The sequence below is a fragment of the Schistocerca piceifrons genome, chromosome 2, assembly GCF_021461385.2.
Source record: "Schistocerca piceifrons isolate TAMUIC-IGC-003096 chromosome 2, iqSchPice1.1, whole genome shotgun sequence".
Classification (NCBI taxonomy): domain Eukaryota; kingdom Metazoa; phylum Arthropoda; class Insecta; order Orthoptera; family Acrididae; genus Schistocerca; species Schistocerca piceifrons.
Genome location: NC_060139.1, coordinates 855,709,001 through 855,914,112, shown reverse-complemented (window position 1 = coordinate 855,914,112; position 205,112 = coordinate 855,709,001). Strand labels below are relative to the sequence as shown.

Sequence of the window (205,112 nt, the reverse complement as noted above, 5' to 3'; positions counted from 1 at the left end):
CAAAACTCCAGGAGAAATCGCTGCAGAATCACATCCACCAGCTCTACTTGAAGTCCGGCAAGTTATAAAATCTCTCAAGAACGACAAATCTTCTGGTGAAGATGGAATCATAGCTGAACTTTTGAAACCAGATGAGGAAAAAGTAGCACTACACCTCAGTACAATTACTAAAGAAATTTGGAGAACCGAGAAGATTGGAGGACGGCACTTATACATCCACTTCACAAAAAGGGTGACATATCAGATGTGAACAATTAAGGAGGATTTCCCTTCTGTCTGTTCCAAACAAGGTCCTTTCCGACATATTACTAAATAGGATTGAACCAGTTCTCGACACACAGATAGGAGAATACCAAGATGAATTTAGAAAAGGGAAGAGCTGTTTGGAGCAAATTATTAACCTTAAAAACATAATTAGTACACGTGGTGGTCAACCACATGTTATGATGTTTATTGATTTTAGAAAAGTGTGAGACTCCATAGACAAAGAAAGCCTCATTAGAACTCTGGAGGAATTTGGAATTGACAGAAAAACTAGAGAGATAGTAAAGCAAACACTGACAATACCAAGTCCAAAGTCAAATTTAGAGGCAAAATTTCTAAACTTTTTAAAAATGGACTCTCCCCAATTCTTTTCAACATTACTTTCGAAAAGATAATCAGGGAGACATTGGAGGAATACACACAACAAAAAGTAAAGGGAATTTCTTTTGGAGAATCAGTTAAAGGCCTTAAGATTCATGCACTAGCTTTTGCAGATGATCTTGCTCTCCTATCCACAAATATAGCAGATGCAATTAAACAAATAGAAATCTCAGCAAAGCATGCAGCTGAATTTGGTTTACAGATACACAAGAAAAAACTAAATTCATGTCTAACAAATATAAGGAAATCAAAGAATTGCACACAATTATTGGATATATGGAAAGGGTCAAACACCTTAAGTATTTGGGAGAAACAATAACGGATATTGGCATATAGAAAGAATCTGTCAAACTTCGAATAGATAAACTTAGGAGGGCACATATTTTAACACAGAAGCTGTACAACAAAAATACCTATCTTGAAATGCGAAGTTATAACACTACAATACAGTGACTAGAACAGAAGTTCAATATGCAGCAGAAACACACTCCCTCAAGAACAAAGGACTAATAGATGAGCTCGCGAAGAAGGAAAGAGTAATTCTGTGTAAGATTCTTGGTGGACATAAAAAATTGGTGAAAAATGGGTAAAGACGAGCAGTGATAAGATATACCAATTTATTAAACCAGTCACAACAGAAATGAGAAAGAGAAGGCTAATGTTCTTCGGTCATCTGATGAGAATGGATGATGGCATATTAACAAAGAAAATATTCAATGTAATTCAACAGAGGAAAACACATGTGTCTTGGTTGCAAGGAATAAAGAAAGACCTCGGTGAACTTGGACTTACAGAAATGTCCGCAATGAATAGGGACAAGTACAGAAAGGCAATAACTGAATTCAAGGTTTTTCAGGAGGCTCCAAAACCGAAGACTAACAGGGAGCTAACAGCTGAACATCTGGCAAAAAAGGCAGGGGGTAGAAGAGCAACGTGAGAGAAGAGAAATAGAAAAGTGAACATGAAATGGAATTTGTAACGTGGCCCTTAGTTGGTCAATTCGTTTAAATAATTTATGTTCAGATTTACAAGTTCAGATTTCTTTTTTATGCTGAAGTTCATTGTTTTCAGTTTATCTGTGTAGCTCTGTTATGTATTGCTATGTTTGAGCTACCTTAAGTACAATTATTACTTTAGTATTTCTGGTGACTCACCTGTAATTAAAAAGTTGCTATCATCTGTGAACAGTATTGTTTCTGCCAGTGTGGTACATTACATATAATCGTTAATGTAAACTTGGAACCTCTGTATTTACATACTATTGATCTGAGAGATATTTACCAATCCAGTGAAATGTTTCAGTAATCCATTCCATTGTTTTCCAGGTGGGGTAGAAACAATTTCCTCACTATCCCCAATATTTTCAACATGTCAAGTTTCTTTAACAAAATTCCTTGGTCTAAGAGTCAAAGGTTTTTGTTGTGTCTAGCAAGATACCCATTACGTGTTTTCTTCATCTAACATTTTACAGTACTACTACTGTGAATGGTGCCACCACATATGTTGTCAGTTTTCTAACTCTGAAATCAAATAGTTCTTTACCGATATGTCTGCCTTAGGCAGTTCATAAGCATGTTTTTTCAGTAGTTTTTATTTTCTTTGTGGAATTATTATAATTTCCTACATTGTCACTGCCACCTAATCTGTGTGCAGAGGAAGAAACTGAAGTGTGTTTGAAATATTGTGGGTTTGTAATTGGGTATCAGTCATATATCAATATTGTCAAATAAAGCCCTTCCATCCTGTTAATGTATTCTCTTGGCAAGTACACTGTTGTTTAAAGCTCTAGAAGATTTTTTTTTAAATACTGAACACTGTATTACTGGCTGTCTGCTCCTAGGCAATGGCACAAACACTAGTGGTAGCATAGAGTTAGATGATGTACAGTGACGTGTTAATAAATTCTCTTGTCGGTGAGCTTCACGACTGCTAAAACATTTGTTTATAAAATATACAAAGTTCTTGGGATTATGTAGCACATTAACCTTTTTTAGCTACTTTTTAGTTTCTTGTTATGAGTGTCCTGCTGGACATTATTCCATATGTTATGAGTGTCCTGCTGGACATTATTCCAGAGTGTCAAGTGACGTGTGTATAATAAAAATGAGTTTCAGTTATTGTACCCCAACAAATCTGTATATGTTTATTGCTTATGCACTATATGATGACCTGTTTGATTTTGTTTCTGATGTTTACTTTGAGCCTTAATGAGGGCCATGATGTCTGTTGTTAATTACTGACAAACAGGAATATTGCATTCTACTTTACCTACTAGATTTAATTGCCTACATTATTACTGATGTAAACTTTGTTGTATATCTGTTTGTCGTGCTGAAAGTAAAGTAGCAGGTTTGGATCATTCTGCATGTTCTTAATAGGTCTGAAGATACTTGGAATTTCCAGAGGATTTCCTGTTGCCAATAGTCACCCTACTCCTGGACAATCCAATTAAATATTTTAGCAAATGCTTCATCAAATAATTGCTTGAAGAATGTGGTGTACTTCCACATTTATACATTCATATCTCATTATGTTGTACACTTCCTCTTCTTTCTGCCTTTAACTAAAAAATTCTTTAAGGTGGGTGGAGGCAATGTTTTCTTTTGCGTGCCATATGAGACTCCATTATATGGATAAAATAAAACAACCAGTGGTAAATGATGCTGAACCTGTCTCACCTTATGCAAATGAGGAAAGGTTGTTACAAGTGTCCTGCTGGATATTATTCCATAGAGTTAATTGATATGTGTGTAATGAAAATTAATTTCAATTTTTGTACCTAGGGAACACTCTCTCTCTCTCTCTCTCTCTCTCTCTCTCTCTCTCTCTCCCTCTCTCCCTCTCTCCCCCCCCCCCCTCCCTCCCTCCCTCTCCCTCTCTCCTTTCTGTGTGCCAGGACACAGCCGATCTGAGGTAAGTTTGGGCAGAGGTGTTGTATATTATAGGTTTGTACACAGTCTGACAGTTTAGACGCCTGAAGAGACAGAAAATGCTTTACTACTGTCATCTTTGTGATCACAAATGGTTGGAAATGTGTTCTGCATTATCCAACTTAGAAACAGGCTGAGGAACTATGACCAAACGATAAAAATTGGCAATCCCAATCAGTTGTAATAGGAAAGGAACATGAATTTGACACACATTTATGACGTTAACGTCTTACCTCTTCCAGACTCTCATAATGCTGGGCAGCTACTAATTCGTTAATGGCATATGTTCGTTTTTATATATATATATATATATAACCAAAATTGTTTTCGTCTTTACTTCACTGAAGTAACTCTGTTTCAGCCGCCTGTTCTTGTTTCATTATAAAACTATCGCACCAACAAGTATTGCAACATATTGATTTTTATGTACTATATTTCTTTAAAATTTCGTGCCTCTCATCATCAGTTTTTATGAAGCCCGTATCCGCCATTCATCACTGGTAACGGAAAGTTTCATCAAATGCTTTGCAATGGTCATCTGAATTTGTGACAATTATAGATTTATTTGCGAACCAGAACACAAGGAATTGTTTATGTTTCAGAATTATTATCGCCTGAGTCTCGACACGGATAAATTATCAACACAGTCATATCTTTCGCTATTATAGTTTGATGCGTCCACAGTAGTCATTTGAAAAATTTTTGTTGAACAAATCGTCTTTGAAAACTTTTCCGTTCTGTGACGTACCACGTTTTTTTTGTCGGTTGCCAAGGAAATTTGGCTTTCATTAATCTTCACTGCAGAGGCAGTCAATTTAGTTGAAACGAAGTATTTCATTCCACTCTATCCGCTAGTTTCTACTGTTCACTGAATTTCAAGTGCACGATTTTATCTTCCGGCACACATGCATTACACCGTAAAGAACCAGCATGAGATAACAGTACTGTTACTTCAAGAAAATTTGCGCCCCGAAAACAGCACTGAAAAGCTTAATGTCAGGTTGGGGCCTGCTACATTGCATATCTGGACATAGGAATGTGCACTTCAAGCTGAATTATGCATGGTAGTGTAGTTTACGAAATTCCGATGCTCTTGGAGTACGGTATCTTCTGATGTCCTGTTTCTTTAATGAATAAATGTAAGATCTCTTAATGCTATATACTTACGAAACATCGTCCTTCCTACAGCATCGTAGTTGCGCAAGCACAGTAAGGCCTGTTTTCCGGCGCTCTCTGGCAACTGCTGAAACGCAACTACGAGAGTTGGAACTTAAATAGTGGCAACTATTTATTCACTACCGATACAAGCGAGATGCATGGTTGCACCTGTTACTATCCTTCAAAGTAGTTACCAGCGTTGTGTAGAACCTGTTGCCAGCGATGTGGAAGGGGTATTATACCATTAGCAGAGCCAGTTCTGTTGATGGTGCGAATGGAGCGGTCTACTGCCTGTCGAATCTCTGGAACAGTCCTGAAGCGAATGCCATGAATTGGTTCCTTCATCTTCGAAACCAAGTATGCAGTATTACTGTTCGTTTTTGGAACATCACCTCCGACCAGCTTTGCGAAAGAAGCGGCGAGACTTTCTGTGCAACCCACCCATCATTTTGCACGACAGTCCGCGGACACATACAGTGCCCGCTGTGGCAGCTCTGTTCGATCGCTGGGACTGGGCAGTACTGTACCGTTCACCATACTCCCCGGACTTGGTCCTTGTGACTTTGATTTGATTCCGAAGATGAAAGAGCCACTCCGTGGCATTCGCTTCAAAACTGTTCCAGAGATTCGACAGGCAGTAGACCGCTCCATTCGCACAATCAACAGAACAGTCTCTGCTACGGTATACTATGCCTTCCACATATCTGGCAACGAGTTCTACACTACGCTGGTGACTACTTTGAAGGACAGTAACAGATGCAAATATGTAACTCTTTTGTATCGGTTGTGAATAAATAGTAGTACTTTTGAGGACCAGCCACTTAGAAGAATTTCGAACCCAGAAGACCAGACATTTATGTCATTATGTAAAATGTTATTGACAAATTTGTGTGATGTCCTTAAAGCATAACACATGCAAAAAAAAAGACCATTATTAAATGTGAACGCTTAGCTTTACTTTTACTAATGTTCGCACTACTTTAACTGATGTTGCTATCGGCTGACTACATCACGTGTTCTACGCTCCGAATATCTGCTCTCATTGGCTGTCTAGATCATGTGACATGAACTATGATTGGCTTACAAAAGCACATCGCAATCTCAGTTTCAGTGCTTCGGAAATTAATGTGCAGTGTTTGGTGTAATTCGAATTTATACTTCCATAATATTAAAACGTGCAGCTTAATGTAATACGAAAAAATGCAGCGTATATGTTGCTGCGCATCAAAGATCTTTCCAAAATGTGCTGCTTTTCTTTCCGGGAAGTTCTACGCCGGCTTATTTAAACCTTTACAATTCAAAGGATTGTTAAGTTTTACGGTTCTGAGGGAAAGTATACTGCCACTTAAATCGGAAAAAGTTTATTTTCACCCAGGGAAGAGTGTATTTTTAACCTGGAAATTCGGGAATTTTGTTTTCTTATCCGTTTATACACCTGTTTGTACTGTTTTCTGTCCAGTACAGGCTTGTAGCAAATACAAGGCATCAATATGTCTGTCTCACTTTAGATTATCTTGTAACCACAGACCCAGAAATTTGAATTCTGTGTTAGTTTCTGTTCCAGGTAGATGAAAGGGGTTTGTTTTTATGTCACATGGAAGTTCATGGAAGCAGTCTTGTTAGTGTTGATGGATAGTTTGTTGTTTATACTCCAGATGCTAACTTGTTCACTAACACAGTTTACAGCTTTCTGTCCTACACCTGTGTTGCCCCTTTGAGAGCACAGTTGTGTTATCTGCAAATATAATTGCAGTGCACACAAAGGTTTTTAAGCCCCATTCATGAATGGAATACGGTAAAGCATTAAAACGTGGTACTATGGGAAGTACCGTCTGCCAAACACTTCACAACGGTTTGCGGAGTGTAGATGTTAGTGATGGGGAGCTCGTGAATGAGTCGTTCAAATGAATGCTTCACTCTAGTGAAGTGTGAACTAACCACTCAATTTCAGTGAACTGCTACTTCAAACTCTTCACAGATAGCACACTCCACACTTTTTTCTAGTTCATTCACTCACTCTCTTCCCCTCTCCCGCTACATCGGCGCTACGTCACTCAATTCTCCCTTCGCTTCAGTCCTCCCTCTATTGCCTGTCAACGAATCGCGCGGTGTTTGTGGGGAACGATCGGTTTACGAGGGGTAGTGCGGGTGAGGGGTGAGGGGAAAGCAGCGTCAGGAATGGAGGGTAAGATTTCGAGTAAAATCCCTCTTTCAGTGTCATTAACAAACCTTTTATTTTTACGAGGGGTTGTGGAGGTGAGGGGCGAGGGGAAAGCAGCGTCAGGAATGGAGGGGGTATGGCTAGACCCCGGGTCAAGTCAGGAGTTGCACTATTGGTGCACTTAAACTTCACGTCTACAGATAGCCTACCGTTGGCAGCGCTTCCAGACAAATGAATATTAAAGATACAAACGAAGAAGCTGGCTGTGTGAGCACGCACAGCCAACATGAAAATAAAAGGTTTGTTAATGACACTGAAAGAGGGATTTTACTCGAAATCTTACCAATGACTACAGGTGACAGTTTAAGTTTTGAATCTGGAGGGTTATTATTCTCAACAAAAATAAAATCTACAGGAAAACGTCCCGAATAATTACTTAACGTAGGTATATAGACTTTGTAACAGTGGTAAACATACTCATTCTATTTTGCATTAAATTTTAAAAGGAACATAAAATTGGACTGCATTTCGTTGGTAGCCCTAGTTTTCAGTCCATGAATACAACAAATAATGTTTCATTTGGCAGAGAAAGACTTTTTTGGGCGCTTCATGAGAAAATGTCGAGCAAGATTAAATGTAATACCTTCTTTATATGTGACAGGCTTCTCTGTTTATCGTTTCTTTGTCCTCTTCGACCATGTTCTATTTAACTCAGACGCTGTAAGAGCGTAAAACATTGCGTGCACGTTACTGCATAGTTCGGCCACCTGTTGGTATAATTATGAAGTATTACGAAGCTTTATTGTACGAGCGGGGCGAAGCTAGTGTAGCCGAGGCTGAGCGGCGAACTGGGCAACTTCGCCAGGCTTCCGTACTTCATGAATGAACTACTTCATTTGAACGCGTCACGGCAAAGAGTGAAATGATGTAGTTCACGAGAATGAACGAGTTCGACCCATCTCTAGTAGATGTATACGTAGAATTGACAAAGGAAATGGGCTGTGACCATATCACATTTTACGAGGTACGATCAAAAGGTGACAGGAATTTTTTAATTTTGCAGGCTTTATAACATCCGACTTTCAATACCTTTTTTTAAAAAATTGTTGGACACATGTTCCTGATGTATGTTTCCATTTTCATCTGTTTTAAATATTTAGTTTATAGTTGACAGCGAAAAAGGTTTGTGTGTTTCCGAGTGCACAGCGAATTTTTACATAAAAAATCGATCAAAGAATTTGCATTAATTTTGATGGAAACATGGAATAAAGTGCACCAATGCATCCGAAGTATTGACTGTAGTTTATGATAATGCTCGGTTTACACTAGCAAGTTACTGCAGCAATTTACTTGCGCGGAGGAACTTGCCACGCGATTTGTGAGTGTAAACATATCGCCAAGTCGACTTGCGACTGTAGCAATTTATTGCGGAAGTGACTTGCTGCACGTTTTCCGCTTCCAGTGTGAACACCACGCAAGAAGTATCTGCAAGTAACTTGCAGCTTTTAGGATTTATTGCTATTTCCTGCAAGTAGGAAGCGCAAGTTATAGTAAGTATGTCATCTGCATAACACTGATATTTAACATTTTACTTAATGTGGTGACTTAATTTTATGCAACCATCTTACGTATTATATGCAAACAAATTTCAGAAATGGAGGATAAACGAGAATGGATGAAGCAGGATACAGAATATTTCATTCAAGCCGTGGAGGGCTACCCCGAAATACGAAACGTGCATAACCGAGACTTTAAGGACAGAGTGAAGAAGATGAGCGCATTAAATGACATCTTGTCGATATTCAACTCATCTATAAAAGAAGTACATAGAAAGTAGCATAACTGGAAGACACAACCCCTTTGCCACCTGCATCCACTCGCTTGTTGTTTTAGGAGTCTAGAAAAAGACGATGTGTAATTATTACATGTTCTATTTACTTAGCTTGTCACTTTCCATTTTATGAGCATTAGAAAAAAAAAAAAAAATTTTATAAGCATATCATTCTGTAAAATACAGTTTATTTCAATAAAAATTTAATTTCATTTTTGTGTTTTCACATACCTTCAAATAATTTTCCCTTTTCAAGACGTTAAAAAAGGCTCTACATACATCGGGCACGATCAGAGAAATCGTGCTGACGGGAATATGAAGCAACTACATTAAGGACTTGTATGATTCTCCTACAAAGAAAAGATTTCAAAATTAAATCTTTTTGGTTGTATGTTTCACATAAATAAATAAAATGCCTATTTTATTCGTAGCTCACCGGTAGCTATAAATCATAGAGTGACTAGCAAACGTTCCTTTGCTAAAATAGCAGTATCGAAGTTTGTGTCTCATTTTCATATGATGGGCGCCATTAACATCAACAAATACTCAGAATCATTTGAGGACATTCTGCAAAGGTTTGCAAAAGTATCCATGCTCTCGATACTAAGTTCTTGCAAAAGGTTATTACAGGTACAATTTTGCGATCTTCTCATTATCTACTCCGTAACCCAAATACTTCTCTTTTTCTTTTTCAAGTTTTGCATCCCAATTACAAGAGTTGCAGCATATCTCACCCGCCTGCTTGTCATTTTACACTTCGGCTGACACTCGTAGTGGTACTGAAGGTATATGTAAACAGTATCAGCAAGTTGTTGACGCAAGTTTCTCGCCAAAGAACTTGCAGAAGAATCTTGCTTAATTCTTGCGCTGCTGTGTAAACACAGCTGCAAGCGGCTAGCAATAACTTCTGCAAGCGACTTGCTAGTGTAAACCCAGACAAGAGTTTGAGTGGTATGTTTCGAAGGGGTTCGAAAAGACATTGAAGAGAATGACTGTTCTGGAACCTTAGGACAATTACTGTCTACAATGAGGCAGAAGTAATGAAAATGGTTCTTCAAAGTCGTAGAATCATCATCAGAGGGGTCGCTGATAATGCTGGAATATTCTTTACCTCATACCAGCCATTTTCAGATGTTTTGGGCATGAAAAGTTTGTTTAGAATTTGTTGAATTTTGACAAAAAATGATGTTGCGTGAATATTGCTCAGGAATTGATGAATGAAGTTGAGAACGATCCAGAACAGGAAACAACGTGGGTTTAGTAGTATCGCGTCAAGACCAAGACGCAAGTGTCTCAATGGAAACTACCTAAAGAACCAAGAAGGGAAAAAAATTCGACGAGTTCGATCACCTGTGAAGGTTCTTCTCGCTGATTTCTTCGATCATACTGGGGTAGTGCATCATGAGTTCTTGTTTTACATTTGCCCCATCAAAAAGGAATACTGCTTGGGAGTTATGTACTGTTTGCTTGATGCAATGCGAAGAAAACAACCATAATTGTGGCAAAACCACTCATGGAAATTGCATCATAATAATGTTTCCCCTCACGCCTCAGTGGTTGTTCATGATTTATTATACAAAAAAATGTTATGTTGCCTCACCCACCGTATTCGCTGGACATGGTCCCATGCGACTTCATTCTATTCTCAAGGCTGAAGAGAACCATGGAAGGATGTAGTTTTGCCACCATTGACGAGATAAACACACAGTCGCTGAAGGAGCTAAACACCGAAATGAAAAGTGAGTTCCAGAAGTGCTTCAGAGACTGGAAAAAGCACTGGCACAAATGTATTATATCTGTGAGGGATTACGTTGAAGGGGACAAAGTTGATGTTTATAACTAGATAAAGATTGTGAAAGAAAACAAAAATTCCCTTAATGATTTGGTCACGTCTACTAAGTGGAATAACCACAGACCAGTACTTAACCTAACTTGGTGTAGATTTGAAGTGGTATTCTTAGACGAATTTAGCCAAAAGCGATGGAATTTCTCTCATTCCGCTCAGATAATATTACAAAAAGAATGTATGTTGGGCAAATGTACAGGGAAACATGTACACATTCAAAGCTGCTTATCAATATGAAGCAATCCTTTTAGCCCTTGGAGTGTAAGGTGTGTAGTGTTTGCTAGGGTGACCAAATGTGTTCCTGTATGAAAACAAGGAAGATATGTCACATTCGTACAATGCTTACTAGTCAGAACACATACAAGCCAGCTGGTGTTAAATTTGTAAGTAGTTTTCCACTCTCAAACAACTACTGTGGTAGATTTTTGTTTTGGCCTCAGATATACTTTGTCATCTTGGGTATTGATAAACCGCTTCTGCTGTATTTAGTCCTTTATTGCTGGATCACTGCTTGCTTCGTGGTTTGAATCCTATCTGTGTGGTAGAAAGCAGAAAGTTATCGTGGAAGGACTGCATGGTGGCCAGGTATTTCAGAATGGGGCTCCATTACTGCAGGAGTACCTCAAGGCTCAGTATTGGGCCCACTGCTCTTTCTAATACACTCCTGGAAATTGAAATAAGAACACCGTGAATTCATTGTCCCAGGAAGGGGAAACTTTATTGACACATTCCTGGGGTCAGATACATCACATGATCACACTGACAGAACCACAGGCACATAGACACAGGCAACAGAGCATGCACAATGTCGGCACTAGTACAGTGTATATCCACCTTTCGCAGCAATGCAGGCTGCTATTCCCCCATGGAGACGATCGTAGAGATGCTGGATGTAGTCCTGTGGAACGGCTTGCCATGCCATTTCCACCTGGCGCCTCAGTTGGACCAGCGTTCGTGCTGGACGTGCAGACCGCGTGAGACGACGCTTCATCCAGTCCCAAACATGCTCAATGGGGGACAGATCCGGAGATCTTGCTGGCCAGGGTAGTTGACTTACACCTTCTAGAGCACGTTGGGTGGCACGGGATACATGCGGACGTGCATTGTCCTGTTGGAACAGCAAGTTCCCTTGCCGGTCTAGGAATGGTAGAACGATGGGTTCGATGACGTTTTGGATGTACCGTGCACTATTCAGTGTCCCCTCGACGATCACCAGTGGTGTACGGCCAGTGTAGGAGATCGCTCCCCACACCATGATGCCGGGTGTTGGCCCTGTGTGCCTCGGTCGTATGCAGTCCTGATTGTGGCGCTCACCTGCACGGCGCCAAACACGCATACGACCATCATTGGCACCAAGGCAGAAGCGACTCTCATCGCTGAAGACGACACGTCTCCATTCGTCCCTCCATTCACGCCTGTCGCGACGCCACTGGAGGCGGGCTGCACGATGTTGGGGCGTGAGCGGAAGACGGCCTAACGGTGTGCGGGACCGTAGCCCAGCTTCATGGAGACGGTTGCGAATGGTCCTCGCCGACACCCCAGGAGCAACAGTGTCCCTAATTTGCTGGGAAGTGGCGGTGCGGTCCCCTACGGCACTGCGTAGGATCCTACGGTCTTGGCGTGCATCCGTGCGTCGCTGCGGTCCGGTCCCAGGTCGACAGGCACGTGCACCTTCCGCCGACCACTGGCGACAACATCGATGTACTGTGGAGACCTCACGCCCCACGTGTTGAGCAATTCGGCGGTACGTCCACCCGGCCTCCCGCATGCCCACTATACGCCCTCGCTCAAAGTCCGTCAACTGCACATACGGTTCACGTCCACGCTGTCGCGGCATGCTACCAGTGTTAAAGACTGCGATGGAGCTCCGTATGCCACGGCAAACTGGCTGACACTGACGGCGGCGGTGCACAAATGCTGCGCAGCTAGCGCAATTCGACGGCCAACACCGCGGTTCCTGGTGTGTCCGCTGTGCCGTGCGTGTGATCATTGCTTGTACAGCCCTCTCGCAGTGTCCGGAGCAAGTATGGTGGGTCTGACACACCGGTGTCAATGTGTTCTTTTTTCCATTTCCAGGAGTGTATTTATAAATGACTTAGCACTCTGTACAGAATAGGGGAAAATACTCATGTTTGCTGATGACACCACTTTATCAGTTAATAATCTCTCAGGGAATGTGTCAAATGGGGCTGCAAATAAAGCTTTTGCAGATTTGACAAACTGGTTTGAAAGCAATGGCCTTACAGTCAACCTAAAAAAAGATAAATTACATTCACTTCTCTTCTAACACAAATGTTACTAATGAAATGAACCTAAAAATGGGTGAGCACAAGATTTTGAAGGTTGAGTCCTCCAGATTCTTGGGTCTGCATATAGATAGCAAAATGAGGTGCCACCACCATATTCAAGATCTGTGCAAAAAGGCTAAGCTCAGCAACGTTTACCTTAAGAATAATTTCAGACACTAAGGAAATGAGCACAATAAAAACTACACATTTTGGCTATTTTCACCAACTTATGGCCTATGATATAATATTTTGGGGAAATCAACCAATAGCAAAAACGTGTTCCATGCACAGAACCAAGCAATAAGAATTATGTGTGGAGTACATCCTGGGCACTCATGCAGGGATCTGTTTAGAGCTCTACAAATCCTTGCAACATCTGCCCAATATATTTTTTCCCTGATGCGCTTTGTTTAAAAAAAATAGCAACTTATTCAAAATCAATAGCTCATACCACAGTTATACCTCCCCAACGAAACTGGATATCCATTATGAGCTAAAAAGGAAAAGCATGGTCCAGAAGGGGGTTTTATACAGTGGCACTGGTTGGAAACATGCCAAAGTTTAAAGAAAATCTGAAGCAGTTCCTTTTAGATGAATCTTGTTACAGTATTGATGAATTTCTTAGCAAAAATGCATAGAATCTCTTGTTTGTGTGACCTCTACAATTGATTAATCATACTCTGTAAGTACAGTGTAACTTAATACAATACCCAAATTTATGTATGTCTGTATATGATGCCTGTATAACTTAAGAACAATACTCAAATTTATGTATGACTGTATATTCTTTCAGATGTCCTGTATCTTAACTAATATGTAAGGGTATATGCTAAACTTCACAGTTTCTTTAATCTAATGATAAGATCAATGTATCTGTGCACAAAACAATAATCTGTAAAAACCTTGACTTGTTCTATATCCAGGGATATGATCCCATATGGATCTATGGAACACGAAATAAATAAATAAAACTTAAAGCGACATCTTCAGTAGAACATCTGTATATACGCATATGATGTAAATCTTTTACATCATCACACGCTCAAGCTTTAGCATAACTTACTGTATGATGTATGGAAGCTATAACTTGGCATGCGGTCCCCCCTAGTTCCGAATCGGAAACAATCAGCAGCAGTCGGGAGATTTCGTGGCGTGGCGATTTGTACATGTTGCCGACTGCGTTTATCGTCTGCTTTGTTGCCTGCTACGTTGGTCGCTAAGGATACACGGTACTTTTCTGGCTCAATATTAGTAAAAATCAACACCTATTTCTTTCCAGCACTGTTTATAATGTATATGTTTTACAGATTTTTTGTTGATATCAGGCAATGCTGCACACTTCCTAAACAAATTTTGAATATTTTTGAACCTGCTTAGGGTCATTAAAAAAAATACAAAGAAATTGATGCAATATTTGTCCCAAAATGTTTGCTCAAATGGACGTACCATTTAATCCAATGTTATGCATTTGAAGGAGACCAAGTTTTTACCAGATATGCATGAAATAATGGTTGAGGTACTAGACCTATTTAATTCCACCTATTATGTACATAACAAGGATAAAAAATATCACATCTTACATTTTAATTTTTCTAACTTTTCCTAATAAAATGCTATTTTTTCTATAATTTAGTTGATTCTGCAATAAAGCTTAGGTCTACTGCATAAGTATGGACTATTGCAAGTTACAGAAAAAAATAAAAAATAAATAAAATTTAGGAAAAATTTGTACCTGAATTCTGAAAAATACAACTTGCAGGAAATTGCGAATGAAGATATGAGTTCAATTAAACTGTGCCTCAAAACATTCCTGAACCATAGTCTTCATCCTATAGCATTTCTTCATCTTCAAGCTTGCTCTTGGCATTCCTTTTAGCACTTCTTGCTTCTTTGGTAACTTGAAGAGTAAATCTTTCAGCTTCATGCACCCGTCTTCTGTCACATGCAAAAATTGATCTTCCATATTAGAGCCACATTTTATGCCCAAATTTCTCAGGACTTCCAAACTTCCTATCACTTCATCATTGAAACATATCACTGCATCTAGTACACCAACTTTTAATGTATTTAGTCCTACAAAAACATTCTTGGGCAATCTTTCCCATATGCAATGGTTGAACCTTTCATGTGTTTTCTGAGTGCCCCTATGAAGACATTTACTAAGCAAAACAGGGTCACTCAGGTCTCTAAAAATTGGTTTTATTTCATTCATAATAGGCTCAGGAAGAGGATGCTTATGGTAGTATATTTGACCACTTTCTTTTGCTTTTTGGTAACCACACCAAGTATCTCCTCCTCTAGGGTAAAGTTCGTGAACAGGGTGGTTATCTGTGGACGACTTATGAATGTAGGTGGCCCGCACAGCTTTTCTCATTGCTGTAACATCATTCACAGGTGCAGTTCATCTAATGGCCAGTCCATAATAACTCTGAAGGAGGTCTGTTTCAGTTTCTGTCAATCTGCCTTGGCCAGACAGAAATCAGATAGCAACTTTCCTTTCACTTCTCTTCATAGAGAATAAATCTAGCACCCGTCCTCTTTTGCACATGCCCACAACACTCCAGTTTTGTTACCAAGGTATCACCATAAGCATTGAACTCATTACTTTTATTGAAAGCTTTAGAGTCCCCATCGCCTAGGTACTTCATACATCTAACATTATAAATGGGCATCGACCTCTGAAATATTTTTAGAGCTCCCTCACACTCCATACCACCACTGTAACCATCATAATTCTTGGAACACTGATGTTAAATTTTTCCTTCAGTGTTACCATGGCACGTGTGGCAGTACTTAGATAAGCACTCAACATCAACAACTTTTCCATTCTCCAGAGAAGTAGCACTTACAACACCATTCAAGGAACGATGTCCTCGATGTTGCCATGTCCCATCAAGTGCAACAGCAACGCCCCTGGTTCCACTAATATTTACAGTTTCTTCTATTGCACATTTCATAGATGCTTTAGACACAACCACAAGGCATCTAAAGGTTATTTTTATGTACTTGCTGAACCTACTGGGAGGAGGAGGAAGGTCCATCAAACCACAAAATGTTTCAACAGCCTTTTTTCCTTTTCCTATTGCACGCATTGCATACACTAACTTCAAATTCACATCATATGAAATATGCACAATGTTCAAGGTAGATTTATTGCAGTATCTACACAGAACAACTAATTTTGATGCTAAAACCTTACTGCTACTTTGTTGTTCAGTTATTTCCAGACAGCCTACACCATCACACTGTTTACATTTCACCACTTCCTTTATCAAAGAAGATAAGATGCCCACGTCAACAACAACAAATCCACTACAAACTGCATCATTGTTAACACAAAAATTTGAATCAGCTGGAGGCGTGCCATGTGGGAATCTCTTTCCTGAAGAACTGATATACAGGTTACTTTCAACAGTGTGGCTTGCTTTATTTGTGAACTGGTTACCACAGAATTTCGCTTTATTGAATTTATTGATGCATGGCATAGTTCATATTTATTGCACACAAATATATGTAGCACTTGGGCAACAAACATTCAATAACACTTGAGAAAACTGCCTCAGCAAAACAAAAGTAAATAATAGCAAAGATAATCATTTACAGACACTAGAAACCTGCACTGTTACCAACATATACGATATATTATACGTATAATCGCTGGAAACAGGATGTTCACAGATCTTTTCGAAATAATACTGGTTTCTATAATGGAAAAAAGAGGGTGTGGCGTCATACATGATTGTAACTTTAAAACTTGGCATATATAGGTTATTTGTCATTTGAAACCCTAAATGTATATATCATTGTAATCAGGAAAGATAACAGAATTTAATAAAGTAATAAAAAATTTTCAGTTTTTCCAGTATTTATAAGCACCCTGTATCCTGTGGGTATTACACAACAATCCACTGCGAATGGTACTGGTCTAGCGCAACAGCCATGTAGCGGTAGAACAGGTTAAACTAGGAAAATTAGCAGACATGTTATCCACACACGAGAATGGAGAGCAGTTCTAAACTGCTGTCAATCCGCACATGTGCAGTAGGCAGTGATAACTTGTGCATGTGCAGAACTGTGTACCACAGTGCTTTCTGCTTGTTTGGTTATTGTTAGGTGGCTAGTGGCTAATTTCAAATTTTTGTGTTGGGAATCTTCTGCATTTTTTTCAGTAATCAGGTTTCATAAATGAAGAAAAGAGACCCTTTTTTTCATATTAGCTGTTTGTGAATGGATTTTTTGCTGTTGGTAGCTTCATATTCTAGAAATGAAATGGAGCAAAGAGGCATTAAGCATCTTAAATCAGGCATACAGCGGGGAAAGGTGTATGTATGACCAACTGTATCATAATAAGGTAGTTGGAAATTGTTTCTTTCAGAGTAATATGCATATAACATTATACCATGATTTTCAATTTGTATCGTAATGTCTTAATTTACGAAAGTTCATGTTTGATTAGATTACAATTCTTGCCTGATTTCGGCATGCTAGAAAAGAGAAACTAGCGGTGAAAGGGAGAAAGTCCTTCCAGTTTGGCCCAGTGTGACAGACAAGGACTGCAAAACTCTGAGTAGCACATATACAGGGTTAGTCACCTAACAGTACCACTGGAAACAACTCCCAAACCACAACAAACACAGAGTAACCAATTCCGCAGACCAAAAGTGAGGAGATGGGCTGGTGTAATTGCTTAATACAAATCATCGAGAAATGCGTCGAAGTATGAGTTTCAACAAATACTTATGTTTTTCTAAATAGAAACCAGTTATTATTTTTAGCTCAACTGAAAATAGAATAAAAACTTAATCAATGTTGTTTATTACATTGTAAAATGTTAATTACATCCAGAGTAATTAGTAAAGTAAAGTTGACGCTTGAGTAACTCCTCAGCAGTTCAGTCGTGTGTATCGGAAAGAACCGAATTAATTAGGGATACAGAAAGCACAGTGCTGTAACGTAGGTGCAGAAGAGACATGAACAGCACATTACGTCCACATGCTAACATTTTTAATAGTCCTTTCTTGTGAAGAATACTGTGCAGCACTGATTTGTTGGAAGAAAATGTACATTAACATGAGAATGTAGTTAAACTTACAAATTTGTTTTTGTTTTCAATTACAGAATGTAAAAGAGTGTGTCCTGACATTTCAAGCCAATGCACACGTTTGCAATCTATTGCATAATGAATGTCTTACACGGCACAGGACATATGGTGTAATGTTGCCACAGGCTACCTCAATACGATGTTTCATATCTTCTGGGGTTGTAGGCACTTTGCGGTACACTCTCTCCTTTAACGTACTCCACAGAAAGAAGTGTAAATGTATAAGATCAGGAGAAACGCCTGTTGAACATTCTGTCAATGGTCAGCCTAGTGTTCATTGCAGAATGTGCAGGAGCACCATCATATTGATACCACATATGTTTATATGTTTCCAGCAGGACATTTTCTAGCAGTGGCGGCAGATCATTTTGTAGAAACTAGATGTATTTTGCAGCTGTTTGGGTGCCTCTAATGAAGTGGGTCGCCAATTACTCCACACCGTACATTTACATTCCACAGTCACTGTCGCTCAACCTGTCAGAGCCAGCAAGGATTGTCTATGGACCAGTAATGCATGTTTTGTAAATTCACTGCACCGTGGTTTGTGAAACCTATTTCATTGGTAACCAGGTAGAACTACAACACATTCTCTGTTAATGCCCATTGACAGGAATTCACTTGATTATTGAAGTGATTTCCATGTAATTGCTGATGCAACGACACATGATACGGGTGAAATTTGTGACGATGAAGTATGCACATTACATTACTTTGACTTATTGCGCTGCCTCTAATGATGTCACATGAACTCGTGTAGGTTCACAGCAACAGCAGCTAACACAACTGCACCTGCTTCTCCTGTTAAGGGTTTGTTACTGGCCCGTTTGTGTGTTACGACCATACCTGCTACATACAACTGTTTGTAGATGTTTTCAAATGAGCAGTGTGGTGGATGATGTCTGTCTGGGTACCTTTCCGCATGCAATCTTCAGGCTGCAGCTGCATTTTGTCTACACTTGCCTTAGGTGAGCATCATCTCTGCCATTACAGAGTTAGAATAAACCATTTTCACAGTTCTTACAACACTGTACACACTATTCTACTTCTACATCCATACTCCACAAGCCACCTGACAGTGTGTGGCAGAGGGTATCCTGAGTACCTCTATCGGTTCTCCCTTCTATTCCAGTCTTGTATTGTTCGTGGAAAGAAAGATTGTCGGTATGCCTCTGTGTGGGCTCTAATCTCTCTGATTTTATTCTCATGGTCTCTTCGCAAGATATACGTAGGAGGGAGCAATACACTGCTTGACTCCTCGGTGAAGGTATGTTCTCGAAACTTCAACAAAAGCCCGTACTGAGCTACTGAGCATCTCTCCTGCAGAATCTTCCACTGGAGTTTATCTATCATCTCCGTAATGCTTTCGCAATTACTAAATGATCCTGTACTGAAGCGCACTGCTCTCCATTGGATCTTCTCTATCTCTTCTATCAACCCTATCTGGTACGGATCCCACACTGGTGAGCAATATTCAAGCAGTGGGCGAACAAGTGTACTGTAACCTACTTCCTTTGTTTTTGGATTGCATTTCCTTAGGATTCTTCCAATGAATCTCAGTCTGACAACTTTATATGACCATTCCATTTTAAATCATTCCTAATAAGTTATGGAATTAACTGCTTCCAGTTGCTGACCTGCTATATTGTAGCTAAATGATATGGGATCTTTCTTTCTATGTATTCGCAACACATTACACTTGTCTACATTGAGATTCAATTGCCATTCCCTGCACCATGCGTCAATTCGTTGCAGATCCTCCTGCATTTCAGTACAATTTTCCATTGTTACAACCTTATGATACACCACAACATCATCTGCAAAAAGCCTCAGTGAACTTCCGATGTCATCCACCAGGTCATTTATGTATATTGTGAATAGCAACAGTCCTATGACACTCTCCTGCGGCACACCTGAAATCACTCTTACTTCGGAAGACTTCTCTCCATTGAGAATAACATGCTGCGTTCTGTTATCTAGGAACTCTTCAATCCAATCACACAATTGGTCTGATAGTCCATATGCTTTTACTTTGTTCATTAAACGACTGTGGGGAACTGTATCAAATGCCTTGCAGAAGTCAAGAAACACAGCATCTACCTGGGAACCCGTGTCTATGGCTCTCTGAGTCTTGTGGCCGAATAGCACGAGCTGAGTTTCCCACGATCGTCTTTTTCTAAACCCATGCTGATTCCTACAGAGTAGATTTCTAGTCTCCAGAAAAGTCATTATACTCGAACATAATATGTGTTCCAAAATTCTGCAACTGATCGATGTTAGAGATGTAGGTCTATAGTTCTACACATCTGTTCGACGTCCCTTCTTGAAAACGGGGATGGCCTGTGCCCTTTTCCAATCCTTTGGAAGGCTATGCTCTTCTAGAGACCTACGGTACACTGCTGCAAGAAGGGGGGCAAGTTCCTTTGCGTACTCTGTGTAAAATTGAACTGGTATCCCATCAGGTCCAGCGGCCTTTCCTCTTCTGAGCGATTTTAATTGTTTCTCTATCCCTCTGTCATCTATTTCAATGTCTACCATTTTGTCATCTGTGCAACAATCTAGAGAAGCAACTACAGTGCAGTCTTTCTCTGTGAAACAGCTTTGGAGAAAGACATTTAGTATTTCGGTCTTTAGTCTGTCATCCTCTGTTTCAGTACCATTTTGGTCACAGAGTGTCTGGACATTTTCTTTTGGTCCACCTACTGCTTTGACATAATACCAAAATTTCTTAGGATTTTCTACCAAGTCAGTACATAGAACTTCACTTTCAAATTCATTGAACGCCTTTCGCATAGCCCTCCTCACACTACATTTCGCTTCGCGTAATTTTTTTGTCTGCAAGGCTTTGGCTATGTTTATGTTTGCTGTGAAGTTCCCTTTGCTTCTGCAGCAGTTTTCTAACTCTGTTGTTGTACCACAGTGGCTATTTTCCATCTCTTACAATCTTGCTTGGCACATCCTCATGTAATGCATATTGTACGATGGTTTTGAACTTTATCCACTGATCCTCAACACTGTCTGTACTTGAGACAAAAATTTTGTGTTGAGCCGTCAAGTACTCTGAAATCTGCTTTTGCTTTTTGTCACTTTTGCTAAACAGAAAAATCTTCCTACCTTTTTTAATATTTCTATTTATGGCTGAAATCATCGTTGCAGTAACCGCTTTATGATCGCTGATTCCCTGTTCTGCATTAACTGTTTCAAGTAGTTCGGGTCTGTTTGTCACCAGAAGGTCTAATATGTTATCGGCACAAGTCAGTTCTCTGTTTAACTGCTCAAGGTAGTTTTAAGATAATGCTCTTAAAAAAAATTTCACTGGATTCTTTGTCCCTCCCACCTGTTATAAACGTTTGAGTCTCCCAGTCTGTATATAGTAAATTAAAATCTCCACCCAGAACTATAACATGGTCGAGAAATCTACTCAAAATATTTTCCAAATTTTCCTTCAGGTGTTCTGCCACAACAGCTGCTGAGCCAGGGGGCCAATAGAGACATCCAATTAACATGTTTGAGCCTGCTTTAACTGTGACCTTCACACAAATTATTTCACATTTCGGATCACTGTCAATTTCCTTTGATACTACTGCACTTTTTATCACTATAAACACGCCTCCCCCTTCACTGTCGAGCCTATCTCTGTGGTATACATTCCAATCTGAGTTTAAAATTTCATTACTGTTTACATCTGGTTTCAGCCAACTTTCTGTCCGTAATACTATGTGGGCATTGTGACCATTTATTAATGAGAGCAGTTCTGGGACCTTTCTATAGACACTCCTGCAGTTTAATATTACCACATTAATATTGTTGATGGCTATGACAAAGAGGGCAACACTTAAAACACTGCCCTGGGGGACACCGTTCTCTTGCTCAAAGCGATCAGACTGTGCGTTACCAACGTGGGTCCAAAAAAAACGCTGATACGGGAAAGACCAAATGAAAATGGGGAGGTGGCTACGAAAGCCCCATTGATGCAGTCACGCAAGAATACAGTGTCTCCAAGTAGTATCATATGCCTTACTGATATCAAAGAAGATACTGATACAGTGATGCTGATGGAGGAAAGCCTGCTGAATAGACGCCTCTATGAGGGTCAGGTTGTCGACCGTGGACCGAAATTTTCGGAATCCACACTGAGAGCAGCTAAGGAGCTGTCTGGTCTCTAACAGCCAGACCAGATGACGGTTAACCATCCATTCCAGGGTCTTTCCGACACAGCTTGTCAAGGCAATACTACGATAACTACTGGGACGTGCGGTCCTTTCCTGGTTTGAGGAGAGAGATGAGGATTGCCTCCCTCCATGAGGTTGGGAACACTCCTGTCTGCCATATGAGATAGCCAACCGACTGAACAGTGGCCAGTTAGCCCTGCCAATCATCCATGATGGCGGCCTCTGCTCTAGCAATACACCATCCAGGAGATGAATGCAGATGGGGAAGTGATCGCTGGAATGAAGGTCGTCAATGACCTCCCAGTGAACAGAATCGGTGAGGGTTGGAGAGCAGAAAGGTAGGTCAATGTCTGAGAATGACCCAGAGGCAGCAGAGAAATGAGTCAGAGTACCAATGTTGAGGATGCACAACACTTGTGATGCCAGGAGGCTCTCCAAAACTCGACCCCGAGCGCAAAGAGAAGTGGAGCCCCACAGGACATGATGGGCAGGAGGAGAAATGGCCAGGGGAGTTGAGTGATAAGATCTGTGAAAGCCTCTAAGTACACTGCATCCAGAGGAGGTAGATAAAGGGAGCAAACAGTAAGCCTCCGACATGAATGAATTTCAACTGCAACTGCTTGCAGGTCAGTATCCAGGGGGAGAGCAGAGGAGTGGTGATCATTATTGACAAACATGGCGACTCCACCTTTGGCCCTTTCCCCAGTCAGGTCATCCTTGCGATATAACGTATAGCCCCTTAGTACAGGAGCATCAGATGGTTTGAAATGCATTTCCTGTAAACACAAGCACATGAGGCGTTGCTGTACTAGGAGGTTCAGTTCCTCTACATGTGCCCGGAATCTATTCATGTTCCACTGTATAATGGGGGCCATCTATCAGGGTGGGAGTACCTTAATCCTCACTTTCTGTCGGGGAGGAGAGCCCACAACAGATGGAGGCTCAGTTTTGGGGCGAGATGATTGCCCCAGTCTGACATCAACCTCCATCACCTCTGAAGAGGAGTCGAGAGAGATGTCAGTGAGAATGACATCAACATCAGCAGACAGTATAACGTCTACAGTGAGGAGTTTAGTACAGTGCGCCTTATTTGTGGACAACTTTGCTGTTTTCTGTTCCTCCTCCACTGTTGCAACCGTGAGCTGTCAGTTGCAGCTACAGTGTGGCAGTTAGAGGAGTGGGCTGCAAAGACGGGTTTCCGGTTTTCTGCCGATAAGTGTGTTTGTGTTCATTTTAATCATTCTCATTGTCTTTTTACTTTGCCAGCCTTGCTTATGGGGGATACTGTCCTACATTTACGAGACACAGTGCGGTTTCTGGGCCTAATTTTTGACTACAGGTTGTCATGGCTGCCACACCTACGAGACTTGAAAGCCAGAACCCTGAAGTCACTGAACATCCTCAAGTGCCTCAGCCACAGGTCTTGGGGAGCAGCCAGGGTGTGTCTCCTTCAGTTTTATTGTGCTTTTGTGTGTTCATGGCTGGACTATGGGTGCACAGTGTATGGGTCAGTGAGGCTGTCTTATTTGCAGATCCTTGACGCTGTCCACCATGCAAGGATTCGACTGGCCATGGATGCTTATCAGACCAGTCTCATACCCAGCCTCTGTGCTGAGGCTGGGGAACTGCCACTTACCATCTGGTGGCAGCTCCTGCTAGTGTGCCAGGCTTGTAAGTTTCTTGCAACTCTGACCTCGCCTGCTCACCATATTGTTGCTCATCCACCTCTGGACCGCCTTTTTTCCCACCGTCGCCGTTTGGGGTCCATGTGCAATGTGTGCTAGAGTCCCTCGGTGTGGAGTCTGTACAACCCCAAATCCTGGGTTTTAACTGCCTGCCACCCTGGTTACTGAAGCGGCCTGGAGTGATTTTAGATTTATTGCAGTACAAGAGAGATTGCACCCCTGCCACCGTTTTTAATGCAGCATTTTCTGCCATTTTATCTGAGCACCACGGCTATGTAGCTGTTTTTATGGATTGGTCAAAACAGGGGGATTCCATTGGTTGCTCTATTGTTTTTCCAGATCGTGCCTCAGCCTATTACTGTCTTTGATGCAGAATTGTCTGTGATCTTGCGGGCACTGGAGCAGATGAGACATTCTTCCTGTCCTAAATTTCTTGTCTGTTCCGATTCACTCAGTGCCCTTCACTCATTGCAACGTTTGTATCCAGCAGATAAAATAGTCCAGACCATCCAGGATGCCCTCCTCCAACTACAGCGACTGGGGAAGGTTGTGGCTTTCTGCTGGGTTCCGAGGCATGTCGGCATTGCTGAGAATGAAAGGGCAGATCTCACAGCCAAGGAGGCATGTCTCGATCCACAAGTATCTCAATGTGCTATCCCCCTGCACACACTCACCTCGCTGTTGAGCTCATGAGTCATGCGTCAGTGGGAGGATGAGTGGCTGGAAGTGACTGACAATAAGCTCCGTATAGTCTATATACTATACGGAGCTTATTGTCAGTCACCACAACCCGTGTGTGGTGCACTTCCTTTCAGCCCCATTGACGAGACAAGGTTCTCCTTACTCAGCTTCGGATAGGCCATAGCCCTATGACACATGGCTTCCTGCTCTGGCAAGAGGACCCTCCAATGTGTGGTGCTTGTGGCATCCAGGTCACTGTGCGCCACGTTTTATTGGATTGTGTTTTATTTTCTGAACAGCGGGCCATGGATGACTTGCCAGCAGACCTGCCATCTCTTTTAGGCAACACTCGGATGAATGTGGTTAAAAGTTTTAAAGTTCTGTGCCATGTCAAATGTTTTTACAAAGATTTCAGGGAGAGGATCTTAATTTGCTCACTGTGTGATGAGCTCGCCCATATTTTATGTAAGTGGCCAGCCAATGACAATTTCCTGTGGCATTCTTGTTGCTACGTTTTCCCTTTCCTTATGTTTTACTTTCTTATGTAGCTTTTTCCTTCTTTTCCTGCCTTCTTTGCGTGTGTGCTTCAGTTTTATTAGGTCTGTCCATATTCGTTCCTTTTCATGTGTGTCAGGGCGCTGATGACCTCCATGTTGAGTGCCCATAAGCCCCAACACACACACACACACACACACACACACACACACACACACACACACACACACACACACACACACACACACTTAATATTGTTATTCCCTGTTGTGTTTTGCCTACTACTACCTTGTCGTGTCTCAGGAGGAGGCGTCTTGTCGGGAGGGGATTCTCTAACCTAAAAAACCCACATGTGCACTCCACACATACTCTGCTACCCTTGCAGCTGCTTCCTGCGTGTAGTGGACACCTGACCTATTCAGCAGGACCCTACATTTCTCCACCCAATAGCGGAGGTCGAGAAATTTGCACCTCATATCTCTGCAGAATCGTCTAAGCCTCTGATTTAAGCCTTCCACATGCCTCAAAACCAGAGGATACTACAAATAGTTAGCTCAGATTCCACCCCGCGAGCAAGGCTTTCCGCCTTCACCGACTCTGCCAACTGTCTGTATGAATTGAGGATGACCTCTGAACCCAGACAGCAGAAGTCATTGGTGCCAACATGAGCAACAATTTGGAGTCGGGTGCACCCAGTGCTCTCTATCGCCACCGGCAGGGCCTCCTCCACATCTCGGATGAGATCCCCCGGCAAGCAGACAGAGTGAACACTGGCCTTCTTCCCCGACCTTTCCACTATTTTCCTAAGGGGCTCCATCATCCGCCTAACGTTGGAGCTCCCAATCACTAATAAACCCCTCCCTCCGTGTGCCTGCTCGGACCATGCTGAAAGAGCGGCCACATGTCCACTCACAGGCAGAGCAGGTGATGCCACACAACCAGCCTCCGTATTGACCCTCCACCTCATGCACTGCGAACGCCGCTGAACCCGCCACTCCGCTTGGGGAGACGGTGGCCCAAGCGCGCCTGGTACCCACGAAGATGTCTCGACAGCAGGGACCGTGGGTGAAGCATGTAACACCTGTGGTGTACCATGCAATGCACCAGACTCCCCACTGCCACTACATTCCGAGGCAGCAGCCTGAAGATGACTGACCGCGGCCATCAACATGTTCAGCTGTTCACAAACAGTGGCCAGCTCCTCCTGCATCCATACACAGCAGTCACACATCCTATCCATCCTAAGAAATCAATTTAATGTAGAGAGTTAATCAACTTTTAACTAGACTGCTAAGTCACTAGAGGCAGCTGATAGCTGACTAAACTGAGGGTTACTAGACACTTCTTGTTGAAAACAATGAAAATAAGCACTACCTGTCTCTGGACTGTATTGAAAACAAACACTAGCACTACCGGCACTACAGCTGACTAAAGGGACCCTCTCTGACTGTATTCAAAACAAACACGAAATCTATGGAACACTATTACTAGTACTCGAAAATTAAAGCTTCCTAAAGCAAAAACACACAGTAGAAGAAGTGACAAGTAAGGAAAATACAGTTAATACTTAAATTAATGTAGCTCACGTTCCTACTGTGCATACTTTTGTTTTTACTTGTGTACAGCACACTACCACAGATGTCTGGTCACACAGTGTACTACAGTTATTTTGAGTACAAGGACTAATTCAGGAAGTGTGACACGCAGACACAGAGCCTACCAAACTCATAAACATCATAGTCTTTGTAAACATACCTTACGGATCTTGTTTATTACAGCACAAGACTGTACATCTGAGGTTTTGAGCATCAACTTCGCATTACAAATTACTCCAGATGTACTTAACATTTTACAATGTAAGAAATGGAACTGATTAAGTATTTGTTTGTATTTTCCATTGTGCTAAAAATAATAACAGGTTTCCATTTAAAAAAACATAAGTATGTGTTGAAACTCGTACTTCTGTGCATTTCTCAGTGGTTTGTATTAACCAGTTCCACCAGCCCCTTTCCTCACTTTTGGTCTGCAGAATTGGTTATTCAGTTTTTGTTGTGGTTTAGGAGTTGTTCCCAATATTAATGTTAGGTGACTCACCCTGTATATAGTCCAAACTTGGAAAAATACACAAGTACACCTTTAAGTATTGGTCCTTTAAAGTGTTGCAAATTGCAGTGCATATATCCACAACAACTTTTGAAATGGTGGACGGTGCTATTCTGTGGCTAAAAGCCAGACTCTTAAAAGATTCCCCAGTCGCCAGGAAATGTAATGTTACATCCAGCCTGCAATGTAACAGGGTGTTTACCTTTATTTTATTCATGGTCTAGGCTGGTATAATCACAGAATGTATCAACACATGATTTAATTCTTACATTCGAGAAAGGGAGATGGCCTCCCTCATGACTGTGTCTCACTTGCTAATTCAATCTTCTGTCATAGAGAGCAGTTTCTCGAAACAGGCCATGTCCATCCTCATGAAGCTCCAAAATTAATGCAGATCTTCAAGCCCCTGTTCTTTCATGACCAGTAAATATAATCACCTACCTTAGTCCCTTCTTTTCAGCCAGGATCAAACTCTATAACACCTGGCTTTCTGTTTTTGTCATCGTTATGCCCTAATCTGAAGATTTACTGTCACTACCAGGGCAATAGCTCCAAAAACAAGTAGATCCTCCATGTGCAAAATGCTGTATAAATACATATACCTGTGTAATAAAGTGTTGTAATATAAAACTAACTGTTCAGTCTGTAATTCAGAACAGTAGTAATCTACATAAGAGAATAACAATTACTTAGTAAACAATGAAATAATACAATTTTTTATGAAATAGGAACCTTGAGTCATGTAAATAATTCGATCGGATGTCATTCCAATGTCACACGGTCCCCCTTGTGTTTCGTGCTGCAGAACGAACGACTTTACAAGAATTCGGACAGATCTGTTTGCATTTTGCACATTGTCATTGTCTACTGCGCATGCATGCCAGGTATATCCCATGTGGATGGTGTAATAGGTATATGTGAACCATCCTGTTGTTACAGATATTCATGCTTGGGGCACTGGTGCATAGGTCTATGGTTTAGGCATACTGTGTAATACGGGCTTTACACCTGATTTGACAGTCTTCCCTCACAGCTGTGGCGTGCACTGGGAAGAGCCTGCATAGTATTGCAAGAGTTAGAGAATTAGCCAGGAATCACATAGCCGTATCCCCAGGAACTCTTGGAAAAAAGAGGTTAGTTTCAATTATAATCCTATTAGAGAATATTTATAAATAGCTCCAGATTTGGTTGTAATTAATTTAAAATGTGTTCTCTCTTACTGATAGCCAGTAGAAAGATGTGCTTATAGTATTGACTAATTGTGCACTTTAGCCCATTTCTGAAAGTATTCAAATGCAATTTCAGTTCGTGAAAAAAGCGTTTTAGTCTCTTCAGCTTAGGAGAAAATGCAGGGCAGTTGAAGTAGTTGTTTATGACTTCAACAAATTTGTGATTGGCGGGCTAGTAGAGCAGAGCTGAAAAAATTGAGCAAGACTAAATGTGCAAAGAGAGGACGGAATGCAAAACGGCCAAAACTAGATGATAACATATTGAAATGGATTCAAGGACACTGTCAAAATGGCACTGGAATTAATACAAAAATGATTAATATAGTATATGTTCATAAGCTAGTGTTACAGTGGAACTTAACAAACTTTAAGGGTGGAGGTGCTTGCTGCTACAGGCTTATGAAGGATCATGGATTTAGTACGTGAACCAAAACCATAATATCTAGAAAATGCCACAAGAGTATGAAGAGAAAATATAGTGAAACACCTATTTTACATTTTAGTGCAAGCCAGACTTAAAAAACCCAAAATTGATGAAAATGCAGAATTGAGGGAAATGTTAAAACCCCCACAAAATATGATCAAAAACACATGTAATTGACATACATAATTAAAAATCGTAATCATCTCCATTACTTTGTCTAAAATCTGTCTAAATGAAAGAAATTAAATGTACAATACAGTGTTTTTACAATAATTTGTGGTAATGAATTTCATCAGTTCTTAAAAATTCACAGATTGGTAACAGCAAGTAAAAACTCATCAAAAAATTGAAATTGGCATCTGTGTACTAGGTAATCTAGCTATTTTCTGACATGCTATCACCACAAATTATACATTCAAAACACACCTTTTTGAGAGATCATCCATTATGCTCACCCAGGAAAAAGCAAAAATTGATGAACATGTTGAATTAAACCAGAAACATAACAGCAGCCAAGTGGTTAAACCATAAGTATACATTCGGACAGCTGCTTAATACAATCTTTGTCACCATTGCTTTATTGTTTAATGTTTTGCTTATGAGCTGCACTTCAGGCGCTCACCATCATTAAAGTGTTATTTCACGCTTGTTTAGAGAAACAGAGACGTGAAAAAATGGGTATTACTTCCCCAGTTGATGTTACAAGCTTATTAAAAGTCAGCTCAGTGAATTTCTGTACACTGTGTAAAATGTAAATTTGAAAGAAAGCTCAGCTGCTACAGTTTCGCTTCATGCCCTCTATCATGGGTGCCAATCTTTACTATCTACAGTGTGTGGTGCAAAGTATATACATGAGTAGTGTAAGTAGTTGTTGCAACTGTATTGTGTCAGATTTGAACACAAAAGTTTTTAAAACGTGCCAGTGCAAAACTCTTGTTCTATTTCCCTGAGATATCTCTGTCATAGCTCATCACCTTCATGAAATATCCAAGGTCCCGAGTTTGAGTCTCAGTCTGGCACACAGTTTTAATCTGCCTGGAAGTTTCATATAAGTGCGCAATGCACTGCAGAGTGAAAATCTCATTCTGGAAACATCCCCCAGGCTATGGTTAGGCCATGTCTCGGCAATATCCTTTCTTCCAGGAGTGCTAGTCCTGCAAGGTTTGCAGAAGAGCTTCTGTGAAGTTTGGAAGGTAGGAGACAAGGTACTGGCAGAATTGAAGCTGTGAAGACGGGTTGTGAGTCGTGCTTGGGTAGCTCAAATGGTAGAGCACTTGCCCAGGAAAGGCAACGGTCCCGAGTTCGAGAGTTGGTCTGGCAAACAGTTTTAATCTGCCAGGAAGTTTCAAGAGTTCTCTTCTTGTGCTAGATCAGTTTAGTAGTCATTTGAAAAATTCTGTGAAAGAGAAGCTGAGACAGGGGAATGCAGAGCTTGCTGTTATTCCTGGGGGACTTACTTCATGATTGCAACTTCTTCATGACTCAGTAAATAAATGATAAAAAATGTATACGAGATAAGAATGGAACAAGTGGATGATTGATAAAATCCAACATGAATTCAAGTCAAAGGGTGCTTTGAAACAACCTACAATCAAACATGTCAGTGGATAAAACAGTCATGGTCTAGGATGGGAGAAGATATTATTGTTAAATCCTTCAAGAAGTGCAGCATAAGTAATAATTAATGCTCCTGATGACAGTGAAAACTGTTTTGTATGTGAAGAGGACAACAATGACGATGAAGAGGAAGAAGAAGTTAGTTCAGATGGTGATTTTCTGGAATGTTAAAGATCGGTTTGATTTTATAAACTAAGAGTTCTTATTTAATCTGGCTTTGCAGTCTAATAATATAAATGCTAAAATGTTATTTAAAAAAAAATACTTAAAAATTAAGATGCGTCTTAAAGTCCATTGTATTTTATAGTCCATAAAATATGCACTTAACAGTGCAATCCCTTTCAACTCATTACAAACCCACATGGAACTGCTGCTACTTGTCATTGACCACAACTCTGAATACTGTACTTATGAAATAGATGAGACTGGAAAACAACAGAGGACCTTAAAACTGCCATTACAATCTCACTGAGCTAATATGGGCACAGGTGAAACTTTACATTGCTTAGAAACACAGTTTGTTTAAAATTTCACATGTCTTGAGTCATGCACACAGCAATTGGCAACACTGTGATTTCCGCTGAAGTAGCACATGCTAGATGTACAGAAAACTTAAGAAACTTAAGCCTACCATACTAATTTAGAATTTGTGTGCGATAATGTGGGTTGAATAATGTGCCAAGAAATACCTATATGTCATTACTGCATTACTGTTCGAAAGATATTTCATCTTGTCCTTCTTAATATTACTTATATATGTGGAAATGCAAGTTAAAATTTGAAGTAAGTTAATTGGAGATAACGACTTCGAGTGTGCCTTTGTCAGCTTTTTCTGAAGCCAGAGAAATATCATTTAGTGTCAACAATAGCATCTTGCATGACAAGAGTTTCAGATATCACTTATGATATTGTCATAGCATAACCAGAACCAAGTCCAAACCTGAAAGCAGGGCAGTCAGTGAAATACAACACACAGCACTGAAAGCACATCATCGTGAAGACCAATGTACAGCTAGAACTGAACAGAGCTGAACTCCTGGACAGTGTGTGGTGTTATTTGTACTAACATCAAATATTCCAGAATAGCAAACATAAGATATTTTGAGGACCTTCAAGAAGTGGCATATGCTAAGTAACAAGTAACTGCTGGTGGTCAGGTTTGAGCTTGAGACTTGCAGCACACAGTCCAGTGAGGCTAACCACTATGCCACACTGCATGCACCACAGCATATGGCATTGTTGAGTTGGTCTTCGGTATGCTTAAAACTCCCATTGCCAATTTGAACTTCAGGACACTAATAGGTCTTCCTATGGAGGACATGGAAAATTTCGCTACACTTTTGTCTCCTTGGTGAAGGGTCATAATGCTTGACTTCATATGTGACATCTGACAAGCAACAAGGATACAATATGGCTAGTAATTTTTCCGGTAGTCCCATTTTATGTAGAGCCACACCAAGTCTCCCAGGCACTATTTTGCTATACAGTGTTTGGCATTATAATGCTTTGTCTTTCTTTTGGGTGTCCTGGGTCTGCATGTGAGCACTTGTCTTGCTGCTTCTGTCCTGGTGGTGAGGTGTTTCACAAAGTCATCCTTCTGGTTGAAACGTGTACAGTACATCTGTTCTCGTTTTGGATTTGTGACCATGGAGCAGCAAGAACAAGGCAATGCCTGTAGTGTTGTGCTTCACTCTTTGTGATGGCAGGCAGTATTGTATCCCAGTGTCTCAATTATCTCTGACACTAGTCAAACTGAGAACTTTTCTACAATCAGAGATAATCTCAAGCAGTGCTACATGCTTCACTATGGTGTATTCTACAAGGAACTCGGAAATTTCTGGATCTTCAGCACTTGGCACAACTTTGGTGACAGGATAACAAGTGAAATAGTCAGTGCATACTATTATATTATCCATCAGTTCCTACTTGCCGACTTTGGGAACCTCCCCAGGAGGTAGATTCCTGTATGGTGGAATGGTGCTGCTATAGATGGATTTGGTACCAGCTGCCCTGAAGGTAATTGCTGCATGTGCTTCCATAGCTGGCATTCCTTACTGTTTCCCACATATTATCTAATGGGCCAGTGGAAATCTGCATCTGTTTCTATCTAGAGTTTTCATGAATCCCACGTGACCATATGTTGGTGTGTCACAGAAATACTTCATGCTAGTTGAATGTAGATGAGCTGGGATGAGGGACAATCATTTACACTCCACTGGATCTTAATTCCCCTTATGCAACACTCCATTCATTAAATGGATTTCTCCTTTGATCAGTTCTTTCTCCTCCAATGATATTATGGTTTACAGCTGTGCTGGATCTTTCCTCTGTAAAGCAGCAGCATCATTTAATGTAGTGATGACCAACATTTCATCCATTGTGCTGTGTTCCATGAAAGATTCCTTGAAATACACTTGGCATCCCAGTATAAACATCCACTATAATGTACCACTACAACAGCCTACTCCTGAAGCCTCAGTGCTTTCTCGCCATTTGATCCAATGAGTCTTTCAGCCTAGTCAACCAGCATAGACAACGGTTGTGCATCACAATGGTGAATGGTTTGTCAAATCAATATGGTCAAAACTTGTTGGTGGCCAAAACAACTGCTAGGCATTCTTTCTTGGTTTTAGATTAGTTCATTTCAGACTTGGACAGTACTCTGGAAGCATAAGCTATCCATCCATTTAAAGAGTTGAAGCAGGTATTTCGTCATATGTTCAGAGGTGGCTGGAGCATTATACAGTCCAAATAATATAATTTTAAACTCATAGAGGCCATCAGGAGTTTCACAGTCAACCTCAATTCTCCAGTAGCCTGTCTGCAAGTTTGTAATGCAGAAATAATTTTTTCCTTTCAAGCAGTCTATGGTGTCATTAATGCGTCACTGCAGGCAGACATGTTGCTTTGTGATTTTGTTCAATCATTGACAGTTGACGCAGACATTCCATGTGCCATCCTTTCTCTTTATAAGGACAACAGGTGAGGACCAAGGACCCTATGAAGGTTCAATGATGTCATCTTGTAGCTGGCAGCACTCTAGATGAGTGCTGTTTTATTGATGGATGATCCCCAGTGATCATATGGTGTTTTATCATGAGCCGCTTGATCTATCTTTTCTACACTTTGGATCTGAAAGCATCTGAAAATTGATGCATAACAGCTATCACTAACCGGTGCTATTCCTCAATCAGGCCACATCATATCGGTGATTTGACAGTAGCTTCCTCCCCAATGTTGTCTGTAGTTCTTTTGGAGCATGATGTTTTGTTGATGACAGTAACCTGCCCTTCCAGAACTGATTTAGCTGTCCATATACATAAACATTTAGGTGTGAGTTGTGGCTGCTCATGTCAGTGACCAAAGTTCGTCTTTACCACCTACAGTGCTTATTATTGTCACTGGCATATAGATTTATTTTGTGAGACTGGGTAGATTTTTGCAACTGACAAAAATTTTACTGTTTAACAGAGCATCTCAATCAGTGACCGGAACATGTTGTGAGGTGTTTTAGCTGGGAAGCTGACTCACTAAGAGTCTTCCCACTCCAGCACAGCACAGTTCAATGCCCTTTCGTAATAAATAATTACCAGTATTAATATGTGTAATGTATGAATATAACAGAGGGAAACATTCCACGTGGAAAAAATATATCTAAAAACAAAGATGATGTGACTTACCAAACGAAAGTGCTGGCACGTCGATAGACACACAAACAAACACAAACATACACACAAAATTCTAGCTTTCGCAACCAACGGTTGCTTCGTCAGGAAAGAGGGAAGGAGAGGGAAAGACGAAAGGATGTGGGTTTTAAAGGAGAGGGTAAGGAGTCATTCCAACCCCGGGAGTGGAAAGACTTACCTTAGGGGGAAAAAAGGACGGGTATACACTCGCACACACACACACATATCCATCCACACATATACAGACACAAGCAGACATATCCCCCTAAGGTAAGTCTTTCCACTCCCGGGATTGGAATGACTCCTTACCCTCTCCCTTAAAACCCACATCCTTTCGTCTTTCCCTCTCCTTCCCTCTTTCCTGACGAAGCAACCGTTGGTTGCGAAAGCTAGAATTTTGTGTGTATGTTTGTGTTTGTTTGTGTGTCTATCGACGTGCCAGCACTTTCGTTTGGTAAGTCACATCATCTTTGTTTTTAGATATATGTGTAATGTATTGTAGATATACTACAAACTATGTGATTATTTTCTTCGTTTCATGGTCTACACAGTGACTTGACAGATGTGGAGAGATCTTCTGGTGTAGTATTGCCAAAGAGAGGGATGACAAACAAGTTTGCAGCCATGTTGACAGCCAGACTACACAAGATGATTTCTTCAACCCAGTTAGGATCCCATTGAAAATCATTATTGTCACAAGAAAAATGAAGAATATGTTATAAAGCTCTGCATGTTCTGAATTAGCCATGGTTGCTTATGTATGTACACTGCTTTGTTGAAAATGTATGTTGTGTTATACAATAAAAATTTTTGAAATATTGAAGAGAATATAAAGTGTTTGTGTGACAAATTATTTTCCAAATGCTTGATTGAAAATACTTGGAAATACTGTTTTATCAAAATACTAAAAAGAAGGAGTTTGTTTTTCTTTGGTGTTGGAAATACGAAACTTGTCAGTTTTAACTGTAAAAACTTGTATATACTGAAATGATAGCAAAAAGATAGTGACTTCCTTGAAAAATGATTGAATTTCTTTTTGAGAGAGTGCTTAGAGTGATACCAAATTTGAAAATAATAGCATTTAACTGAAAATAATTAGTTGGTAAGTCACTGAAGCCGTAGTTATTTCTTATCTTTGGTAATTACAGCAACCAGAATCTACAGTTCTATACCAAACAACAATCTGAACTGATGCACTTCTGCAATATGAAAAGAAATTATTTGATGCCCAGTGTCAGGCTGCATGAGTGGCACAAATCTGTTTAAATAATTTTTAATTGCTTTGGATGACTGGTGCGTACGATCTTCAGTAGATTAGTGAGTCATGTTGAGATGCCACTGTATGTAAAAGATACATACATAATATGTATCAGTAACACTACTTTGTCCACATAAAAGGAGGTCATGGCACTGCAGTATCGATAATGGCAGGACAATGGCAAATGACTGCCCTGAGCAATCTTTGCTGCGTGTGCTTGTTGGAATAGTTTTGTCAATATGGAACTCTGATCTTCAACAGTCAATGGCCGCTTGTGATGCCTGCAAGGAGGAACATCTGAAAATAACATTAAGGCTACATGATGATAAAACAACAAATTCAAAGTGCTGTTTTCTGTCATTGATAGTTATTCTTGCAATATGTTTACCTGTCAGCTGGGTGTATTTCCCATTTGCAACCTTCTGAACTGTCAGATTCACATCACAGTATATAGTCTTTTTTAGATGGCAATGATAAGCATATGACATTATAGAAAAGGAGACTCTTGAGTCAACTAGCACCCAGACAGTTTGGCTTTTGTGATGATGTCGGTGAGATTTCCCAACATCTTGGTAGATATACATCTTTGTGGTGGCCTCACTTCCGTGGGTGATTGCCTCACTTAGTTTCCCTGAGGCCGGCAGCTAGGTGAGTGGCTGGTACCTCTGAATGATGACAAGGAATAGCTATGGCCTGTTGGGAAGTGACCTTGTCCAGGGTGAGATGATAGGATTTATCCCACAGTTGACTGTAATAATTTGAAATCGACTGGTGGGAATAAAACTGTTGTGATGATCAACATTCTCTACTGCCTCCTGATGTATCTGTATGACATCTATGGCTGCTGTCTCTTTCTTGCTCAGTCAGACAGTTCAGGCTTTTATAAAATGTTGTATTTTCAAGTTTGCCTTCAGCAATTTTCTGAGTAGTCAGAGAAATTATTAATTCAAGGCTGGACTACCATCATGGGTTAGTAAAATATTTGGACCCCATATTCATGTGCTGTCACCCTAGGCTGATAACTGATACTCAGTGTGCCTAGACTGGCCAACTGGTTGACAAAATAGATCACACCAAGCATAGTAAGTGCCAGAAGAATATAAAAAACCACTACAAGTATATAAAAGTCCATGTCCTGGGAGAACATTAGCAACATCTCCAGAAAAGTTTGAGTGATAAAAAAGTCTGTGACTAACATTCAACATGATAAGATCAACGTGTGCATGCTGCTCTCACAATCTGTTAACATACATTAAAAATCTGTGTACCATTATCATTTAGCTAATGTTCCAATGGAAGTACGCCCACAATTATAATCACGAGAACAGGTTCATGGTGTTGGCATTAATGAAAATCTGTGGCTCACTGCATAAATTAATGTTTATTTCTGACTGCTTATGGATATTGTTTTGTTAACTTTTATATTGTGAATAACAGGACAGGTGGTAATGATATGTTATTTTGATGGACTGTGACTTCAAAGACAATTAAGCCCACTACCACTAAGTATTGAACTTCTGTTAATCAACTGTTGTGATTACTGTGCTGGGAGCGCATTAAGTGGACAGTAAACTAGTGTTAGGTACAAGGGAACTGTGTAATAATGACATAAATGGACTGTGTAGACTTGCTACTGATGAATGCTGCTTATAGCATAGAAAGGTAAGGTCGCTTTACTTGGTTGTTTAATCACATTACTTGGAAGAAAATTAGGACAGTTTCTGCTAAATTAACCAGTGGAATAACACTCAAAGAGTTTTTAATTGGCGGAGACTGCTCATCACTTCGTAAGACTATGTGGAATTGTAAAAAATTTAACCTAAGCATTTTGTGTTTGTCATTAAACTGTGTGACTATCAACAAAAAGCAATTTCTGATTATGAGACTTCAGTTCTGCAGATGCCTCTAAGAAACTTCAAACTGTTTAAGAAAAATACACATTTTTACATAATTTATGTAGCTGAACACTGACACACTTGTAATTATTCTTGGTTGAAGTTGAGCAAACACAACAGTCTTCTTTGTGAGATAGGGGTCTTTTTAAAATCAATGATTTTCCTTGGACAATAAAAATTCCAAATGATTTCTTTGGTTTACAGGAACACATTTAAAAAAAAAAAAATATGTTTTATTCACTGTTTTAGAGTGACTGACTCATTGCTTGCTAGAATTGAATGACCACAAAAATTATAGCACATTAAACTATATGAATACTCTGTAGAGGCATCAAAAGCTTAGTGATTTTTCACTCTTTACGTTACTGCTTCACTAGTTTCATGTTGTAATGTGTTGGTTAGAAGGTAGTTTCATCTTTGTGGCTTTCTTTTAAATTACTTATTCAAAATTTTTGCTCTTCCAGGCATACTGGCTGTTATTTCGTCACATTTAGTAGTGTCTCTGAAATAGGATGTAACAATAGTGCACAGTTGACTTCTCTGGCAATTTGCATCACAGCCTGATGCCAAACTTGGATCTCCCTCTTTCACAGAGTATCTGAAACAAATTTGATTAATGCAGAATTATTTTTAAAAACATGTAATTTAGGGACAAGGTATGAAGGTAACATCAGAATTCATTGGTTAAATAGCATACTAACTGATGAAAATGTACTTTATATACCAATTTAGGAACATGGTTTTTGCAACATGATAACAGTATTGTTGTTGACAACTTTAAAACCAAAGTAAAGGTGATTATGGATCAATAACTTATACAGTGAAATACACTACATCTACATCTACATCTACATGACTACTCTGCAATTCACATTTAAGTGCCTGGCAGAGGGTTCATTGAACCACAATCATACTATCTCTCTACCATTCCACTCCCGAACAGCGCACGGGAAAAACAAACACATAAACCTTTCTGTTCGAGCTCTGATTTTTCTTATTTTATTTTGATGATCATTCCTACCTATGTAGGTTGGTCTCAATTAAATAATTTCGCACTCGGAAGAGAAAGTTGGTGACTGAAATTTCGTAAATAGATCTCGGCGCGACAAAAAATGTCTTTGCTTTAATGGCTTCCATCCCAACTCGCGTATCATATCTGCCACACTCTCTCCCCTACTATGTGATAATACAAAATGAGCTGCCCTTTTTGCACCCTTTCGATGTCCTCCGTCAATCCCACCTGGTAAGGATCCCACACTGCACAGCAATATTCTAACAGAGGACGAATGAGTGTAGTGTAAGCTGTCTCTTTAGTGGACTTGTTGCATCTTCTAAGTGTCCTGCCAATGAAACGCAACCTTTGGCTCGCCTTCCCCACAATATTATCTATGTGGTCTTTCCAACTGAAGTTGTTCGTAATTTTAACACCCAGGTACTTTGTTGAATTGACAGCCTTGAGAATTGTACTATTTATCGAGTAATCAAATTCCAATGGATTTCTTTTGGAACTCATGTGGATCACCTCACACTTTTCGTTATTTAGCTTCAACTGCCACCTGCCACACCATACAGCAATCTTTTCTAAATCACTTTGCAACTGATACTGGTCTTCGGATGACCTTATTAGACGGTAAATTACAGCATCATCTGCGAACAACCTAAGAGAACTGCTCAGATTGTCACCCAGGTCATTTATATAGATCAGGAACAGCAGAGGTCCCAGGACGCTTCCCTGGGGAACACCTGATATCACTTCAGTTTTACTCGATGATTTGCCGTCTATTACTATGAACTGCGACCTTCCTGACATGAAATCACGAATCCAGTCGCACAACTGAGACAATACCCCATAGGCCCGCAGCTTGATTAGAAGTCGCTTGTGAGGAACAGTGTCAAAAGCTTTCTGGAAATCTAGAAATATGGAATCAACTTGAGATCTGCTGTCGATAGCGGCCATTACTTCGTGCGAATAAAGAGCTAGCTGCATTGCACAAGAACGATGTTTTCTGAAACCATGCTGATTACGTATCAATAGATCATTCCCTTCAAGGTGATTCATAATGTTTGAATACAGTATATGCTCCAAAACTCTACTGCAAACCAACGTCAATGATATAGGTCTGTAGTTTGATGGATTGATCCTACTTGACCAATAACTATGTTACCTTCTGTTTCAAAGAAAACGTAGAAGGACAAAGACAACACATTTACAATACTTTTCTTTGATATGCTTGTTGTTGAACTGAACTAGTAATACAATTAAAAATATTACCTTATTCTCTCAGAAACAAGTAATATTTCTCAGAGGGAAAAAACTAAAATGGTAGCCAGTACTTTTATGCAAATGATGGGATGATGAGCTTCTGGGCTGTTATGTTAAAGATTACAATTATTGAGACAATTCATTGGAAGTCAAATTAGCATTTTGACTGCTTGTATCTCAGATCAAACATTTTCAGTTATCGTCTTTTTTCACACTTCCTCATTTCTTTTCCTAATTGTAAAAATATGTGTTTAACACATTAGCTGTACATCAATAATAAAATTACAAGAAGAGGAAAGTGTGTTTTATAATAAGTAACCAGCTGCTGTTAAATTAGTATGAGGTCCATACAGATGTAAGAAAAACAAAACATTAAAAGGTTAACACTTGAGAAGGAGTGAGTACAGTCTAATGCTACTTTGATACGACAAGGTTTACTTTAAGATGACATGGATGGCAGAATAAAATAGCAGTGCTATAAACATAAGAATCATGCTTATTACAGAGAACATTTTCTGTGCGTTGCGGGAAATACCTCTCCATAATTGTTGCAAACTGGGTGAGTTTCTAGAAGCTTATGCTGACCAACAACCAAAAACTGTTTGTCTCAATGAGTTAATAAAATTAGGCCTCGAGTTGGGAGTGGTACAACACTGACTCAAGACAGGTAGCAACCAAACAATGAAGTGAGCAGTATGAGGGATTCAAAAGACAGCATATCATTAACTATATTATATCAAAATGTCTAGGGTCTAATTAGTGTGATTGCTGAACTAGATGTGCTTTTGATGGATCAATTAAAGGTTCAAATGGCTCTGAGCACTATGGGACTTAACATCTTAGGTCAGCACTTCCCTAGAACTTAGATCTACTTAAACCTAACTAACCTAAGGGCGTCACACACATCCATGCCCGAGGCAGGATTCGAACCTGCGACTGTAGCGGTAATGCAGTTCCAAACTGAGGCACCTAGAACTGCTTGGCCACCAGCAGCCGGCTGATCAATTAAAGGATATTTCAGTTTTATGTATAAGTGAGCACTGGCTAAAAGAAAACCAAACTTGTACAGCCAGAATAACAGGATTTGAAATTTCCAGAATGAGATTTTCAATCTGCAGCAGAGTGTGCACTGATATGAAACTTCCTGGCAGATTAAAACTGTGTGCCCGACCGAGACTCGAACTCGGGACCTTTGCCTTTCGTGGGCAAGTGCTCTACCATCTGAGCTACCGAAGCACAACTCACGCCCGGTACTCACAGCTTTTACTTCTGCCAGTATCTCGTCTCCTACCTTCCAAACTTTACAGAAGCTCTCCTGCGAGTCTGGAATGTAGGAGACGAGATACTGGCAGAAGTAAAAGCTGTGAGTACCGGGCGTGAGTTGTGCTTCGGTAGCTCAGATGGTAGAGCACTTGCCCGCGAAAGGCAAAAGTCCCGAGTTCGAGTCTCGGTCGGGCACACAGTTTTAATCTGCCAGGAAGTTTCAGGATTTGAAATGATCAGCAGCTCTTGTAGAGAGAATTTTAAAGGGGGAGGAACATGTGGATATGTGAAGCAAGGAATTGAATGTAAAGAAATTAAACTCAGTAAGATAAAACACATTGAAAAAGAGTTCAAATACAGTATGTGGAAACTTATAGAACCCAAAATAATTATTATGTGCATATAGCATTACCCATCAGGGAACTTTATGACATTTTTAGACAGTGTTGAAAGACTTATTAGTGTATTAAGACATTTTACAGGAGCATTATTGTACTTGGTGATTTCAATGTCAACTTTAAAATTAACTGTCAAAAAGTATCAAAACTAAACAGTTTTTTATATTCACAAAATTTAGCACCATCTGTCCATGAATGCACTCGATATGGAAAACATTCTGAAATGATAATAGATCAAATATTTTTTGACTTGCAAAAGCTAGATCATGTTATTGAAGTAACTGACACAGGGTTCTCGGACCACAAAGCAATAAAACTCTATACAAATAAAGTACTGGGCACAAATTCTAGAATACGTGAGAAATATGTCTACAGAAGATGTATCAATGAGGACAATATCAGGGTTTTTAATAATTTATTAAAAAACTCAGACTGGGATTTAGACAATCTCAACACCGTGGATATGAAATTCGAGTCATTTTTAACTTGTTATAAACATAACTATGAAATTACATTCCCTCTTAAGAAAATTAAAATAAAAAGCAAGCCTAATACTTGGGTAACACAAGGGATATGGAAATCTGGAGAGCAACTTAGAAAGCTAAGTAAATCAGCCAGGCTAAATCCAGCTCTGAAACAGTATGTCACCTGTTACAGAAAATTGTACAGGAAAGTCATTAATGCAGCAAAAAAGTTACATAATGACTCATACATTGGTAGAAGCAAGGGTAACAAGAAAATGATATCAGTTTGGAATGTGATAAATACAACTGTAGGCAGAAGTAAAGTAAGAGACAGCAGCTTTGTTATTAAAAGTGAAGACAAAACAATAAGTGATCCTTTGCACATTGCCAATATATTCAACCTTCATTATGCAAGTATTGTACAAAGCCTCATAAAAACCCAAAGACAAACAAAAATTAAACATAACATCTCCACAAATCCTAAAACTATGTTCCTATACCCTGTAAGTGTACAAGAAGTACAGAATGCAATCAACAAACTAAAAAATAAATTGTCTTGTGGCACTGATGGCATTCCAGATAAAGTACTTAAACACAGCATAAATATTGCTCGTCCCCTTGTAGACATAATTAATGCCTCTTTCAGCACTGGCACTTTCCCTAAAGAACTAAAGCTGTCAATAATAAAACCATTATATAAAGATGGTGATTCTCATGATGTAAAAAACTTCAGACCCATATCCTTGATATCCTGCTTCTCAAAAGTTATTGAAAGTATAATGCATGAAAGACTCTCCGCTTTCCTGAACACAAGTAGAATATTAATCAGTGAGCAAAATGGCTTCAGAAAAAATAGGTCAACTGGAACAGCTGTATATAATTTCCTAAAACTTCTCCTGATCTCTATAGATCATAACGAAGTAAACTGTGGGGTGTTTTTAGATTTATCAAAGGCATTTGATGTTATTGATCATGAATTATCGCTTGAGAAACTATATTGCTATGGTGTACATGGTACTGTTCACAGCTGGTTTAAATCATACCGGTGAGAAAGATACCAGAAAGTAGAAATAGTTCACGAAGGAACCTCTTACTTTTTAGAATATAAGAAAGTTAGTAATGGAGTGCCACAAGGTTCTGTGCTGGGATGCCTCTTGTTCTTGATTTTCATAAATGACCTACCAAACTGTTTAACACTAGCTACAAGATACAAGTCATTTTATTAAAGCTCAAAATGAGACTGACTTGCAACACAAAGTAGAAATAACAAAATAAGAAGCAGGAAAATGGTTTAGAGATAACTGTTTATTTGTAAATGAGAAAAAAACAGTATGGATGAATTTCAGCCATGTATCGAATAAAGTAAAGCCCAATATAGTTTTGAAACTTGGTGAACAGAAGATTTTACAAACTTCTAACACAAAATTTTTTGGTATCTGGTTAGATGAGCATCTAAAGTGGGATAAACATATTGAAACGCTCAATAAAAAGCTTAGTAAATGCTGCTATATACTCAGAATGCTGAAAAACTGCTGCAGTGAAAAAACAGTAATATGTGCTTATTATGCTCTTATGCATAGGCTATTGCAGTATGGTGTCTTATTTTGGGGTAATTCAAGTCTGGCAAACCGGTCATTCATTATTCAAAAACGAGCATTAAGAATAATGAAAGGGGCTGCAGCAAGAGAGCCCTGCAGGGAAAATTTCAAAGAATTTCAAATAATGTCGCTTCCATCTTTATATATCTATGAAAGTATCTGCTCCCATGTGGAATGTTTCCTTCTATTATATTCAAAATATCTGCTTTTTCAGATCTCACCCCCAATTTTCTCCTTTAAATAGTGAGTGCCATGACTACCCAACAAGACACAGGAATGATTTCCACAGAGAAACACACAAAACAGCCCAATATCACAAAAGTGCAATACATCACCCCAAAATCCTTTTTAGTGCTCTTCCCTTAAGCATCCAAAAGTTAGAAAAGTTTTACATTTTTAAAAATGAGCTTAAAATGTTATTAAGAGAATGTTTTTACAGTTTTACAGAGTACATGGATTTTCAGAACATAGTGACATAGAGGTCAATGATAATGATAATTCATATTTGAACAAATGTATGAAATAGTCTGCCTGTACACACTATAGTTAATTAATTATTGTTTGTTCTGTTATTCTCTACTACAGTGGTCAATGATATTGATAAGTCATATCTGAAAAGCAAATGTATGAAATAGTATGCACTATAAATAATTAATTATTGTTTGTTTTGTTATTATCTACTATATGCTGCATGAGATATATATTTATATATGTTTTACCACTGTAGGCCTATGTTATTAATTTATTGTATAATTACAAACTCATATAATGTAACATGACTACTCCTATATCATTGTATATGAAAAAATGGATGCTCAATAAATGAATGAATGAATGAGTATGATGAAGATCAGTGTATCCTAATCTGCTAACAGCGTTTGGAACATGAGTCTCAATTCCATGCATGATTCATGAATCCAGAGAAGACTTTCTTGCAGGATTAGGAAGGACAACATTTCTGCATTCATTAACTCAGTTAAGTTCATATTAGTGATTTTGAAATTTGCATCTAAATTATGTTCGCAGTATCTCACAAATGAGCATGTTTTCTTCATGTGAGGATTGAAAAGTTTTATATATGTTAATTCCTGAATGATTTTTTTTTCAAATTATGTTGCAAAAAATAATTTTTTTGAAACATACTGTAATGAATGAAATTATATATAGACAGTTAAAGACTGCTTTTAATGCGTTAAAAATTTTTGAAGATCGCCAATAACAAAATCCTGTGTATGCTTGTGCACTGGACTTTTGGAACTTGGAGTAATTTTTTGGTTTATGTGTAGCTATGGAGACTAGTCATGTATTTCACATTGGTTTCCTGTGAACATAAATCTTGGAGGAGCTGGGCAGGAGCACAGTGAATGTATTTTATCTTGTACCACTGGTGAGCACTTGTCACTCAGCTGATGAACTGTCATCACTTTCAGTCTCTAATGAAGTAACATCACATTCTTCTTCACTTTCTGAGCTGCTAAATTCAGTGTCAAACTAAGGAACTATAGTGATACTTTTTTGAAAGCATTCTCTAAACAACAATATAGGAGAGAGTCTGAAAGCATGCGTTTCGCTGTCAAGTATCCAAAGCTGCACACAGTGAAGACATCTAGTGGCAACAAAAACACGACAGCCAGGTTATAAATGTAGTACCAGATGCTATTTAGTGGCCAAAATCACCCATCTCTTAGAAGATAGCCTTGTAAGAATCCAAGAAGGTTCCTAAATTAAAAACCAAAGAATGCCACTTATGCTCTTTTAATATTATTATGTTCAATGTCTTGAATGAATTATTGTGAGTTAAATAAGTGCTTAATAATATTAAATTTGCACTCCGAAAATATCTGACCTTGCCTGGTAAAGATGATGTTCATTTGGGAATTACTGAGGTGTGGCTTGTTTCCGTGCTAGAGAAGGGTATGAAATTCATCTATTATGCCTACCCTAGACCTCGGGTTATTCTATACATCAGTCTGTCATTGCAACCATGATTTCAGGAGGGGAGATGGGGGAATATCACAATGTAGCCAAAGGTTTACATATGATTTTTTTTCTGTTTCATATTCAGCTACTAAATATCACTAAAAGCTAAGTCCAAGATAAGATTTATAGGTAGTATATTTATTTACTGAAGTCACATTTCCTGAAACTTTATGACAGCAAATTGTACTGAAAGATGTGTTTTGGAGAAATCCTTAATGCTGCATGTGTTAGCTTTGCTGCAGGCTCAAATTTTTTGTGTTTTCAATTCTATACTTGAGACATTTAATGCTTCGTGTGTGACCGGTCTGCAGGATTTGTGGATTAATACAAGGAGACAGTGATTTTTCTATGATGTCACAGATCTTGTGCTGTGATTGTGATTTTTGGATGAATAAATAAATATTGAATTGTGATCAGATAAGGCACTGACAAAATAAACAATCTTAATTTATTGATTCTCTACCATGTTCACACAATATAACAAACACATTCCTGAGAGAGAGCTCTTGGTGGCTGTATGTGCATAACATCTAATATTACAGAACACACTTCTCTTAAATTAATAAAATAGTCCCAAAATATTTTAGAAAATGCAATGGTGGGGAGAAAATTGTAGAAAGAGGAACACAAACTCATGAACTTTGATACACCTCTATGTACTGGATGTCCCATTTATCTGATGACCGCCTGTGTGGTGCAGTAGATGCTGAGCAGTGAACACTCCATTGCCCAGCGATCAGATGCCGTGTTGCCCATCTACTGCTGCATTACAACATGACTACATTTAAAATATAAGCAAATAAATTTTGTGCTCAGCCATGTCATGCAAGGAGATACTGGAACTGCCTGCCATTATTTTCCATGCATTTCTAACATCTACTCAAGAAATTATTAATCACATGGTGTAATTCTCTCTGAGATATAGAATTAATTGGTTCACGGGCATTATCCTTTAGTTCCTCTATTGTGTGAGGATTTGTTGTGTACACTTTGTCCTTCAGTGCACCCCATAAATAAAAACCGCACAGAGTTAAATCAGGACTTCTAGCGGGCCAAATATTGTTACTAAACACTCTTTCATTGAACGCATCATGAATTGCGTGCAAACAAACATTTGCTGTATGAGCCCTTGCCGAATCCTGTTGAAAAGTGCGAAGCTTCATTCTCTTTTACTCAGTTCATTAAGAAACGCTCACAAAATATTTTGCATACATATTTCACTTGTAACTGTGTCATTAAAAAAAAAGTTTGGGCTGTTATTTTGTCACCACTAACTGCACACCACACCCCAATTATCTGATCATGAAGGGCTTTCCTCATGAAGCACAACAGGTCTATATGCACTCTATTGTCGACAGTTTTGGGAATTAACATACCCTTATAAATGGAACCAAGCCTCATCTGTAAACAGAAGGAGGTAAGGATTGATTTCACCGCCATGCACTTGTTTTAAAACCCATTCGCAAAACTTAACCCTGTGCTCAAGATCATCAGGTTGAAGTTCTTGTACTACTTATATTTTATAGGTCCTTAGGCCAAGCAGCTTAGCACCTCTTTGTACATAGGTGCACAATATTTGAGTGTGCTGTGAAAGACATCTAAGAGACTTTTTAGGGGAATTTTCCAGGCGGGATGCAATGTAATCAAGATGAGCTTCTGTGAACACTGTGTGTTGTCATTTACACTTCTTGTCTTGAGCGCTTCCTTTTTCATGAAATTTATTCACTAATTTGCAGACTGAATCATGAGTGGGAACTTCTGTTTAAAAAATGTCTGTATGGACATACAAATTGTAAATACTGAATAATTTGCTCTTGCCATTGTTGTATTTGCAAACTTCACTGTTACATTTGTGATGCCTGTTCACTGCTCAAATGACACTGGCTGACAAGGCATGTAAGTCTTTATGGCCTTCAGGCTAAAACTCACAAAAAAGGGGGGGGGGGCGGAGCATAGTGTAGTTCCACGGGACTCATTCGATTGGCAGGTGCAGCTTCCTTGGCCGGCCTGCAATACCCCGGGCAGCTGGTCATCATATAAATGGAGCACCCTGTATTACACTGGCTTAACTCCTGCACTTATGTTTCGTATATGATTCTCTAATTGCTGACATGTCATAACTGACACTTAATTATAACAAATCATAGCAAGAATGATGCTTCAATGCACCATTACCTTAAAATGGCATACTTTCATAACACACAAGCTATAATATGAATACGACAAAATACAAAAATTCTTTAACCAGCAATACAATGGTTCTCTTCATTTTCTTATGACAAATTGTACCAGTAATGACACATTTTCAATGTGCTAGTGTTTTGAAACAGCATGAATTCATAGTATGTAAGTTATAAAATATAACCCACAAAACATGGGCTTCAACTGATGAGGCCAAAATCCAATATGGCTTGTTCAAAGTTCTGCATGTGATGTAGATGTGATGTAGGATAGCTGGACTGAAGAGACCAGTGTACAGGGAGAGCTGCAGTCTGTGGAAGCCATGCCCCCAAGCCTCTGCTACACTGAGCTTAACCACCACTGAGATTACACCCCATATACAAGAGAATGGGATCCCACAATGTTCAGTCCTGAGTGTCCCTCTCTTTTTTAGGTGTGGTCAATGGTCTTGGATTAGCAGTAGGATCATCAGTATCTCTCCCCCCCTATATGATGATGATTTTTGTATTTCCGTCTGCTCCTCTTCTATTGTTGTGGCTGAATGCTGGCTGCAGGGAGCTATACGGAAGGTGCCCTCACTCACAGCTTTCAGTTTTCGGCTGTCAAGACTTGCGTCAGGCACTTCTGTCATTGTCATAATGCCCATCCTCATTCAGAGCTTTACCTCAATGACCAACTACTAGATGTAGTGGAGACTTACTGCTTTTTGGGACTGGTATTTGATGCCTGCTTAACTTGGTTTCCCCACCTCTGTCAGCTTACGGGTAAGTGCTGGCAGCACCTTTAATATTATTTGATGCCTGAGCCCCACTGACTGGGGTGTTGTTTGTCCTACACTGCTGCAGCTGTACAAAGCTCTCACACAATCCCATATTGACTATGGGAGCCTGATGTATGGTTCAGTATTGCCCTCCGCATTGCATCTGCTGGACCCTATTCACCACTGTGGAATTCGGTTCGCGACAGGAGCCTTCTGAACTAGCCCTGTGAACAGCCTCTATGTGGACGCTGGCATTCCTCCATTGTGGCTCCAATCCTGCTGGCTTCACTTATGCTCATGTTGGATGTACTGAACAGTGCTCCTTACTGGCTGGCTGCAGTGTTTTCACTGCAGAGTTGGTAGCCATCAGTTGTGCTCCTGAGCACATCCACTCCTGTGCCGGTGAGTCCTTTGTCATCTGTAGTGACTCCTTAAGCAGCCTACAAGCTCTCAACAAGTGCTTCCCTTGACATCCTTTGGTAATAACTGTCCAGGAGCTCTTTATGCCCTCGGGAACAGTGGTCGTTTAGTGATCTTCATTTGGACCCCAGGACATGTCTGGATACCGGGCAATGAACTTGCTGACAGACTGCCCAAACAGGCTACTGGTAAACCAACTCTAGAGATCAGCCTGCTGGGGACTGATCTCTGATTGGTCTTCTTCTACAAAGTTTTTGTGATTTGGGATATTGAATGGTGCAGCCTCTGTACCCCAAACAAACACCATGTTATAAAGGAGACAATGAATGTGTGGCGGTCATCCATGCGGGCCACTTGCAGGGACTCTGTTGTCCATTGCCAGCTCTGCATTGGCCGTACTTCACTAAAACATGGTCACCTCCTCCATTGCGAGGACCCACCTCAGTGTCGCTGTGGCTCCTGTATAACTGTCATCCACCCCTTGTTAGATTGCCCAATTTTAGCCACTCTGCAGGGGACTTTTTACCTACCCAGCAGTCTACCTACAGTGTTTGGCAACATTGCCTCAATGGCTAATTTAGTTTTACGTTTTATTTGTGAGGGTTCTTTTTTTATTATTGTACCATCTAAGATTGGACACCTGGCTTTCTCTTCCAGACCTCCACTCTTACTTTGCATTTTGTTTGTCTTGTTGTTTGTCTTTTCCCTTTGTGTGTCTTTTAGGCTGGTGATTTTAGTATGTTGTGGAGTGGCTAGCGCATCCTTTTTTGTCCTGGTAATCAGTCAGCCCAAGCCATCTGCTATGTGATTTTACTGCCTTTCCTACCTTTCCTTTTAGTGTACGTCTCCCCCTTTGGTTCGCTTCTTTCGTTTTCTCTTTCAGTGTGGTTTCCCCTTACTTTTACTCCCTTTTACTTGCCCCAAGTCCTTTGTTTTTAATTGTTTTACCTTGACACTTGTTCGCTTCTGGAGAAATGAACTGATGACCCTGTAGTTTGGTCCCTTTACACATCAAACCAACCAACCAACTACCTATTAAAAAAACATCTGTAACACTGATGCTCCAATGAGGGACTATCTCATCTTGTTCTTTTCCATAATTCCTTCAGAATGTACTCTGTGCCATTGTAACAGATAAACATCTTACATTTCCAACACACAAAAACTCCTTTCTTACTTTATTGCCTTTTTGTCCAGGCACTGCACTTGCAACGCCAACAGATGGTCACAATGCAACTGGGTGAGTTCACAGTTCTACTCATGCACTTATCATATTTATTCATTTAATACTTCAGAAAATGTAAAACTTTGAAAATGAAAGACTCATTTGTAGTAGTACAGTATATGAAAAGATATAAAAAAATGAATACATTTTTATTAATAGGAAATATAGTTTGAAAATCATAGAAATGAAACACACACATCAACATCAACAGTTTAGGCTAAGAAAGATATGGAAAAAAGGGAAACAAAAGTAACAAAATTTAATAAAACTAAAAACTGTGAAAAATGTGCCTCATTAGGTGCATTTATAACATTGCATACTGTAGTTACACATATAATTTCTTTTAGATTGTCAATTATCTCCACATACTTGGCCAACAGGAGACATGTGTTTTTCAAATACATCAGATTTTGGCTCACTGTGTTATGTTCTCTATCACTAATCTAGAAAATGGCATATTCAGCTTACCCATAGTATTGCTGTATGATCTCGGGAGTCTCAGCCATTCGATGGACTAATTTGTCCAATTCAGTCAAATTCATAGACTCCACACCATAAGCTTCTCGGAAAGAGTAAAGTTTGTACCAGTTAGGCTCAGTATTTGGGTCAAGGTTGGCTTCAGTAAGATTAAACATCCAAGAAGTGTAATCCAAAACAGCCTGTATTTGAGATGAAACATGTACTACAATCTGGATTCTTAAAATTTTTAGTTCTTTTTTAAATATCTTAAATGCTTTTGAGATTGACTCTGTCCTTTTTTAATTAATTAGAGCAAAATACAAACATGTAAAGGTAATACAAAAATTACAGACTACAAAAATAATAGGTTTTTCTTGTTACTGTTTATAATGGGAAAAAGCTTCAGACATTTTTAATAGCTAAGCAGGTAACATGGATGAAAAAATAGCAGATAAGCAGTTTACTGAAACTCAAAGTAACAGTAACAACTGTTTGAATTGCTCAGCAAAACAATAAATTTTGGAAAAGCGTGTTAAATGCTTATTGTTATATCTTTACTGTAGTTTTATGTGCATAGTTTGGGAGAATGAATCAAGTGAGTTAGTGAGGAATGTGAGGTGAATGTTGATGATATGTCCATTAGCCTGCAGCAGGCATGCGATGAGAGGATCTCTTCCTCATTGTTAACAGTTATTAACAGGCCAAGCATGTAAACTGTGTCACTAGTTGTCATTGTTTCTTCAAATTGTCAGTGCAAAAATAATTGAGAGAATGCATGAAGATTTTTTTTACCAAAAGGAGCCTTTCAATTATTTGAATCAAGCTATTGTAGGGAAGAATACTTTATTGCTAACAGGGAAGCAAGCTATCAGTCTGAATTGAGTATGAATGTGTCAGAAAAGATAAAGACATGTAAAATAATTAAAAATGTGTGCCAACATTTTCTGCAATGGAATTACTGTCAGAAAGCTACAGAGAGTCACCAATTTTTGGTCTATATAAACCCTTGAAAAGTTTAGATGTGCAGCTATGAGTTTTTCATGACAATCAAGATCAGCCACATTATGGAAAATAGAAAGTGAAAGTTAGGGAAGATTGTCATTATCCTGTTTCATTACACACTATTTTATTTTCTAAATAGCAAAAGCTAATACTTTTATGCACTTCATCATCTGTGTGCAAATACCTTAATTTAGTTAGCTTTGTATGGATCATAAAGCATATTATTCACAGTACTAATTACAAGGGATTTTCAATAAGTAATGCAACAGACTTTTTTTCTGAAGGCAGATAGGTTTTATTCAGGATTCCAATCACCATGGGATTCCCAAATCTGTTGGCTACAAAATCCTATTTTTCAACATTATCTCCATTCAATGTGCTGGTCTAATTCCACCTTACTGGGAGGTCCTGTATGCTTGCATGGTACTACTCTACTGATTGATGCTGGAGCCAACATCCTGCTGCATCAATAACCTCTCCATCATCCATGTACCGCTTCCTGTGGAATGCATCCTTTATTGGACCAAACAGATGGATGTTGGAAGATGTGAGATCTGGTCTGTAGGGTAGATGAGGAAGAACATTCCAATGAAGTTTTGTGAGCTCCATTTGGTGCACAGACTTGCTGTGATGCCTTGCATCATTACAGACAAGGAGAAGTCCATTTGCACTTTCGTGGCGATGAATGCATCAAAGTCATTTCTTCAATTTTCCGAGATTAAGACAATACACTTCAGAGTCAATGGTTGCACCATGAGGGAAGAAATCAAGCAGAATAACCACTTTGAAGCCCCAGAAGACTGTTGCCATGACCTTACTGGCTGAGGGTGTGGCTTTGAACTTTTCCTTTGGAGGAGAGGTGATGTGGCACCATTCCATGGATTGCTATTTTGTTTCCGGTTCGAAGTGATGGCCTATGTCTCATTGCCTGTGATAATGGTTGACAAAAAATTGCCACAATCAGCTTCCTAACATGCAAGGAATTCTGCAAAGTGATCCTTCATTGCCCTTTATGTCTTTTGTTAGGTGGCAAGGAACCAAGTGGGCACACATCTTTGAGTACACAAACTCATTGAACGAGTGTGGCAGCTCAACTGACAGAGAAGTCCAATTGATTAGTGAGTTGTTTGATTGTGATCCATGAATCACTTCAAATGAGAGTGTCTGCACATTCCAACATTGCAGGAGTCACAGCAGTGTGTAGCCGGCTGGCACGCAGGAGATCGGACAGGTTTTCATGACCTTGTTTCAATGATGACAGATGCCCACCCAATGACTCACTATGCTTTTCTTCACTGTCAGGCCCCCGTAGAAATTCTGCAAGTGCCTATGAATATTTGTGGTGCTCTGTTTTTTTACTAATTGAAGCTCAATGGCAGCTCTCTGCTTGGAATGCACCTCTGTTACAGGCACCATTTTGAAGGCTATGTATAGTGCTGTGACCTATCAGTACATCATGGAACTATACAGGCTGGAGTGGAAATATTCCATGATGTCCCAGAACAAATTCTGCATTTTTTCAACTGAAACTAGTAAAAAAAAAATGTGTTCTATTAGTTACTGAATGTCCCTCATGTTGAACAATTTATCGTTTATTCAACTATTACAAATCTTCATTGTGAGCCCTGCGTTCAATTTTTGTAGCCATTTAAAAGATTACTAAATTTTAATCCATTGGGTGCCTGTGTGCACAGTGACCATTGAATACTTATATCTAAAGGACACCAGTCAGTTGCAGTCACAAAAATCCATAATCTGTTGCAGATTTAGATTTCGAGAATAACATAGTCATCACTGGTGCATTACCAGAAGAGTCATACGAGTACAAACTAGTCAGAACATAAATTTGTGACAAATGACACTACCTTTTATGTGGCAGAAACAAAAAACTTAATTATTTGGAGAATATCATGATTCACACAGTAAAATGCCTTAGATAGGTTGCAGAAAATGCCAATTTGCACTATTTTATTATTTAATGGTTGTAGAATTTGGTGAGTGAACATATAAGTGGCATTCTCAGTAGAACAACTCTTCTAACTGTAATTTGCCAATGATATTATAGTTGATCAGCTGAGATACTATTGTAGAATATGTCACCTTCTTGAAAATTTTCGAAAATGATGTCAGGTGTGACAGATATGTAGGCGGCTTTAGGCCTCGGGGATTGTGAGACTGGAAGCTAAGCTGGTGTTACCATTCCCTCCTACATAGTTCAGGGGAATTTGTGCTGTGTGGGAGAGGAAACAATAAACTTTGGGTAGTGAAGCTTTAAGATTTTTCAATTGCTTTTCTTACTTAATGTTGCAAAACAAGAATAAATGTGACTGAGTCTTTTGTGCAACACATGTGGAAATAGTGAGGCATATTGCACTCAATCCAACAGGATACATGCCATTAGTGGAAGCTTAAGGGGGCAGTTTCAAACTACAATACTTTCTTTATAATATTAAACACTTACACTATCGGTAATTATAAACATATAAGACTGTAATGATCAACACTGCTTTACAAAAAGAGTGAAGCCCCTAGAAGGGACGAGGAAATGAAAAGAAACTTCACAAGTTGAAAGGGTGTGTCATGTTATTTCAGCAATTACAAAACTGAGACAAATTTACCAAGACATTGTCAGTATGATTCAGTATGATAAGTGATTTCCACTATGTTGTTGTACACTATAGACCCTGGGTGCATGCACTGATTCAGTTGGGAAGAGTGTCATAAGTCTGAGCTGATCCCACAAGTTTTGCCAGGGGCAGATTTGAGGATCTTGCCAGCTACATAAGTGTCTCAACATCACACAGATATTTCATAAAGAAATGTACCATGTGTTGTCGACCATTGTCCTGGTGTAAAATGTCACCATAACAACACTCCATGAGAGGTAAAATATGGGGGTGCAGGTTGTCTATGACATACCCTTGTGCCCTCAGAGCCCCCTCATTCACTACTACCCATGACCTGAAGTCATACCCAATGGTTCCCCACACCACAACACCAGGAGTAACACCACTGTGTCCCTCCAAAACATTGGAAGAATGGGACCTCTTCCCATGTTGCTACCATAATCACCATAGATAGTCATCAATGGTAGTATGGTAGTGAAGAACTGCATTTCACCACTGAACACAATGTGATGACATTCATCAGCAGTCTCTGCTTTCCAGTAGCGGCAGAACCCAAAACACAGGATGCAGCATGTTATCATAAGGCTCTAGTCTGCCTTCTGCTAGTCCCTGACCAATGGTGTGCAATGACACAGAATGTTGTTGGGAGACCATACTTGTTCTCTTGCTGGCACAAGTTTTAAGGGGATGTGATGTGCTTGGTGAACATTGCGGAGATCTTTACTTGTGGTGGTCTGACATGGTTGACTGAACATTGACGATGAGTAAGCTGACCCTCAGATTCTCATGCAATCCAACATCAGGCCACTGTCACATCTGAAAGTCTCATAAATCTGGATATTGCATAATTCAACCAGATGGCCAAATGGAGATCCCACAATGAAGACTCTTTCATTTTACGTCAAGTGCTGCTGATGCTGCCCCACACAAGGAAGTGGCATCTGCACGTCCTTCACAGTGATCACATCACTCTACATCTGATGCTGTCAACACCCTTTATATACCCTCAAGTTCTACTAACAACACTAAACATGAAAAACACCAATGCTCTCTGGTGCCCATTTTACGCGTCACAGAGAATTAACCATTTATGTACACATCAATTGTGTGTATTTGATGTACTTACAGTGTTTACAAAAGAAAGTGAACCATACAAGTGATTAATGTAATTAAAGGAAAGAGCAGTGTAGAAAATGACCACTCTCAGTGAGGCAGGGTACTGGAACTGACACTGCAGAAATTGAAACTTCCTGGCAGATTAAAACTGTGTGCCCGACCGAGACTCGAACTCGGGACCTTTGCCTTCCGCGGGCAAGTGCTCTACCATCTGAGCTACTGAAGCACGACTCACGCCCGGTACTCACAGCTTTACATCTGCCAGTATCTCGTCTCCTACCTTCCAAACTTTACAGAGCACTTGCCCGCGATAGGCAAAGGTCCCGAGTTCGAGTCTCGGTCGGGCACACAGTTTTAATCTGCCAGGAAGTTTCATATCTGCGCACACTCCGCTGCAGAGTGAAAATCTCATACTGCAGAAATTGTCTATGTCAGAAGATGGAAGACTGCCATTAACAGTGCACTAAACAGATGGGGCAGCCAGTGAGTGCCACCCATACTGCTACATCTGATAGGGGCTCCACACAACAGTTGCAGATATCAACTCACCAGCATTTTACATAACTGTAACTGCTCATAGTTTTGTAGTGATTGCTCATAGTTCCAGTTCACTGTTTTATGTTGTTTGCAGACTATAACTGACTGTGTACAGAATGCATTGATCTTTAATTTAAGGAGTTTTTTCTCAGTGCCATTGCTAACATAATAGATTCTTCATTTATGAAATTTCTTTGAAAAACCTTAGAAGGGCGCAATTACCAAGTAGATTGGGAGTCTGTTAAAAGTCAACTTGTCAAACAAAACACTAAACATACATAAAAAAATTGGTGAACAATAAAACTTTCCTGAATGGTGATGACCAAAACATATTTATTTGCAACCTTTTTTGAAGTATACTAGTTAATAATTTAAGCAGTTAATATTCACTGTCTCATGTTTCTGATGTTAATTCAGTACATCTTCTTCCAAGATGTTGTGAAGCAGCTGTCAACAGTGCTATCAAAAGTGATCTGATCATAGCTGGCTTTAATATAGAGTAAAAGGTAAATGTAGCCACTTTTACTTTTCAATACTTATTAATATGAGGGCTGGGATAATCGTGCGTCACATCGAAAGTGAAAGCAAGGTTTGGCTGTGGCCTGTCTACCACCAGCCATAGAGAGTTTAATATGAGCTAGCAGAGATGGAAGACAAAAGTACTTGGTGATTATAAGTGAAGAGGCACACAACAATGAAGTCTAGTTGCTGAATGATTGTTCTGGCAGTAACAAGAAGTCAGTCATGCAACATTTTATCACTTGGTAAAGGCAGAAATATCAAAGGAGGACTAATTTGACCAAAACCCATTTGATCAATAGAATGATCACAATCAAACAACTGAGCAGAAGTGTTACAGATTGTCCAGAGGGCAACAATCTTTGTGGTGTAATATTGGGGGTATAGGTGGCAAAGGGATGAATTTGGATTTTGTGTGAGTTGGGCAGGTGACAGAACACTATTATGAGTGATGGTGATCAAATTTTTGTACCAATATATGTCAAAAACAATTGTTTTCTGAGCAGCTTGTCATCTAATCCTCCAAATAAGTCCATAGTAACAGCACATTATTGTAACGAAAGCAAATTACTCACTCCTGTATTTCCATCCACTTTGTAGACTTTGTAATTTGGATTTACATCACTGTATGTCACAAGACTTCCTCCATTGTAAGCAACAATGCTGGCCCTAGATGTATCATCAGAAGCATAGTGCAGCTGAAACCTGTCTTTGTGTGTGTGTCCATTGAATACAGCTGCTATGGTGTACTCAAATCTAAAAATGAAAATAAAGATGAATAATAAAAATTAATAATAAAGATTAACAATATAACACAGAAAAAGGTTATAATAGTGCAAATTGGTAACAGAATAAATCAACACTGAACAACAAGATAAAGCAAAAAGGAAATTGTTACAAAATCAGTAAACACGTGGCAGCACACATGCATAATACGTTCTAAAATTCCATGTATTAATATGGGGTTTTCCAGTGCTCACACCTCAGGTTCTATTAGTGATAAAAAGTTAGGTGGAGGGTTTGGATAGCTCTTGTGCAAGGGACCATTTGTATACCCAACAGAAGGGTTGCCTTTGTGTCACTATCCTACAGCATAGGGACAAAATATGAATATTACACATCCTTTTGCGTAAGCAAATGGGTTGGTTCTTTTTGTTTCTCATGTGGTCTATGGTGGGTTTGGTGGGACTTATAGAGGCACTATTAGTTCATGTGCAATTTCCGCAAAAAGGACTTTTTTACTATACTTTGGCCATCACAACTGGACCAAAATGCAGCCAAGGATTCCAACATGGCTAGGCAAAGAAAATGGCTGAAATATTTATGATGTATTCCCAAGATCGTGATTTAAAATAACCGTGAAAATTTTCTTGATGTCTTTAACTGTTTCTAGGATACAGAGGTTCAAAGTTACCCTACTTGTACACATAAAATACACATATAAAATCCAATGTGTGACAAAAACATAGTTTATAAAGTTAGTTAGCATGGAGAAGTATGCTGTAAAGTGTCTGTTATCACTAGCAAACCCCGCATTGTGGTAGTGTAGAACGTACAAAATTTTTTGTACATAAAATTTGGTCTGAGCTGTAAAATTACTTTTGCATTATTTCAATTTCACATCAAAAATCTGCCTAAATTTTACTGACCAATACATTTTTTTTCATTTAACTTATATGCCCTGCTGCAACAGGGAATAGAAGGGAACCAGTGGGAAAAGTATCCTATCAGAGCACAAAAAACGTGAATATGCTCCTATTTTTTTAAAAGCCTCTGACTGAAGCGTGGGGTACTAGCTGTCTCAGTCTACATTCCTCAGCACCTTTAAAAATTTTCCCAAATGAAGACTTATGTGCACTATTTTATGCTGAGACAGAAGAAGACAGTGGCAGTGGCAAAAAGAGAGAAAAGTAATAAATACTGGAAGAAAGCAGACAGTAGTTGTGTTACAGGAAGAGCAAAGGACACACTGGCATTGTGAGAGGAAGAGGAGGACACAGTGGCAGTGAAACATAGATGACCATGACAGAACAGCACTACTAAAAGAATGAAGACTGTGCTGGAGTGGCGTGGGGGGAGGGAAGAGGAGGAGGAGGAATAAAGAGAAAGTGGAAGTGGGTGAGAGCCAGTGATAATGAGAGACAGAGTATATGACAACAAGAAAGAGAGAGAGATAGTGATAGTGAGAAGAGACTGCAGCAGTAGGAAGGAAGGAATGAGATATTAGGAATAAGTGATAGCAAGGAAGCAGTGACAGTGAGAGGAGACTGTAGTTGAAGGGCAGAACAAGGGGGACTGTGGCTTTGAAAAGGACAAAATGACAGACAGATACAGAGAGATAATGACAATGAGTGAATGAGAAAAGGCAACTGGGAGTTGATGGGTATGACCAACTTACAACAGTGGACTAGTGGATATGAGTGAGTAACAGTAAAGGGAGTTTGAGGTGAGTTGTATGTTAAAAAAAGCATGAATATGTTTGCATGCCAAAGTTTTGGAAAAAAATTTAAAGGTGCTGAGGAAGGGAGAATTAGGCAGCTTGTATCCTACTCTTCAGTCAGAGTCTTTTAAATAACCAGGAACATATTCACATTTTTGTGTTCAGATAGTAGCATTTTTCCACTGGTGAAATACTGATCTTAGAGGGTACTAAGGCACAAAACTAAGTAATCAAACAGCTTCTAACGTATTAAAATACAAATAATATGAATATAAGGTGAAGGAGCATTGGAAAATATAAATTAACACAATTAATTGTATCTGATCCTTGTTTTCAATTCTAAGATATAAATAGAATGAAAATTTATTACAAAAGAAAATCATTTACTTGAAATATGAAAAGTCTAAATGGGTATAAAATATAGAGCAAAGAATAAATAAAATAAACCACAATTAAAAACACACACCCTTCTTTTTGTTAAAAAAAAGTTTGGATCATCTACTCTCTCTGAAATAACCAATCTGTGTACCGAAGAAGTATACTGATGCCACAAAAGTTAACTTTCAAGAGGCAAGCCTTATATTTCTCACTCAAGAAATGTAATGCTAAAGGTAAATTAAATTGTGGTTATGATTCTTTGCTATAACCATTCTCAAAAATATTACAAACAGTGAAGAGGCAGATTAATATTCTAAATAAATTTAATCTTTTCAGCACAGCATAGTTTAGTTTCAGAAGACAGAAGTATGAGATCTGCCATAACAGAGCACCTAACAGAAGACCATTTAAGGTCTTGGATACTGTTGACTACAAAGTTACAGAAAATAGATGGAGTCACACTGTATAAAAAATAAGAAAATTATCAGATAAGTACATTCTATGAAGAAAAACTGCCACACTTGGTGGTCAGCATGCAATTCCTCATCTCAGTTCAAGACAAAAGTGTATCATGTCCAAGTAATGTTAACACCAAACTTGTTATTTTCATTTACTTATTTTTATTCCCCCCCCCCCCCCCCCCAGTTAAAGCATCAAATTGTATCCAGTTTACACCTCCGCAATGCAGTATCTTGTGTATTTCTTTCTCTTTCTGTTACCTTCATGTAACCATTAAGACATAACATGAACTTCTTATAAATGTAAATGACCACTTTGTTTCTTCCATGATGCAAGTAAAGTGAATAGAAAATAATATAGGATACAGTACCCATCTGTATATAATAACACACAAAAAACACTATTGTGGGATACACTAAATTGCAAGTTATGCTACACACAGGAATTCCATTCTGTGCATTTGACATTCAGGCATATTTTCACAGAGCTGGTATGTACATGTACAAGGAGCATTCATTTTAGAGTAGATGTTCGAAGTGACCACCTTGCAATTGCAAACACTTTGCCACTAATTGGATCATACTTTGCTGGATCCTACACAACACATCTGCATCCACCACTGCCAAAGCGCCATGCATACAAACTATTAGGTCATGTATATCCAAGGGTGGAGTACTATAAATTTGTTCCTTTATGTATCCCCACAAATAAAAATAGTTAAGCACATTCATTCCAAAGTGTGGTGGTGCACAATCAGGCTGAAACCACAGCTGTTGCTGAACACCAAATGGAATGTTTTCTAATTTGTCAAGCAAAGTATTGCAAAAAAAACATGTGATACAGGGGTGCATTCAACTTGTCCAGCAATAGGTATGGGGCTCAAAAGCAGTCCTTACCTTATTCCAGCCCGCAGGTTTCTGCTAAAGTATGCCTGAAAGCCACATTCACAGGTGACATGTGGACTGTGTTCCAACTGATAGCAGCTATTGTGGAGGTTGAAAATACCTTCATAAGTGAAGCTAGATTCATCAGTCCATATCACGTTATTTATAAAATGTTGGTTATCTTCCACTTGGCGCAAAAGCCATTCGTGAAACTTATCTCATCAAATGCAGTCTTCTGATTGCTCGTGTTCAGTTAATATGTAATAATATGGTTGCAGTTCATGAAACACTTCAACAACCAGTCTCTGAAATATCTGGAACTGCCTTGCACTATCAATGGTACTTCATTGAGGTGACTGATGAACAGTTTCAAGAAACACTTCCTCTGTCTATAGAGTGCACTAGTCCTTGAATGACCTCTGTCCATTATTTGTGGGTGAAAATTACTGGATTCATGAAGGCATTACTCCAGGTGATTAAAAACATTCTTATTGGGGATGGAGCAGCAGCACCAAAAGCATATTGACATATTCATCATTTATGTATTCCATTGGGAAGCTGCCCTACACAAACTTGACAGGACCAGTATGGTTAGTAGACACAAGCATGCTCCTTAATGGATCTCACTGTCATATGATAGGCTATTGTCATGTGACAAAATGATGTCCAGCTTATAAATGATGAGAACTGGGGAACAAATGTCTAAAAAATAAAAAAAAAAAAATACCTTATGAGGTTTTGGACCATGATTCCATGGTGGATGTGGGTTTGATGTACCAGCAGTCTACTCAATGAGCTACTACAGCTAGTACAATAGTGTAGGGTGATACACATTTCCCTGTATATTCTAATGTGCAGCAATATGTGACAGTGTTGGCAGCTCCTCATTTTCATACATGTGTTTTCAAAATGGATCCAAACTGATTCTGCTAGATAAACTTTCGTCTTGAACCTGGAAGAGGAATTGCATTTCGATTCTAAATGTGCAATTTATTCTTCAACCTGTATACTTTAATGATGTTTACTTATGAGCCAATACAACAGTTTCATCTGCATTCATAGCCTGCAAACCAGTGTGAAGCGCATAGCAAAGGTACTTAGCATTGTGCGAAATTTAATGGATTTTTTCCACTCCAGTCACGCATGAAGCATGGAAAGAATGACTGCTTCACTGCCTCTGCACATGCTGTAATTAGCATAATTTTGTTTTCATTGTCCTTAAAGGAGCGGTATGTAGGAGGCTGAAGTATATCTCCAGATTCTTCACCTAGTACTGGTTCTTGAAAGTTTGTAAGTAGGCTTTTTCAGGATAATTTGTGTCTATCTTTAGCAGGATTTCCAACATTTTTAACATTTCCATGACAGATGGCAAATTTTGAAACACATCACGATAGTTCCAGCTAGTGATTTGTAAAACTTAAATGTCTACCCTTGTATATGTGCAACAGGACAAGTCACAACATCTTGTGCCCATGTCAGCTGAGGTCAACGCTGCAGCCTAAACTACACACATTAGCTCACTTACCATACTCACAATGAGATGGCTGATGTTTGCCACTAGGACTTTTCTGTTTGTGTTTCACATGTACAGAATACACTTTCCTCCTACCAGTTTCCTTGCCTCTATGATAATGGACAACATGTGATACGATCATATTAACAAATGAGCTTTCTATTGGAGGAATCAATACCTGTAAATCTGTGGAAGATATTCACTGTTGAGATGACAAACTGTATTGCATAGTTATCTCCTTTCATGCTTTCTGCACATATCTTCATAGACTAGTTCCCAGAAATGTTTCTTCCCCCTTTTGCCTCATCTAACAGTTCATCATATCTCCAACTTGACATCAATTTCAACACAATTTAACTTCAAAATTACTCAGTTGCCACCATTTGGGAAAACTGAAGGATCAACCCTCCAGGCACCTACAGTCAAATTGCAATGAAAAATCAAGGCTTTTCATTTCTCTCTCTTGCAGAAATGTTCTTTATCCAGTGATCAACTAGATCAACCAATACAGTCTACAGTGAGTTACCACACATGTGTCCTAATGACAAAGTTATCAAAATGACATAATTCTGTCATTATCTGTCATGTCCATATAAGATGAGAAGATTATATTGCAGACCAATGTGAACAATAATCTGTTATATATTTTGTAATCTTCTACAATTACATACCGATCAACTATTTTGTTGTATTCTCTTGACCATGTTGAATAGCAGTCACTAGATCCTGATGGAACATGGCCAAGAATGTGTACTTTTTCTCCTGCTGCTTCAGCTGCAAGTAATGTTTCTGCTAACCACTTGAGCTGTTCACTTGGATCTGCAGGCTTGTAATGAATCCACCTATGAAACAGTAAGTTATTGTTGTACTGAATTTCAGAACCATGAACATAAATCTGTTTTTATGTCATTCCTTTTTCACAAACACAAACACACACACACACACACACACACACACACACACACACACATACACACACACACACTTGTGTGCACTGTAATTAGTCTAATATTTTTCCACAGTCGCTACTGGTGTGACATGTAGAGGAATCTGCCACATTACTAGATTCCTCACTTAACACACATTCATGAAACATTGTAAGTAGAGTTCTAGGGGGTAGTTGGCACCCATTTTCAAGAATCTTCCCATTCAGGTTTTTCAGCACTTCTGTAACACTGTTCTGTGAATTGGACACTAGACATTAAACCTCTGCTTTCTGAGGTCACAGCTTGTGATGAAGGGCTAGCTAGTACCTAAAGCTATCAGTAGCTAAATGTAAGTATGTATGTATGTATGTATGTATGTATGTAGATGTCACACTCAGAGAGTCGTTCTCTTCAAGACTTGCAGAAATGACTGCAATGAATTTGAGTTAGTGTCAGATTTTTTATGCACTCTATAAGTGTTTACACTCTGGTCAGACTGCAGGTTGTATAGAGTTTATGACAGAGAATGTAAATATGAGGTTTTCTCCAACAAGGAGACCTTATGGAACAACTCCGTTCAATTTTCTTTACATTTTTAGTATTTGAAAGTCTATGGCCAAACATCAATTTTTTAAAACACAATTTTAGAAAAGAAAAGCTTGAAAAAGTTGCCTCTAAAAATCATTTCTGAGCACTGTTAAGTGCAGAACACTTGGTGTGTGTTACATAGGTGCTTGCTGGTGAATGTATAGCATTGAAGTCTGGTAACAGGAAAATCTCTCGTCTGTGTCTCCTTTATTGCAATTTTTTTTACTTTTATTTAAATTGTACATTTTCTGTCCAGTTGAAATTATAATAATCAAATTGGAATCATAATTTTCTAATGAAACCAACATATTTTGTTCTCAGTTATGGGTCATATGGAACAAATTTAAATCTGATGCAGACATGTGAAATAACTTATACACATCAATAGTACCCCAGAAAAAATGTACTCTCTGCAGTGAATATGTGCTGAAATGAAAAATTCCTTGCAGTTAGTCCCAGTAGAACTGTTTACTGTAAATAATTGTCCAATTGAAGGTAGTGTACTGAAACTATCACATTGACAATACTTTATACTACAGGGTTTGTAGTCTCATGACACAGCACCTATGCAGATTGTCTAAATTAAGGCATTTATATTTGTTGTTGAGTTTTGTCTTATCTAGTGAGGTGCAAGTTTCGTGTTTAACTTCTTGCACTTGACTCAACACCTAAATTTGTGGTAGGTTCTTGTTATTTTAGTGATTTGGCTCCTGAACGAGCTTCAAAGCAGAAATATGAAGTTGTATAAATAGCTTTTACATTCACTGTACTGAACTCCATATACTGTTAGTGTGAACATAACTAAAAAGCTGTATTGGTCCAGTAAACAGACAATAGTTCAAAATTTGTTTATGCAATTTTATCTCTTTTTTTGCCTCAGTATCAGAGGTGTAACAACAAAATCTCTACTTGTTACAGTCCTGTTTGTATCTGCTGCTATAGTTTGGAAGAAACATGGCTGCTTTAGTGGTGTTGGCCACTCTTTCACTGTATATAGATTTGTGGCGGCCACACCAGTCAAACGCGCGAAGGGCTGAACTACAGCACAGCCAACACAAGTAAGCGATGCCCGGCATTCACGAGTGCAGCTATACCATTATGCCGAATTTTGGCAATGGTGCGTTGCGCATTGGACCGCACGGGACAAAGCAGGCAGACACGGCGAGCTGGTCAACGTGACGTGACACACATCTCCGACTTCTCCCACCACTGACCACATGTGTCAAGTTAATGCGACTCCTCCATAAATGCATATTCGCAGTCTTAAACGCAGTTGCCCATTGTGTGGTGTCCACCCTTCCATTTGGCAGTGCCTTTCTCCCTTTCACGGACATCATGGCGCCTCCGGTCATGCCGTGGCTCATCACTGGAGTGTATACCCTGTGGGATCAGTGATCAAACCGTACTGCCAGTGTTATGCGCCTGTACAGACAGGCATTAGTGATGAATTGTATTTGTAACTTCGTGTAAGACTTGTGAAGTATAAATGTGTCACGACCACAACTGCTCTAGTTGTTTCTGTCACCAAGCCTCCCCCTTGAACATAGTGCGTGGGCACAGCAATAAAGCTGGTCTGCTGCACGTTAATGACTGTAAGCAGTGATACCACACATCTCTGCTTCACTGATGACTCCAACGTGATCTGAGGGTAACAACAGTTGGTGATGAATGTTGGTTGGTACGAGTGACGTGGAACCACGAGTAGTCTGGCGCGTACATGCGCACACCCGAACAGTGCTCTGTAGTGATAAGCAATTTTTTTTTTGAGCGAACTCCTTTTTTGTATTGCTTTTTATGTGTATGTTTTGTTCGTGAACTGACTAGTGTTATTCTTTTTTGTGTGTTTTCCTTTGTTGTGTTATTTTCATTGTGTCCTTTCCCCTTGTGCAAGAACTCAAGAACTCGACTATAAGCTCGCATGCAACAAGGGGCTGGAGAGTGAGCTACAAGCACGGACTACACGCGCGAACGCTGTGCAGCCATGGACAGCCCAAGACAATTTTGGTGTGCAAATCCCCACCACACCGACGCTTACTACAATCACCAGTGCGTCCACAGGCACTGGATGGGTGTTGATCAGGCTGCCTCCCTTTTGGCCCCATGACCCTCTAATGTGGTTTAGCAAAGTAGAAGTGGTCTTTATGAGTAACCATGTAACCTACGACCTGGCAAAATTTGGACACGTAGTGAGCCAGCTCGACCAGAACTATGGAGTCAAAGTGCAGGATATAATCACCATCCCACTGATGCAGTCGTCCTACAAACAGCTCAAGGAAGAATTGATCTCATTGTCCGAAGAACAATGAGTGCACCAACTGCTGCGGAAAGAGGAATGCGATAACCAGAGGCCTTCACAGTTCCTGTGCCAGTTGCGGAGCCTCACGCAGTCTGACATGGTGCCAGATTCACTGTTACGCACCATCTGGATGCGTAGCTTCCCAGCTCAGGTGCAGGCAGTGATAGCAGCATAGACAGAGATGCAACTGGACGCTATCGCTAACTTGGCCGACTGGGTGCACCATGGCAACGGCAGCTTATGACACCATCCCCCCACTCACAGCAAGAGGGCAGCACACATTGCAGTGGCAGCAGACCAGGCTACAGGCAGCATGGCTCACGCAGCCAGCAACACTGCAACAGCCACTCCATCGGTATGCCACTGACGTCAGAGCACGCACAAAGCGGCTACTGCTGATACAACGCCTGTTTTGGCAACGAAGCAACCAGGTGCAGCACTGCTTGCTCCCACCCAAATGCCAGCTGCTACTCGACCTAGGCATACCAGGCTGCAGTACAATATGAAAGCGTCTGTTTGTCATGGAATGGGTTGTGGGCGTGAGGTACCTCGTCGACACGGGTTCGGACCTTTCGATATTCCCCTGTTCTATGTTACGAGACCGCAGGTGGGTCGAGGCACTCTGCCTCGCAGCGGCAAACAATTCAGCCATTAAAACGTATGGCACACACAGCCACAATTTAGATCTAGCTCTACGCTGCACATTCTTGTGGACTTTTACTGTGGCCAACGTCAATGAGCCGATCCTGGGCGCAGACTTTTTCGGCCACTACGGGCTGCTAGCTGACATCGCAAATGGCCAGCTCAGCAATGCGAAAACAAATTTAAAGACAGTGGGACAGCACCAGCAGGCCACATTCTATAGTATTAAACCTGTGAAGTGCCTCGGACCTTACGCTGACATCCTTGGAAAATTCCCCGACCTCACCCATCCAGCCGGCGCACCGTGAGACATTAAACATTCGGCGGTGCACCGTATAATAACCACACCCGGACATGTTGCCCACGTTGACTCACACCTAATAGACCTGCAGCAGCAAGGCAGAGTTCAAGGCCATGTTGTGACAAGGCATCGTTTGACCATCGAGCAGCCCGTGGCCATTGGGTTACATTTAGTACCAAAAAAAGACAATTTGTGGTGCCTGTGTGGGGACTATCATGCCCTTAATTCGCAAACAGTGTCAGACCATTACCCAGTTCCACACCTTCAAGACATCAGTTATGCTTTGGCAGGCTGCGCGGTGTTCAGCAAGATAGATTGCACAAAGGTGTACACCCAAATTCCAGTGGCGCCGGAAGACATTTAAAAAACACCTATCGTAATGCCCTTTGAGCTTTTCGAAAGCCTGTTTGTGACTTGGCAGCGGTTCCTAGATGGCGTCTTGCGAGGCTTGCCATTTTGTTTCGCGTACCTCAACGATGTCCTGGTGTATTCCAAGTCGCCCAAGCTTCACTGACGCCACCTGACAACCGTCTTTCAGCACCTGAGTGAAGCTGACGTTATTAATCCAGCAAAATGGGAATTCGGTGTGACAGAAATCGAGTTCCTTGGCCATTTAATTACCCCCACCGGATCGACTCCAGTACCGGAGGAAGTGCAAGCGATACTGAACATGCCGCGTCTGCAGACCCACAGAGAATTACGCTGTTACTTCGGCATGTAGAACTTTTATCGCCGACACCTGCCCAACATTGCTGCCACGCAAAAACCATTAAATAAGGCTTTACACAGTCCTACTTCAAAGGGAAAAACCCTCGTGAATTGGATGGATGCAATGGAGCAGAGCTTCACGGACTCAAAATGGAATCTCGCAGAAACGATTCTGCTCGCGCACCCAGTACATGATGCAGACTTAGCTGTAGCCGTGGACACCAGCCAGGCCACCATCAGTGCGATGTTACAACAGCACATTGGCAGGAGCTGGCAGCCTCTTGGTTTTTTCTCTTAGAAGGTATCTGAATCACAACATGCTTGGAGCGCTTATGACCGAGAGTTGCTTATGGTTTATGTGGCAGTGAAATACTTCCGACCATCTGTAGAAGCCCAACAATTCATCATTTTCACTGACCACAAACCGATTACTCACACGTTCCAGAATAATCACAATAATTTTTCACCGCGCCAACTCCAGGAATTAGAGTATGTGTCGCAATTCACGACAGACATCTGACACATTTTGGGGATAGACAATATTATCCCTGATTGTTTGTCCCAAGTGTGTGCTGTTATCTCACCCCCTGTGAACTTTGAGGACAGGAGAGTGATGAAGAACTGCACCACTTCCATGATGACACTTCCAGTGGCCTGCAACTGGAGCTGGTGCCTGTCTCCGGCTCTGCCCGGAACATTTGGTATGACATCTCAACCGGCACGCACTGACCATACCTTCCGGAGAAATTCTGGCACAGTGCCTTCGACAGTGCCCACAGTCTGTCACACTCCGGCACCAACACCACTGCGATGCTCCTGGCTGCGCGTTTTGTCTGGCCTGGGCTTTGGAAGGACTGCCGTGAATGGGCGCGCACTTGCACAGCATGTCAGCGCACCAAAGTCGGGAGGCACACCCACGCACCCATGGGCGCCTTCCCTGACACGACATGCCGATTTGTGCATGTTCACATGGACCTTGTCAGCCCGCTTCCTCTCTCTCAAGGCAAGCGGTATCTCTTAACTATGGTGGACTGCTTCACTTATTGGCACGAAGCAACACCCATCGTGGAACTCACTGCCAAGACTGTTGCCACCGCATTTGTCGACACCTGGGTGGCACGCTTCAGATGTCCCAGTCACGTGACAACTGATTGCAGCCACCAGTTTGACTGTGCATTGTTCACACACATCACCAGACTGTGTTGCATCTGGTTACACAGGACAACAGGCTACTAGCTGGCGTCGAATAGCACGGTCGAACGGCTCCACAGGACTCTGAAAGCCACCCTAACTTGCCATGACACTTCATGGCCAGAAGCACTCCTACTAGCGCTGCTCAGCCTGTGGGTAATGCTGAAGGAGGACATCAGCGCATCACCTGCCGACCTCATTTATGGACCACGTCTGACAATCTCGGGCGATTTTGTCGAAGAAGTATTACTCCCACACTACGCTGCGGCACCCACTCTGGCAGAACATCTGCTCACTCACATGGCCAGCCTCCAAGTGCACGCACCGATGTGGTGTGGCACTGGGAAGGTATTTGTGCACACCGACCTGCAGTGCTGCATGCACATCATGTTGCATACCGACGCAGTACAGCCACCTCTCCAGCCACCCTACTATGGACCGCACCGCATGATCGCACGAGGAGACAAAACACTGGCCATCAAATGCAACAGGAAGCTGTCTACAGTGTCAATCAACTGTGTCAAGCCAGCTTATGTCTTGCACGCTCCAGCAGCCATGCAGTTCTTCGACCCGGCAGTAGATCTGATTACAGATGACACTCCCTCTGGCAGCGGTTGGATTGAGCCCACACCTGTAACCACTGGTGATGCACAGCTGCTTAGCCTGCTGTCATTGCACTGGCATGTGCACCTCCCACCACCCTGCCCAGGCAGCTGGCATGGCCACCCGGACTGCACCCACCACAGGCGCACCCGTCGCCCCCACTACAGCCGCCAGCAGACTACATCACACATGCCAGCCTCCTCATCCAATTTAAATGGCAATGCTGCGTCGCCAATGCGCCATGCCACCCAAAACAGCAAACATGCACCTGAACTGCTGAATTCTGTCAGAATCCAGTATCCAGGAGCTGCCGTCTGCTGCAGAGACCCACCCTTCAGCTGCCCATGCCTCCAGCCGGTAACTCCAGTCGAGTCCCGGACAACTCCTCCCGTGTCCGTCGCAGCTCTTGAACCTGTGTTTGTGTCCCTGTGTCTCTGCCACATAGCGCGTCGAGGCTGGACCAGCATCCATACCAGTTTACCTTATTTGCATTGCCGTTGAGCTCCAGACATCCTGCTCCACACTTCCCAGCTTGTCCATAGCAGCTCCCGGACTCACGTTTGAGTCACGACAGTACCACACTCGTGTATATTCTCCGGACCTCTGTTGACTTGAGCGTAGAGATCGGTTCAAGTGCTGTGATGTGCTCCTGTGACTGAGTCAATCGGCAAACTTGTGGAACTGTGCAACATATGAACACTTGGACTTGCCACTCTCGACACCATTCTGAACAATGTAAATAGTGAACTTTTTCTGTAGCTCTTGTGAATCCTCGGAGCTGTTATTAAGATGTCAATGCCTTTGAGACATCATACTAAATGACCTCCAGTGCACGCCTTCACTGTGCATTGGTACGGACAGTTGTAGCCAGTGCCTGCTGCCATTCTCACTAACCGACCGTGCGAGGACATGCCCACTCCACACTCGCTGGTCCAGCGTGCTGAAGTCATGGGCAGCCGCCCTTCCAACACTGACCGACCCCTGCCAATGCTGCCGCACTGTCATTATGCAGCACGCTTCTTGAGTCAGATTGTAACTGGAGACAAAACATGGGTTTCGCGTATCATGCCCAAATCGAAGCAACAGAGCATGGAATGGAGACACACACACTCGCCTGTACAGGTGATGGTCAGACAGACACTGTCCAGAGCAAAATCATGGTGTTGGTGTTTTGGGATAGGCATGGTGTTTTGCTGGTCGACTTTGTGCAATGAGGAACCACTATCAATGCAAAAGCATACTGCCAAACCCTGAGAAAGGTACACAGAGCGATTCAAAACAAAAGACGCAGCATGCTGACAAAGGGAATTGTCCTTCTCCATGACAATGCAAGACCTCATACTGCAGGTCAGACCCTCAATTTATTGGACAGTTTTGGTTTTGAAGTTTTAGACCACCCACCCTACAGTCCTGATCTTGTGCCGAGCAATTACCATCTGTTACTCCACCTCAAACAACCCCTCAGTGGCAACCATTACAATGATGAAGACGACCTGAAAATGGCAGTGAGCTCTTGGTTATCGGAGTAGCTGGCAAGTTTTTATGAGGAGGGTATTTTAAAATTGGTTGAGAGGTGTGATACGTGTTTAAACAAACTTGGCAACTATGTCAAAAAATAGAGTGAAGCATGTACTTCCTGAAAATAAATTTACTTTTTCGAAATAACCTTTCATTGTATGCTTATGTTCAAATGGACATTACTTGAAAAACACACCTCGTACAATAACAGGTCATCAAGATTTAAATGAGTTGAATGAGGTGTTATAGTCAATTCATGAGTGATGGGACACAGCACCTTCAAGGTAGTGATGACATAGGGGATTTTCCCATATGACTATTTCATGAGTATACTGTGAATATCAGAAATCCGATAACACATCAAGTCTCTGATATCACTAAGGCCGGAAAAAGATCCTGCAAGAATGGGACAATGACACCTGAAGAGAATCATTATATATGACAGAAGTCCAACCCTTCCACAAAATTGCTGCAGATTTCAATGGTGAGCCATCAACAAGTGTCATCATCAATTTAGGCTTTTGGAGCCAAAGGCCTACTCGTGTATCCTTGGTGACTGCATAAAACAAAGTTTTACCCATCACCTGGGTCGATCAACACTGACATTGGACTGTTTATGACTGGAAACATGTTGCCTGGTCGGACGAGTCTCATTTCAAATTGTATCAAATGAATGGATGTGTATGGGTATGGGGACAACCTCATAAATCCATGGACTCTGCATATCAGCAGGGGACTGCTCAACCTGGTGGAGGCTCTGTAATGGTGTGGGGTGTGTGCAGTTGGAGTGATATGGAACCCCTGATACATCTGGATATGACTCTGACAGATGATGTGCTCATAAGCATCCTATCTGCTCACCTGCATCCATTCATGTCCATTGTGTTTTCTTACAGACTTCGGCAATTCCAGCAGGACAATGCAGTATTTCACACATCCAGAATTGCTACAGAGTGGCTCTAGGAACAGTTTTCTGAGTTTGAACACTTCCACTGGCCACCAAACTCCCTAGCTTGGACATTATTGAGAATATCTAGGATGGTTTGCAACTTGTTGCTCGGATGAGATCTCCTCGCTCTTGTACTCTTACAGGTTCATGGTGTCACTTCCCTCCAGCACTACTTCAGACATTAGTCGATTCCATGCCATGTCATGTTGTGTCACTTCTGCCTGCTCTTGGGGGTCCTACATGATATAAGGCAGGTGTGCCACTTTCTTTGGCTCTTCAGTGTACAAGTGTTTTGTAAACAATCTCCTTTGTACTCTGACTACATTTTCCCAATATTCAAAGTCTGTCACTTGCTTTGCCTCTGATTAAGTGTATGTGATCATTCCATTTCATATCTCCACAAACTGCTACAGCCAACTATTTGTATGAGTTGACTGATTCCAATTGTGACTCGTAAGCTACTAGGTTTTTGCACTTTGTGACATGTGAACATTTAAAGCAAGTTGCCATTATTTGCACCACGTGGAAATCTTATTAATATCTGACTGAATATTTGTGCACCTTTTTTCAGATAGTGCCTCACTATCTGTGAAAAATCTGAGGTTACTATTAATATTTTCTGTCAGATTATTACTATATAACATGAGCTGTAAGGGTGCCAACAAGATACGCTGTGGCATGCCTGAAGTTACTTCTACATCAATTAATGGCACTCCATCAAAATAAAAAGCTGTATCCTCCCTACCAATAAATTCTGCATAATTGTATAGTTTAGAGTGAATTTGTATTAAACATAATTTGTAGAGTTTTATTTTGCAATCCACAAAAACAATATTGATAGTGATGGGATAAGAAAACTGTTCATAATAATGGTTTTTTTGTTCCAAATATCAGATCTGCTTAGGCTACTGAAAATCAATTGAATTGCATTCTAAAAGAACACAGTGGTCATTAGAACTTTAAAATGTGATTTTGGTATTTTTTTTATACCAGAATAGCAAATATATACGAGAAATATTGACTGATATAAATATTTTGAAGATCTGATATTGGGTTGCTGAGTGAATTATATCTCATATGGACATTTTTGTGCTGTTCTTGCATATATTTAAATGCTGAGCTGCCTAGAAGTTAGCTTCACTTTCCTTAGAGTGTAGCATAAAGATAATATATTGCTTGCCTCAATAGCACTATCATCTGTCATTTAACATTTCCATTAATGACTTGAGAATGACATTATTTTTTGAATTACTGTTTTGAGCAACTACATTAGCTAAGTATATTAAATAAATGATGCGACACATAACACTATCTGATCAGAAGCATCAGGACACTCCTATGTAATGTACAATTGACTACTACACTCCTGGAAATTGAAATAAGAACACCGTGAATTCATTGTCCCAGGAAGGGGAAACTTTATTGACACATTCCTGGGGTCAGATACATCACATGATCACACTGACAGAACCACTGGCACATAGACACAGGCAACAGAGCATGCACAATGTCGGCACTAGTACAGTGTATATCCACCTTTCGCAGCAATGCAGGCTGCTATTCTCCCATGGAGACGATCGTAGAGATGCTGGATGTAGTCCTGTGGAACGGCTTGCCATGCCATTTCCACCTGGCGCCTCAGTTGGACCAGCGTTCGTGCTGGACGTGCAGACCGCGTGAGACGACACTTCATCCAGTCCCAAACATGCTCAATGGGGGACAGATCCGGAGATCTTGCTGGCCAGGGTAGTTGACTTACACCTTCTAGAGCACGTTGGGTGGCACGGGATACATGCGGACGTGCATTGTCCTGTTGGAACAGCAAGTTCCCTTGCCGGTCTAGGAATGGTAGAACAATGGGTTCGATGACGGTTTGGATGTACCGTGCACTATTCAGTGTCCCCTCGACGATCACCAGTGGTGTACGGCCAGTGTAGGAGATCACTCCCCACACCATGATGCCGGGTGTTGGCCCTGTGTGCCTCGGTCGTATGCAGTCCTGATTGTGGCGCTCACCTGCACGGCGCCAAACACGCATACGACCATCATTGGCACCAAGGCAGAAGCGACTTTCATCGCTGAAGACGACAAGTCTCCATTCGTCCCTCCATTCACGCCTGTCGCGGCACCACTGGAGGCGGGCTGCACGATGTTGGGGCGTGAGCGGAAGACGGCCTAATGGTGTGTGGGACCGTAGCCCAGCTTCATGGAGACGGTTGCGAATGGTCCTCGCCGATACCCCAGGAGCAACAGTGTCCCTAATTTGCTGGGAAGTGGCGGTGTGGTCCCCTACGGCACTGCGTAGGATCCTACGGTCTTGGCGTGCATCCGTGCGTCGCTGCGGTCCGGTCCCAGGTCGACGGGCACGTGCACCTTCCGCCGACCACTGGCGACAACATCGATGTACTGTGGAGACCTCACGCCCCACGTGTTGAGCAATTTGGTGGTACGTCCACCCGGCCTCCCGCATGCCCACTATATGCCCTCGCTCAAAGTCCGTCAACTGCACATACGGTTCACGTCCACACTGTCGCGGCATGCTACCAGTGTTAAAGACTGCGATGGAGCTCCGTATGCCACGGCAAACTGGCTGACACTGACGGCGGCGGTGCACAAATGCTGCACAGCTAGCGCCATTCGACGGCCAACACCGCGGTTCCTGGTGTGTCCGCTGTGCCGTGCGTGTGATCATTGCTTGTACAGCCCTCTCGCATTGTCCGGAGCAAGTATGGTGGGTCTGACACACCGGTGTCAATGTGTTCTTTTTTCCATTTCCAGGAGTGTAGATGTCACAAGAGGTGTATCCACTAGCATAAAAGTATTGTGTTGTCAGTATAAACACAGTTACAATAGGTTGGGTCAATCAGGAGAGCTCAGTGACTTTGAATGTGACTAGTCACTGGTGTCATCTGAAGATAAATTTATTAGGGAAATTTCAAGTTTTATAAAGCTGTCCCAGTCAACTGTTGGTGATGTGATTGCAAAGTGGAAATGTGAAGGAACAACTGCAGGTAAGCCAAGACCAGGCAGACTCCATATATTGACTGAAACTGAACACCGGGCATTGTGGAATGTAGTGTTAAACATTTCATGAAATCAGTGAAGGGATAATGTATGAGTTCCAAAGTGCTACCATCAGTCTAGCTAGCAAAATGACTGTGTGTGTGGAGTTAAAAAGAATGGGATACCACTGTTGACCGGCTCCCATAAATGACACATTTCTATAGTCGATGGTAAGCAATGCTTGAGGTAATGTGAACAGTCAAGATGTCAGACAGTGGATGATTGGAAATAAATTAGCAATCATGATAATTTGTTAACTATGAGTCGTGGCGGTTTCTGTGAGGGCGCACACGTGATCCTACTGGTGACACTTGTGTGCATGTTCCATTGACTCTGGCTCTTGTCATATAATCTTGGCTTGGTTGTGTGTTCCCTCTGGTACTGTGTGGTAGTGAGTGGTGTGTGGGACATGAAGCTGAATGGGTGTGCCTGAGTACTCAGCATTCTGGTGATTGCAGTGCGTTGAGACCATTCACTGTTGGCCTATGAGGGACCTTGTTTTCCTGCAGCATTGACCATTGCTAATGACAAGTTTAGTGGGCAAGTAGCAGCTATCATCACATGCAACTTAGTTATGAAGTTCATCGGTCAATTGTGGTGTTATAAACATGTTGAGATGTATTGAACAACTTGTTAGCAGCTACAAGCAGAGGGCATTACTATCTGGTGTCTACCTGGAGCCCTTAAGCCTCCTTGGCATTTATTTGAAATTATGTATGAAGACTGTTCAGTAAGTACTGTACCAACAGATTGCCAATTCTGCCCCAGTTTGAACTTGCCATTAATCCAATTCCTTATGTCTTTCAGTGACTCCATTTGGGGCTGTGTGTGACAATCTGGAGGTTTCTGTAAGCACCAAGATAGTGTTTTGCAAAGTTAATCTGACACTTAAAATCATTGTTTGTTATGCTTGAGTATTGGATACAACTGATTGTGATTTCTGTTTGGTAAAGACCTGATGGCCCTTCCTGGGGCAAGTTATTGGTTTTGGCCTGTAACTGAAATTTTGTGCACTACACCTAGAGGTACACACATGTAGGTCAAGTGTGTGTGTAAGCTCATATTTGCACACTGTAAAGGGACACCCCCCTCTAGCATTACTTTTCTTCAACAGAAGTTATCGATACCAAAAATACTTTCTCCTTTTAATCAGGTTAATATTATCTCAGGTGTTTAGCTAAAGGAATTTCATGTGATTTTGTACATGATGTGGTATTTTTCAGACTATAATCCATAAAAAGACATTACTTTATTTTTGATGTTACAATCAGTATGTACTAACTCTGTATGTACAGTTAAAATTATTCTTCTTCTGGAAACATTATGAAATATCTGGCACACTTAAAATTTCTGTTATTAATTGTGCAGTCAGATGATATTTATGATGTTTATTCTGAATTCATTAATAAAATAATGGTACAGATTAACAGAAAGTCATTTGTCAAGAAATTTTGTAAACTCTTTGGAATATTGTTAGTACCGCAGAATGGAACAGCAGTGGGCATGCCTCAGATGTGATCGGACATGTTTTTATGTTTGGGAATAACAATGTAATTTTCGATTTTGAAGTGGAAATTGTAAAGAGGGTTTGAGAGTTTGATATAGAAAAATATGAAAGAGTAAAAATTACAGAAACTAAAATTTCTGCTCAGGCAATATTTCAACATTATTTGTGTCGATTGGAACTACGAGAACCTATAATATCAAAAAATTTCAGCTTCAAATTCAATATCTAGACATGAAGAACTGGAGCCACCTATGAGAAGAGAAGATAAATAAAAAAGTTTATTGTATATCTAACTCCTCTCAAAGCTTATTAAAAGAGTTTATTTTGAAGTCAGTGACAATCAACAAATGATGTGAGGGAGGGGTAAATTATAACACTCTCTTACTCGATGTTGAGGAGCCATTCGGGTTATAGGTGTACGTTTTAACCAGCTATCTGCCATTTGGTGTGTATCCAAATTTCAGTGTCGATTAGTCCCTAAGAGGCCCCAGTAAAGATGTACGTTGACTTATTTAAGCTTACTTGAATTATTATGTAATTATTCTTTTAAATGACTTTGTGCATTGTTTCTTGTTATTGCTAGGAAGGTTAAACTGCAACTTTTATGAGTGGATCACTCCTGTACTGAAGTTTTAATAGTTGGTTTCCTTGAAAATAATCTTTAATTGCCCGTTTAAGTATTGCTGTGTAAGTAAATTTCTATTGAACTCATTTTCTGTTTGTTGTTTGGTATATGTTGACAGCCTTGCATCAGCAGTGGTTGATGCATTGCTGTTCTGTTGGTCTGGTGCAGGAACACATTTTCCTTCTATTTCGGGGGCTTTCCCATCATCACAATATGCCTAGATGTTGGCAGGTCATGCATGCTTCTGCACATCTCCCATTTCACCCTCAAGTTGAGTAATTAACTGCCATTCTTTTGGTATCAATCTGCAGTGGGGGGGTATCACCAGATTAGGACTTGGCTTTAGCGATTTTGGGGAAGCAGTTTACTCAGTGTTTTGATTGTTGTAAGATCCTTGTGGGCATGTGATGAAACCCTTTGGGGAAACTGAACACTGAATTTCTTGATTTCTTTAAAAAAATAATGGTTTATTTGTCATTATCATTTTAATAGTGTTTTAAGGGCCCAGTAATTTATTTAAATAGTTAACTTGATTTTAAAAGCCTTTTGGCCATCAGTGAAGTATTACTGTTTGCTTTGGTTTTTACATTTGGGTAGCATTTGACCTGCTTGGCCATATCTTGTCTACATGGGAGCAGAATAACATTGTCTTATAAAGCCAAAGTGTCATCATTTGCCTTATGCTCCCTAGTATTATTAGCAAAAGGAAAATTTAATGTGACTGTGTACCTCCTAATGACGAAGCAGCTAATAGACTTTGTATACCAACATTATATGTACTTGTAACTAATTTCTCATCTTGGAGTAGACCTGCAGCTTACTGTTGCAGTGGAGTTGCATGTATTTTCATGTTTTTCATTTAATGTTTGTTCAACTTTTATTCAAGTCCTGTTGTGGAATTAGCCCACAGTTGTAATGCTAGTCATGTAGACAGCATGCCACCACAAGTTTATTTAGTCAATTAGCGGTTTGTAATCAGACCACCATTGTATTGTACACCTCACATGTTCTTCAAGTACCATTTATAATTTTATGTATAATGCAAATGCCCTTATGCATTATGATATTAATTTAAAAATCTTAGATATTTGTATGAATTTGGCAAGAATCTAAGTAACTGTTTGTTGGCTTGTGATTGAATTGTTACTAAATAAAAATATTTGTTTGGGAATGATAAAAGATGCATGTAGTTGGCTACCGTTCCATATATATGTCTGCTTGTGTCTGTATATGTGTGGATGAATATGTGTGTGTGTGCGATTGTATACCTGTCCTTTTTTCCCCCAAAGGTAAGTCTTTCCGCTCCCGGGATTGGAATGACTCCTTACCCTCTCCCTTAAAACCCATATCCTTTCGTCTTTCCCTCTCCTTCCCTCTTTCCTGATGACGCAACCGTGGGTTGTGAAAGCTTGAAATTTTGTGTGTGTGTTCGTGTGTTTTTTTATTGAGTCTATCTACCAGCGTTTTCCCATTTATATATACTGTGAAATGCAATGCACAGGTTATGTTCCATTTTACCAGGTTTTGTGTGCACCACAATTAATCTAAACTAGTCATCAAGAGCTCTGTGTGAGCAATAAGCATGTGGTTATAGTGTGTCCCTAGAATCATGATTTAAAGCCTCTTCTAGAAATTTTGTAAGTAGTCCTTCACAGGATAGTTCACCTCTATCTTTTAATGTGTGCCAGTACAGTTTCTTCAGCTTCTCTGTGACACTCTCCCATGGATCAAACAAATCTGTGACCATTTATACTGCTCTGTGTATATGTTCAATTCCACTGTAGTCCTATTTGGTATAGGTCCCATACACTTGAGCAGTATTCCAGAATGGACCACACAAATTATTTATAAACAACCTCCTTTGTAGTCTGATTGCATTTCCCAGGTACTTTGCCAATAAACTGAAGTCTGCTTCTTGACTTACCCATGACTGAGCCTGTGTGAACATTGCATTTCATATCCCTACAAAGTGTTACGCCCATGTGTTTGTAGGAATTGAGTGATTCTGACTGTGATTCATTGATATTATAGTCATAGGATACTACATATTTTCATTTTGTGAAGGGCACTATTTTACATTTTCATTTCAAGCAAGTGGCCAACCTTTTCACAAATTTAAAATCTTATCAAGATCAAACTAAATATATACTCAGCTTATTACAGTTTCTTACAGACAGTATTTTCCTATAGACAACTGCATCATCTGCAAAAAGCCTGAGATTACTAGCAGTTTTATCAACACGGTCATTAATATACATGAACATCAAGTGTCTAGATACATTTCCCTGGGGCACACCTGAAGTTACTCCTATATCTGATGATGACTCTTCATCCAAGATAATGCTGCATCCTCCTTACCAAAAAATCCTTAGTCCATTTACAAATTTCACATGATGCCCCATGTCAATGTACTTTTGACAATACACATAGATGTGGTATTGAGTCAAACACTTTTTGGAAATCAAGAAATATTACATCCTGACTACTTTTATCCAAAACTTTCAGTATGCTGTGAGAAAAGAGTGAGTTGGCTTTCGCATGGTTGATGTTTTTGGAATCCAGCATGGAGGAGATCATTCTGTTTGAGATACCTCATTATGCTGGAGCTCAGAATACATTCTAAGATTCCACACAAAATTGATGTCAATTGATGTCAAAGATGTTAGATGGCAGTTTTATGGATCACATCTACTTCCCTTCTTGTAAATGGGTGTGACCTGTGCTTTCTTCCAACTACTGGATACAGTTTTTAGCTCAAAGGATCTGTACTAGATTATATTTAGAAGAGGGCCGAACTCAGCCACAAATTCAGCATAGAATCTGATAGGGATTCCTTTTACCCTGTAGCATTGTTCAGTTTTAGGTCTTTCAGCTGATTCTCAACACCACTGATACTAACACTTGTTTCACTCATTTCTTCAGTAGTGCAAGGCTTAAATTGGGACTGTTCTCCTGAGTTTTCATTTGTATATGAAAAGTTAAAAATGGCAGCATTGCAGATTTTGCATTTCCACCCTCAATTTCAGTTCATGTCTCATTTGCAACTGACTGGACACTAACTTGGGTGTCACTAACAGCCTATACATACAATCAGAATTTCTTAGGGTTTTGTGAAAGATCATTTAACAATATTCTGCCATGGTAGTCACTGAAGACATCATGCATTTCTCTCTAGACAGCTAAACAGCTTTCACTCAGAATCTCTCTATCTCTACCCTATACTTTGTTTTATATCTATTGTACAGTAGTCTCTCTTTTCTTAGAAGTATCTTTCCAGTGACTGTATACCATGGAGGGTCCCTCCCATTATGAATAGTTCTACTTGGTACATATCTATCCATTACATTCTTTTAAACCTGAGACATAGTTCCTCTACATGCTCCTGTTCTGTGCTAAACATTTCAAGTTCCTCATTAAGATATGACATTACTGCTTTTATTATCTAGTTTGCTGAACATATATATCATTCTTCTTCTTTTAGGTGTCCTTTGTGCTTTGATAATCATCATTGCCACAACCACATTATTATGTGGACATCCTAAATAGGTCAGGTCTATTTGTTGCAATTATATCTAATATATTTCCATCATGAGTTGCGTGTTGAACCATCTGTTCTAGGTAGTATTCAGAGAAGACAATTAGTAGTGTCTCATAGGATGTCTTGTCATGACCAACACTAAAAAAACTGTGGTTTCCTCAGTTGATTGTTGGATGATTAAAGTCTCCACAAATGATTACAGTGCAGTTGGGAAACTTACATACAAGCAAACTGAGGTTTTCCCTAAAGTTTTTGGTTATATCAGGAGGTGAGTTGGGTGGGGGATAGAAAGATCCAATTACCATTTTATGCCTACCTCCAATACTGAGTCTTGCCCCAACAATCTCATATGCAGTTTCAATTTCTATTTCAATGGATTTGAGGTTCTTGTCTGCTTCAACAAATACACCACCTCCATTACCCATTAGCTATCCTTTTGATAAATGCTTAAAATTTTCCCCAAAAATCCCACTGCTATCAATTTCAGGTTTCAACAACCTTTCTGTACCTTGTATTGTATGAGCTTCACTGCTCCTAGAATTTTAAAACTCTCACCTGTGGTGGTGGGGAAGAGGGGGGGGGGGCATTCTTTTGGACCTTACATTTACCCTTCTGGGTCTCCTTGTGTGCATCCCACAGAGAGTCAGCTGCCTGGGTAGTGCACAACTGACATATTTATTTATATGAATCACCTCTGTAAAGAATATTTTTGTGTTCTGTATTGAAGGTAATGTGTTTAATTTTAACAAATTCAGAGGATAATGCAGTGAAAATTGGATCTTGCATTTATACCTGCATTTCCTTCATTTTTTGTCTTGGTATCTAAAAGAATAGACTCCTCCAATATAATGAAAATTGTACAAATGGTGCTAATTTCAGCAGTGTTTGTGGTGGAAACCATAATTTATTCTTTGCCAATCTATCAACAGACTGAATATTATATGAAAGATGTTTCTATATTGATTCATTACAAGAAAGAAACAGTCATGAACTGTAATATTAACTCAGACAAAAAACAGTTGCCATTTGGTGGAGAACTGGGGAAAACTGAGGCAATTATAATGAACTGTGAAATCAAAACTATTAACAGTGTGTTTTTGTTACAGTGGTAAATGTTTCAAATTAATTCATCATTAGTATTTTGCATCAGTTTTATATTCATGTGTATTTTATATTTGTATTACTGGTAATCAAGTGAAAATGATGATTTAATAGTTAGATGTTTTTTAATGTAACAGTAACTACAGCAATATATTAAACTTCACTTAAGCAATTTCTCACAAACCAAAACAATTGATATGGTAACAGTCTATGAAAATGATAGTTGCTACTCACCATATAGTGGAGATACTGAGTAGCAGATAGGCACAACAAAAAGACTGTCAGAAAATTAACTTTCAGCCAACAAGGCCTTCGTCAGAGATGGAACACACACACACACACACACACACACACACACACACACACACACACACACACACGACTGCAGTCTCTGGTTGCTGAGGCCACATTGCGGGAGCATATAGAAGAAGGTGAAGAGAGGGTAGAGCAGCTAGGCGCAGTCAGGCGGTTAGACAGGGGTCAAGGCGGAGGGGGGTCAGTGGAAAAGAAAAGAGATAAAAAGACTGAGTGGCTGTGTTGCTGGAATAGAGGACTGTGTAGCACTAGAATGGGAACATGGAAGGGGATAGAGGGTAAGGACAAAGACCAATGAAGGTTGAGGCCAGGAGGATTATGGGGACATAGGATATACTGCAGTTCCCATCTATGCAATTCAGAATTTGCACCAACACCACCTTTTCTGAATTGTGCAGGTGGAAACTCTCTCTACAATATATCCTGTTCCCGTAACCCTCCTGGCCTTAACCTTTGTCAGTCGTCATCCTCTAGTCCCTTCCCTGTTCCCATTCCAGCACTACACAGCCCTCTACTCCACCATGGACCAACAGTCTTTTTCCACTCTACTTTTCCTCTAACACTCCCCCCTCTGTCTAGCCTCCCGACTGCACCTAGCTGCCATACCCTCTCTCCACTGTGACCCTGTATGCTACCACAAGCAGCACTTTACTATCCCCCACCCCTACCCTACTATCCCCCCACCTCCCTGCCCAGGTCTCCTCCTTACCCCCTCCACCCAGTTGTGTCTCCCATCATGCACAGATGCTCACAGTGTGGCCTCAGCAGCTAGAGGCTGTGGTCATGTGTGTGTGAGTTTCATGTATGTGTGCGTTTTCTATTCTGACGAAGACCTTGTTGCCCAAAAGCTCATTTTCTGACAGTCAGCATCTCTGCTATATGATGAATGGCAGTTATCCTTTTCATAATATTGCTACATTCCATCATGGATTTTCCACAGTACAGTTGATATTGAGTAGGCACCAGTGCCATATGAGGAATTTTACTGAAAAAAAAATGTATTGACAGTAATAATGTAAAATCAAATTGGCTCACCAGTTATACTTATAGCACACATTGTTGTTGAGAGATATGATCCGAAGTCCTGGTCTCACAAGGGTTGTATAATATCCCCCCTTCATAACAGTTGGTACTATATCAGCTGGTAGCCATGTCTGCCACAGATTTGCCATTGTTTCGTAAAGCCATTTGGAGGATACAGTATCATCTGTTACATCATCAGGTGCGTACCTGTTTTAAAAATGACAGACAAAAAGAATATCTGCAAATTACAAATAGTCAGTTTTAGGAATTTACTCATTATTAATCAATAATTTAGACATAATGTCTGTTCAGGCAAACACAATTTCTTGAGTGTAAAAAACAGTTTTGATCACATTTATTTAACTTTTATGTTGTAGAAACAGTTCTCAGCTGAAATGTCGGATGTTGCTGTGAAATACTCACAATACTCCATTGGCACAATTGACCGATATCTTGAGGTGTCACAAACCTGCAATTTATATGCATACATTTTACACTTCTTGCAAGGAGACAATGCCCTCTTCTGCAAGTTAAGTTACCTTATGTGTATCCCATCTTCCTAATTCCTATTACCCAAGTGTTTGTTCCCATATTTTTTCATTTCTCCGGGTGTAATACTACATATATAAATGTCTAACAGTGATTATATAAAGAACAGTCATAGTAACTGACATCTTCAGGTGTCACAAACCTGAAGATGTCATTCAGTTGCGCTGATGAGATATTGTGAGGATTTTATGATGACCTCTGCTGTCTCCCCTGAGAACCATTTCTACAACTAGCCTGTCACAAAAGCCTCAAAAAATATAGTGTTAATTGTATTAGCTCTTTTGGTTGGTAGACCATTGTCAGACAGATTTAAGGTGACAGCAACATATGCTACAAGGTAAAACTGAATGATACACCTCTCCTCAGCTTGGGACTGATACCATGCTTCAAATAGTGTCCGATGATGGGCTATTGACCAAAAGCACTAACAACATAGCACTTTGACTGTTTTTTATATAATCACTGTTAGACATTCATATACATGGTGTCTCACCTTACTTTGCCACCTCAAATGCCTCTGGAACAACAATAGATATTCAAAAATGGTTTTCACCAGCATGAACATACCACAGGAGCTTAGGAAACCAAATACTACGCAAAATTTTAAAACGTAAAAAAATAATATTTTCAATACAAACTTGTGTATTTTTAAGTTGCCACTGCCTATTATATTGTATGCAATCAGTAACATGAAAAATAACAAAAATAATGGTGTTGGTTGCATCGCAATACGTCAATTACATACCGAGAAATTGCAAAGCGAAGTTGATGCTTGAAATAAATGAAACGCACAGCTAGCACACATCCTGAGACTCAAGCGTACACCTCACACCACCAGTAATCGTGATGTGGTTAACGTACTACGTCAGTGGAGTGTTAATGTATGGTGTTATATTGTATGACAACACATCATTGGCCCATATTTTGTTAATGGCACTTCTGAATGGGAATAGTTAGCCCCTTCTTGAGCTGTACCTTTCTTGAACTGATCCACCTCTTATAATGTGTCAAATAATGCTGTATCAGAATGATGGATGTCCTGCACATAATGTTTATTGTTGTGAAATGACAACCAGATGTACAATCACTGGTAACACACTTGGTTTCACGTTTCTAAATGTCATAAGTTCTGAAATATGTGGCTTGTAAAGAATAGCAATGGTGTCACAGTTTCTGACCTAATGCATCGCATGTAGTACTGTGTTTAGAGCAGGGGTTGCCTGCACTGGTGCCTGTATCCTGCCATGAACATACCAATACCATCATGGCACATTCTACCTTCAGTGTACAAGCGTCTCTTAATCTGGTCTGCTGAAGTGCTCTCATACTGTCATGTAATTCACATACTTTGCCATATAAAACTTGTTCTTGTGGCTTGTTACATTTGCCATCATCTAGTCGATATGCTGGCCTTCAGTAATGAAGAAAAACTAGATATTATTTTAATTTATGGTGAATGTCCCAGAAATGCAACTGCAGCTGTGACACTGTATGCTGAAGGCTACCCAGTTCGGCGGTGTCTGTTATGTTGAACCATTGGCAACATCTGCAAGACACTCACGGAAACAGGAAGCTGGGCACCCACAAAACGTCGATGTATAATGCCAGTGACTGTCAATGGAAATGATATTGCTGTTCTGGCTGATGTAGTGTACAATCCTCAGGTGGGTGTATGAGAAATTGCATGAGGTGTAGGAATAAGCCACAGTAGTGTGTACAGAATCTTGCATCAGCACCAGTTTCACCTGTTACGTATCTCACTGCACCAAGAGCTGTATGGGAATGACTTTGAATCCTGCATTGCATTACGTCATTTTGCACTTCAGCAGTTGCAAGGTAATCCAATATTCCTAAGCAATATGTTGTTCATTTACAAATCATGGTAATGTGAATCTGCGGAACATGCACTACTGGTCCATACAAAATACCCACTGGATTTTCCAAGTTGCTCATCAATGACAGTGGAGTGTCAATGTTTGGTGTGGTATAATTGCTAACTGTATTGTAGGTCCCTATTTTTACTGTGGAACATTGAATGGACAGCGATATGCATCATTTCTTCAACACACTCTAGCGCTTCTCATGAAGGATCTAGGATTGGAAACTCATCTACCAATGTGGTTCCAACATGATGGATGTCCTGTACACATTGCAAAAGTTGCCAGAGACATTCTACATGTGACATTTTCAAATAGGTGGATGGGGCGGGGAGGTACTGTACGATGGCCAGCATGGTCCCCCGACTTTACGCCATCAGACTTCTTTCTCTGGGGCGTAGTGAGAGACAGAGTGTATCAAGAACCCCCAATAACAGTAGATTATATGCAACATTGTATTACTTCAGTGTGTGTGGCAATATCTGTAGAAACTCTACAATCTTTGCAACACTCTCTCGTTACCCATCTGCAAACATGTATTGATGCAAATGGAGGGTTCTTCAAACATATGTTGATGTGACACAGTTTCATTGGTCAAGATGTGGGTGTATTTTCTATGCTGGATGTAATGCACAACAATACAGTTTCTGTAGGTGACAGGACACTAGTAAATGTGTTTAGCAAAGTGAATTCGAGTGCGTTATCTCTAATGGTAGCTCTAGTTGTCATTTTGATAGAATAAACATACATTTACGATTTGAAAAACCTAAATTTGCATTGGATGTGTTACTTGTTTATTTTTGTGGATTGTGCATACCTTCCCATTGTGTGAGCCCCTGACACAGGCAGCATGAGGTGCACGCTTGAGTCTCAGGATGTGCGCTAGCTATGCGCTTCATTTATTTCAAGCATCAACTTCGCTTCACAATTTCTTGGGATGTACGTAATTGACATGTTGTGATGCAACCAATACCATTATTGTTGTGATTGTTCATGCTATTGAATGCATATAAAATAACAGTGGGTGTTTATTTAAAAATACACAAGTTTGTGTTGAAAATAGCATTTATTTATATTTTAAAATTTTGCGTAGTATTTAGTTTCCTAAGCCTCTGCCATACATTCACAGTGGTGAAAACCATTTTTGAATATCTGTTGTTCCAGAGATATCTGAGGTAGCATAGTTAGGTGAGACACCCTGTATATAGTATTACACCTCGAGAAATGAAAAAATATGGGAACAGCCATTTGGGTAATAGGAGTTTGGAACACAGGATACACATAAGGTAACTTAACTTGCAGGAGAAGGCATTGTCACCTTGCAAGAGGAGTAAGATGTATGCATATAATCTGCAATATAATACCTGCAGTATAGTCATTGAGTGAAAATCTATCATCCAGTACTACGTCCCCATGTTAGAAATAAAGCTTATTGCAGCTCAGTGCTCATGTAAAATACATCTACATCTACATCTAAATACATACTCCGCAATCCACCTTGTACCACAACTAGCATCTTCTCTCCCTGTTCCACTCTAAAACAGAACGAGGGAAAAATGACTGCCTGTATGCCTCTGTACGAGCCCTAATCTCTCTTATGTTATCTTTGTGGTCTTTCCATGAAATATAAGTTGGTGGCAGTAAAATTGTACTGCAGTCAGCCTCAAATGCTGATTCTCTAAATTTCCTCATTAGTGATTCACAAAAAGAAGGCCTCCTTTCCTCCAGAGACTCCCACCCAAGTTCCTGAAGCATTTCTGTAACACTAGCGTGATGATCAAACCTACCAGTAAAAAATCTAGCAGCCCGCCTCTGAATTGCTTCTATGTCCTCCCTCAATCCAACCTGATAGGGATCCCAAATGCTTGAGCAGTACTCAAGAATAGGTCGTATTAGTGTTTTATAAGCGGTCTCCTTTACAGATGAACCACATCTTCCCAAAATTCTACGAATGAAACGAAGATGACTATCTGCCTTCCCCACAGCTGCCATTACATACTTGTCCCACTTCATATCGCTCTGCAATATTATGCCCAAATATTTAATTGATGTGATTGTGTCAAGTGCTACACTACTAATGGAGTATTCAAACATTATGGGATTCTTTTTCCTATTCATTTGCATTAATCTACATTAATCTATATTTAGAGTTAGCTGGCATTCTTTACACCAATCAGAAATCCTGTCCAAGTCATCTTGTATCCTCCTACAGTCACTCAACGATGACACCTTCCCGTACACCACAGCATCATCAGCAAACAGCCGCACATTGCTATCCACCCTATCCAAAAGATCATTTATGTAGATAGAAAACAAAAACAGACCTACCACACTTTCCTGGGGCATTCCAGATGATACCCTCACCTCTGATGAACACTCACCATCAAGCAAAACGTACTGGGATCTATTACTTAAGAAGTAAAACTGGGTTTGCATGAAAAGTCACTTTCTGTAGCTCATAGATATACAGGGTGATTATAATCACAGTTAAACTTTCAGAATGCTGTAGAAATAACACAACTGGTTAGAATGGTGTCAAAGGAGGAAACATATGGCAGAAGAAAAAAAAATAGTGTGAAAATTGACCAATAGATGGCAGTATATGCGTCAGAATATGTAAATGAAAACACCTGTTATGTGTATGATCCTTTGAAGTTGGTATAAACACACTGGGACATGGCTTTTCCTCCTTTTTCATCTGCAACATTTGCCATGACTGTCTCAATGCAGGATCATGCTCTGCTTGTAAAGCTGTATTGCAAGAATGATGACTGTGCACACATCGCTCTGCAGAAGTTCCAGAAACTGAAAGTTTAAAAAAAAAAAGGCATAGGTCCAATGACTGGTGTGGGTCTGGAGAAAATGATTCAGAAATTCGAAAAGACGAGTTCTTTTGGTGTACGACCTGATAGAGTGAGGAAATGAATTAATTTGACATCAGTGGAAGCAGTGGCAATGGCAATGCAGGTGGAGACACGTGATATTGTGCAACCATGTAGTGCACGGAGAATTGCCTGAACATTGGACATACCCATGAGCATGGTAAAATCCTACAAAACATCCTTCTTTGCTATCCATTCAAAATAACCCATATGCATGAGTTGCTTCCTGTTGACCTGCTGGCAAGAGAGACCTTTGGTTTAGAATTTCTTGCTTACATGGAAGTGGACAGTGATTGCCTATGGAAGATTTTGTGGACTGATGAAGCCCACCTCCATCTGACAGGATATGTCAATACACAGAATTGTTGGATATGGGCAATGGAAAATCCACATGAAAATCAACCAGTACCACTTCATCCTGAAAAGGTCACTGTATGGTGTGGGTTTACAGCATCATTTATCATAGGGCCATATTGTTTTGAAGAGACAGGCACTTCCAGTCCTGTTACGTACCGTCACTAGTAAGTGCTATGAGTGTCTTTTGTGCAACCACATCATTCCAGCTCTCCAACAGTGTGGATGGGATCATTTTTTATGCAAGATGGCGCACTTCTGTGCACTGCAAATCCAGTTAAGCAGCTGCTGAAGCGCCATTTCAGAAATGCTAGAATCATCAGCCGCCAGTTCCCTACAGCCTGGCCAACCCCAACACTTGATCTTAATCCGCGTGACTTCTGGTTGTGGGGCTATCTGAAAGATGTTGTGTTCAGTGTTCCAATTGCAAACTTTTCTGCATTGAAGACAAGCATTGTACAACACATTCTGAACATGATGCTGGAAACACTTCAGTCAGTTGTTGAACATGCTGTTTCTCGATTTCAACTTGTTGCAGAAAACGGTGAACAACATATTCAATATTTTTTTGCAGTCACAAGGAAATTAATAATCTTATCTGATTTTTATTGATGCTTTTTATGCAGTTTTTGGCCTCAGGACAATTAAAAACTGATGTGGGTGATGCTTTTTGTGCGGTTTTTGGCCTCAGGACAATTAAAACTGATTTTTCTTGTCTGACGTGTTATGACCTTGCTGTGGTGGATGGGCTTATGTAACTAACAGTATTACACCTGTACACCCATACATACTGAGTAATACAGTTTGTCTAATGTCAAAAGTACACCTTAGGCATTGTTGTATGATTCATTTGTCATTTTTAGTCAACCACTAGTAAATTATGATGCTTACAGCACCATCTATTGCTACATTTTGTAACTATTTATTTTACTTCTGCCATTCATTTTCCCCCTTCTCTGATAATATTCTGTTGCAATTTGATGTCATTCTGACCAGTGGTGTTATTTCTACAGCAGTTTGAAAATTTAATTTTAATTATAATTACCCTGTCTTTTGGTTGGTGGATGCATCACAACATGAGAGGAGTCACCATTTCTGTAAGACTTGAAATCTTATTGTTAAAGGTAACGTGCATGTTGCTGCTCCCTGTCAATAATGTGGTAAATACCTAGTGAAGGAATTAGAAGAAGTCTTCTAGCAGGAAGCTCACATGTTCTGACACTACCATCAGCCAAGAGGTATCTATAAGCGACTGAAAATGACTTATCCGTTGAAACCACCTCAGCCATTAAAGAATTTATGAGAACATTTGACTGAAATAAAATTAATTGTTATAAGTGATGTGCTCACTGCTGCTCTCTGCTGATAAAATGACAAATACGAATATCCTTATGTTGTCTCCCAAACATTCAGGGTGCTCTCAGAGGGTATTAATCTGCTTCCAAAATTTTTTTTTTTTAATATTTAGAATGATATAGCTTTTAAGTTTCTATTGAATACATTATAAATTTAGTTCAAATGAACATTTTTTTCTTGCCTCAGTGCATTAGAGAAAGTGGTTATACTTTTGAAAACATATTTACAACAGCTAAATTTAACGATCCATTTGATACACTGGAAAGCAGACTTACTGGTTGAAAGGATGTGCTTCATGGTTGCCAAATGCTGGGAAAACAGTGGCTTCACCAAATGCCTGTTTCAGTGTTGGATAAAAAAGCTGGAATGACTCGTTATTCCTTTGTATGCTTGTCTGCCACACTCCATGGTCAATGATGTCACCAGTAAAGTAAACATGATTGATGTCCTGTGGAACAAAGAATGTCAGAACTTGCACTGCAAAAACTGTCATATGTAAACTAATTTCACAAGATATCCTGTTGTTCATTATCACATAAGATTCTTTTATTTTTACAGCAGTGGGACAATGGTAGGTTTTATCAGAACATATAATTTTTAAAAACTTACCATCATCGAGTGTGTTCTTTGTCACTGTTTGCCATTTTGATACCAGAATAAATGTTACTGTTTAACAAAGGGAGAAGATCTGGCATTAAAATATTACAGCAACTGCAAGATGAATTCAGAGAAGGATAACAACGTAGTCCCTCACTGTGACATTAGCAGAAACTACTGAGTCACGTTCTTGTGAATTAGAAACCAAACATTAGTTGACCTTTCTGGATTTTCTATACAACTGAACTAATCAATATCTCCACTAATGGCACTGAAAATAAATTGCATCCATAAAATTACAAAGAGATTTTTTACTGTGTCCTGTCATTACTTTAGGAAATTTAAAGTGATTTCTGCATGATTTTCTGGATGGTGTTCCTATATATCTAGGTGCCTTCTGCCACCTGAAAATAAACATAGCTCTTTAGGAATTTTCCCACAGCAGTATGCCATACTGTAGACAGGAGTGGAAGAAAGTGAAATAACAGTTACACAATAACTAGCTCTACACCCTCTGTCTTAATTTTGTACACAAAAATAGATGGACAAGTCTGCTGCACAAATAATTAATTTGTGAAAGTGCATTATGACTACACCATTGCTTGTATTCCATAACAAATTCTCACTTTCATAATGAAGTTATAAAAAAAATGGCTCTGAGCACTATGGGACTCAACTGCTGAGGTCATTAGTCCCCTAGAACTTAGAACTAGTTAAACCTAACTAACCTAAGGACATCACAAACATCCATGCCCGAGGCAGGATTCGAACCTGCGACCGTAGCGGTCTTGCGGTTCCAGACTGTAGCGCCTTTAACCGCACGGCCACTTCGGCCGGCTAATGAAGTTATATATCTGCTAGTGTTCAGAACTGGAGATTGCTTTAATACTGGTACATAAAACAAAGAAATGTGACTCATTAACATTGAAATTAAGAGCTTCAGGTTCTTCTATCTTTTACATGCTATGATGTGTAATTGTATGCTTGCCGAGTCATTTGCTGTTCATTATGTGGGTGACAGTAATAAAAATAACAGACAGGACACTTCACCATCTACATTTACAATGTCTAGTATTGATTTTGAGCGAACTTAATTTTCTAAATTCTGCCAACAGATCTTTGTCCAAACAGAGAAGCCTAGTATATGATCTCTCTCTCTCTCTCTCTCTCTCTCTCTCTCTCTCTCTATCATGCACCCACATGAGCATGCAGGCACTCATGCACGTGCACACACACACACACACACACACACACACACACACACACACACACACATGTTAGACATAGATCTATGGGTTAATGGCACCAAAATTCTTCATAATTTAATGGACATCATCTTTATTTGATACTGGTTGAATTACCTTTTCCCAAACACCTTTTTTCCCCTCTTATCTTTCTATTAATTCCCCACAAAGGGGCCACTAGTTCCAAAGAGTTGATATTGATTGGGCTCTATATTTCACATTGTTCTTGATTCTCTCCCAATCACTTAATTTTTGTTCTGGTAGACAAATTTGTTTCCTTGAAACCTGGAGTTTCAATTGTTTAAATTTGCTACATGTATTTTATTAGTTTTACTAGGTTTTACTGTGACTGAGCTATAGAATGTATACAATCTGAACTGGGGTACAGAAGCATGTTGACTAGTGTTCTTGGAAGTAATTCGTTGTCAATACTTCATTGAGGCTTCTACTCTCATACAGTCTCATTAAGCTTTGCTTCACTTCATGCCCTGTCTAATATTTCAATTTAATTCCTGAATAATACTTCTTGTTACAATGGCAACCTCCATTTAATTGACTAAATTGATATCTAGTTCCAAAAGCTTATTGATGTATGCTGCTACCTGATATTTAGGAACATTATTTATGTTAGTTTGCTGGTGGTTGTTCTCTCTTGTAATTCATAAATAGTAAAAGCTGCACAGTTACAGATGCAATATACCAATATGTAAGCCAATCAGAATTCTTTCATTTTCTGAGAGCTCATTTGTTGTCTTTTGGCAATGGCCTATGAACATCAGTGGAAGAAATGTTATCCTCACACCCTTTCCTGTACAAATCAAACATTGGAAGCATGTCTTAGTGTTCATTTCTAAAGGAATGTCTGAGTGCAGAGAATAAAATTTCAGTTCCTTCATTAATGTTGTCAGTTTTTTTCTGATGTGGTCATTGATGATTGAGAAGTCATGTACATCTGTCTGAGAATTTAAATATGTCTGGGTTGATTTGAGGGATCTCATGATAACAACAATACGAATTGCCTAGTTTGATTCAACCTCATCTGCAATGGCTATCACTATGGACTTAATACATGAAGTGAGCTTACGGCTGGGTGCACTTTGAATATCTTTTATGTATCACTTCTTTTGATTTATATTGCAATGTGTAATCATAACTTAACAGGAAACATCACACATATTGCAAGTGGAATCAGAAACCAGCACCAAATAATCTGTAGGAAAATAAACACGCGTGTAACAGAAAATATACCAATAATGAAGGCTTTCGTTTACGACTGAATAGAAAATGCTACAGTGGAGTTCATTTCCTTTTCTACTTGTGTATACACCTCAGTGAAATATAGGTGTTTTGATACTTATTAAACTTAATAATTATTAACATTTATAAGTAAAAAGGGGAAAGACAACCACTCTCATATGGCTGATTGATGTGTAGTGCACAGAAATAGGCAACATAAAACAGTATTGACACTAGATTTGAGCTCTTGTTCTTCCTCTAGGAATTACACACGCACGCACACACACACACACACACACACACACACACACACACACACACACACACGCATGCATGTGTGCGTTTGGGTATCTATGTGATTGTGTGTAAGAATGTGAGCACTTTTGCTAGAGGAAGAGCAAGAGCTCGAAAGATTATGTGAATCCTATTTCCTGTTGCATGTTCCTATGTACCACATGTCAGTCAGCTATAGGTGAATGGTTAAATTTCCTTTATTTTAGATATTATTCTGCCCAAGATTTCCATTGTTGTTATTAATATTTATTTACCTATTGCTCGGTGTTGTCTTTTTCTATTCAGTATGCGGAAATTTTGTTTCTATCCCTGCACATTTTTATTCTCAAATTATGAAAAAAAGGGAACATGTACTTACAGGATTCTGTGTGACAGCATTTGTAAGCATGGACACCACACTGTGCCAGGGCATATCACAGTCCCTGTAGTCACCCCAGTAACCAGCAGCAGATGCTGCGTCTGGTGGCTGACCCTGATCACTGCGGCAACATGTCGGCTCGTCACATGCTGCCATGCCACCCGGTGAGTACATTGGATCATAGTGAGCATCTGTTATATGGAGCACTGTGAGCACCTCACCCTCCTGCAAAATGCATAATGTCTGGATATGACTGAGAAGTTGCATCACAGTAAATTAGGCGATCTTCGTAAATTTAAAATATTATATCATCATTTTAAGAAATTATGATGAATGCAAATGAGAAACATGTGCATTTAAAGGTAAAATACTATTCTAAGTCTAGGACAGAATAAAATATGTGTATGAGAATAAATCACCACTCACCAACTGGGAGACAATGTGCATAGGATAGGTGCTTAAAAAAGATGAAAAATTATGTAGCTTTTCAATAAAATCCTTTATCTTACACGCACACGCACACACACACACACACACACACACACACACACACACACACACACACACAAGGGAAATAGATAGATGGATAGATAGAGAAACAGACAGATAGATAGATATATAGGTAGATAAATAGATAGATGTAGAGAGAGGGAGATAGAGAGAGATAGAGAGAAAGAATAGCACAAGAGATGTGTGTTTGTTGGCCCCAACAAAGGACTTTGAAAGATAAACAATGTTCTCTGGGCTCATTTGCTATTAAGCCCTTTCTATATTTGGTATGAAATGATATGTCTTCATGTAAACACTGTATTCTAATATGACTGATTTTATGAGTCTTTCATTAAAGGATTGTGATATTTTTTAAGTACATAAATCTTATTCTATTTTGTTAAAAATGGGCTTTGTGAGATCACCTCTTTGTAAAGATACAAGGTTAATTCTTCAAAAACTAAAAACAGCTATTATACAGACATTGTATCAGGGCAGCTTTGGTTGGGGAGTGTTTTGTACTGCTGTAGCCACTACAAAATGCTTTGTGTACTCCAATTTGCTTTGCATTGTGGATTGCTCATTTTTTCTCTTTTTGAAGTTAGGGAAGAGAATCATTCTGATGCATAATGGGGTTCAAATGAGACTCTCACCATGAGAAAAGGAATCAGTGATCCCTATGATCGTTATGTCAGTTCTGCTATCATGGGAGCACAGAACATGGACATAGGGTGGCAGCCCTTCAAGAGGGAGGTGGAGCTTATTCCTCCACACCACTCTTCTCCCCTTGGCCAGTGCAAGTTCTTGTTTGTTTACAGTTGTGGCTGACTGCCATGTTATACTGTCCCCATAATACCAGCCAGTGTTGATAATGCTACATGTCAAAAATAAATATCCCAATACTGGTTTCAGACCAACAGCTAAACCACCACTGATGGCTGTTCATGTTTAGAATTACATGTAGCTTATGCTGAACATGTGGTGTGTGATATTTTTGTGGTGGCAAAAGTTCCTTCATTGTCTTTGAAGAGGTTCATGTCTCACAAAATAATAAACAAGATTCCATATGTTTAGAACTTTGGAGTTACAGACAGTCTAGAGAAACTCCCCTCCTCCTCCCACTGCCCCTCCCCCCCCCCCCCCCCACAACCTCGTACACACAAACACACACACGCATACAAACACCTAAGTATTTCAGCCTTTTTATATATAAGTTAAGAAGCAATGTGAAGAACTACTTATTACTTGGCCCTTACTTCACTTTCTTCCAGTCCCACTTACAGTGTGGGATACTGGGTACTGCTATCCCTGCAAGTCAAAGCTACTTGGTTGTGGTCTTGTGGGTGGGGCATCTGTATATCACCAGTAGGCATCACAAGTTGTCAACACCTATCTCCTGTAAGGTTATTGCTAAGATCTGGTGTGGCTAAGTGTCCTGTGGTAGGGACACCTGTACTGGACTTGGCTATAAAAGAAAACTTCAGAGAATAGAAAGCTGAAGGAACCTCACTAAAGTTTAATGGGTATGTATTTTCTGTCCTTCAACAACTAGACATGGAGCATGTACGACGTGCAATGGAACCGCACAAAAGATGCAGGTCCTATGATAGATAGAGCTACTATCAGTGCTAATTGCAAAGAGGCAAGAGACAAAAAATGTAAACTCCTTCATTAGTTTTCGACCATCACAACTTCAGAATCCACATGACTAACACTAAGAGCCCCTTCATTCTAAAAAAAAAAACATGGGGTGGTATGGGCTAGGATCTGTGTTCTGCACCTTCCGTTCTGGTGGGGACTATTGGCCAATCCTGTGTGACAGAGTTCCCAAAGTATTGCAGAACTAGTCTAAGTGTGCTCCTCTCTCTTTGTTTGTGGATGCAAATTGGTGTTCCTTGCCTTGTTTGGTATAAAAAATAACGATAACTGTTGGTTGTACAGCATTTGGTGGGGCTGGGCTGAGCATTGCTGCTTTACATTGCTTGAATGGGGACCCCTTCTGCCCAAAGCCCTTCCTTCAGTGTTCTCATGCATAGTAAACATGCTGAATTATGAATTTGCATGAGGACAAGTTAACAACCATGTGCTTACAGCAGGCCTGATACAAATATGTTAACATAAACCTCAGTGTGACCAACAGAGGTTCCTCAGGTAGAATAACCACTGTCTTCAATGTGACTAGACTGGAAAACCAACACAGTCAATTCTAAAGTGGAAATTGTACCTGGTGGTACCCAGAGGAGTTACATCTGTGATTAGACTATGTACACTGCCTCAGATAGTACCTCTGATTTTGTCTCTTGGATTCTCCTACATTTACATTGGTAGCTGTCGTCACAGATCGTGACAATTGAATTAGTCTGTACACAGTTTACAGATTACTAACTATAAAATTTATAAACAAAGAATTAATAAAATAAGAAAAGTGAAAAAAATGAGAGAGACAGAGAATATATGAATAAGTAACACATTACAGGGAAAATTTCTCAGTTGTTGTGAGGAACTCTTGTAAAGAATAGAAAGAGTGTCACAAAAGAATCTTTTAATCTGAAAATGAATATTTTGGATTTATTGCCATTTTTTTAAGTTCTGCTAGATGTCTTTTGAAAATTAAACTTGCTGAATAGTGTGCATCTTTCTATGATTGACAAAGTTTTATCCACATGCATATCATTTTTCTGTTTAGTGTTCACTGAATCAATGTTGCAATTTATATTGAATGAATCAATATTGTCAACAACAAAGAGGGGACAGAAACAGTTTCCACCCCTTCTGTCCCATCACCTCCTCCCAATTCACAGCCCCTCACCCTCATCATGTGTTGCTCTCTGCCAATGCACCCACCAGTCTTTTCCCCTTTCTGCTCCTCTCCTTTTAACAGCCCCCTCCACCCCACAGCCTTCTGATGCTGCACACGGCAGCCTTTTTCTGCCACCTTCTAGTCCTGCATGCTTTTCCAGACAGTGCTCTTCTTTCCCCTTACCCATACCCTGCTACCCTTCCTCTTTCCCTGCCCCTCTTCAGATTGATGCTTTCATTCAACACAACAGTACAGTGTGGTCAGAGTGGCCGAATGTAACAGTCACGCATGCATGAGGTGTGGCTGCTTGTGTGAATGTGCAGTGCTGTTTTTCTGGGGGAATGCTGGGGGATGTGTATCCCTAAACTTTTTCTCCGACAAAGTAATTTTTTTATGATGTTGAGAACTTGGAAGAGTGTCAAAGATTTATTTCACGGACGTAAATTTTTTATTTCATTTTGTCATGTTGGTAATTGCAATATGAACGATACCTGTGCAGTTTCTGGTGGGAAAAGCGATGTCATTGACTGTTTCAAACATTTTGAAGCTGTGGCAATCATTCTCGACAACTGAATCGCTGGCAGCCAGTTCGACAAGCATGTAATGCCCTCGCCTGTTAATAGTGGGCGATAGTAGTGCTAAATGGATATGCATACGCTCAAATGCCGAGCTACTGATAGATGTCTCTACGGTCCTGCTACCACTATCCTTTGTGATTCATTGCCACCTTTGTTTTGTTTTTCTTTATTCTTTTGTGTTTGCTGTTCCATTCTTGTCAGTTGTGCAAAGTTTTACAGTGTGTCCTGTCTTTTATTGCAACTTGTAAGTTAAGTTGGTGGTGAGAGATGAGTAGAAAACTAACAAACTATTTTACTTGTTCTCCTGTATCTAAAAAACCAAAAACTGTCAATAATTCATGTGTGAGTGAAAAGCCAGGAAGTTCAGCATCAGTGGATGACAAAAGTAAGACTGTAAACCTACATTTGAGCTGTAGTAAAGTCAACTGAAGAGTCCTTTTTTTTTTTGTTAGACATGTTGATGACGTCATGGCTAAAAGCAGATGGGTGGTATCCCATGCTTCAGTTATAAGTAATTTTCGCTGTGGTTTATCAAATGCCGGAGTACCCTTGTTTCCTGTAGCTTCATGTGATGTAGCTGTCTAATAACACCAGTTTTCGTGAATTCGATGTATATACCTGTATTCCCAAACTTCGTAATGGTACTGAATCTTGTTTATTACTCTGCAAAATATGAACTCTTCAAAAGCAGTCAACATTTACATTTTTGATGACACCACCAAACCAAGAATTTCAGCCCAGTCTTGAAGAGAATGCGTTTCATGTTCAACATATCAGTTAAATGGAAGTATAAAAACGAACAGCCATCAGACAATGAATATCAGTTTCAAACAAATAATAGTGCAATTTATTCCTAATAAGTAACACTATTAACAGTGACTGCTTGCTGCTTTTACCTTTTGTAAGATTTAATCTACGTGTAAAACTTTTACCAACATTTTGGACTTGTGTGAAGTGTTTTAACTCTCAACAGTCACACAAACAAGACTAAAACTTTAGCTAAACTTGATCTAACTTAAGAAAAGTTGCAAGGAATGACATTGTCTGAAAGCTTTGAAACAGTTTCTGTCTTGTTTATGTGTCTGCCAGGCATTCTATGTCTCGTTTATATGCTGAGTGGTTACCTTACCCTTTTCAGTATTTATTTTTCACCAAGGTCATTCCATTTACTTAATTAATACACAACAAACTTCTGAGTGACTAAATCTAATCATTTCTGTAAATAGGAGGTGTTGAGTAACAGATAAGCCACATAAGTAGTAGAACGTACCATACAGCTACAAAACCATGATCTGATTTCCAACTGTTTTGTAGGCTGTCAACACCATCATGTTTCTTATAAGATAAATTGTACATCAAAAAGTCAAGGTATGAGCAATGATTTCAATAACTGAGCTATTTTCGTTCCACATCCTAGCATCTCACAGGCATTAAAGGATCTAAGGAATACAAATATAAATAAAATAAAATAAATGATTGCAAATATTATTGTGTACATATGTAACGATTATAACACAGTCATCTTCATTATGATTCTTTTTCAGCTACTTTATATCATGAATGACAACAGTACATCCTGCACTTAACTGCTTTACTGATATTTATTACCCAGTCCTGGCATACTTTCTCCTACTATTGCTTCACAGAAAAAAATCAACATATTCATAATAACTTAATTTCTACATTTCTCTTACATTTGCCAACCATGTTGCTAAATATAATACTATTTAGTTTGTTTGTCTGTATGCTTTTATGGTAAATGTGTGCAAAGCTGTGAAGCAACAAGCAATGTTATTACACCTGCTGAGTTTCTTAATTCTGTTACCTACTTCTGCAGGTAGGGTCTAATGTAAATCTATTTCCTGTATTAATAAACTTGACCTTAATCAAGACATATGTTATTTGGCATATGCTTTTTGAAGCAAAAAGTTACAAAATCTTTTCAAAACTACCACGGGGTTCTGGAGCTGGGAAAATGAACCACCAAAGCCAAGAATCAGTTATCTGTTTTGTAGGCTGTCCATACCATCATGTTTCTTATGAGATATGTTGTGTACCAAAAGTCAAGATATGAGCAATGATTTCAGTAAGTGGATTACTTTTGTTGACAGTATTATATCATGATAAAGGACCTCAGAACATAATTGTGATATTTGTTATATATTTCTCTCCCAATGTCCTATTAAGAATAATATATCTTATAATGCAGTACAGAGTACTGAAACATACCACTGGATCTGATGGTGGAACATACTGTGGTTTCTCTCCAAGATCAATATCAACTGTCCATTCATATGGAGGCTCAGTCTCTGCACAGTCTAAGTCCTGCAGAAGAACACTACATATCTGATTTCCTGTCAGAGTTGGGGTGTTATCAATTATGTACACCACTGTATCCTGTAAAATAATGTAAATATTATAAGCTGTCATGCTACATCATAGAAGATGGTTTATCACTATACAAGCCATGCTGAAAGCAATGCCTCCAAATTTTTTTAATGTGAAATCTCTTAAAGCTTTTTAAATAAAACAAATATTATTAACATTCTACATCTATGTTCTTCATGTCTACATATTTATTTCACAAGATAGTCACTCTGGCAACAAACACATTTCTCCCAAGAATAGACTAGTTTATTGGCAATGGCATAGTAGAATGTTTCACTTTGTTGATGGAGCCACAACCTCACCTCTGCCTGCATAACATCAGTATCAATGTGAAGTTTTCAAATGTGTTCTTTAAGTTTCGATAACAGATGAAAATAGAATGAGGCCAAGATGGGACTGTATGTAGAATGATTGATGACAGTGAACACTAAGTGCCAGATTGTTGCAGATGTTACAGCACTAATGTGTGGTCTAGCATTGTCATGCTGAAGGAGAGGGTGCTCCATGCACGGAGAAACTCTTCAAATTCAAAACTCTATTACAGCACAATGTTTCTCACATGCTGACCCAGTTACTTTACACACCACCATGTTATACACTACAATTCAGAGACCTCTAGTGGCAGATGGCTGCAAATGCTAGCACATGAAGAATAAAATGTAGAATGGTAATAATGTTTGTTTGATTTAAGAAGCTTAAGATTTGTGGTATAAAAAGTTCAGAGGTATTACTTCTCAGCATGCCCTTGTAGATAATAATAATAGCAACAAAAACAGATCATTTTAGTAATAATGGAAAGAAACACATTTAAAAGTAGAATGCTGTTTACCTACTAATAAACAGCCTTCTATACAATTACTGGTTTATGTTGCCCACAATGATCTCTAAACTATAAAGTTTTGTAATGAGACACAAGCACAAAATCCACAAAATATGAGAAAAATTCAGTTCATTCCTGTAGCTGTATCTACCTTGTAATGCACTCTAGAGTGCATAGTGGAGAGAGATGATAGTTGTATAAATGCTATTAAATGCTGTTCACACCCTGTCTGTAGTTGTGGGACACAAAATGATCAACACATATGTCTTTACCCTGTACAGAATGAAATTAATCTTTTCAGTTGCATCTTTCATCTGGATACCTTTCACACCACCTGATATTTTTAATGAACTTGATGTTGATGTTCCTCTTTCTACCTTCCCGGTTCCCATAATGATGGTGGGTGCAGATGCTCCTAGACAGTGACAATTGTTATCCCACAACTGAGCTGGTGTGGTCTTTATTGAAGTTGTGTCTGTATGCATTATTGCTGACTGTTATTAATTTTATGTGTCACTAAGATTGCCTTTCCTGGGACATCCTTAATTTATGATACAGTAATGGCTGTTTTCCCACTTGCACTCATATTTTCTTAATATATTTTCTCAGACAGAACTGATCCAACCCTCTTCTGTGTTGCATATAATGTTTCTTATTTATCTCCATCACGGTGACACTTAGTCGTACACATCTACATACAATCTAAATTTATATTTTGCAAACCACTGTGAAGAGTATGGCAAAAGGTACTTTCCATTGTGCCAGTTATTAGAACTCCTTTCCATTCTAGAAACGTACAAAGTGTAGGAAGTACAGTAGAGTACTGTTCCTCTTGTGACATATTATTGTTGGCTTAAAGAGTAAGCTTTTGTCTATGTGTCCTGAAATAGGAACCACTACTGTCCTCCCAGCACCTAGAATGTGTAATGTTATCATCATCTCAAACATTGAAATGAACCTCAATTTTTTGATATATTCTTCACTGTAAAAGATGTTCTATGACTACTTGTGTTACTAGTTTTGGTCCTGGTAAGTTTCACTTGATCAATGGCAATCCAACAGTGAGGCAACCTGTCTTACTTAGCACTTGATGTACAGCCAATGTTCAGATTTCTGTTGCAGTGTAATGACAGCTAAATTGTCATTAACAATGAATTGAGAAGTAGTAACAATAAGCACAATGCATTTTGAACCTTGAGGACTCGTCTTCAGGTGCTTGACATAGTATACCCTCTAGCCACACTGTCTATGGCACCACTGTGTCCATCTAGAAACTAAAAACTTTTATTATACATTTTAACCTCAGCTCACACAAATGTCTACCTTGCAGAAACTCAGCTTGAGCATGCTTTACAGCATGATTCAAAGGACCAGAGTACTTGCTTTACCACACAAGCTATTTGAGTACTCCCGTCTGATACTAGTTTTCTGCAATGAACTTCAGAGATGGGAAGTCGCCCTCCAACACATCATTGTATCCCAATGCCCCATGTCCTCAATCTCATAAAAAGTTTCTTTTTTTTTCTCTCTCATAATTCTTCATTGCACCATTCATTTCTGTTTCCACTAATCTATCTTTGCATCTCGCTCTGTCCTCATCATTTATGTAACGAAGCTTACCAATGTGTGATGATGACCTCTCTGACATCCTTCTTCATTTTTGTGTACCATTGTATGTACTAAAAGTGGGTCTTTCTCATTCTAGTATCCAAGAGATCAGCCCTTCCTTTTAACCTTTCCAAATATATCCATCTCTCCTCCTCAAGAAAGGAACTGTTAGTTCTGAAAGTTAAGAAGTGTATACTTACTTTTATATATCTACTGGAAGTATGAGTACTACACATTTCACCTCCTGAAGGTAAGGATGGGCCAGGAACCCTGTGTACAATTTATTAAATGGTATGATTTATCAGTTTTGACTTCTGCATACACTATTTCAATTGAACTGCCCACTGTGGTGGCTGCAGTCATGGCTGGCAGGTGTCTACTGTTGTCTAGGCTAAGCAACGGACCAATTGTTGCTGGAACTTGGCATCCAACTATCTTGATATCATCAACTGTCTCTTGCAACTGCTGAGCTTTGACTCCTGAAGTAGCAGTGATGTTCCTTTCTCAGTTGTAATCATTAGTTTGTAGGTTCACAGAAATATTTCTGAAATGTATCTTTTACTTGAAACCCTTCAGTACTGGAGAACCCTCCTGTTTAAGGCATAGGGCAATGTTCTGGGATAAAATGATTTCTGAATAAAGATAATAAAAAGGCAAGTAATAAACAAAGTTATATTGCTGCAGTTGTGAGTAGTTTTGAAAACATATACAGACAGTAACTGATGGCGTTAACAGCTGGTGGTCACTTGCAGCTGCCGTGGCAGGAAGCTGCAGCAAAATACTACCTTTAGCAAGCTCTCATCAGATGGTGTGGGTTGAATGACACATAACTATTGTGCTAAGACAGAGATTCCAAAATTAAATGTATTTTCGGCGTACCCATGAGCAGATACACACTCAGATCATAATTTAGTAGTGATGAAACATAGACTGAAGTCTAAGAGAATCACATGAAATAATCAATGTGGAAAGAAGATGGATACAGAAGTACTGAGTAACAGTGAGATGCATTTGGAGTTCTAAAAGGCTGTAAATAGTGCAGTAATGAATAACACAGTAGATAGTTCAGCTGAAGGGGAACAGACATATTTGAAAAGGGCAGTCACAGAAGTTGGACAGGCAAACATAGCTGTTAGGAAGGTAACTGTGAAAAAAATCTGGGGTAACAGAAGAAATAGTGAACTTGATAGATGAAAGAAGGAAGTACAAAAATGTTTAGGGAAAGACAGAAATAAAGTAATACAAGCTGCTTAGGAATGAAATAAATATGATGCACAGGAAATGGCTACAGGAAAAACTTGATGACACTGGAAAAGGAATGGTCATTGTAAGAGCTGATTCATCTTACATAAAGTCAAAACATCATTTGGTGAAATTAAAAGTAAGGTTGTTAACATTCAGAATGTAACGGGAATTCCACAGTTAAACAAAGAGCAGAGAGCAGACATGTGGAAGGAGTCTGTATGAGGGGAAGGAATGGTCTGATGACATGATTGAAGAAGGACTGGAAGTTGATGTGGAAGATCCAGTATTAGAGTCAGATTTCAACAGAGATTTGGAAGACTTGAAATCTGTTACATCCTCTGGTGGCTGCCAGATGACATCCCTTGGTACGGTAGGATTTCTCCAGTTGTATAATCAGTAGGACAGGACATTTGATGAGACTGATAGTGACTGATGCCTCAAGAGGGCACTGCAGCCAATGGAACTACATTGCCACACCTTGCAAGGCACCAATCAACTGCCTGATGACATCAGGTTATACAGAGAGCCAAAGAGCATACAATCACCACAGCTGCTGGCAGCCATTCAACCAGATGGAGTGTTCTCATCCGCATGATAATATAACCAGTGCCACTGGGCCTCTGCTGTCAATCTATGCTCAGTCAGTCTATTCTCAGCCCACAGTGAGTCCATGGGAGTTTATGGTTGTAGTCTACACCAAGAAGTCCACAGTGCCTCTTTTGCCACAGGCATGGTCATAAAGCTGAGCTGTGTTTACAAAAGCAGTGCCACACAAATACTTTCAGTGGTACAGATGATCCAGTGTTTTTGAGTGATTTTCCTCCTCAGGTTTAGGAAACTGATTATTATAATGCTGACTTTGAAAATAAGATGTATCCTACTCAGTATGACATTATAATGGTGATACTGCTCAAGATGTTTGTTCCACTGTAAATTCTGTTTTGATTGTTCTTTTTCTTATCTTATTTCATCACATTGTACAGGGATGTAACTTGCATGTGAGGACAACTTGTATTATTAGATTGTGAGTAACTATTTTTTGGCTTAGGTTTCCTGTACCTTTTGCATGTTAATTTGATTTGTATTTCTGGGGGTAAAAGTATTTGTGTTCAGGGATTTGCTTTTGTAACTTTTTGCTGGTTTGGTTATCGAATGTGGATACACATAACCATTCCAAGAGTAGCACTTGATGCAACAAGTTAGAATGCAACATCAAACAAGGAAAGGTCCTAGTTTCTGTGGTCGATCAGCTGAAGACTGTAGAGAACATGACCGCGAGTTCATCCTGGGTCACATAAGAAAGTGAGCATTTTGCCAAGCCAGATTTTAGCAATGATGCCACAATTCTAAATTTGGAAAGTGTGCAACTGGCTTTCCCGACCAAGCCTGAGGATCAAAATGTAGGACAGAATTCCCAGTGTAAGAGTGAGGTTACTGTTGAGCCTGCAATTAGTCTTGTTGCCAGTAATTAGTTAAGTATGGCAGAGCTAATGCAAGTTTTGATGATGGAATATGAAGAATACAATGAAATATTATCTCCAGACATTGTAAAATCCAGACAATAATGCAAAAATATCACAAGATTTAGGGGACAAAATTAATGAAAAGCTAAATGATCTTGCTCTGAAAATGTGAACCAATGTTGTAACTGAACTTGAGGGTAAATTTGAGCTAGTGGAGCAGCACCCCAGCATCCTAGAAGTGGAGCAGCTGCACATTAGTGAAGAGATTAAGACGTGAGAGGCATGGCTTGTTGGGAATTTCCTTGCATTAGAAGGGCGGTACCAGTGCAAGCAAGTGAGTTATTCACTGTCAAAAAGCTGGGGCACAGTGCCATGAGTCCATTAAGGGCCATATAGCAGACAGTATCCAGGTGATTCACATACTTGAATAGGAGGTTGAGAGTATAAAGCTCACTAGTGCTGATGAGACTCAGCAACAGAAGGATGAGGTTGCTAAGCTAGCAGAAAAAGTAGGGAGCCTTTCTGTCAGCGAAAGTAGTGAGAAGACAACACTGGTCACTGTCAGTGATACCAAAGAGGTGCACTCTCTGTTGAAATTTCAGCAGGGACATATGAGATAAATCAGAGGCACAGAGATATTGCGTACACGCTACAAAAATGTGTGGCTCACGTGGCACTGAAGTGCAAGTGCCAGAAAAAATAGGCAGGACCTAGAGTCTGGCCATGATGAGGAATGTGATAACAAAGAAGAAAGTGTTATTGGGGGCAGGTGGGAGCAAAACAAGAATCTTTGCAAACAGTCTCATGGGGAGGAAATGCAAGGATTCAGTTTCAAGCACTTCCTCTTTGTGAGGAAGTTTGAAGTATTCAGAAACTCTTGCAGCATGATCTAGCCCAGGGCCTAGCTGGAACAGTTTTAGTTTTCTCTCCCAGCTGCTTGGCCAAGGCACACAAAATTGATTACTTGAGCAGTTATCTTGAAAGTGAACCCACCGTACGAATGAAGTCAGCAGTGCAACACTGTAATTAAGTAAGAGATTTTCAACAAGCTTGTCTATCAGTCTATCAGTTCAAGGTGTCACAGGATCATGTGAAGCACAGCACTACCCTGTTGCCAAACCTGAATCAGTCCAGCTTCTCACGTCTCACGTGATTATTCAGACACGTGTTTTATTGCAACCAGTTCCTGTATAAAGTGTACAGGCCAGTGGAGTTGATCCATGTCAGTACTAAACAGCTGCCTATGCATTTGTGCCACATCATCCTCACAGAGATATGCAAGGATGATGTGGAAACATTTAAGGTGTTGTTGCTAGAACTTGGATATGATACAAGTGAGTGTGCGCCAAACAGTGCACAAGGCTGTTACAGGCCACAGTCTCAAGTGGGCCAGAAAATACAGAGGGTTCTACAAGTACCCCCCTCCTGCCCCCCCCCCCCCCCCCTCACCCCTTCACTGGTGGACAGTCCATTGGTTCAGCTGGACAAGGCTCCTTGCTGTGATGACGACCTTGATTGGAGAGCCACCATCTTTTGGTGCACTAGGGTTGATGAAACTGAGTTTTGGTGAGACAGCTGGGGTGTGCATGTAAGTGGTTGTGACAGGTCACTGGCACAACTGTCAAGCATTCCAGGTAGTGTAGGAGCACGGACTGGTCACTTGTGCTTTCAGCAAGACAAAGATGCAAGACTCACTATCACTTGATCTGTGTGAAATCAGTCCAAATTGGTAGTGACATCCAACATGACTGGTGCTCCAAGGAGGCATACCATTACATGACACGTCCTCTCATGCACCAATTCTGTGAGAGATATGCAGGATGTGTCATCACACTTGGCCAGCTGACAGCTGTCATGTGATAGCACATCATGGTCAGTGTTGTCTCTTGCTACGGGGACATACAGAAGAGGCATAACAAGCCATCCTTGCACAGGAATAACAAAATGAACACCAGCGCTCCACAATGGGATGCTGATAATGCATGGAGACACTCAGTCATGACTACCACCATGCCTGTGAGATTCATAGGATGATACAGGCCAATTTAAGAGGGTTTCCTGGGACAGCGGCAGTGAGTTTATGCATCACAGATGGACAGTATGACCTCCACTGATACCTGTGAGAATGACGCCCCACCTCTGTCTCCTGCTTTCATGTCATATTATGCTGGAACTACTGTGCATGTCAAAATACAGTGTTTGAGCATTCATTTACAGAGTGACACTTTCAGGTATTTCTTTCAGTGAGACTGAAAAGAGGGACGGGAGAGAGCGAGAGAGAGAGAGAGAGAGAGAGAGAGAGAGAGAGAGAGAGAGAGAGAGAGAGACAGAGACAGAGATACAAGGTGCACATTAATAAAACCGGCTAACTGCAGGGTTGGATTCTTGAATGGGAATGGAGGGAGAAAGGTCCTGTGTACCAGTGTCTGGAAATGCATTGTTGCCACAGAAGATGGCACTGACAAATGGCAGTCCTCCTGACTGTGTGCCATATGTTCCTTATATGTTGTAGCGTGTGTGATTGATGCAGCATATTGTAAGCACCAGAATGGTCTGATGTTCATTTTGGGAACAAGATGGAAACGGTTGAGAGGCAGCATGGCTATACTGAAACAAGTACCCTCACAAACACCAACCACATCAGACAACATTTCAAACCGTTTTTGGACATTTGTGTGATCATGGACTCTTTCAGATAGACGAACATGCAGGGAGCTAGCAGACTGTACATATGCCTGACCGGCTAAAATATGCAGATGTTAAGCCTCTATTCAAAGAAGGGGATAAAGAGATACCATCAAACTACAGACCAATTTCACTTTTGCCAGCATTCTCAAAAATTTTAGAAAAAAATGATGTACAGGCAGCTGCTCAACCATCTGACCACAAATAACATATTATCAAGAACACAGTTTGGATTTCTGAAGGGTTCTGATATCGAGAAGGCTATTTACATCTACAGTGAAAATGTACTTAATTCATTAAATAACAAATTACAAGCAGCAGGTATTTTCTGTGATTTGTCAAAGGCATTTGATTGTGTGAACCAGTGATTTGTCAAAGGCATTTGACTGTGTGAACCACAACATCCTTTTAAATAAATTAGAATTCTATGGTGCTACGGGCAGTGCTGCAAAATGATTCAAGTCATAACTTGCTAACAGGAAACAAAGTGTGTCAGTGCAAGGGACTAATGAATAAAGTCATCAGTCATCATCAGAATTGGAAGAGATTGCATGTGGTGTACCACAAGGATCCATCTTAGGGCCATTGCTTTTTCTTGTGTACATTAATGATCTCTCATCCCCTTCTAACTCAGTAACACCCAGGACTGGAGCAACTGAATTACATTCTCTGCCAGGTTTTCAGCTACCTCTGGTCATGCCCTAAAATGATAAATCTCCTGCCAACTATCCTTCCCACCCTTCCACAGTGGTGTTCCACCATCCACCGAACCTACACAATATACCAGTCCATCCCTACACAGTGCCTGCTCCCAAACCCTTACCTCAAGGCTCATACCCCTAGATGCAAAACGTGTCCTATACATCCTACCACTACCACCTACTCCAGTCTGGTCACAAACATCAGCTGTCCCATCAAAGGCAGTGCTACCTGTGAAACCATCATGTGATCTATAAGCTAAGCTGCAACCATTGTGCTGCATTCTATGTCGGCATGACAACAATCAAGCTCTCAGTCCGCATGAATGGCCACCGACAAACTGTGGCCAAGAAACAAGTGGACACCCTGTTGCTGAGCATGCTTCCAAACATGACATCCTTCATTTTAGTGATGCTTCACAGCATGTGCCATATGGCTCCTTCCCACCAACACTGGCTTTTCTGAATTGCGCAGGTGGGAACCTTCCCTGCAATATAACCTATGTTCCCGTAACCCTCCTAGCCTCAACCTCCATTAGTCATTGTCCTCTCCCATCCAGCCCCTTCTCTGTTCCCATTCCAGCACTACACAGCCCTCAATATTCCATTGCACCCAGTCTTTTTACGTCTCTTCTTTTCTGCTATCCCCCCACCCACCTCACTGCTTCCTCTGTCTAACCTCCCAACTGCACATAGATGCCCTACCCTCTTTCCACCTCATCCCTCCACACTCCCTAACAGCATGTCACCGTCCGCCATGCCTAGCCTACTATCCCTCCCTCTCCCCACCCCAGCCCCCTCCTTATCCCCATACAGTCACCACTCCCATCATGCACCGTTGCTGTTGCTCGCAGTGTGGCCTCAGTTGCCTGAGACTGCAGTCGTGTGTGTGAGTTGCATTTGCATGAGTGTGTATGTGTGTGTTTGAGATCTAATTCTGACGCAGGCCCTACTGGCCAAAAGCTATTATTTGTGACAGTATGGAATATGGACTGAGCATAAATAAAAAAAAGACAAAAGTAACGAGAATAAGCAGAAAAGAGAACAATGAGAAACTTAACATCAGGATTGATGATCACGAAGTAGATGAAGTTTTAACGAATTCTGCTACCTATGTACCAAAATAACCCATGACACATGGACAAGGGTGACATAAAAAGCAGACTAGCGCTAGCTAAAAGGGCCTTCCTTGCCAAGAGCAGTCTACTAGTATCAAACATAGGCCTTAATTTGAGAAATAAATTTCTGGGAATGTACGTTTGGAACTCAGCATTGTATGGACTGTGGGAAAACTAGAATATAGGAGAACTCCTCGTAGATAGCAAGTATTACTCTAAGATGAAGAGGTTGACACAGGATAAGAATCTGTGGCAGGCTGCATCAAACCAGTCAGAAGTCTAATGATCCAAAAAACTATTATCCACTGTTCCCCATGTAATCCACACCTCTGTTTTATATTGCTTGTGTCTTACATTCCTGCATTCTATCCTTCCCCTCCTCTCTCACATGGAAGAGTGAGTGAATGTCCTTGTCTTCTTGCAATTTCCCAGGTGTTAGGTATTGTTTTCTGTCCGCAGGGTGACAGTATGACCAACATTGAGGCAAAGAGGTTTGTCCTCTCTGCATAACTCATGTGACTGTTGTTTGGTTGGTGGTGCAAGGGCCACCTTGGATCACTTCTGTTTATCTGGGTGATTTGTTGGTCAGTAAGCATGCGTGGGCACTCTGCTGCTGGGATTTGGTGAGTGAACTTCATCAGTTAAGCATGAGATAGGAACTTAGAATCATGATGATATGTGTAAGTCTTCAGCCTAACTGAAGTATTTAATCATTTTCTTTTGCAGTTTTATTTTCAGATTCATGTTTCATGATTTATTTAGAGTACAAATGGTAGGATTTTCATGATTTTTTGAGGGGCTTGCTTTGTTCCACTGTAACTTTGATATGTGGAAGTGTGACCTACCTTGAGATGCTTCGTTTATGTTTGAAAACGAATGAAGAAAGTAAAATGCCAAAATTCCCACATATAATCCACACAACTGGATTCATCTGAACAACCAATACATACATTTAAAACCTAATAAGGAAACTAAAAGTCAAATAGTCATCTGGCTTAAGTGGTGTTACATCACATCTCATAAAGGAATGTAGGGATTGCCATATCCTGCTACTAGTACATATAAGTGTGAGTGCACCAAATGTAGTGTCACCATGTACTTAAATAAACCGCCAACTGTATCAGCACAGGCCAGCCACTAGAGGCCACCTGTAGGAAGTGTGCACATGGCATGGTCTCTGCCACTCTGTCTATGGTGACTCACACCTACACACACACAGAGCAGGGCTGACTCACACTCACTAAGTTATTTTAGCTAGTACCACTAACATCAGTTTTACTCTGAATTGCTTATGTTGCACCATCTATATGATTCTTTTGTCTTTTTATGTATGAAGTCATGAGAGGCTTATTTCCGTTAGTGTTCAGAGGTTTACCAATAAAGGCATATACTTTGTCAGCTTCCATCAACAGACAGGGTACCATTCCACCGGTCTATCCACCCACTTTTCCTCAATATGATGATTCAACTGAGAATTGGGACGCTTGTGAAAAAGACTCTGATAGCAATTTTTTGGCTTTCAACATGACAGACCTGAATTTGAAAAAAAAAGCCTTATTCTTCTCATGGATTCCACCCAAGGTGTATCAATTATTGTGTCAACTTGATACTTTACAAGAAATGGCAATTTTTACTTTTGGTCACATGTGCAATTTATTGTCCAAGTACCATAACAAATGAATGTCTGTCATAGCAGCATGAATTGAATTCTACTGATGCCACAAGAAACCAAACCAGTCATACAGGGCCTGAGCAGCTGAACTTCACGGGCCTAGCTGTAAGTGTCAATTCATTACTTATGTCCTTAATGACTCTTATGCAGGTTTTATGGTGTGCAGCACAATTATCTGTTTAGCGCTAGACAAAGAAGTGCACCAGAAGGTTTTCCTCTGTGAAAAACCCCCATTGGTAGAAGTTTTGCAAATAGCATAATCTTCTGAAATTTCTCAAGCAGCGAGTGGCCAGATTGGAGTGTGGGGCAATGTGGCAGTAGTGTCACAAGATGTGCCCACTAGGATGACAGATAGCTTGCACAGGGAAGTAGCAGTAGTGGCGGTAAACATGTGGGCCCAGCACTCAGCCGACCAAAGACGGCCCAAGCAGCTGTGTCTGCCACAGCACCAGTGTCAGTGTTCTCTGTTTCCACCTTGTCCTTCCAGTTTTGTTCAGCACAAACATTTAGCATGCCCTAAGTGCAAACATTTAGCATGCCCTAAGTGCTGGGCTACTTGTAATGCTTGCTAGAAGAAAGACCATATTGCATCCATGTATTTTTTGCAGAAGGACCTGGACGTAAACTTCGTGACTCCAATGGTTGTGATTCTCCCAAGTTGTTTATTGAGTTAAGTGTTTTTCACCAGGTGCTCCAGCTACAGGTGCTGCAGTGACTTTATGCATTCTCAAACCTACATCAGTTTAGTATTGCCACCATTGACACCAGTCATGTGCAACTTTGTCAGTTATAACAAACAGAACATTGCACTGTGGGGAAAATTTACAGCATCTGCCTCTTACAAGGCAGTGGTTCATTCCATTATGTATTTGAGGCTTTTGATGCCAATATTGAGAACTTGTTCAGGATGTACATATTTCAAGCATTTGCATTTTCTGTCACCAATGCAGTTCGCCTTGTGCCCATTCAGGTACCATATTCTCAATTGGAAACACTGTGTGAGGAGTTTTTGGATTTGTTTTTTTTTTTTATGGTATAGGGCATGCTAGGGATTTTTCTGCTCATATTTCCTTGAAATTCACAGCATGGCTTCATTTTTGTTGCGTACGTCCTACTCTTGTCACCTTGATAGATCAAGTGAAAACTTAATTGGACAGAATTTAATCTGCAGGGGTGGTGCAACCTGTTATGACTAGTGAATGGTCATCTCCACTGGTTGTAGTTTGGAGGCCATCAGGGAAACATTGCCTCTGTGGCGACTTCAGTATTACTGTCAGTCATGGATATGTATCCTCTCCCGAGTCTATAGCAAGTTCTGGTTGAATACTCATTTTGGTCTCTAACAATACTTGCACCTTCCTTTTGGTGTGGCTAAAGCCCCTACTATTTTCCAAAGATTTTTAGAGCAACTGACTATGCCTGTCCTGGGTTGCATTAATTATCTGGATAATATTTTTAGCATGGGCTCCTCTACAGCCAATCACTTGTAAACTTTGGGCACTTTGTTTTCTGTCTTACAGTCTGCAGGCTTACAGTTTAACTTCACAAAACCTCAGTTTTTTTAACCTTCTATGGTTTACTTGGAGTTGAGGTCTTGTGGAATGGGGTTCAGCCTCTACCAGACCACATCTCTGCCGTTACATCTCTACCTTGCCCCTTGCCCATGAAGGGGCTTCAGGCCTTCATAAGGAAGATAGCCTACTACTGTAAATTCCTGCTGAGGGTGGCTACATTGGTCCACCTGTTACATGCCATATTGTGCAAGAATGTACCTTTTTGATGGAGCCCAGATTGTGAACATGCTTTTAAAAGTGCTAAAATCAATACTACTCTTGCTCCCTTTTTTAGCTAAGTAGTTTTGATGACTGGCACCACACAATAAGGACTTGGGGTGGTCTTTGTGCACTGATATGCCAAAGGCTCTGAACAATCTGTTGCTTTCATTTTAAATCTCTCACTCCAGCCCAATGGTGTAACTCTCAGGTGGAAAAAGAGGCTCTTACCAGGCAGCACACCATCTCCAGTGCTGGGCACTATTCTTGTCTTACTACAAGTACGAAATCAATTTTTGATATACATCTAAACATGTCAATGTGGGACCTTGTCCTGCTTTCCTGTGGGTCCTGATCTTGACTTTGTTCATGATGAATTGCTTTGCTTCCATCGAGATACTGAAATGCAGCCCACAGTGAAGGGTTTCCCATTTGCGATATTGCACATAGTAGCTGTCATTGCCACCAACCTGGTTCTCTACCAGCTGTATCGGTTTGTTCAACAAGGCTGGTCAAATAAACCCCAGATCAGGCTTTGGACCCGGGGCACAATTATTTTTCCTTATGGTATCACCTCTCTGTTTTTGACAGTGTTTTTCTGTTGTCTGTAGAAGACCTGTCTCCCAGAGAAGCCTCTCCACCAAGGCCATTTCAGAATTTCACACACTAAACTGTTAGCTAGGAGACTTGTTTGTTGGCCAGAGATTGATGATGAATTAGTCCATTTTGTTGCAGTTTGTGAGCAGTGTGTCTGATGACAGGCAGCTCCCAGAGCACTTCTGGCCCCCTGGTCCACTCCATGCCAGCCATGGGAATACATTCATGTGGACTTTGAAACTCCCTTCTTGAATTTCTATTGGCTCTTGGTTGCGGATGCATTTTCCTTGTTTCCTCACATTCTAAAGTGTGCATTGGCACTAGTTGAACTCACAGTTTCTACTCGCGACTCACATCCATGTACACATGGAGCACTGCTGACTCACTCTCACTATGTTCTTATAGTTTGTACTGCTCACATCAGTTGCTCTGTGTATCACTTATGTTGCACCTTCTGTATGATTCTTTCATCTTGTTATGCCTGGAGTCTTGAGATGCTTATTTCCTTGTTGTTCAGAGGTTTATGCATAAAGCCACATTTGTGTTATTTGTTTCGGTTTTATGTATTACTTGTTCACTGCAGGGAAAGTATACTGAAACCATTAACACATGCTGAATGCTGCAGTAGAGGAAGATACATTTCCAGATTCATTAAAAGCAAGTAAAGTAAAGCCAGTATTTAAGAAAAGAAACAGAGGTGAATTACAGAACTATAGGCCAATATCACTCATCTCAATTTTGCTAAAATATGTGAAATGATAATACAGAATAGAAGTTTATTAACAAATTTAAAATAATAAATTTATTGCAACATGGTTTCAGAGAAGGAAAATCACTTGACAGGCAACAGAACTCTTGCAGGATCTTCAAGGACCCATCCAAAGTATTTGACTACATAAACCATTCCAGGATAATGGAAGAACTCTATCAGTTTGGAATTTCAAGGACATGCTATGATATAGTCAAATTGCACATCATGAATTGGAAACAGTGCACAGAAATCAGACATACTAGTGGGGGAAACACAATTAATTATAGACCTTAATTAAAAACTGTCAGATATGGTGTACCACAAGGCAGTATGCTTGGGCCAGTACTCTTTATTCTCCATGTAGGTGATTTCCCAGAATACATAAAGAAGAAACTTACAAAATACTTAGTACAAGGCACACTTTTTATAAATCAATCTAAAACACTTTATCTCATGCTCCAAACCAAAGTGAAATGTATAATATAATTATTAAATTAAATAGTGAGGTGGTTAGAAAAGTAAGTAGCACAAAATTTTTGGGAACTATAATAGATAAGCATCTGACATGGGAGGGGGGGGGGGGGGGGGGGGAGGGGGCACATAGAGATGCTGTGATAAAAGATAAAGACAGATTTTCCTCATGCACAAAACAGCAAAAACTGTGCATGATAAAGTACTCAGGACAATATACTATGGATCTGGTTACCACATCTGTCCTAAAAATTTCACATATGGTGAAGTGCACAATATTGTTACTTATAAAGAATATTTAAAATTCATAAAAGAGCAGTAAGATTTATAGCAATAATACCACCCAGACAAATTTGTAGATAAGCTTTTGCACTCCATAAAATTATGGCAGTGTATTCACTGTACATATATTAGAATATTATGGCAGTGAGAATAAGACAAACACCTCCTAAATAAAGATGTACATGACCATTTGATACGAGGAAAGGAAAATAATTACACAAGACAGCAAAATCTAAAACTGACAATGAGTGCATGAAGCATTCAATAGATTTTTTAACAAGTTACCAAAGCAATTGAGGAAGTAAAGGAAATAAATTTATTTAAAAGTTGTTTAAAAGTGTGTCTTATGAGAAATGTATATACAGTATGAGTGAATATTAAATATCAAATTGAATATTAGCTGTTATATTGTAACAGAAGATATGTAATAATATCATATATGCCTATAAAATGTAATCTTGTTTTTCCCTACATTTTATGCATGTATAAAATTGTATAACGCACCCAATACTCTGAGCTGAAAATCACCAACTAGAGTCAAACAAAAAATAAATAAATAAATGTTTCTTTCTCTAGCATGAATTTGTATGTAACTGTGTCCTTGCATGCATGTATTATTTTTCTTGCAATAGCTCAATATTTATTCAAGTTTTCCCTATATACTTTATCTGTGTGCTTTATCTTTTGGTCTCATGTGTTTATAATTCATTCATTGAGCCTCCAGCTCCATCTTTCCTGGTTTCCATTCATAATCTTTCATAGCAATGAATAGTCTGTGCTTAAACTGCTTGTCCAATTGAAATTAATCTTGAATTTTCTGTGTTTCTGAAACTTGCTTTGTTCAGAGGTGAACCACGCGTCACTGTGAACAAGTTGAGTGCTCAGCTTTTCCTATTCATTACTTCACCTGCACCACTGAATTTCTCTTAATCTTTTTCAAACATATGTTGGTTACTTAGTCAATTTTCAACTCTTTATGATAATTAGCATGCTTGCTACCTTTGATAAATTACTCAACCACATGGACTTTGTCTTTTGTTTTTACATTTGAATATTTTTGGATCATTTAGTACATCCAATATTACCACTGGCTTTATTTATTGTCAACATCACATTAGCTGGTACAGATTTCTTTGTCACAAATGTGTGTGTGCAATGATGGTCTAATTTCTTTGTATCTTTAATTTTTTCTATGTGAATCCATTTGTGAGTGTGCTAACCCATCCTTTCCCTTCCTTGAATTTCACGTGTGATTTGACCAAGAGAAGCCTTTTGCCATCTATCAGGTTTCAATTAAATGTTATTTTATGAGTAAATCAGGCACTAGCAAATGTTAATGTTAGGATGTTATTTCTGTATTTTGATGCCAGTTTTCATGGAAACATATGTTTCAATCTAAAATTTTACATCTTGTCTAACCATGTAGTTTTACCAGTTTTCTCGCCTGCCATCTCAAGCACTACTAAAGTGCAAGTCATGATTCAGCAAATGTCTTACGTTTTTTGCTGAAGATTTAAGTGATCTATTTTAAATGCTGCTGAAGGAAGCAATAGTTTCACTGACAATAATGAACACCTTAAAGCCATAAGTAAACTAAGACTATACTTCCCCCAAAAGAAGTAGTAATATGCTGTCAGATGTGGGTTTTTATAATGACGCCTAGCTTCTTATTTAACTTTTCAATGAGATAGTTGGGTAGCTGCACTGATAATTTCTTTCAGTCATTTAATTTAGGCCAGCTGATACTAAATTCATATAACATAGTCTGCTGTAAATTGGCTTCACCATTCTGCAAATAGTAATATTTCATTTAGGTTTTGTCACAGCCAGCCACAGACATCACACTCCACCACACACCAACTATAAACTAACCACTTTTAATAGTTGACATGTAAAGTTACAGAAATGTTTTTTTCAAAGAATTAGATCTAACAGTAGCTGAATAGTATAAGAGGAGAAATAGTGGCATTTTCCAAATATACATAAACACATGTTTGCCTCAAACATACATAAACACATGTAAAGTAAATTAGATATAATTTTTATAATTCTCCATGTGGGTAGATTATTACAAGCCATAATGTGTGGTTAGTATACTTTACAGAAGCATCAGGGGCTGCTTCTGACTGTTAATGTGTAACTTGACTTGTCCCACGTCCCTACAGATTCCCATTCATGATGTGATCTATGGAGCACAGTGTGTGAGTGACTGTTAGACTGAGTAGTGACTTGTCTGATAACAGTTGACCTCTGTATTTTGTTTTTGATCTTGTCTTTCTCAATTTTCTGATTTATGGTTCTCATTAATTTTATTTCTAAAGCTTTTCTTAATGGATTCAAAGATTTGGCCCATAACTATAATAAATACTAGTGATGACAAGGCACTTCCTTGTTGAATTCCTTTCTCTATTTTAGAGCACCTAGGTCTTTCATCTGATATGTGAACAAAGCTTTAACACTGTTAGTATAATATTTTATGGCATTCATCAAAATAGTGGATCCTCAGTGAAATGAAATGACTCAAAATATTTATTATCCTGTGGGTATGTATATCTATGGTAAAATGATTCTCTGGATGATGATAATATTCGAAGAATCCTTCCCCAAAGCACTAAGTTCTACTGGAACATCCACCAAAAATAAGTGGATTACCACAGGAATTAGAAAATCTGCCCAAACTTTTAAATACCTAAACTCTATAAAAAACAACAACAGTGATCCAGATTTTCTTCATTACTACAGAAACTACAAAAAAATCTATAGGAAGGTGCTCAATGTTGCAAAAAAAAAGGCCAATGATAGACTAATAAATCTAGCTAAAAATAAAAGTAAAGCTACATGGACTATAGTGAAACAAGAGACAGGAACAGCAACACAAAGGCAAATAAACACCCAAATCAGGAACAAAGAAAACCTAACAAGTACCCCAAAAGAACTAGCAAACTTTGTTAATTCTTACTTTAGTAGTATAGCTACAAAGTTACAGGAAAATTTTTCAAAATCTCATAATCCACGAACACGGGAATATACATCAAATTCAATGGTATTGCTACCCACTGCTGAGGAAGAAGTATGTAATGTGGTAAGGAAATTAAAGAGCAAAAATTCAGCAGGTTTAGATGAAATTCCAATGTCTGTGCTGAAAAAATGCATAAATAGTATCAAAGCCCCCCTAACCAATATCATAAATGAATCTTTCAAAGCCGGTTGTTTCCCTGATTATCTGAAACATGCAAAAATTTTACCTCTACACAAAAAAGATGATGTAGAAAACATTGACAACTACAGGCCAATTGCCCTACTGTCATCATTTTCCAAAATAATAGAGTCCATAATGAAGAACAGACTTATGAGCTATCTAAACAAATACAACCTTCTTTCAAATGACCAATTTGGTTTCAGACCAGGCAGAGATACAGAAATGGCAATAGCACATTTCACTAAAGTGGTTCTAGAAGCACTGGATGAAGGCAACTATGTATCTGGCATATTCCTTGACCTGTCAAAGGCCTTTGATACAGTTGACCACCAGAATCTATTACTTAAGTTAGAAGCACTAGGAGTAAGAGGGGTAATCAACAAATGGTTCCATTCATACCTTAAAAATAGAGTACAGTGGGTAGAGATCTCGCATGTCTCCAGTAGATCAAAGTTCATAGAAAAACACCTGTCAGATCCACAGCATATTAATATTGGGGTCCCTCAGGGAAATGTGCTGGGTCCGGTGTTGTTCTTGATTTATATAAATGACTTTCCACAATATATCCGACATGGAGAGAAGATATTGTTTGCCGATGACAGCAATATTATAATCACCAGTGAGACATCAGCACAAATGTTGGAAAATTGTAATGAATCACTGAAAGATGTCTACAAATGGTCTACAGAGAATAAAGTGACCTTAAATATTAAGAAAACAAATAGCATACGCTTTAGAATAAACAGAAAAAACAGTCCCCTAAAGTTAAAGCTACATAACACCTCTGTAGACGAAGTGCCCACCACAAAATTCCTAGGGTTGCATATTGACAGCCAGCTTAGGTGGAGTGAACATGTTAAAAAACTCACAAAAAAGATATCTACAACGTGTTACGCACTTAGAGTTCTCTCCTCAGTATGCAGCGATGAATGTCTAAGAACTGTATATTTTAGCTATGTACATTCAGTCATAAGCTATGGGATAATTTTCTGGGGAAATAATGTACTCAACTTACAAACAGTTTTTAAAGTGCAGAAGAGAGCAGTGAGAATTATAACTAAAAGCAGTAAGTGGGCTCACTGCAGAGAACTATTCAAAATACTTGGTATTCTAACTGTTCCCTGTTTATTTATGTTCCACACTATAGTATATATAAAGAAAAATATAGTGAATTATAGTACAAACAGCATTTTACACAGCTATAGCACAAGAACAAGCCACTGCCTTCATCTAGATAGGAGAAACAAGCATAAGACCCAAAAAAGTTTCTTGTATCAGGGTGTAAAATTGTATAACAAGCTGCCACAGGAAATCAAAGAAATTAACAGCATGTACTGTTTCAGAAAAACTCTTAAACTGTATTTTCAGGAACACTGTTTTTACACAGTAAGTGAATATTTAAATGTTTGAATGTAATTTAAGTGACATAATGACATTGTATTGTATATTCTGTAAATGTATAACAAGCTGCACAGGACATCAAAGAAATTAACAACATGTACTGTTACAGAAAACCCTTAAACTATATTTTCAGGAACACTGTTTCTAAACAATAAGTAAATATTTAATTGTTTGAATGTAATTTAAGTGATAAATGTCATTGTATTTGTATACTCTGTAAATGCATATAAAAGTGTCAATGTATCTGCAAAAATCACTGTATCCAAACTGACAACATCCATACATTGCAAAATGTCTACGGATGGCTAATCAAATAAATAAATAAATAAATGCTAACAACTGCAATTGCCGAGATTCGGCTAACTCATCTGTTTACACTGAAACTACATTTTGACATTTACAGTAAATATATGCCACTTAGCACCGCTTGTATATACTCTACCACTATATCCTGCACTACTTCAACATTATTTCCTTCCTTGCCAATTCCTTCTTTGCCTTCTTTGTTAGGACAGTTTCATGAAATACTAACTTGCAATTAATGTCATTCTGTTTGCCACAAACTTACTAACAATAATTTGTAGGATAAATTGTATATGTTTCTGATGGTTTGTCCATGGATGTGTGATTTTCACAAGAGATAATATATCTGCAATATTTCTAAAATGTTTGTATACTTACAATATTGCCCTCAATGAGGCCACTGCAGACCTCCTCAGTCTGTATGTTGAGTGTGACGCAAGCATCCAAGACTAAAGCTTGTAATTCATCTTTAGATTTCCCATTCTTGTAATACGCCAATACTGCATTCAAAACCACATCGCAGAGGACACAAGTGGTCAACTGGTCCTGTAAATCAGAGTATAGGAAGAATAACAAGCAGTGTTTTATTTATTACAGCAATTACTGAGCTTGCCTCTACTATTACACTTCTATCCATGGAAAACAACAACATACATTAATTTTTTGAAATTTATTACTGGATATCTTCTGCAATTCAAATATTTTCAAGTGTATATGAGAGCTCATACTGTAAATGCACTTTTCTGTTTTTTATATTGAGTAAAATTATGTCCACTGTATATATGTTTTGTGGTAATTCGTAATGTTGCAAGTGCTCTCAGCCAAGCCATATGATTTCAGCTCACACCATATTGAAAACTGTGCCACTATTTGGTATTTGTGGCATCCTGTGTGAATGGTAACTCACAGTGCCTTTATGGTATGCCCTGAACTGTTGCCACCTTAGATGCATGTGTGATTGTGGCTTAACTGCATAACAAAACAACAGCACCCCAAATGAAATGAACAAATATTTCACAGGCCTATTTAATAAATGCAATTCTGATTAATAATAGTTTGAATAGTAACAAGAAACGGAATTTAATTAACTGCACTTTTTTTTATAATTTTGCGTAATTTTGTTTGGCGGTGTGCTATTTTTGAATTTAAATTGCTGTGTAAATCTCTACTGTTATGGCACAAGTTTGTATATGTAAAAGCAAACTATCTTTTATATTCTATTGCTTGACTATCTGCTTGGTGTGCTTCTAAGCACTGAATATTGCACTTGTAGGATATAACCGAGCATTAATCATGATATAGATTCAATGTTGATACAGATGGATGATGTTAAAGGTAGACATCAGTGGTGAAATGTTAGCAGTTTCTAGGATTGGGAATGTAGACTGTTAGTAAAAGTAAGAAGTATGAGTACAGATTTGCTCCCAAAACTATATACGCCCAGGCAATAGAGAGGTTGGCCAAACCCATACTCGTTTTCCATGGTCATGCAGTTGGTAGAAAATGGTAAGCAACTGGAGGTAGATCTTCCGGAAAAATTTGAGAAAAGTAACAAGCAAAGAAAGGGAGACTGTAGTTGCTTAGAGGAAAATAATAAGCAATTAAGTGAAGATCTTACTCCAGAACGTGGTGAAAACAGAAGGAAAACATAAGAGAAAGCTTTACCGCAAAACCTGACCAAAACAATGAATTGGTGGCAGCAACTGACTGGCATCTGAGCAGAGAATGTAAACAAAGAACAGATGTGATCAGTGCCCAGCTAGGGGAGCAAATTGAAAGATGGACACAACAATGTAAAGAGATAAAAACTGACATTAGTGACATAGAAGAAGTGTGTTGTTGTGGTCTTCAGTCCTGAGACTGGTTTGATGGAGCTCTCCATGCTACCCTATCCTGTGTAAGCTTCTTCATCTCCCAGTACTTACTGCAACTTGCATCCTTCTGAATCTGCTTGGTGTATTCATCTCTTGGTCTCCCTCTATGATTTTTACCCTCCATGCTGCCCTACAACGCTAAATTTGTGATCCCTTGATGCCTCAGAACATGTCCTACCAACCGGTCCCTTCTTCTAGTCAAGTTGTGCCACAAACTCCTCTTCTCCCCAATTCTGTTCAATACCTCCTCATTAGTTATGTGATCTACCCACCTAATCTTCAGTATTCTTCTGTAGCACCACACTTCAAAAGCTTCTATTCTCTTCTTGTCCAAACTATTTATCATCCATGTTTCACTTCCATACATGGCTACACTCCATACAAATACTTTCAGAAATGACTTCCTGACACTTAAATCTATACTCTATGTTAACTAATTTCTCTTCTTCAGAAATGCATTCCTTGCCATTGCCAGTCTACATTCTATATCTTCTCTACTTCAACCATCATCAGTTATTTTGCTCCCCAAATAGCAAAACTCATTTACTATTTTAAGTGTCTCATTTCCTAATCTAATTCCCTCAGCATCGCCCAGTTTAATTCGACTACATTCCATTATCCTCAGTTTGCTTTTTTTGATGTTCATCTTATATTCTCCTTTCAAGACACTCTCCATTCCGTTCAACTGCTCTTCCAAGTCCTTTGCTGTCTCTGACAGAATTACAATATCATTGGTGAACCTCAAAGTTTTTATTTCTTCTCCATGGATTTTAATACCTACTCCGAATTTTTCTTTTGTTTCCTTTACTGCTTGCTCAATATACAGACTGAATAACATCGGGGAGAGGCTACAACCCTGCCTCACTCCCTTCCCAACCACAGCTTCCCTTTCATGCCCCTCGACTCTTATAACTGCCATCTGGTTTCTGTACAAATTGTAAATAGCCTTTCGCTCCCTGTATTTTTCCCTGCCACCTTTAGAATTTGAAAGAGAGTATTCCAGTCGACATTGTCAAATGCTAGAAACGTAGGTTTGCCTTTTCTTAATCTTTCTTCTAAGATAAGTCATAAGGTCAATATTGCCTCATGTATTCCAATATTTCTACTGAATCCAAACTGATCTTCTCCGAGGTTGGCTTCTACCACTTTTTCCATTCATCCGTAAACAAGTCGTGCTAGTATTTTGCAGCTGTGACTTATTAAATTGATAGTTTGGTAATTTTCACATCTGTCAACACTTGCTTTCTTTGGGATTGGAATTATTATATTCTTCTTGAAGTCTGCGGGTATTTAACCTGTCTCATACATCTTGCTCACCAGATGGTAGAGTTTTGTCAGGACTGGCTCTCCCAAGGCCGTCAGTAGTTCTAATGGAATGTTGTCTACTCCTGGGGCCTTGTTTCAACTCAGGTCTTTCAGTGCTCTGTCAAACTCTTCACGTAGTATCGTATCTCCCCTTTCATCTTCATCTACATCCTCTTCCATTTCCATAATATTGTCCTCAAGTACATCATCCTTGTATAGACCCTCTATATACTCCTTCCACCTTTCTGCTTTCCTTCTTTGCTTAGAACTGAGTTTCCATCTGAGCTCTTGATATTCATACAAGTGGTTCTCTTCTGTTTCAGATAAGAACTGATTTTATCAGATAAACCTGTTTTATGCTTTCAACAATACTGTATTATAAAAGGATAGCCTGCTACTCACCACATAGAGGAGGCTGTGAGTTGCAGACAGCTACAACCAAAATACTATAAAATATTTAAGCTTTTGGCCAAAAGGCCTTTTTCACATCCAGACAAGCACAACTCACGTGTACATGGCCATTTTCTCTGGCCTGTAAAGAGGCTGCAGGGTGCAACTTGGTCTGACGTGAGCAGCAGTCTGAGGTTGGTGGTGGGGTTGAGGAGGTGGCCTGGGGTGGAGATGGGAAGGGATTGCAGGGAAGGGATGGGGGAAGGTGATGTGCTGCCTGTGAGAGCATGCATGGACGTGGTGGGGACTGGATAGTGCTGCTAGCAGCTGTGGCTGCTGTGTAAGAGCACATGAGTAAGTGAACACCCATAATTTTGACACCTTGTGGATTTACTGGTTATTTTTTTGTGAATGCTGTTAACTGTAATATAGATGCAGTAATCTGAAATACATTGCACTTAAATTTACTGTGCTGTTCCACTTTGCTACCCCTCTAGACTCCATGAAACGGGGTATCATGGACCCGAACACACTGTCAGTTGTGCACGTTTTAAGGAGCTTCTGCTCATTCATGGCTGGCATGATGTAATTGCCTTATGGGTCAAATACATGCAGATCAGATAAGCAATGTGCATGAGTTGTGGCGTGCACAGCTAGGTGTTACCACTCAACTACAAGTCTACACAGTGCCACTACATGGTAGCACACTCCACTCATTTGGCAGCTGGGGTAAATCCCGTTAGATGGTAGCACACTCATCAGATATGCCAATTCACTTGACATATAGTAAAATTAAATTGGACGTCAAAATATGCTATAGTTATACTGACAGAAAAATCTATTTTGTGGGCTTCTAAGCGAGTTATAGTATATTAAGTTTGGGATTTTATCAGACAGGAATCCTTTTTTATTCCTAACAGGAGAGTGCACCAGTATAGTTGTTTTCATTTACCTGTAGCCAGGTGACTGTGTTGGTAGGCATTAAGGCATTACTATCTGAGTTTAATCATTTCCATAAACAGCAGTTTGTGTTGTAGTTGACCAGGTACTGTGTGGTCTACAGTACGGACAGAAAACAGTGAATCGGCTTTCGTGTGTAGTTTCAAGATGAGTTCTGCTGAATCGGTTTTAGGAGATAACAGAAAACTAAATTACCAGGAAAACTTAGCTTCAAAGGAACTAGGGAGCCCTCCGACAATATTTGTTGATTGAGAATGTTACCAAATCTAAGTGAACATTTAAAAAAGAAGTGTACAATAAGCATATGTGGTCCTGTGGGTGCAACATAAGACAGGCACTGTATTGTTTCCCATATCGATTTTCAGTCTGGAAATTGATTCGTGGACTAATACAGTCATAGAGATCTTGTACATTTGTCCAAACAAATAAAAAAACACAAAAATGCAAACACGGGACTCTCAGTGCTTGGTAAAGTGAACATCAGTTCTCAGCTCGACAGTGTATACAGAGAACCAGTCAGGAATCATAACAAGCAAGTGGACAGGAATAGACAAATCCTCTCCACTTTAATAGACTGCATAAAATTTTGTGGGTTGTTTGAGTTAGCTTTACCTGGTGACAATGAGTGGGAAGATTCAGGAAACCCAGGAGTATTTCATGGGCTTATAAATTTACTAAGTGCTATTGACAGCTCAGTGGAGGAACACTTAGAAATTGCAACTGTGTTTAAAGGTACATCTAAAACTATTCAAAATGAACTTCTGGATTGTACGCTCTTTACCATGCAACAATTGATGACTGTGTGTAGATATGAACTTCATGGCTCTGTTGTGGAGAGATTATGGGGCTTCATTAGCCCTTATGCACAGGATTCTGAGACATTATTTAAGGCAATTAATTCTCAATCCCAAAAACATGCAAATGGAAAGAAGGAAAAAGTGATCACACAGTACTATGATGGTCTTACTGTTATGAGTGGAGGCATTAATGGTGTTCAGGCAAGGATTAAGCACATGTATCGTAGGGCTTATTATGTTCACTGCTATGCTCATCAATTCTATAAACAATCTATAAACAAATCTGTTAGAATATTTTCTCTAATGTCTCCGGCTTTCCAGTTTTTTTCTTCTGGTCATCACACAGAACAAGTGTGCTAGACAGAGTTGTGCAGACCAGACTACCATGGTTAGCAGCTATAAGATAGGTGTTTAACTGTCATACAATCAACCCACAGATAAAGAGGACAAGGAAAGTCTCATCAAGTGTTTAAAAGAAATGATCCTCTCTGATTATGCAGATGAAAAAACCATATGAGAAATTTATGGTCTCCTCTCCAGTATGAATGACCTTGAGTTCTTATTTTGGCTAGAAATTTTCCATTGGATCATGCCAAATGCAGACATACTCTCCAGAAGCTACAACATTGGCATCTTGAAGCAAAAACCGTTAGACAATATTTATTGGCATTTGAAGATACAATTACAGAAATAAGAAATACTGCCATTTCATTATCTTGTGAAGAACAAATTCAAAAGAAAAGAAAATAAAGTAGCAGGTGCAAAGAAAGTCTGTGATGCCATAATAAGCCATACAAATGAAAGATTTTCATTCACGAATCACCCTGTGGCATCAAAATTGTTAGATGTGAGTTCATTTTCTCTACTTTCAACAGGTTTTCCTGAGAGAGAACTTGACATTACTGTTGAAAAGTACCCATGGTTATTGAAGTTGCAACTGAGAACAGAGATACAGGAACTCTACAGCAGAAAAGACTTTCAATGTGCAAGTGTTGCCGTTGCAATGCTGCAGCTTCTACTAGACAACAACTTGGATCTAGACACATTTCCCCAGTTATGTGAACTAATGAGGTTAATTACAAGAAGTACTCTTACAATAGTTGAACCTAGCATTATTTCTCAACAATGAAAGGATAAGAACCATTCTTCAAAACATAATGACAGAGAACAGGTTTTTGGCAACAGCAATGCTTGCAATTGGAAAAAGAATCCAGAACCTAAACAGACTGAAACATAGTCATGAAACTTTCCTCCAAAAGCCTCAGTACCACAGAAATACAGCCCTTTCCAAAGGCCTTATCTTCTGCCCTGCTCCCAAATTCAACCACCCTGGACTTGTCGATGACCCAGTACTTGCAGTGGAAATACTTTTTCACCATCAACCCTACCAATCAGTCTCAACCCAAATCCAATATTAAACTGTGTGTGACTCAGTTTGCTCCTATATCCAACTGTGATTGATCCTCACTGCTCCCAAATCATCCCCTATTAATTTTCCAAAATTTCCTCACCATCATTCTCCAAAACCCTCAACATAGAAACAACCTTACATCCACAGAATGAATTGCAGTCTACCATCTAAAAACTAATCCTGATCTTATAATCCCATCTCCATACAAGAGCTCTACCACTGCAGTTTTGAAATGCAGGGAATGCCTGGTGGAAGAACTCCACCAGCTGGAAGTTTAATCCACCTACAAATCCCGAAACATTGATCCCATCCCAGAAATACAACAGGATCTCCAGTCTCCTCAGGTTCTTAGGCCCTTTCAAGAACCTTGCCCCTGAATCTATCTCTCTCCTTATCCCTACCATTCCCCATACCTCTACCTTGTAGATGCTTCCTGAAGTCAATAAACCCAACCACTCAGGATGCCCCATTGTGGGCAGTTACTGTACGCCCACTGAGAGAATCTCTGCTTCTGAAGATCTACACCTTTTGCCTGTTACACGTAACCAACCATTATATATTTAACAGACACTAACCATTTCCTACACTGACGCTCTGCAGTTCCTGTTCCTTTATCATCCGGTAGCCAGTTCAGCATTGTCGATGCCACATCCCTCAATACCCATACCTTGCTACTGTTGAACACTACCTTTCCCAATGCCTGAGTGATTCCAAATCTACAAAATCCTTCAGGGTCACCATGGCCAGCCGTATCTGCACCCAGAATTATTTCTCCTAGAAACAAGTCCATGGTACAACAATGGACACCACATGGCATCAACATACACCAATCCATTTTTGAGCCATCTTGAGGAATCCTTCCTAATCACCTAGAATCCCAAGCCCCTCACCTGTGCCACACAGGTTAGCTGCACGGTCTAAGGCACCTTGCCATGGTTCATGTGGCTCCCCCTGTTGGAGGTTCGAGTCCTCCCTCGGGCATGGAGGTGTGTGTTGCCTTTAACGTAAGTTAGTTTAAGTTAAATTAAGTAGTGTCTAAGCCTAGGGACTGATGACTTCAGCAGTTTGATCCCATAGGATCATAACACAAATTTCCAATTTTTCCCCTCATCCAGTTCAGATTCCGTCATCTGGACCATGGGTTAGGACATACTAACCACATTCCTCCAGAATCTCAACACCGTGTCACCCATTCACTTCAACTGGTCCTCCTCAACTTAACAAGTGACGTTCCTTGATGCCAACCCCTGCCTCAAGGATGACTAACTCTGTATCTCCATTCACATCAAACCTACCACCTCCACTTCAAAAGCTTCCACCCATTCCAGTTCCTTCTATACAGCTTAGCAAACTGTGTTCATCTCACCTGTAGAGATGAGCAGCCCCTCTACAAATATATTAAGGGTCTCACTGAGGCCTTCATAAATTGAAACTATCCTCCCAACCTTGTTCAAAAACTGTTGTCCCATGCCTTGTCTCTCCAACAACCTACCACATTATACATACCTTCAGATCAGTCACAAGGGAACACTCCTCTCGTGACCCACTGCTACCTAGGACTGGAACAACTGAATCACATTCCTTGCCAGTAGTTTGACTACCTCTCTTCATGCACTGAGATAAGGAATATCCTATCTCTCCCTAGTGGTATTCTGCTGCCCAGTTAACCTATACAATATACACAGACAGAAAAAAAAGATCGCAACACTGAGAAGGAATTGTGTGACATAAAGGAAAGCTGGTATAGGTGTTCCTGCATCTGAAAGATGATGTCTATTCAAATTTTGCATCAGTCTCATAAGAGTGGTACTAGAAGTGCCACTATGAGGATGTAATTCAGGTTTGGTTTAAATACACACTGTATTGGTCTTGAGTGTTAGTTACCTTTGAGATTGGATATGGTGAGGTGATATGAGTCAAGAATGCCTTCAAGCCGACAAAGACACCATTATCAGCACATCACTGTGTTTGAATGAGGTCATGTAATATGACAACAAGAAGCTTGATGTTCCTTCCGTGATACTGCAGAAATATGTGGCAAGCATGAAGCCATTGTACATGACTGCTGGCAGTGGTGGTCGCAAGAATGTACAGTCACATGAAGAATGGGCTCCAGATGGCCGTGTGGCACTATGAAGAGGGAAGATCATTGTTTTTGGCTTATGGCTCTGGCTCATCATAATGCATCTGCAGCAGCAATTTCAGCAGCAGTTCGTGCCACGGTGACACAACAAACGGTTACACATGGGTTACTTCAAGGGCAGCTCCAAGCCAGACAACCCGTAGTACGCATTCCACTGACCCCAAACCACCACCATTTGTGACTTCAGTGGTGTCAAATGAGAGCTCATTAGAGGACAGGCTGGCAGTGTGTTGTGTTTTCTGATGAAAGCTGGTTCTGCCTCAGTGCCAGTGATGGCCATATGTTAGTTAGGAGGAGGCCAGTTGAGGGCTTGCAACCAGCCTGCCTATTTGCTAGACACACTGGACCTACACCTGGAGTTATGGTCTGTGGCTTGATTTTATATGACAGCAGGAGCAATCTCGTGGTACCCCATACACCCTGACTGCAAATTTGTACATCAGTCTGGTGATTTGACCTGTTGTGCAGTCATTCATGAACAGCATTCCGGGGGGTGTTTTCCAACAGGATGATGCTCACCCTCATACTGCTGTTGTAACCCAATATGATCTACAGAGTGAAAACGTGTTACTTTGGCCTGCTCAATCACCAGGTCTGTCTTCAATCAAGCAGCACATGTGGAACATCATCAGGTGACAACTCCAGCATCATCCATTAATAGCAGCCCTTGTACTGACTGACCAAGTGCAAAAGGCTTGGAACTCCATCCCACAAACTGTCATCTGGCACCTTTACAACACAATGCATGCATGTTTGCATGCTTGCATTCAACTTTCTGGTGGCTACTCCGATCACTAGTGTACCAGCATTTCACAATTGCTGTGTTTTATCTTGTGCTTGGATTAACCTGTAACCTTGCCATGTTAAATATGCTACCTAAACAAATGTAGTCCCAAAATTTCATTACGCTACATTAATTATTTTTTGGTGGCACATATGTTTTCCGTCAGTGTGCGTGTCCATCCTTAGTCCACCTTTGCTCCCAACCCTTTGCCTCATGGCTCATATCCCTGCAATATACTTACAAGGGGAGGCCACGGCATTGGGATCACAGATTTACTTCAATATTTGTCACCTTTAGTAGACCATTAAAACAACATAAAATGCAAATAGTAAGGTGTATCACTCTGGCAATTCCGAGAAAAACACAAGAGAAGTTTTACGGGCCTATTGTGTAACTGGTTATCAGGGCATAGATTCTGAGTGCTGCAGTTCATGGTAGTCAAGTGGTTAGCATTCAAGCTTTGTAAGACAAATGCGGCTGGAGTGACGGTTTGACTCTCATTCAAACTTAACACGTAATCTATAATTTTCATCACTGGTCATATTATTTAATTTACATGACATTTGAGAGGTAATAAAATGAAAAAGCCACATGTATTTCCAGGAAGTATTTGCACAAAGTTTCAATTTACGTTTTCCATGTCTGCAGCATGTGATGTTGGGAGCACATCCAATAAGTAATTGTGCATTACTCTTGTGGTCTGGTTCATCAAGACTAACTGTATTACTGATTGTGAATAATATCATTCACTTCATTGTTTATTGAGGTTTGACTTGGGCTTCCCAAGCCTGACCCTCATCCTTGAAAATTTAATTACAAACGGTAAACAGTCAAATAACATATGAAATCCACCACAACTTCATGAAAATGAAGATTTTTTTTTCATTATATTTCCTCTTGAATGTCATATAAATTAAATAATGTGACCATTGAGAAAAAAAAAATAGATTAAAAAATAAGTGTTTGTGGAATTCAAATCCTCACCTCATCCACAACCCTCTTCCACTGTGCTTGCACTAATCTCTTGACCACAATGACTTCTTATCACTGACATGTTTGTACAGATACATCAGTTACATAATAGATGTGTAAAACTACTCTTGTAATTTTCTCAGAACTGCCAGAATAGTGCACCTTACTACCTGCAGATTATGTTGTTTTAATGGCTTACTAAAGATTTACAAAATTCGAAGTAAATCCCTGATCCCAAATCCCAATGTTGTGGCCTCCCCTTGTTAGATGCAAAACCTGTTCCACACATATCCCTACCATCAACTACTGCTGTCCTTTCAGAGGCATCTCCTCCCCCATCAGGGGGGGGGGGGGGGGGTACCTGTAAAAGCAGTAAGGTAAGCTACAAACAAAGCTGGAACCACTGTGCTACTTTCTACATCTGCACATCAACTAAAAAGCTGTCTGTCCTCATAAATGACCACTCCCAAGCTGTGGCTAAGAGACTGCTGGACTACTGAGTTGCTGAACATGCTGCTGAACACAATGTGCTTGACTTCAATGACTGCTTCACTGCCTGCACCACAAGCATCCTCCCTACTAACAACAGCTAATATGAAATGTGGAGATGGGAAGTCTCCCTATAACATAGCTTCCCTTCCATGACCCTTCTGGTCTCAACCTTTGCTAGTCCCAGTCACCATGACACTGCATGGTCTCAAAGGCAGCGCAACACTTACAGCTGCCCTTACCCTGCTATCCCCCTCTCCCCTCCCCCTTTCCCCCTCCATCTGCTATGCTTCCTCCTTACCCCTCACCACTCATCTCAGATCTAGGATTGCTGCTCACATCAGGCCCAGTTGCAGCCCGAATTCTGTCCACAATGGTCAGAGGAAGGCCATGCATGTATGAAGTGTGCCTGTGGTAATGTGTATGAACTTTCTATTTCTGAAGAAGGCCTTTTGGCCCAAAGCTTAGATGTTAAGTAGTCTTTGGATTGTGCCTATCTGCAAGTCAATGCCTTCTCTTTGTGGTGAGGAGCATTCTATCTTTTTTGTAATATTGTTTTTATTCCATTCTGGACATTCCATTGTTTGTTTTCTGCTAGGTATGAAACTCACAACTGCTAGTTATCATTAAGTTCAATCTCATTATTTGTCAATCCATGTGTTACTTCAGTGTATGGCTGCAAATGGATGTAGCACTGGTGCAAGTTTCGTGTCACCTCTGTATCAGTTGTTCCATATGTTAACATTGGTGTGACTTGAAACAGTCACATATCCATGCCACATATCTGTGCCTCACCACTTCTGTGTGCATGTGACCTTAAGCTGTAGATACTTTGGCAATTTACAAGGCATGTAAAGTGTGTCAGTGTTGATGCCATATCAGTAAACTTTTTTATGTAACACTATCAGGATACTGTTCTTGTTATAACCTATGTCTTGTTACCCAGGTGCAATGGGTTTTGATTACCTCTCGTCATGCCCTGAAATGAGAAATGTCCTGCCCATTATCCTTCCCACCCCTCCTACCGTGGTATTCCGCTGTCCACCATACCTACACAATATACTCGTCCATCCTTACACAACCCCTGCTCCCAATCCCTTACCTAATGGCTCATACCCCTGTAATAGACCTAGGTGCAAAACCTGTCCCATACATCCTCTTAGCACCACCTACTCCAGTCCGGTCACTAACATCACGTATCCGATCAAAGGCAGGGCTACCTGTGAAACCAGTCATATGATTTACAAGCTAAGCTGCAATCTCTGTGCTGTATTCTATGTAGGCCTGACAACCAACAAGCTGTCTGTCCGCATGAATGGCCACCGACAAACTGTGGCCAAAAAATAAGTGGACCACCCTGTTGCTGAACACACTGCCAAACATGATATCACTCATCTCAATGACTCCTTCTCAGTCTGTGCCATATGGATCCTTCCCACCAACACCAGCTTTTCTGAATTGTGCAGGTGGGAACTTTCCCTGCAATACATCCTATGTTCCTGTAACCCTCCTAGCCTCAACCTTCGTTAGTCACTGTCCTCACCCATCCAGCCTCCCTCTGTTCCCATTCCACCACTACACAGCCACCATTTCACCTCCACACCCAGTATTTTTTAATTTATTTTTATTTCTTTCGTTTCTGTCCTTTCCGCTACTTACCCCCTCCCCCCTCTGCACCTTCTCTGCTGCCCTCCGTCTAAACTGCAACACTTCACTGTCTGCCACTTCCACCATACTATCCCTCTCCCTCCCCACCACAGCCTCCTCATTACCCCCACCAAGTCGCTATTCCCATCATGCGCTTGTGCTGCTGTTCACAGTGTAGTTTCAGCTCTCTGAGACTGCAAATGTGTGTGCAAGTTGTGTGTGTGTGTGTGTGTGTGTGTGTGTGTGTGTGTACTGCTGACGAAGGCCTTAATGGCCGAAAGCTTTAATTGTGTGAATCTTTTTGTTGTGCCTACTGCGACTCAGCATCTCTGCTACATGGTGAGAAGCAACTTTCCTTCTCTGGTATTGTTACATTCCATCCTGGATTTTCCATTGTTTGATATTTGTCTATAGTGTATTTGTTTATCAAGGGAATCATATTATAAAATGCCACTATACCCAAATTCACCATTTTTTGTCAGAATTTACACACAGTATCAAATAGTGGCTTAACAATCCAGTTCAAACTGAAATAACATCAGTTACAATGCAAATTTTAGCACTCAGTGGCTCAAATCTTTCTTTTGGGGACTAAAGTAATTTTACACCTAAGATGAGAAATGCAAGTTGGTGCCAGATAAGGATTCAAAATAAGATTTACTCCTTATTGCTAGCAGTCAGCTTAATCAGTTAGGCCAACTGAATGCACCTCCAGTAGTGACTCAAACTTTCAGTGTCACTGCTGCTTCCTTTAACACTGTAGCTATTTGTTATCTCATAGAGTAAGCACCTTTGGGAGGAATGGATTTGTTGGAGAGACAAAGCAGTACCACTAATGTAGGGATGCATATATCCATGAAAACACTGAAATCAAAGATTCAGTCTTTTCATCAGACAAAGTAAATGTTGTCTGTTAATAAGAAAAGTGAAATATCATGATCAAATTTTATTCATAAACTTTCTTTATATACTTGTGTCACACTTAATAGTTAATATGTCCTTATGTAGCCTTCTTTATATCAAATCTATATTAAGCTAGAATTTCTAAATTAACTAGCACCAGTACATTTCTCAACTGGCAGTCAAAATGCAAATATAATTGTGCACACAGTGCTGACTGGTTTAAGTTTTTGCACTGCATAAATGCTTCAGTCATATTTGGGAATAAAAGTCTTAATTCCAGGAAGAGCTATGTTAGTTATATTATGATGTATGTGTTGATACTAAGTCATTTCATGTAGATCTTTGTATAGACCCTTAAACATGAGCAGGGCAAAACACATTCTTGTCCTTTTTCAACGAAGTCAACACCCAGTGTCCAATGATATAACTGTTGATGTGCCATTAAAATAAAAGAACAAAAGACGTAAAAGAAAATTTTGCATCAACACTGAATTATTACTAACTGTATAAAAATTCCTAGTCTCTTTTGTTACAGTGATATTAAAAATATAATGTTATACTTGCTGCAGAAAACTTTTTTGTCCAGAAAATGCAGGTGAGCCAAATTAATACTGCATATATCACATGATTTGAAAGACAATTTATGTTTTGTATGTATACTTCTGAGGACATACCTTTGGGCTCATATCTGTGAGATATTCTGACTCAATCTTATTTGTCAGGGTAAGATGATGCAATGCCTCTTGAAAATGAGGTGGCTTCACTCTTGTTGAATGAAATGTCTCCAGTCCACTCATAAACATCTCTGTTAAAGCCTTGTGCTTCCATGCTTCTGCAAAAAAGAGTTTGACGGTGTTAAAAAGGTAATCAAGGGCAAAATGGGAGGGTTTGTATAGAGTATTTTTTTGATGTAGCAACAGATATTGATGTCCTTGTAGTATGAAAAATTACTTTATGTGAAGTATCACTTTCATACTGATGCTCATTTTGATGTGATTATTTGGATTATGCTGATCACAATAAAATCAAATTTTCTGATAGCACCATAATGATATCAAAACATTTACAAATACCAATAAATAAATCTGCATACATGGTATGTACTATGAAAAATTACTTTATGTAAAGTATCACTCTCATACTGATGCTCATATTAATGTGATTATTTAGATTATGCTGATCATAATAAAATCAAATTTTCTGATAGTACCATAATGTTATCAAAACATTTACAAATACCAATAAATAATTCTGCAAACATGGTATTATGCAGGGCTGTAATTACGGTATTTCATTTTAGTTTTGAAATAAGCAAATCTTTTGTGTTTGATAGGTACAAGCATGTATGTTTTACCAACAAATAGTGTTATAAGTTTCATTTTTATAATTGTTACTGTTCAGGATGAAACTGTGACTTAACTGATGAGACTGTATAAGTATTTTGTCCAAAAACATTACATTTCAGGAATTATTCACAAGTTACATTTAAGAAAAACCACTCGAATTTGAAATATCAACTTTGGAAATAAGTGTTTAGGATTTACACACCTCATTTGAAAGCCCTGACTCTCTACTATTTAAAGAATATCCTGCATTTTTTCTAAATTTTGAAATTTAGGAACTATCACTGCTGCAAAATGTTGATATGTGATTATTCAAATTTTTGGAACACAGTTTTGCTATCTTACAGCCCTAACAATTTTAAATTCAAAAATGTAGATTTTTACTAGAAAAATATGGCAGATAATGAAATATCATTAATACAAAGGTTTGGCTTTTAGGGAAACGTTGTTGAACTTGGCTAGAAAAGTGCACACTTAAAAATCAAGTAGAGGCATTACAAGAATGTAGAATTAATCGTTATGTGTATAGGCCCCCTGGCTCAACAGCTGTTGTGGCTGAGCACCGGAAGGATAATTTGGAAAATATTTCGAGTAGATTTCCCCACCATGTTATAGTTCTGGGTGGAGATTTTAATTTGCCAGATATAGACTGGGAGACTCAAACGTTCATAACGGGTGGCAGGGACAAAGAATCCTGTGAAATTTTTTTAAGTGCTTTATCTGAAAACTACCTTGAGCAGTTAAACAGAGAACCGACTCGTGGGGATAACATATTAGACCTTCTGGTGACAAACAGACCCGAACTATTTGAAAAAGTTAACGCAGAACAGGGAATCAGCGATCATAAAGCGGTTACGGCATCGATGATTTCAGCCGTAAATAGGAATATTAAAAAGGGTAGGAAGATTTTTCTGTTTAGAAAAAGTGACAAAAAGCAGATTTCAGAGTACCTGTTGGCTCAACACAAAAGTTTTGTCTCAAGTACAGATAGTGTTGAGGATCAGTGGACGAAGTTCAAAACCGTCGTACATTATGCGTTAGATGAGTATGTGCCAAGCAAGATCGTAAGAGATGGGAAAGAGCCACCGTGGTACAACAACCGAGTTAGAAAACTGCTGCGGAAGCAAAGGGAACTTCACAGCAAACATAAACATAGCCAAAGCCTTGCAGACAAACAAAAATTACGCGAAGCGAAATGTAGTGTGAGGAGGGCTATGCGAGAGGCGTTCAATGAATTCGAAAGTAAAGTTCTATGTACTGACTTGGCAGAAAATCCTAAGAAATTTTGGTCTTATGTCAAAGCGGTAGGTGGATCAAAACAAAATGTCCAGACACTCTGTGACCAAAATGGTACTGAAACAGAGGATGACAGACTAAAGGCCGAAATACTAAATGTCTTTTTCCAAAGTTGTTTCACAGAGGAAGATTGCACTGTAGTTCCTTCTCTAGATTGTCGCACAGATGACAAAATGGTAGATATCGAAATAGACGACAGAGGGATAGAGAAACAATTAAAATCGCTCAAAAGAGGAAAGGCCTCTGGACCTGATGGGATACCAGTTCAGTTTTACACAGAGTACGCGAAGGAACTTGCCCCCCTTCTTGCAGCGGTGTACCGTAGGTCTCTAGAAGAGCGTAGCGTTCCAAAGGATTGGAAAAGGGCACAGGTCATCCCCGTTTTCAAGAAGGGACGTCGAGCAGATGTGCAGAACTATAGACCTATATCTCTAACGTCGATCAGTTGCAGAATTTTGGAACACGTATTGTGTTCGAGTATAATGACTTTTCTGGAGACTAGAAATCTACTCTGTAGGAATCAGCATGGGTTTCAAAAAAGACGGTCATGTGAAACCCAGCTCGCGCTATTCGTCCACGAGACTCAGAGGGCCATAGACACGGGTTCACAGGTAGATGCCGTGTTTCTTGACTTCCGCAAGGCGTTCGATACAGTTCCCCACAGTCGTTTAATGAACAAAGTAAGAGCATATGGACTATCAGACCAATTGTGTGATTGGATTGAGGAGTTCCTAGATAACAGGACGCAGCATGTTATTCTCAATGGAGAGAAGTCTTCCGAAGTAAGAGTGATTTCAGGTGTGCCGCAGGGGAGTGTCATAGGACCGTTGCTATTCACAATATACATAAATGACCTGGTGGATGACATCGGAAGTTCACTGAGGCTTTTTGCAGATGATGCTGTGGTGTACCGAGAGGTTGTAACAATGGAAAATTGTATTGAAATGCAGGAGGATCTGCAGCGAATTGACGCATGGTGCAGGGAATGGCAATTGAATCTCAGTGTAGACAAGTGTAATGTGCTGCGAATATACAGAAAGATAGATCCTTTGTCATTTAGCTACAAAATAGCAGGTCAGCAACTGGAAGCAGTTAATACCATAAATTATCTGGGAGTACGCATTAGGAGTGATTTAAAATGGAATGATCATATAATGTTGATCGTCGGTAAAGCAGATGCCAGACTGAGATTCATTGGAAGAATCCTAAGGAAATGCAATCCGAAAACAAAGGAAGTAGGTTACAGTACGCTTGTTTGCCCACTGCTTGAATACTGCTCAGCAGTGTGGGATCCGTACCAGATAGGGTTGATAGAAGAGATAGAGAAGATCCAACGGAGAGCAGCGCGCTTCGTTACAGGATCATTTAGTAATCGCGAAAGCGTTACGGAGATGATAGATAAACTCCAGTGGAAGACTCTGCAGGAGAGACGATCAGTAGCTCGGTACGGGCTTTTATTGAAGTTTCGAGAACATACCTTCACCGAAGAGTCAAGCAGTATATTACTCCCTCCTACGTATATCTCGCGAAGAGACCATGAGGATAAAACCAGAGAGATTAGAGCCCACACAGAGGCATACCGACAGTCCTTCTTTCCACGAACAATACGAGACTGGAATAGAAGGGAGAACCGATAGAGGTACTGAAGGTACCCTCCGCCACACACCGTCAGGTGGCTTGCGGAGTATGGACGTAGATGTAGATGTAGATGTAGAACTGCATTGGCAGATATGTATAAGTATTATCTATTAACCTGCCTGATAAGTTGTTATTGAATATGTAACTGCTCTGTATTTTGATATTTTGTAGAATACTTCCTACACTAGTCCTTGAGTAGTTGCTGTGTCCTGTGCCACAGCCAGTGACCAACAATCTGTGGTAGAATTCAGTCAGTAATTCAGTCACCATTTAGCTTTCAATGAGGCACCTTCAGTAAATTCAGACTCTTCTAAAATGTTGTCTAGCTAGTTTTGGTTTGGTACACTTGACATAGATGTGAATTATTTTGAGGAAGTTTATGCAAAGTTTATAATTGTAATATTTGCATGTAACACTGAAAAAAACTGGATTAAGCAAAAAATACGAAGATATGCTTATTATTCATATTACATTCTGAACATCTGGATTTGTTCATAAATATACAAGGTCCAGGATCTCAAGAGAACCACCAGAATGCTTACTTGACACTAACAAAAGTTTTTTTTAAAAAAATATAAGTTACCTTTCTTCTATAAGTATGTACTTCTTACTCTCTCCAAAAAGAAACAAAAAGTACAATTTCATTATCACTTAAACTGTGCACTTGATGTAAGAGAGAGCAAGGCAGTTAAATCGTACTCCAGCCTTGACAGTTGTACATTCATATGTGAATTAAGTCTTTTCCTGACCTTTGCTATCTGAGAGATTCTCAAATAAACACCCATTCAGACATTGTTACTGAATTTCCTCTGTTATATCAGTAAGTTACCACTGTGCCATCACCAGAAATGTCTCATCTAGGAGTCCATGTATAGGTCATGGAATTGAAAATTCTGAAGATGAGGCACGTCCAAGAGGTATCTTTTATAGAATGAAATTTTCACTCTACAGTGGGGTGTGCGCTGATATGAAACTTCCTGGCAGATTAAAACTGTGTGCCAGACCGAGACTCGAACTCAGGACCTTTGCCTTTCGCGGGCAAGTGATCTACCAACTGAGCTACACAAGCACGACTCACGCCCCGTCCTCACAGCCTTACATCTGCCAGCTCCTCGTCTCCTACCTTCCAAGCTTACAGAAGCTCTCCTGCGAACATTGCAGAACTAGCACTCCTGAAAGAAAGGATATTGCGGAGACATGGCTTAGCCACAGCCTGGGGGATGTTTCTAGAATGAAATTTTCACTCTACAGCGGAGTGTGTGCTGATATTGTCCATAATATAGTAACTCTTCACTTAGAAACCAGGAAACAACCCCTGTTGTCTCAGACCCATCAACAGTTAGTAGAAGAACCAGGGAGGCAGTTAATGGCAAAGGAGAAAGGGAGCCCCCAGTGAGAGGCAGAATTCACAGCGTCATTGTCATCTGATATGAGAATGCCACTTATTGTCTGAAATATAAATATGACAACAGAGAATGGTAGGTAGTACGTAAACACAGATATGAGTAAGGAAACCAGAAATTTTTTTAGCAGGGCCACAGCAACCAGTCACAATGAGGCATTTGGGATTGTTGGGTTTGTTTGTATGCTGTTCATGTTCCCAATCACTACTCGCATGGATCATATGGGTGTAAAAGACTTAGGTGTAAGATGAGTCATATGCAACCATGAAACAAACCCTGCTTCTGTCCTAACACCAATACATGCTATCCAGTCAGAGACTCGATCACCTGTGAAAGTAGGCATACTGCATGTAAACTTCACATAGTTAACTTCAGTGGAATGGCTGCTTTGCTGCAAACTGGACTCCCCCCTCCACATTCTGCAGTTGAGGACTATGGCTATCTTCCCTATTCTCACATTAGCTAACATGCATTTTACTGTATTTTATGATTTTTAAGACTTAACAGTCATTTGTGAGTGCCACCTACATGAACAGGGCCATGTACACAAGGTGCTCTCTGATTTTAAATATTTTATTTCTGCCAAACCTTTGTATGATGTGCTACATTTTATCGACTAATATGACAACTTGGCATGAGGTTTCAACTCACAATGAGCCTGTTTCACAACAAAAATTCCGGAAGACCAAAGGTGACAGCAAAGTCTGTCAAAACTGCTTGTCTAAAATAAAGAAGTATTTTTGCGATGTTGGCTATAGAATCACTCCTTCTCATTTCTCAACATGAGAGAATTTGATTAGACTTTTTTGCTTCAACTAATCATGGCCACTGGAGACTATGTGGTCTATCTACAGTTGCTGAGTCAGCCATAGTGCCGCTTTGATCATCACTGCAGTTTTTATTTACAGGCTTTTGCCTGCAGTATTTTCACACTTACAATAAAGATAGTTTGAAAATGGACATAGGTCTCCGAAGCTAGTCACCATCAAGAAATAGACAAGATACTTCCTAATGCAACTTATGATGGAACTACAACCATTTATTTCAATTACAAAACAAGTTTTGGAGCTATGTTTCAGCTGCAGTATACTGCAAGTTCATAAATTTAAAGCAATATGCTACAGAATGATTTATTCCTTTCTTAACTATGGGATGAATTATGGGGCTGTGCAGCTGATGTCCACTTGAAAAAGAAAAGAACAAAAGGATGCTGGAAAGGGACACCTTCCTCTAGCATTACTTTTCCTCAACAGAAGTTATCAAAACCAAAAATACTTTCTGTCTTTTAAACACGATCATATTATCTCAGCTGTTTTTCTAAAAGAATTTCATATGATTTTGTACATGATGTTACGTATTTCAGGCTATAATCCATAAAAAAAGTTATGTTAGCTTCATTGTTACAATCGATATGTACTTGCTTTGGATGTGCAGTTAAAATTACTTTTCTTTTAGAAACATTTGAAAATTATGAAATATTTGGCACACTTAAAATTTCTATTATTAATTACACAATTTAGTGCAATTTATTAAATTTTTTCTGGATTCTTTTATAAAATAATGTTATAGGTTAATTGAAAGTCATTTGTCTATAAAGTTTGTAAACTCTTTGGAATATTGGTAGTACTGCAAAATGAGTTAGTGGTGGGCATCCCTCTCATGTGATCGGACGTGTTTTTCATTTTTGGCAATAACAATGTAATTTTTTGTTTTAAAGTGGAAATTGTAAAGACAGCATGATATAGAAAAATGTGAAAGAATAAAAATCAATATAAAAACAGACATTTTTTCAGTAGTTATCTAATCAATTGGAATCACGATAACCTATGATATCAAAAAATTTCAGGTTCAAATTCAACCTCTAGACATGAAGAACTGGAGCCAACTATGAGAAAACAAGATAAATAAAAAAGTTTATTGTAAATCTTACTCCTCTCAAAGTTCATTGACAGAGTTTATTTTGAAGTCAGTGACAATCACCAAGTGATATGAGGGAGGGGTATATTACAATGTATACATGGGATAGGCCACAGAGAATCACCTCGTGATGTGTTTGTACAGCAAAATACTTAATGCTATATTCTGAATACATATTTAAATTAGTTACTGTACATACTTTATGAGTCAGCAACTGAAGCTACCAAGTGCAGTGCTGGTACACAATCACAATATCAGAACAAAACGTGTCTACTTACAGAAAAGAATGAAATTAAAAATGACAGTCAGAAGCCCATACACCAATGGTTTCGTTTGGCTTATCAAACTATAGAACAAGAACCAATTATGAATATGTAACTGGATTGATTTTAATTCAAAATTGAAGTCTTTTCTTATAGAAAAATATTTATAGTCATTCAGTGAATTTTCAAATGTAGCTTGTGATACGAACCAGTAGAATATTAGTCATAAAGTAATAAATGTATGAGGTAGATGTAGGATGCAATAACTGTAGTAAGCAACATAGTTTGAAAGTGTCATGCTATTTTTTTGACATTTGCAAAAGACATTGTTGTGTTGAGTCCATGCAAAGAAAATGCAAGTAAATATATAAACAATCTTAAGGTTAATAAACACAGGGTGTATACGTGGACAAGGAAAAAAAATTCCCGGATATTCCTTGATTTCCCAGTTAAAAATACTCTTTCTCCCGGTTGAAAACACACGTTATCCATGTTAAGTAACAGTATATTTTCCCTTATCAATCCTTTGAATGGTTATGATTTTATACATGGGCGTAGAATTTCCCGGCCCTTTAGAAAACGAAACTCAGGGAAAAAGACATGTTTTGGAAATATCTTTGATGTGCAGCAACATGTACACTGTGCATTTTCATATTACACTGCATGTTACTTTCTGAATGATTGAAATCAAGATAGCAATGTGCGTTTATAAGCCAGTCGTAGCTCATGTCACGTGATGTTGCCAGCCGATGGAAACGGATATTCAGAGCATAGGACACATGATGTAGACCAACAGCAACGTCACTGTTAAGTATCATGAACACACAAACATGGAAAGTTAATAGTTTAAATTAATATGCATAGTGTTGCTGCAATAAAAGCAAAACTTTCACATATAATATTGGACTCTAAGGTTAATAAGCTGCAAGAGAAGCTAAGCTTTTGCATATATTGATCATTTTTGGGTGTGTTACAATTAAGATATATCACACAAATGTGCCAGTAATATTTTTAATAATGACATAAATGTCTGGTCTTCAGGGTTCGAAATTCTTCTAAATGGCTCGTCATCAAAGAGTTGATTTTCAAATGAGAGTCAAACGCCCTGTGATTTAATAAATTCATGGTACATTCTTGCACATAGTTCAACTTATGTAAAAGGATATTTACTTTGAAAGTAATGCTTTTCAAACCACCATTCGCAATATTTTTCTGCGACCTGTTAGAAATAGGTTCGTTTCTGCAGTTGCCAGAGAGCGCAGATAACAGGCGACACCGCGCTTGCGCAGCTATCATGACGTAGGAAGCCCGTATGTACGTACATGTAAAATATTAAAAGATCATACATTATGTCATAAAAGAAACAAGACATCAAAGGATACTCCAAGAGCATTGGAATTTCGTGAACCATACTAAAATGTGCACATTTAAAGTCCATACTTAAGTGCACATTTGTATGTCCAGATTCCCAATGAAATAGACGTTGACCTGATATTAAGCTTTTCAGTGTGGTTTTCGGGATGTAAGATTTCTTGGAGCACCAGTATTGTATTATGTCATGTTTGGTTCTGTATTATGGTAAAATTTCATATGTGCTAGAAGATGAAAACGTGCACTTGAAATGCAGCAAACAGTTGAAACTAGCCAGTACTGTGGATTAAACATTTCATTTCAAATACATTGACTGCCTCTGTGAAAAAAGTTTATAAAAGTCAAATTTCTTTAGCAAACAGACAAAAATAACTTCATTGTTCCGCAAGTGGAAATAAAATACAATTTGAAACTAATGACATATTTTAGCCTTCTGTAATTATGTGAATGCATTTTAATTCACTTGATAGCTCCCGGCCACAGATATCTGCTTTGTTTTTATTTGACGTGAGAGTAAACGAGGGGGAAACAGCAAAATCACTAAATGTAAACATGGGTCACGTGGAGACTACCCACTATAACTCAGACTGCTCTGCACATCAGTCCTGGATCTACGATATTTGCGAACCGGGTCAATAATAAAAAAATTGAATTTTCAAAAATATGTTCTTCTTGTAGCACATGTCTTTCTGAAAAGTCTGAAACATAAAACACATGTGTTCGAGGAAATGTTAAGACATATTATTTGGACTTAAGTGTGCCAAAGTGCAGTGCCACGCATCTTCATAAAGCATTCTTCTACTGCATGTCACTGTATTTTGCTCTGTGGAATTGAAACATGTATATTTTGTAATGTATGCCATCAAACTATATTCACGACAGTGGAAATTGAAATGCCCCATGGTGCCTCTCCTGCTCCCAGTCAGGTTGTTTGACAGCGTGCCTCTCTTTAAATAATAAAAAATAAAAAATAAAAATAAATAAATAAATAAAAAAATAAAAATAAAAAAACAACCTCACAATTAATAGCAGATCAGGTTATTTGTAATCGGGAGAACAAGAACTCTTCAGAAAATTTGCACTCTTTATTGCCTATTAGCTAATAACTTGCTGTTTTGTGTGATATAAAATTAAATATAGCCTACATAAAACCAATAAAGACAAGAGATAAGCAAGAAATTACACATTTCTTCAATCCTTAGCTCCTAGCATTTTTTTCTCTCTAATCTTGCTACAGCTTTACATGGCATGCTTTCCTTTCTGCGAAAGCATCTATTACCTCATCAAAGTTCGTCAGTCGTTTTGCTACATGAAAAATCAAAATGTCATTATCTAATACTAAAAAAGCTGTTAACACAAATAGTACCCAAGACTGGTGTGTTTTCTCGATCTGATTACATCTATTTTGTCACTGTCTGCTAGGTAAAACAAAATAGGCCTTTGTAATATAGCAGCAGTTTTGTAACACACACCAAATAAACAAAACTGTTTTGGCACAAATGGCCATTTTTATAACAAGACAGAATATAATTCACAAAGTACCAATATCAAATGTCCATTAGACCTACTACAAGCAAAAAGCTTTATGCTAGAAAATAGTTTCACATTTCATTCATACGCATCAGTTTCTCAAGCATGAGATCGAAAAATAGTATTACGAAATTTTTATATAAATTTGGAATCGTCTTATTCTTCCATAATTTGTGTGATGTTCCCGTTTCTTCTCCTTCCTCATTCTAACAAACAATCTTGTCATCACCAATTCTGTAGCTATTCATGCCATTGTTAAAATTTGTTCGCCGATTAACTTCACTAACCCTGCCAGAATCACAGGTTTAGTTATCCCGCAATTATTTTCCGGTTAGGCGCTATTACGTGTTCGTACAATATGTTTTCCGCGTTACTTCCAAAATAGAATTTTGGCTGCTAGCTGGGGACTGTATAACTGGTCCTTACTAGTATAGTGATCTTGCCAAAAATTTTCTGTCAAAATTTCAGTTTCTTTGATACACAGAGAAGATAATACGTAATTTTTCTCACCTGTTATTCCTGTCAGTTGTTTATTTCCATTCTGGTAGTCTGAATCTATGGATTTTGCTAGTAATTATAACAATGCTGATCATTAGCAAACCCAATCAACCACATAATCAGACAGCGATTGGCATTCATCCCTTCGGCTTTACTCCACTCAGCTCGTAAAGCCCCGACCACTTTTGTCTGTGGAAAGTTTGTTTATAGATGTGACAAGGATTCTCCTGACAGAGACATCATGCATTCAAAAATCAACTTATGATTCATTCAGAAACCAACTTAAAATGTGTTCAAAAATGTTCAAAAACCAACAGGGAAGCGTTTCAAAACCATATGAATAATCGATAGACAAACTTGCCCTGGATGCTAGGCACTTTGTGAAGCAAGTTCTTTTCCTCAACAATATGAATTTGGCGCCCCCTTTTCCCGGTAGCATCCAGCTGCTTGCTGCGACTGCTTGCACAGCCAATAGCCACATTCCTGTAGCCAGAAGCAGGAGAATCTACAACTGAAACGTGACTCAACTGTGCATGTGCACGAGCCCGATCGTAAATCTAAAACGAATTTAATGTAAACAGTTGTGACTTCACGCTCATCAGAGGCAGTTTGTTGTTATGAAGCATTGCATAGTCTTCCTAATGCCTTTGACATATTTTGATGTTGGCAGACGCTTGCATGAGCACTGTGTGTCATTATTGTATATGCCGCATTTCCTTTGCAATTTAAGTTATTTTCATTTCTTTCTCTCATTTATCTTTTATTGTTGAAGTATTATTCTGCAATAGTGGGATACAGTAATATCCTTTGTTAGAGTATCGGTTCTTACCAGTCAACATTACAAAAATTTAACTGAAAACTAAAACAATGAAAAATTCCCGGGTTTTTCCCGGATGAAAAAATTCCTGGATTTTTCCCAGATCTCCCGGTTGTCCTGGGGTGTATACACCCTGTAAACAGCAAGATGAATTGTACTGATGAGAAATGATCATGATTTAATGTCCAGTTGTGGGAGACAGGAGGTCGTTTGGTTGTTTATGAATGATTGTGTTAGTCAGGGTATTTTTTATAACAGAAACTAACATCTTTGTGAATGAATGTAGCTACTACATCTGGACACAATTGGTAACACATCTGTTATACATCATTTTTATGATCTGTGTGTATCTACTTTAGTTACCTATGCAGATAGCATAGTTTGACATGTCACATGACTGGGGTGGATGTTTTATCAACCGTAGTCATGGCCACAAATGCAAGATGAGCAAAACATGCTGCATCAATGCAGCTGCCTGCAGCACAGCTGTGGGTTTGTGAATTATGGGACACTCCATTTCTGACAAAGCAAATTACAACAAATGATGCATAAGATTTCAATGCTCAACAATACCCAGTGAGCAGATCCACAACAACCCGCTCACAATTTCATACAGAAGCCACCGTTCTACACAAGCATCTCTGCTCACTAGACGTTATAGGCTACAGAGATTAGTCTGGGGCAGGAACACTGCTGATTCATCCTTGAAGGGAAAACATCGTCAGGACTGGTTAGTTGATACTCCTATTGGTACATTCCAATGGCATCACATGACTGTGTCAAATACAATGAAAGTCAATGCTGTCTACTTGTTAACAGGACATCATTCAGCCAATTGGTGCAGGTTTTCCTGGGTGGGAAATATTTACACTGGATGAAATGGTGTCTCTGATATGTCTATCATCACCTTTCGCTAAAAAACAACAAAATAACTGTACTTTTACATGCACATGTCTGTTAGCCTGCAGCAATGTAACAGTGATTTGTATCTTCAGCATGACAATGCACAACCTCTCACTTCTGATTGTGCCAGAATTGTCTGAGGAAGACCACATGGACATGAAGGTGCTTTTGTAGTCTCCCAGAACATTTGACCTTAACCCTACTGAAAGTATCTTGAATGACACTGAATGAGATATGAAAATCTTAGTTCCAGCTCTGTCCAGTCTCAGTAGTGCAGTGACAGATCACCATGACCGCCAAGTCATTCATTTTATCAACAAGCTTTTGTCATAATGTTTCACTACTGATGTTAGAAAGATGTACGAGCTACACAGCAGTCCTACTAAGTTTCTCTTTTATTTATTTATTGTATCAGCCTTTCCACTGGTATGATGTTGTCTTCTATCCATGACATATTTAACATCGTGTGCAGTCCACAGCGCTAGTGAAGCGTAGCACCACTTTTCAGTAATATGTACACCTTTTCAACGTATTATTTTTACTTCCATATGCTATGTGAATGTGATGTCTAATAAAATATTATTTCACTATTTCAACCACTAACACATGCTATGCGTCTTGAATTTTAGAAGCATTGTCTGAATACCATAATCATCATTAGGCAAGACACAAATTGATCCATCTCCTGTTGATTCTCATTTCACAATCTAATTCTGTCCGCACAGTCTGATTTAATTTGACTAATTTCCATTACCCTTGATTTACTTTAGTTGATATTCATCTTGTAACATCTTTTCATGTCACCATCCATTCCATTCAGCCGCTCTCTGAAGTCCTTTGTTGTCTCTGACAGAAATATAATGTAGACGGCAAACCTCAAAGTTCCTTTCTCCTTCTCCCTGAAGTGTAATCCTCTTCACAAATTTCTCCTTTGTTTCCTTAACTGCTTGCTCAATGTACAGACTGAATAACACTAGGGATAGGCTAAAACACTGTCTCACTATCTTCTCAATTATTACTTCCCTTTCATGTCTTTCATCTGATATAAGTAAACTCTGTTTTCTTTGCAAGTTGAAAATAACCCTTCACTCCCTGTATTTTAACCCTGCTACCTTAATAATTTCTAAGAATGTATTCCAGTCAACAATGTCAAAAGTTTTCTTTAAATTTACAAAAGCTATAACTGAAGATTTGCCTTTCTTTAACCTTTATCCTAACATAACTCACAGGGTCAATATTGCTCTTGTGTTACTCCTCACAATCTGTTATTCCCCAGGGTTGGCTTATAGCAGTTTTTCCAGTCTTCCATAATACCTCCTGTCAGTATTTTGCAGCCATGGCTTTTAAAACTGGTAGGTAGGTAATATTTACACCTGTCAGCACCTGCCTTGTTTGGAATTAGTACATTGTTCATGAAGTCAAAGGAACTTAGCTTGTCCCTAATATTTTGCACACAAGGTGGAATATTTTTGTCATAATTGTTTTTCCCAAAGGTACATGAAATGTATTCACAGTTACAAACAGGGTCTAAAATCAGCTGTATAATGGAATAATGACAATGAAAATTTGTGTGCACTGGGACTCAAACCCAGATTTTCCGCTTATCACGAGGGTTATCCAAAACTTGCATTTTTTCATTTATTAGCTCATGCTTTATTTAAGGCTTTATTGTTTATGTGTGCAGGTTCAATAATTCATAATTTACCACTTGGCTATCTGATCATGAATCATGGCCACACCCAAACTTCATCAAACATGTTTTTTACAACCTGTACTTGTGCATCCATTGTGTGTATTCCTATACAGGGAAGACATTTTGCTTGAAAGTTGCTTGCCTAGTGTTGATGTATAAATACAATACTGCTGTGCTGTAGACACATGGTTGACGAAATATGGAAGTTTGCGTCTGGCCGTGAGCCATGCCCACATAGCAAAATGGTGTGACCACTCATGATAAATGGGAAATCCGGGCTCAAGCCCCTGTCTGGCTCAAATTTTCATTGTTGTCATTCCATTATACAGGTGATGGTAGTTCATACTGACAACTGCAAATACATTTCATGTATTTCTTAACAGTTGGAGTTCCTGCAGTGCCTGGTCCTTCGGAGCTACACTTACAAAAAAGATAGACACATGAGACCAGCTGACATAATTGGACATGTAAATATTATAAAATTTGTGCTGCACCATATTACAAATTACTTATTTTCTTCCTTCATCAGTTTAACACTATTTATAAAAGAGCTCACATTTTATTTTAGTGCCCAACTTGATCCCATGAAACACACATCCATTTTGTAGCAGATAATAGATATTTTGTAATTTTTATTTTGTATTTATTTTCTTTTCTATAATACAAAGCAGCTGTTTAGCAATTTATTGTGTTTTTTCATGATAATTTTCACTATGAATATATTTCACTGACATTTTTTTATAGGCTATCGTTAATAAGCTACTCGATAGTGATCAAATGGTACATTGAGTACTTCAGCTGCCATTGACCTTTCTCATGAAGAGACACCTATTGGTAACATCAGTAAAAATAGTGACTGTGGTCGGATTTTGCTGAAATGAAAGCTGTTGGTCTGAGATGAATGTACGAGGTGTGATCAAAGAGTAACACAAATTTTGGTTTTCTTAATGAACCTTTATTTGCTTGGAGCTCAGATGGAATGGAGGGGGGGTATGGTTATACCCTGGGTCAAGTCAGAAGTTGCTTCAAAGTAATCCCCCTCAGATATAATAAAATTGTACCAGCAATTTTTACCATCTTGGAAACGCTTCTGGAACTCAATTTTCGTTATGATGTTCAGCTCCGTTAGCAATTATGTTTTTATTTCATCAATGGTGGCATAACAAAATCCTTTCATGGCAGTATCCTTATGGCACTGTGTTGAAAAATTTAGTTTAAAAAGAAGTATATGCGTACAACTTCACAATGACACATAATCAGCACAATATGTTGATTGGTCACAAGTAGTAAGAGATATTGTAGAATGTTTTTTGATAATATTATGCATGCTGAACAAGTGATACACTATAGAACAGTGGTCATCAAACATGTTTTGTTCAAGAGCTAGTACAGACATTTTGGGGAGTCACCTCGGACCGCGTAGGTACCGATCTTATTATTAATTGTTAACCTATATAAATTTATATTTTATGAGCCACCAACAGAAGTAAGAACATGGTATGTTTGTCACCAACCCCCAAGCACTGAACGTTAAAAGTCGGCACTATACAAAACACTTCATGTCTGCTGTTCTCTGTTTCAGATTCCTGGCACTCCAGATAATGAGTGCCCCGTAAGTGCAGTATGGTATTCCCTGATGATGTTTTTTTATGTTGTCAGTGTGAAGTGTCTCATATTAAGTAGGGTATTTAAATATAAGTGGAGTTACTGATTAATAACATTACCGGTAACTCCACTTATATTTAAATACCCTACTTAATATGAGACACAATCACAAATATGTACTAAGTGTGTTTTTCTACTCATTGTTTTGTATCACAGCACCTTTCATTAATTTCATATTCCTTGCTAGAAATACGTATCACATTTGAACATGTCCGTCTCTATAACATGCACTGACGAATCCATGTTACTGTAATTCCGTGTCAAAATTTATAGCATTGGATCAATACAAGTCAAGCATGCTCTTTAGTTGTCAGTACTGGAAGACAAACAAACCCTACAGTGGCCATGCAATTTACCACTCTGCCCCTGAGGTAAGCGGCCAACTTCACTAAACTCAGTGCAAATTCATAAATGTCAATTAAAATTAGGCTCGTCTTACACTATTACTGTCTGTGTTAGCGCCAGTACTTTTGTTTGTTGGTGAGTAGGAATACTGCTGTCTCAAGAAGCTCGTAACATCAGTTGAAGTTTTTGGATTTGGCTGCGATTTGCTAGAAGCAATTTATCAGAAAACACAGCTGAGAACGGCAGGCCACACTAATGCTTGATCTGGACTGCAGTTTGATGACCACTGGTGTAGACTTGCTAACTCTTTGTAATAGTCAGGTGCACCTTCTCATGAATGGACATTAAAGGTACCATAGACTACATGTTCCAGTCCTCTTAATGTGAAATCTTGATGCAACAAGATTGTGTAACGGTTGTTGTTGATTGTGGTCTTCAGTCCTGAGACTGGTTTGATGCAGCTCTCCATGCTACTCTATCCTGTGCAAGCTTTTTCATCTCCCAGTACCTACTGCAACATACATCCTTCTGAATCTGCTTAGTGTATTCATCTCTTGGTCTCCCTCTACGATTTTTACCCTCCACGCTGCCCTCCAATACTAAATTGGTGATCCCTTGATGCCTCAGAACATGTCCTACCAACCGATCCCTTCTTCTGGTCAAGTTGTGCCACAAACTTCTCTTCTCCCCAATCCTATTCAATACTTCCTCATTAGTTATGTGATCTACCCATCTAATCTTCAGCATTCTTCTGTAGCACCACATTTCAAAAGCTTCTATTCTCTTCTTGTCCAAACTATTTATCGTCCATGTTTCACTTCCATACATGGCTACGCTCCATACGAATACTTTCAGAAATGACTTCCTGACACTTAAATCTATACTCGATGTTAACAAATTTCTCTTCTTCAGAAACGCTTTCCTTGCAATTGCCAGCCTACATTTTATATCCTCTCTACTTCGACCATCATCAGTTATTTTGTTCCCCAAATAGCAAAACTCCTTTACTACTTTAAGTGCCTCATTTCCTAATCTAATTCCCTCAGCATCACCCGACTTGATTAGACTACATTCCATTATCCTCGTTTTGATTTCGTTGATGTTCACCTTATATCCTCCTTTCAAGACACTGTCCATTCCATTCAACTGCTCTTCCAAGTCCTTTGCTGTCTCTGACAGAATTACAATGTCATCGGCGAACCTCAAAGTTTTTATTTCTTCTCCATGAATTTTAATACCTACTCCGAATTTTTCTTTTGTTTCCTTTACTGCTTGCTCAATATACAGATTGAACAACATTGGGGAGAGGCTACAACCCTGTCTTACTCCCTTCCCAACCACTGCTTCCCTTTCATGTCCCTCGACTCTTATAACTGCCATCTGGTTTCTGTACAGATTGTAAATAGCCTTTCGTTCCCTGTATTTTACCCCTGCCACCTTTAGAATTTGAAAGAGAGTATTCCAGTCAACATTGTCAAAAGCTTTCTCTAAGTCTACAAATGCTAGAAACGTAGGTTTGCCTTTCCTTAATCTTTCTTCTAAGATAAGTCGTAAGGTCAGTATTGCCTCACGTGTTCCAGTGTTTCTACGGAATCCAAACTGATCTTCCCCGAGGTTGGCTTCTACTAGTTTTTCCATTCGTCTGTAAAGAATTTGTGTTAGTATTTTGCAGCTGTGACTTATTAAGCTGATAGTTCGGTAATTTTCACATCTGTCAACACCTGCTTTCTTTGGGATTGGAATTATTATATTCTTCTTGAAGTCTGAGGGTATTTCGCCTGTTTCATACATCTTGCTCACCAGATGGTAGAGTTTTGTCAGGACTGGCTCTCCCACGGCCGTCAGTAGTTCCAATGGAATATTGTCTACTCCGGGGGCCTTGTTTCGACTCAGGTCTTTCAGTGCTCTGTCAAACTCTTCACGCAGTATCATATCTCCCATTTCATCTTCATCTACATCCTCTTCCATTTCCATAATATTGTCCTCAAGTACATCACCCTTGTATAGACCCTCTATATACTCCTTCCACCTTTCTGCTTTCCCTTCTTTGCTTAGAACTGGGTTTCCATCTGAGCTCTTGATATTCATACAAGTCATTCTCTTATCTCCAAAGGTCTCTTTAATTTTCCTGTAGGTGGTATCTATCTTACCCCTAGTGAGATAGGCCTCTACATCCTTACATTTGTCCTCTAGCCATCCCTGCTTAGCCATTTTGCACTTCCTGTCGATCTCATTTTTGAGACGTTTGTATTCCTTTTTGCCTGTTTCACTTACTGCATTTTTATATTTTCTCCTTTCATCAATTAAATTCAATATTTCTTCTGTTACCCAAGGATTTCTACTAGCCCTAGTCTTTTTACCTACTTGATCCTCTGCTGCCTTCACTACTTCATCCCTCAAAGCTACCCATTCTTCTTCTACTGTATTTATTTCCCCCATTCCTGTCAATTGCTCCCTTATGCTCTCCCTGAATCTCTGTACAACCTCTGGTTCTTTTAGTTTATCCAGGTCCCATCTCCTTAAATTCCCACCTTTTTGCAGTTTCTTCAGTTTTAATCTACAGGTCATAACCAATAGATTGTGGTCAGAGTCCACATCTGCCCCTGGAAATGTCTTACAATTTAAAACCTGGTTCCTAAATCTCTGTCTTACCATTATATAATCTATCTGATACCTTTTAGTATCTCCAGTAGGAAAAGGGAGAGAAGGAAACATAGTAGGTGAATATGGATTGGGGGACAGAAATGAAAGAGGAAGCCGCCTGGTCGAATTTTGCACAGAGCACAACATAATCATAACTAACACTTGTGTAACGGTACATGCTTATAATTTACGCATCTGGGCCGAAATATTGCTAGGGCTATTACAATTATTGGCACAGTTAAAGGAGACTGTTTTGATCCCATGAATCCAAATGATACCGACGAAATTGCCTTTTCAATTGAAAAGATTGCAATTCCTACTAAAAATTTCATTTGGAATTACCACAAATAAAGTTCAAAGGCAAGCAATCAAAAGTTGCCATTGTGCATTTAGAAAAAACTGTGTTTTCTCAAGGCGTGTGTGCTCACATGTATCCAGCCCACAAAATCTTTATGTCTTTGCTTTAAAGAAGGCAAGACGAAAAACATTTTTATAGAACTGTGTTAAGATCATGCAGCAATAATAAGAAAGAAACATTTTTGTAGCTTGTAGTATTTTTATGTGATTCGACATACTGCGAAATAAAAAAAAAAAAAAAAAATGTTCATTATATACTGTATCTATATACCAGCACTAATACATTTAAACATACACACATAAATATTCACTGCGCTATATATGGTACCCCCATATTTATAAATTACCAATTTAATTACGAACACTCATCATGACTAAACTACTGGTATGCCAGTGCAGCTGCAGTTAAAAGCTAGTAGGCTTATAAGGCTTAGACCTTTAGATATAACACACTTTTGCAACAAACACAATGGTTCTATGTCGCACAGTGAAATGTAGCGACACACATGTTACGAATACATATTCTACTGCATATGTTGTGCATAGTCATGGAAGCTGGGAAGAACATAGCAACTTTGGGCATGAGTGAATAAAAGCAATGGCGTTTCTGAATAGGTTAAACGTTAAAAAACACTTGGAAACTTTACAGAAATGCCTAGAAACATAGAAGATGAACAGCAAAGGCACACTGTGCCCACACGACCACATAACCAGCATGAAGCAGGCGAGAAAAATTATAGATTATTGCTCTAATTAAGTGTTAGAGTCTATTCTGGTCGTTCAAGTGTGTCGCTGTGCAGCCTACATCCTTAGGTGCAAAGGCGTGTCAAGAAATGATTTTTAGCCGACTTTCGTTTACAATGTGAAGTAAATAGTTTCTGTCGGCAATACTGTGCCTGCAGTTCACAATAATGCGCAGCACAGGATACTGTAAACAGAACTTGTTTAAGAGGGTGATAGGAAATGGCAGTTACAAATTTCTAGTTCTGGGGCTTACAAAGGAGACCAAGCACACAATATTTCAAATAGGAATTCATGTAGAGAAATATACTGCTTCCATTCTACAATCAGATGTGTAACTCATCCGCTTCTGCTGAGGGAGACAGCAATGTCTCGGTCTGGCCTGTTATCACATACAACAGTTTAGATGAGGTGTGTCCCTACATTTTGCCCTCAAAATTGGCTTTTGGAAATTCTGTAAATTGCTTTTCATGAGATATGTCATAGGCATACTTCTTCGAATGCCATACAGATTGTTCAGTATGTTTTTCACACTTTTCAGCTAACGAAACGGGTCTTACGAGCTGGGCCTGTTCACGAACAGTTCTCCTTACAAGGAGCAACATATTATTTGGTGCTGCTTGGCACTACTGCCCCTCACACAGACATTAGTTGTCCTGCCTTGGGTTCTTGATAAGACTTTTAAAAATAAATCTGCATCTAGTGATCTAGGATAAGGGGTTGTTTTTTCTTCTAAAATAAGTACATAGGGTAATCTGTAGATGGAGTAAGCTGTGAAGGAAATGAATGATAAATTTGTAGAGGGAATCAAAGATCTGGGAGAAAAATTTAAAACTTTTAGACTGGCCTCTGTCAGTGGTGTAAAGCACTTGGGAAAGCAGTTGTAGAGAATGGATAGTATTTTAAGAAGAAGTTATAATATGATCTTCAGTGAAAGTAAAACAACGTTAATGGGATGTAGTCAAATTAAATCAGGGGATGTTGACAGAATTAGATTAGGAAACGAGACACTAAAAGTAGGAGTAGAATTTTTTTTCTATTTAAGCAGAAAAATAAATGGAATACTTGAAATAAAGATGATATAAGAATGCAGATTGGCACTAGCATTGAAAGCATTACTGAAAAAGAGAAATCTGTTGAAATTGAATATAAATTTAAATGTATGGATGTCTACTGTGAAAGTATGAATGTTGCCTTGTACAGAAGTGGAATGTGGTCGATAAATAGTTAGGACAAGAAGAGAATAGAAGCTTTTGAATTGTGATGTTACAGGGTAGTGCTGAAGATTAGGTGTACAGATCAAATAAGTAATGAAGAGGTACTGAATAAAATTAGGGAAAAAAAGACATTTATGGAACAACTGAGTAAAAGAAGAGTTTATGTGATAGGATATGTCATGAGGCATCAATGAATCATCACTTTGGTAATGGAGGGAAGTGTGGAGGCTAAAAATTTTAGAGGGAGACCAAGACTTGAATACAGTAAGCAAGTTCCAAGGAATGTAGGTCACGTTAGTTATGCACAATAGACGATGTTGAGAGCTGCCACAAACCAGCTTTTGGACTGAAGACTAAAACAACAATACCTGTAGACATTGGCCTGTAACAGGAATAAATTTCTGTGTCTTATTCCAGGCTACATATTAGAAGAAGAAACAATTCATTTCCATTTAAGGTTATTCACAAGATCTTTAAAATTATTTAGTGAAAGCAGAAGGAACTGGAATTGTTGTATTGTTTAGATTCAATGAAATGTCTACCTATTAAATTGAGTGGAAAGCATGAAAACACAAAATTTATGTTATTTTTTAATTTACCAATGGAACTTGTTAATCCTATTATTCACAGATTATTTTGCTTTCCATTGAAAACAAGTTGGACAGAAACACAAAAAATATCATACAATTTTATATTGATGTGTTAAACAGAAGACATTGTTTAGTTGTGTAAGTTGTATGTTACATCTGGAGGAAACTGACCACTGTGATGTTAACTTTTAAAAAGATAGCCATGAAAGTCATAAAAACGTTACAAAAATGGTAAAAGTTTATTGTAAGCAGCTGAAAAGTAAAACAAATTTGTGTGTGATTTGAAAGAGAAACATTTTATTACTGAAGTCATGAATATTTGCTGCAGATATTCACAACACTTTCATTTGGATTAAAACATAGAACTGACATTTTTCTAGCCTTTAACTTTGCAAAATGGATATGAATCTGTTGACCTCAAGGCACAGCTTTCAGTAGCCAAAGTTGACAATCCAAACAATTGTTGTTGTTGTTGTGGTCTTCAGTCCTGGGACTGGTTTGATGCAGCTCTCCATGCTACTCTATCCTGTGCAAGCTTCTTCATCTCCCAGTACCTACTGCAACCTACATCCTTCTGGATCTGTTTAGTGTATTCATCTCTTGGTCTCCCTCTACGATTTTTACCCTCCACGCTGCCCTCCAATACTAAATTGGTGATCCCTCGATGTCTCAGAACATGTCCTACCAACCGATCCCTTCTTCAAGTCAAATTGTGCCACAAGCTCCTCTTCTCCCCAATTCTATTCAATACCTCCTCATTAGTTATGTGATCAACCAATCTAATCTTCAGCATTCTTCTGTAGCACCACATTTCGAAAGCTTCTATTCTCTTCTTGTCTCAGCTATTTATCGCCCACGTTTCACTTCCATACATGGCTACACTCCATACAAATACTTTCAGAAACGACTTCCTGACACTTAAATCTATACTCGATGTTAACAAATTTCTCTTCTTAAGAAACGCTTTCCTTGCCATTGCCAGTCTACATTTTATATCCTCTCTACTTCGACCATCATCAGTTATTTTGCTCCCCAAATAGCAAAACTCCTTTACTACTTTAAGTGTGTCATTTCCTAATCTAATTCCCTCAGCATCACCCAACTTAATTCGACTACATTCCATTATCCTCATTTTGCTTTTGTTGATGTTCATCTTATATTCTCCTTTCAAGACACTCTCATTCCGTTGAAATGCTCTTCCAAGTCCTTTGCTGTCTCTGACAGAATTACAATATCATCGGTGAACCTCAAAGTTTTTATTTTTTCTCCATGGATTTTAATACCTACTCCGAATTTTTCTTTTGTTTCCTTTATTTCTTGCTCAATATACGGATTGAATAACATCAGGGATAGGCTACAACCCTGTCTCACTCCCTTCCCAACCACTGCTTCCCTTTCATGTCCCTCGACTCTTATAACTGCAATCTGCTTTCTGTACAAATTGTAAATAGCCTTTCGCTCCCTGTATTTTACCCCTGTGACCTTCAGAATTTGAAAGAGAGTATTCAAATCAACATTGTCAAAAGCTTTCTCTAAGTCTACAAATGCTAGAAACGTAGGTTTGCCTTTTCTTAATCTTTCTTCTAAGATAAGTCGTTGGGTCAGTATTGCCTCACGTGTTCCAACATTTCTACGGAATCCAAGCTTATTTTCCCCGAGGTCGGCTTTTATCAGTTTTTCCATTCGTCTGTAAAGAATTCGCGTTAGTATTTTGCAGCTGTGACTTATTAAACTGATAGTTTGGTAATTTTCACATCTGTCAACACCTGCTTTCTTTGGGATTGGGATTCTTGAGAAAGTATTGTCTTGAAGTATGTCTCCATCAGCTTGAGTATTAAGAACTCCTTCTTCTTAGCACCAGTGGCATATGTAGGTTAATGTGGGAGGCTTTGTAAACCTATAAAAGAAATGAGAAATTGCTTTTTGTAACATAAGATAATGAGCTTTGTGTAAAACTATGCTGGTCTTAGTGGCCGAGTGGTTCTAGGTGCTACAGTCTGGAACCGCGCGACCGCTACAGTCGCAGGTTGGAATCCTGCCTCGGGCATGGATCTGTGTGATGTCCTTAGGTTAGTTAGGTTTAAGTAATTCTAAGTTCTAGGGGGCTGATGACCTCAGCAGTTAAGTCCCATAGCACTCAAAGCCATTTGAACCATTTTTGTAAAACTACAGGAAGAATGGATGCTAAGATCAGAACTACATCATTTGGTTCCTAATCATCGATGTCACATTTGTTACTATCACTTAAGACAGTCTCAAGAGCCATGTCAACAGATCATCAATATCACATATAAAACTCACGTTCTTGCTATGGTTGTCCATAGCTTCATTGGCAACTAGCATTTTTCCTGTGGATTTGCCTGCATCTGTGTTTGACACATATATTGCATGCACCTCCTCCACCCCCTCTCTTGATCCATATTCTTCTCTTCCCCTCTCTCTGCCCATCTCCTCTCCCATCTCTCTGTTCATCTCTTCCTCCCCCTCACTCTGCCCATCTACTCCTCTCATCATCTCTGCTCATCATATTCTGCCCCCTCTCACTGTCCATCCCTTCTCTGCCTTTTCCCTCTCTCTCCATCTTGTCTCCCCCCCCCCCCTCTCATCTACTCCTTTTCCCCAGACTGTCTCTATCCATCTCCTCATCCACCTTCTCTCTTTACCCATCTCATCCTTCCCCCTCAACCCTCTCTCTAGAGAACCAATACTGAGAATGACATGATATTTGGACAGCATATTATTGACACAGGAGTAAATGCCACAGCAAAAAAAGAAAAGAAAAAAAAAATACCAATGGATGGCGCTATATGCGTCTTAAGGTAAACAGGATCTGCTAAAAAAGACAGATGACTCACAATACGACGACTCTGGTGTGAGTTGCCCATTATGCCATCTGTACAGTTCAATGCGCATGACTACACAAATTCGATAGTCAACAGCTAGGTAAGATCATCCAACAATGCAAGGGCGTACCACATCAGTTGGGAAAATTGACTTTTAATTGTTCTGAGGCCAAAATCAGCATAAAAAGCAAAATGTCCTGGAACCGAAAACCACATAAAAGCAAAATGACATTGGTCTTTAATGGTCCTGTGGACAAAAACCACATAAAAAGCAAAATTACATAGTTTATAATTGTTATGTCCATTTTATAACTGTTGTGAGACTGGCTCCAGACATGTTCAGAGCATTGTCCACCATTTTCTGTCACAAGATGAAATCGAGAAACAGCTTGTTCCATAACAGATTGGAGTGTCTCGGGAGTCACATTCAGAATGCATCGCACAATACATGCCTTCACTTCTGCTATGTTCGTAACTGGAGTACTGAATGCAACATCTTTCAGATAACCACCCAGCAAGAAGTCACATGGATTAAGATCAGTGATCCAGACGGCCAGACAGTGGGAAAATGATGGCTGATAATTCTAACAGTCCCGAAATGTGTCTGCAGCAACCACTTCACTGGCTGTGTAGTGTGCACAGGAGCGCCATCTTGCATAAGAATGGTCCTAACCACACATCCACGCTGTTGAAGGACTGGAATGACGTTGGTGCGCAAAAGACTCTCATAGCATTTACCAATGATGACATCGGTAACAGCACCGGCAGGTCTCATCTCCTCGAAAAATTATGACCATACAATAAATGATGCCATCAACCCGCACCACCCAGTCACTTCTGCAGAATGAAGTGGTGCCAGTTTATGTGCATGCGGATTTTCTGTTGCCCATATTCTGCACGTTGGCACATCCTTGGAGATGGAAATGGGATGTGTCTGTCCACAGAATGATTCACAGTCATGCTCACTTCTCTGAGAGCAAGTAATTCCAGAGCAAATGTTTGTCTTTCTGGTGCGTCAGCAGGAAGCAACTCCTGCACTAGAATGATTTTGTATGGATAGTAGTGCAGGATGTTTTGTGGGATTTTATGCACTGTGCTCATACATATGTTCAACGTTCAGGCAATTCCTCGTGTGCTGCATCTTTCCACTGCTCGACCCCTCCTGCAATGCTGTGCCACATCTTTGACAGATGTCGGTCAGGCCAACTGCTTTCCTCCCTCTGCCACACTGCACTTCGAAAGAACCCGCATTTTAGAATTTTCTAATCTTTTTCTCCAGACACTTAGCAGACATTGGACCAGTGGCTTTTTTTATAACCTTGATTGTCCAGAACTTTTACGGGGCTATAGCGCTATGAGCACTGATGAGCCAAAACACTGTGACCACCTGCTTAATAGCTTATTTGTCCATCTGTGTAACGAAATATATCATTGCTTCTGTGTATCTGGAATCCGACAGATTGTTGGTAGGCTTGTGGAGACGCGTGGCGTTAGATGTCTAACACAGGTCATGTAATTCGCGTCAGTAACGGGCTGCTGATTTGAATTCGTGGTGATGGCGTCCAGTAGCAACTTAGTTGGGTTCCATAGGATTTACATCAGGCGAAGTTGGTCTCCTAGACATAAGCATGAGTTTATTACAATGCTCCTCAAACGACTGTAGCATGGTTCTGGCTCCGAGACACAGACAATTATACTGCTCAAAGATGACATCACCTTTGGGGAAGACACCCAGCATGAAGGGATGCAGGTGGTTCGCAGCTGTCAGGGTGTCTCTGATGAGGATGACTCCCATAGCAGAATACTGCCCTCACCGCGCCCTGCACGTTTCGAGCTGCCGTTCACCTCGATGTCAGCGTTTGTGGAGACGACTATCGACCTCGTGTAACAAAAATGTGATTCACTCGAAGAGCCGACACGTTTGCGTTGGTCGACGGTCGGATCACTATGGTTCCATGCCAATTGCAGTTGAGATTGACATCCTTGGGTTCACATCTGAACATGTATGGGTGGTCTGCTGCAGAGCTCCGTGTTCAACAATGTACGATGAATGGTATCTCCTGAAACACTCATGCATCCACCAGCATTGTGATCTTACGACAGAGATGCCACAGATCACCATCTATCCCGATTTACAGAGCAGAGAAGCGTCTGAACTCTTACGTTCTGCGAAGAATCTTGGACAACAAACCATTTAGCACCTAGTGGTAATTTCACGGTCCTTCTACCTCTTCCTATAGATGCTCACGGCAGTAGCACGTGAACATTCGACCAGCTTCGCTGTTTTCGAGATGCTCATTCACAGGCTCTACGTAATAATAGTATGCCCTTTGTCAAAGTCACTTATCTCAATGGATTTCCCCAATATCGCTAGTGTGATCCCCCGTCCGTGTCTGCTCCGCTACATACTTTGGTTACCACGTCATGTGTGCATAACGCCACCAGGCGATGTCCAACATTGCCATGGGCTGTGGCCATGATGTTTTGGCTTGTCAGTGTAGAGAAGATATATGATGATATTCAGTATGTAAAGCAGATGAAAATCTAATATTCATATGGATTGGAATGCAGTTGTAGGGGATGGAGTGCAAGAAAGAGTTATGGAAGAATATAAGCTTGGGAGAAAGAAAGAGAAGGGAGAAAGACTATTTGAGTTTTGGAATAAATTTCAGCTAGTAATAGTGACTACCAGTTCAAGAATCTTTAGCTGCAGTGTAAATGAATTAGGCCCTGCAAGTCTGCCATGCTGTTAGTAAAACAGCTACCCCAGGTATAAAGTGAGCACATCTAGCGGGCATTTTGGTGTGCAGTGTAGCTGTTTCACTAATAGCATGGCAGAGTCCAGGACCTAATTCATTTACACCACGGCTAAAAGTCACTAGAGGAAGAGGTGTACTTGGAAAAGGCTTGGAGACATTGGGAGATCCCAGCTGAATGACATCACTGTTAGACAAAGATCCTGAAATCAAATATTGGATCACCCAGGGGCAGATATAGACTCAGATTACAAGACAGAGAGTAAGCTGAAGTCTAAGACAATTGTCAAGAAAAACTAGTGTGAAAGGAAATGGAATACTGAAGTGCTGAGTAATGATGAGGCATGTTTGAAGTCCGCTAAAAATGTGTGTACTACGATGAGGAAAACCACAGTAGACAGTTCAGTTGAAGAGTAGCAGACATCACTGAAAAGAGCATCACAGATGTTGGAAAGACAAGTGTAGGTACTAGACATGTAGCTGCGAAGAAACCTTAGATAACCGATAAAATACTTCAAATGATCAAAGAAAGAAGGAAGTACAAAAACGTTTCGGGAAAGACAGGAATACAGCAATAGGAAACACTCCGCGAAGAAGTAAATGAGAAGTGCAGGAAAAAACTGAGAAAACCGAAAACAAATAAACCTCGAAAGGACTGATTGAGCATATAGAAAAGTGAAAACAGACTTCAGTGCAACTAAAAAGCAAGGACGGCAACATTACGGGTGCAACTGGAATTCCAATGTTAAGCACATAGGAGTGCGCGGATAGGTGGTAGGCCTACGTGGGGATAGAAAATATTTCACGATGTCATGGAAGAAGATATTGGAGTTGATATGTAAGATATAGGGGATCCAGTATTAGAGACAGACTCTAAAAGAACTTCGGAATATTTGAAGTTAAATAAGGCAGAACTGATAGATAATACTCGATTGGAATTTCTAAACTCATTGGGGGAAGTGGCAAACTTATGACTATTCAAGTTGGTATGTAGAAACTAAGATTGGCGACATACTATCAGACTTTCGGAAAAATATTATCCATTCGATTGTGAAGATAGCAAGAGCAGATACGTATTGGAACTATTGTACAATCAGCTTAACAGCTCATGCGTCCAAGTTGCTGACAAGAATATTATACAGAAAAATGGATAAGAAATTTGAGGCGTTATTAGATGACAATCACCCTGACTTTAGAAAAGGTAAGACCTCCAGAGAGGCAGTCCTGACATTGACCTTCATAATGGAAGTAACACTGAAGAAAAAGCAAGAAACTTTTATAGTATTTGTCAACCTGGAAAAAGCTCTCAACAGTGTAAAATGATGCAAGGTGTTTGGAAATCTGAGAAAAATGGAGTCAGCTATACGGAGAGACGAGTAATACAAAATGTGCACAAGTACGATTAGGGAACATACGATTGGAAGACCAAGAACAAAGTGTTCAGATTAGAAAGTGTGTAAGGCGGGATGCAGTATTTCGCCCCTACTGTTCAATCTGTACATCGAAGGAGCAATGAGGGAAATAAAAGGAAGGTTCGAGAGTGAGATAAAAATTCTGGTTGAAAGGATAGCAATAATAACATTTACTGATCACATTCCTACCTTCAGTGAAGGTGAAGAAGAATTACAAGACGTGTTGAATGGAATGAACAGTCTCGTGGGTATAGAATATGGACCGAGAATAAACTAAAGAAAGACAAAAGTAATCAGAAGTAGCAAAAATGAGAATAGCGAGAAACCTAACGTCAAAAATGGTGACCAGAAACTGGAGGAAATTACAGAATTCTGGTGCCTTGGAAGCGAAATGACCCACGACGGACAGAGCAAGGAGAACATGAAAAGCAGACAATTACAGGCAAAGAGGGCAAATCTACTAGCCTTAATTTGAGGAAGGAATTTCAGATAATATGCATATGGAGCACAGCGTTGTATAATAGTCAAACATGGAGTGTAGGATAACTGGAACAGAAGAGAATCAAATCCCGCGAGTCAGGCTTGTGACGAAGGAAGGAAGATAGGGTTTAAAGTCCCGTCGACATCGAGGTCATTAGAGACGGAGCACAGGCTCGGGTTTTGTCAAGGATGGGAAAGGAAATCGGCCCTGCCCTACAAAGGAACTATCCCCGCATTTGCTTGGGGTGGTTTAGGGAAAGCACGGAAAACCCAAATCTGAATGATCGGACGCGGGTTCCAACCGTCGGCGTCCCGAATGCGAATCCAGTAGGACTTGTGACGACTTGTGCCGATCTTTGTATATGAGGTGTGTTAAAAAATAAAGGGGAATTTTTGTTTTTCTTATATTCTCGTATTTATTCAGCAACATCAACTATGTTCCCTTCAAAGTTATCCCCCTAGACATAGCACATTTGTGCCAGTGCCTTTTCCAATCTTGCAAGCACTTCTGGAATTCACTTTTCGTTATGGTGTTCAATTCCATGAGCGATACTGTTTTTATCACATCAGTGGTGACAAAATGACTTCCTTTCATGGTTATCTTCATCCTCAGGAGTAAAAAGAAGTCGCAGAGGGCCATTGCCGGCGAATACAGTTGGTGAGGTCGAAAAATCACGAACACGCATTGAGGTGTGAACGGGAGCGCCATCGTGATGCAATTTCCACACGTGGCTTTGCCACATTTCTAGTCGTTTTCTTCGTATTGCTTCACGCAAACGGCATATTACTTGCAGGTAGTATTCCTTATTGACCGAACAACCATAAGGCAGGAACTCATGATGTACTATCCTATTCTAATCGAAGAAAACAGAGAGAAGAAACTTCACATGTGATCGAAGTTGTCGAATTTTTTTCGGTTTCTTCAGGAAGTTTCCATAGGAACGATTGGCTCTTGATTTCGACGTCATACCCGTATACCTATGTTTTGTCACCTGTTCTTTAGAAGTTATCTAACAAGGGGAGGCCGCCAATTGTGAAATTCAGATTCGATTCATACTGCGCATAATAAAAGCTCATGGCCAGAGGTGTAATGTGGCAAAGTACCAAGATGCACTTCTCAGCCGTTGTCGAGAAAATCGACAGTTAAAAGAAACCGTTGTGGTGAAATACTCTCTACAATTGATAATTTTCTACAGCGTCGTGGCGCAGTGGTACGCGCACGGGTTCGTAGTCCGAAGGTCGCTGGATCGAATCTCGCGCCATGCAACTTTTTTTTTTTATTATTAGTTTTTTGTAATATATATATATATATATATATATATATATATATATATATATATATATATATATATATATATATATATATATATATACTATTTATGAATTGCTTATGCATGTTGGTGAAGGCGGATCGCTCTCCAATTGTACCGCCTACATTTTTCCCTTTTTTTTTTTTAACAGGGTGTACCAAAGCTCTCCCGTCCACACTGATTTTATATATATATAATTCCCGGCAATCAGATGCAACAATTATGTATATAATAAGTTGTTGAAAGTCGTTTGTCGTGGAAGAACTGGCGACTTCGAACATCATTATGTTTTCCGCAAACAAAGTTGTATTTCACAAATGTTATTAATTATCTTCATAATGTTATCCACGTATAGTTAACGGAAGACGTAGAAACGATATTCCGAAACGAATACGTATAGCGTAAGTCAAACGTTCGAATTAGAATAGAGACACCACGAACACAAATTTGCTGTGGCAGGTATGAAATATAAACTCCGTTACTCGCTCGTTACACTTGAAGGACAGATGTTGAATGGGCCGAAACGAGCCGCCGCAGAACAGCGTAGTTGCGTGCTAACTTCGAAAGAAGGTAGATGCGGTCCCTAGCGCAACTTATAACATCGTCGAAAATCAGTGCGGACGGGAGAGCTTTGGTACACCCTGTTAAAAAAAAAGGGAAAAATGGAGGCGGTACAATTGGAGAGCGATCCGCCTTCACCAACATACATAAGCAATTCATTAATAGTATATATATATATATATATATATATATATATATATATATATATATATATATATATGAATTACAAAAACTAATAATAAAAAAGGTTGCATGGCGCGAGATTCGATCCGGCGACCTTCGGATTACGAACCCGAGCGCTTACCGCTGCGCCACGACGCTGTAAAAAAGCTATTAATCGTAGAGAGTATTTCACGGCAACGGTTTCTTTTAACTGTCGATTTTCTCGACAACGACTAAGAAGTGCATCTTGGTGCTTTGCCACATTACACCTTTGGCCATGAGCTTTTATTATGCGCAGTATGAATCGAATCTGAATTTCACAATTGGCGGCCTTCCCTTGTAAGCGACGTCGTTTTTGCTCTAAATTCAACAATTTCACAACAGATTTTGCTGGTACACGTTTCGTGCCAGAAACGTCGAAAAAATTGCTTGGCGTGAGCCAAAGGATACACTGAAATTATCAGCAACCTCTCTGACCATTTTCTTTAATTCTTCCACATTGCCGTCAGTAATCGACGTGCTAGGGCGTCCAGGACAATCGTAGTCTTAAACTTCTCGACCCTCTTTGAAACGCTTATAACACTCATAAACCCTTGTCTTACTCATAGTAGATTCGCCAAAGGCCATTGCCAACGTTTAGAATACGGCGCTAAATTGTATTCCACTTTTCAAGCAAAATTTAATGCAAATTCTTTGATCCATCTTTTTCGAAAGCAAAAATTCGCAGAGCACTCGAAAACACATATAGCGTTTTCGAGTGTCAACAATAAACGGAATATTCAAAACATCTGAAAATGCAAACATACTTCAGGAACTCGTGTATAAACAAGATAAAAAATTGAAAATTGGATGTATAAAGCCCGCGAAATTAAAAAATTTCCGTTAATGTTTGATCGCATCTCATACGTCCAATATTCCATTTTAGTCCAATCTGGTATGGGTCCCACACACTCGACAGATATTTCAAGAACGGTCGCGAGAGTGATTTGTAAGCAGTGTTCATCATAGAGTGTCTGTACCTATCCAGTTGCCTGCCAATGAAGCGAACCCCGGCACCTATGTCATCTGCCACTGAGCCTATGTGGTCATTCCATTTCATATCCCTACAAGCTGTTACACCCATGTACACCCATCGACAAAAGTTTTGCATCACTTCCAATGTCGTGCAGATCTGTTGCCATTGTAATTGTTCCCGTACGGATTGGAAGGTCGCCCCTGACGTTGTTTGTAAACATACACACAGTTACCAGGGGCGCTACCTATGTGTAGAACGTCGCACTCGAATGGACTGCAGCATTTTAATTGGAAGTAAAGCACCAGGAAGACACATTAGAGACGTCAGTTGAAGAGTAGGGTAAACATCCACCATGCTACGAAGGACAATCCTGACTAATGATCGGGTATGCTTCACCAAGTTACTCGCAGAAGGTGTGTCTACCAGGGAAGTTGCTCGACATGTGCACCAGAGTCATAGTGACATCGATTCCAATTGACATGTGTTGAGGACTTATACCACAAAGGCCATCCAAGTTGGACAGGTGCACAGGATGATCGATATCTATGACTTTCGAGTCAAAGGACTCGTGGGCTGAGTGCTCCAGAAATATAACTGAACTCGAGATTTGAAGAGTCCACAGGATACCATGTATAGCATCAAACTGTTAGAAGATGACTGCATGATGCGAATCTGCTTCCCCGACGACCATGGTGAGCACCAAGTCGTACACCACAACACCATGGAATCTTTTACAGATGGGCGTAAATTATGCAGAATGGACGCCCCAGAATTTGCGTCAGGTGCTGTTTATGGACAAACCTCGGATCTGTTTGTGCCCTTACAATCTCAGACAATGTGTTTGAAGACAACACTATAATATCGAACGACGCCAACACTGTGCCCCACGCGTGCCTCAAGGTGGTGGATTTATTTTCTGGGATGGCATTACAACCGTACACCTCTCATGGTTGTTGAGGGCAGTCTCCTGTGATGCTGCAAGCAATAGTGGGGCCGTACTGCCAACCTTTCGGTGACAATCTCATCTTGATGGATGAGAACTAGCGTGCTCATCGTGCTGTGCAGTATGCTAGGATCACCAGATTGGAGTGATCTGCCTGTTCCTCGAACATGAACCCAGTCTAACACGTGTGGGTTCCACTTAACCTTGCTGTTTTGGACGTCGACAAGGACCACCTACTCTGAGCGACTTATGCAGAATCGCCACTGAAAGGTGGGATAATTTGGACCAATTTGGATTTGAGTATGTCATCGATGGTGTGCCGAGAAGGATTCAAGCGTCCATCCGAGCAAAGAGACGTTTCACCACGTATTTATGTTTCTCGGAAGTGCTGCGAAGAGCCCCCATAGGAAACTGTCGACTTTGTTGTTACACATATGTCTGTTCTTTTGATCTGGCTATCTGATCATATTGCAAATGAATATATTTGCATGCCTCAGAGCTTATTTTTGTTTTCTGTGGTATGAATTTCAAGATAAATGGGTGATCCAAATTTTGGTGATATGTTTGTATCAGTTGACTGATTCTTAAAGTAAGTTTTTTCGTTTTGTGAAGAGCATCATTTCACATTTCTGTACATGTAAAGGAATGCCAAGGAGAACGTTGTCAATCTTTGCGCAACTATGAAAGTTCATGAAGATCACGTCGAATATTTCTGCTGCATTTGTTAAACATAATTTCATTATAGATAACTGCATCTTGTGTAAAAAGTCTGAAGCTACTAATATAGTCTGCCACGTGATTAATATATATAACAACGAGGGTTCCAGTGCACTACAGTGTGGCTGGCCTGAAGTTTCTTCTACATCTGCCAATAACTCTCCATCCAAAATAAGATGCTGCATTCACCCTAGCAAGAAATCCTCAACCTAGCCACAAATTTTGTTTGATACTGCAGATAATAGCACTTTTGTTAATAAACGATGGTGTGGTTCCGAGGCGAATCTACATCTACATCTAGTTACTCTGGTTACTCTGTAATCCACACTTAAGTGCCTGGCAGAGGGTTCATCGAACCATTTTCATACTACTCTACCATTCCACTCCCGAATGGCACAAGGGAAAAAGGAACACCTAAATCTTTCCGTTCGAGCTCTGATTTCTCTTATTTTATTATCATGATCATTTCTCGCTACGTAGGTGGGTGTCAACAAAATATTTTTGCATTCGGTTGAGAAAGTTGGTGATTGAAATTTCGTAAATAGATGTCGCCGCAAAGAAAACCGCCTTTGTTTCAGTGACTGCCACCTTAACTCGCGGTTCATATCAGTGACACTCTCACCCCTTTTGCACGATAACACGAAACGAGCTGCCCTTCTTTGCAATTTTTCGATGTCCTCCGTCAATCCTTATCTGGTAAGGATCCCATACCGCACAGCAATATTCCAGCAGAGGACGGACAAGTGTAATGTAGGTTGTCTCTTTAGTGGGTTTGTCGAATCTTGTAAGTGTTCTGTCAACAAAGCGCAGTCTTTGATTCATCTTTCCCACAATATTATCTATGTGGTCTTTCCAAATTAAGTTGCTCGTAATTGTAATTCCTAGGTATTTAGTCGAATCGACAGCACTTTGATTTGTGCGATTTATCGTATACCAAAAGTTTATCCGATTTCTTTTAGTACCCATGTGGATGACCTCGCACTTTTCTTTGTTTAGTGCCAATTGCCACTTTTCGCATCGTACAGAAATTCTCAGTATATCATTTTGTAATTGGAATTGATCGTCTGATGATTTTACTGGACGGTAAATTACAGCGTCATGTGCAAAAAATCTAAGGGGGCTGCTCAGATTATCTCCTAGATCATTTATGTAAATCAGGAATAGCAGATGGCCTATGACACTACCTTGCGGAACGCCAGATATCACTTCTGTTTTTTGAAAGTCAAGGAACACTGCATCTACCTGATTTCCTTGATCCATATCGTTCAGGCTATCATATGAGAAATTCTCAAGTTGGGTTTCGCATGATCGATGTTTTCTGAATCCATGAAGTTTGACATGGAGGAGGCCATTCTGTCCTATATACATCATTGTTTGAGTTCAAAATATGTTCTAGGATTTCACGACGGATGAACATCAATGAGATTGGATGATAGTTTTGTCGATCACTTCTGTTGCCGTCCTTGTTGACAGGTGTGACCAATGCTTTCTTTGCTAAGACTGTGCTCGGTTTCTAATTCAGTGCATCTACTATTTATTGGCATTAACATGAGAGTAAACTTAGTTGCAAATTCTGTATAGGGATCCTTTTGGACCCTGGACCTTGTTTAAATTTAGCAATTTTAGCTATTTTCAATGCCACCAGCACTAACATCACTCATCTTTTCAGTGTGCGAAGAGTAAATTGGGAAAGTACATCTGTAGCTTCCTTAATAAAGGAACATTTGAAGATAGAATTCAGATTTTCTGCGTTTGCTTTGATACCCTCAATATCAGTCCCCTTATTACCTGGGCACAACTTTCTCTGCATACATTCCATATCCCCTGTTGTACCTCTTTAGTCCCACAGACTAGAGCAGTATTCTTGGATGTGTCGCACGATTCTTTTGTAAGTAACCTCCTTTGTAGACAGACTGATTTCCCAGTCTTCTACCAGTGGACTCATGTTTCCCCCCTGCCTGTTACACTTATGTGTTTGTGTAAGTTGACTGACTGCAGATGTGCTTAATTGATAATGAAGTAGTGCGATACTACGTTTTTGCGTTTCGTGGTTAAAATGAGAGCTAACTCTTTTGCAAATTCGGTATAGAATACGACAGGTGTTCAGTCTGGTCTTAAAACTTTACTCAAATTATGACGAAAATGGTTCAAATGGCTCTGAGCACTATGGGACTTAACATCTATGGTCATCAGTCCCCTAGAACTTAGAACTACTTAAACCTAACTAACCTAAGGACATCACACAACACCCAGCCATCACGAGGTAGAGAAAATCCCTGACCCCGCCGGGAATCGAAGCCGGGAACCCGGGCGTGTGAAGCGAGAACGCTACCGCACGACCACGAGATGCCGGCAAATTATGACGATTTGAGCCTTTTCTCATATCTGCAGTGGTACGAGAATTAAACCGGGGTAGCACTATAGGATTTTGTATTGCGTATTATCAAGATATTATTCCGCGACTCATAAGTCTGGCTAGAGGCCCCATTTGCATGTACGAGTATTTTGGGCAAGCTACCGACTAGAAGGCAAGAAACACAAAATTTACCTGATTGCTACAATTCGTATTACATTTTTTGCGGAAAGAGAAGACTGATAACATAGTGATCCATTAGTGGGTGCTGTGAACCGCCTAATCAGTAATCGGTATTAATTTATCGTCAGTGCGATTACTTCCAGAGATATGAGCAAATCTTGATTTAAGCGCTATCTAGTGCGAGAATTTATCGTGAGAACAATTAAAATGATTAAATACATATCACATAATTCAAAGATACGGCATTGAGAGTGCGATTAGATTACGTGTTTTCCTGAAGAGCTTAACGTAGTAAATTATGGCATGTGATGTTAGTTTTTCTGGGTACTGATATCGTAAGCTGCACATGTTTTCTGTCAGATATTGTACTTGGGGACATTAAATTAACCATGTGCGCCTCTAAAAGTTGTAATTAACTATAGATGGCTCCAGGCTTGTAAATTGATACAACAAAACTTCCACCATCAAGTTTTTAATTTACTGTAGTATGTGGTATAATCTTCATTGCAACAGGGTCCGCGGCTACAATGAATTTTTAAAACGATTTTGTGATTCCCTTTGCTGACATTTCTTTACTGGATGTGCGATGTGGCCTTAGGCCATTTTCAGGTATTTAAAACGGGAGCATTATACTCTGAATGCAATATATGTATTACCTATGAACTGAACATAAGAACAAGTAATCCCAAGATTTACTATTCAAAGGTTTATTCATTAAAAGAAATAGTAGTAAATCACGAAGGAAGTAAGAAAAAGAATGGAGTTGGCGCTATAGCATGGGCGTACCCAGCGAGGTGCAGGGGGGGGGGGGAGGGGCAGCTGCCCCCCCCCCCCCTAGAAGATATTCGCAGTTTTCCACTATTTTACTGTTTTATTTAATAAGAAATGCTGCATTTTTTCTCGGATTATACAAGTGCATTCATGTATTTAAAATGTTTATTAAAAGCAGATTTTCACTGGTTTACTGTTCTATTTAATTAGAAGTGCTGTATGTTGTCTCGAGTCCTTGTTTCCTGAGACTAGTATGACCTGCCCCCCCCCCCCCCCCCTAGTTCAGATCGTGGGTGCGCCCTCGCGCTATAGACTTCCGTTGTACGTTGTTTTGAAGCCAGAGTGGGCGGGGGCCTGCCGCCATCTTAAATAGCCCAAAACATTAGCAGACTACTGTTTACGTTTCCTTCTTGTTCGCCATGTCTGTCCTCTGCGCGCAACATCTGTTTTAAATACTAAAAATTACTGTACTTATATGAATAACATAGGGCAAGGAAGGCAACATCGAACGCTTTTCTGTTCTTGAATGCGTATTTGCTCTAATAATATGAAACATTTAATTCCACTCTTACTGTACTCCTATCGATAGTAAATAAAGCTGGAACTGGGAAACCAATGCTTGTTTGCTTATTGGTACTGCTTCTTGTTCGTTACAATTTATGCAATGAGGAAAGAAGCGTGGCATGCTGTTGTATCTTGTGCATATGAACAAAGTGAATGATTATTCACAAGTCAAAGAAACAGAACCGCACAGAGATGTACCTCCATGCAGAATAGCGTCCTTCTTTTATCAGATTGTCAGTGACATTAGGATCACTGTACTTTTCACATTTTCTCACTTTGAAATCTTACCTATGTTGCGTCGTTCAGTGAGTCGCCAACAATAGCAATTTACAGGACAAAAAAAAAAAAAAAAAAAAAATTCAAACACGTTCCTGTATTGTGCAATACTATAAATATGATTAACGGAATGGTCTCCAACGCTTAAGATCCCGTAAAATGGATATTTTGCTTTAACTAGTGCGTCCTGAAGTGTCATTGCACTGTTATGACTGACTGATGTGAGTGCATTTCAAGCACGACATACGCTTTCTCGGCTCCTGTCGCCATTTTGTCTCACTGCGCTCTCGAGCGCTCTGGCGGCAGAAACCTGAAGTGCAGCTTCAGCCGAACAAAACTTACTTTAGTAGACCTGTGTAAGATGTAAGCCTACCTTTCCAACTGTAGCCTATTTGCTTTTTTCCTGGTATATTTCTCGCCATAACTCTCAGTTTGTCAGGAATAACCAAGCACATCACAACTGGAATGTACGTCTACTTTGACCATCTGCGTGATTTCACTTTTGAATTTCAGTCTGAAGTTTTCAAAGTACAGGGTTATTACAAATGATTGAAGCGATTTCACAGCTCTACAATAACTTTATTATTTGAGATATTTTCACAATGCCGATATGTGCCCCTTTAGTGATTCGGCAGACATCAAGCCGATAATCAAGTTCCTCCCACACTAGACGCAGCATGTCCCCATCAATGAGTTCGAAAGCATCGTTGATGCGAGCTCGCAGTTCTGGCACGTTTCTTGGTAGAAGAGGTTTAAACACTGAATCTTTCACATAACCCCGCAGAAAGAAATCGCATGGGGTTGAGTCGGGAGAGTGTGGAGGCCATGACATGAATTGCTGATCATGATCTCCACCACGACCGATCCATCGGTTTTCCAATCTCCTGTTTAAGAAATGCCGACATCATGATGGAAGTGCGGTGGAGCACCATCCTGTTGAAAGATGAAGTCGGCGCTGTCGGTCTCCAGTTGTGGCATGAGCCAATTTTCCAGCATGTCCATATACACGTGTCCTGTAACGTTTTTTTCGCAGAAGAAAAAGGGGCCATAAACGTTAAACTGTGAGATTGCACAAAACACGTTAACTTTTGGTGAATTGCGAATTTGCTGCACGAATGCGTGAGGATTCTCTACCGCCCAGATTCGCACATTGTGTCTGTTCACTTCACCATTAAGAAAAAATGTTGCTTCATCACTGAAAACAAGTTTCGCATTGAACGCATCCTCTTCCATGAGCTGTTGCAACCGCGCCGAAAATTCAAAGCGTTTGACTTTGTCATCGGGTGTCAGGGCTTGTAGCAATTGTAAACGGTAAGGCTTCTGCTTTAGCCTTTTCCGTAAGATTTTCCAAACCGTCGGCTGTGGTACGTTTAGCTCCCTGCTTGCTTTATTCGTCGACTTCCGCGGGCTACGCGTGAAACTTGCCCGAACGCGTTCAACCATTTCTTCGCTCACTGCAGGCCGACCCGTTGATTTCCCCTTACAGAGGCATCCAGAAGCTTTAAACTGCGCATACCGTCGCCGAATGGAGTTAGCAGTTGGTGGATCTTTGTTGAACTTCGTCCTGAAGTGTCATTGCACTGTTATGACTGACTGATGTGAGTGCATTTCAAGCACGACATACGCTTTCTCGGCTCCTGTCGCCATTTTGTCTCACTGCGCTCTCGAGCGCTCTGGCGGCAGAAACCTCACGGGAGTGCAAATGCGACCTCCCACTGCTTTATCCGCCATGATGAATCTCGAGCTGTGACGTCACCTGGCAGCTACTGCAGTTTGTTTACAACGGTGTCGCTCAGTGTTTCTATCGAAGGCGTGCATGTGAGTTCGTGTTACACGTTAGTTTGTGTGTAATTCTTGTCCTGCTGAGTGTTCAGTTGGAAAGGAATTGTTCCGTGAGTCTTGTAGCTTCGTTCTTGGAATTATGTCTACAAATACGTCGTACTGTGCAGTTGCTGAATGTAGTAATAGTGGACGTAAGACTGAAGGCGTAATTTATCATCGTTTTCCAACAAATGTTGAACTATAGCGTAAGTGGATTGCTCGTTGTAAACGAGAGGACAAAATGAATGTTAATAATGCAAGAGTTTGTTCTGAACATTTTTGTGAAAGCGATTACAAACGAGACTTGCAGAATGAATTGTTAGGTCTACCTACACGGAAACTGCTACAGGATAATGCTGTTCCGTCTCTAAAAATACCAAACTGGCACGGAGATGTATTCGAAGTTCCAGGTCCCAGCACCGCGAATGTTACCGGTAGTCTTCTAACAGAGATAGAACGTCGCTGTGACACTAAAAAAAAAAAAAAAAAAAAAAAAAAAAAAAAAAAAAAAAAAGCTCTCTCAACGTTGAAAACTATATCTCCCAAGAAAAGTAAGCTGGGCAAATCCAGCAACACAGACGTTTATACTGACATGCTAATTTCACTTAAAGACCAGGAAATTCAAGCATTGAAGAATGAATTGGTTGGTTTGAAGATTAAAAATGTTCGACTGGCACAAAGAATTAAGTCCATGAAAGAAGTTATAAAGCAAGCTACATCTATAAAACGTAATGTGTCTCACACTAAGAAGCACAAATGTGTATGCTCGGATGTGAGAAGTACACTTTCTCAGTGTTTCACACCAGGACAAATTCGTTGTCTGTTAAAGAAGAGGAAGCAAGTAAAGTGGTGCTCAGAGGACATCGCGAATGCTCTCACATTGAGAGCTTTGTCTCCTAAAGCATATGCCTACCTGAGGAGGAAGAATTATCCTTTTCCTCGCAGGTCAACACTCCAGACACGGACGAAACAGTTCAAGTGCCGACCAGGTGTTTTGAAACCAGTTCTGGAGTTAATTAAAGGTAGGTCAAAAATGTTCACATCATTAGAGGCGATTGGTGTCCTAAGCTCCGACGAGATGAGCATTGACGGTCGTGTGACTTACGATTCGTCCGACGATGTAGTACTCTGACTACACAATGTCCAAGTCGTCATGGTTCGCAGCTTGTTTTCAAAATGGAAGCAGCCAGTGTATTATGACTTTGATGTTGCAATGTCTAGTGATTTGTTGCAGAATGTCATAAAAGAAGTTGAAACAGCAGGAATCCGTATCGTAGCTGCTACGTGTGACATGGGGCCAAAAAATATGAATGTGTGGAAGCAACTTGGTGTGTCTACATCCAAGACATTCTTTTCAAACCCTGTTGATCGTAGCAAAAAAGTCTGGGTTATTTTTGATGTTCCACATTTGCTTAAGTTATTAAGAAATCATTTTCTTGATGACGGAATCACTTTGCCTGATGGTACTGTGATTACAAAAATGGTTATAGAAGATCTTCTTCGACATCAGAAAGGCGATCTTTCGATCAATCACTACATATTGGAGGTTCATCTTAACGTTAGTGGACGTGATCATCAGAATGTCCGAAGAGCTGCACAGATATTTTCACGTCGCACTGCCCAAGCTGTGAGATACGTTCTGCATAAAGATCGCGAAGGAAGCTTCATTGAGCTTGTGAACGATGTTTACGATGTGCTGAATTCGAGATAACCTCAAGATGAGAAAGCTCCCCTTAGAAGTGGTTACGGGTTTAATATCAGAAGTCAGGAAAACTCTCTAAAAATATTTCTTGAAATGTATTCTAATATGCGAGTAGGAAAAAGAAACAGTCTTCTCTCGTTTCAGAAGGGATTCATTATATCAATAAATTCACTTTTTGGACTTTAGAATGATATGAAAAATTCCGGAGCTACTTATACACTCCTGGAAATGGAAAAAAGAACACATTGACACCGGTGTGTCAGACCCACCATACTTGCTCCGGACACTGCGAGAGGGCTGTACAAGCAATGATCACACGCACGGCACAGCGGACACACCAGGAACCGCGCTGTTGGCCGTCGAATGGCGCTAGCTGCGCAGCATTTGTGCACCGCCGCCGTCAGTGTCAGTCAGTTTGCCGTGGCATACGGAGCTCCATCGCAGTCTTTAACACTGGTAGCATGCCGCGACAGCGTGGACGTGAACCGTATGTGCAGTTGACGGACTTTGAGCGAGGGCGTATAGTGGGCATGCGGGAGGCCGGGTGGACGTACCGCCGAATTGCTCAACACGTGGGGCGTGAGGTCTCCACAGTACATCGATGTTGTCGCCAGTGGTCGGCGGAAGGTGCACGTGCCCGTCGACCTGGGACCGGACCGCAGCGACGCACGGATGCACGCCAGGACCGTAGGATCCTACGCAGTGCCGTAGGGGACCGCACCGCCACTTCCCAGCAAATTAGGGACACTGTTGCTCCTGGGGTATCGGCGAGGACCATTCGCAACCGCCTCCATGAAGCTGGGCTACGGTCCCGCACACCGTTAGGCCGTCTTCCGCTCACGCCCCAACATCGTGCAGCCCGCCTCCAGTGGTGTCGCGACAGGCGTGAATGGAGGGACGAACGGAGACGTGTCGTCTTCAGCGATGAGAGTCGCTTCTGCCTTGGTGCCAATGATGGACGTATGCGTGTTTGGCGCCGTGCAGGTGAGCGCCACAATCAGGACTGCATACGACCGAGGCACACAGGGCCAACACCCGGCATCATGGTGTGGGGAGCGATCTCCTACACTGGCCGTACACCACTGGTGATCGTCGAGGGGACACTGAATAGTGCACGGTACATCCAAACCGTCATCGAACCCATCGTTCTACCATTCCTAGACCGGCAAGGGAACTTGCTGTTCCAACAGGACAATGCACGTCCGCATGTATCCCGTACCACCCAACGTGCTCTAGAAGGTGTAAGTCAACTACCCTGGCCAGCAAGATCTCCAGATCTGTCCCCCATTGAGCATGTTTGGGACTGGATGAAGCGTCGTCTCACGCGGTCTGCACGTCCAGCACGAACGCTGGTCCAACTGAGGCGCCAGGTGGAAATGGCATGGCGAGCCGTTCCACAGGACTACATCCAGCATCTCTACGATCGTCTCCATGGGAGAATAGCAGCCTGCATTGCTGCGAAAGGTGGATATACACTGTACTAGTGCCGACATTGTGCATGCTCTGTTGCCTGTGTCTATGTGCCTGTGGTTCTGTCAGTGTGATCATGTGATGTATCTGACCCCAGGAATGTGTCAATAAAGTTTCCCCTTCCTGGGACAATGAATTCACGGTGTTCTTATTTCAATTTCCAGGAGTGTATATTGACAGCCAGACTTAATCAAGATTGTCTGGAAAATTTATTTTCCAGAATCCGTGACCTTGGTGTCTTCTACAACAATACAACTCCTTTCGAGGTGAAAAACAGAATTCGTGTATTGATACTGACTGGAAGTGCAAGTGAAATACCTTTGTCTTCTGGTGCTTCGTCTTCAGAGGACAGAAATGAGAATTCTGCTTCTGAAAACTACCCGACACCAGCTGATGAAACTGAGGAAGATTTTGCACGTTTTCTCTCGAGTGAATTATGTATAAGAGTAACTGATAAATCATTTGACGTCGCTACAGATGACGAAAGCTTGCTCTTAGATTTCGAGCTCAGTGATTCAGTGTGTACCAGTGAAGACGTGAACGATGATGCTTTAAAATATCTAGCAGGATATTATATCATTCAGGTGCAAAAACGTTGACACTTCTTTGGGAAATACAGCAGGGCAGTGTGTTGTTGATACGGAATTAAGTCTGAAGCAAGACTGGATTACTATTATTTCAAAAGGGGGCCTCATTTCTCCCTCTACTGACGGGTTTGCTAAAATACGTGAGTTAGAAATTATATTTGCTGCTTTTCATGGATCAAATATTTCTCATTGTAATAGAGTTACGGCAACCTTAGCAGATCATATAAGTGCGAAATTTCCCGAACTTAATAGCAAAATAGTTCAGTTATACGTCAGAACAAGAACTTTTATACGGATTAGACATTTAAACAAAAGAGCCAAAACTGATGCAATGAAACGGAATTCGGCAAGGAAGAATCGGCTCTGGTCTGTGTCGCCTTCAGCATCTTCGACGTAGCTTCTGCATCAGCTTTGTAAGGTAAGTTCGAAGATTACTATCTTTTTATTTACAAAAACATGTGTAAAATAGGCAGTACCCAACTGCAAAACATTTACCGTAGTCAGATGCCTAAAACACGAGCGTGAATGCGGTTGCGAACATCGGCCACTAGTTTTGCGTGGCGATATATCATCATTGCTACTAATATTTAACGCATTTCTTTTGGAAACCTTGTATATAATATTAACATGAAGTGTGTTCAACCCTGTGAGCGCGAAACTTTAAGTTATACGAGAAGAGAAGAGACGTGAAAACAGTTATTCTGCAATCTCTCCTATTCTACAAACGGAGACTGCTGCCGTCTGGCTGCCGGGTGACGTAACAAGTCGCTGACCAATGAGAGCGCACTAAGCCAATCTGGCATACCTTTTTTATTCTATGTTCCTTGAGAAACCTGAAGTGCAGCTTCAGCCGAACAAAACTTTATGAGTTTTTCTACGTATCTGTATTGTGTTGTGACCATATGTCAATGAATGGAGCTACAGTGAATTTATGAAATCGCTTCAATCATTTGTAATAACCCTGTATATACCAATAGTTAGTTAGTCAGTTCGTTTCATGTCCCAAGTATCATTTGCACAACAAATCATAATGAGGGATAAGTCATTTTATATTAATATCAATTTTTTTTGTAAATATTTCTCCGTGATGATCGTTTCTTGTTTTTTTTCGTTTTTTAATTAAATACAGGCATGTTAGTTAGTATTGCCTACCCATCACCATTTACACATTACAATAACTGATCGTCTTTTGGAGAATAAGAGAAATTGTCAAATAAAAACGTGCTCAATTATGTCTCAAATTTTACTTTGCTGTCTTTCAGACATTTTACATCAATGGATAAGTGATCAAAACTTTTGGTTGCAGTACTGTGAACCCCTGTCTGTGCCACAGACAACCTTAATGGTGCCTAATGATAGTCATTTTTCCGCTTGTAGTATTGTAATTATGTACATCATTGTTCCTGATGAAGTGCAGTGGATTATTTGCAACAAAATTCATAAGGGAATAATTATACCGTCAAGCAGATAGATTGCTAATCACACGGCGAGCAGCATGCTGGAACGACGGGAAGAGTGTTTACATAAAGATTTCAGCCAGAGAATTCTTCAGAAAGGTAGCAAAGCATACACACACATTCATACACGCAAAACTCACACACACATGAACGCTGTCTCTACATCTACATCTGCATCTACATAGATACCGTACGGTGGGTGGCGGAGGGCACCTAGTACCACCACTAGTCATTTCCTTTCCTGTTCCACTCGCAGAGCGAGAGAAAAATGACTATCTATATGCCTCCGTCTGAGACCTAATTTTCCGAATCATAAGGTGTGGTCCTTACGAGCTATGTATATTGGCAGCAGTACAATCGTTCGGCAGTCAGCTTCAAATGCTAGTTCTCTAAATTTTCTCAATAGCGTTTCTCGAATAGAACGTTGCCTTCCCTCCAGGGATTTCCATTTGAGCTCCCGAAGCATCTTCGTAACACTTACGTGTTGTTCGAACATGCTCGATAAGGAATCTAGCAGCCTGCATCTGAATTGCTTCTATGTCTTCCTTCAATCCCACCTGGTATGGGTCCCAAATACTCGAACAATACTTAAGAATAGGTCGCACCAGCGTCACATATGCTGTCTCCTTTACAGGTGAATCACTCTGTCCTAAGATTCTCCCAATAAACTGAAGTCGACCATTCGTCTTTCCTACCACAATTCTCACATTCTCGTTCCATTTCATATCGCTTTACAATATTACGCCCAGATACAGGGTGACACAGAAAAACGTCAACATTTTCACATTCTAATAACGCTAGAAGTGATGAAGGAAAGAAATTGCATTGATAGTAATTGAAACCGTACAACTTTGCCATTTACGAAACATTGATGGCATTTATCATTTTTTTAAAAATTACGTCCTTTAGATGGCGTCCTTCCGTACGAATACATTCGTTAAATCTGCTGTTGAGATTCCTCATTGACCGCTGCAACATCTCAGCTGGGATACTGTAGATTGCATCCAGAATTCTCTGTTTTAACTCATCCAGAGTTCTTGGCCGAGTCGTGTAGACTTTCCTCTTGAGATAGCTCCACAAGAAAAAGTTACAAACGGATAAATCTGACGATCTAGGGGACCAGGGAATGTTACCTAATGGTGAGATCACACGGTTGCCAAACGATTCTCGCATACACGCCATTGATTGCCGTGCAGTGTGTGATGTCGCTCCGTCCTGCTGATACCAGGCTTCTTGAACGTTTGAAAAGTTGTTCAATGCAGGTGTAACGAATGTTCGTAATATCTCCACGTAACGATCGGCATTGACAGTTTCCCTGTTCATTTGCGAAAAAATACGATCCGATAATCCCATGTGATGAAACACCACACCATACTTTTTACTAGCGCTGTAATGGGCGCTCATGAATGTGATTAAGATTTGAGTTTGCCCAGTAACGGTAGTTCTGTTTATTCACATAACCTGTGAGATGAAAATGTGCCTCATCTGACATCCATAACTTGTTTAGAAGTTCATCGTCATTGTTTATTTTTGTTATCATTTTTGAGGGAATCCTAAAAGTAACTGGTAATCTTTGACCTTCAATTGTTGCATCATCAGGAGTTTGGACAGGTGAAAATTTAAATCAACATGAAGAATTCTGTGAACACTCTTCCGGGACATTCCAACCATTGGTGCTTTCTTACGAACTGAACGCCGTGGGCTCTGTAAGACAGACTCGCGTACAACATCAATGTTCATTGGAGAACGCACACTTCTTGGTCGTCCTGTTGGTTTCTTCTTGAGGACAGATCCAATCTCTTAAAAGTTATTAATTCAACGTTTTATAGTGTGTTATAAAAACGTCGAAACTCCCTCTGCGGCGCTATCAAACTATCCTTGTTCTTTAAAACATTTTTATGACTAACGCATGCTGTTGTCCTTTCCACTGATCCATGATTACTGGAATGGCGGACTGTGTACTCGCTAACTGTCACGGAACCGCAGTGCTGCCACCTGCCCATGGCTGCCACTACTCATTTCCAACATTCCCATTATTCTGTGTCACTCTGTATTTAAATAACTTGACTGTGTCGATCAGAACACTAGTTATACTGTAACCGAACATTACATGTTTGTTCTTCCAACCCACCCGCATCAATTTACATTTTTCCACGTTTAGAGCTAGCTGCCATTCATCACCCCAACTGGAATTTTTGTCTAAGTAGTCTTGTGTCTTCCTAAAGTCACTCGACTTCAACACCTTACCATACACTATAGCATCATCAGGAAACAACTATAGATTGCTGCCACTCTGCCCCCCAAATCAGTTATGTATAAAGAGAACAACAGCTGTTCTATCACACTTCCCTGAGGTATTCCTGACGATACTCTTGTCTCTGACGAACATTCGCCTTCGAGAACAACGTAATGTATTCTATTATTTAATAAGTCTTTGAGCCACTCACATGTCTATGTTCTTATTCCACATGGTCGTACATTCTTTAACAGCCTACGGTGGGACACCAGTTAAATGATTTTGTACATCTAGAAATATGGAATCTGCTTGTTGCCTTTATCCATAGTTCACAGTACATCATGTGAGAAAAGGGCAATCAGGGTTTTGCTGTTCAAGCGAGAATCTTGTTTAAAGAGGGAGGAAATGTAAAAGATGAATAATTTATCTGCAGGAGGAATGTAGAGCATGATATGCTGGAACTAAAATCAGCGCAGTTACATAGTTGTGTTTTGGGCTGGGACGAGACCATTGTTACAGCGTGGCTCCGATGACGAGGCGTTTGCGATTTGGAAGGCAATAAAAAACACAGGAAACAAAAGAAAGAACGGACACAGTAAAGGAATTCCAAAGTCAAATGTCAGAAATGGAACCACTAGAATAAAAGTAAACAGTGCAACCATAATTCATGTGTATAGAAGAAAATATTGCTTGAACGGCTCCACTTCCGAATGAAATTTGGTTCCTTTAAACTTTAGATTAAGATTAGATGGATTTGTACAACCGTAAACGATGCAAGCTGGAATTTCTGATGAAACAACATCTCTACACGAGCAAAGCCCGCAACAGGGACAAACTGGACACGGGCACGTCAGAGTGACGTCACAGGAAAGCGTCATCACGATGAAGCATGGACGTATAAATGCAGTGACCTAATGTTTTGGGCTATATAAGATGGCGGACGTTGACTTCAAATGTGTGACCTAAGCACAACTCCCTTCCTCTTTTTTTTTTTTTTTTACGCGTAATGCTCGTTTCACAACAATTCCTGCAAACGTGACGTCACTTTGAAACCATGTGCAATATTGACAACCGCATGATATACTATCGACTTTGTGACAGGGAAAAATATGAACGTCATTGCTTCTCGATTATCTCGCGGCAATTTAAGCTGTCCTTTTAGGCTCCCATCTAACCACCCACTCAGAAATCGCACCGTATTCGTAAATAAGCAGCGAAATATTGGTGACAAGGAAGTATATGAATCTTATTGTTGCTTGTTTCAGTCGCGGTAGTTTAAGCTTTCCTCTTACGTTCCTGCCTACCCACACACTCAGAAATCGCTAAATATTTATTTCATCCTTCATTCTCCAATCAGATGGAATGTAAATAACATTGAATATTGCAGAACACACGTGTATTTCATTCATAAGAAAGTCTCAGAATGTGTTGGCAACGCTAACACGAAAAAGAATATTTGCATGTAGTGGGATGCGAACCTACACTAGCACTTGATCATGTGATGTTTGTCTCCTGTCTTCGTTATCATATTCTCTCCAGAAGATTTATATCGTTGATGCATTATTAAGTGACATTTAATGATAATGGTGAAGTGTTTGTGACAGATTTTCAAAGCTCCATTACCCTGAAATAGCGTACTGCCAACTGTAAAACAAGTGCGTTTCATGACTAATTTGTAAATTATTGACGATAATAAGTCATTCGCTACAGGGCATTATTATATGAAGTCATTAACAGTCGATAAATCATTGTGCAATATTTTATTATAACAGTAATTATGATAGATCATTCCAAGAATAACGTGTTTATTGTAAATCTACGGTACGCGAATTAAGCCTTGTGAGAATCCCGTATTGAACGCTAACAAAATCGATAGCCAATCATGCGTTTGTCGATATTGCGGGTAATGTCAAAATGATGTTCCCATTTGCGGAAATTGTTGTGAAACTGGCGTAATCCGTTATTTTACCTCTGGAAATCACAGTTAGTTTGCTATATAACACTCATCTCTATACTACGTGGATGTTGAACTTCATATGTCTGATCGTGCCAGTCATAGATGTCCATATTTCGTTTCTTACCAAATTACAACATGGCTGCTAGGAAATGTCAATAGAACATTAAAAGAAAATGCTTTTAGGTTCCGCCCCCACACCAGCCTATTACATCACATGTTGACAAAAACTTCAAAACAAGAAGTTTGTCTGCAGCTCTTTGTCACGTACAGACCAATTGAAAATTGTTTGCGAAACTACAACATGGCGGACGATGGAAAGCACATGAATCTGAAGACACCCTGCAGTTCTGCACTCAGAGATCTGATTTTTACTTCTAGGCTGCATAGAGATCAGTGGTATATTACCACACGGTGTATGAATACAGATTCAATGAAAATTATATGTTTATTCGGAATATTGTCACTTTAAGTGTCTTTGCATGCTGGACATACGAGCGATACACAGCCTCTGGTTTCCATATCGCGTTATTGAGGAAATCGTGGGCAAGCTGGTAGGTAACAGTCGAATCGCAGCTAGCGATGGGCCAACTCGGATTTACGCCAATCCTAGTTAATCGAGTTGAAAGTTAGTATAAACCGAGTTCAAACCGGGTTAGACCGATCTGTGACGAAAAAACTGTGATGACTTTCAATTCCGTTCCTTCTTTCGCGTCTGGGCAGATTACAATTCAGTTCAGTTAACCAGCCTGAGATGTGCAGTTTCCCAATCTGAGACTATATATATATATATATAGTCACGATCGTGATGTATAATGCATAGGACGCAATTTTTGGCCTTTCAGCTTGAAATTTTGATGATAGAATTGTGAAAAACCTGAAACGCTGTATAGTTCTTGATGGATATTGGGCACTCGTAAGATTGCCAAACGCTGTTCGTTAATACTGTACTACAGAGAGCAATATTTGGGCTTTGCGTTTGAAACCTTGAATATAGATTACGAAACATCTGAAATCCGCAGTATAAATTTTGACAGCTATTGGTCGATTATAAGATAGCCAAAAGCCTGTTCACGGGCATGACTGCACACAGGGCTGCAAAGCGCAAGTTCGGGTCTTGAAATTTTGAATATCATGATACATCCAGGATGTGCTGTAAAGGTTTGTCGGCGATCTGACGATCTAAAGGTAGCCAAACGTCTCGTCACGAGCGTTAATGGATGCCGCATTGAAGACTGAATTTGAAAATACACTCATGAGATACTTTGAATTTGATGTAACGCTGGACGCTGATAGGACGACCTTAAGGTAGCCAAATGCGTCGTCGTGTTCATGAATGGTAGCCGTGCTTTAGGCCGCAATTCGAACACTCATACCACATCTGGAATATGCTGTAAGGATTTTGAGGACGATCGGACGATCTTAAGGTAGCCAAATTCCACGGCTTAAGCATGAATGGTGTAAAGTTACCGCTTTGTCATTGTTTCCCTCTGTGACTGTGTATTCAAAATTTTAATATATATATATATATATATATATATATATATATATATATATATATATATATACAGGGTGTCCGAAAAGACTTTCCCTGATTACATAAATTGATAACTCAGGCTAGAAGTAAGATTCAAATACGAAATTTGTGTCGAATTGTTTACAACTATGAAAGTTTTTTCTGTTTTAGATTCGCAGTACGTAAGTATTGGATGAGGTACAGTGCCCAAGAAGCCATGTTAACCAATCAGGAGAAGGCACAGCAGTGTGTCCTGTGGTACCGAGAGACACGATCACCAACCACAGTGCAGAGACACTTCCAGACAACATTTGGAAGGAATCCACCTGATGTCAAGAGCATTAAAGCCTGATGTGACAAGTTCAAGAACACAGGATCGGTTGCTGACCTCCCGAGGTCTGGTCGACCAACAACCTCAGCAGACAGGGTCGAAGCTGTAAGGCAGTCTTTTCTGCGAAGTCCGAAGACATCGGTGCGCAGGGCCTCACGTGAATTACAGAAGCCAAAAAGCTCTCTCCATGACATTTTACACAAACGTTTATTGTTTCGTGCATACAAAGTGCAAATCGTTCAGGCCTTGTTGCCAAATGACAGTACACATCAACGTGACTTTGCGGTCGAAATGCTATCACACATTGAGGACGATGATGGTTATCTCAGACGAATTGCCTTTTCCGACGAAGCGACCTTTTTTGTCAGTGGAGTAGTGAATCGCCATAATGTGCGCATGTGGGGTTCACAACCCCCTGGTGAGATCATGGAGTGCACCAAAGGCAGTCCAAAGGTGACTGTTTGGTGCGCGCTATTGCACAATCGAATTATCAGGCCATTCTTCTTCGCTGAGGCTACCATCACATTTGCAGTGTATCTGGACATGTTGCAACTGCATGCTGTTCCTCAGCTGCTTCAGTATCACCCCGATGTCTTGTTTCAGCAAGACGGTGCACCACCTCATTGGGGTTTGGACGACCGTGCCTATCTCGATATGACGTTTCCTGGGCGATGGATTGGTCGTGATGGGACAACGGTTTGGCCTCTACGCTCTATTGACATAACCCTACCGAACACGTGTACCAGATCTTGAAACCCTGCGGCAACGGATAACCACAGTTGTTGAATCGATTCTTCCATTGATGTTGGCTAATGTGTGGACGGAAACTACAGTAGATGTGCTACGTGCTACCGAGGGTGCTCATGTGGAAGTTTACTGATGTGTGAAAAAAACTTTGATAGTTTGTAAACAGTTAGACACCAGTTTCGTATTTGTATCTTACTTCTAGCCTGAGTTATCAATCTATGTAATCAGGGAAAGACTTTTCGGACACCCTATATCATCGATAGCGGCGAACGCCGCGCACCGCGTGAACACAACTCGAGTTAGCAACAATCACACTCGGGTTGATTCGAAATCCTTGGTAACTCGAGGTGACCCATCTCTAGTCGTAACCTTGGTTCCAAGACTTCCGCAACCTGTACAGAAAATTAGAATAGAGATCAACATAAACATCATTTCCGCCCTTTTTATTGCTCATGAAAACCACACATTGCGTGTTGTACCACCATACAGCGAGACTTTCAGATGGTGGTCCAGACTGCTGTACACACCGGTACCTCCAATATCCAGCAGCACCTCCTCTTGCATTGGGGCATGTCTGTATTCGTCATGGCATACTATCCACAAGTTCATCAAGGCACTGTTAGTCCAGATTGTCCCACACCTCAACGGCGAATCGGCGTAGATCCCTCAGAGTGGTTGGTAGGTCAAGTCGTCCATAAACTGCCCTTTTCAACCTATCCCACGCATATTCGATAGGGTTTTGGTCTGGAGAACATGCTTACCACTCTAGTCGAGCGATGTCGTTATCCTGAAGGAAGTGATTCACAAGATGTGCACGGTGAGGGCGCGAATTGTCGTCCATGAAGACGAATGTCTCGCCAATATGCAGCCGATATTGCTGCACTATTGGTCGGAGGATGGCATTCACGTATCGTACAGCCGTTACGGCGCCTTCCATGACCACGAGCGGCGTACGTCGGCCCCACATAATGCCACCCCAAAGCAGCAGGAAACCTCCACCTTGCTGCACTCGCTGGACAGTGTGTCTAAGGCGTTCAGCCTGACCGGGTTGCCTCCAAACACGTCTCCGACGATTGTCTGGTTGAAGGCATATGCGACACCCATCGGTGAAGAGAACGTGATGCCAGTCCTGAGCGATACATTCGGCAGGTTGCTGGGCCCATTTGTACAGCGCTGCATGGTGTCGTGGTTGCAAAGATAGACCTCGCCATGGGTGTTGGGAGTGAAGTTGCGCATCATGCAGCCTATTGCGCAGAGTTTGAGTTGTAACACGAAGTCCTGTGACTGCACTAAAAGCATTATTCAACATGGTGGCGTTGCTGTCAGGGTTCCTCCAGGCCAGAATCCGTAGGTAGCGGTCATTCATTGCAGTAGGAGCCCTTAGGCGGCCTGAGCGAGGCATGTTATCGACAGTTCCTGTCTCTCTGTATCTCCTCCATGTCCGAACAACATCGCTTTGGTTTACTCCGAGACGCCTGGACACTTCCCTTGTTGAGAGCCCTTCCTGGCACAGTGAGGATGCGATCGAATCGCGGTATTGACTGCCTTGGTATGGTTGAACTACAGACAACACGAGCCGTGTACCTCCTTTCTGGTGGATGACTGGAACTGATCGGCTGTCGGACCCCCTTCGTCTAATAGGCGCTGCTCACGCATGGTTGTTTACATCTTTGGAAGGGTTTAGCGACATCTCTGAACAGTCAAAGGGACTGTGTCTGTGATACAATATCCATAGTCAACGTCTATCTTCAGAAGTTCTGGGAACTGGGGTGATGCAAAACTTTTTTTGATGTGTGTAGATCAATTAATACCGACGACTCGCTCAGTCTTCTCCACACAGTGACACATATGCCATTCTCCACTATCTCTGAGAGTTTATAGTGAATGAGTTGACGCTGTGGTAAAACGCTGGACTCGTATTCAAGAACATGTCGATTCAAATCCCCGCCTAGACGTCTTGGTCGAAGTTCACTGTGGTATTTCTCAGTCTTCCTCTCTTTACTTTTTTCTTCATGCCAGAAATCTACATTACGGCCTATACACCGCCAAATAATTAAAAAAAATATTTCAATAACTCACATGTTAAGCTAGAAACTGAATCATTATTTTAGGATGAGTAGTGTGTTACGATTTCCTAATCGTTGAGCTAAAGATATATAATAATTCCCTCATATCAGTGATCTCTATACTTCGAGCAAAACAAATTCGTGATTGACGTTTGTGCGAGTCGAATGGTAAGGGCTAGCCATCAACCATTCATAGTTTTTATTCGAACGTCACATGGTCGGAGCGTTGCCCATTTTCAGGTTCAGGCAGCGCCTTCTCAAGCGTAGGTTGCTGCACGCTAGCAGCACAGGTCCCCGCCACTGCAGTGTGTCAATCGCAAAGTTATCTTATTTGAAGTATATGCCACCTGGGTGTCAAAATACAACTGTCTGGGAGGGCCAGCCAAAGGCCTTCGCTCTTCGTTTCATAGACACAACACTTTTTTTTTTTTTTTTTTTTTTTTTTTTTTTTTTTTTTTTTTTTTTACAAAGAGTGCACTACTGGCCATTAAAATTGCTACACCAAGAAGAAATGCAGATGATAAACGGGTATTCATTGGACAAATATATTATATTAGAACTGACGTGTGATTACATTTTCACGCAATTTGGGTGCATAGATCCGGAGAAATAAGTACCCAGAACAACCACCTCTGGCCGCAATAACAGCCTTGATACACCTGGGCATTAAGTCAAACAGAGCTTGAATGGCGTGTACAGGTACAGCTGCCCGTGCAGCTTCAACACGATACCACAGTTCATCAAGAGTAGTGACTGGCGTATTGTGACGAGCCAGTTGCTCGGCCACCATTGACCAGACATTTTCAATTGGTGAGAGATTTGGAGAATGTGCTGGCCAGGGCAGCAGTCGAACATTATCTGTATCAGAAAGGCCCGTACAGGACCTGCAACATGCGGTCGAGCTTTATCCTGCTGAAATGTAGGATTTCGCAGGGATCGAATGAAGGCTAGAGCCACGGGTCGTAACACATCTGAAATTTAAGGTCCACTGTTCAAAGTGTCGTCAATGCGAAGAAGAGGTGACGAGATGTGTAACCAATGGCACCCCATACCATCACGGCGGGTGATTCGCCAGTATGGCGATGACGAATACACGCTTCCAATGTGCGTTCACCGCAATGTCGCCAAAAACGGATGCGACCTTCATGATACTGTAAACAGAACCTGGGTTCATCCGAAAAAATGACGTTTTGCCATTCGGGCACCCAGGTTCGTCGTTGAGTACACCATCGCATGCGCTCCTGTCTGTGATGCAGCGTCAAGGCTAACCACAGCCATGGTCTCCGAGCTGATAGTCCATTCTGCTGCAAAAGTCGTCGAACTATTGTTGTCTTGCAAATGTCCCCATATTTTGACTCAGGGATCGAGACGTGGCTGCACGGTCCGTTACAGCCATGCGGATAAGATGCCTGTCATCTCGACTGCCAGTGATACGAGGCCGTTGGGATCCAGCACGGCGTTCCGTATTACCCTCCTGAACTCACCGATTCAATATTCTTCTCACAGTCATTGGATCTCGACAACGCGAGGAGCAATGTCGCCATACGATAAACCGCAATCGCGATAGGCTACAATCCGACCTTTGTGAAGGTCGGAAACGTGATGGTACGCATTTCTCCGCCTTACACGAGGCATCACAACAACGTTTCACCAGGCAACGCCGGTCAACTGCTGTTTGTGTATGAGAAATCGGTTGGAAACTTTCCTCATGTCAGCACGTTGTAGGTGTCGCCATCGGCGCCAACCTTGTGTGAATGCCCTCTAAATCTAATCATTTGCATATAACAGCATCTTCTTCCTGTCGGTTAAATTTCCTTCTGTAGCACGTCATCTTCGTGGTGTAGCAATTTTAATGGTCAGTAGTGTAACTAGAAATCAAAAAGAAAGCATTTTCCGAGTCTGCAGCCACATGAATCTATTAGGTCGTTTGTTTCAGATTCCCGGAGAACAGCAGAATGAATTGTTCCAAAACTGGTGCGAAAATTGGTAACAGTTATGCTGCACGACTTAAAATCTCGAGTTATATCCGAAATTTGAAAGGCTCATCAGCAAACTGATTCTTCTATATTTCACGGGTACACTTTACTAAAAGTTTCCACTGTCATGCAAAACAACACCTTCAGATTCCCTAGAAATAAATGAATTCGGTACTATATTAGTCAGACCTTTAAGTGCGTGTAATTCGTAAATCCAATTGCCGTAAACAAAGCTGACACCTCACCGACAAAATCGGCGTCGTTTGGTTATACATGTACACTGCTGAAGATAAAAATTTTAAAAACTCGTAAGCCAAAACTTATATTGACATTTGCGAGGACATCTATTTATCAGGTTAAAGAAAAAACACGTTATTATTCTCCTGGTATCTGGAGTCACTAGTATCTGAAGTGATTGGTGTCTGGATTGACGCATTGCTTATCAGCATTTATGTTCCACTCACTGTCACGGTGACACGTGTTGCACATGTGATAAGTGTATTTATCGCAACAAAATATTAAGTCTTGAATTTTAACGAAGATAACCTACACGTTTGGGACCAAATGTGATCTATTTGGACGACAGAAATATGTGCACAAGGTGAGAGATAATCGATTTCGGGAAGAGTTTTACAGAGGCTTGTCAATTACCTGCAGGATATGCACTGTAAAGCAGAAGCAAACGAAATATTTCTGGACCGCAGTTACAATCTGCTGAAAGAAAACCACAAGAGAGGTCGTAAAATTCGTAGCTTATGTGAAGGGAAGAGTTATTCTGTTTCGCTGTTATCTTGTAATGAAGTACTGCAGTCTTGCGCTGAACTGATAGTTCCCTACTTCAGTCACTTTTATAGCTAATAAAGTAAGGTTCATCTCTTGGAATAATAATCTTCAATCACGTACTGACTAATGGGAACTTTTTGTACAATTGCAACGTGGAAGACGTTGGAGACAAGAGAATTCTGCAAGTCGTCTGCTCCAAGGCCAGAGTTCTCGATTCAAGTAGTATAGAGATAACTGAGTTGTAACACTCCACATACTATCGTTCTTCTTACCCTCTTAACGTAGGGTTGTGTTCTGCTTTGAGATATAGTTGCAGACTGGCACTTTGTGGAATGAAGATGAGGCGTTAACGTCTGGTCGACATCGGGGTCATTAGAGTCAGAGCACAAACTCGAGTTGTTTCAAATCGGTCGTGCCCTTTCAAAGGAAACATCCCGGCATTCGTCTAGAGCGATTTAGCGATATCAATAAAAACCCAAACCAGGATGGCCAGACACGAAGTTGAACTGTTGTCTCTCCGGAAGCGAGTTCTAACTCGGTGGCACTTGGTGGAGGAAAGTGGGAGTTTTGCTCATCCATGAATTCATGATAATATGGAGTACCAAATGAAATTTATGACTAGAATGAAGAATCTTGGTAGACAGAACATGATATGTTATCGTGAATGGAGAAAGCCACAGACACATGTAAAAGTATGCTGAGCTATAAACACCGCTGCAGCCGTATGGACACTTTATTTAAAAAGCACGACTGGTTTGGTACCGTTAGTTACGAGACCAGGTGAAGTCCTGAATAAAAATGGACCGTGAAACACCAGGAGGTGAGCACTTTAGATAAAAAGGACGTCGGATCTTTGCCAAAAGTGGCTGAATGCAAGTAATATAAAATTTTGTAATGACCAATACTTATAATTACATCTTGATGCTGGAGTCCATTTGATATTAAACTTTCCCCCGATTCCTAGACTATACTTCCTTCTAAAAAATTATGTGCCACCCACAATTATGTAGTAAGGGGGGGGGGCAATAGCTGGAACCCAAAAAGGAATATAAATACACTGCTAAATTACGGTCCAGTGGGGGGAACGGAAGGAAACAGACAAAAGCTCAAACCGGAGAAAATTACACCTTATAGTGGATCCGACGCGATCCGAGTAAGGGCAACGCCGCGACTGACGGCACTCTAACGCGGAAATAAATGGACCACTAGATAGCCACAGACACATGTAAAAGTATGCCAGAATACCCCCCTCCCCCCCCCCACCCCCACCCATGAACCATGGACCTTCCCGTTGGTGGGGAGGCTTGCGTGCCTCAGCGATACAGATAGCCGTACCGTAGGTGCAACCACAACGGAGGGGTATCTGTTGAGAGGCCAGACAAACGTGTGGTTCCTGAAGAGGGGCAGCAGCCTTTTCAGTAGTTGCAGGGGCAACAGTCTGGATGATTGACTGATCTAGCATTGTAACATTAACTAAAACGGCCTTGCTGTTGTGGTACTGCGAACGGCTGAAAGCATGGGGAAACTACAACCGTAATTTTTCCCAAGGGCATGCAGCTTTACTGTATGGTTTAATGATGATGGCGTCCTCTTGGGTAAAATATTACGGAGGTAAAATAGTCCCCCATTCGGATCTCCGGGTGGGGACTACTGAGGAGGATGCGTTATCAGGAGAAAGAAAACTGGCATTCTACGGATCGGAGCGTGGAATGTCAGATCCCTTAATAGGGCAGGTAGGGTAGAAATTTTAAAAAGGGAAATGGATCGGTTAAAGTTAGTGGGAATTAGTGAAGTTCGGTGGCAGGAGGAACAAGACTTCTGGTCAGGTGAATACAGGGTTATAAATACAAAATCAAATAGGGGTAATGCAGGAGTAGGTTTAATAATGAATAAAAAAATAGGAGTGCGGGTAAGCTACTACAAACAGCATAGTGAGCGTATTATAGTGGCCAAGATAGACACGAAGCCCATGCCTACTACAGTAGTACAAGTTTATGTGCCAACTATCTCTGCAGATGACGAAGAAATTGAAGAAATGTATGATGAGATAAAAGAAAATATTCAGGTAGTGAAGGGATACGAAAATTTAATAGTCATGGGTGACTGGAATTCGACAGTAGGAAAAGGGAGAGAAGGAAACATAGTAGGTGAATATGGATTGGGGCTAAGAAATGAAAGAGGAAGCCGCCTGGTAGAATTTTGCACAGAGCATAACTTAATCATAGCTAACACTTGGTTCAAGAATCATAAAAGAAGGTTGTATACGTGGAAGAATCCTGGAGATACTAAAAGGTATCAGATAGATTATATAATGGCAAGACAGAGATTTAGGAACCAGGTTTTAAATTGTAAGATATTTCCAGGGGCAGATGTGGACTCTGACCACAATCTATTGGTTGTGAACTGTAGATTAAAACTGAAGAAACTGCAAAAAGGTGGGAATTTAAGGACATGGGACCTGGATAAACTGAAAGAACCAGAGGTTGTACAGAGTTTCAAGGAGAGCGTAAGGGAACAATTGACAGGAATGGGGGAAAGAAATACAGCAGAAGACGAATGGGTAGCTCTGAGGGATGGTGAAGGCAGCAGAGGATCAAGTAGGTAAAAGGACGAGGGCTAGTAGAAATCCTTGGGTAACTGAAGAAATATTGAACTTAATTGATGAAAGGAGAAAATATAAAAATGCAGTAAATGAAGCAGGCAAAAAGGAATACAAACGTATCAAAAATGAGATCGACAGGACGTGCAAAATGGCTAAACAGGCATGGCTAGAGCACAAATGTAAGGGTGTAGATGCTTATCTCACTAGGGGTAAGATAGATACTGCCTACAGGAAAATTAAAGAGACATTTGGAGTAAAGAGAGCCACTTGTATGAATATCAAGAGCTCAGACGGAAACCTAGTTCAAAGCAAAGAGGGGAAAGCAGAAAGGTGGAAAGAGTATATAGAGGGTCTATACAAGGGCGATGTACTTGAGGACAGTATTATGGAAATGGAAGAGGATGTAGATGAAGATGAAATGAGAGATACGATACTGCGTGAAGAGTTTGACAGAGCACTGAAAGACCTGAGTCGAAACAAGGCCACGGGAGTAGACAACATTCCATTAGAACTACTGATGGCCTTGGGAGAGCCAGTCCTGACAAAACTCTACCATCTGGTGAGCAAGATGTATGAGACAGGCGAAATACCCTCAGACTTAAAGAAAAATATAATAATTCCAATCCCATAGAAAGCAGGTGTTGACAGATGTGAAAATTACCGAACTATCGGTTTAATAAGTCACAGCTGCAAAATACTAAAGCGAATTATTTACAGACGAATGGAAAAACTGGTAGAAGCCGACCTCGGCGAAGATCAGTTTGGATTCAGTAGAAATGTTGGAACATGTGAGGCAATACTGACCTTACGACTTATCTTAGAAGGAAGATTAAGGAAAGGCAAACCAACGTTTATAGCATTTGTAGACGTAGAGAAAGCTTTTGACAATGTTGGCTGGAATACTCTCTTTCAAATTCTAAAGGTGGCAGGGGTAAAATACAGGGAACGAAAGGCTATTTACAATTTGTACAGAAACCAGATGGCAGTTATAAGAGTCGAGGGGCATGAAAGGAAAGCAGTGGTTGGGAAGGGAGTGAGACAGGGTTGTAGCCTCTCCCCGATGTTATTCAATCTGTATATTGAGCAAGCAGTAAAGGAAACAAAAGAAAAATTTGGAGTAGGTGTTAAAATCCAAAGAGAAGAAATAAAAACTTTGAGGTTTGTCGATGACATTGTAATTCTGTCAGAGACAGCAAAAGACTTGGAAGAGCATTTGAACAGAATGGACAGTGTCTTGAAACGAGGAAATAAGATGAACATCAACAAAAGCAAAACGAGGATAATGGAATGTAGTCGAATTAAGTCAGGTGATGCTGACGGAATTAGATTAGGAAATGAGACACTTAAAGTAGTAAACGAGTTTTGCTATTTGGGGAGCAAAATAACTGATGATGGTCGAAGTAGAGAGGATATAAAATGTAGACTGGCAATGGCAAGGAAAGCGTTTCTGAAGAAGAGAAATTTGTTAACATCGAGTATAGATTTAAGTGTCAGGAAGTCGTTTCTGAAAGTATTTGTATGAAGTGTAGCCATGTATGGAAGTGAAACATGGACAATAAATAGTTTGGACAAGAAGAGAATAGAAGCTTTTGAAATGTGGTGCTGCGGAAGAATGATGAAGATTAGGTGGGTAGATCACATAACTAATGAGGAGGTATTGAATAGGATTGGGGAGAAGAGAAGTTTGTGGCACAACTTGACTAGGAGAAGGGATCGGTTGGTAGGACATGTCCTGAGGCATCAAGGGATCACAAATTTAGCATTGGAGGGCAGTGTGGAGGGTAAAAATCTTAGAGGGAGACCAAGAGATGAATACACTAAGCAGATTCAGAAGGATGTAGGTTGTAGTAGGTACTGGGAGATGAAGGAGCTTGCACAAGATTGATTAGCATGGAGAGCTGCATCAAACCAGTCTCAGGACTGAAGACCACAACAACAACTAGATAGGTGGTGCTAGCACGGAAGCGCTAGGCTGACTCTGAGAGTGAGAAAATTACCAGAAATCGTGTGCACACTAGAGTACAATGCCGAATACTACAACAGAAAATATTAATTAATACTATAGGAGTGCGTAAATGATGCACTATGGGAAACTCCTTGAAAACTAAAAGTAGTGGGAGACATAACGTACTTTAAAAAGGTCCAGAGATAAGTGTGTGTGTGGGGGGGGGGGGGGGGGGGGAGTGTGAAGGAGGAAATGTACAAATAGGTAAACGGACCGGGTTATCCATTGAAATAATCAAATTCGGTTTATGTTTCAATTCAAATTCGGTGTTGAACGACTAGGAGATTACTTTAAGACACGGTAAATCTCTAGTTCTTGTAGAACATTAAGACATTGCCTTTACATTCGCTGATACCAAAGCGACCCGTCTCAGAAAAATGGGTATCCAAAGCTGAGCTAGAATCTGAGCCACATAAATGTTTCCTAAATCTGACCTCAAATGTTCTAGCTGTCTGGTCGATATATTTGTACAGGCAGTCATTAAGCATAATTCTGCAAACACACGGAGACTTCAGGGGAACCCTTAATTTTTTGCCTATTTCCGCACTTCATCCTGTTATTCCAGAGAATATCAAATATACTTAAGCATCACGCTGTAATTGTAAGTTTTGGTCATTGCCGCGTTTTATAGTACTTCCGTTCAGCCACTGTTGGAAAATTCCCGACGTTCTTTTTATCTAAAGTTATCAATTCCTGGTTATTATTTTACAGCCTCATCACTTCACGTGATGATGAAGGTAGCGCTACGAAACCAAATGGCTCTGAGCACTATGGGACTTAACATCTAAGGTCATCAGTCCCCTAGAACTTAGAGCTACTTAAACCTAACTAACCTAAGGACAACACACACATCCATACCCGAGGCAGGATTCGAACCTGCGATCGTAGTGGTCGCGCGGTTCCAGACTGAAGCGCCTAGAACCGCTCGGTCACACCGGCCGGCGCTACGAAACCAGTCATGCTTTTTAAATAAAGTAACCATATTAGCTGCACCAGTGTCTTTACTCAAAATGAAGTTTTTTAGCTGCTGAGGTTCGTATAATAAATTTGTATACACATGTAACAGTAATTTCATGTGTGCACCAGGGAAGTGTGTTGGGACATTTGCTAGTACTCTCAGGTGCATATCATACCGTTATCTGTAAGAAAGAATTGTCAAAAAACTCTTGCTTTAATTGGTCAGAAATGTAAAAATTTGCATTTCCTAAAACCCAAAAACGCAGTATATTCCCAATACAATATCAACAACTGGAACTGGTCAACTTGTGAGGGTATGAAGTGGTATGATCACATAGGCTCAGTCTTGTGTAAGACAACTTTTAGACTTCGGTTCACTGGTGGGATACTGCGAGCATGCAGTGTATCTAAACAGGAGAATGCTTACGAAAGACTCGTTTGACTCATTCTAGAATATTACTCAAGTTAGTGGGAGCTACATCAAATAGGACTAAGAGTGGATGTTAAACCTACATAAAGAAAGGTAAAACAAACAGTCATGGGTTTTTTGCAGCCACAGGAGAGTTTTTTTATACCACCACAGGACTGTATCCTTTAATATGTGACATATATTTCAACGTGATCCTTCCCCCCGATCCTGAGAAAAAGGGGTCTTGACAGATACACACAGACAGTCGAATATGACAATTTTCTTTTTCTTATGGTAGAGTTACAAATTAACACTTTTCGGATTATTTCCCTTACTCGTACTGTTAAATCTTACTTCTTGCCTAATTTCATGGTTATATGTCAACGGGAAGTGATCTATAGGTTTTGATAAGTGAGTTTGCGAGTAACATATATGTGACATAAATGGCCGAATCTTTTGATTGCGTTGACGTGGAAGCTTAAATTTTTTTCATCGCCGAGGGGCCATAGATCTTAGTATGCGTCATAAAGTTCAGTTTGATACGTCTGCACCTTCCTGCGAAATAGGACTGTTAATAGTTTGAGAGACGGACGGGCAGGCAGACAGAATGGCAGAGACACGGAAAATAAAATGGTTCTATAAAAAGTCCATTTTTACATACAGTCAGCGTCATGAGCTGATGACTCTCCATGTATTCTCATCGATTAAGGTTTTCTTTCATTTCCAGCTTCTGGTTGTATCTGCAGAATGTGAAGAAGGCAGCTCTGCACTCCGCACAACCGATGGCAATAGCCGAGAGTGCGGCGCATAGGTATCAACCACGTCGCGGACAATTTCAAGATTTTCTCGAGAATGGAAAGGGTTGAAATTAGATTAGATTAGATTAGTTTTTCGTTCCATAGATCCGTGCTGAAGAGATCCTCGTGGATGTGGAACATGTCAATTTTTTTAAAGCTGAAATAACAATACTAATGTCCGCCCCGGTAGCTGAGTGGTCAGCGTGACAGACTGTCAATCCAAAGGGCCCGGGTTCGATTCCCGGCTGGGTCGGAAATTTTCTCCGCTCAGGGACTGGGTGTTGTGTTGTCCTAATCATCATCATTTCATCCCCATCGACGCGCAGGTCGCCGAAGTGGCGTCAAATCGAAAGACCTGCACCAGGCGAAAGGTCTACCCGACGGGAGGCCCTAGCCACACGACATTTCCATTTCCATTTCACAATACTAATAGTATGAATATATACAATACGTCATTTGTTTCTATTAAAAAATTCGTCAGTGGAGTAGAAGGAGTTCGCCACTAGTAAGTCTTTCAGGCTCCTTTTAAACTGATCTTTATTTGTAACCAAATTTTATATATTTGCTGGCAAATTATTGAAGATGAGTGTTCCTGAGTAGTGGACCCCTTTTTGAGCTAAAGTAAGCGGTTTTATGTCCTTGTGCAGATCAATTTTGTTCCTGGGATTGTATGTATGAACTCAGCTGTTTGTTAAAAAAAGAAATATATTGTTTAGGACAAATTTCATTAAGGGGTAAATATACCGAGATGCAGTAGTTAATATACCCAGTTCTTTGAAGAGGTTTCTACAGGACGTCCGTGAATTTACTCCACATATAATACGTATTACACGCTTTTGGACTCTGAAAACTTTTGTTTGACTTGAAGGGTTACTCCAAAATATTATACCATATGAAATTTTGGAATGAAAGTGGAGAAAGTATGCAAGCTTTTTCATTTTTATGTCGCCTATGTCTGCTAACACTCGAATTGCAAATACAGATTTGTTCAGGCGTTTCTGCAGTTCTGTGGTGTGCTCCTCCCAACTGAATTTATTATCAAATTGTAATCCACCGTTAAAAACAATTTCAATGTGGTAGCTGTACTTCGTATTCAGCAATGTATGGCATAAAACGCACTAAACGTAAGTCGGCCGTTGACTACATGTTTCACTGCAAACTTTTCGAAATATACGGGTTGTCAAACTTTAATTTTAAGTATTACCATGACTATGGACAATAACGAAAACAAAATCAGTTCATTATCAAGCTGTAATGTGTGGTTATAAGATTCGGGAAAGTAGTTCTTGTTTACTGAATAGTTTCCTCAGACTCAAATGAGAAACAACGCATAGCGGAGAACACGCGCGAATCCGAAAACAGTGGTTTTTATTTTTTTACGCGAAAAGTAAAAGTTTTACTGAGAAACTAACTGCAGAGACGGATGTACCTTTGCTTCATCTGCACGAAACATTGTGTTTTGAGACAAAGCGGGTACTGTAGCAGATGGTGCGGCCAGTTAGTTACCTGAGGCAAGGACCCCGGTCACAGCGGCTAGCATCAGCGCCAGCAGCGGCAGAAGGCAGCTCCTCACCGCAGCCATGGCGAGCAGACTGAATCGCGCCGGACTCTGCGCTCCCTTATCTGCGAAAGCGCGACTCCGCAAGGAAGAGTTTAGCGCGCTGCTGTAGTTTTACCCACCGCTCTTGTTGCCAACTGCGGCCAGCCTCGTACATACCGTGTAAACACGGTGGACCAAAAAGTAGCCATCGCCAGGCGACATAGGTGAGGGATGATGATAGCTAAGTTTCAATTGCTATTCCAAACAATCTTTGATTTTCTATAGGATGAAGACCTGGTGGTTTAGCGGAACAGTCGAGGGGCAATAGGATGCCTGAGCGTTTGTCAGACTAGCAACGTATGAACGCAGCTTTGTCAACTGTACTGCTTTCTTGGAAGACAACAGCGTCTACTTGTCATGAAGATGTAGAAGAAAGGGCAAGACTTGCCGGCAGGAATGTGCTGTATACCAGAGTATGTTTTCATACAATAACTGATCAAAAGTATCTGGACGCCTATTAGTGGGCATTAATATGCAGTGTTCCCAGAATGAGATTTTCACTCTCCAGAGGAGTGTGCACTGATATGAAACTTCCTGGCAGATTAAAACTGTGTGCCGGACCGAGACTCGAACTCGGGACCTTTGCCTTTTGCGGGCAAGTGCTCAACCAGCTGAGCTACCCAAGCACGACTCATGCCCCGTCCTCACAGCTTTACTTCTGCCAGTACCTCGTCTCCTACCTTCCAAACTTTACAGAAGCTATCCTGCGAGCCTTGCATAACTAGCACTCCTGAAAGAAAGGATATTGTTGCCCACGAAAGGCAAAGGTCCCGAGTTCGAGTCTCGGTCCGGCACAAAGTATTAATCTGCCAGGAAGTTTCATATCAGCGCACACTCCGCTGCAGAGTGGAAATCTCATTCTGGAAACATCCCCCAGGCTGTGGCTAAGCCATGTCTCCGCAATATCCTTTCTTTCAGGAGTGCTAGTTCTGCAAGGTTCGCAGAAGAGCTTCTGTAAAGTGTAAAGTTTGGAAGGTAGGAGATGAGGTATTGGCAGAAGTAAAGCTGTGAGCACGGGGCGTGAGACGTGCTTGGGTAGCTCAGCTGGTAGAGCACTTGCCCGCGAAAGGCAAAGGTCCCGAGTTCGAGTCTCGGTCCGGCACACACTTTTAATCTGCCAGGAAGTTTAATATGCAGTGTGTTCACGTTTCGCATTTATGACAGCTTTAACTCTGCCGGGAACGCCTTCAATGTGACGGCTAAATGTTTTGGGGAAATGGCAGCCCACTCTTCCTCAAGAGGCAAAACCAGAGAAGGCAGTGCACGAAAGCTGCATCAAACCATTCCTCGGAATGAAGACGACAGCAGCACCAACAGATACAACAGTACTGCCTGTCAGTCCCTGTGATGATACATAAGCTCTCTGTAGCAGTACACTGATTTACATGTCTAGCTTATAATCTCTTTAAAAAATTCCTGATGATAATGTAAGTTGTGTTTTCTTTTGTGAGGATAATCGTGAGACTAAAGAGGAGTTAGCGTATCAAATTGCTTAGTCGCTTGCTGGTCGCCATGCCGTTCATAGGATGAACTGGAACATCTTAAATCACCTTCTTATGTTGAGTCACACGAATAAGTTGTGAATGTCTGACGCCCGGCCTGTGGACAATACTACGGAAGATTCCATTATGGAAGAGCATCCTCATGCCACGGTTTTATAGGGAAAGAGGGAAGGGGTTGTAGATAGTAGCACCGGTGGTCTCTGCCAATATTTTTCGTCCCACTCTTTTGCCACGTTTTATTCAGGTGTTTTTCGAAAGGATTCATCCTATTTCAGATGACTCTATGGAAAAAATGGCGTCATTGGCCAGAAGGTCCTTTGCAGGGCAGGACCAGGTGCCATCGTGCAGGTCTTATTACATTCGACGCCACACTGGGCGACCTGCGAGCCAGATGGGGATGAAATGAGGATGAAGACAGAACAACACCCAGTCCCTCAGCGGAGAAAATCGCTGATCCAGGCGGGAATCGAACCCGGATCCGTAGGATGGCAATCCGTCATGCTGACCACTCAGCTATCGGGGCGGACAAATGAATATACATTGACTGACAAAAAAGTGAAGGACCCAGAAGATATGACCAAATACGAATGTAACTGTGTAAACGTACAAACCATTGGCAGGTATGTAAATGATTAGAATTGCAACTCACTCTGAAAAATGGAACGGCCACCAGAGTGCATTACTGTTCTACATGTTCAGTGTTGTTAGCAGGACTGGTAGGGAAAATAAGGGAAATTTTGAGTTATCACTGTGCAGGACATGGAAATGCTGTGTGCTCCTGTGAGACAGCATTATCAGCACGAGATAGAGGCTGAAATGGGCTGCATTATGGGTCTCGATTTGGCTGGCTGGTCGAATCGTGCAGATTTGTGGGGGCATTCGGATGTGACAATAGCTCACATAGGAAAGTGAGGCGAGGCATACTTGTCGACAAGTTTCCAGTTGCTCGGCTGAGCGATTCTTGGCGCTTCAGTCCGGAACCGCGCTGCTGCTACGGTCGCAGGTTCGAATCCTGCCTCGGGCATGGATGTCTGTGTTGTCATTAGGTTAGTTGGGTTTAAGTAGTTCTAAGTCTAGGGGACTGATGACCTCAGATGTTAAGTCCCATAGTGCTTAGAGCCATTTGAACTATTTTTTTTCCCAGTTGATCATGTGTGATCACCAAATGGGAGGATCGCTTATATTGTGTAGCAAGCGCGTCGCTACGTCTTCACATCTGCTCCCACTACCCAAGATCAAGGAATGGACTCGTTACAACATTACGTGACATCCTCAATTGTTGGTCAGAGACCACCAGCATCTGGACTAGAGATGCTAGTTGTAACTTGGTGGTTGATGTGGTTGCCAGTAGGTGTCTTCCTGGTGTAGCAAGCTCACACGCTCCTTCATTACCCAACGTGTGTAAAATCGAGATGGCGATAAAAAAACAACAAATGGGGTTTTCATTCCATGTTTCAACTGAGGCAGTTCAGTTACAAATGTGTGGCATCATTTTTGTCTACACTGCACCACTGGATCTTCTGGTAAGGGATGTGCCATACAGGTCCCGCATTCCAGTATTGGCCTCCACCATCACCTAATCTCACTATTTGTGATTTTGTGAGGTGGATTCATGACAACTCTGTGTATTGTGGGTTGGCAGTGACACCTGGTAAAATGACAACAGTAAATGACATAACTCAAAATATCCAGGCAAAAATGTGGATGAATTTGACTGTCATTTGCTCAATAGTCTTGAGCCTGGTGGAGGGCACACTGAACATTTAGCCGGCCGAAATGGCCGTGCGGTTAAAGGCGATGCAGTCTGGAACCGCAAGACCGCTACGCTCGCAGGTTCGAATCCTGCCTCGGGCATGGATGTTTGTGATGTCCTTAGGTTAGTTAGGTTTAACTAGTTCTAAGTTCTATGGGACTAATGACCTCAGCAGTTGAGTCCCATAGTGCTCAGAGCCATTTGAACCATTTTGAACTGAACATTTATGCAAAGTAAATTGAAAATCTGATCTTAAATTTGATTGTAAAATGTACCCTAAGCCTGTATGTGCATGCATGTAAAATACTGTACGTAAGTAGTAGGGTAGGGGAGTGCTCAGTGTAGAGTGCATTGTTGCCAGATGCATCCAAGATGGTGGCATTGACGTCATCCAAGATGGCGGCCTGTAGACTTAGCAGCAGCTCATGACGTGATCCAAGATAGCGGCCATGACGCCAGTTGATGGTGAGAGTACCATTATCTAAGACGGCGGCTTTTGGTGGGAAGTACCACATTACCTGCTACGCCCCCCTGGTGGGAAGTTTGAATTTTGTCGGTAAATTGCATTGTGTGCTTCTACGGGTCACCTGGCAGTCCCCTGCCCCCCCCCTTTTCCGATTTTTGTATGATGGCGCGTTATTCTCTTGGAAATGGGCGGGAATTTCGAATTTTGGTGGGTATTTTTGTCTAAGAGCTTACTTCTGCCGCTGAGAGAAGTTAGTATGGTGTTGCCCCCACTAGAGACTGGTCAGGATGTCATTCGATTCGAATATATTAGATCTAAAACTTTGCTTCTGCCGTTTTGCAATAGACAGAAGTAGTGGAAAGTAGTGGTTCAAGTCGTTCTCGTGTCATACAGTAAGCTTAGGCATTTGAACATAACGCCATCAAAATATAAGTCGATTTTTGATTGCATCATAAAGTTATTCTCGACTGAATATATCAACTTATGAGCCCAATTCTCGTCATCTGTGGGAGGTTTTAATTTTCTGCTTTGATATGAAGAAATCTGCGGCTGAGGCTCATAAAAAGGTGGGTAAGACCTATGATGAGACGCCTGTTAGTGACAGAACTTCGCAGAAAATGGTTTCCATGCTTCAAGAATGGTGATTTTGACGTTGAAGACTGGCATGGTTGTGAAAGAGAGAAAGCTCTCAATGCTACTGCAACCGATGTGAACAATCACAGGAGACCATTATCGAAAGCAATTGATGTGTTTGAACTGAGCACTTTAGACAAACGGCCACACTACAGCGATAGACATGAAAAAATGATTTTGCAGCATGATAGTATTCAACCCCAAGTCGAAAATCCCGTCAAAACATACTTGGAAACGTTGAAATGGGAAGTTCTTCCACACTCACTGTATTCTCCAGATATTCTTCCCTCTGACTGCCACCATTCTTGATTTATGACACACAACCAAGCTGACTAGCACTTGCGATCATATGAACAAGTGCAAAATTGGATCGATACCCATTTTATACACTGCGGGACTCGTATGCTGCTCTAAAGCTACGAAAAAGCAGTGGCCAACGATGACCAATACTTTGAATCGTAAATTTTTTGGAAGTTTTTCACAACAAAGTCACGAACTTCGAGAAAAAACGGTGGAAGCAAAGTGGTAGACCTAGTAATTTGTATAGATTTGTTGAAATTTGTTTGAATTTATTATCGTCCTACAGCAGCAGCAGCTTAGAGTGGTGTTGCCCCCACAAGAGGCTGACATATCAGTGCTTGTTGAGCTGTTTGTGTGGAAGGAGCATGTGTTCAGTTAGCGAGATGTTGGTGCCGACAGGGGGAGTTTAAACAGCTGTATTACATGCACTAATTCAGCTGAGGTATGCATCCACAGCTCACTGCATGAAGCATGAAAGCGAGCATTAATGCTTGAGCATATGAAGAGGAAGAATACGGCACTGCAAATAGAAGCTTTGCATCGAGATGCATTAAACATGCATTACACAAGTTATGGAAAAATCTGTCTCTCCTGGAACTGTCTGCCATTTCTAAAACCTTCTTAATAAGCTTCCACCCCCACAAGAGACAACTGCCTTCGATCCAGCAGACCAAAGAACTGAGCTAGTTCGCGAGTTCACCGCTAGAGGGCGTCATGAAAGGTCATGTGATCGTGAAGTTCAGCCAATAGGAGCACACCATCATCATGACGTCATGTGTTTTTCTCAGCTGCACGTGTGCCCCAGCCTCCTCATCCCCCCTGGCTGTCTGGAGGGGATAAATGGTGGTTCAAATAATTCAAATAGCTCTGAGCACTATGGGACTTAATTTCTGAGGTCATCAGTCCCCTAGAACTTAGAACTACTTAGACCTAACTAATCTAAGGACATCACATCCATCCATGCCCGAGGCAGGATTCGAACCTGCGACCGTAGCGGTCTCGCGATTCCAAAAATGGTGGGAAAAGTATTCAGCCTGTTCTGTGTTATTGAAGAGCGGAAGGAGTGTTCTTTATTTCGAACAGTTTATTTAGGGACGGATTTCACAAAGTTTATTTATTATGCTGATACAAAGCACTCACAATGGTATGCTTAAGTCCATACTAAATAGTCTGCACACCTGCAAACTACTCATAAATAATGCAGTACACTGATGTGCAGAGACTCAAACAACTCGTAAATTACCGATATAATGCATTACACAGCATACATGCATGCAAACTACTTATAGATCACCGAAAAAATGCATGTGTAGTGCTATGGAAACACGCTCACAATGCTTAAACACCAGAAAATAATGCAGTGCATAAACACTCACGCAACATGTCAGCAACTCGAACCCAGGTTTTCCTGGGCTGAAAGCCCAAGTGCGCCCTCCTAGCACAATTAAACCACCAGAAGCCCTTGAAATTGGAAAATTAAAAATAGCAGTGCCCTTTCCGTGATTCGAATCCTGGTTCTCCT

General features: G+C 40.2%; 1 protein-coding gene across 1 annotated transcript; it reads right to left on the bottom strand.

Moving 5' to 3' along the window:
• Nucleotides 1-37,450: 37,450 nt before the first annotated feature.
• LOC124777235 (sphingomyelin phosphodiesterase-like) lies at nt 37,451-198,958 on the bottom strand. The gene is made up of 11 exons (XM_047252562.1): nt 198,843-198,958; nt 134,019-134,176; nt 120,048-120,215; nt 99,426-99,593; nt 93,330-93,554; nt 89,876-90,048; nt 82,595-82,789; nt 62,360-62,530; nt 56,590-56,770; nt 50,223-50,413; nt 37,451-37,800 (listed from the first exon to the last, which is right to left on the bottom strand). The coding sequence occupies exons 1-11, from the start codon at nt 198,916-198,918 to the stop codon at nt 37,638-37,640; spliced, it is 1,869 nt and encodes a 622-aa protein (XP_047108518.1). The 5' UTR covers nt 198,919-198,958; the 3' UTR covers nt 37,451-37,637.
• Between the last annotated feature and the right edge of the window lie 6,154 nt (nt 198,959-205,112).

Coding starts and splice junctions, on each gene's coding strand:
- LOC124777235 (XM_047252562.1), bottom strand. CDS start 198,918: ATGGCTGCGGTGAGGAGCTGCCTTCTGCCGCTGCTGGCGCTGATGCTA. Junction 134,177..198,842: donor GACCGGGGTCCTTGCCTCAG/GTAACTAACTGG, acceptor TCTTTTTTGCAG/AAGCATGGAAGCACAAGGCT. Junction 37,801..50,222: donor ATCATACAGCAATACTATGG/GTAAGCTGAATA, acceptor AATTTGTTTCAG/ATACTCTGTGAAAGAGGGAG.